Genomic DNA, 288,358 nt, shown 5'->3' with positions numbered 1-288,358 from the left:
TCATACATGACAGAAGGCTCCTATCACTCTTGGGATTTGTACATAACTGGCCAAATTGTAGATGATCTGCACCAAAAAAGAAAACAGGTTTAAGTAGATTTATTTGTAAGAAAATTGCGTTAAAATAACTTAAATGTAATACGGAAATGAACTATGTAAAAAAAAATGCAGAAAGTATTAAAATTTTTTATTTGGATAATTTAAACGCGAAAACAAATCAATTGGGACGCTGAAAACATACACAGTAAAACAATACATTTTATTGTCGCGTTGATTATTTGTTTATGTATGCATGCGCAACCGGAAGTCCTAAACCAGATGTTAGGTTACAACACCCATTACAAGATCATTTGAGTTTTATAATTATATATATATATATATATATATATATATATATATATATATATATATATATATATAGAGAGAGAGAGAGAGAGAGAGAGAGAGAGAGAGATACATGGTGTCCAAAAAGTCCCTGAAGGATTTTGAATTATTTATTTATGAGGATAATTTTAACACAATCTGACTTAAGACATTGGAAAATTCTTTTAAAAAATGCAAAATTCAAACAATCTTTATTCATAAAAAATAATGTCTTTTAAATGTTGCTAATGACAAATTTATTCTTCGAGAAGAATACAAAACTTTAATTTTTTTAACAAAAACTTTAAATTTATAATTTATGTATACAATTAAATAAAATGGGTACATGCAAAATGAATGGCCGATCCACACAATGTATAAATATTTTGACCCCCTCCCTTTCACTAGCAAATTAACTAAAATTAAGGAAATTAACCAATTTTAACGAAAATTTCAGTATTTATTAATTAACGATCACAGAATATAATGAATACATTATTTTTTTTTAAATTTTAATGCAAATGTGTTATTTGATGTAAACGAAAAAATACCTTTTACTAAAGTTATAGTTTTAAGTACTAAAAAAAACCCAATGAATTTGTTTTTGTATTTTATTTTTTAAATAAAGCAACGTAGAACAAAAAAAATATTTCAAGAACATTATGAAAAAAGCCCCTAAAGTTAATGTTAATGAAATCAATATAACTAAAAAAAAAAAATCATTTATCGAATTAACGATATTATCATTGAATTAAGCATTGTTTATTAAATATTTTTAACAAAAATAATATAACTGCAATAAATATTTCTAAATTCAGAGTCCCGTATTTAGATTGAAAATCGATCAATGTCAAGTCAAAATGAGCATAGGTTTTTTTGTTCAACAGAAATTGGATAATGTTTGTGGCGTGTTCACCCTACGGATAATAAGAAAATCTTCCTCTTAGTATAAAGACCTGGAGAATATGTCTTGGCGTTAGCACACAAGTTATGTACAAGTCATGCACATTTCGCAGTCGGACTGACGTATAATCGCACATTTTTTTTATTTGTTGTTACACTTTTCTGTTCAATATATAAAGTGTATAGGACCATAACAGATAGGCAGACACTTTTTATCATTTATATATAGAGTGAGATTATTTTCTTTTGCGTTTGACAAAGTTTTGACATTTTTATAATTACCCTTTTACAGTTCTTCTAGTCACAGAAAACAGGTTTTTACATACCATAGTTTTAAGAGTTGTTAATAAACTGCTGATCATCGATTCCCGATACTTGTTAAACCCTGTGTGCCTTTTCTTTTTTTTTTTTACTTCTATTCCTGAGGGTATCGTTAAACTGAAAGTAGCTGTTTTGGATTATGATGACGTCAACGTGCAAGAAAGGGTCGATCATTTTGAGTACCAGTTCCGATCCAGCAGTGGTGGGATGAAAAAGTATTCTATTCCTCGAGTGCTCAATATGACAGGCTCTGTCAGCAGGTAAGGCAACATGTGCAATCCCATATTTCTTGTGATAACGGTTGTTCAAACAGATGAATCAATTAAGAAAATAAAATGAGTCAGTTCTGAGACTGCATAAATCCATCTGATAATGTGAGGATGGGCCAAGATCTGATCTAGGCCATACTTCTCTATATTGTATAAAATAAATATTCCCAAAGTTTTTCCATAAAAAGAATATTTATCTGATCAGGCTGAAATCCTGCATGGTGGTTACAGAAAGCATTAGAGACAAACACGAAATTTGGAAAAAATCAGAAGCTGAAATTCAGTAAAAATTTTGGTCCGTGACCGCACTTTTTAATGTCAAGATGAATGATTAAAATCAAGGTCTTATAGAATTCGGACAATATTTGGCGACAATATGAGTCAAGTAGTAATTCTCTACAATAAGCAGCTGTGGAACTGTGTTCTGTTTTCCTGCTTTCCAACTGACTACAATGTGATTGTCTCCAAGTTCAACGTGAACAAATTCTTGATGAGCCGTTCCCCTTAAGTAATTCAATTTACATAATTTCCACGACTAACGATGACTAAGACATGTTCCCTTTGACCACTGTACACTCATTAACCATTATCCTCGAGTGATGACTCCTTTGTAAAAAAAAAAATAATAATAATAAAAAGGTACTGCAAAATTGTCAATTTTACCTTACCGTAATCCTGATCTTTAACCTAGATATTCGAAAATTAAATCAGTTCTAAGTTAGATCACGACCGATTTTGAATCTGTGTTTGGTTATGTTGATTGGGTCTAAAGAGGATAACTCTTCTTAGGCTACTGGGACTAACAGTAAATAGTATTAGAATTTGAGCCAGGCCCATATGGCTATTCAGACAATTTAACTGATCAAGTTTGTTGAAATCTGAACTTATTTATATTATATTAATTAAATTTAATTAATTAAAACTGATCAAGTTTGTTGAAATCTGAACTTATTTATATTATATTAATTAAATTTAATTAATTAAAACTGATCAAGTTTGTTGAAATTTGAACTTATTTATATTATATTAGTAACTGTTTTTTATTTTTATTTTTCAGTATCAGTTTAAAATTAAAAGTCTACTGCGACGCAAATTATTACGGTCATGATTGTAGCACGTTTTGCATCAAAACCAACTCCTACAAAGGTCACTACACATGTGAAAAGAAGACAGGGCGCAAACTTTGTAATCTTGGTAAGTACGAGGGGCGTTCCAAAAGTAATGCCTCCTATTTTTTTAAATTCCACCTGAATGGATCTGAGGGGATTGCATATTGCAGTGTTATGATGACTGAACTTATGCATTCATAACCTGAAAATTTCATCTTTATGTTACACTGACTGGGTGAGACTCTAAGAAAGCAACCCTTGTCATGGACACATGATAGAAGCAGAGATGCATCATTGAATTCCTCCATGCAGAAAAAAATGAATCGATTAATGTTCACCAACACTTGTTGAACGATTACAAAACCAATGTAGTTGACGTCAGCACAGTCAAGAGATGGATTTGTTGATTTCAGAGTTGCGATATAGATGTGAGTCACAAAGCATGCTCCAGATGCCCATGCAAAGCCACTACCCCATTGCTGGCAAAAGTGCATTGAGAATGGTGGTGACTATGTAGAAAAATAAATTATGGAGTAAAAAAGGTTGCTTGTTTTAATGGTACCGTGCTCATCTTCATAGGTCTTCAACATTTTTTTTTAGTTAAAAAATAGGATGCATTACTTTTGGAATGACCTTCGTAATTAAACACACAGTAGTTTCTGGTTGTTTGGAGTTGTCTCCAATTGTGTTGGGAACTTTTCTGGCTAAAAGTAATGATTGTGATGTCACAAGAGTGTTGAATAGACGTTGTGACAGATACTCTTAGTCTAGCATAGTGGTTCCCAACATAGCGGCACACTATATGAGTTTTGAATTAGTTTGGAATTATTTTGGAGATGAGTAAATTGTATAATTTTTAAAATTTAATTATTTGAATTATTATCCTCATCTTCTGTTGCTATCCCAACGTTTTGGCCAATTATTCCTCTGGCCTTCATCAAGTTAATCGCGACGGAATAGGAACATCATCTACAGCAATTGCTGCTGCCTTCAATAGCTGTTGTCATCTCACCACGGTTTGGTCAACTAATCCTCTGACCGGCTTTGGGTAGGATTGAAACTGCTACCTCTAACTCAATGCTCACCTGGAATCGCAGATATTCCGCATCTCTATCCATTGCACCATGAGCCCCAAAGGGTCATCAAGGTTGGATTTTTTGGTTTTTATAAATTCAATTATTCTTCCAATTGTCAGAACCGTATGGATTATTATTGAATTAGTTTGGAATTATTTTGGAGATGAATAAATTGTATAACGACGAAGGCCAGAGGAATAATTGTCCAAAATGTTGTAAAAACAACAACTAAAAGATGAGGATAATAGTCCAAATAATTAAAAAAAAAAATATATACAATTTATTATATGTATACATAATGCACTAACAAATTGGGCCAAGGTAGAGAAGCAGAGAAAAGTTGCCACATATATAAAGCTGTTTTCTTTTATTTTCTTTCATTGTGGTGTGATGTAGGGATCATTCCAGATCACTGCTTTTGCATCATAGATAATTTTTGTGATTGATATCCAGAGTTGATCCTGTGTTTTAAAGATCGATTGTAACTCTATTATGCTGTGTCTCGTCTCTGAATGTCTCCCTGGGTTGTATTCTAACTTCCAAAGCTGGATGTCTCTCTAGGTTATAAGTCGGGCTAGGACAACAGCATATTTTTTTCATTGTTTTGACTCTCGAGTGTGTGCTCGTTGATATCTTATATGTTTTTATATAGAGTGATGTAGTTCTCGGTTGATTAACTGTGTCTAACGGTGTCGGATATATACTCGAGAGTCAAAACAATGAAAAGAATATGCTGTTGTTATAGCACTAGTCATAAGGTATCTTTGTAATGCTATCATGCAATGTGTCTGTGAATGTATTCCTTGTTAGTATCCTGGTCACGGCACCTTTGTAATACTATTGTGGGATGGGCTGAACCCTCTTGTGAACCCTCTCCTTGTTAGTATCCTGGTCACGGCACCTTTGTAATACTATTGTGGTATGGGCTGATTTCTCTTGTGTTGAATATTATTATGACAAGGTCTGGGTTTAGTTTCGATGCTATTATGGCGATATATGTTTCTTGGGTTCAAGAGAGTAACATTCGTTCTTTTTGTGCCCATGCTGTGAAATTACATTCATAAAATTCTGATATTAACACCACTGAGCCGAACAAGAAAAAGGAGTTTTTTCTTTGCTTCTCTATGATGTGAGAGAAAATGTCTTCAGGGATGGAGAATTGTGGAATTTGCAAACTGAAGAAAAAATATCCAAACAGAATAGATAAGGCACTTTTGCCTTTTTTTAAAACTATACTTATTTTTACTTTATCGTTTTATCAGTTGAATTCATCATAGTAATCAGCCAAGGAATGAGCCACCCTGCTTGCTATCAAGACCACGTAACCTAATATATATCTAATTCTTATTGTTTCACATATGTACGGACATGAAGTGTCATAGCGTATTATTATATAGATGTAGTTTTTTTTTCTTTTAAATTCCAGGTTGGATTGGAAAAAATTGTCGACAGAATCAAAATGACTGTCTCTATAATCGTTGCCATAAAGATGCGACGTGTATTGATGGCTTGGCATTTTACAAGTGTCAGTGTCCACCAGGACGAACAGGTGAGACAACAATTATTATCATTTACTAATAAATTTTCATAATACTTGAATCTAAATCTCATCAACATATTTTCGTTTAGTTATGCATACTTCCAAAATATAAAATACTAGCAGGGAGACCCGACGTTGCCTAGGATTGAATAATGATCAACGAATGTTTCACACTGCCATATTTTTATTGTCGTTGTAATTGGTGTAATCGCCAATTTTTTAATCAAATCGATTGATTACCTGCTCTAGTTGGGGACCCATCGTGGTGCACTAGGAGGAAGCTTCATATGTCTCACTGCAGTAACTTAGTTCACAATACATTGTTGTCTACATTGCACTGTAGAGAATCTACTGCTAATTTTATGAAATTATTTTTTATATATAAAGGCTTGAATTTAAGTTTAAAATAAAAAAGTCAAGTATCATGGTGCAATTGTGCTTTAAAGAAAAAAAACACTCATTTCGAACGTGCCTCTGTCATATCAAAGAACCTAATGTTGATTTTATATGTTGGGCTTTTCGACTTGTGTGGTAATAAAACTTCTGAAATACACTTGTGCTGTTAGGCTGTGTAAGGTGTTAACTTTGGTCAAAATCGCCTGTTCCTTCTTTTATCAGATTATTTTGATTCAATACTTATCAAAGATATTCCGATACAAACCTATCTAAGGACACTGCCAGGCACATAAAGTACGTTCATGTGAAATTTCATAAAAATCAGTTCAGTCGTTTTCGAGTCCATAGGGAACTCTCTCTCTCTCTCTCTCTCTCTCTCTCTCTCTCTCTCTCTCTCTCTCTCTCTCTCTCTCTCTCTCTCATACACACACACACACAGACATACACACACAAAGTTCTTTTTATATAATAGTAGAGATAATATATGAGGGTCTATTTAAAGAATCTTGCCTTGATAAGATCTGAATTTATCTCAATGCTGTCCATATTAATTTATAATGGCATCATAATTTTGTAAAATATTAAAGCCAAGAACTGTAGCAAGCATAGATATTAATGTTTTTTTTCTCTCTTGGAGAACAGGCCCTGTTTAATATTTGGGTCACACAATGACTAATCAGTTCCAAGGGTTTTAATTTCATCTGTTCCTGCAGTGAGTAGAAAGGTTCTTGAAAGCAACCAGGAAAGACACCTCCTTGCTTTCTCCTGCCTTTGTCCACTGGATTCCCGAGCACAGACTATATCACTTGAATTTAAAATGCTCACAGATTTTAGACAGCCAAAGAACTTCTTTTTTTAATTTCATTTCATCACTTGGACACTGTCCTAACATTGTCAACCTATATCCAACCGTATAGATTCCTTAAATAAATTCTTTCATTGTTGTTTTATAAGGTCAGTGCAAAATGTTTTTGCCAGTTTGTAGAAGGGGCATTTTAAACAACTATGATTTATTTTATCCACATTGTTATTCGATAAACATATCATCATGATTAGTTTATAACTGGGTTTTTTTGGGGGGTTTTTTTGGGTTTTTTTTGTACAAATAGTGCAAGAAGGTCTGAAATTCAAGCCTCGTTTTCAATTTGGGAAAAGTTAGGTCACGTGATGCTGGGTCGACAGTGTCGCAGCAAATAACATAGTCTCCTCTTTTTTTATCCCTGCGGTCTTTCAGCCCCCGCCCTCCAACAAGATGAGAACGATAGTCCAAAGAATCCAAATATGAAGAAAATAGCTGCTGTATACAAACAAGTATGTGAGGATGTATGCAGTTATGTTCACAAACCAGTATGGATGGATGCATGAATTTCAATACACAAACCAGTATGTGTGCTTGCATGCATAAATACAATAAAATACCTATCAAATGTATCAAATACCAAGTGCTCGTCTGAGCTCCAATCTATGGTTCCCCCTTTGCTAAACTTTCACGAAAAACTCTCATCTAGCTGAAACTACTATCAATAATTTCCTTTCTTCCGTTTCCCTGCTTTCTCGCTGACTACAATATGGTCTTCAGGTCTAACGTAAACAAGTTCTTGATGATCCGTTCCCTTAAGTAATCCAATTTACCAAGTTTCCACTATTAACAATTACTACAATATTATCCCATTGACTACCGTACACTCATTAATCCTTATTCGCGAGTGGCCTTCAGACCTTGATGTGTGGTGACTCCTTTGTAAAAAAGAAAATGCATTAAAATAGCGTTTGAATAAAAATTATAAACCTGACGTATGAAGGAGCAACAAACTTGTTTAATTATCAAAAAAAATAGCAGTTAAAAGTATGATGTTTGAAAGGTCACTTTCAGCAAAAGATTACACAGGTGTAATAAAATTCAGGTCAATCCAGTGAAACGGTAATAGCCGAAAAAAACGCCCTTGAGATGTTGTTACAGTGACAATAGCATCCCAAAAGGGGCGTTTCAGGTGGTCACAAATAGTTATACAATAAACACTGAAAAGGATATCATTGTTGATCAACGATTTGGATGCAAGAATAATAAACCTGTTGAATTCCCGTGTGTGCATCTCCTTCCTAACACCCAACCATCCATAACGGTCACCGACAATAAAGATATATCGTTGTTATATTTTTATATGTCAATGTATGGTCATTCTTTAAACACAGCAGAAATACAGCAGGAACAAACCTGATTAGTTCAGCAACACAAGCTGTTGATCTAAGGTTGTTCAGAGGTCAACCATGTGAAACAAGTACAGGTCACCACACTTGATCCGTTTTTTTTTTTTTGTTTTTGTTTTTTGTTTTGTTTTCATTTTTGATTGGTTGGTTGGTTAGTTTTGTTTCAATTTTGCTTTCTTTTCTTTACACAAAATGTTTTTGCCGGTTTGTAGAAGTTTGTAGAAATAGTGTATTTATCAAGACTTGTTTTTGGAGATGGAAAATGCATATATCATTATACTGAGTTAATATAATTTAATATATGAGTTAATGGATTTTTCCCTAAGGCTTTTGCTATATATTTTAATCACATAAAATACATGTTCAAATATTTATTTATTTTTGGATTGAAGTATGTTTATAAAAACTTCTATTTGAATTGTTCTAACTAATTGTAATTTGTCATTAACTCAATTAACTTAATTCCCTATCTCTTCTTACCAAGTTTCGGTCTATCACTCCCACCCTCTTTTACTGTATGATGTTCAGCTCCTCTGCCTTTATTTTATATACTGTTACTATTCTCCCTTCTTCTGATCATTAGCAGTTAGACATAATCAATTTCTCTCCTTTGGCGATTTTTTTACCCTCTTTATTCTCCTCTCCTTCTTTCTTGCTATATTGAGATATAAGAGAGTAGTAATACTACTATTTCACCCTTAGAGGGGAAGAAAGAAAAGAAGATATACCGAGCACAAAGCGACTAATTTTTTATTCAGTTTCCTTCTTTTTTTTTTTTTTTCAAATTTAACTGGCTTAACAAATTCACTTTTCTTGATTCAAGCATCTTAATCAGAGCTCAATGGTGGATTCCACGGGTCACAATATTTCTAGTATCAATATGAAATCTCCCTTGCTATTTGCAGGTTTTCTATGTGATGTGGACGTAAATGAATGCGTGAGCAACCCTTGTTTACATGGTGGAACATGCTACGACCAATTGAACTCCTTCCAATGCAAATGTCCTACAGGATATACAGGGACTGTTTGTGAAGAGCAGATGTTACCGTGCGAACCCAATCCTTGTCTTCATGGGGTAGACATTAATCTTTATCCCAATTAATTATTATTTATATGCTAAAATGTTCGTACCTTTCTATGTTTACGGTCCGTTGATCACGCTTAAGTCTTTGTTAATTATCGATTTGGGTGTTGTTATTTTTATTATTTTTTTTATTTTATTTTTGTCGTTTAGCCTTTATTTTTATTAAAATTATGGGCATGCTTAACTGTAGTTAACATAACAAAAAAAAAATGGTCAATAAATAAATAAATAAATAAATGTCATCGCAGCCAATAAAAGTTACTTTTCTATCTAGATTGTATGATGAAAGACAAGAGTCTCATTCTAACATTTAATTACAAGCTTATTTATTATCTTCGTTAATATGGCCTGTAAGAAAAAAAAGGGTGTTAGTTCTTGGAAAGAGTAAACATGTATAGCCCATGGTTTGATCAGGTTTGCATTTTAACATGTAACTACCTGACTCCATAAAATAAATAAGACAGACATTAAATTTTAAAAGTAAGAAAAGCAGCTTTATTTATTGAAAGTGTTCGTTTCAGTGGTGGAGGAGAATGTTCGTGAATGTGTGAAAGAAAAGTCAGCATGGAGAGAAATCAACAAAAAAGAGAATGTTCATTTGGTTTTTACTTATCGGTTTACGTGTGAACCAGACAACGATTAGTAAATGAAGGTGCTGGGCCTGTAATGTGGGAGCAGAGTTGGCTTTGGTCCACTTCAGTGTCTTCTTTTTCCTTTTCTTCTTCACATCTCTTAAGGTTTGGTGACAGAATCCATTCGTATGTTCACTGACGTAGCGAGATGAATTATCTTCTCAAATCCTCCTGCTGAATTCTCTACCTGGTTCATAAAATCTTGGGCTTTTATAGTTTTCCGGGGGCTCCCAGCAGCGATGGAAATCAACATTTCTTTAAAAGGTACCAAAGCTTCCCATTGGTTCGTAATCATTTTTTTTAATTATTTTTCTTTTTTTTAACTGGAAGCCCTGCGTCGAGCCGGTGCATACAAGACGTTTTTTTATGCAGTCTTTGACCGTGGATGTGTCTGTTAAGCCATGGTGTTAGTAGCATAACATTAACATTAGCCAACAGGAATCCTCTGAAGACTATCGTACTGGTGGTCGACAGCAAACCATTGGGGTTTGACCTCCTTCTGGGTTATCAAGAAATTTGGCTGTGTGCATATTGATAAGGGAGGCAAAGCACATTTTGTTCAAACAGCTTTGAGTGCGACCATTCAGCTGGAACAACCCGACTTTTGCGCAACGCATTAAAACCTGGACCATGGCTTGGAAGTGGTCCGGTGATCAGCCACCACAAAATTTATACAATAAAGTGCTAGAGTATAACATCCCTGCAAAACCCCGTGGAAACTATGATACTAAGCTACAGGCCTGGATTAATAATGGATGGTTGTTTCCGTACCCAGAGAAGGAATTGGGGCTCACAAAGGGCCTGATCCCAATAATGGCGGTCGTTCAGCAGAACCAACAAAAGGCTCACCTTTTGCCAGTGTTCGACTATCATGTAAACCAATTTACGGCCCATGTACCGAAAAATTGAGAGAATGGCGGCGGGTGGGATCAAATGTATTGGTGTTAGACCTTTGCAAGGCATACCTTCAAGTAAACGTGCACAAATCACTGTGGCCATACCAAGCAGTAATAATCAAAGGACAGAGGTATTGCCTGACCTGCATGGGGTTTGGACTCAATGTGGTACCATCTATCATGCAAACCATTGTTGATGCTATCTTAACGATGGACAAGCATATACAGCAGGCAACATTCTCTTATATTGACGATGTATATGTGGATGAAGGTGTTGTGCCTGCAGCACATGTGAAGGAGTATCTCAGCAACTTTGGACTTCTCAGCAAAGAACCAGAGAAACTGCAGGATAGTGCACGAGTGCTTGATTTGCAGATCTGGGGAGAGGATAATGCTCTGTGTTGGAGAAGAGGGAACAAGATCCCAGACATACCTCATGTTGTCACGCGACAAAATATATTTTCGCTTTGTGGCAAGTGGGGTTGACATCTGGCCGAGGGTGATTGCCTTCGTGTTGCTGTGGCATTTATCAAAACGAGAGCATCTGACGTCACTACAGGGTGGGAGAATAAAGTAAATGACGTCCCTCTCAAAACTATGATCAAGGAGGTTCTCACCAAACTCCACAAAGAAGATCTGGCACAAGGCAAATGGTGCGTCAAAGGCAAAACTCTCTTGCTACCGGTGTGTCATTGACTGTGATAGAGGATGCATGCTGGTTACGTCCAGAAAAGGACTCCCTAGCAGAACTCGATGCCATCATTAAAGGAATAAACTAGGCAATCCTCTGGAAGATGATCACCTTACACTTATTCACCGATTCCGCATGTGTCCACGAATGGGCCTTACCAGCAGAGCCAGGATACAGACTAAAGCTATGCGTGAGATGCTCATCCGATGATGTCTTGACACAATAATAAAACTGGTGAAGGAATATACATATATGTCGATAGATGTAGTCTTGGTCAAATCTAGCCAAAATAAGGCGAATCAATTGATGAGAGTGCCTCAGCGGAGGTTTGATGCGATTAAGAGGAACAGCGAACCTATGTAACCTGTCTGCATTGCATCTGTGAACTCAATCGGGTTAGACCAGATCAAAATTGCTCACCAACAAAGTGGTCATCCTGGTGTGAAGCAGACACTCTACTTTGTGAAGTGAATTAACTCTGGGGTTTCCAAAGCTGCTGTGAGAACCGTCATCAAAGAATGTGAAGAATGTCAGTCAATTGATCTGTCACCCATACAATGGTCAAAGGGGGCTTTAAATGCTAAACAAACATGGCATAGGATAGTGATAGATATCACTCATTACGATGAGGCCCATTTGTTGACATTGATTGACTGCAGAGCTGCTCAGTTTGCCGTCTGGCGACGCCTCGCTCAGCAAGATGCAAAATGTATAATCAATCAACTAAAGACTCTTTTCTATGAACGAGGTCCACCGTCAGAAATTCTAATGACGCAGTCTTTTAGAGCAGCTTGTTTAAAGCCTTTATAGATGATTAGAGAATTAGACTTGATTTCGTTGTGCATATGTTCCCTCTGGTAATAGCATCATCAAGCGATGTCATAGAAGTGTCAAAAAGAAATGGTGTACTATCCCAGAGGCAGTATATTAGTACAACGTTATGCTGAAGGATGACTTGTCCTCTGCTACAGCACCTGCCAATATGGTCCATCGGTACTGCATATGGCTTACAGGAATTGATGGAATAACGACACCGATAGACAATCAACAGCAAACTGTCTACAAAACGGGTGACCAAGTGTGGGTAAAGGCTCCACACGGATGGTATACTACAAAGTATGGAGTGGGACATGTGACTGGGAATACCAGTACACAAAATATATCAGTTGCTGGAATGCCACGCCATGTAAGAGACCTGCAACCCATAGTAGGACTGGGCCCACAACTGGCCTGCTCTGGCATGCCTTCGGAAAATGTGAGTGAGAGATTTGTGACCATTAATGAGATGTTGGGTGAGTGGACACCCAGTGTGGGTGAAGATGTTAACTTAGTCGATGATATTCCAGATGAAGTTTGTTCTGTTTTCTGTTGATACACAGGGGCTAGGAGAGGAAGAAGAGGAAAACAAAGAAGTGGTTGGTTTTATGGGAAAGAGGGTGAGACTAACCGCGAGAATTCACGAGATTTGAGAGGAATAAAAGACCGAACTCAGACAGATAGGCGACTGTGCTTTTGCTCAAGCAGAGAAAACGGTGAGAGGAGAAGAAAGTCCTTTCCTAAAAAAAGTTCCGGCTCAAAGTGAGAAAGAAAGTGAGGCTGAATGACTCAGCAGTTTTCAGTAGAAAAGTAACTTATCTTGCTTTTGATAACATTTATTTATTGTATATTTGTTTGTTTTTTTGTTTTTTTAACTCTTTGTCGTTTTGTAAACTACAGTTACACATAAACAAAATTATCAGCACCCCGTTAGAAATACCGGGTTTGTATTACTGTACATATAGATTCGAAAAAGTTGTCAAAAAACAAATATATAACAAATAAATGTTATCAAAGGCAAGATAAGTTACTTTTCTACCAAACTGGATATATTTTTCGTGTTTTTACTCAATGTAACATGTTTATTCAGCTCGAAAACCATACAGTGTTTAGCGATGTATTGGAACATTCAAGCTGGCGTCTTATTCTCTCTTTAACACGGTAAGTGTGGGAAAAGATGTTATAAATAAATAACCGGATAAATTCTGTTAAAAACTCGCTCAATATATGTTACCGTGACATAGGTTGACATATATTCGTCGGGTTTTTAATAGTATTTTGTATAGTTTTTTTTTTATTTATAACACCTTTTTCCATACTTACGGTGTTAAAGAGGGTGTGAGACGCCATCTTGAATTTTCGAATACATCGGTAAACACTGTATGTTTTTCGAGCTGAATAAATATGTTACATTGAATAAAAACACAAAAAATATATCCAGTTTGGCAGAAAAGTAACTTATCTTGCCTTTGATAACATTTATTTGTTATATATTTGTTTTTTGACAACTTTTTCGAATTTATGTGTACAGTAATACAAACCCGAAATACCATGGTACTTTCAACATCAATCCTTATAATTTCTTGTAAATTATGATATTCCTTTTGAAATAATAAATATATGTGCGGGTCAAAACTATCAAGAAAAAAAAGACGTTTTTGTTCCTCTGTAAAAATAATTCTCATTACCAGCTTTATTATTTAAATAAATAAAACAAATATGTCGCTTTGGTTTTTTTATTTATTTAAAAGTGTAGAAATTTAATTATTTTTTAAAACAATAAATATTCTGTCTTCTTAATATAATTGTCGGCTAAATCTAATTTATAAAACACCATGTTCGTTTATCTGTCTGTTTCTATATTTTCAAAGTGCATCTCCTCCGAGATGCAAAGTCACAGAACGGTATGAGGATGGTTAAATGATTGCATGTTTTTGTGGACTGTTATTTTATGGGCTTTTAGCCGGTAAAAATAGCTGTTAAGAGTAAAAATTAAAAAACAAAATAGAACTTGATTGGTGTAAGTCAACTGAAAATGCTCTTGTATGCGTGCATAAATATACGTTAAAGTCGGTTCTTTTTTAACTATTTCTTATCCCTCTGGTCATAGTTCAAACAGTAACGATTTTTAGTTTCCATTCTAGCTAATGGCACCCGAGTCATATTTTCTTCTTTTTTTCTTTTTGCTTTTCAAATCACTACTATATATTGGGTACAATATAATAATCAATAGAGAATTGGCTTCTAAGTCTGATCAGCAAAATTATAAAATCACATGTAACTGCTTTATTTTCTGTATTACCACCCAGACTTAGGAATAGTAGTAAGAAAGCGTAGCTTTTATGACTTTTAACAATTACATATTTTTTACTAAAATTTGATTAACATTTCTAAGATTTAAAACAAATAAAGTTGGTTACATATCCTTAAAACATTGTCTGACCAACAAGGTGTGATTATTTTGTGTTTAATTTATATACGAAACTTATTGTTTGGTGTTTTATTGTATTTTTACCACTAAATTTTTCAAGCTGTTTACGTGTAATCATCTAAAAATGGGAATCATGTTTTTCTTTTTAGGTGTTTGTTTGTTTGTTTGTTTTGCTTTACGGCATATCAACCCTTTTCAGGTTATTTAATGCCGAATCCAAAGATTTTGAAGAAAATTTTTTTAATAGAATATATTTGTTGTTTTTAAGTCGGTTTCTATTTAACCCATAGTTGGGACCCTAACAGGTACTACCACTCCGGGTCAGAATGGATCTGGGAGCAATGGCAATTAAAGGGTGGCTCCACACTCCACAAAGCCCACAAGCTGGAGCCTCACCACTGGATATAGTTTAAGGTCATATCCAGAAACGGGAAGAAGGGGAAGAAAAAAAAGTAGGAGAGGGAAAGGACTGTTGTTTTTGTTTTTGGTTTTGTAGAACATAATTAAGTTTTACAGAAGAGTATAGAAAAACAAAAAGGAACATCAATGTAGGTGCATTTCGTCTCAGGAAGCCAATACACAGTCTCATCTAGTAGTACCAGTCTTTTTAGCTGTATTACAATATAAGTTGAGTTTTTAAAAATAATAAATGTGGGTTTTAAACATAATTTTATGTTTATTGGCTTGATAAATGGATTAAGACTCTTGTAAAAATATACTTTATTAATTTTTTTTCTTTAAAAAAAAGTATTTGCCTGGTATGTTACACAGAGATTTATCAAATAAGTTGTTTTAGAAGCAAAACCTAGATTTCAGCTCCGTTGTTGGATTTTAAAAATAAACGTTGTTTTTCATATGTAATTTTATGTTTATTCACTAGATAAAAATGTAAAAGCAATTTTTTTCTGTAGCAATTTTTTATGACGGAATCAAATTTGGTGCATTGGCATACTTTTTGACATACTTTCTGGCAAGCCAGAATGGCGGATTGAAATCTGACTTCCTGGTGTCCCAAAAAAGAATTACCGATTATTTTAGAATTACCGATTATTTTTAAATTACCGATTATTTTAGAATTACCGATTATTTTAAAATTACCGATTATTTTAAAATTACCGATTATTTTAAAATTACCGATTATTTTAAAATTACCGATTATTTTTAAATTACCGATTATTTTAAAATTACCGATTATTTTCGAATTACCGATTATTTAAAAATTACCGATTATTTTCGAATTACCGATTATTTTAAAATTACCGATTATTTAAAAATTACCGATTATTTTAGAATTACCGATTATTTCAGAATTACCGATTATTTTAAAATTACCGATTATATTAAAATTACCGATTATTTAAAAATTACCGATTATTTAAAAATTATATTAGAATCACCGATTATTTAAAAAAAATATATATATATATTAGAATTACCGATTATTATAAAAATAAAAATTATATTAGAATTACCGATTATTTAAAAATTACCGATTATTTAAAAATTACCGATTATTTAAAAATTACCGATTATTTTCGAATTACCGATTATTTTAAAATGACCGATTATTTTAAAATGACCGATTATTTTAGAATGACCGATTATTTTAAAATTACCGATTATTTTAGAATGACCGATTATTTTAGAATTACCGATTATTTTAGAATTACCGATTATTTTAGAATTACCGATAATTTTAAAATGACCGATTTTTTTTAAATTACCGATTATTTTAAAATTACCGATTATTTTTAAATTACCGATTATTTTTAAATTACCGATTATTTTACGTTAAATGTATATTTGAAACTGTTCTTCCAAATACTTCCTAAATACTAAAATGATTGCTTTTCTTTCTATCAAGCTTTTAAGGATTTCACACGTAATCACCTGTAAAAGTAATATTTCTTTTTGGAATGGGGATTTAGCTGAGAGTATTAATCTAAAAAAATTTTTTTTTTTTTATTATTATTATTATTAGTAGTAGTAGTAGTAGTAGTAGTAGTAGTAGTATTAGTAGTAGTAGTAGTAGTAGTATCAAGTCGTCTGGAAGGACAACTGAAAAAACTACAAATCCCCAATGTTTTAGGCGGTCTTCAAACCTCTGCAAACCACCAACGTCCTTAGGAAAACCCTTGATCAACATGGTTTGAAACCGGGATCAAGGGAAATCCTCTGGAAATTAATCCCATCCCTTTCCAGAGAGACGTTCATAAACGACATCAGAATTATTGTTATTTGCATCTCGTTTTTATTTTTGTTTACAACAAAGCAAATCAATTTTATAATGCACCAAGTTTTTATAATAATAATAATAATAATAATAAGAAGAAGAAGAAGAAGAAGAAGAAGAAGAAGAAGAAGATTTTAACTTCATTGATAGAGAGAAGGCACAGAATAGTTAACAAAGCCTACGTCCTTTCTATGTTAAAATGATTTTCTAAATAGTAACATTATTCAGAAATTCGTTTGTAACAATGGGAGGGGGCGTTGTTAAATATTTTGTTTTTACATCGTTTTCTTATTTTGCCTACTAATCGTCGACTATTTTCAACTTTTTATGAAAACTTTCAAGTAGCATGTTGTACACTAACAACGAATCTGGCTTTGTTTTAAAATCAAAATAAATCTTTTGCTCTCTTACAATTTTTAATCAATTACAAAGAAAATATTTGAGAAAAAAATATATGTGAAAATTACCCGGAAATTTTAAAATTTTCTAAAACTTCAATAAATCTCTATTTAAATATTTATTAATTAAAAAAAAAAATAATAAGGAATCAGAATTCGGGAATCATATTGGAATCGAAAATTGGAATCATATCGGAATCGGGAAAAATTTTGGAATTGTCCCAGCAGATATATATATATATATATATATATATATATATATATATATATATATATATATATATATGAACGGGACCTGTGGAAATCCCACGGTGGACTCTTTCATATATAATATATTGATGTTGGCATTCTGTGGAGGTTCAGCATAAATGGGGACATTCAAATATTATTGTAGCTCTTTTGTTAAAGCTGCAAAAATATTTATCTAAGTTAGTAGGGATGCCCAGCATAGTCTGGTTGTAAAATACGCTTAAATATTATATTTTAATTTAAGCAGATTTTGTATATATTATTATAGAGTTAATTTTCTATCGATTCTCATATATTATAAAGTTGTGATTTGAAAAAAAAAAAAGAAAAAGCTATATCCATGTGACTTGGGTGCATCAGTTTGAATGGAAACCGAAACCCAAACTTATGAAGAAAAAAAAAAATATATATATATATATATATTAGAATTACTGATTATTTTACGTTAAATGTATATTTGAAACTGATCTTCCACTCTAAATAATAAAACGATTGCTTTTCTTTCTGTCAAGTTTTTTAAGGGTTTCACACGTAATCACCTATAAAAGTAACATTTCTTTTTGGAATTGGGATTTAGCTGAGAGTGTTAATCTAAAAATTTATTATTATTATGCATCACGTTTATATATATATATATATATATATATAACTTGGCTTCCTTCAACTATAATCGAAACCGAAACCAAAACTTATGAAGAATTCTTATTTATTACAAGAACTGGAAGGTCTTAACAATTAAACGACAGAAAAAAAAAGATGCAAGCATGACACACAAAATAACACACACGCTATCGTATTAATATATAGATATATTAATTTATATATGTGTGCGTATATAAACTTCTTATTATCTTCTTTTAGGCGACTTGTGTTCAACAAATGGAATCGTTCGTTTGTCTGTGCTCTGAATTTTTTGAGGGTGAAAAATGTGAAGTAAAGAAGCGATTAAAACATGTCTGTGACAATAAACCTTGCCAAAAAGGGAAATGCCTCCCAGGAATTACTCCGTTATCTTACATCTGCCATTGTCTACCCGGATACACAGGTATGTATGCCGACAAGACATCACTGTTTACGTTGTTTGGAGAAATTATTTGTCATTTTTTGCTTGCTCAAAATGTTTTTGTGAAGGATATGAACACAATCGGAGTTTTTTTCTTTGGAGTCACCTTTGACATATCGAAGGCCTTCGATAAGGTATGGCATAAGGGCCTACTTCACAAGATTTCCAGCTACGGTATCAATGGAAATGTTTTCTCAATCATTAAATCATTTCTCTCTGATAGGTTCATAAGAGTAGTGGTTGATAGGCAGAAATCAGAGGCCCACAGTATTAATGCTGGAGTCCCCCAGGGGTCCATCCTGGGCCCAACTCTCTTCCTGATCTATATCAATGATCTCCCAAAACACATACTTAAATCATTCGTTGACATCCATGCTGATGACACGACCATCTATGGCAGCACATCAAAGGCCATTAATGACAAAGTTCTCTCGAATTCTTTCTCCTCTGATCTTGAGCGCCTAGTACAATGGGGGAAGAGGTGGCTGGTCACTTTTAATGCATCCAAAACCAAGCTTCTATCTTTACATCATCAACGCTCTGATCCCCATCTGGCATCAATTGAAATGGATGGCTCTCATCTTGGGGAGGCTCCATGTTTTGATAAGCTTCTGGGATTGACCTTTACTCCTGATCTAAAATGGAACACATACATCAAATCTGTTGCCAAGGACACTGGGAAAATGGTAGGATCCTTCTAACGCTCCAGAAGATATCTCACTACTGATGCAATTCTCTATCTGTATAAAAGCTAAGTACGTCCAAGGATGGAGTACTGCTGCCACATCTGGGCAGGAGCTGCTAAAAACAGCCTATCCTGCCTTGACAGAGTACAAAATAGGCTTTGTGGTTTAGTGGGGGATGCCCTTTTCTCTTCCCTGCAGCCTCTCTCCCACAGAAGAGACGTTGTGAGCCTGTCTTTGTTTTATCGCTATTTCCATGGCAAGTGCTCGTCTGAGCTCCAATCTCTCGTCCCCCCTTGCCAAACTTTCACGAGAAGCACCCGTCTGGCTGAAACTACTGTCAATAATTTTCCCCACTCTTTATCTGTGCCTAAATCCAAACGTAGATTCCATGAGCAGAGCTTCTTTCTCAGAAGTGCACGATTGTGGAACTCTCTTCCGTTTGCCTGTTTCTCACCTGACTACAACTTGGATGTCTTCAAATCCAACATAAACAAATTCCTGACAAACCGCCCCCTTAAGTAAGACACTATCAAATCTCCAATACTAATGATTACTACAATACTATCTCATTGATTACTGTACACGCAGTAATCCTTATCCCTGAGTGGCCTCCGGCCTTGATAAGCGGTGACACCCCCATGTAAAAACAAAAAATTAAAAAAAAAATATTACTATTTCATTAATTAATTGATTGATTTGCTAAAAAAGTTTCTTATATATTTTTGAATTCATGCAAAACCAGTCATTCATTTTTCACTAATGTTTATTCTCTGATGAAAAGAGCTTATCTTTAAAAATCCATGGGTTAAGGATTCTTCATTATTATAATTCCATGTTTCAATTTTTGATGGATTAACTTCAACTATATTTCTCGCTGCGGTTAATGTTGCCCAAGCGGTTTGTTCCTTGCTAATGGAGTCAGAGATGGTTTTGTGGCCAGGTTCGAATCTCCAGACCGGTGGTAATCATGACTTCCTGCACTGATGATTCCTGAAAGGATGAAACATTAGTCTCTGTAGGTAATAAAAAATAATTATAGTAGCAATTATATATATATATATATATATATATATATATATATATATATATATATATATATATAATTGCTACTATAATTATTTTATTTGTACTTATGAAAAAAGTTTTTTAATTTTTTTTCATAATATTATTATTTTGTATTCCTGCACGTCACCAATTAAAAACGAATACAGAAAAGTTATAAGCTTTTATACTTTTCGCATTCTTTTTTATTCATATATATATATATATACATATATATATATATATGTATATATCTCAGTAGTGAACACACACACACACACACACACACACACACACACACATATACTTTTATCATATGTTACTTCATCAGTTTTTTATGGTCATTACAAAAAAGGTGTCAGCTTTATCATCAATACATGCATACAATTGTTTCAACCCATTTTCATATAGAGTAGTTTTCTGCATATGTTTTTTTTATTGTACACATATTAGTGAGGACACTTGCCAAGTGCAAAACATGCATATAATACAAAAATAACAATGTGATGGGGCGATAAAAAAAGCCTTAAAAATTATGAATATATCAGACAGTCGATGAGAAGAACTATCTACTGGTTAATGTGACTCTTATTAATATATATATATATATATATATATATATATATATAGCTTAATGTGTAAGAGGAAAAGAGAGAGTTCAATTCCACAAGAGGAGACTTATCTGGATAATGCCAAGCTCAACAATTATTATTGGAGCTTATACAATAGGACAACAAGAGTATGAAATGACGCCACAAAACTATATATTGGTAGATATAGAATGGATCATTTATTGAATAATGGAATACAAGCAACATTTGAGGGATAGAAGGGACTCTTTATGCCAGGGCATTTCGAAGCCTAATGCTTCTCATCAGAAGAGTAGAGAAGGTGTTAGGTAGCATGGAGGAAATGCGGCGTCTAGCGTAGGGTTCATTAGGGGCGAAAAAGATTAAGAGGAATTATAGAATGTTGGGGGAAGCTTTATTGAATTCTAAATAAATAAAGGAGAAGCTTGTTATGTATAGTATATTATTGTATATGGTCTTTAACATAGTGTTGAGTTTAAGGGGTATATATTTTGGGTTAAATTGGGAGTATATTGTGGCTGCATGGTAATTTATTTTAATGGTTTGTGGGGTGTCTATTATCTATGGAGTGGTATTTTTGACAGGTGCAACCTAAACGGACAAATAGCGGCTATAAAATCGCCTGTAGTTTTTGGGGGAGGGTTTTAATGCAAGGTTGTAATATTGATTAGGTAATATGCGGCAATATTTTAAAGTTTTTTCTGTTATGATGTAGGGAGTGTGATTATAAGGGGGCTGTCGGAGGATAGGATGGCAACGTCTATGGGTGTGTTTAACTTGATGAAAAAGGTTTAAGGATACATATAGTTGGCAAGGTGGAAGAGTAAGGAGACGTTTACTACTTATAAAAGTGGTAATAATACCAATAATAGTAGGGTAATTATAATAATGAGAATGATAATGAAGATAATTATAATAATAGTAATAGAATAAAAATAGAAATAAAAATAAAATAAAAAGAAAGATAATATTACCAATAGCTGTGATAAAAGTAATGTCAATGTTAATGGTAATAACAATGAAAATGAAGATAATGGTAACGGTTATGGTATCAATAATAATAATAATAATAATAATAATAATAATAATAATAATAATAATAATGATGATAATAACAGCAATTATAATGATGAAATATATATATTGTGTCATCCAATTCGGAAGTAGGAAAGTTCAAGCATTAATAAAATTCTCGTTCAGACAGTTGATTCATTTCAAAACGCTCTTGTTACTTTTCTTGCATCTACCTTTTCCTATCTGTCAGACATCTTCGACGCGATTAATTTCTGATGTTTTCTTTACCCTTAGTGACGATAACACAAGGAGAGATTTTTTCATCTCCACTGCCGTTTCAGAAGTGATTTCTCTAACTTGTGCCGGGTCTTGGTGCAAGCCTCAGCCCATACATTAAACAATAAAGGGTAATTTGATTGGCCAAATTCGATCGCCTGCTTTAAAGTTTCCACAGTCTCCATCTGCTTACATGACGAAACGAAATAAGACAATAGCGGCGTCTGAATGCAAGGTGGTCTGGTGACATCCGGCATTAGAAACGTCACATTTTATACATATATATCTAATTCAATTCTTTATTTTACTCGCCTTTGGGCATTTTAAAATTCTCCAAGTGCTCTTTATTTTTGCCAATATTATTAATTTTCATCGTATGCTATCAATTTTCTTTTAACGAGATGATAGCTGAAAGAGCTCTCGAGAGATTTTCGCCTATCTTTTTTAAATGTTTCTTATAAATTTTATACCTCTAAACACACACACACACACATACACACACACACATATATATATATATATATATATATATATATATATATATATATCATTAGTCAAAATTCCAACACCAGAAGAGTATTCAATTATCACTTATGATATTTTATTCATATAAAGTACATCTTACATGTGTTTCATTGAATTGCGGAGGCACACTAAACAACTCATCAGTGACAAAAATATATGTCAAGAATGAGAGTTCAATAGAAACGTTGTTTTAATTTGAATAAAATAAAATACGCATCAAGTACGCTTGAAAGCAAATCACAACGTAATATTAGGAAAGTAAACAAATATTTTACTTGTTTGAAATTTATCACAAATATATTTCAGAGGTATACTCCATCTTTAGTGTGTTGTTTTGTCTATTTTTTTATTTTTCTTCTTCCTTGCCATGTTGTAAATTTGGGGCAAGAAGTCTGTTTGTATAGAGCCACGCGTTGTATCTGGCCGTTGTATTTGCTCAAATTTACAACATGGCAAGGAAGAAGAAAAAGAAAAAAAATAAACAAAACAACACACTAAAGATGGTTTCTACCTCCGAAATAAAACGACGTTTCTATTGAACTCTCATTCTTGACATTATTCTCGCGTTACCTACGCACAGTTCAAACATTTCAAAATACAACCGCCAGATACAACGGGCGGCTCTTTATAAACAGACTTCTTTCTCCAAATTTACAACATGGCAAGGAAGAAGAAAAAGAAAAAAAAAGAAACAAAACAACACACTGAAGATGGACTATACCTCTGAAATATATTTGTGATAAATTTCAAACAAGTAAAATATTTGTTTATTTTCCTAATATTACTGATTGGCTTTATCATCATCTCCAAGTGCACTTGATGCGTATTTTATTTTATAAATATATATATATATATATATATATATATATATATATATATATATATATATATATTCCTCAGAAAAATAGAATTTTTATCCTTTTTTTCTTTCTTGGAATGTAAAAGGATGTGTCTTCTATACTCAGGTAAATACTGTGAAAATGACATAGACGAATGTTTGAGCAGCCCATGCTATCATGGAGGTAGTTGTCTAAATAAAGTGAACGCTTTCCAGTGCCTCTGTAATCCAGGCTACACAGGACCATTATGTGAAAAGAAATTTTATTCATGTGAAAGCAACCCGTGCCAGAATGGGGTAAATATCAGCCATTTTTTTTTTCTTCTTTATTCAGTTTTAAGTAAAACTACACTTATTTCATACAATCATATTCTAAGGCATACATTGGCAATCTTTGATCATGTGTGGTCATATTAAGTTTCCTCAACCTGATTATAAACTATGCATATGAACTTATATATTAAAACAAAAGAAGATCGGTTCACTATGATATGGAGATGATGATAATAGTCTCATGGTGACAGGAACAAAATTGTAACGGTCCATCTGTTGTTGATATTTTTTGCTTACTAAAACCTAAACCATTAAAAAAGTAAAAACATACGAGAAAAGGTTGATTTATTGTTACGTGCCAATTTGAATGTGCAATTATAGGATGTACATTGTGCAAAGTGACTTTGCAAATCAAACATATATGTAGTAGATGTAAGGGTCTTCTGCGGGGCGGCTACTATACAATGCAACACTATGGCGTGTGTAAATATCTCCACTGGACGATCTGCAAAAAAATTGAATATCGAATGCAGCAACAAGTCTTGGGAACATGTTTACCAGAAAGAACAGTTGGAAATAAGTCATACACCGTTCACTATGACTATGCAATTCCTACAGTTATGATTCTTGAAGACGGAGCTATTAAACTTGACATAGTAATATGGAACAAGAAGGAGAAAGAAGCAACCTTAGTGGAAGTTAGTGTTTCCAGTGACGTTGGGTTTAGCAGAACTAAAGGGGGGGGGGTAAGATAACAAAGTACCAACGTCTTATGTACAGCATGAAAAAAAAACAAGAAAAAAAGAAACTGGAATCTGAGGAAGATCTCGATCATTCCAGTAATTATAGGAGCAACTGAACTCATGAAAAATAATTTCAAAATCTAGCTGGTAAACATACCGGATGAACTAAGTGCAAAAACGATATAGACAATTGCATTTAGAATCTTAAAAATGCATTTAGAATCTTAAAAAGATGTCTCGGTTGGAATGTCTGACGTTCGGTAGATACTCCATCCTCAGCTTAAACAAACTGCTAAGAAAATTGATGTATGCTATCAATGCCCTCATTCAGTCTCAAGAAACAATGGATACCCCCTGTAAGGATAGCTGCACATGTAATTATGAAGAAAGAGTTGCACAATCTCCAACCACACCTCCCCTGAATCGGCACTGCTTGAGCCCAGTAGCAAGGAGAGTCCGGAATGACTGGAAACAATGTGGAATGAGCAGAGAGCACATACAGCACCTGGAATTCCCAAATGGTCACCCATTTTAGTAATGACCAGGCTCAACATTGTTTAACTTCGGTGATCTAACGGGAATCAATGTGTCAACGTGATTATCATGTATGCTATAAATATAAATATATTCAACAACTGAGTTTTATCTATTTATTGAGCTTATCATTATAAACTTCTTCATTAGGAAACAGTTCAGAAAGCAACCACAAAAACTAAACAAATTTATTGAATAACATTGAATAATCCGTAAGTACATGTGTATCGAGTGAGATAAGGGGGATAAAAGAGAATCTCGGTTTTTATAGTTTGGATCTCAGTGTCACCCACAGTGGCAAAAAAGGGAGATAATTTCAACTGAGTGCCCTATAGTGTATGTAAGCGCAAATGAGTGTGTGGGAAGAGTAGGTGATATTATAATTTATATAATTATAAAACTCAAATGACTGTAACAGGTATTGTAACCAACATACGGTTTATGACTTCCAGTTGCGCATGCATACATAAACAAATAATCAACATGACAATAAAACGTATTGTTTTACTACGTACGTTTTCAGCATCCCAATTGTTCTTTTTTCGTGTTTAAATTATCCGAATAAACAATTGTTAATACTTTTGGCATTTTTTTTACATTGTTCATTTCCGTATTATGTTTAAGTTATTTTAATGCAATTTTCTTACAAATAAATCTACTTTAACCCAGTGACAACCATAAGAGCATTTTACAACGGCGATTCACCCACCACCTTTCTTTTATTTTTTAATTTATTCTTCGTTTTTTAATACACCTTTCTTAAAAACATTCATACATTTTCTTCTACACTGCCAACACAAATAAATAACCTCGAAAATATGTTTTTTTTAATTTGCATTACAAATAAATAATGAACGTGACAATAAAACGTATTATTTTACTGTGTACGTTTTCAGCGTCTTAATTGCTTTTTTTTTGTGTTTAAATTAAAAGATATATCAAAATTTGAATTTAACTTTACGTGATATGGTATCTGTTCAGTGCACATTTGCCTATAAGTATGACAAACTACTTATAATTCAATGGCTGTAAGTTTTTGCTTTTTTTTTTTTCAAAAATAAACAATTATAAACGGAACGGCTCATAGAAATCTATCATTTCATTTTAATATACTTTCATAGAAATGCTTCTGTTATGTCACAAAAAACTATTTTCTTTGCGTCACAAGTGTCATGCTCATACATTAATTCCATAGCTAATATAACATACTGACCCAACGGGTCACGGGTAGTCTAGTACTATATAAAAAAGCGAAATTGATGGGGTTTTTTTTTTTAAGTAATACCTTCATTGTTGTTACAGGGATATTGCATCGACGGTATCGGACATTTCATCTGCCGTTGCCGTGAACATTTTGAAGGAAAATATTGTGAGTTAGATACACGCCTTGTTGATCCATGTGAAAGTTCACCGTGCGAAAATGGAGGACATTGCAAATGGACAGGAAACGGAAGTGACTTCGTGTGTATTTGTGAACCACAAAATACTGGTATTTAATTTTCAATATTTCTTTTTTTTTTTAATTTATTTATTGTTATTATTTTTTTTTTTTTTACTCTTATTCTGTCCAAACAAAACATATTGCCACTTGGAAGTAAGGTGCTACTACTTGAGACCTTGTCTACAGGGAACTATGTAAGGAGTTGAGCGAGATGTTAGTTAACATTACATTTAAACTTATGCATGTCAGTACAGTCAGAGAAGCAGGAAGCAGGAAGCAGAAATCAGGAAGGGAATTCCAAAATTTTGCAGTTCGAGGAAAGAAGCTATTAGAGTAGAAGGCTTTCCAGCATCGAGTGATCTCCATAGCGAATGTGTATTTTCAGCAAACGGTTGTGAGTGAAAGGAATTGGTTCAGCATGATGATGCACTGTAGCAGATTGGGTACCATTAAAAGAATGACAAAATCCATTTTTACTAGATTTATTAATTTTATTCCACAATGACAATGAAAGTTTGTTAACACTTTAAAGAACGTTCCAGAAAAATAAGTGATTTAGCGTAAAAGAAGAAATTGAGAATAACTGTTCATTTTGGCTGGTGTCGTGTGCATTTACGTGTGTGTAAATAAATAGGCATAAATATATGTGCATGTATAATCATGCCATTTATTTTCTTAGTAAGAGAATGTGTGTCTAATTTGCGTATATGTGTGTTCATTGAGCAGCATGTGTATGGTTCACTGGTCATACTTTAGTTTGTGAACGTCTCTCGTCATGATGTGCTAGTGCAGAGGAGCGGAGAAGAACTCTTTCGGCCCCCAAAGGAACCCAGGCTGGATTGTGATACACACACGTGTTATCTCTAAAAGATAAGGAGGAAGGAAACAGAAAAGTGTGTGCTTTTAGTTTTTATAGTATGCACAAGAATTCAAAGTGTATATTTCCTGCATTTTAATTGGTTTAAACTGCTTATGTGAGTTTTTGTCCAATCGAAAGTCAATATGTCATAACAATAATTATTGCTGCTACCTGTTTTCACAGCAATCAGTTGTCACACGAAGACCATGCTTTCCTAAACATATAGCATGTATTTACACATTAATTTGCACTCACTGTCTGCCCCCAGAATAGTATTTGTTTCCAATGTAAAATGCAAAATCTTATTTATATATATATATATATATATATATATATATATATATATATATATATATATATATATATATATATATATATATATATACTAGCAGGGGTGCCCGGCGTTGCTCGGGTGTTTGGAGGTGTATGCTGTGCTAAAAAAGCAAAAAAACAAAAAAAATGGTTAATTTTTTAAAACTTTGACCCCTATTATGACCCCTTAAAATTTATAGTTTCGGGCTCAAATCACTTTATTAAGTTAGATCCAGGTTCAAGGAACCTATATCTAACATTTCAAGTGTCTAGACCCAAAATTGTCGGAGGAGTTTGGTAGAGTTCTTAAAGGTCAAATCGTTGAAATTTGACCCCTTAACAGCCAAATTTCTGGCTGACACCCGTCACATCGATTTTCCCAAATCTCAGTACCCGGTATTTCAAATTTCGAGTCTATAGACTAAAAATTGACAGAGTTATTGCGTAGGGAAATGTACACAGACAGACAGACAGACAGACACGTTCACTTTTATATATATATATATATATATATATATATATATATATATATATATATATATATATATATATATATATATAATTTCGTACATTTATAAGCTACAATTAACATCCAAATGAATGCTTTGACGATAATTACGGTTTTCAAAAGGCGAACAATTAAAAGATACATCTGCCTTACTTAAAAATTGCTAGGTTTATTTATGGTGTCTTTTACATATAAAAAAACCCACCCAATACTTTTGCTGATGAGGAGACTTTGTTTAAAAAAAAACTATATGTCAAAATTATTGTCCGTGGCTTAATGTCTATCACAATAAAAACATCATTTTCGAAACGATCGTAAAAATTATTGACTTTGTTGTTGCTCCTTCTTATGAAACAGATTTTTAATTTTTAATTCTAATTTGAATTTTAAATTATCAATCACATTACTAAATATATATATATATATATATATATATATATGCTCCTATAATTTTTTTTTTTTTTTTTTGTATCAATATTCATATTAAAAACTCTTTTTTCTATTTATTTAAAAAGAAAATATAACTTTCTTTCGTGGAATTGCATTCGCTAGCAATTACGTGTAATTATATTCCTGCAGATATTCTACATGATTTATACTTGCGTAATATTTACATAGAAAGGTTATAGTAAACATAAACCCCTTTCTATATATATTTATGTATGCATATATATACATTTTTTTAAATTTTGCCTACCAAACTCCTCTGTCAGTTTTTGGTCTACAGACATAAAACTTAATATATGGGGTATTCAAACTCATATAAAACTTTATCTTTGGGTTTTAGCTTGGTAAAATCGGGGCAAAAGTGTGAAAATTAAAGAAATGGAGTCAGCCATGAGAAGATCGAACGATAGCATTACGAATATGCATGCGTAACGTAATATAGCTATTGGTATATGTTTTAATTTTTAGCCTTGCAGCAAACATGTCTTCATAACTCAGGCATTGACATCAAAAGAAAAAGTAAATTATAATGTAAACATTTTGGTTTCGATTCTTGGTGGTAGTGCACAAGTAATTTATTTTTACACTTTTTAAATCATTACTATACAGTAGCAAAAACAATGTCAACAGTATGCTATATTCAAATTTTTTGATTATCTCTAAAGAATAAGTCTTACTTAGTCATTTGTAAATGTTGCATCAGCCAGCACCATGGTGAAACCCCAATAACTTGATTACTCTGTGAGACAAGCTATTGTGAAGCTACACAAGAAAAAGCACACCATTAGAGAGATTTCAGAGAAAGTGAGAAAGTGTATTAAGAAAACTGACAAACTGTTTTCTAGCCAAGGTACAACGCCTCTTGTCCGGTTACAAACTCGTGTAAACACGCAGATCTATAAAAACATTGTTCAAGATCATGTTGTGCCAATCATACAGAATTCAGGTTTCGATAGGGCTGCCTTTATGCAAGATAATGCCCCATGTCACAAGACAAAGGTGGTAATGAGTTACCTTAGCGAGCAAGATTTCAAAATTATGGATTGGCCACCGCAACGTCCTGACTTAAATCCAATAGAAAATCTTTGGAAGACATTAGGAGAGAAAGTTATGGAAAGAAATCCCAATAAAACGGAGGATTTGTGGGTGAAACTTTAAGAAGAATGGTCTAAAATTAGTATTGAGGATTGTCAAGAACTGATTCGTTCTTGTAGTCGAAGATGTGTAGCTGTCATTGAGAGCAAGGGCTCATTTACTAAATATTGATTGTACATGTATTTTTATTGTTTTTTATTGTTTTTTGGCTGTTTACATTGTTTTCCTTAATTTTGTCCCTTACTTTTGTCACTTACTATTTTGAAAATAAACAAATAATTGCTATAATTCTTTTTCTATCCTTTGCAAATGATTCAAATTTTAGTATGTTATTATGGGTGATAACGATTACCAGTTGTCAAAATTTCAGCTTTTCACAGTTGTTATTTCTAACAAATATTAGGTTTTAAAATTTTGTCCCTTAGTTTTGGACGCTACTGTATATTGGGTACAATACAATATAATAATAAATATGAAATCTGCATTAATAAAAATATCATAAGTATATTTTATGACTGGGCAATGCTGAGCGGTCTGATAGTATATATATATATATATATATACAGTGATGATCATATTTATTGGCACGGTAAAATAAAAGTTAAATTTTGTCTAATAAATTCTAAAAAAGGGATTAAATTAAAGAAAATAACAAAGTATATTATGTATTTTTAACTGGCCTTTCCGATGCAGCAATCGGATTTTAGAAAAAATAAATAACAAAGGAACAACAAACATAATTGCAAAAAACCCTTGTTCAAAATTATTGGCACGGCTTTGTTTTTCTTTTAGTATCAGTATAATATCAATCAATTTCCGGTTTACGTGCTTTCTGAACTTTTTTATAGCCATATTATGCTTGTTTAACGCTAATTCAGTGAATAATTTTTTTCAGATAATTTTTAGATAGCGTTTTAGATAGAATATGTTCCTTGTCAGAGATGAATTTGTAGCTGAGTTCCAATCCCTCAACTGGTGGTAATCTTTACTTCCTACACTGATGATTCCTGAAAGGATGAAACACTAGTGTCAGTAAGTATTTAATAATTATTATAGTAAATAATTATATATATATATATATATATATATATATATATATATATATATATATATATATAATTATTTACTATAATAATTGATAAATACCTACTGACACTAGTGTTTCATCTTTCAGGAATCATCAGTGCTGGATGTCACGATTTACACCGGTCGATAGATTCAAACCCAGCAACGAAGCCATTTCTGACTCCATTTGCAAGAACCAAATCCATTCGGCCACCATTAACCGCAAGAAATATTGTTAAAATTTAAACATTTACTTTTAAATGTTTTTTTTTAGCGTCTATCAGTCTTAAAGGGACTGACATAATTATTTACTATAATAATTATTAAATACCTACAGACAATAGTGTTTCATCCTTTTGAGAATCATCAGTGCAGGATGTCACAATTAACATCAGTCGATAGATGTGACAGGCTCCCGTGCTCAGGTCAGCAACTGACCTCTAACCTCATCGGAAACTGTGGCTTGTGATCGTCTTCTTCCGGGAGACCTTCATAAAAATACTAAGCTCTGTGTTGATTTCTGCTGAAAAGCAAGAATAAAGCTTCACATGCATGTTGCGTAAAGAAAGACAGACAACTCAGGGTTTCTAACTACGAAAAGTTAATTTCACAAAAGTTACAGATTTTTTTACATATGTACATCGTTCAGTTCGCCAAAACATTTTAAGTCTCACAAATCTATTCTCGGTCCACTGGATGGCGGTCAGGGGGGGGGTCTTGTGCGTTCTGGGAGTGGGTTTCTTTCTTGAGAATTGGCTTCAATCTACCCCAAACAGTCTGGGTGCTTGCTTAAATATTCAGAGACAGGTTGGGTCTGGCGATTTGCCAGACCCAACCAAAATTCAGCATGTCAAGAGGGGAATTTCCAGCCAGTTTGTGTGTGTGCACTTCTGCAATCCGTCCACAGTTTTCAAAACCTGGAACAAAAAATGAACTCCTTTCACACGACCTCAGGAGTCAAATCCTGTGATTCAGAAAGCCATAGTCTCAACAAGTGTTCTCCAGGCCAACAAGTACAAATCTCGTTTCTATATTATTCTGACGTTTCCTGTCATTGGGTTTTTTAAACAATAAAATTTATGTCTGTTTTTCTTCGAGTACAATGCTCATCACTTTTGATAGGTCACACGCCGCTGTCTGGGATTCAATTAACATTCAACAGAAAATCTCAGCATATTTACTCGCCTCCCTCAGGGTTTAGGGGGGGGGTCTCAATCTCCCCAATGGGAAGCAACATCGCTCCTTCAAATGGTCCCGTCACAAGGTTCGAACTTGGTAACAAAGCAAATTTCTGACTCCATTAGCAAGGATCAAATCTATTCAGCCATCGTTAACCACGAGAAATATTGTTGAAATTTAAACATTTATTTTTTAGATGTTTATATATATATATACATTTATATATATATATATATATATATATATATATATATATATATATATATATATATATAAAACATTTATTAACCTTTATCCTTGAGTGACCTTTAGACATTGATAAGTGGTAATCCCTCATAAAAAAAAGCAACACTAAGTGAATCCAGCAAATAATTTATTGTGTATATTTAGGCAGCATTTTCTCATTTAGACAAATATTATTGAATAGCATGGAATTATTCTGTTTTACAATTTTCCTTTTTATCTTCTCCAATCTCCGAATAGTCCTTTTTGTTTTTTTCTCGAAATTGTATATGTTGGATCCATAATCGCGAGTGCTTTCGACAGAAGTACTTCTATCATCCTCAGGCATACTGTAGAAATAAATGTAGGGATTGTTTTTTTAATTTACTTATATATATATATATTTTTTTTCCTAGTCACGTGGTAATTTGTTACAAGTTAAGTGGGCGAATTTGTTTTTCTTTTTTTTTTATTGACTGGGGGAAAAAAAAATATATATATATATATATACGTAAATTAAAAAAACAATCCTTACATTTATTTCTACAAGTAATTTATATATACTTATTAGAAAAATATAAATCTGCTAAATTTTTTAGCCCATTAAAGATGGACAAAAAGTTATAGACTGTTGACTTAAAATGAGTGCTTTATTCCAAATTGATGATTAAATATGGTTAAATCAGTGTTCATTTTTTTTTTAAATAAATACTAATCCTTTTAATCTCTTTAAATATCTAACTGTGCCTTGAACGGATACTATAATAGTTAGTTCTCTGCACTTTATCATAATAAAGATCCATACAAATTTTCAGCACAATTGTCTCTGTAGTTTCCTAGAAAAAGTGGAATTTAAATACTAATCTGTATTAATCTCTATTAATCCCTAACGGTACATTAAACAGATACCATAATATTTAGTTCGCTGCACTGTATCATAACAAAGGTTTATACAAAATTTTAGCACAATCGATCCAGTAGTTTCTGAGAAAAATGAAATGGATAAATAGACAAACAGACAGACAGACAGGCAGACAGACAAAGAGAAATATAATATAGATATTTAGTTCTTGTGGAAATAAAAAAGTAACTTTTACATTTAATTTAACTGAAACGCAAATAACTATTTTATAACACAATTATTAAAAAGGCTAACGTTTCAAAATAACGTTTCAAAATAACGAGTAATAAGGAAAAAGCATTTTATCGACTTTATTTTAATATTTTATTTTAACATTATAATTTAATTTTTTGTTTTTATATTTTAATTTTCTATTTTATTTCAAAATTTTATTTTAATATTTTGTTTTAATATTTTATTTTAAAATTTATTTTAATATTTTATTTCTATATTTTAATTTTATTTTCAAAACGTGATTAATTTTCTTAGATATTCTTTAAAGATTTTAATCAATTATCATTATCTTTTGTTTTTTTTTTGTTTTTTTTAATTTTTATCTAAATTGAAAGGCCCCCGATGTGAAACGTATATGGCAGAGGATATCACACCAGAAGTGATGACAAACATCTTACTGACAAGTCGTACTACAACAAATATGGTTTCTAGCAGCTCCCCTGTGCCAGTATCAGGAGAAACGTCAGCAGGCAGAGATATTACAGAAGTGACCATAGATGACTTACTTGAAAATAAATTTAAAACGGATGCAACAGAAACGTTGTCTTCTAGCAGCTCTCCTGTAACAATATTAATAGAAACATCCCAGGGTAAGGATATTACAGAAGTGACTACAGACGTCTTACTTGAAAATAAATTTACAACAGAAACGTTGTCTTCAAGCAGCTCTCCTGTAACAATATCAAGAGAAACATCCCAGGGCGAGGATATTACAGAAATGACCACAGACGTCTTACTTGAAAATAAATTTACAACAGAAACGTTGTCTTCTAGCAGCTCCCCTGTAACAATATCAAGAGAAACATTCCAGGGTGAGGATATTACAGAAATAACCACAGATGTCTTACTTGAAAATAAATTTACAACAGAAACGTTGTCTTCTAGCAGCTCCCCTGTAACAATATCAAGAGAAACATCCCAGGGTGAGGATATTACAGAAATAACCACAGATGTCTTACTTGACAATAAATTTACAACAGAAACGTTGTCTTCTAGCAGCTCCCCTGTAACAATATCAAGAGAAACATCCCAGGGTGAGGATATTACAGAAATAACCACAGATGTCTTACTTGACAATAAATTTACAACAGAAACGTTGTCTTCAAGCAGCTCTCCTCTAACAATATTAAGAGAAACATCCCAGAGCGAGGATATTACAGAAATAACCACAGACGTCTTACTTGAAAATAAATTTACAACAGAAACGTTGTCTTCTAGCAGCTCCCCTGTAACAATATCAAGAGAAACATCCCAGGGTGAGGATATTACAGAAATAACCACAGATGTCTTACTTGAAAATAAATTTACAACAGAAACGTTGTCTTCTAGCAGCTCCCCTGTAACAATATCAAGAGAAACATCCCAGGGTGAGGATATTACAGAAATAACCACAGATGTCTTACTTGAAAATAAATTTACAACAGAAACGTTGTCTTCTAGCAGCTCCCCTGTAACAATATCAAGAGAAACATCCCAGGGTGAGGATATTACAGAAATAACCACAGATGTCTTACTTGAAAATAAATTTACAACAGAAACGTCGTCTTCTAGCAGCTCCCCTGTAACAATATCAAGAGAAACATCCCAGGGTGAGGATATTACAGAAATAACCACAGATGTCTTACTTGAAAATAAATTTACAACAGAAACGTTGTCTTCTAGCAGCTCCCCTGTAACAATATCAAGAGAAACATCCCAGGGTGAGGATATTACAGAAATAACCACAGATGTCTTACTTGAAAATAAATTTACAACAGAAACGTCGTCTTCTAGCAGCTCCCCTGTAACAATATCAAGAGAAACATCCCAGGGTGAGGATATTACAGAAATAACCACAGATGTCTTACTTGAAAATAAATTTACAACAGAAACGTTGTCTTCTAGCAGCTCTCCTGTAACAATATTAATAGAAACATCCCAGGGTGAGGATATTACAGAAATAACCACAGATGTCTTACTTGACAATAAATTTACAACAGAAACGTTGTCTTCTAGCAGCTCCCCTGTAACAATATCAAGAGAAACATCCCAGGGTGAGGATATTACAGAAATAACCACAGATGTCTTACTTGAAAATAAATTTACAACAGAAACGTTGTCTTCTAGCAGCTCCCCTGTAACAATATCAAGAGAAACATCCCAGGGTGAGGATATTACAGAAATAACCACAGATGTCTTACTTGAAAATAAATTTACAACAGAAACGTTGTCTTCTAGCAGCTCCCCTGTAACAATATCAAGAGAAACATCCCAGGGTGAGGATATTACAGAAATAACCACAGATGTCTTACTTGACAATAAATTTACAACAGAAACGTTGTCTTCTAGCAGCTCCCCTGTAACAATATTAAGAGAAACATCCCAGGGTGAGGATATTACAGAAATAACCACAGACGTCTTACTTGAAAATAAATTTACAACAGAAACGTTGTCTTCAAGCAGCTCCCCTGTAACAATATCAAGAGAAACATCCCAGGGTGAGGATATTACAGAAATAACCACAGATGTCTTACTTGAAAATAAATTTACAACAGAAACGTTGTCTTCAAGCAGCTCCCCTGTAACAATATCAAGAGAAACATCCCAGGGTGAGGATATTACAGAAATAACCACAGATGTCTTACTTGACAATAAATTTACAACAGAAACGTTGTCTTCTAGCAGCTCCCCTGTAACAATATCAAGAGAAACATCCCAGGGTGATGATATTACAGAAATAACCACAGATGTCTTACTTGAAAATAAATTTACAACAGATACAACAGAACCGTTTTCTTCGAGCAGCTCTCCTCTAACAATATTAAGTGAAACATCCCAGGGTGAGGATATTAAAGAAATGACAACAGATGTCTCACTTGAAAATAAATTTACAACAGAAACGTTTTCTTCAAGCAGCTCTCCTGTAACAATATTAAGAGAAATATCCCAGGTTGAGGATATTACAGAAGTAACTTCAGATATATTGCTTGAAAATGAATTTATACCGAATATGACAGAAACATTGTCTCTGAGCAGATCCCCTGTAACAATATCTGAAGAAATGTCAGGTAAGAATTTTGCAGAAATCACCTCAGATATCTTACTTGGAAATCAATCGGCCCCAGACATGTGGAAGGATATTACAAATGTGACTACAGATATCTTATTTAAAAATGAATTTACACCGGATCCAACAGAACCATTGTCTTCGAGCATCTCTCCTGTGACAATATTAAGAGAAACATCCCCAGATGAGGATATTACAGGAGTAACTTCAGATATCTTAATTGAAAATAGATCCACACCAGATTCAATGGATGATTTGTTTTCTAGCCATTTACATGTGCCTACATCTAGAGACCCATCGCCAGGAGAGGGTATTGCAGAAGTGGTTTCAGATATCTTATACGAAAATGGATCGACACCAGAGTCAACAGAAGAATTGTTTTCTGGCAACTTGTATGTACCGATATCAAGAGAAACCTACTCAGGTGATGGTACTGCAGAAGTGGCCTTGGATACCTTCTCAACAAATAGATCTATATTAGATACAATAGTAGACTCACCTAATAGCAGCTTGCATACGTCAGTAACGGGAGAGATGTATCCAAGAGTGAATATCAGTAAAGTGACATCAGATATCTACTCGACAAACGGATATACACCAGAGACGAAAGAAGGGCAATTTTCTAGTAGTTTAATGACTCCAATTACTGGTAATCAAATCACATCAGATTTTAGAATGTCTTCAACACAGCGTACAATATCTCTATTAACTAATTCTTTGATGAATGAAGATAACATTACGAACACGATGGAAGAAATTATCACGGCAAAACCGCTAACAACAGACGCGGTAAATAACAAGACATTGCTTAATGTTTCTGTGATGACACCTGAATTTCCATTTACATCACCATCCTCATCTGGAAAGAATGTTAATAATACGTTTTTTCCTACGGAGACAAGTAAGACAGATTTTGATAGACATACAGTGAAAGGTGATGAGATGGTTACAGTTTATCATACAAAACAAACTCGTAAACCTATCGACGTTTCTATGACTGAAGCTGTCATTGATACAGCATCATTGTTGGTGCATCGGACGGGTCGAAAGAGTTTGACAAGTTCAACAGAAACAAGAAAAACCACTGCCGCTATAATTAATCAGACGCACAGCGACTCTTCAGAAGCAACAGTGATGGACAAACAGCAAAAAACAACACTATCTTTAATAATAACATCTCTAAAAAACACCCAAATGAAAACAAGCAGGATTTCAACAACATCAAATAAAGCAACACCGTCAGTACCGACGAGATTGAGAACTAGAAAATTACAAATGTCGACTTTCCTGACTACAACGACCCGGCCAATCAATCCAGAAATATGTATCTTAGTCAAGATACGACCCACATACAAAGTACCCAAATTTATAAATACGACAGATGCAGCAGAAAAACAAGAGAACACCACGTCCAGGGAACTGTTTAACAACCCAGATACAACTCGAAGAGTCTGTTGGGTTTTGAAACATGAAAAAGAATTTGTCTTCCCTGTTAGTCAAACAGTGAAACGTGTCGCCACAGACCTGAAAACAGCGATTAATTGGGTGAGTCGCATTCTTTCAGGTATGGTCCCCAGTGATAGCTACGTGCTACTGATAAAGGAGGCCGTTATACACTGGGTTCGGGAATCACTAACGATTTTCTTGCGTCATCAGCATGCCAATATTCCGAAACATTTATTCGTGTTCAATTCCACTTGTGTTATTATTGTGATTAAACCAAAACGAATCGGAGGATCAGTTATGCAAATAAGTACCTTGCAAAAGAACCAAGAAATGTTGAAAATGGTCGTCTGTAGATCAGCTGAACCTCTGACAACAACAACAATCTCACCAACAACGACAAAGGGTCGTCCTGGTTTAATACTAAGGATCAAAGTTCAAAACCAAACACACGTAGAAAAGAAAACTATATACCCGGGAAAGCCAACAGTGATTATTCGTGTAGTAACGACAGCACAGAAGGCCGTCGAATATGGCAAAAAGGTGGTCACAAAAGTATATAAGAAAACAAAGATCCTTTTGCATAAGACTCTCAGGCGTTTGTCAAACGTTTGGAAGAACGTGAGAAAGATTTCAGAAAAGATCGCGGAACCAGCTGCCACCAGTCAAGCAGCAATTCGTCGAGTGTGGAATGATGCCTGGGCGAATGCACAGAAGGCATATGAGCGGACGCAGCAGATGATCAGAAGGGCCTACCAGAGAGCACATGAGACTTTCACACGTTATATCAACAACATCAGGTCGAAAGGGACAGAGCTCTACAGGCGCACCTACGAAACATACCTGAAATATTACAATGACTACACAAAGAAGGTACGTGATACAGCTCTGATTTTCCGCAAGAACTATGATCGCTACACCGACTACCTCAGGAATTATTGGAATGAAATCGCTTATTAAAGACAATTTTAATTTGCTCTCATCAAACAAAATCATTTATCAAAACAAAAGTACTCAGCAAATGGAGACCTTGTCAGAGCGAAAACATAAAAATGTTATTATATTAGCAAAAATTAAAAGAACTTATTTTTTTATTTAATGTGTAAAGAAAGATTGAAATAGTGCAAATGAATCTATGCTACACAAAATAAACATCTGTAGACGCGAATCTAGATTTAGGTGTCTTCCAATATTTCACGGCGACTTCTTTAATTAAAGATATATTGCAGGTAAAAATTTTATGAAGACCCAATAGTAGTTTTGATATGAGGAAGCCAACAGACACACGCTTTTGAATCAAAACTTTTTAAAGGCTAGAATATTCGAAAGAAAAAGACTCCTTCTCCAAACTATACCATCAAAATTTAAACTGTTGCAACCAGATCAGGCTGTCTGAAGATACTGGATTCCTGACCTAAAATGCACCAAGCATCGACGTTATTGTTTTATTTTATTTTCACTTTGCAAAACTCAATCACACTTTGCAAAGCTAAAAAAAAAAAAAAAAAAAAAAAAATTTCGTCTGAAAAACAAAATACTTGAAGATACTTGAAACTTTTACCAAAATGATTGGGGTTGGCATTAAATAACACGAAAAGGGTTGATATGCTATAAAACAAAACAACCAATCAAAAATTTAAATGAACCTATTTTTTTGTTTAAATATAAGTACATGGTGTATGGAAAATAACTCCCTATTAGTAAATGCTCACGATTTATTACTGACTAGCATGAAGGAGGGGGCGCCCAGCATCGCACAGTCGTAAAATATGCTTAAATTTACTTAAATTTCATGCAGATTTCATATTTATTATTACAGAGCCAATTCTCTATTGAATATTATATTGTACCTAATATGTAGTACTGATTTCAAAAGTTTAAAAAAAAAATGACTTGGGTACCATCAGCTAGAATCGAAACCAAAACATTTAGCGCTCTAGCCACATTCCTTACCACTTGAGCTATCGCCAGATAGATAAGAAGGATTTAAAATTAAATCACTTCAAGCTACCTTTGAATTGCCACATGCGCACAAGTAATACAAATATGTTGACAAGTTGAAATGAACATTTTGCATTTTGACTTGCCGACATATTTCTGTATGCGTTATTCATCCACCCAAACAAAGATTTTACTAGTAATAAACCATCGTTGGTGTATGATTACTATTTCCTGTTAATTTCAGTGTTATGTGATGAGTAGTTTTTGAGAGATTGTCGGTTAGGTATTTTCACACAAACAGACAGACAAACACATACTTACATTTACTGTTTTATATATATATATATATATATAATTATGTTTCTGAAATCTTTAGATGAGGATTGATAATTTATATTTTTTGGATTATTTGGACTAGTGTTCTCATCTTGGGGTTATTCTCAAAATGTTTTGGGTGATATAACCTTCGACCTTCTTCAAGTATTATCCTGTCGTATCACAAGGACTAAAATTCACTTCTATGTGACATTTTTCTGGAGGTTGGAGGTTCAATCTTCAGTGCAGGCGATACTAACAATACAATTGCAGAATTATTTAAGACTTCTATCTGGCCATGGCTGACAAAATGAGGACATACCACTTCTTTGGATTAAATAAAAGGTTCCGTTCAAAATTCTGTGCAGATTTCCAAGTTTGACAGAACAACTCCTGAGTTTGACAAAATCCACCTATAGAAGGTCAGAGGTTACACATTGATCAAAACGTTATGAGAATTAACACTCAAGATGGGAACAGTGGTCCAAATAATCTAAATAATTTATGAAATATAATTCTTACAAGAAATTAATATAATACGAAAGTGTATAGAATATAGGTGCCAGCATTCAATACCAGCTTCCAACTGATTTCACAAAGTACACTGTTTTTACAATTTTTTTTTTTTTTTTTTACATAGGCGTCACCACTTATCAAGGCCGATAGGCCACTCAAGGATAAGGGTTAAAGAGTGTAGAGTAGTCAAAAGGACAATATAGTAATCGATAGTAATGGAAGTTCGGTAAATTTGTTAACTTAAGTGGAATGGCTCATCAGAAACTTGTTCACGTTGGACTTGAAGACAACCATATTATAGACAGCTGGAAAGCAGGAAAACGGAAGACAATTTCACAGGCGTGCAGTTCTAAGAAAGAAGCTTTGATCAAGGCTAAAACATTCATGGATAAGAATGAGATGGATAGATTGGGCATGGACGGTTGAATGATGATGAATACTATTTGAGGATTGAAAATATCTATATACTTCCCATGCAAAACAACAGCCGGTCCAGAAAACAGCCATTCTTCTCCTTTGTTGGAAATATCACTTATGGAATCTGAGGACTAAATAATAAAATAAGGGGGACAGTCATAATTCTCGTCCCTTCCCCTCATATAATATCTTATCAAATTTATTTCTTGTAAGCGTTATCTTTCAGTGAAAAATTATGAGCATTTAATAATAGAGTTACTTTTCCAACAAATCTGTAAAAAGAAAAAAACATTGGTTGTTGTTTGCAGAACCCTGACAGATCACCTAAAATAAAACGTTGAAAAGGCATACAGAACAGAGATAAATGATATAGGTATTGGAATATTATAATGCAAGAAATACCTTGCAAACTAAATCAATTTGCGGCTTATTAAAATGCTAACCTAAAGGAAGGTAAAAATATTCTAAAAAAAAAAAAAACTGAGTTATCTCCCTTGTGTTGTAAAAATAGAAACCACCATTTTGGTACGCTGATGATAATAAACAAAACAAAAAAAAAAATACATCATTGAAAATTCGATAAATAAAGAAAAAAAATTTTTTTTAACGTTCAAAACAAGAACATGACTTTTGGAAAATTTCAATGAATGTTTCCTAATGACAGAAAAAAAAATGACAATTTGTACATCCGAATCCAGATCTGGATGTCTTCTTTATGTAAATATATATTTCAAATAAAAATTTATTGAAGATCAGATCGGTAGTTAATATTATGTGCAGTTGCTAACAGACATGGCAGACATATACACCTTTAAAGCGTTTATTTAATTTAAAAAATACAGTTTTCTGATCATTATCCGCTAATAATCAAATTTTCAAATTATTGAAAAATAATTGTTTCTTCTTCTTCTTCTTCTTCTTCTTCATCATCATCATCATCATCATCAACATGTTTTTGCATTTAAGTACTAATGCTGCACGTGTTTCGACTCCAAGGTAGGTAATGCCAAGCAACATCTCATACCTCAGTAGAAGTGTGCATCACGAAAGATTAGAGACAATTCTGTAAGATGAAAAAAGAGTGCATCTGTGTTCCGTAACTAAGTCTGGATGTAGTGGAAGCCATGTTGGATTCATTGTCTCTCTGTCTTAATCGACTTCCAGGCCAAAAAGCCCAAGTGGGTTCTATTGCGTCCCAATAGATTAGTTAGCGATTGGCTCTAACCACATAGTCTGAGAGCCAAGAAAAAAGAGAGAAAATTGGCATGGATTTAACCTTTTATAAACTCAGTCACATGATCAACTAGCCTGAGAGTTGACCTTTGATTAAATAAGCCAGAAAGGAAGTTGACTGCTATAATCAATCAGCAATAATGTTATAAACCAAACACTTTTAAAATTTCAAACTGTGAAATGTTGCTGTTACTACACTTCTTTTACTATGTGGTTCGGTCCAAAGAGTTGATATCAGTTGCATGCATTCAAATCACTTCTAACACACTGAACCCAGGTCTTTCTCGGTCTAACATGGTCCCTTGTGTCTGAGACGTTCAGGTGATACATAAGATGGTACATTTTATATGACTAAACCACCTAAGATGCTGAGCATGAAAGGCATCCAAGTTTTTGATAAAAAACGGTTGAAGGAATCCTTTCCTCTACTTTGCAACTGTATGCCCACATGATCGTGGCACAATCGTTACGCTGAGATTGTTACAGATCAGAATTGTTTGGGGCTCATTTTCAACCATTCTTCATCATTATTCAATTTTTAGCAGTTCAGTTTGCTATGTAAAGTAGCTTCTTTCTTCATTTGATTTTTGGACTGGTCTTTTGAAGTGATTTGTTGACAAAATAAACTGAGTTGGTTGTTGTTTGCAGAACGTTTGAAGATAAGCCGGAAGAAAATGTGGAACAAGGCACTCAAGATAGAGGTGAATGTATTGAAATTATAATACGATAAATGCTTTGTGGATTAAGTCAAAGCTTCCTAATACATGAATATAAGAGAAAGCAAATTTACGGAGATGTGTAAAGGCATGCTGGCAGAACTTACCCGTTTGAGTGAAGAGACTGACTAAAATGGGTTTGGACAATATAGCAGCAGTGGACAAAAGATTTAATGAGTGATCAATTTCAGATATGTTTGTTTTTACTTGTGCAACTAGATTTGCAATAAGTGATATTGTTTTATTTATTTATTTATTAATCTTTTCCTTTTTTAGAGTGCAGGCATACTTATGTATTTTTATTTTAGAACTTTAAGTACGTGCAAAAGAATTCTGTTTCTTATTCGTTCTTGCATATAAGTAAAATAGATAAACCAGAAAAAACTAAAATCTCATCTATAAAAATATAACAGGATATATTTGCGCTTACAAGTAATACATAAAAAAATATGAACACTGTCAAGCCAAAGTTTCCTAATACATGGATATAAGAGAAAGCAAACTTATGATAATAGAATTTGCCTGTTTGAGTGAAGAGATCGGCCACATGTCATAAAATGGGTAGACAAGGATGTTGTCACTCTGGGAATTAAACCAAAGACAAGGAAAAGAAGATTTCTGCGTCCTACCTTTTTTGTGTGGCTATATCAACCAATTATTAGTGACACGGCCATCACGTGATCTGGAACTCTTTATTTCATTATTTACTTGTTTTCTTTTACTCAAAAGAATACGATAGAATTGACTGTATCATTTATTAAATAACATCATGAAATTTCACTCATAAGCTTTTTTATCTATTGGGTCTTTTATAATACAAACAATGTTGTGCAAACGCAATGTGTTTGTGGCTTAAAAGACCAACTTATCTAATATTGTTCCTATGCATCCACTTAACTATGACAGCATTTGGTAAAAAGGATTTTGTTTTAATGTCACAAGATTAGGTCTGGAAATATGTCCAATGTGATGTGAAAGAAAATGTATTGAACAAGGCACACAAGATAGAGAGGATAATATATGTATTAAAATTATAATACAATGAATACCTTACAGACTAAGTATGTTTGCAGCTTAATTAAAAGATTAACTTAACTGATATTGTGGATGAGAGTTTCTGTAATCGTCTGGATGGGATGTCTAAGTAAAATGCGTCCTCTTCATATAAATATTTTAAAAAGAAAAAAAGGGAGGAGTTTTTTGTTTTTATTGGCCAAAATTAAGTAGCTGATGATTGGCAAAAGAAAATTGTTTTTCCCAAACAAATAAGATTCTCTTAGCAGAAAGGGGAGGTAATTTAATAACACAAAAAAAAAACTAGAGAATATAATTTAGTAACATAATAGAAAAGGGGAAGTAACCTATTACCACCATTTTCGTACTTTAGCTAAAATAATCTCATTTACACACACTTTTTTTTTTACTTTTAAGCAAAAATATTATCTTTTATTAAACTTACGAGGCAAATTGAACAGATATTTCCTTTTTTAATTATAATTAGTGTTGGGACGATAATTGGATTCAAGAATCCGAAATATCAGAACATTTGGAGTCGTAAGAATTGGAAAAATTTTAGGCTAATTGTTCTTTTGCATCAAAATATTTGATTTTTTTTAATTTTATAGAGACAAACAACCTTTGATACAGAATATACTTTGGATATTCTTCTTGCACACAAAACGTTTTAACAAAATTTAACAAACTTAAAAGTAAAAAAATTGAAACATAATTGTCGTTATTTTTTTTTCAACAGTGAATTAATATTTGACAAAAAAGTGTGATCCTATCAACATTGCCTCTTCCCTGCACCTAAATGTTAAGAAGTAAAAAAAAAAAAGAGAGATAGAGAGAGGAAGAAATATGACAAAAGACAAGAGGAAATAAGTTTATCGGGAAAACAAATGTATAGGAAATAGGGTTGGTGAAAAGATAATAAATAGTGCTACGATACGACTCTCGATGATTCCAAATTGGAATTTATTCCCGATTTAGTATCGTGTTAATAGAAGAAGATATGTAATGTGGTGGTTATTGAATGTTACGACCCAAATGGCAAGGTAATCCTAGGTTCTTTGATCAGTACCGTCATGAAATAACCCAGAGTACAATTCGACAAGACAAAAATAAATGACGGGACATAACAGCAAGATTATATATATATATATATATATATATATATATATATATATATATATATATATACATTAATTATTTTATTGTGCAATAAAATTTAATAAACGCAAAACAAAAACATAGAATGCAATGTCCCAATGGGTCAAAACAAAGCAGAGCAAAGGAAGGAAGTTCGTTAGTTAACCAATGTTTTTCTTTTTCTCTCTTAAACAAAACATAGAATGCAATGTTCCAATGAGTTAAAACAAAATGGTTCAACAGAAGGAAGTTTGCAAGTTTACCAATGCTTCTCTTTTTTTCTCTCTTTTAAACAAAACATATAATACAATGCCACAAAGGGTCAAAACAGAATGGAGCAAAAAAAGGAAGTTCACAAGTTAACTAATGCCTCTCTTTTTATTCTCTTTATATTACATAAGATAATGTATAAAGTCACATGAAAACAAATGTCTGAAGATTTGAGTTCGTCTATTCATGGGAGTGAACAAGATTGGAATAAAAAGGGTGGCATTAATAATCACAAAGTACTTATCTCTTAGAAAAGGTATTATCCGAGTGAGATGAATGATCGACAAAAATAAAGTGTTCAAGAGAAGTCATCGTCCAATTCCGAGCTACTCGGAATTTAACAGTTCCTTGATAAAGAAATGTGTGATGTGATGAGGAGGGGGGGGGATAGGCTGTTTGTCTATGTCTATGGTAACATGTGGGTGTTATGAATTCATTGCTTCCCCTCGCGCATAACAATAGGAAGTTGTTAACCAAGGAAAACAAAAGGAAGCTGTTGGTATAGCAACGATTTTAAGAAAAAGATGAAACAATTGATGTAGATATATGTAGAGTTGGTATGCAGGGACTTTGGGAAATGGCTATGAGTTTATGACAGTAGAAACGTTTTATGGACGGTTTTGAGTTTACGACAGTTGGGGACAGTTTTGAGTTGAGAACCGTTGCCATTGGGAAACAGTTGAGGGCAGATCATGGTTTGGACCAGGTCTGAAAAGCTTTGGAAGATCAAGATGAGATGACATCAACTAACAAACTAGGTCCTGACAAAAAAATAAGATATGGACGTTAGCGCTTAGAGAGTAGTTTCCTACAATGGTATCACACACACATACACAGTGCAATGAATATTTACAAAAAGCGTTGGAGCCGTTTTATTCTAATTTTATACTGGTGAACCCATATATGCCACCTCGACAGCCACCAATATGAGAGACAATGATACAGTCAAAAGAAAAAAAAGATGACAGAAAAGAAATCCATGGCACACAACATAGGAATCAGCGATGATATTGTTGAGTGGGGTAACACGTGGTCTTATAAAAGTTCAATTTAAAAAAATAAATAAACTTTTTAATGACAAAAATATCATTTCAGTTTCAGGCCAATAAAGAATTTTATCCAAAAATATTTTCAGCAAATATTGAAATAGGCGAGAAAATCTAACGTTGCATATACCAGTAATACAATTGAACGTATTAAATACATGTAATAATACAATGATTTGTAATATTTTCTTTTTCATCAACCTATTCGATGAATTGCATGTAGTGCAGTGCATCCAAAGTCAAACTTCTATCTTTTTTCCACCAATGCATTGATCCTCATTGAACTCCACCTGATATCAATGGCTCTAGTCTCAAAGAAGCACCTTGCTCCAGCAAGCTTCTTTGACTGATCTAAACTCTTGATCTGAAATGGAACACTTACATCAAATCAGTTGCCAAGGTCTCTGAAAAAATGGTTGCGCATTCTACCGCTCCAGAAGGTATTTCACTCTTGTAATCTTCTTATTAGTCTAAGAGCTAAATACATTCTAAAATGGACTACTGCTGCTGCATCTGAAAAAGAGCTGCTCAAAGCACCGTGTCCTGCTTTGACAGAGTTCAAAATCGGCTTTGAAATCTGATAGACGATCCCCTTTTCTCCTCCCTGCAACCTCTTTCCTACAGAATAGACATTGCGAGCATGTCTTTTCTCGATCATTATTTTCATTGCAAGAACTTCAACTTATTTATATAGATGTTATTAGCCTAAGTGAGAATAGAAAAATATAAATAAAAACAACAAAATGGTTACATTCCTTTTTCCAGCAAAAATGGTCTAAAAGAATTACAACTTTCAGTGAGCCAAAATATCTTCTTTTGTGTTCGTTGACGAGCTGTAAATTTTTTACCGCTCCCTCCACTTCACCTCCCATTATATTTTGCCTGTATGGGTTTAAGAGGTAATGACATTGCGACGATATTAGGAAAAATAGTAAGAAAATCTAGAACTAGACAATGTTCATATTTGTAATAGTTCCCTTGTGGCTAGTGATTGGACAAGAAGGTAGATTTAAAATCTTGAGCCACGAGATTTCTCTCCTGCCTGTACTTGTAGCAATTTTCGACTGCTACAAATACCCCTTTATTCAATTAATGAGATAAATTGTTCTATGGCCGAGAAGAAGTGTTAATTTATGTTTATCTTAATTATCATTGTCTGTAGCAAGGATTGAACCTTTAATTTCAGAAGATTGTCACTTAAAAGTGTTAACAAATGCTTGTAACTATAGATCATGGTTCATTTAGATATATTTGGTAGCCTTAGACCTATTATTAGTTTTTTTTTTTACACATATTCACCCCTAACAAGGCATATCGCCACTTGAACATAAGGGGTTACCATTTGGAACTATGTCTAGGAAAGATTAACAAGATGTTGGTTTACACTACATTTAAACTTCTACATGTCAGTGCAGTCAGAGAAACAGGTAGCAGGAAGGGAATTCCAAAGTTTTAGTTGTTTGAGGGAAGAAACTGTCAGATTAGAATGCTTTCTGGCATTTAGGGACCTCGACAGTGAAGGGGTGTGATTTTGTTGCTAAGCAGGCTTGTTGTGAATATGTACACCGAGGAGGCATAAGTGCAACAAGTTCATCAGAACATATTCCAGTAAGATACTTGTAAAACAGGCAACATTGCAGTAATAGGTTATTGATAAAGTGTGACCTATGTAGCAGTGTTTCAAAACACTTCCACTTTTCCAGCGAAAAACCACAATGGCACACGACGTCAATAACGAAACAAATATTTTCCTTCCAAACGAACAATTCAATTCACTATCCAAGCAACTCGTTGCACATGTCAGCACACAACAAAAACCAAACAAACAAATGTCAGCCTAAAAAAAGAGTAAACGCTTTTTCCACACGTAAGTAAATACTTTTTTTACAAACACACTCCGTTTTTGACGGTTTTTTCAAACAACCACACCAACGGCAAAAAAAAAAAAAAAAAAAAAACAGGACGAAAAGTTAATTGCCGTAAACATTACTTACAAAAAATATATATATAAATATATATACACTGCATATATATTTTTTTTCCAAGGAAGGGGAGTATTGCGCGAGCCTTTCTAGTCTCACACAAACATACGTGCACACAAATATACGCGCCCACGTCCCCACACGTACATAATATATTCACGTTCGCATATATACACTCACATTCACGTGTATCCACGCACATGCTAACGTACACACATGTACTCACATATACGCACATATATGCGCACACGTACACACACATGGGCGACGTCACTTCCCCTTTCAAAGGAAATCCACACATGCGCAAAAGACCACCGGAAACACCTATAAAAGAAAGAGCAATAAGCGGCTTCTCTCTTTTCGGACTGAGAGGTTCGACAAACCAGCCACCTCCCTTTTGGGAGGCACGTGCCTCACGCCACTTGCTACCATGTGGGGCAAAAGGCTAACAAACAGTATGTACACTTTCTACGCTTTCTCTCTCCATGAACTGGATTGACATTGTCACTCTTTCTCTCTATATATATACAACTGGTCCCTGAGAACACCTTCGCGTAGCTGACTGCTAACTGATGTCAACCCTCTATCCTTTGTTTTTGTCTAAACACTGGACTATCATTCTCGTTTCTATTATATTACTCACTTCTCTTCTCATGCACGAACAAATGATAGTGAGATGAACACACATTTCCTTTTCTTTCTACACCACCAGTCCTGCAACAAACGATGGTTACACCCGCGTGGACATGAACATGTGTTATATCTAAAACATTCATTCTTTCAATAGTAAATAAACGACACGTTTATCTTATTCATCAATTGGGTCTTTGTTTCCTTCAATTCCATTCGTTTCATTATTTTTCTTTTGTAGCGAGTTAGGGTATTTATACTCTAGTCCTCTACAAGTGTATTTGCTGCCCTGGATAAAAATTAAAGAAAAGTAAGTGCAAGTTTCTCCTTTCTGAAGTAACATATTTGGGTTTCAGAATTAGTAAGGAAGGCACAGCGCCTCTTCCAAAGTAGCCACCATGATAGAGGCACCTCTGCCACAAAACATCACGGAATTAAAAGCCTACCTCGGGGCACTTAACTATTATCATAGTCATTTGCCGAATTTATCAACAATACTGGAACCACTTCAGAGCTTCATAAGGAAGGGTGCTCCCTGGGTATGGGGTGCTGGACAAACAAGGGCCTTTGAAGAAACAAAGAAGATGCTGTGTTTTGCACTCTTTTAACTCATTTTGACCCATCTTTATCTCCCTTTATCATTTCTAGTGCAAGTAGATGCTTCTCCCTATGGATTGGGAGATGTAATGGCTCACAAAATGGAAGATGGAAAGGAGAAACCTGTATGCTACATATCACGAATACTGTCTGAGGCAGAACAGAATTATGTGCACATTGGGAAGGATGGGCTGGGCCTAGTCTTTGCAGTGAAAAAGTTACACCAGTATCTGCATGGGAATAATTTAACATTGTTCACCGACCACAAACCGTTATTGGGGTTGTTTACTGAACACAAGCCAATCTTTTCTCTTGCTGCTGCCAGATTTCAATGCTGAGCCATATTTCTGGCTGTCTTCAATTATAGGTTGGAGTATCGTGCTGGGTCCCTTAATGGAAATGCAGATTGCCTCAGTCATCTTCCAATCAGTGCACAGGAACAAGGTGCCACACCAAATACTAACAGGATATACATGATGAACTTGATTGATGCACCAGTGACTGTGGTGGCAGTGGGAATGGAGACGAGATGGGACCCTACTTTGAATCGGGTGTACAAATACATCCTGAGTGGCTTAAGCAGGTGTATTCCAGATATAGCAATGAAGCCCTATTTCAACAAGTGGACAGAGTTGACATGTGAAGATGGTGCAGTATTATGGGGAAGTAGAGTTGTAATTCCGGCTAGACTTAGAACGAAAGTGTTGCAGGAATTGCATCAGACACACATAGGGATCGTGCGGATGAAGGCTCTTGCTCGCAGCCATGTGTGGTGGCCAAATCTGGATGCAGATATTGAGAGAGAGATGGTAAAGCTTGTGGAACCTGCATACTTAATCAAAGCAACCCCGGCAAGGCTCCCATTCATTGCTGGGAATATCCAAGTTCACCATAGGAAAGAGATTATGCGGGTCCATTATTGGGGCACATGTTTTTGACAGTAGTGGATGCTCATTCAAAGTGGACTGAAATATGCATAATGAAATCAACTTCTGCTATAAACACAATTGAGAAATTGAGATGGATCTTCGCTACACATGGACTGCTGGTATTAATCATGAGTGACAACGGTCCCTGTTTTACAACTGAAGATTTCAAAGCATTCATGAATGCCAATGGAATTTGGCACATTTTCACAGCTCCTTACCATCCTTCCTCAAATGGACAAGCTGAAAGCCATGTACGCACCTTCAAGAAAGCACTTAAAAGGATGGAAACAGAATGTAAGGCAACACTTGAAACCAGGGTGAACAGATTTTTATTCACTTATAGAGTGACTCGCAACTCATCAACTGGGGTTTCTCCTGCCAAGCTGATGTTCAAACAACAGTTAAGAACAGCATTTCATTTGGCAAAGCCAGACACGTACAGGACTCTGGATGTGAAAAATAAAATGGAAAAGGGGAGCAAAGTAATGGTACTGCTCTGTGAATCTAAAGTAGCCGATCCTGTACTTGTGCGTAACTATGGATCTACTCAACGATGGATTGAAGGTACCAGTACCAGACAGTTGGGAGCAGTGAATTTTGAAGTGAAAACCGGCAGAGGGCTAGTAAGGAGTTTAGTACCTGAGAGCAGGCATATGGAAGAAGTTGCAGGGACTCCAGCACTGGTAGGAAAATTGGCATCACCACCCTCTCGCAAGGCAGGACATATTCGGAGACCACCAAAAAACTTTGAAGACCATGTTTGTGATCTGGAGTAAGATGGAAGGGATGTAATATATTGGACAGGGTTATCTCCCTTACACTCCAATGAAACTATTGATGCCCTTTATCACTAGAGGGCGTAACAGTCTTGTACGGGGCATTTGTAAATAAAGCAAGTGTGAAACGGTCATATTTTTTTGGCACGTGCTAACAGCTCATTCATCGATAATGTTAATTTTATCTTGGGCGTTTTTATTCATGTGCAGTGTTAATGTTGATACACTTTAGTAAGTACTATGTCAGTGTTTGGCAGCATGGCATTGTGTATGTACATTCATTTACCTTGTTTGTGTGTATAGAATTATTTCTCGTGCACACAAAAATTCTATGTGCAATAATTCTATGTATACACATAAAAACCAACATGGCAAACAGTGAAAACACTGCAGAATACATTGGATAATAAAGGTCTTGATATCATGAAAACTACTTGTCAGTGATAACTTTTAATGTGATATTTGTTCAAAACAGGGCTGAATACCTCTCAAAATTAACTTTTTAAAGGTAAGTCTTTAGTTGGTAGTCTAGTACATATTGACTGCATTTTTTTTTTTTTTTTTTTTAATGTTTGTCTTTGTCGTGAAAAGTATTTGGGCAGGGGATAAATGTTTATGTATATAAAATTTCGATTTCCTAAATAAAGAAATATTGAACTATTTTCCGTAAAATTTAGTTTACGCTAATATTTTTCCCTCACAAGTAAGTATTTTTAATTTTTTAATTAATTTATTCATTTTATTCATTTATTTCCTTAAACTACAATATTTCATGCAGGTGTAGGCCGTGGAGAAAAATCCTCTATTTTATTTAACAAAAAAATTAAGAAAAGCAACGAAATTTAAAATAAAACTATCTTAATTTTATTGCATTATTGTACCTATTTACTATGCCTCCCCACGGGGCAGAGTTAGACACCAGGGTAGTTTTTTAACGTGGAGAAAATTTGCATTATTGTATAAACATCTACATGTTTATTCGAAAAGCAAGATAACTCTAGCTTTCATTTCCGGTTACTTACGCCTACCGGTGCCAAAAGTAAACAGTGATTTATTGCCTCTCGTATACGATTCACCTTGCTATAAATTACTGTTTATAAGCGATTTTATTTATTTATTTATTTATTTATTTAATTTACTAAAACATGGGTTTTAAATAGCAATAAAAAGTGCAAGTCGATTTCACTGATACTAATTTGGGTGGCAAAATAGAATTTAACCGTGCGTGTGTGTGTGTGTGTGAGTGATTTTATTACGGATCAAGCTAGCAGCCCGCATCATAAATTGGCTGACAGTTTGATACTTACCGAGTACCGACCTTGACTCTTAGACAACAACAACAACAACAACACATGTCCTTGGGAAGAGTTCTTATTTTCCAACAAGATGAGAAATCGGAGTAATTCCGGAGTTCGGTTAGATTATTACTCCAGACTTGTAACCAAGACAATCCTTGCCCATCAGGTAAGCCATTACTAATTAATCACTGTATTTGCATTTACCCTCAGACTTTTCCTAATGCAACAAGAGATACGACGTCGTGCAGTTTGAACGCAGCACTTTCAACATAGCGCAGTTGTTTGAAATATATCTATATATAAAGGTGGTTAATGTCTGTCTTGTCGATTGTTCATGAACTCGTATTGGTTTTGGAGATAAAAACTACCTCAGGATTCTTGGATATCTATCATTTATTCTAACCAAAAATGGTACAATGATATCATGGCATCTGCGTTTGCACTTGACATCAAAAAGTCAAGATAAGTTACTTTTCTACCAAATTGGATATATTTTTTGTGTTTTTATTCAATGTAACATGTTTATTCAGCTCGAAAAACATGTAGTGTTTACCGATGTATTGGAAAATTCAACATGGCGCCCGACTCCCTCTTTAACACAGTAAGTTTGGGAAAAGGTGTTATAAATAATAAACTAGACAAAATACTATTAAAAAACCACCGAATATATGTCAACTTATGTCACGGTAACATATATTGAGCGAATTTCTAACAGTATTTTGTCTAGTTTATTATTTATAACACCTTTTCCCAAACTTACAGTGTTAAAGAGGGAGTCGGGCGCGGGCGCCATTTTGAATTTTCCAATACATTGGTAAACGCTTTATGCTTTTCGAGCTGAATAAACATGTTACATTGAATAAAAACACGAAAATTATATCCAGTTAGGTAGAAAAGTAACTTATCTTGCCTTTGATAACATTTATTTGTTATATATTTGTTTTTTGACAACTTTTTCGAATCTATGTGTACAGTAATACAAACCCGGAATTAGGGTATGCTTAAGAAAAAAAAAGGGTGTATATATATATATATGTGTGTGTGTATATATATGTGTAAAAGTGTGTGTGTGTATATATATATATATATATATATATATATATATTTATTTGTTTATGTATACGAGCGGTAACCCCCCCCCCCCCCCCATCCATATTTTTAGTTTCGTCGTTTCAATTTTTTCAGTAAATTGTTATCGGATGGACACTAATTTACTAGATTATATATTTAAAAAAAAAAAAAGTCAATATTTAAATATTTGTAGAGGTAGGTGTGCTCAGTTTCTAATGCAACGTTCTAATAAATCGATCACCCATTTTAGAACCCCTCAACGTTTTGGGGGCGGCGGACAAATTTCGAATTTAGTCTTTTTGTAAGCAAATTTCTTTTTATAATCTGTTAGATTAGCGTCCATTCGATTATAACCTGCTGAAAAAATTGAAGAAAAGACAAAAAAAAAATAAAGAAGGGGGTATCGCTCGTAACCGTGAATTCTTTTTGGGATTCAAAACAAACCGCGTGTTCATTCTGAACGAGAGAAAAAAAAATACATTGCTGAATGCTGCCCTACACGAGGATCCTTAATAATCGTTCACAAATCGAAAAGTCTTTTTGTTGCAAACATTACATGGTCCTCGTGCAATGCTTGTATGCAGATATGTTTTTCTTTTTATTTATTTATTTTTGGTCAATGTGCGCTAATACCTACTAAAGACTTACCGGTGCTAATGCACTTACTGATCCGCGCTATTTTTTTTAAATTGTATTGGGGTCGCTGAAAACGAAAATAACGTTTAAAATTACGACAAACGAGTAGTGTCCAAGATGTGAAGAAATGTTAGTTTTAAAAAAAGTGGGGGATCACTTTTATATATTAATTTAACGTAAAAATGAGTACCCACTTTGTGGCCACATTTTTTTTTTTTTTCGGGAAATCTTTTAAAATTACCAGTTTAAAATTTCCAGAAACAAGTAGTTTCCAAAATATGAAGAAATGCACTCACCTATGGGTCACCTTTTTTTTTTTTTTTTTTTTTTTTTTTTTTTTTTTTTTTTTTTTTTTTTTTAGGGGATATTCAATTATAGAACTTGTATAATTTTTTAACAGGTGCTTATTATGCAGTTTAATTAACCGTTTTAACCTAAGTAACGCGCCGGCATTAACCGAGCAGAAAACAACTGTTTAATATTTTACAAAAATTCTGTTTACATTTGGTGGGAGGCGGTAGAGGGGCGGATATGTTGTGGCGGCCGCATTAAAAGTTTTTTTTCAATGACACCACGTGTTAGGAGTGTTTGATTTCATGGGATCCAATTCAAGTTGATCGAGCCTTGGATATTTCTCCATTTTTCTTAGTTAAATAAATTGTAGAGAGAAAGTCCAAGTCTGAGTAAGCTTGGGAAGCTTTATTTAACTAAGAATATTGCGCTGGCCATAATTAAAAAAAAAAAAAAAAAAAAAAAAAAAAAAAAAAAGGGGAAGTTTTGAATAATGCTTAAGAGAATTAATTCACTTCCGTAGATCGCAAATAGAGAAGAGTTCTCTTTTTCAGCACAGTTACTACAGTTAAATTTACCTGGAAATCGTAATATGGAGTTCAAGGCTTGGAGCAGAAGTAATCCTTATTGATTTTCAGAAAACTTACATATTTCAATTAATAAGTACATCGTTTGGCATTACTCTCAAAATTGGATTTTATAAAAAAAAAAAAAAAAGATATTTACGAAAATACAAATAAAAAGGATAATTAATTTTTTGGGGTAGAAGGACATAGGGTCCCACTCACTGCCCTAATTCAATCTTCAGGATTGCTTGGTCTTCCTACTTGATTTTTTAATCTATGCGAACAAATCTTATCCTATTTTCTAAATTTAAAAAAAAGCTTCATTCTGGGTATGAGCTCATTTTTGTGAAAAATTGTGTTTTAGACGAACTCTCAAAGTTCTGTGTGTGTTTTTTTTGTTTTTTTTTTTTTGTTGTTGTTGTTGCTTCTCGCAGAATGTTTTTATTGTAATTCTAATATTTTTATTATTTTAGCTGAGAAAAAGTTTAGTATTCTATTGTCTAAAGAAAACAAATCCCAATAAAAGGTGGATAAAAATAAAGTGGTTATTTCTGTCAATAACATTTTGTTTAAACCATCAATTGGATTTACCCTTTCAATTGAAAATAAAATAAACAAACTGTGCTTGTTCAGAATAATTATGAAAATCGAAAATTTGAACTTTAACTAAAAATAATGCTATCTACTTGATTGTCATGTCGAAATTAGCAACATATCCAAAAATTATGAAAAATGAAGTAGAAAATAAATTAAGAAAAATTTGTTTCTAAAATACAAATTGCAAGTGTTACTTAAATAATAAACAGGATAGTTTTATGATAGGGGAGATAACTACATAATCAGGGGATTTCAAAATAATGTTGGATCACTGGATCATGAAAGTACATGTCTAATGTAATAGTGTAACAATGTGTTAGTAATTTCAACATGACAATAAAGTAGATAAGGAACATTGCCTGGCAATTCGAAATCTTAACTCATTATTCTAAGGGAGGTGACTATTTTACTAAGAATTGTAAGAAAAATGATTTCTTTTTCAATTACTCTATTTAATGTAACAAAGTTTTTATAACATTAATACCAAAAAAGTGTAATATGCCACAATATTGTAATTTTTTCCAAAACACTAAAGTAATTGAAAGAAAAAATGTTTTTTCTTTCTTTTTTCAACTACATCAGTAAAATAGTTACCTTGCTCAGAACAATGAGTTAAGATTCAAAATTGCCCATTGCTTTTAGTTGAAATTCAATTTTTCGATTTCATTATTATTTCGAGCAAACACCAAACATTATGTTGAAATTGACAATGGACAGATTGGACCTAGTAATTCACTCCCATTCAGCCGTTCATTTGTTTGCACTCTTCTCAATAACCACGCTTGGGTTTTTAAATTTTGCACAAACATTAGTCATGGTGAAAGTAAATTTTTGCCAAAATGGATTTTCTGGGATAACTCTGGTTGTTTTCCTAGGAGGCATTATAAGGGTTAAATTACCCCAAAATCGTTCATTCATTCACACATTTCTCAATAACCACGCCTTGGATTTTTTGAAAATTTTGCACAAACATTCGTCATGGAGAAAATAAATTTTTGTTAGAATGGACTTTCTGGGGTAACTCTGGTTGCTCTCTAGGGGCCATTAGGGGTAAAATTGCCCCAAAATTGTTTATTCACACTTTTCTCAATAACCATGCCTTGGATTTTTTAAAAATTTTGCACAAACATTAGTCATGGTGAAAGTAAATTTTCACTCATGAAGAGGGACCCCACATGCTCAGCTTATTCTTTTGGTGAATTTTGAGTTTTTTAAACTCTGTCAAGTTCACCTTAAAATAATGATTTTCCACTAGTATTATCATTTGATACTTCAAGAGAATTTGATCTTAACTGTTTTTTTTTTTTTTTAAACATAACACTAAATTAATCTTAAAAACACTAAACACTATCCCTAAGTTAAGTTTTAGGTTCAATTCAATAAAAGTCGGTTTGGGTCAAAGACATCATTTATTATTTATGCATTTTAGCAGCCCTGGCGAAACAGTTTCAATGCCATAACTTGTTTTAATTTTAGAAAAGACAGATTCTTTGTATTTATGTTTATTTATTTAGAAGTAAGAAAAGCATTTTTTGTAAAACATGAAAATGGTTGAAAAAAATGATTTTTTATCAACTTTAAAAATTGAGGTACAAGATTTAATTTGAAATTTATCAATTTTCAAATGCACTTTTATAAACTTTACAAAGTATAAAAATTTAATTTAAATTGAATCTAAAAATTACCCTGGATTTATTTTATGTTATGTACATTTTGTTGCATTTTAAAAAATAAATTATTATTATTTAGCAATTAATGATATAAATATCTTATTTTCAACTAATTTTTTTTTTTTTTTTTTTTTAAGCCATTACAGGAAGTGCCCTAGGAACCAGAAGTTTCTAATAGCAAATGTGCAACAAATGTCTTTTTGTAAATGCACACACACACACACGTGTGTATATATGTATGTATGTATGTATGTATGTATGTATGTATGTATATATATATATACATATATATGAGTGTATAATTTGTGAGTTAGGAGTGTGTTGATGAATTATTAAGGTGAAATTGGATGATCTAGCAAAACGGTTAATCTGATAAGATTCTGGAACCAAGAATGCTCAAAAATTAGTGTGGCAAATGAATTTTATTTTTTATTTTGAAAATCCTAGTTCTGAGACTTTCAAATCTATGCAGTTTGACATTAAAAAACACTAGAATTTGAACTTATTTTAGTTTTTAATATTTTTTTATTTTATAAAGGTTCAATCAGAATACGAGGTCGCATAAAATTAAAGCTCATGCTATCTTCATCCAACTCATATATATGACGTAGGCTGGCATTAGTTATTTCCACTTACTCTCAAATCCATCTCAACACTCTGACTTCATTTAGATTATTTAGGCTTTCTTTGATTTCTCTTTCCAATTAGTGTTGATCTTAGAGTATCTCCTGAATATACTCAAAACCATTTCATCTATAACACTGTAAATTTTGGTTCAGTTTTAGAGTTCCAAGTTGAACTTTCTTATAAACCAGAAACTATGACAAATTCTCTACATGCATGAATTCTGAAAGACATTGAGTTTTGCATTAATTTGTATGACTCTTCAGCCATCTGAAATGGACATCAAGTGTTAGTCTTTTATATAATAAAGTAAAATTGATTCTTTTATTCTTCCCCTTCTCCATCAATCAGTATAGGTCCGTAAACACAAGTGAGATAAAGATTCTGCTATGGTCATGCTTTATGCCAAAATTGAGCCATGTTTTTTTAAAATTTGCATCCTTTTGTTCACTGTTTAGTAATTCTTACATTTTTTCCAGTTTGCCTGCCTCTCCTGAAATAGTCATATATGCAGGGAGTAATATTCGCTGACATGCTGAAATCTACTTCCACTAGATCCAGCTTATACCAGAAAATATTCTCCATAGGATAAATTAACCACTATTTCATTTCTTACCATTGTCTTTTACCTATTATATTTTTATTAGCTAAATTTGAGTAACTCCATACAATCTATACTTTCTGCTTTTACAGCATTTTGATTGGCTGTAATCATATTCTGGGATAATGAAATAAGATTGACGAATGCTAAAAATTCAACCATTGAAATTAAAGTATGGTATCTTGTATTAATTAATCCATTCAGTAATAGCAGTGAATATAACAAACTATGCTGTTTTCACTTCATAAACGTTTCCTTTCTTTTTTATTTACTTTTTTACATTGACAGGTTGTCTTCTGTTGTCCTTGATTTTGTTTTCATCATTTTTTTTTATTTTTCTGAGGAAAGTAGCCATCTTTGTGTTACTGACTACACAAAAATGACTACTTTGCTCAGAATCAGTATTTATGTGGACTTAAGACTTGATTATTTAGCAAATGTGTATGTAAAGCTAAATGTATTTTTCAATAATCTCAAAGGTGAATTTTCTTTGAAATACTTTCTGCTGGTAATAGTAATGATTATGTCTTATTTTTATTTATTTAAAAAGAAAAAAAAAATTGTTGTACATTATGAATATGATTGGATTGCAGATAAGATTGTGAATTAATGATTCCATAGGTGGCTTTTTTTTTTTTTTTTTTTTTTTTTGAAATCACGCTTACTATTTCAACACACTCTCATCAACCAATCCAAACCTCTCATTTCTATCAGTCCTTCTATCGAACAGTTTTCTCATACTATTTTTCATAATCCCAAAGTAATTATGAGAACAGACTGTTTTGTTAATCATGAATGGACAATAGTGGAACGAGAAAATTATTCTTTGGCTGACTTCTATGAAATTTCAATCATGAATGTTCATGGATGGATTGCAGAAAAGATTGTAAATTTTATTAATGATTTCTTGGGTGACATTTTCTTTTGAGTCACTCTGTATATAATCTGCTAATGAATAAAATGTTTTAGATCTACACGTGGATGAAATGCAAATGTTGCGATGATCAATTGTTGTGGATTTATCGATGCCATATTTGCCTCTAATTTGTGAACCAGAAACAAACAAGAATATTGCAGAGAAGGAAACTATCAAAAGCTAACGTTCAAGTATCTAATAATAGCTAATATATATGATTTTTAAATAATATTGTTAATATATGTTGAATGTTTTATTCAACTCTTCCCCCCCCTCTCTCTTTTCTTATACCCTCTCTTTCTCTCCTTTTGCTTCGGCGACAATTCAAACAACACAAAAAAAAAAGCTAGATGCATTCTTCGTCGGCCGAAATAAGTTAAATTTAAAGTTTCCGCTTTAAAACACGTAATCTATTTTTAGGATTATGTGACAATCTGAACATAGTTAGTAACTGTACATATCGTTTCTCCATTGCGCACTTCCTTTCAAACTATCACTTTCCTGACCCCCCCCACCTCCCAGATTATGAGGATCAGCAAGCCTTACTTCTAAACCTATTTTTGACCTCATTGTGCAATGAATGCCTATAATCCGTTTAAGAATGCTGATCACGTTGGGGTAATGAATGATATCGCTTCAAAGTCTCGTCCTAAAGCTAATTAGCTGCTACTCAAAATGACTATACTAGCAGCCAATCAGAACTCAGAACTGTCTGAGTATAATGGCTCATTCCAGATTTTTTTTATAAACCGGCTTTCCAATGTTCTTTTCAGTTTATTTGTACTTCAGCTGTTAAGACAGTTCAATATTGATGTTGAATCATAATAATTACAAGATACAACATTTTTTTAATAAAATTTATTTTTTTAAATACATATTTTTTATTAGATGTATCTTTGTAAGTCCAAGTTTGAAATAGCATTTTCTTTGATATGTCGGGCTTTAGTTTGAAATGTCATCTTCAGCACTAAACACATCATTTCAGTAATCATAGAAACTACCAGGCTCATAAAATAGAATTTCAAAAACTACCTGGTGAATCAAGGGCAAAAGAGATCCATACAGTTGTGCTTTAAGGGAAGGTTAGAATCCTAAAAATATATTTCAGTTGAAATCGCTAAAATATCAAGTGAATATCTGGCATCCAGTAGGATGCCCTATCCTCGATAAAAACAAAAGATAAAATTGAAAAAAAAAATTAAATAAATAAAAGCAGATTGAATAGACATGTTAAGAACATTCGTTCTTGTTTTTAAATATAATTATGATTTACTAAATAACTTTATTTTCAATTTTTCATTTCCTTATTTAAAATTTGTACAAAAAAAAGTTTTATTTGTTGAAAGAAACTGTATCATTTAAACAATTGCAATTTGTTTTTTCTTTAGGAAAGAAAAGAATGTTTGCTTTTTATTATTGAATAGTCAGTGTTAGTGTTGCTGAGACTGTATTCACCAGTGATCATTTTTGCCTTTGTGTAGTTATCATTTCCTAAATATAACTGCTCGATTTGAGTAAAGCAGAGTTGCTCGAATAACTGCTTAACGACATTTAGAAGACATTGTGACCATCACTAAATATATAATCGTCTGCATTCGCTATGAGGGTTCACGTTACAAGAAAAACAGTTAAGGTGTCAGGATCTGCTACCTCCTCCACACATACACATGATAAATACTATATTGCAATATCTTTTTTAAAAAATGTCTAAATAGTAACAGGTCACTAAATTAACAAAAAAAAACAACAAAAAAACAGAACAGGTTAATATCTGATTAAATATTTATTTTACTGTAAATAAATATAGATATTGTCACACTATGAATTATTTCACTTGATCTTGGCCGCTTTTTTATGTTTTGTTCATTTTTCTTGTCTACATCGTAATCATAGCTTCAAATTTGCAGCCAAAATAATAATTGCATCTCCACACAAAATGTCAATCGACAAATATGGCTGACCTTTTAACTGGCACAACTTGGTTAAAAGTTGATGTCTAAACATTTTAAAAGCTTTGTCTGCTAGAGTAGAAACCCTAAAAATTTTACCATAAGCTCAAATCAGATTAACAGACTCTGCTAACATATAAAGTTATCTTGTGAAATTTTTTAAATCAGATATAAATAGCAATGCATTTGACTAATTGAGATATGTATATATATATATATATATATATATATATATATATATATATATATATCATGGGGTTGTGTTTAACTTCGGATCATGAAAAAACGCAAATATTGGATGCAGTTTTAAAACGTCTATGTATGTGATTTATATACCATATTATATAGGTATTTATTTCCAAACACTTTTCATTTCTTATTCATTAATACAGTAATAATGTAGTAATATTGCATACACTTACGTATTTCACTAATGTAGTAATGATAACGTAAACACATTTTAATTTTGTATTGCAACAATATTTTAATCAAAAAGAAATGTAAGTACATGACAGTAACTTTTACCCATTATATTCCAAATAAATTTTCTAGATCTATCGGGAAAATTGCTCAATTGGCAACTGTTTAACAAGCATTTGTTATTATGTTGTGATGCTAGGCCAGTATACTGGCATACAATGTGATAGGGTTAAAGAGCCTTTGGTCCACCCAAAAAACCCGAAATTGCTGAGTCTTTTTTCAAAGTCATATGACACCAGTGAATTATTCAACTTAAATGCATTTTCTTTCATACATATTACGTTTGTCTAAAACTTAAAAATAAGGAACACTCTTGTTTAATTCTTAGTTTAGCAGAATGATGAAATAGCCAGCAACAGTAGTTGTCACTACACATTAATAGAAACAGTCATTCTTTAGATGAAATGTTCATATTTTTGGCCATAAACATTCACGTCACTTTTGCATACGTTTAACAAACAAAACCATGCTTCTGACATGTCGTTTTATAGCTTTTTCATTCTTTCTTTTATGTTGTTCTTTAATAGAGAAAAACAATTAACATAAACCCTGACTAAACAAACTCACAGACACACAATGATACATTCACACATATGACTTTCATATATATGGATGCCCAGCAAATAGCATTTATTTTGTAGTAACAGTTTTGTTTGTTTTATACGTTCTTATCTTTTTTATTATTCAAACGCACTTTTCTTTTTACATAAACATTAAGCTATAACCTATCTACATATAGCATGGTTTGTATTTTTTCCGTATCTCAGACATGCACACACTGGGTTTCAAACACAATATTTTTGCCCCACCCCACACAATTAAAAAAAATTTATCATTTTACAATACTTTTCTTTTTACGTAGCATTGAATTAAGCTTGAAAATCATATCTATATATGGCATAGTTTGTATATTTTTTCTTTTAATTCAGATCTGCACACGCCAGGGTTCGACCACAGAATACTCCCCTCCAAAAAAAAAAAAAAAAAGAATAAAACATTTATTAAAACACATTTTTTTTTTATGTAAACATTGAATTAAACTCATATCTACATATAGCACTGTTAGAATTTTTCTTTTTTTTCTAGCTTGAACTTAGCCATTGAATTTTTGTCACTTACTATAATTCCCAGACAGCACTGTGCCACGTGTAGGCTAGTATATGTTACAGTAGAGTACAAAATTTGACATATTTTGTAATCATGTTTCGAAAAATTCAGCACAAATGATATATATCTTACATATGACATGAGAAATTTCATATAATTGTCAATTTTCTATACTTTTGTGAAAGTGAGAATTGAAATTTCTGAAATATCTTTCTGATCTTCATAAATGATCTTCTAAATCATTCTAAAATCATTCGTTGACATTTATGCAGACAACACAACTATTTATGGCAGCACTTTAAGAAGTATTGATAATTAAGATTTTTCTGATTCTCTCTCCTCCGATTTTGAGCACGTGGTCCAATGGAAGAAGGGCTTGTTACTTTTAACTCTTCTACAACCAAGCTTCTATATTTTTCTACCACCAACACTCTGGTCTTCATTTCTACCCAGTTGAAATGAACATCTCTCTCCTCGAGCTTCTAAGAATTTTATCCCAAACCTGAAATGAAAGACTTGCATCAAATCTGTTGCTAATGTTGCTGGAAAAATGGTTGGATCATTCTACTACTCCAGAAAGTAACTGACATGACACCTAATGTAATCCTCTACCTGTATAAGAGCCAGATTTATCCTAAGATGGAATACTGCTGTCATATTTTTTTTTTTTTTTTACATAGGCATCACCACATTATCAAGGCCAGGAGGCGACTCAAGGATAAGGGTTAAAGAGTGTACAGTAGAAATTGGACAATATAATAATCATTAGTAATGAAAATTCGGTAAATTTGATAACTTATATGGAACGGCTAATTAAGAACTTATTTACGTTAGACTTGAACACAACCATATTGTAGTCAGCTGGAAAATGGAAGACAATTCCACAGGCGTGCAGTTCTAAGAAAGAAGCTTTGTTCATGGAATCTACATTTAGGTTTAGGCACAGATAAAGAGTGGGGGGAATTATTGATAGTGTTTTCAGCTAGACGAGTGTTTCTTGTGAAAGTTAAGCGAGGGGGGACCATAGACTGAAGCTAAGTCGAACACTTTCCATGAAAATAACGATACATCAGAGACAAACTCGCAACATCTCTTCTGTGAGATAGAGGTTGCAGGGAAGAGAAAAGGACATCTCCTACAAGACTACAAAGTCTATTTTGAACTTTATCAAGGCAGGACAAGACCTTTCTAGCAGCTCCTGCCCAGATGTGGCAACAGTATTCCATCCTTGGACGTACCTGGCTCTTATATAGATAGAGAATTGCATCAGCAGTGAGATATCTACCGGATCGATAGAAAGATCCCACCATTTTTCCAGCGGCCTTGGCAACAGATTTGATGTACGTGTCCCATTTAAGATCAGGAGTAATGGTCAAGCCCAGAAGCTTGTCAAAACTTGAGGCCTCCTGAAGACGAGAGCCATTCATTTCAATTAATGCCAGATGTGGATCAGAATGTTGATGATGTAAAGAGAGAAGCTTGATTTTAGATGCATTAAAAGTAACCAGCCACTCCTTTCCCCATTGTACTATGTGCTCAAGATCAGAGGAGAGAGAATTGGAGAGAACTTGGTCGTTTACTGTCTTAGATGTGCTACCATAAATGGTAGTGTCATCAGTATAAATGTCTACAAATGATGTAAGGATGTGATTTGGAAGATCATTAATGTAGATCAGGAAAAGAGTTGAGCCCAGGATGGACCCCTGAGGGACACCGGCATTAATACTGTGAGCTTCTGATTTTTGCCCCTCAACTACTACTCTTATGAACCTATCAGAAAGAAATGATTTAATAATTGAGAAGACATTTCCAGCTATACCATAGCTAGAGATCTTATGAAGTAAACCTTTATGCCATACCCTATCAAAGGCCTTAGATATGTGAAGAGCAATTGCCCTAGAAAGGTTGCCTCCGTCGAGAGATTTGCTAATCCTATGAGATATAACTGTAAGCACATCTGCTGTAGATCTAGCAGAACGGAAACCATATTGAGTGTCACTAAGAAGGTTATTTTTGTTGAGATGGTTGATTATGTCTGTATTTAACAGATTCCAGCAACTTACTCATGACGCACAGGAGACTTATTGGCCTGTACTGAGAGGGAGATGAACGATCACCTGAATTCTTAAATACAGGGTATACTGATAAAATTTTCCAGGGAGATGGGAAACTATTCTCCTTAAGACAACGTTTAAACAGTTTTGTAAGTATGGGCGCTAGTTCAGGTTGAAGTTTTTTGAGTACTATGATTGGAATACCGTCAGGGCCAGTTGCTTTACTGGAATCAAGGTTTTTGATCTGTGTAATGTGGCCGTTATATTTTAACTGTCATTACATTTCAACCACTCAGACCCAGGCATTGTCGGATACTTTGTCACAAAGAAACAAATAAAAAAAAAAGGAAAAAAAAAAATCAAACTCCCCATTTTTTTTAAGTGCAAATGAAATGCATTTATTTGTGGTTCTTCCAAAATAACACATTTCATTATCTTTCATGTCTTTTCGCACACACGTGTGTTTTACAATGCTCTGCCATATAACATGCTTTTTAAAAGTTTCTGTCTCTGCCACCTTACACTGGCCCTAACCAGCGTTTCCTCACCTTCGGATTCATATGTTCATCTTTTTCGGCACGCACTTCACTTCCCTTTCTCAACCACGTGCTGCTTTTTTTTTCTTCCCGTGACGTCAGTACATGCATACTTGCTTAATTTGCATATGTGCTAAGACGGCTGCCACAAATATTTTCACTAGTCAGCTATCCTGCGACTGCTGTTTGTCACACATGTACCATATGCACTATGTTACATCTGGGAAGGTTTCACTTGGAGCACTTTCTTGTCTTAACAGAGTATAAAATCGATTTTCTTTCTCTCTTTTTATATATATATATATATATATATATATATATATAGGCATAAGCCTGACAAATTCTCCCGAGAATGAAATGTGGAATATTCTGTGTAGCTTAGTTGCCATATATATTTTCATAACTTACTATTATATATATATATATGTGTGTGTGTGTATATATATATGTATACACACGCACACACTAGCTGTACCTGACTCAGTTTGTTTAAATAGAAATACAGTAAAAAATAAAAATGTGCTATAAATTTACTGAATAAACATATACACATGCGGCAAAAAGAAAGTCCGCACTTGTAATAAAATGCAAAAAAAAAAAATAACGTAAGGCAAACGAACGATTAAAACAGAAAAACGAACGAACGTTACGTGAAAAATGGCTTAAATAATACAGGGTTCAATATTTAAATTTAAAAAAATCGGAAAAAAAAAGCACCTCACACCACGATTCGAACCCAAAACGTTTAGATAATGAACCAAGGCCTTAACTACCTGAGCTAAAGCGACGTCTTTAAAGTAAATCAGGTCACGACGTCATGACATCATCTGACGCATGCGTTGTTGACCCTCCCCCCTGTCGAAAATTGTCAATTTCAGGGTGAAAAAGTTAACGTTTTTCTCGTTTTCTGTCTAGACATCTCTCTCTCTTTCTCTCTCTCTCTCTCTGTCTCTGTTTGAGTCTCTCTCTCACTCTCACTTCGTCTGCCTTACTCTAAAGACTGGAAAATGGCGTCTGCTGTTTTTATTTAAAAAAAAACTTTGATCGTTAATATTTTTTGTAAGCGTATTTTTTTTTTTTTTTTTTTTTACTTCACATGTTTGGCTTGGCTTTATTTTTCGTTTAACTATCGTATCTACCTATTTTGAATGTGGTAATAACTTTGGTAACGTTGCCATAGCGTAGAAGTTCATAGTTTAGCTTTAATTAATTTTTTTTTTTTACCGATAACATTTTTAAATTGTAAATTCAGACTGCCATTAGAGGTTGCTGACGTGAAGATCACGTGACATGACTCAGCGGATTTTAAATACAAGCTGACCCAAAATAAACGGCCGCGTGTATACTTTATGTAGAAGAGTTGGCGGCCGTATTTTTGGGGGCAGTTATAAATTGATTTAAATATATGTAATGTTTAACATTAAAATGTCACTTTTTTGGGGGCCCCCCCCCCCCCCCCCCGCAGAAAATCGATCAGTTGACGCACTTCTGATGATCACTTTGGGCCAATTTTTCGATATTTGTCGTCCGGAAGGTGAGGCTTTCATATGAGACCAAGTTTGTGAATTTTTGTTGTGTCTGTCGAAAGTTTTTAGCAGACACACAAACATACATACATACACACAAACAAACATACACACATTTTTGCTTTTATATATATATAGATAATTTTACCTGTTCATATTTGACTTTTAATTAAAATATTCTAGTATCCACGTCAATTTAAAAAAATAACTTCAAATTGAGGAGGTAAAAAAAAAAATCCGCACAATGGAAAATTATTTAAATGTAACTTTAGGACATTAATGGAACACAAATACAACAGGAACACAATGAACTAGTTAATATTTAGTAGTATAGCCCTTCTGCAATTTGACAGCCTGCAATCTTTTGGGAATTCCTTGAATTAGACCGCAGCAATATTCCAGGGAAAGGGCATCCCGCTTTTCTGTAATTTTTTTCCAAAGTTCGTCTAAATTCGAAAATTTATCATTGCGTGGCCGTTACTTGTAATATAATGTAATACCATACGTTTTAGATAGGATTGAGGTCTGGAGATTGTGCAGGCCAATCCAAACACGAAATATCATGCTCTCCCAGGAATCTCTTGACATTGCCAGCTGTATGAATGGGAGCATTATCCTGCATGAAGATGGGATTATCATCCAAATTCCGACCAAAGTAGGGTAGAAAATGCTCAGTCAACATATTAATGTACTTGATTGAATTAATTCAACCTTGCAAGCGAACTATAGGCCCTGGACCATTGGTACTAATAATTCCCCACATCAAAACTGAACCTCCACCACCTTGCAGCGTTGAAACTGAGCACCTGGGATTAAATTCTTTGTCTTTCCTCTAACGGACGTACTGCCTACCATCTCTGCCTAGCCTATTGAACTTGCTTTCGTCGTTAAAAAAGCATTTTTGACCAATATGATGAGTCATGATCTTTATTGCATCTGACAAAATCCAGACGGCACTTTCTGAAATCATTGGCTTGCGTCTTGCAACATATCCTCGCAAATTAAATTCCTTTCTTCTGTTCTTGACAGTAGAAAGAGCACTTTTTAACAAGATTGCACTGTTGTTGGATTTGGGGAGTCGTTTCAAACTGTTTTTTAGGCTGCAGATTTTGATAACATTGTCTTCCCTGTCTAGTATGACCAGATTTAGGGGCATCACGAACACTGCCAGTGTTTTGGTGCTTTTGCACAATCTTTTGTGCCATTTTCTCATCCCATTTCAATCTGCGGCTGATTTCTCGATTGGATAAACCAGAAAGTTGGAGATTAATGACGATCATTAACAGAAAGTCGTTGCATATGGACTAACTGTTATGTTGTATAACCTGGAACAACAACAATTACGATTAGAGATGCTTTGTTGCATGTTGGTGGATATTTTAAACTGATTTAGGGTTAATAATTTAAGCTGGTTTTAAGCGAATTTGTTGCTGCGGACTTTCTTTTTGCCTTCTCAATTTGAAGTTATTTTTTTAAATTGACGTGAACACTAGAATATTTCAATTAAGCCAAATATGAACCGGTAAAATTATAGAGGAATAAAAGGCGAATCAAGTGAGGTATAGGTTGTTTAAATATTTACATTTAATTTAGCTTAAATTTGCAGTTTTTGAAAAAATTACAAGTGCGGACTTCCTTTTTGCCGGCACTGTATTTATTTATCGCACAAAAAAGTTGCATTGTGTAATGTTCATATATATTACTTTTTGTGCAATTGTTTTAACAGAAGTTATTTTTATTTATTTATTTTTTTTTTAACGCATGTACACAAACACACGCACACAAAAAAATACATGTACGGACTATAATAAGAACCCACCGACACATGTTTTTTTTTTTTTGTTTTTTTTTGTTTATGTTTTCAATACTTGTGGATGAGACTTGTTAAGTATTACAAATTGGGAAGTGCAACACCTACATACAAGACAGTCATGACATAAGCATGAAACGAACTTGATGCAGTGCAAAGTAATATGTCTATTAGTGACGCCATATTGTAATTTTAGTAACCGTTTGTTTATGAAGCATAGAATTGGAGTCCAGAATATGAGAATTATCAGAACTCAGCTAATCAGAATGGATGATATTTGGTGAGGAAGCAGTTATTGTTTATGAAGCAAAAACTGTGTAGATTATTTTAGCTGGTTCGGCCATGCACTTCACCGAAACTCAGGTGACCTCATTCGTGAAGCCATCAACCCAGCACCATCACCAGATTGGAAAAAACGCTGCGGTGGCCAACTCAAGACCTGGCTCAGGATTATGAAACAGAATACTGAAATGATCCTTGGTGCCCGCTTCTACGGGTTCCACCGATGAAACCCCGAATGGCTTACACTTGTAGCGGAAACGGCCTCTGACTGTCACAGCTGGTTGGCCGTTCTACGGGATGTGGTGAATTTGTTGGATGGATCCAAGCCAACCATGTTAGGTTTATGTGATAACTGGGAGTCGTGGTAGTACTAAATATTTAGAGAGAAAAGTAGGGACTTCTTCCTCTAAAGATGTTGCAATTGTGATGGTGTTGCTCGTAGGATGCAATGTAGTATTTTAATATCACGACTAAATGTGTATGAAATGGTGGTCGGAAGCTACATAAGATAGTGATAGATGTATTGAATTTGTGTGTGGCATCTGTTGTTGAAAACCTACAATACTTTGGTCCAGAGGGGAATTTCTACATTCATTTTTTTCATATAGGATATATACAGGGCGAATCATGGGAAACGGATGTTCACACTTTGGAAATCTCTCATGGCCTCCATATTTTTCCATATGTGATTTTTATCTGTGGGGATTTTTTAAATCACGCATCTATGCTGAGAAACCTCACACACTTGGATAACTGAAGACTACAATACATGAAAATATCAAAAAAAAATAGGTGAAGAAACTTTAATGAAACTTTAATGGCTAACTTAAGAAAGCAGCTTCAAATTTGTTCTCATGAAAATGGCCATTATTTGTCAGACATAATTTTTCGCTATTCCATAATGGCATAGTTTGGTAAATGTTTTTATGTACATTATAAAGTTTTTGTTGAAATATTCGCAAAGTTTTGCTTTTCTTAAAAACAACCGTTTACCGTGACTCACCCTGTATATATATATGTATATATACTACTGATTTTAGAAAATTATTTCGTAAGAGATTGGCATGAATCAGGAATTAAATGTAGCATTACTGAAAGATTTGTAATGTTTTTTTTTTTCTCTTTAGAATCACAATATATATATATTTTTTTTTCCCCTGATATTTACAGAATGCTGTGACAGGCCTTTTAACTACTACACATACGTCTCATGCTTGGGTACGAGACAATGTCTATTGCATCACAGCTGTGTGGGGTCTGGCACTGGCCTACCGTAAAGCAGCTGATCTTGACGAAGATCGATCGAAGGCGTTTGAACTGGAACAGGTAAAGTTGAGGCTACATTTATTTTTTTTAATATTTTCATTCTTCAGATTAAGTTTATTGATTTATGTTATCTGTACAAGTTCTTGTTACTTTGTCAATATGACCTATTAATATCACTGTTACACTCTATTTGGAATCCTGGACTCCTCCTGGAAAGATAAAAGAATTTCATATTTGATGTAGCAGATGCATACAATATGGACAATACAGGTTTAGTAAAAAGAAAATAATTTTTATCCCTGAAAGAGAGATCAATTCTTGCACATGAGAAAATAAGAATTATATTCAAAGATGAGTGTTGAAAGTTGAATTTAGAGCGACAGCTTCTTAAATAAAACAGTGTATATTAATTTAATCATTTTATTTGAGCAACTAATAAAGTATGATATACAACAGAAAATAGTTAATAAATCAGAAGTTTGCAAATACATGCTTTTTGCAAGAACTTAAATGAAGAGTGTTCTAGTAATGGGTGTATATGCTTGCTCCAATGATTTTAGTTTTGTTCGTTGTGGAACGAATGGCTTTTGTCTGCAACAAGCTTCTGTGAACTTTTGTCACAAAGCAATCAAACCATCATCCATGATGATAATTACTAGGAAAAAAAGTTGAAGCCAAGAGCATTTACGTTTATACACTACTGATCAAAAATTTAAGACTACTTAAAAATCTTTAAAAAAAAACAACTTTTTTTTTAAGGATAGATTTTAAACTCTTCCGACTTCAGGTTACTAATACTACAATCTAAAAGGTTATGGAAACAAAAAGTTACATTCCCAAAAATGTTATTAAAAAATTTGCATTTTTATTAAATTAGACTTTTTACACATGATCAAAATTATAATACCAAGAGTATAAATTGTTAGATTTATGGCAATTCTAATGTTTTTAGTTCAGTTAGAGATTAGCAATCACCGTGTAAAGGTGTTACCATGCCTAAAGCAAGAAAACTAACAAAAGTTGAGCGCTCTTGAATTCTAGGATGCCATAAGCAAGCGATAGTAAGCGAGCGATAGCAGCTAATGTAAATCGCAGTAAAACTGTTATTTGCAACTTTCTAAAGAACACTGAGAATTATGGAAAAGCAAAATCCTTTGGTAGCCCCCCTCCCAAAAAAGAAAATTTCTCCTGCATTAAGTAGGAGAATCAGACAGATTGTTATGACAGAGGACTTTCCTCTAGTCAAATTAAGGCGGTTACAGATACTGATCACAGTCCAATAACCATCGGACGACACTTACAACAAAAAGGCATGGTAAATAAAACGCATAAACAAATTCCTCGATTGCTTCCACATCACAAAGTGGATTGCTTAAGATTGGGTCGTGAATACCAAACCTGGAACGTTGAAGTGGAAGAAAGTTCTGTTTTCTGATGAGAAAAAATTCAATTTAGATGGTCCTGATAGCTTCCAGCAATATTGGCATGACAAAAACATGCCCCTTGAAATTTTTTACACACATCATAGTGGTGGAGGGTATGGGGTGCCTTTTCTTATAGAGGGACGATGGAGCTCCAGGTGATGCAGGGTTGTCAGACAGCAGTTGGTTATGTTAGCATGCTACAAAAAGCATCTTTGATGATGGAAGGTTGTTGTTTGTGTGAAGATGGATGGTTATTCCAACAGGATAATGCTGCAATCCACACTGCAAGAGCTTTCTACAAGAAAATGGAGTCCATCTCTTGGGACATCTTGCATGCTCACCGGACTTGAACTCAATTGAAAATATTTGAGGATGGATGACAAGAGAGGTTTATCGAAATGGCAAACAATATTCAACAAAAAATGAACTTTGTGAAGCCATCTTCAGAAACTGGAGCAGGATCCCTCGCACCTTAATGGAAACCCTTATTTCTAGCATGCTTCAAAGAATTTTTGAAGTCATTAAAAGCAGTTGAGGTAGAACTCCTCATTAAGTTTGATTGTTGAATCTTTTCATACACTTTTTGTACAATTTAATAGAATTTTTGTCTCTGGTCTTATAATTTTGATCATGTGTAAAAAGCCTAATTTAATAAAAATGTAAATTTTAAAAATAAATCTTGGAAATGTAGCTTTTTGTTTCCATAACCTTTTAGATTGTAGTATTGGTAACCTTAAGTCGGAAGAGTTTAAAATCTATCCTTAAAAAAAAAGGGTTTTTTTTTTTTTTGTTTTTTTTATATAAAGATTTTTAAGTAGTCTTAAATTTTTGATCAGCAGTGTATAGACTGGTTCAAGTGACCAGAAGAATTTGCAAATCGTATAACTTATAAAGAGACAAGAAAGAAAATCACTACTCAACCTATGCGTGAGTGACCTATAAATTCCAATAATTATAAAAATAAATCCTTTGATTGCCAAGTGTTCCATTCTCCATTATGTTAAGTAATGAACAACAATTATAAAAAAAATATAATAATGATGATCAATGCAATAATAACAGGAAGATATGTATGTTTATTTTAAATGTACAAATGCATTTCTTTACAGACGGATAACTGTGTGTGTGATTAGTTTAATGCACATGTGTATATACATTCATGGATACAAAGTTGTTTAAGCATGTATAGTCGTGTTTAGCTATAACATGTAAACATATCATGTTTTAAATATAGAAAAATTGTTCATGTGAGTACAAACTTGTTAGTATGGAAGTGTGTGAATATTTGTTGTTTTCATTCATAAGTTTTTACATGATGAGATGAGAAGAGAATAAATCTTAGGTGGGATGTTTCTAAAATATTTTGACATGGAGTCTTTCAGCAGATAGATTGAATAGTGAGTTTTTATAGAACTCCTTCAGAATCTTCTAGAAACTTGAAGTTGTATGCATGCTACATTCTGATTGGTTAAAAAGATCCCTGGGCATGCTCAGTTTGTTATCCAGCTTGTCAACACCAAGTAATGATCTCCATTGACAGTAGTAGTATTAACAACAACAACACTAGTTGAAGTACCAATAAATGTCATGTCAAATGGAATTATTTTGATGCTCTAAATACTATGAAACATTTTATCATCAGCTTAAAAAAAAATTTATTTTCAAATCTGTTATTTCAATATTTTTGTTTTTAAAGATAATCTTCAGTTTAACATTTTATCTGCTGGCATGTGTTAAATGGTTTTTAAGAAATTGATTTCCAAACCAAGCTATCTCTAACCAGGCCTTTATTACAACCACTTTCTCTCGGGTTCATTTTTTTTTTTTTTTTTTTTTTTACTTCCTTCCCTATGAACTAAACCTGCTATCTCAACTGTTCTACATCTACAATTCCAAGAATTCTCATCCATTCTTTCAATGTGGTCATATCATTAAAATCTATTCTTCTAAAAACATCTCTCTATACTAAAATTTTTTCTTCAATCAATATTTAAAAAAAACAATTAAAATAATATTTCTTGGTTTTTATTTTATTATTTTTTGATTTTTATCTTTTTAATTTACTAATATTTCTTTATTTGGTTGCGATTTTATTCATTCTTTAGTCTGTGGTGAAGTTGATGCGAGGTCTGCTGCACTCCATGACCCTTCAGTGTCATAAACTTGAAGAATTTAAAAAGACCCAAAGTCCAGCAGATGCTCTTCATGCCAAATATAACAGTGAGAATTGCAAGACTGTTGTCGGAGATTTGGAATGGGGTCATCTTCAATTAGATGCCACTTCCCTTTATATTCTTATGTTAGCTCAAATGACCGCATCAGGTAAGTCAACAGTTGATCCTTATTTTGATTAGCATTGTTTTGCAAAATTGAAATAAAAAAAGACAACACCTATATGCTAGAATGTTCATAAGAACAATGACGCTAAACAAGAAATGAAACAGAAATAAAATATTAGTCCATATGTAAATACAGCATTCTCAGTTCTGCTGGCCTCTGAGAGGAACTACTTTAGCATGACACTGTATCTTAGGTCGAGGGGCATTCAAGAAGTAATGTCTCTGATTCACTTCTAATAGCAGTAAAGCAATGAAACTTGGTACAGTTATTAGTATTTCTCTATACAGGAACCACCCAGTTGCACATTTCTTCCATTGTTCAATACAGGTCTGGAGACCATTTTTGTAGAACATCTCAGGGTAGTCTTCCAACCATAACATGACTTCAGAAGTCTAGGCTGCATCATCTGGAAAATGCTTTCCTTTCTTACTGGGAAGGTGAAAGTCAGATAGTGCAAGGTCAAGAGAGTAGGAGGGAGGATTTCATAGCCACATTCATGCTTCTGATCTGACCACATGTTGTGAACCAGAGCATTATCTTGCAGGAGGAGGAACCTTTGTTGATCTTGTCCCATCTGTTTATTTTAATGTCTTCTCTTAATTTTCTCAAAAGTGAGGCATAATAGGTTTCTATAATTGTGGTACTCTTTGCCAGAAAATCTATCATCACTACTCCACCTGATCCTAAAAGACTGTGAGCATGACCTAGCCAGCAGAGGACTGCACCCTTGCTTTCTTTGGAAATGGTGACTCACTACCTCCAAAGATAGATCCAGGTTTCATCCTGTGTAAGCAGTCTTTTGAAAAACTTTGATTCCTCTTAGTACATTTCCAAATTCATATTCGAACACTCAACATGTTCTCACTTCTGGAAATGTGTCAGCAACCTGGGAATCCACCTGGCAGACACCTTTATGTAAATGGTCATCAATGATAATTTCCACACACCCCCAGTACTAATCTTGTTCTCTTTGATTATTTGATGACTAGTCATGCATCGATCTTCCAAACTAGCAGCATTAACTTGACTCATCAGTGGCAGAAGTGAAAAGGGGTGACCAGGTCAGAGAGTTGTTTCCACAAATTTCCAGTCATGTTTTAATTCAAAATATGAATATTTTACAAGGTTATATGAATGGGACATGATTACCGTACATTTCTTTCAGTTCATCAAAAATCTCCTGTGGTGTGCAACTTTTCAAATACAAAAAAAACGGATCACTGTGATGCGCAACAGGCTCCATTTCATATCACACTTGGTTTAAACACCTGTAAATCAGAAACTACAATTAGTAGCAATACTAGTAATACACACACAAACAATAACGATTGGATAATCAGATTTCAAGGGGGTTCTGCTAAAATAGTTATATTTTAAAAACCCAAAGCATTTTAAGTCCTCAAAATACCACCATTTTGTTCAAAAATGAATATACTTTCAAATGAATTAATAAATAATGTACATTACATATTTTAAGACTTTTAAGCAAATAAAGCGATAAAAATGTGAACATCATAAAATGATGTTTTCAGTAAGGTTTTGTAAAGACCCCCTCCCCCTGATTTGTAAATACTCGTACCGCATTTGTATTAAGAATTTTGCGATGAAGTTTAGAAACTAACCAGAAGTGGCATCACTTTTAATAGTTTAGGATGTCCAAAATACTTTTGACCACTTGTTTTTTTTTTTTATTGTGTTAAAAAAAAAAAAAAGACTTCAACGTAATGAGTATTAAAAATTTTCTGAAAAAATTTCTTCAGACACTCGCTAGTAAATAAAACCGTTTTTATCCATTAAAAGTATAATTGTATATTGTTTTCTCTTGTGGTAGCTAGCAGAAAAAAAATCATTTCTATTGACTTTCGATGGAAAACTGTTTTGTAGTATTAGTATTAGCAGCGATACCATGGTTGTAAACAGACACTTAAAAAAAAAAAAATTTTTTTGTTTATTTTTATTCTAGATCGATTTTTTTAAAAAAATAATTGAAAATATGAATATAAAAAATGTTCTTACATGTTTGGTTAGAGCTATTTTATCATCAGAATATAATTTGTTTAAATCAGAGCTATTTGGTTATCAGAATATATAATTATTAAAGCAATCCCAATTTCTCAATATTTCTGGTCAAATTAAAAAAAATATATGGTTAAAAAGACGAGACAATAAGCTTTCTAAATCCGTAACTTGTGTGCACTTTTACCATTGCATTAGTTTTTCACAGTGAATTAAACAGTGTTTTGCTTTGAACAACTGAAAAACTGAAATTATTTTTTTTGGTTCACGTGTATGAGCAGTATCCCTCCCCACACACACTTTTTTTCATTTTCATCTTTTTTACAATTTTTTTTTCAGCAGATTATTATCAAATGGACACTAATCTACAAGATTATAAAAAAAATGCAAAAAAAAAAAAAAAAGAAGAAAAATCAATATTTAAATATTTGTAGGGGTGCTCAGTTTCTAGTGTGATTAAGAAATAAAAAGCGTCTTAAACTGAGAAGTTTAAAAACAAAATGTGTCACTTAATAGAAAGAAAGACATGAAACGTAATTGAAAATAAAAATCAAATTCATTCAAAATTTGTGAACGATTTTTCAGCTTCAACAAATTTTTTGCTTTTATACCTAATATCCTCTTAAAACTACACATAATCATCTTTAAAAACAAGACACTGGATTTATCTTGCATAGGTGGGCAAAAAAATACTTGATACTTTCTGAAACATCACGTTTGCTGATAGTGACATCACTTGTTTTAAATAAGCTTTATTTTTCTCTGTCGTAATTCTTGTAAAGTTTTACACCCTTATTTACCTAAGTTTGCATATTTAAAAGTAATTTGATGTTCAAAATCTAAGACATAACATTTTCAAAAACTAATAATTATGAACCATTAACCATAAATATGAGTGTCAAACACCCTCTTTAAAAAAACTCCCTTAATCCTACCTGTAACCCTAGGTATGAGTGGCAAGCCTCCTCCTACAATCATCTTTAACCCTAACAATAACGCTAAATATGAGTGGCAAACTCCCCACCAAGAAAAATTCTTCTGTATGCTACATATAAATATCTAAGAAAAACAAGGTCCATCCTTAAAAATGCACATGATTTATCTCTCATAAAAATAAATTAACTGTCCTAAAACGCTAGAATGGCATCGACATGGTGAATTATTTTACATGAAATTTATGTGAAATTAACCCCCATTCTAAATTCTAAATAGTTTTTTTTTTTTTTTGTTTCTGTCAAGTCTTCAGGATGTTCACACAGAAGTCAGAGTAACAAGCCTCCCCATTCTCCCATAATTGCCCAAAGACCCTCTTAAGACTACACATAATCATCTTTAAAAGCAAGACACCGGATTTATCTTGCATAGAAAAAATGGTTAACTGCCCTAAAATGCTAGAATTGCCCAAAATGGATCATTTTACATCAAATTCTAAAATAATTTTTGTTTACCTTTCATTAAAGTTTTTCAGGATGTTCACACATAATTGGCTAAAAAGGTAATCATATTTTGGAGAGATGGTCAAATGGGGAGGGGGGGTAACGAACGGTTTTAATCTACGATAATACCAAAGAAATATTGCAATAGATTCATTTTCAAATAGATTTAGATTTCAGTTTCTTGTAAACAAAATGCCTTGCAATTCAACTTTGAGTTCTCTAACTTCTTTTCTTTTAATGGATACATGTCATTTTTAAGGAATTGCAGCATATTTATGTGCATTTACTGCAGATTATTTAAAAACTATTAAATTCCTCAGATTTTCAATGGCATATTCTGATTTCTTGCACAAAAATACACGTATATGGCAAATTTCATTGCTTAATCTTGTGTTTAAAAAAAATACAACATTTTTACTGAAAAAGTAGTGTAAAAAAAACGTAACAAAATGTCTTAAAGAGAGAAAATATCCGAACATGCGAGGCACAAAAATAATTATAACTTCCTTATTTTTAATCAGATTTTAAAAATTTTAAAACATTCTTCCGTAGCTCATCAAGCTCTATGTATGCCATTATTGAGATATTTTAAGCCATTTAAATTTTTTCATTGTTTAATCTTGTGTTATAACAAAGATATAGCACTTTTACTGAAAAAGTAGTATAAAAAATGTGATAAATTCATGTTTTTTTTTTTTTTCTCTCAACTAAGAAAAAGAAGGGTTAGCTCTGTATTGCAAGAATTCTGACTGTGGGTTTGAGGGTGGGTTCAATCTTCAGAGGTCACTAAGATATTTTTTTAAGACTTACGAGGGACGTCTGTCTGCTGTTTCGTAAAACATTTTTTCACTAATATTGACAGCATAGATATTCAGTTAAAATTGAATCATAGGAAAATCTTAAAAAATATCTTAATGACCCCTGAATATTGGACTTTCTTTATGATTTACGGACACACACTCAGACCCACGGTCCGAATTCTTCCAATGAAGAGCTAACCCCTCTTTTCCTTAGTTGAGAGAAAAAAAAAACATGAATTTCACACCTGAGGAAGGTTGTATGTTTCAACAACCAAAACACCCAAGAATAATTGTCCAAGTAACCAAAACAATACAAATAATATTTATTGTTTAAAAAAATAATTAGACTACAATTTTAAGTCAATAAATGTGGAACTGTCTTCCGTTTTCCTGCTTTCCAGCTGACTACGATATGTTTGTCTTCAAGTCCAATATAAACAAGTTCTTGATAAGCCGTTCCCCTTAAGTTAACAAATTTACTGAATTTCCATTACTGACAATTACTATATTGTCCAATTGACTACTATACACTCTTTAACCCTTATCCTCGAGTGGCCCCTGGGCCTTGATAAGTGGTGATGCCTATGGAAAAAAAAAAAACATTTTTTAATATTTTTTTTTTATATTTAGCTGCCAATGGCAATTATTTTATTTATTTATTTTTTTTTTTTTTAAATAATATTGAGCATGACAGACATTTATTTCAAAAGGAATATTATTAACAGTAAATTCTAATAAAGATTGATGAAAATACTATGAAATCCTACTAGTTAGTATAAATTTATGACTAGACTAGCAGGCCGCCTAGCGTTGCCCGGTCATAAAATATGCATAAATATTATATTTTAATTCATACAGAAACAGACATATGCATGAGTATTATGTTTTTTCTAAACAGTTTACTTTTAATAATAAAAAAAAAAATACTCTAGCTGAAACTCAAACCTAAAGACAGCGAGTCAAGTATGATAACCATTAGGCCAGCTTGACAGGATCTTTTAAAAGTATTTTCAAATTTACTTATTCTTAACATAAGTAATCTATCATGTGAATGATTCACACATGTACATTCGTGAAACAGTTGACAAAATCCGATGACTCCCACATACCAGTTTTTCAATTTTGACCCCTTTTTTCTGGATGAAAACCAATTGAAAAGTTTTCCACATGTCTGAATATCCTATATACCAAAATTCAAGTCTGTAAATCAAAAATTTGTTGAGTATATAAGTTGAGAGCTGGCCTCACACATTCTTACTTTTATAGATAAACACCATTGTAATACAAATTTAGATTGATAATTTATTAAATTCTTTCATTTATTTAGGTTTAAAAATCATCTATTCTCTGGATGAAGTGGCATTTATACAAAACTTGGTATTTTATATTCAAGCTGCTTATCGTATTCCTGTAAGTTTTTGGCATTTTTTTTATTTACTTTTTTAATGTTTTTTTTTTTTTTCTGATCCTTAATGTTTCACTATTTTAATTTTACATCAAAATTTTTTAAATTTAGTTTAAAAATTTAAAATGATAAAAAATTTTTCTCCATCAATTTGTGAAATAATTTAATTTTTCTATTGTTGAAACCATGCTTCTGCACAAGGTCATTTGACTTAATAGTGTTAAATGACAATCTATTGAAGATTGAAAGTTCAATCTGTATTACTAAAATTTATAAAAATTAATATTTCTACCTAGTCATGGTTGATGGAATGAAAACAATCTACCTTTTTAAATAAAGAATTCAGTTTCAAATTCCACACTGGTTCTTGAGTTTTAAAAAATGCACTTAAAAAAGATTGGTGTCTACATTAGTCAGAATGTTGCAAATGTTAATAAACCAAGATGAGAATAGCAGTCCGAATGATACAAATTATCAGTCCTTATCTCAAAAATTTTAAAATGTAGTAATGCATCTTCAGTTATTTTATTTAATTTTTTTATTTCAGGATTATGGTATTTGGGAACGTGGTGATAAGACTAATCATGGTCTACCAGAACTTAATTCCAGTTCTATTGGTATGGCTAAGGTAATCCCTTTTTTTTTATGTGTTTGTGTGTGTGTGTGTGTGTATGAGACAGAAAGAGCTTATACAGCCTTTTCAGAGCATGAATTGTTATGCATAATCGGCAGGTGACATTATTCATAAGATATCTCTCTTAACAGAATACAACAGATCTAGAGTAGTAACCATGATAACAAATTATATTATTTTATGGTATAATAAAACTCCTACACTTAATCCTGCCGTGATTAAAATTATTTGTAGTTTTATAATACAAATAAATATAATGCTTTGTTAAAAACAACACAAAAAAAATAACATAATTTTAAAAAAAATGCCAAAGAAAAGTAAAAATGCAAATATTCTTAGGCAGCTTCAGATAAGCATAGCTAGTTCAGTTGTGAAAATGAAATAATTTTTTTTTTTTTTTTTTTTTTTTTTTAAAGGCTGCTTTAGAAGCCATTGATGGTCTTGATTTGTTTGGATCAAGAGGTGGATCCAGTTCAGTTATCCATGTCCTCCCGGATGAGGCCCAGCAGTGCCAGGTGTGTTTTCATTGAATTTTTTTCTTGAAACTCTTTCTTAGAAATGTTAATCTTAAAAACCTACTTATAATTCCTTTGTGAATGTGTTTTGTTTTCTTTCTATTTCATTTAAATAGTGATTTGAAATTTTCTAATGATAATTTTTAGAAAAGATTATTTCTAATGTTTTTATTTTTGTATTGCTCATATCTCTGCAGGCCATTCTCCACTCCATGTTACCTCGGGAATCCAATTCTAAGGTAAGATTTAGACTTTTTCAAATTAAGATGAATGTTTTTTGTTTTTTTTTTTAATCTAGTCAATAGAAAAAACACTCCCTCTTAAATGAAAGTGCAAATAAAAATAAAATAAAATCTATAAAATTTAGAATGCTTAAAATCCTGTTTTAAAATTTATATTATGATCTCATAAAATAAAAACTTTCGGAATTTTTTTAAATGAGGATTGATAATTTATATTATTCAAACTATGGTTCTCATATTAGTTTTTATTTTTACATTTATGACCCTTTTCAGAAGCGTCTTTTCTAACTTGGAAATCTTTATTTTGAACTCAAAAAAACTTACAGAATTTGAAACTGAACCTTTTATTCAATCCATGCTCGTAGATTCTTCTTGCTTTGTCAGCATTGATTGAGTAGAAGTGAATTATTATGGTATTCTTAGTTATTATTGCTTGTAGTAAAGATAGAACCATCAACTTCTCAAAGACTGTCTCTTGAATAAAGTATTCAATTCATAATCCATATAGATCCCAGAGTTTAATACAGAAGAGATGTACCTGATGGAGGTCAGAGGTTAAATTAGCTGAAACATGAAAAAAAGAATGATTAAAATAATCACAAATAAAACTGGTTTAATTATTTTGTTTATCTTTTCCCAGTCTTTCTAATAAGTTAAAATTCTTTAAATATCTCCTCTGAAAACTGTGTCCATAGCAATCCAGTCTTTATGCCATGATCATAAAATCAATCTATTCTTTAATTGAAAAAATAAATAAATAAAAAACGCTATTTATATTCTTCATTTGCTCTGGCAACTTGTCCCATTAATTAATTGCTCTTTTTGTAAATCTAATGAAACTTCTGACAATGTTTTTAAAATGTTGATTTTGGTCAGTCACACATTTTTAAAGTTCAGTGTTGGCATTTGAAATAAAATTTGTTTAGTGGTAAAAATGCAATTTCAAATATAAATGTTACAAACCAATGGATAGATTTGAGCTAAGTTGGAATTAATACTAAAAAGATTTTTTACATTTGTATTCATGATTCTTGTTTAAAAAAATTTGTTTATATTTTAATTTCCAGGAAATTGATGCTGGTCTAATGACTGTTATCAGTTTCCCAGCGTTTGCCTGTGACAAACCAGAGTTGATTGCTGAAACAAAGACCCAAATTCAAGAGAAGTTAGAAGTAAGTTCCACAGTTTTGGCTTTCATTTTACTTTATAAAATTGGCTTAATCTATCAAGGAGAACAATCTCTATTCTGGCCTTCACCATGTCCCGATTCATGGTGGCTCACACTGTAAATTTCACTGTTGAATAAAACGAAAGTTCAAGTTGGCATAAAAATTTTATTCAACTGACATTTTGTCTTTCATATTCTTTATACTCTCTGAGCATTTATGAAAATCAGACAGTTTTAATTATAGCAAGTCCTAATCTATAACCATGTACATTTCTCCAGCTCTCCTAAATACGAGCCCAGTCTAATAATATCAAAACAGCAATGACAGTTGCATAGTCTTATCATAGTCGTTTTCACTCAATCTCTTTTGTGCTGTTTCCTCATTCCTTCTGCTGCTGTTATTTGTGTTGAGCAAATTTGACTTCCAAAATAAAACCCACTAAGATTGTACCTCAGAATTGTCTAGTCTGTATGAAGTCTTTCATTAAATTGCAGATTTTGACCTCCAAGACTCTGAGCAGCAAAATTCAGTGATTGCACACAAAAGTATTGTGGTTGTATATGCAACATTGTTGTCTACATTCTGTGAATTTGTGATTCTGTGTTTGATATATCCTTGCTTGCCAAGCACAAAGCTAGAGACAACCAGAAGTCAACAAATCCTGATGTTGACTTCTTCTGGATTTTCATCAGAATTTTGTTAGTAGTGTTAGTCACTCAGCTATGTTGTCACTGCCCTACCCTGGTGAGAAAACTGTTAGACTGTAAACAGAGCTGCTGCTGCTTTTTTTTCTTTATATTTTTTCTATCTAGCACAAACGCCTGTCTTAGCATCACATTCAGATTTTATATCCAATGCTTATATGCTAATTTTCTCAGCAAACCTAAATATGTCCCTCATCTCTTGGCATTACCAAGATAAACTCCCTGATGAAAATCTGGAGGAATTAAAATCCTTGTGAGTGTGAATCCTTTTCAGGATCACATCTTTTACTCATAATACGATGTTATTGAACAGTGATGAAACAAAACCATCACAGCCCAAATCATGGCAGTGCCAGTTTTGCATGTTGTATTCAGATGTGCTTATCATTGAATAATGACAAAACAAAGACTGTTGGACCTTCATGAGTGAAACTTGGTGGACAACCCAGGCAGAGATTGAGGTCCATTTGTATCAAATATGGTTTAATTCCAGAAAGAATTGCGAACTTTATTAGCTAATTTATTTTAAAATTTCAGAAAATAATCTAGCAATTATTTTAATATGCATTATGTTCAATATATCCCCACAGATAAAAAAATCGAGGGTGGGGGTAAGCTTTGATAAGTGAAGCCAATTCAAGATCACACCTCGTACTGATGATGCTATCATCAAAGTGTCTCTGTATATTATTGAATGGTGATAAAATAAAGACTGTTGAATATTGAAACTTGGTGGACAAGTCAAGCATGGATTGAGGTTTATTTGCACTAAATTTTGTTGGATTCCAGAAAGGATTATGAATTTTATTAATGATTTCATGGATAGCATCTTTTTTTTTTTTTTTTTTTTTTTTAGTTACTCTTGTCATGTAATACACATTTACATGCACGTTAGCATGTAGACACATCAGATCCAACACGTAACAGAGTATGTTGCAAGGAACAGAAGACAATAAGTTGACTCTCTCTTTTCTGTTGTAGCAACATTTATTTCTGAAATAAAACATAATTGTGCTTCTTCTCTCTGACTTCTGTCCTCTCAAACGTGATTGTCAGTCTGTGCACATTTTCTTTTTATAATCTTTTTCTTTTTCCTTACTGTGCTGTTACTCTACAAACGACTCAGCCATTTGCATACAGCTGCCATGCACGTGTTTACGCTCTGTTATACACTGCATGTATTGACTCAACTTTTCTAATTATTCATTCCTCTACCTGTTTAATCTTAAATAAAAAAATTCTCAAGTTTAAATTGTATTTTTTTATTTTAGGGAGTTTATGGCTGTTGCCGATTCCTCAGAGATGGCTACAAAACTCCCAGGGAGGTAAGTGAAACAAAACCTACATCTTGAAATGTTGGAAGGCGGTAGAGTAAATTGAACAAAAGAAAGGAAAAATAATTAAAGTGGGCAAAAGTTTTCCTTTAATCTTACTCTACACTATCATTATTTTCATTGTTAGTACTCGACTGAACTCCAATCTATGACTTATGAGCAAAGTTTCTTCCCTAAAACTACCCATTTGTGGAACACGGTATTATGGGGCTGCTTTCCAGCTGACTACAACATTGCCATTTTCAAATCCAATGTAACCAAATTCTTGTTGAGCCGTCCTCTTCAATAATCAATTTCTGACTAGTTACATCCACTGTTAGTAATTCTTTTGATCTTTCACTGTCTGCCTGTCAAAGTGTCTGGAAAAGTAAAAGGAAGATGAATTTGATAAAGGCAAAATAAGGTTATATTATTATCAAACAGAAGTTTATGATTGAAAAAGAAACATGGTGTAGCTAAATGATAACGCTCACAACACCACCCTCCTCAAGAAAAAAAAAAATTATAAATAATTTTAGCTTTCCTCCCTCAGCCTTAATTTCTTAGTAGTGGCCATGTTTAACATGTATCTAGTTATCTAGCATTTGTTTGTTTCTCTGTTACTTTTTATGTATATTATATGTATATAGATATATTATTTATACATACTTTAACCGCTCAAAATACATGTGAAAATATTCCTCAATTCTTGGATTGAGTTTTGATTGAAAAAAACTTCCATTTTAATTGCTATAATTTTCAGTAATTTGCAATTAGCTCATCAAGGGACTCATCTCTTAGTATATTTGTCTATCACTTTGGCTCCCTTTCACTGTTGTATGATATCCTCCTCTGCTCTTGTTTTTTTTTACAGTGTCTAGTTCTCTCTCTCTCTCTCTCTCTCTCTCTCTCTCTCTCTCTCTCTCTCTCTCTCTCTCTCTCTCTCTCTGTTTATCAACAGTTAAAGTGAAGTTATTATTATGAAACTTGAGATTGGAATAGTTCATTAGAACAAAAGGAAATATAACCACAGGTAGTAACACAATTTAAATCATAGCTTGAGGGAAGAGAAAAAATAACAAGCAGAAAATCATTTCACATCTTTCTTTTTTCATTAATAATTATTTTTTCTACCTTATCATTTTTCATAATTTTTAATTGTGTTACTATTTGCGCCATAATAATTATGCAGGTGCCATTTGTTTTACTTGAAATTCAATATTTCGATTCCTTTGATCACTATAGAAGCATCTAAATCTTTAAGATTGGAATTTTTTTTTTAATATGAAATGTAGATTTTAGTGTAAAAAAAAAAAAAAAAAAAAAAAAAAAAAAAAAAAATTTATGCAATGAACATTTTTCTGTTCACTTTGTATGTTTAGATTTTATTAATTTTCAAACAATTTTTATTAAATTGAACAAAAAATGATTTCAACATTGTAGGACCCCAACAGACTGCATTATGAACCAGGCGAACTTATGAAGTTTGATAACATTGAATGTGAATGGCCTCTATTTTTCGCATTCTTCATCCTCGATGGTCTTTTCACAAATAATATGGAGCAGGTAAGATTTTTTAATCCAAAATTAAGGAATTTATTACATATGTTAACTTAGAAAATTTAATTGATATTTTTACAAAATCACAAAGAGAATTATTTGTGTCTGTATAAAATCCTAAGAGTCACCCCAAAAATAAAGCCTCCTATTTTTTTTATAAGTGAAAAAGTGAAACAGGTTGAAGAGCTACAAAGATGAGAATGGTGCCATTAAAACAAGCGACCCTTTTGTCCTCCAGAATTTATTTTTTATATAGTCACCACTATTTTCAATGGACTTTTGCCAGCGATGAACGATGGCTGTGTAAGGGCATCTGCAGTGCACTTTGTCATACGAGAGTTGTTCCAAAAGTGAAGCTTACTATTTTTTTTAATCCAAAAAGTTGAAGAGCTACAAAGACGGGAGTGGTACCATTAAAATGAGCAACCTTTTATACTCCAGAATTTATTTTTCTACATAGTTGCCACCATTCTCAATGCACTTTTGCCAGGAATTCAATGATGCATCTCTTGTTCTAATACACGGGAATTGATTTTTTAGAGTCTCACACCATAAAAATCTGCAGCAAAAATAAATTTTTCAGGTCATGAATGCCTAAGTTCAGTCACCAGAACAATGTAATTTGAAATCCCCATTGATCCATTTGGATGAAATAAAAAATAAAAAAAATAGGAGGTATTACTTTTGGAACGCCATCTCGTATCTAAAATATAAAATAATGTATATTTTTGTTGGTCTATTAATGCATTACAACAGCTCCTACAAATTCTATATGTAATTCGTTTTTGCCATGACAAACTGATGCAAATAAATTCATTTATAGTTTCATTATTGAATTTAGCTCTGTTTTCTATATGAAATGCCTAGTGAGTTTTTTTTTTTTTTTATTCTGACACTACTAATTTACTCTCCAAAAGCTTTATTTAGGTAAAAATGTTTATATTTCAAATTTTATTTTCACTAAGGTCTTTATTGTGTCATTACGTAATCTCTCTTCATGCATATCACACAAAGTGTACAAGGTTATCGGAGAGCCTTATTGAATTGGATTTTAAAATACGATTTTAAAGTTTTTATTTAGTTACCTTTATAAAAATCTACAAATCTATATATCTATAAAAGTGAAAGTCTGTCTGTCTGTCTGTGTATCTGTGTGTCTACATTTCCCTATGCAATAACTCTGTCAATTTTAAGTCTACAGACTCGAAATTTGATATACATGGTACTGAGATTTGGCAAAATCGATGTTTTCGGCCAAAAATTTGGCGATTAAGGGGTCAAAGTTTAACGATTTGACCTTTTGAGAACTCTACCAAACTCATCCGACAATTTTTGGTCTAAACACTTGAAATTTTAGATATAGGTTCCTTTGACATGGATCTAACTTAATAACTTGATTTGAGCCCGAAACAATAAATTTTAAGGGGTCATAATAGGGGTCAAAGTTAAAAAAATTGACCAGTTTTTTTGTTTTTGCTCACCATACACCTCCAAACACCCGGACAACGCCGGGCTGAAATATTAGTATTTCAATATATCTAAAAAAAAAAAAAAATTTGTTAAAATTCTTTAGTAATTTCTTATAACTTTCACTGCTTTTTGTTGATTTCATTTTTTTTTTTTTTTTTTTTTTTTTTTTTTCATGAATGCCATGTTCTTTTGAAACTTGTTTCAACCAAGATATTGTCACTTTAAGCTGCTTCAATTGAAACGATTTATTTTTAAATTGTAAATCACCACATCAGGATTTTAGAGTTGATCAGTTGCAGCACGGCCACAAAATGATTGGAAATCTATGCTCTGGAGTCTAGTCTATCTTACTATTTCACCTGTTGGTAAGAGAAGATAAGACTGTTTGGGGAAAATAAACCAACAACTTGACTGGGATTTAAACATGGTGAACTAAGCTTGTCATCTACAATTGTACCATTGAACCAAATTTCATGTCCAGAATAAAAATAAAATATTATGAATGGTTGCAGAAATACAATCCTCTTTTCATCATACATTTCCTCAGATTTTCCACTTGATTAATCTGATAGTAAAAAGTTCCATCATCAGTTTTTAATACTAAATTCATGGGAATCATCATGGTACAACTTTTTGATCGGCTTGATTCGGTTGTTGACATTGTTTTTTCTGGTTCTTTCTAGAATTAGGTACTTATAGGAGAGACCACATGAAGGTTGCCAACATCCATCATTGAAAGTGATGCTACTGCGTGCAAACTTGGCACACCCAGATCTTCAGCTAATGTTGTTATCCACTTCACAGCATTCACCTTCTGTTGTTTGTTTTTATACAAATATATTCATTCTAAAATTGAATTTAAAAAACAAATTATTCATCAAATAAATATGATATGAATATATATAAAAAAATAAAACTAATTTTTATTTTTTATTTTTGGAATCCTTTGAGATGAGGCTTCATAATTTGTGCATTCATTCATGCGGACTCTTGCCCTCATCTTTATAGTTGTTGTTTTACCACATTTTGGCCTTCCTCAGATGATTAACCACAACAGACTAGACCAATTCTGGTCTAGTCTGTTGTCGGGTCCATACCGAATGATATTATTTTTATTTTTTTATTTTGGAATCCTTTCACCTGAAGAAGACCAAAAGATAAGTTGGCTGAAATGTGGTGAAGCAACACCAACTATGAAGATGAGAATAACAGCCTGCAAAAAAGAATGAATGCACAATAAATAAAATGTTAGAAAGTTTTTTATTCAATGTTTAAAAAAATATGTATAATTTAAAATCTTTTTCTTTTTTTTATGGATTTTAATTTTTTTCTCCTTAGACTGAAAAGTACCGACTCTTGCTGGATAACCTCATGCATAAAAATGAAGAAGGAATTCCTTTGGTTCCAGAATTATATCAAGTTCCTGGTGATAAGGTAAAACCATTTTACTTATTAACAAAACCTCATGATGAAAGAAAATGGTTAAAATTACTTTTCTTTCTGTATTTCGATTAGTTTCCATTTTTCATAAAACACCAACTATTACTCATTAAAACTACAATGGAGTTTATTTATATAAAAAGCTTTACTTTATTTCTATTTAGGTTGATGCAGAAATAACAAATCCTAAAAGCCAGAAACGTAAAGCCATTGGTCGAATGCCTCATCTCTGGGCTCAATCACTCTATATTCTTGGAAGGCTCATCCATGAAGTAAGCATCTTTTTATTTTCTTCATTAGATCATATGATATGAATTTAATTTCTGACTATAAACACTTGTAAAGTTATTAGTATTATTCAAACTATTTTCTTTTTGATTATTTTCACATTTCCACCAATGTAACCTCCGACCTTATTTTGGGGCATCTTTTCAAACTTGGGAATCTCCGTTGAACTCAAGAATCTACATGAAATTTTGAAAGAAACTTTTTATTTAATCCACAGCTACCTCCCAAATTGTGCATGAAGACTTCAACTTTTCTGAACTCATTTTCCAGTTTTTAAGTAAAAGAGTACTATGGCTAAAAACTCTTTCCAAAGATTTATGAGCTGCTTTTTTTTCTTTTTTTTTTTTTTTTTTTTTTTTTTTTAAATCAAGAGAAAAATATGTTTAAAGAATGGAGATTTTAAAAAAGAAAGCAAATCTTTTCTTCCTGGGTAAAATGCAAGTAATTTTATTGCAACATTCACTGTATTTAAGTGAATCACCCTTGTATTATGTGTGATACTTGTGATAATACAAATAAGCATTTACTGAATTCAAAGCCATTGTGATGTTTTGCTTATCAAGCGGCCATTTACAAGAAAGAAAAAATACATGCTCAGAGTTGTGGGGTTTTGTAGGTGTTAAGAATTTGCATATTTTAAAGACAAGATACGATGACAGGCAAATCGAAAAATGTGAACATGAATAGAGGGGAGACAGGTTAATGCAATTGAAGGATGTTTCTTTTTTTAGTTGTAAGCCATTTTAGTATGAGAACAGAAATGTTCCAAACAATGGCAGTATCAATCCCAGAAAGCTTTAAATTGTAAAAGCTTGCCGACAAAGAATAGTTCCTTGCAGGTAGCCAATCTGAAGAATGCTTGAGACAAATAGCAGAGTTCCTTCCCATGTGAAGTCAAGAAATTGTGTGCAGGAATTCATAAAAGATTCAGTATATTTATGGAGTGGTTACAGTTTCTGATCAGTCAGTTCTTATCACTCTTGCTTATAAGTAGAACCTTCCAATTTTTTATAATCATACCCTCATTATAACAAAAACATTGTAACAGTTTTTAGTAATTTTGTTGATACAGTGTTGGCTGAACAAGAATTTATCCTGAATTTTACATTGGCAATGACACTTTATTCTGCTACAAAAGATTCTCCAGTTTCTTCATGATACCAAGTGTTGGATTATATTTTGGTTAGTAATAAGGCTTGTCAACCAGTTTTATGCCAAAACTGCATGTATGTTTTGTGTATACAAATGGTTTGTAAATTACCTTGTTTTGTAGGCATTTATTTTGTAAATCTATACTCCTATAAATTCGTTTTTCTTCTGTGTGTATTGATATTCATATTAAAAACCCTTTCTCTATTTTATTTAAAAAGAAAATACAATTTTCTTATATATGGGTCGTGGAATTGCATTCACTAGCAAAAGATCTAGCTAATTTGCATATTCTTTTAAACATTCATTTTAATTAATTCTCTATTAGTTTCTTCGGTTTTCTTATAGGATAATCATCTTTAGTTAACTATTACATGTAATTATATTCATGCAGATATTCTAAATGATTTCTACTTGCATAATATTTGCGTAAAAAGCTTATAGTAAACATAAAACTATTTCTGTATATATTTATGTATACGTATGTATTTTTATTTTAAAAATTTTGCCTACCAAACTCCTCCTAGAATTTTTGGTCTACAGACATGAAACTTCATATGTAAGGTATTTGAATTCATGCGAAACTTAATATTTTGGTTTTAGCCTGGAAAAATTTGTTAAAATTTAAAAAAAAAAAAAAAATGAAATTTGCCAGGTGAAGGTCAAACGCTGGCATTGCAAATGCATAACATAGTAGCGATTGGTTCTTGTTTTAATTTTTAGCCTTGCAGTAAGCATGTCTTCATAGCCCAGTCATTGACGGCAGAGGCAAAAATAAATCGTGAGCTGAACATTTTGGTTTCGATTCTCAGTGGTGGCACGCAAGTTTTTAAAAATTATTACTATATATTGTGTCCAATATAATCTATAATATAAATCTCACCTGTCTGTATTATGTGTGTATGTTTGTGCGCCTAAAACTTTCGACAGACGCGATGAGTTTTCACGAGACTGATATTGTTTTGAAGCTAGACCCTTGGGGCATCAAATCTCGAAAAATTGTCTATAAACATTAATTCACCCTCAACTGGGCACTTTTCTACAGGGAGGGGTCACTTTTTTCGCCGAAATTTTCCAAAGCCATCCTCTCTTTTTGATTGCCTAGATTTAATTTAAACCTACATCACTTCCGGTTTGGTGATGGGCACAACAGCAAAGATGTCACTTTTTTCCACGTTCTTTTCCTCCTTCGTGGTACGAGTTCGAGCCTGCGTGCCTACTACCACTTTTTTTGCTCAACATACACCTCCAAACACCCGGGCAACGCCGGGCATGCAAGCTAGTAAACAATAATTTAACACATAGGGTCTTCACTAGTATTACTAATATAGTATTATTGTACAGTTAAAGAAAGAAATTACCTAACATAAAACTGACACAAATGAAAAATTCCTCTTTCACCAAAACAGTGCACCATGTCACAAGTTGATCGCAATGATAAATTGCATTTTTCATTGCTTCTTTACCCATCCTGTCCTCCAGTTCCGTCCCCCAGTTACTATTGGTTGTTTGTGGACTTTAAATCATTCATTGATATCTATGCTGATGACACGACCATCTATGGCAACACATCAAAGGCCATAAATGACAAAGTTCTCTCTAATTCTCTCTCCTCTGATCTTGAGCGCGTAGTACAGTGGGGGGAAGAGGTGGCTGGTCACTTTTAATGCATCCGAAACCAAGCTTCTATCTTTACATCATCAATGCTTTGATCCCCATCTGGCATCAATTGAAATGGGTGGCTCTCGTCTTGGGGAGGCTTCATGTTTTGACAAGCTTCTGGGTTTGACCATTACTCCTGATCTGAAATGGAACATGTACATCAGGTCTGTTGCCAAGGACGCTGGGAAAATGATAGGATCCTTCTATCGCTCCAGAAGATATCTCTATCTCGCTACTGATGCAATTCTCTCTCTATAAAAGCCAAGTACGTCCAAAGATGGATTACTGCTGCCACATCTGAGCAAGAGCTGCTAAAACAGCCTATCTTGCCTTGACAGTACAAAATAGACTTCGTAGCTTAGTGGGGGATGCCCTTTTCTCTTCCTTGCAGCCTCTTATCTACAGAAGAGACGTTGCGAGCCTGTCTTTGTTTTATCGTTATTTCCATGGCAAGTGCTCGTCTGAGCTCCAATCTCTCACCCCCCCCCTCGCCAATCTTTCACGAAAAACACCCGTCTGGCTGAAACTATTGTCAATAATTTTCCCCACTTTATGTGCCTAAATCCAAACATAGATTCCATGAGCAGAGCTTCTTTCCCAGAAGTGAATGACTGTGGAACTCTCCTCCGTTTACCTGTTTCCCACCTTGGATGTCTTCAAGTCTAACATAAACAATTTCCTGACAAACCACCTCCTTAAGTAAGACACTCTATCAAATCTCCAATACTAATGATTACTACAATACTATTTCATTGATTACTGTACATGCAATAACCCTTATCCCTGAGTGGCCTCCAGCCTTTATAAGTGGTAGCTTCCATGTAAAAAAAAAAAAAAAAAAAAGAAAAAAAAAAAAAAATGCTCCAGGAGAAGGAAATTTTGCTTCAGTGAAGAAGCGATATTTGAAATTGAGACAGATTTTGAGACTAAAGAAAAATTGCTTTACAAAAATGGCATTGAATTATCAAAGAATCATTGGAATCAGTGTATCACCTTAGAAGATTATGTTAATGAATTTTGAGTAAAAGTTCCTTGATTTATTAGTTATTATTCAGGGCTTATTGAATGATGTTATTTATTTGCTGCAATCAGTTAGATAATGTATCAATATACAATGTATTGATGTTGATCCAAACAGCTTATGAGTCACTTAATATCTTGTAAACTCATGATTTTTATTATCTTATAGGGTTTCCTCTCTCCTGGCGAATTGGATCCTTTAAATAGACGCTTGGTAGCAACTCCCAGACCTGACGTTGTTGTGCAAGGTAATTTGAAAAATATTTTTTTATCAGGATTAATTATGTTTTCAAACATTGTACACATTTTTTTAAATTAAAATTTTTAAAATTGTTGGTATTATTAACCCATGTTTTTTTGAAAGCTGGTGTTTTATGCAAATTGTCTTTGCAGCTAATCACATTTTGTAGACACATTTTATAATCACATTTTGTAGACATAAAAACCTGGTGATATTTTTGACAGCAGTTCTTTGTTTTTTTTTTTTTTTATGTAAACCTTTGTCTGAAATCCACATAGTTCAATAATTCTATTTTGGCAATTTTATTTCTTGGTTGAATTGTTGCATATTGCTGCTGTGCTTGAAAGAAGAATGACAGACAATTATGTATAAAAATATAATCGATATATTTCTTGTTCATTTGATATTGACAAACAAGTAGAATCAGTAAGAGTTTTGAGTGGAGAATGCATTAGTGTTGACGAAAGTTGATCTCTAACAATTTGCTAGCCAGCTGCTTTCTGTTGATTTCCATTTGAACTGGCTAATATAACATTTTTGGGCACTCATGCATCCTCAGCTGTCGCACCCATTCCTAGATTTCCCTATGTACATGTGCATAGTTTCAATATCTGTTACCAATGAGTCTTTGTACAGCTGTATAATCCAATTTGATCATTCACACCAACTACTATAAGCAGAACAAGATCCCGATTATGATTATCAATCTATTTGGGGCATAGGAATGTACGTGTGTAAAATGATAATTTAGAATGTAATTGAGAATGTGTATATATTGTTCGACACCAAAGAAATACTTGGTTGGATCACAAGTCACATGGGAATCTGAGGAAATTATAAGGTTGATACAGCAGCCAAAACTACCCAAAAAGAGTTCCGCAATAAATTTAAACTTCCATACACTGATATTTAGATAAACATTCACAAATATATCCATGAAGAAATGGCAGTTTAGATGGAGTGGTAATATCTCCAATAAATTGTTGACAATACAACCTGATCTCATATAGTGTCAGGGTTGTAGGAAGTTACGAAGGGAGGAAGTTGTTTACACCCAATTCCACATTGGCCACAAAAAAATGCCACACACTCCTTCCGGCTTGATCAAAAGGAAATACTATGATGCCTAACACAGTAAGACATTCAATGTTAGTATATATTGATTTTTGACCTCTTGTAGCCACTCAAAAAAATATGCGGATGTATTTTGAAAGATTGTCATTGATTTTTGTTTCTTTGAATTGATACAAATTAATATTTGTTTTATTCAGTTGTTATTTTGGCTGAAGATGAATACATCCAAGATCGCCTCTCAGATTTTGGAATTGAGGTTCAAACAACAGCAGAAGTTGAACCAATCAAAGTTTATCCTGCACGAATCCTGAGTCATATCTATTCACTTCTTGGTGAGTTTTTACATTTTGTTAGTTTTGGTTGGAATGAATTAAGGGAAAACTATGAAACATAATGGAATGAAGTGTGGTAATGAATAGAGATTGTGATTCGGAAGTTTGTGCCATAAATGAAAACTTAAAGCTAGAACTTGTCTCAAATAGCTTGAAAAATTATCATCGTAAATCAAACTGGTGCTGACTTAGAGTCAAACCCCAAAACATTTATAACAAAATCACTGTTACAAACCAAACAGACTGAATTAGACTCTGGCTTTGAATCAGAAGATTTTAAAGTCTGAGTTTCAGTCATTCCTTGTTTGATTAGTGACGATTCTTTTTCAGAATATTAAAGTGTTACATGACTAATTATAATGAGAATTTAACTTTGAAAAATCTGCAGTTGGAAAAAAGTATTGATTTTATTATTGGTAAATTATTTTGCTTGTTTTCCAACATGTTTGAACTTTGTCTCCTATGATAACAGTAGTGTCTTCATTAGTTTTACTGTAATGTTTTTAAAAAATATTTTTATCTTATGCAGAAAAAAAACTTTGTTTTTATTTTCCACAATATAGGAAAGAATAAACGTCTTGGACTCACTGGTCGTCCCTCTTCCGAGATAGGACTTTTGGCCACCAGCAAATTGTATACATTGAATGAGAAAATTTTGGCTTTTGCTCCACAGGTAATATCTAAAGAATGATTGCAATCTTAACCATGTTTATTTGGATATAGATCATTTTGATATATTTATATTATGAGTGGTATATTATATGTGTATATAAAATATATATTTTGTAAGAAGTGAATATAAATGGATTTGGATTTTGTTATTGAAAACTGTTATTCTGAGACCAAGTAAATTTAGAAATAAGTATTTAGAAATAAGTATGTCCATTTCTGGAAATGTGTGACATTCGAGTGATTTTTGTAATATAATGTATTATATTATTGTTATATGTTTAACCTGTTCCTTTTGAGTTGTAAAAATAATTGGGGTGTTAAATCTACACTTAGTTCTTTATTAAATACGAGCACGGCTATCTGTCATTGTAATTTCCATGAAGTATGTAAATTACTGAAAAAAAAATCTGCATAATATTGTAATATGAAATGTTGAAGTTATTTTAGGACAGAATCAGAATAAAAATACTTATGCCTAGATGAGATTCAAACTCATAACCCCTGCTTCTAAGTACAACTTGCTAACTAATCAAATCACCAAATCTACTCTCTCACTCTCAATTTAATATTCGTTAAATTCAAAAACAGGTGACATTTTTGTCTTAACTTTCTCTCCTATTTCTCTTTTCTCCTCCCTATCAATCAAAGGCAGTAAAAAAGAGAGAAAGAAAGTGAATAGAACAGGATTTCTTTTCCCTCTTTTTCACCAGTGAACCTGTAAAGATTTCTCTTAATTCTTTTCATGGTGTCCATAAGTAGAATAGAAGTACATCTTAATTAAGGAGTGAAAACTCCTCCTTTTTCTTTATTAACAACTAAGAAAAAAATATTGATCAAATTGATAAAATCAACTGAAAATAATTTTTTTTTTCATACAATTGACTTGTCAAAACTGACTGAACAGTTTTAAGTATGTACATTTTCTTAACAGAGCCATTTTAGCCAAAGAGGGCAAGATAGTGGGGATTCACCTTGTATAAGATTAATTGCCAAAATTATGTTAGATATTGTTAGCTTGTTTAAAACAATCCTGATCTCATGAAAAATTGATAGATATATGCGCAGAAAAATTGAAGAACTTTTGTGATCTTTTCTAGCTATCTACATGTACATTTTAGTATTACAGAGTGATTGTCTAATTCAGCATCATAGTGGTAGCTTGTCTGATCATTCAAAAAAGGAAAAACACTTCAATAAATTTTAGAAATTACAGACAAAAAGATGAAAGTTTTTTTTCAAAAGTTTTTGGTTTGTGGGTCAGCAAACGGTGAGCAAGAAATAGAACCAACAGGACACTTTCTCTTACCTTTTTACAAATCTTGCTACAAGATCAGGCTGTTTGAAGATAATGGTTTCCTGACATAAAATCCTCCAAACATTGATGCTGTTTTTTAAGTTTCCTTTCGCAAAACACAATCATGTTCTGCAATGATAAAAACAACAATTTCCTTTTATTAAACAACCAAACCAAATACCATGAATAAATAGTTGAAGATATAAAGAACTTGAAAAAAACAAAAATTTATATCAAAATAACTGGATTTGGCATTAAATAATACAAAAGGGTTGATATGCCGTAAAGCAAAACGAGAAAGAACAAATCTTTTACAAATCGTGATGTCCTAGTGTCCTTTGCTAATAAACCTAAATGAATGATCCAGCCTCTAATCGTTCAAAACTAACATCCCATCACGGGAAGCCTTTAGCAACGACATCTCTTTTACGAAATAAAGAATTTATATCCATATTTGTCACACAAAGGATTTTATATAATTTTCTTGAAATTGTCAACCTTTGTGATTTTCTTTACTCTGCCTACAACTTCCTGTCTCACATGTACAAAGGCAATGTTAGTGCAGTTAAGGTTGTTCAGGTTGATAGGCGTCGGACAATCAGTGATCAAATTGCAGATGTTGTTCAACGCTAGATTCTAGTAAACTATTTATCTGATGACAAGAGAAATTAAAAACCTTGATTAAATGTTTTTAAAGAAGTTAATGAATTTAAAAATTAATGGCATTACTTTTTTTAGCTACCATGTTTTATAGCATTTAGCTATTAAGACCAAATAAAACTTTTATTTATGGAATGAGACAATAGGAAAAATTAAAAAAAAATTTTTTACATGGTATTTTCACCTCTTTTTACTTGCCAGCTTATAATAGCAAGCACTATAATGTATAGGTAGTTTTTATTGGTATGCTTTAAAGGTACATTATTCATGTTTTTGAAGTTGTCCTATCAGATTTCTTTTGTGTTTTTAATGTTATCAATTAATGAATTTTTTTTTTTTAAACTAATTTGGTCTCTGGTTTATTAATAACAGATTATTTCTTTCACCTTATTCTGTCATTATTTAATAATGAATTATTTCTTAATTCTTCTTTAGGAAACCAGGGTTTTTTTTGTTTTTGTTTTTTTTCTGGGATGACTCCCAGAGAAGGCAAACCTTCAGAAATCTGCATGTTATGCATGACAAACTGATGAAAATACTATTCCAAACATATGACAGATGCTATTTCAAATTTAAACTTGACACATCAACCGATTTAGACATTTCTGAAAATTATTTCTATTCTCCTCTGACCTGTGTTCAGCTGAATTAATAATAATGTTAGGATTTTTGTGATGAGAATTGATAATTTTAATTATTTGGACTTATTATTCTCATCTTGATTTTTATATTCACAACTTTCTGTACCAATCTGGTGTTGTCTGATATTGTATTTACTTGTAATTTGTTTTGTTTGTTTTTGTAAACCTAACATTTTTTTTTCTTTAAAATATTTTTTGTTCTGCCCAAAGGTAAATAACTGCATTGACTATTACAGAATTACATCTCTCTCTCTCTCTCAAAAATTTTTTAAATTTATTTTTTTCTTGCTAAGATAATTATGTGGAAGTAATTTTGATTTCAAAGTATTTTCTGAAAGAAATGAAATCAAATTGCATTTTATTAACATGCTGCAATGATCCATAAAAAAATGAACTAAAATCAAATATTTTCTAAGGAAAAAAGCTATCAATGACAAAGAAACAATAAAGAGGCTAACTTTACTTTATATATTAGAAAGATGTTTTGACTGATATAACATTTGGTCAGAAGTTGCATTAATCAAAACATTGAATAATAATAATCATCCAAATAATGCTAATCATTTACATTTGTTGGCATTTATGGTGGCAATTAAAAGTAAAGAAACTACAGAAGTCTGTATGATGTATGTACCAGTCATGAAATTAAGATGAAATATTCTAAAAATCACGTAATTTAATTAAATTGCTTTTTTTTTATTTTATTTTAATTCAAGAAATCTAAATTTTATTGTGTCGATAAAGGGGAGAAAATGTTGCAGCCATCAATCAAGGGCAGACAACCGACTTTCATTGGGTTTTTTTGGGGAGGGGGTGATATCGAAAAAAACAACAAAAAAAAAACAACTAAAATGTAAGATTTAAAGCCAAACCATAATTTATTAACATTTTTTTATTTTGTTTTATTTATTTTTTTTTTCCAGAAAATAAAATTTTCAAATAATTAAAACATTATTTTAGAAGGGTCATTTAATACAAGTTAAAAACAAAATTTAAAGAATATTAAAATGGCTTCAGCCTTCACTTGCCAGTAAAAAAACGGCCCCTTTGTTTTTCGAAAATAAAATAAAAAAACATCTTCATCAATTTTGTGATTTTTGGAATATACCATCTTCATTCCGTGACAAGTAGGTACACAATAAAAGTTTTTCTTCATTTTTGCTCATCGCCATATGTGCCAATCTGAATAAGCACTCATTTGATTACAATACATATTGAGTTTTGACTTTAGATAACAGAAAAAAGTGTTGATATGCCAAAAAAAAAGAGACAAACCAAATCTGATGATTGATTCTTTAATCAAACGGACAAGATTCTTATGTGTTTTTCTTCTCACGCTTTTAAAATTTGGTGTATTGTTTTATGTTTTTGTTTTTAATCTTTTTATCTGCTTACAGTTCCTGGATAACTTACACTTTTATCTGCCATTAGACAACAGCTTCGTCATGGATCATTTTAAGTCAGACGTTGAAACGCTGAGTCATCACTGGAGGATGGTGGGACGACCTGTTATTATCTTTCCTGTGAACAGATCCATGTTAGGTGCGATTGAAAAATTACCACCATAGGATTTATGTTTGTTATTTTGGTTTATTTTTCGTAATAATTAACTTTTCTTTTTATGCTTTAGCTAGGTTTTCCTATTCCATTCTTGCTGAAGAAATGGAGATTAAATGCGGCTCAACCCATTGCCTTGCTTACTCATTTCGTTTGTTACGAATATACTGCTATATTTTTCCACAAAGATTTTTGGTATTCTGTGATGTTTTATATTTATTTGATATTTTGAAGTGATATTCGGTTTGATCTTTCTCTTGTCCCCTCACTGATCCATACATATTTATTGACTCCTATGTCTATTACATAAAACTCATTATAATCATCATATATTTTAACATTGTCTTGTTACAATTATAATAATTATCAGACCCTTAATTGGTGTTCTTAAACATAAATGAAAGATGCAAATTAAAAACTAAAAATTGCATATCTATATAATTATAAAATTCTGTAGACCTTGCTTGCTTGAGTCTTGTCTTCAATGAGCGAGCGATTCCATTTTTTTAAAAGGGATGACAGGTGAATTATATATATGTAATGTATGTGAAGAATTATGTTTTGGTTTCAATTCTAGCTGATGGCACCCAAGTCATATATATATATATATATATATATATATATAAATATTGTTTTGATCTCACTACTATATATTAGGTTTAATATAATAATCGATAGCAAATTATCTCTATAAGAATATATGTAATTTGCACAAATTAAAATGTCATATTTAAGAGTATCTTACGACCGAGCAATGCCAGGTGGCCTGCTAGTATACATATAAACTATAACTGGATTTATTTATACTTACAAGTAATACACTAAAAATATGCAAACACATGTCAAAACTTGATATGTGGAGATGTGAAAAAGGTGAACATGCTGATATTTGTAGAGACATATCAAGCATAACTGGTATAGACGTGTCCACAATTGACCACATGATGTCTCCATGGCACCTCAACAGAACTAGTTTAGCAATGAAATGACTACATCTAGAACTAGTCTGAAGTGTCACCCAATCTAAATAAAGTTGAAGCAGTTAACAAACAAATATTGTCTACAGTAATTAAACTAAAAAAAAAAGGATTTTGGCAACCATGTTGACTCGCTCAGCAGTCAGCCTAAAAATGCAGAAAAAGAGTGTGACCTGCATATCACTACTTTTACACTGGTGATCATGTGACTAAATCAACCAATGGTTCATCACCCTGTGATCTGGAATTCTACGCATTAGAAAAAAAGACAAAGTCAACACAAGCATTGGATGGTAGCCTTTTTTCACAGCATATCTCTCAAGTGTTCATTCTATAGATAGGTTTGAGTTCAGGTTTCCTGACTTTTCTAAATTTACTCTTTACACATTTGTATTCTTTTAATCAGTAATCGACTAATTTTATTTTGCTTTGGCCAACTATTCCCCTTTCATTTTTCTTGTGGAAGGAATGGAGATTAAACATGGTTTAACTTATTGTCTTGTTCTGGTTTCACATTCATTACAAGTGTATTAACTTATATCTCTAAAAAGTTTCTATGTACTTTGTTATGTTTTACTTTGTAAATTATAATTACCAACAAGAGAATTTTATATGATTAAAAAAAAAAAAAATCTTGCACATTCTGAGTCCATTTAAATTTTAAAGGATTCATTTCAAGTGTTGTCTATTTAAAGAAATGTCCTAACATAGAAATGATTTTTAAGATCATAGTGGACCTATTTATTCTAGCATACACAAATCATTCTTATTATAATGAAGATTTTGTGTGCATATGTTTGTGATCAAAAGTTATATTATTTAAATGAAACACTGGTCAGGCTCAAGTTCTTATGTCTTATAGTAAAAGCAGTAAATGAACTCATGGGCCATAGTAAAGATCATTGGTTCTCCAAATATTTCCCACTCGTGTCCTTCGGCTTAGCACCTCCTTTTCTATACACGGAGAAAGACAAATTTGTTACATCATAGGAACATTATAAATGGATACACAATGTATCTCATTATGGTTGATTGATATACATTACAAGATTAAAGATAAATTACAAACAAATTAGGGTCTTGTTCCCTGCAGATGTCTACTATTTGATCCAGTTGCTTTATGGAACCTTCTGTCTGAACTACTTCTATATCACTACAAATGAGTGTTCACACATTTAACTCTGATTTCTGACCATAGGTTCTTTAAATCTAAGTGATTTTTAAGTTTACAAATTCCTCATCCCTGATCTCACAAGACATTGGTACTATCCACTTAATTATTGGTAGAGATAATTACATATGTGCAAGCCACTCTCCATCTGGGAGCATCACATTGGTCAAGAGAAAATTATTCCCAACTAGCATTTAGGTAAAAATGCACTTTTCTATAAATAACTGAATTTGTTCAGAAGTATCGAAACAAAAATAAACAAATGTTGTGTGTGTGTGTGTGTCAGCTTATCAAAAATGTGTCTAAGAAGGCTAGAGGCAAAGCAACTAGAAGACTACATTTTCAAACCTGCTTTGCAGAAAGTCGGTATCAAACATCACTGACATATTTTATTGAAACCATTTTTAAAGCCAGCTTAGGAACTCAAATAATCAATGTAAAAGTAAAAACCGGAGGTGGGGGGGGGGGCAACCATAATTCTAAATTATTTTTTAAGAGGAAATGTTTCTCAAAAAATTATTTGAAATATATTAATTACTTAATTTTTTTAAAAGTGTTTTTAAGCATTGCATTAGATTTTTTTCTTTTACATATTCTTTTTCCTTAATTGCGTCAAACTTTTAATGGGACTCGCTAATTCGTCTATCAGCAATGGAGTAAAGTTCCTAACGCCTCCCCATAGGACAGAATTAGACACCAGGATCGTTTTTTAACATGGAGAAAAGAAACAAAAGTTAAAAATTGTCTCAGTCGTGAAGGATGCTCTTCCACTGCGAGAGAACAAGAAATTGAAGTGTAGCATCTGAAGAACAGATATTACATTTTGATCTTAGGCCAAGAAGGCAAAGTAAAGTTACTTTAAAACCTGTCTCTAATTTTGTCAAACAACAAGTTTAAGGAAAAAGAAAATATGAAAATATGATAAAAAGAAAAACTTTGAGAATCTAAGGTAATATTACGCTCTCAATTTAATAATAACTCTAGTCACACATTTACTCGTTATTCATGTTTTCTGTTTATTTAAATATATAGCTCTACTTGTTATTGAGCACTGTTATATAAATATGGTGAGACTTTACTGGATTAATTCTTATGAGCAAAACATTCCCAGAATCCCTATCATCATCAGTTTGACATTGGTTTTACATGCTGGCATGTGTTGGAGATATATATCACCTTTAAATGGTTATGATTATAAGAGGAACAATTGTTGGAAGCATACATATTAAAGGCTGAAAAAGAAGCTATTGCAAGCAGCTTGCATATTAAATGCTATTGTTGTTAACAAAACTTTGCATTTATTAACCCGGCTTTGTTCATTTGCTTTTGTTGGTTAAAGTTTCTGTATTAAATTCTGGTGAAGGTAAACCGTTTGATGTTGAAACGATTCTTTCTTGATCGTGTGAGTATTGAGTCTTATGAACTGAAGGTAGAATTCGACAGGACGTAAAGGAAAAGACCATGATGCACTTGTGGCAGCTGATTAACAGAACCTTGCCTCGGTCTTGTCTGGTGGTGGTGTTGCTGCCAGCGACCCTGCTGCAGCTAAGGATAAATCTAAGAAAGAAGAATCTGATGAAGCCATCAGATTTAGTCTCTTAGTAAAAAAAATTGTCATAATTCATGAAATAATTTTTAGAAGTTTCTTTCAGTATTATTTTCAACTTGACAATTGATATTACTAATTTGTTTTTATTCTTATATATATAAATAGAAAAATCTTATTATTGAAAATTTATTCAAATTTAAAAAAAAAAAACCAAATCTGTAAGGAAGGTATACAAAATTATAATTATCTAACATTATACACATACAAACACACAGACATTTTCTTTATTTTGCTTTTCAATAATTATGAATTGCAAAATCTCATGTAGAAACCTTGTATAAAATACTGAAAAAAAACTTTTAAATTTGTAATAATTAGTGATGAAAATCTTTATTTTCATACACATTTAAGTATATTGGATGAAAATTTGATCTTTGTGAACAAATAATTCCTAAACTATGCTAACATTTTAAAATAACTTCTATCTCAATGAAATTTTATATTGTCAGGTTGATAAAATAAATGTTCAGTTTATGATATCTAATCCTTTGCACACAATAGACCAATGGCTGCAATCGTTTATAAACTTATCATTTAGAAGCAAAATAACCAATCATAGAGCCTGTAGCTCTGTCTTTGGTTTATGTAATTTATGAAAAATTTGTAGAATATACAGTGTTACATGCCACCCCAAAAATGTCACCCATGGAATCATTAATAAAATTCACAATCCTTTCTGCAATCCAACAAAATTTGGTGCAAATAAACTTCAATCTATGCTTGACTTGTCCACCAAGTTTCAATTATGAATGTCCAATAATCTGTTTTATTGCTGTACAATAAAAACGCACTTGGATACAATATATAAAATTGTTCCTTCCCTAATTTGGGTTGTGATGGCTTTTTGTAGTTCAGGAATAATCCATGGATTGTTCTTCAAAATAACCAAACACTGATAACAATCTAGGAGATCAGATCTGGTGAGTGTGAAGTCTATTCAGAATTACACCTCCTAGTGATGAGATGAACACCAAAGTGTCTCCACATATAATTGAATGGTTATAGAACAAAGACTGTTGGACATTTATGACTGGAACTTGGACAAGTCTGGCTTAGTTCAAAGTTGTATCAAATATGGTTGGATTTCAGAAAAGTTGTAAATTTTGTTAATGATTCTATGAATGGCTTTTTGGTGATCTCTGACCCAATATATTTTTAAGATGTATGTGTGTGTAATATATATATATATATATTACATCCACGCATATGGTTAAATTTTAACTTCTCTTGAAATTTTACTTGACATGTTATCAAAACTATACTTGGTACAGCTATGAAGCTGTACCAAGTATAGTTTTGATTTTTATTGTTTTGTCATTTCCAACAAAAACACAATACAAATCAGATTGCTATAATAATGTAACATCGAGAAAAAAAAAATAACGCTAATTTAAAGTAGCTAAATTCTTGATTACAATTTAAAGTTATTTCATCACAAGTATCCATCTTGCTTTTACTGCGCAACTACTTTTACAACCAAGCCTGCATTTAAATCCTTAATGTGATACTTTACCTAGCTTTCTGCATTCACTTGTCCTTTATCTCTCACATAATGATCTAAAATCTATTTTTTATAATTATGTATTGTTGTATTTGTGTCTGGACTGAGTCCATCAAGGTTAGGGTTGCACATGGTCACACCATCCTTGTTTGTCGTACTACAGGGACCAATTGTTCAATTCAGTTTGATGCTTTAATAGACAAAAGGTCTCGAGTCGCGTGTATATCCTGGTCAAGGGAGATGATTTTGATAACATTAGTACTTGCAGGAAATTGTTGCGGTTCTCTCACATATAGTGTCTAGTGTTCTGAAATGGTCAACTGAATGTTGCTAATTTAACACTAACTAGTGTATCAACATGATTATGTCATATTCTTTGATATCAGCAGATTATCTGGATGACTGTTCATCTCATAGCTTGAGTCTTATTAGTTTGATGATGCAAAGAACTTTGTTTTCTCTATTCTTCTCTTTTGTTGATGTTGTCTTCTTGATAACAGTGATTGTAAAAGTTGTTAAAAATGATCAGGGTTTAGCAATGCTTTCATAGTTTTTATATTTCATCTCCAATATGCAGTATATATACATAATACCAATATGTTAGGGAGAATGAGAGCAGCTCCTCAAAAAGAGTCTGAAGATATTGGCATTCTGACCTAAAATGTGCCAAACTTTAATGATATTGGGTTCTTTCTCTTTCCAAAACTCAATCATGTTCGGCAAAGTCAAAAACAACAATTTTCCTATATAAAATAAAAAGCAAACTAAACACTGGATATTTAAATATATAAATAATTTGAAGCATAAAAACATTTTTGCAAAATTACTGGATTTGGCATTAAATAACATGAAACGGGTTGATATGCAATAAAATAATCAAAGAAAGAACATTTTCTTGCAGTCTACAGAAAAGAGGAAGAGCTTCTCAGCCTATTCACTGTGTATCTCTGGTGTCTTTCTGTCTAAAGCAATATTCTACTACATAGTTTTAGTTTAACTTTACTTCTAATGAATTTTTTCGCCTTATAGAAAATATTTTTCATAACGTTATTTTGCATCTAAACATGTTTCATGTTGAGTAGAACACATAGCATAACAAGATGAGCTGAAATTTTATTGGTTTGCTTTTAGAATATAAATTTCTCATTTCTGAGTAATTGGATGCTCCATCTGTTGATCTTTTATAAGCAACCCTCCCCCACCAAAGAGTGATAGAAGTAGCGCTCTGTTTCACCCTTTGAATCTGTTGACTACCTGACTAGTGAAAGACTGTATCTTTTAATTCCTGTGTAAATGTGACAAATTTTGCTTCAGAAGATATTCCATAATTAAGTGAGGCAAAACTTTATAATTTTTATAGGCTGGACGCTCTTTCTGATACCAACCTAGTGAGATAATAGACAAGTATTTTTATCAAACTCCATTTCTAGATGATTTCTTTCCAAAGATAAAGAGTGCTTTATCTACTTTTTGAGGTTTTAATTAAAAAAAAAAATTATTTTATATAAAAAAAATAGAATTAATCATTGGTTTTGTGTTCACTGTTGGAAATATACCAAGAGGGACTTCCAATCGCCTTGGTTGAGATGTGTATATACAATCAGTATATTCACACACAGAGTAAAATTTTGAATCACTATTAGTTTCAGAATGAGTACCCAAAACATTTGTAGGAACATAAGCAGTGATCAAGCCTTTTATTTTGTAGCATTTAAAATGATGATAATGAGATCCCTTTTGATTTTCACACATGATCCTTCCTCTAACCTTATTTTTATAACATTGAGATGATATTCTGAGTCTTGAACCTGGTGCTACCAGATCAGGCTGTCTACTGACTTCCTGAGATGAAACGCACCTACATAGATGTCTTTGTTTTTTTATTCCCTTTTGCAAAACTTAGTCATGTTCTGCGAAAACAAAAACAAAAACAACATTCTCCTCCCCTTCCCCTCCCTCGTTTTCTTTTTCCTTCACCTCCTCACCCCCTCTTTTTTTTTTTTTTTTTTTTTTTGCCTAGTTGGTAGGGCGATAGAACATACCAACTGCCCCCCTGCAGAGGGTAAAAATCCTTCAATGGGACCACCAGTTGACCGTTGGTGGCAACCCGTAATGCATTAAGAACGGGATCCTGGTGGTTGAGTGGAACATGCCTAGGAAATAATAACATGATACTACAACACACCACTTTGGCCCTTACTAGGCTAGACGGGAGGTTGGATAGGCCCGATCCAATCAATCGGTTGGTCATGACAAGCACTAATTCAGACAATCCAAACAAAAACACACTAACACTCAACATAAACAATAAACTGAGTTAATAAGCGATGGCTGAAGGGTCAATCAAGCTGGGAAAAAGGTAACCATCAGGAATAATAAAAATACAGGGAAATCCCATACTTGGGTGGGCATAACCATATATTGTGAATGCTTGGAAACCTCCCCATGTTTGAGTATACCAGCTATGTAGCCCTGGAGAACCGAGGCGAATGGGATTTACCCCCTCATAGTTCTTCCCCATAAGGGGCTCCGAGGAGGGTGGGGAGCATGGCTGATGAATTTTTCAAAAATTATTATGAATGCCAAAAAATCCAAGAGACCACACACAGAAATTGACTCTGACAGCGACAATGAAGATACAAACTTTCCAAGATTCATCGTGCTAGAAGCAACGTCTAATATACCGTTAACTAAAATGTCACCCTTCATTATCCAAAAGGTAATATCAAGCAAAATAACACCTAAAAATGTCAAAAAATTAAGGAATGGTACCATATTGGTAGAAGTACAAAATAAAAAACAGGCCAAAACTCTACTTCAACTACAAAAATTGCATGAAACAAACATCAAAGCTTATCCACACCAAACACTAAACTACTCCAAAGGAGTCATAAAAAACCAGGAAATCTCCGTCTGCACAACAGAAGAAATCAAAACAGAACTAAAAAACCAAGGGGTCACAGATGTAAAAAGAATCACATTTAAAAAAAAAGGAGAGGTAATATATACAAACACTTATATATTAACATTCAATTATCCTCAAATACCAGAGACCATCAATATAGGTTATGAAAGAACGAAAATAGAACAATACATTCCAAAACCTTTACAATGCTACAACTGCCAAAAGTTTGGACATAATAAAGACCAATGTCTAAGATTCTTCACATGTGGAAACTGCAGTGAAAAAAACCCAGACCACGATGAAGAAGACTGTCCAAATAAAACCAAATGCACAAACTGTCAAGAAGAGCACCACTCTCACTCAAAACAGTGCAAAATATATAAGCAAGAGAAGGAAATAATAACAATCAAATATCAAAAAAATATAACCTTCCAAGAAGCCCGCAAAGAAGTCACAAATCGCACCAAAAACTCATATGCCACAATAACCCAACAAGCAAACAAAATGTACAACTACAATGAACTAAACCTTGCTCCAGAAATTGCAAACCTAGCAAAAGAACTAAAGAACATACTTGAAGAATTAAAATCTTTTTTATCAGAACTGAAAATAAATTCTAACAGCCAAATAAAAGTCAGAAACGAACAACCCAGTATAAAAGAAAACGAAACAAAGGAAATCAGAAAAACTTCCATCAATATTGAGGAATCAATCTCTAAAGAAATGAAACCTCCTCAATTATCAAAACGTGAAAGATCCAAGTCACTAACAAGGACAAAAACAGATGTTAAAAATAAACACACAACAACAGAAAAAATGGAAATAGAACAGAACAACAAAAAAACTACCCCCCAAAAACAAAATGACAAACAAAAAACAGAATTAGTATTAATTGAAAATGAAAATAAATTTGAACTAGTTGAAACTGGTAGCCAAAAAAGACAGTCAAGACAAAGTAAATCTAAAAGTCCCAGACCAAAACCCAAAAAAAGCCTCTCACCAGAAACAAGAAACAGACCATCCACTTCCAAAAGAAACACCCAAACTAACATCGAAACTATGGACGTAGACATAAACACCAACAGTCCAAAACCAAAAGAAAATATAAACCATGACTAACAAAATCCTACAGTGGAACATAAGAGGATTAAAAATTAATATCGAAGAAATGCAAATACTTATCAAATCCTTATGTCCTGCAATAATTTGCCTACAGGAAACACACTTAAAAGAAAATGACAAAATTAACATAAAACACTACTCAATATACAACCACATAAACAAATTATCATGCAAAGCCACCGGTGGATCATCAATACTGATAAACGAAAACATTCCACACAGCAAAGTGAACTTAAAAACAAATATGCAAGCTGTTGCAATAACTGCAACACTACACAAAACAGTAACCCTATGCTCACTCTATATACCACCAAATGAAACAATAAACGAAACAGAATTAAACAATATAATCAAACAACTACCTAAACCTTTTCTACTGTTGGGAGACTTCAATAGTCACAATATATGGTGGGGCAGTAAAAAAAACAACAAAAGAGGCCAAACCATAGAAAAAATAATTAACCAAAATGATCTATGCCTACTCAACAACAAAGAGAATACATATATGCACCCACCAACGGGAACCCTATCAGCAATCGATATAACACTATGTGACCCAACTATATACATGGATTATAGCTGGAGAACACATAAGGATACATGCGGAAGTGACCACTTCCCAATCATAATAGAAAACGAGAATCCCAAGCCAGAAGACAAAACACCCCGCTGGAATTTACAAAAGGCAAATTGGGAAAATTTCCAAAATACATGTCAATACAGATTAATACCTGAAGCGAATCCTGACTTAGAACACATCACATATTTCAGCAACACCCTACTCACAATAGCCGAGGAGAACATACCAAAAAGTTCCACTACTACAAAATATAACAAACCCTGGTACAATAAAGAATGCAAAGAAGCTATAAGAGCCAGACGTGCAAACCTAAGGAAATTCAAAAACAGTCCAACGAAAGAAAATTTGGACACCTATAAAAACAGCAAAGCCAAAGCACGGAAAACTATCAAAGAATCAAAACGGAACTCGTGGAAAGACTATGTAACAAAAATTAATCAAAACACAAAACCCAAAAAAGTATGGGAGATGGTCAGAAAAATAGCAGGAAAAAATACAAAGAACCCTATTAAACACCTTATATGCGACAACACAAAGATTACCGACAAACAAAATATCGCAAATAAATTAGCAGAACAATTCTCAATGAACTCATCATCAAAAAACCAAAATAAAAAATTCCAAGCTATAAAGAAAAATGAAGAAAAAATAAAAATAAACTTCAAATCAAAAAATGAAGAAAACTACAATCAATTATTCAACAGTGCAGAACTAGAGGAGGCAATAAACAAATCTCCCGATACAGCAGTCGGCCCCGACGAGATCCATTATCAATTCCTCAAAAAACTACCAAAACCATCACTGGACTACTTATTACAAATTTACAATGAGATATGGATAACTAACAACATTCCAAAAAACTGGAAGCAGGCAACAGTAATCCCAATACCCAAACCAAAAAAAGACCATACAAACCCAACAAACTACCGACCCATTGCACTAACTAGTTGTTTGTGCAAAACTTTTGAGAGAATGATTAACGAAAGGTTAAATTGGTACTTGGAAAGCAAAAATCTAATTACAGAAAGCCAGTCGGGTTTCAGGAAAAATAGAAGCCCCACCGATCACTTAATAAAACTGGAAACACGCATAAGAGAAGCATTTGCAAAAAAAGAACATCTAATAGCAATTTTTTTTGACATGCAAAAGGCGTATGACACCGCTTGGAAATACGGAATCCAAAAAGACCTGTATGAACTAGGACTTAGGGGTAGAATGCCAGAAATTATCAGAAATTTCTTAACAAATAGAAACTTCCAAGTACGGATGGACAACACTTATTCAGTCCAAAAAGATCAAGAAATGGGGGTCCCCCAAGGCAGTATCCTGTCTGTCACCCTCTTCAACATTAAAATAAACAATATCATAAAAAACATAGACCCAGGAATTGAAAACGCCCTATACGTGGACGACCTACTTATATTCTACCAATCTAAATATATACAAACAGCCGAACGCAAACTACAACTCTGTCTGAATAAAATAAACAAATGGGCCATAGAAAATGGATTTACATTCTCAGAGGAAAAAACTAAATGCATCCACTTTTGCAAATTACGAAAATTCCACCACGACCCCAACCTGAAACTGGATAACAAGAACATCCCACTCACCGACCAACATAAATATTTAGGTATTATATTCGATAAAAAATTGAACTTTATACCGCATATAAAATATTTAAAAGCAAAATGCCAAAAGACAATGCAATTGATCAAAGTCCTAGCACACACCGATTGGGGTGCAGACAAAGTCACATTAATGAAATTATACCAAACTCTAATCAGATCTAAAATGGACTATGGATGCTTCATCTATGGAGCAGCAAGGAAGTCCTACATAAAAGAACTAAATACAATCCATCATCAAGGATTAAGATTAGCCTTGGGAGCATTTAGAACCTCTCCAGTAGAAAGCCTCTATATAGAGGCCCATGAGCCTCCACTGATTCTAAGACGACAGAAGTTAGCGCTACAATATTACCTAAAGCTGGTATCGTGTCCAACAAATACTGCATACCAATGTACCCTCCACCCACAATACACACATCTCTTCAACAAGAAAGAAAATATCATCAAGCCCTACAGCCTCCGGATAAAAAACCTTCTCACAGAAGCCCAAATGGACATTACAAAAATACATAAATATAACAAATCAAAAACTCCACCCTGGATGATCAAACAACCACACATAATATTAAAATTAAATAAATATCCCAAAACGAAAACCCACCCATCAACCTTCCATGAAGAACTACTTATCATCCAGAATACATACAAAGAATATACACAAATTTACACTGACGGATCAAAAGATGGAGATAAAGTAGGATGCGCAGCCATCCACAAAAAAATAAAACTAAAGAAAAGGCTCCCAAACGAATCTTCTATTTTCAGCGCAGAAGCAACAGCCATAGATTCGGCACTGAATATAATAACCAATGATGACCATCAAAAATATATCATATTTACTGACTCACTTTCAATACTCATATCTCTAAAAGAAAAAAAAATGACAAACCCACTTATTACAAAATTGCTAAACAAAATAGATGCCATAACCATGAAAAAAAACATTATCTTTTGCTGGATACCAAGCCATATCGGCATATACATGAATGAACAAGCAGATAAGGCAGCAAAGGAAACTCTGCAACAAAACCACATAAGTGGAAAAATCCCCTATACAGACCTAAAGACTAAAATAAACACATTTTTGAAGAGAAAATGGCAAGAAAACTGGAGCTCATGCACCAAAAACAAACTATTCCAAATAACACCAAATATTGGAACGAGAAACACCAAAAAGTTAACAAGAAAGGAAGAGGTAGTAATGACCAGACTGCGAATAGGTCACACTCACATCACCCACTCACATCTACTAAAAGGGGAGGAGACACCAAACTGTATAACGTGTCAAGAACCCTACACAATACACCATATACTGACAAACTGCATTGACCTTGAACAAATCCGAACAAAGTATTACCAAGAAAAAAATCTGAAAACAATATTAAACAAGATTGATCCCCAAAAAATTATCAATTTTCTGAAAGAAACTAAAATATACTCAAAAATATAAGGAAAGACCCCCCCCCCAAAAAAAAAAAAAAAAACCTTAAGAAGAACAAACCAATATTTAACACAACATAACGAACCTTTCGGCATTAAATGACCCCAAAGTGGTTGATATGCCGTAAAACAGAACAAACAAACAAACAAACAAACTGAGTCTTGAACAATTTTGAAACTTACAGATCAATTGTCAGGCATGATTATGCTTGAATATCTTGCCTGTAGGAAAAATGTTAACGTACTTGAATAGCATGTGTGTATACTTTGTAGGGTTCAGTCACTTAAAAAAAAAAAGAAAAGAAAATGGCGGCTTACAGTTGCTTTTGTACTTGATAATGAAGACTCTTGCTGTCTCTATGCAAATGTGATCATGCCAAACGCATAAAAGAAAATATGAAGAGAACAGGAGGTTGAGTTGGAAGAAGGCATGTTACAGAGATGGACACGTGCAATAGAATGTTTATGTTAAGTAGATAAACTGTGGGCAAAAAAAGATTAAAACTATTGAAGCTGACTTTCAAACTTACCAAATCATGTCTTTTTTTTTTTTTTCTTTTTTTTTTAAAACTGATCATATTCATTTCAATTATTTATCAGAGATCAACTGATAACATTGGTCTGGGGACAAAAAGCAAAACAAAATGGAGCCTATGAATTATGATTTCTTAAATAAATGCTGTGATTACATAATTTAAGTCTCCCTGATCCTTAATATGAGAATATTTTATTTTCTCATTTGAATTTAAAGCATAACAATTTGAAGATAAAATTTCATGATGTTTTAGCATGCAAGATAATCTTGTATATCAATTTTAATAAAAATGTTAAATGTGACAAATGAAAGAAAAATAATTTTGATTTATAGATAAACAAAAAGGAAAAAAAACTAAATGCTTTAACCAAATATTCCTATTTTATGTAGGGCTGTATAATAGATCCACAAGTTTTAAGGTCCAGAGCCTTTACACTCCCTCAGATTTAAATACCAATATAGGGATCCGTTTGTAAGGCTTAGCTGAAAACAAAAATAAGCTTTTTTTAATTATATCGTTAAATACTATGATAGTATAAACAGCAAATGTTTACGTATCGTTTTCATTTAACTGTATTGGATTTAGATGTAAAACAAGTTTCTGATTTTTCTTTCGTGTTGCATATCTGTGATGTTAGAATTTCATTTTTTTTTACCAGCATATTTTAAAACTAAAGCTTAATGTTTGTGATTTCTTATACATTTTTGTGTCATTTCAAGTGGAGAAAATAAATGTTCCCTTTTTAAAATGAAATCGCCTTTTAGGATTGGTTTCTCTCCTGTTGTAATTGCCTTTTAATGTGAATCCTGGGAAGAGATGGTAGAGGTGATGAAGTGGAATAGACTGACAGTATGGGTTTGCCAAGTTTGAATCTAGTTCATTGCATCATTTTCACTTATGGATGTTGGCAACCTTCATATGGTTCCTCTTGTGAGTACCTAATTTTAGAAAGAAAGAATTGGAAAAACCAATACCAACAACAGGATTGAGCTGGTCAAAAAAGCCGTACAATGTGGATTCATAGGAATTTGCTTTTTTGTTTTATATCATCGCCCCCCCCCCCCTACTTTTTTTCTTGTTAATTCTTTAATTCTTTTTTCTTATAATTGTTTATGTGCTAAGCTGAAAATAAAAGGGAATAAAACTATTACATACTTTATTCAAGGTAATATTTAACAGTTTCTTTGTGATAAGTGCGTGGTGCTATGCAGTTTTGTATGACTGAAATATACAGGCTTTCATTTCTGGATAGTGGTGCTTTTGTAAGTTACAGTTTTAAAGGAAAGATCTTTTCATGCATAGATGTTGTAAGATCAAACAAGAGAATGTAACTCTCTTTTTTTTGATAGGCGGCTCATATCTGATCAGCCTGATTGGGAGGCAGGTGATACTTATGTGTTCTTTCCTTTAGCTCAATTAATTCTCTTGCCTATTTATATCTTTTAGTCGGCTCAAAAACAAACTAGTTAAATTAAATTTTCTCTCTCTCTCTCTCTCTCTCTCTCTCTCTCCCCGCCCCCATTTCGCTATTTAACATTTCTCGCGACCTCACCTACTTTTATTTTTCCTTACTTTTTTTACTCATTAAATCTTAAAAACCTATAAACTTCAAATACTCTTTTAAAACAAAGAAATAAATATTTTATATTATCTTAGTTCATTCCATTTCACTAACCAAGATGACTACCTTTTAATTTCTTTTTAGCAGTTTACCTACTATCTGTTGTCTCCACCCCAAAAAAAAAAGATTAACTCTTTCCTTTAAAATTAACCCAATTGTACAGCAATAAGGTTAACACTAATTGACCCACAACCTATAATCATGTCTGCCATACAAATTAACTACCATTTCCACTTACCTTCATCAACTCTAAACAGGTTAGTGATTACCAAGCAAAAGAATCCACTTGCTTGATTATTGTTATATTTTTAAGATGGGCTTTCATAATTGGTATCATTTGCATTATTTGGACTACTATTCTAAATTATAAATACTAACTTAGAAGAAAACCATTGTGATTGCTGAAACTCTCCCACAACTGGAGATTGATTTGATGCAAATTATTTTGGTTTCGGATTTTTTATTTATTACATCACTATGCTTTTCTCTGTTTGAGAATTTTCTGATGAGAAATATCCGGTATTAGTAATATTGGTGTTCTTCTATGAACGAAACATATGTAAATTGTGCCAAAGTTTATGTTTTGAAAAAAAAAAAAAAATGATTGGTAAAAATCTTGGACTTTGGAATCTAACAAAAGTATTGCTGCAGCATCTGTCCAAATGGCCTAATGGATACAACTACTGACTGTCAACTCTATGGTTGTTAGTTTGATCTCGGTCTTGGGTGCTGTCTAGCCACACTGAAGAGCTAGTCTGTCTGTGAATGACATATATAAAGTTGTAATACTACACATCTAAAAACAAGATTATGTTTAAAGCTTTCAAAATTCATACTAGGATTGTCCACATGAACCAGTGACAATGGATGAAAACTTTGAGCATCAATCATTTTTAGAGGTTGGAGGCTACTACTGTCCTACTACTAGTAATAAAATTGAAAATTACTTAATGTTTCTACCCGGTCATGGTGTACAATGGAAACAATCTACTGCTATGAAGTAAATTAGTTGAAAATTTCATATCTAATCAAAGACTACATCAGCCAAAATGTTGCGAGAATAACAACAAAGCTAAGTATAGTAATCCAAAATAATATGAATTCTACACGACTGCATTAGTCTTTTTTTTCTTTTCTTTTTTCTTTTCTTTTTTTCTTTTCTTTTTTTCTTTTCTTTTTTTTAAAATTATTCTTAGAATTATTGTCATCATCAACGTTTATATTCATTTATGTTTCAGCTGATGTGCTCTCCGACCTTCTTGGGATATATACTGTTTATCCTATAATCAAAGATAATGTTTGATTATTTGTGTATGTTGATACTTTTTTTACATACTTAAATCATGATAGCATGCACTGTTTATTGATTAAACAATAAATGTCCAATATATCAGATTTTAAAGGATGCATGTGATGATGATAATGAAATCATTGCATGGATGCACTACAAGGCATCAAAAGTATATGCACATTGCATTGCATAAGGTACAACTATGAGGGGAAATATACAGTGACGTAGTCATGACGTGTATGTGTTCATAGGGGAGTATCAGATTTAGTTTGGGTGAATTTCAAGAAGCATAAGAATGCAGTAACCTAGAAGCCAACTGATGCAGACGGCTTTTTTCCATGCTTCAATATTATATAAATGCCAGGTTAATTTAATACAGAGGTAAAACATTCAATGAATTTATGAGGTTTATACAAGAGTGCTTAATACCAATGTAGAGCAAGATATACTATTTATTTATTTTTTCATAAATACTTAGGTATCACTACACATTCATGAGCATGTTTCAGTCAACTAGTTATAACTAACTAGAAACATCATCAAGTGATGTTTGCTTTATAAAATAAAAATAAAAATTCAAAATTGAAAGAAAGAATTTTTTAATACATGTGATTGTTCTCCAGACAAAAACTTCCGTGAACTATCTCCAATATCCATTGAGGACTGGACTTTTGTAAAAGCAACATCGCCTGATGATCTTTCTAGTTATAACTAGTTGAATGAAAATACTCATGAATGTGTCATGATACCTAAATGTTTATGTAAAAATAAATAAAAAGTATATATATATATATATATATATATATATTACAATGGTATGCACTTAAAAGAAACCAAACCACAAAATGTTTTCCTTTACAACTTTCAGTTTCATTGTATTGAAAATATTTGATTATGCTTTAAATGTCCATTAATGTGTCAGTTCAAAAGTAGGATGAGATTATTGCTCTTTGAAACTTGTTATATAGTCTTCATCATTTAGTCGTAATGAAGTGTCGGCTAGAAAATTCTTTTGATCAATGAATTCCTTTATTTCCCTTGAGAGGATCCAAAACATTTAATCACAGTTAATACTTTTTAGTGTGGATTTTGTATGTTGATAGTTTTCTTTTGTATGCACCCCCCCCTTTCTACTTGTTTGTGAACATTACTTTAAAAAAGAAAAGGAAATATTAAAGCACAAGAAGAGAAGTAAAGGCAGTGTCTTGACATATCAATAATCTATTTGGCTTTTTCTCATCTTACCAAGTTTACTATATACAAAAGAGTTCAAAACCGGCTTCAAAACCTAGTAGGTGATGCTCTTATCTTTTCCATGCAACCTCTTTCACACAAGAGAGATGTTGCGAGCCTGTCTCTGCTCTATAGTTATTTTCATGGCAAGTACTCAGCTGAACTCCATTTTATGGTTACCCCTTGCCAAATATGCACAAAAAAAAAAACACTCGACTAGCTACACCCACTATATACGATTTTCCCGCACTCTCTAACTATACCTAAAGCTAAACTCAGATTCCATGAACAAAGCTTCTTTCTTAGAACAACCTGCCTGTGAAACATTATTCCGCTGGCCCTGCTTCCCAGTTGAATACAACATGGTAGCCTTCAAATCCAATGTAAACAAATTCCTGTTGAGGCTTCTCCATAAATAATCAAATTCTACCCAATTTACACCATTAATGGCTACTACACTACCATCTTACATTCATTTAACCCTTATCCTTGAGTGGCCGTCAGGCCTTGATAAGTGGTGACTCCCAAGTAAAAAAAAGAAAAGCAGTTTAAGATAATATATGCATTAAGCAGTTCATTTTCTGAGGCGCAGGCTCAAATTCTGTATGTATCTCATTTTTCGATTTGTGATGTTTTTTTTTTGTTTTTTTTTTAATTCACACAAGCCAAATAAATTATTTGTTTGGCAATAAGCATTAATTAAAAAAAAAATAATAAAATAACATACTTATGTATATAAGAAACATCAGCATTCACAACTAATCAACATGCAATATTATGTGTGATTTCAGGATTAACATCATTGTACATAAATGAATTAAACACCTGAAGAGGGTTGGTTATCACATTGGTTGAAAGGTAGTATAAATATCAACATCGATAAAGACAAAAAAAAATTATAAATGTCGAAGTTAAGAAACAATAAAATAATTCTAAAAAATAATCAAAAATAATTTGTATAAAATTAATATGAATAAAATTGTTCAGAAGTTTATTCATTAAAATACATTCTTTTAATATTTTATTTCCATGTTTTTGAGCATTATTTGATCGTTTTACTTTTTGTTTCAATTTAATTTTTCAAATTCAGAATTCTCTGAAAATGTTTCTTTAAATAAAGAAATGAAATATCGGTCTACTAATGGTGTTTTGGATGTGATTTGTGATTTTGTAGTGTGTCCACTTTTTTATTTTTTTTGTTGTGTTATGCATAAATGTTGTTTAATAGTTCTTCTTTTTTTTTAGTTGTTGTCTTATAGCTTTACATAATTACTCAAATTATTGATTGTTCTCCAATATTTTATTAAACCTCCCATTTTTATAATTTCTTTCTTTATAGTGACTAAATTATTTTCTAATCTTTACCTCTACTGACAATCAAGTTTATTTTACAGGACCCTCACTCCGTCCGCGATCTTGTTACAATCTTTGATGGTTACACTGTCCATCCACATTTTTCTCACTCGTGTCAGCACAATTTTGCACTTGTTATTAATTGTTTTTCCTTTTTTATTGTTTCGTTTCTGATTATTAATAATCTGCATGAGTTCCACCTTTGTCCACCTTTACAGTTTATGGACCATCATCATTTCTACGCAGTGCTTGATCCTCAGTTTTATGTTGATTTCTTCCAATCTGAAATTAACTATTTAAAAAATAACTGGGCGGCTATTAAAGGACGACCAACAATGACCTTGGTCATCCAACGGTGGTTATTAGGTATGTGAGACTTTTTGCCAACCCAATCAAAACTTTCACTCAAATATATGCAGTGTTAAAAATTAGATTTTTCCTTTTGATTTTGTATGCTGATTAATTTCTTTGGCAGATTTAGGGTGAATTAGATTTTCAAAATTTTTTTATTTAATTTTTTTTAAATTTCTTTCTTGGTTGCTGAATTGAAATTCCTACAAATATTTCAACAAAGATTACAATTGAAAAAAATTGTTTGGGATTCTTAGATTTAACAATTTTGTCAAATTTTTAAACTCGTGCCCAAATACTACTTAAACTTACAATTCAAACTTTGCTGTTAACTGGTCAATTTTCATTTGTTATTGTGGTACCATGTTATTGGTAATATAATAACATTCTTAATTACAATTTTTTTTTTTTTTTTTTTATTATTCAACTGCTATTATTACGAAACATTTTTAATAATCACTTAAAAATAGAAATCGTCAAGAATAACTCGTTTTAAATTGAAGAGTATAATAGGAGTTTACCTTAAGAGTAAAAACTTCCAAATAGATAAAAATTAAACAGAAAAATTTATTATTGCATCCTGGACAAAACTGAGTAGGTTCATATAGTTTATAATTGTGACTTACTAAATAGGTTCTTGACAATTTTTTAATTTTTTTTTTTTTTTTTTAAATATTCTTTAAGGGAGAATGAATGTTTTTAGATTTTTAATTTTAGTTCTTAATTGTCAGCTGACATATCTCCCTAAAAACAAATTGTTCCAACAGATTTTAACTACCAAAAGACAAAAATCTGTTATGGTATTTTAGGCTTAACATCTCTTTCAGTTGCTAGTATCAGTTCTCGTCTTATCAGTGTCATTGTGATTGACAATTTCATCTATTTTCTGTTATTGATATGCAACATGCCAAATTATCCTTTATTCAACCATGACCAATACAGCAGCCACACTGTACTGCTAATGCTTCACTTTTTAATCATGAAGTTTTTTTTTTTCTAACTAGTTAAGATCTCCTATCCATTAAATTGTCTGGTTTGGAGATTATTCCCCCCATCCCACCTCATAAATGTAGATCATCTGATTACAGGAGCACACAAACCATTCCACAACAGCAAAGGACTTGGTGTATAAAATTATATCAATTAAAACAATCTCAAAATAATAATATAACATTTTTTTTTTTTTACTAAGCATAAGTAAGGAGGGAGGTTTCTTAATTGGCAAGGAAATTTTCAAAACTAAATGTACCATAGAATTAGATTTTTTAATTGAGGAATATAATTTTATAGAAGAAATAAATTTTAAAATAAGTCAGCGAATTAGTCTACAGTGACATTTTTGAGATCTATTGGATGAAACATTTATATATTCCTAATAAATATTGGATTGGATTGTAGGTATTTGTGCATATGATATATTATATATAATGAGGGAGTTTGTTTAAAGGAAAAATAATTTCAGAGAGAACTGATTTGGTATGTATGAAGTGATAAGCAAACAAACTGTGTAGAAATATTAACAAATTTTTACACTTGTTTTAATATTTATATCTTATGATGTCTTATTCATACACTTTTTTTAATATTTATATCTTATGATGTCTTATTCATCAAATGATTTAAATTGACTTGAAATCATCCTTATACAAAAAATTGGTGAGACAATAAAAATGAGAGAATAAGGCATAGTATGAAAACAAGATGTGATATACTGGAAGAAAGTCGAGTGATTACTTCTACTTTTGGGTAGTATGAGACTATGTAACTCTATTAATATTAAGTTTGGTATATAATTATATATTTGTATGAATAGGATTCACTCCTAAACTAAAACTGACAATTATCAATTTTAGAACACAGCTGATAAACATAAAGGTAGGTAATGTGAGCCATATTAAGTTTAATTTAAATGGAAGCCTTTGTAGAAATTCAGATGTTTTCGCGGGTATGATATGATGACAACCTTCCAATTAAAAGTCAAAGCTTATCAGATTTGCATTAAATTTGATCCATGAATTAAGCAAGAGTCTCTGAATTTCAATTTCTTGTTAAGACCTCTTAAGCTTAAGCCTTAAATTTTAGACATTTTTGTTATTTACAAAATCATGTAATGGATTTTGATTAAAATTGGAGTAAAGATTCTAAGCATAAGGTTTAATATTAATATTATTGTATCTGAATTTGTAAGGAAACATAAAAATGGTGTGAAACTTCTATTTGAGGAAATGGATTTTACCAATTCTGACACGTGTATTCTTCTAATATTTGTGTGTATAAGTTTATTTTGTTTTCCATTGAAGATTAATGTGGGGTTATTGATTAAAATCCTAAAACAAACAAAACTTCTATATAATAATGATAATAATATTAATAAAGGAAAAAAAGAAATGGCTTTCATAAATTGATCTTGTTTATTTACTTCAAATCCTTGAAATCATATTCTGCCATTAGAAAAATTGATCAACATATGCAATCACTATGAAACTTGCTGCCTACATAATCAAATATACAAGGTGTACATGTTTGAATGGATGGAAATATACATGAAAAAGTTATAACAATTTGGTGATCAGTTTTATTCTTTTCTTAAAGAGGCAAAAGGAAGTCTAACTTCATAACCTATTGAAAAAAGAAAAATGGAAAAAAAAAACTATACAATTTATATTTCTGAAACGTTTATTTTTAAGTTTATTAATACTAGAGGAAGATGGTAGTAGTAAAGTGAATATCAATATGGCTAATGATCTGGGTGCGCTTTGTTTGAGCCTTATCAGTTCCAGAGCACCTTTCATTATGGATGTTGGCAACCTTCACATGGTCTCTCTTGTAAGTACCTGATTTTAGAACGAATTGTGGAAACTAATGTGAACAGCAGAATGAAGCCGGTCAAAAAAATGATACAATGCTAACTCGTAAAAATTGACTTTTTTTTTTTTTTTTATACTAGTTATTGCCATTATTTTTCATGGTAGTTTCTGTGCATCCGAGGAATACACATTTGTTGTAACACGATTTCACTATTTCATAATAAATTATTTTATTTGTTCTATCGCTGTTTAATACACAGCAAAATTACACGCATCTCCAAATACACACAATACATTTCTACGGTGTAAAGAGAGTAGCGTACAGTAATATTATCACTAGTGTTGAGACGATGAATCAGAATCAGGAATCGGAAAAATCAGCTTTTTGAGGTATCGGAATTGGAAAAATTTGTGCCTATTTTCTGATACCAAAACTGATTCCTTAAATTATCTTTTTTTTTTTTTTGATTTTGGTTTAAGAAACATCTTCCACTGCTTGTAGTAATAATAAAATATTTATTTATTTAAACTTCCAGTAAGACTAAAATCTCTAGATCAATTCCTCACAAGTGTGTTTTTACGTTTGAGAAAACATAGGCAAATTTAAGATGTTTTTACAGTAATCAGGACAAAATAACACTTTTATATTTAAATATTTAGAGATTTATAAAAAATTAGGATCTGAATCGGTAATTGTATCGGAATCAAGAAAAATATTGGAATCGTCCCATCACTAATTGTCACAATGAATAATTTCACTTAGGGATGTTGGCAATATTCACATAGTCCCTCTTGTAAGTATACAGTGTTTTTCTAGAAAGAATTCTAACTAGAAAGATATCAGGGAAACGAATGCCAACAATCATCTGAATTATACAAAATGAATGATGTTGAATAACAACAATCAAATGTTTATTGCTAAAATCGTCCAAACAAAATTAACTATTTTTAAAACTGTAACTATTCACCCAGATGGAAAACATTTAAGAATAATGTACCAATCATTCGGATCCAAAGATTTTTTGGGATTCTCTTTATGTTCCTATTTACTAACCTCCCCACGAAGGCAGTTAAACACAAGGTCGGTTTTTAATGCGGGGGGAAATCCACTCCACAAAATGGGAACTGAATAGCAACAAAAATAAAAATTGTCTCAGTCATGAAGGATTTCTCCTCCACTGATCAGAACAGATACTACACTGTGATCTTGATCCAAAGGCCAAGGAGTCAGATTCTCCTGATGCTAATGGCTCCTGAAAAATACTGGTTAGCCGATTGTCATTGTTTAGATTAGAAATATCTTAATAACAAAGAATGTTATCAAAGCAAAATAAATATTTAAAAATTATTTATGTTAAAATAGTTCCCCAAAAATGTTAACTTGGTGAAACTAACATCAACAAAATTATGTTCGTTTTGTGCAACGTAGATTTATTATCTGTCACATGATCAGAGAGTTCAGAAAAGATAGTTTAAAGATACACATAGAGAGATTAGTTTGATATCCAATGCGTTAGCGGACAAATGGGGGTCTTGTGCTTCAAGGTTTGGACTTGAGGCCTGTGGATGTCAAAAGAGCGGAACAGCAAAATCTACACTTGTAGGAAGTGTGCGCAAACTCTAAGAAGGGATTCAGCAGGAAATAAACAGTTATATCCAAATATAATTCAAGTTTTGGTGTTTCCCTTTTCGAATGAAAAGCATCTTTAATTTCAGAAAACATAAAAGTAACTTTGATGGTATGTGTTTTTTGCTGGCGATCCCACTGACAATATTATCGGTCCTTTTCTAAAACTATATAAGTTGTCATTGTCAATAGTTATTATACACACTGTTATAAAAATATCCACATATGAACACTAGGGATGATCAATAGACCTTATACACACATTCAAAGAACTAGACAATCACATAATGTTAAAACACGTGTGTGTGTATGTATATATATATATATATATATATATATATATATATATATATATATATTTCCACAGCCAAACAACGTCGCAGCTTAGAAGAGCCATGACAGCCAATAAACCAGAAATCCAAGACTCTAGTTTCGCCCTCGTTTGGGCTCATCAGTTAGACATATCCAAACCCAGGATTCAAAACACGAGCCTCTTGCATGTCTGAGCAAACCCCTCACACACAAGAAATTCTATTAATAAATACAGATCAAGTAAACCGTGGAATGGACCTACCTCGTCTCAACAAGAGACACGGTCATCCAACCAACTAATAACCCCAAGCCGAGGTCTCAAAAGTAGGAATTTTCAATATATATATATATATATATATATATATATATCTTGACACATCACAATGTAAAAGACATCAGTTATATAGACCCTGTCTATATATCGCTTGACCATACAATACTTCTGACTTGTTCCCTCCAACCATCTCTGTCATAGATAACTGTCAGCAGGTGCTGCCACGATATGTGTAGTCTTCTACAAGTTCATTGATGTACATGAGATGAAGATTAATAACATCGAATTTATCACAAAATTCCACATCTTGCATTATTTAAAGCAGATACTTTCTTTGCAGTCATGAAACTCTTCTCTTTTGCCAACTTTATTACATTGTCAATGAAAAAAGAAAAAAATTGCAAACTGATCACCATTTTGAGTTGAATTATTTTATATATCAGCAAACTATTTTAATTGGGATCTTTTTGTGAATTTTTGCTTCATTAAATTAGAATTTTGGCATGATTTATGTGGTTTTAACATTTCTGGCGTGTTTTGTTTTTATCCTACCTTTTCCTTTTTTTTTTTTTTTTTTTTTTTGTGGCATGTGCGTGAGTATATATATGAACCTATCTAAAGCTATGTATGTATACATATATATACATATCTATATATTTCTTTCTTATTAACTCGTAATTACATTGAAGATAAGCACAAGTTTAAAATAGAGATTTTTCACACTTTTTTTCATAAGTAAATTTATCATGAAATAATTTATTTCTTGGCTATTATTGTACAAAAATGTTTTATTACTATGAAAGGTGTTTAATAATACTGTTTATTAGATGTTTGTCCAGAAACCCATCTCCCCATCATGAGAAAATAAAAATAAAGAAAAATCTGTATGCTATACATGGTTTTATTTCTGAGAAAATAAAATTTTATGGCTAAACTACAAACAAACTTGGAGTGTCATTTTGAAAACAATCTGAAGAAACAAGGGAGATAATTTCAAATCTATTTTTAGAAAGCTGTTTTTCACATGGAATGGGAGAGGGCATTGGAAAAACTGAACTTCACTTAAAAATTTTCTTTTTGAAAATAAAACTACTTAATCAATTTGTGATTTTTGGTGTACAATATTTTCTTTCCATCATGGGTATGTGCATCATAGATTTTTGTTTTTCATACACAGAAATTCTGTACAAATGCTGTTTTATTGTAGTTATTTGCTTGTCAGCATTCATCCTGGGTGGATTTTACTTTCTCTGAAGAAGGAAGTTTCTAGGGTATATTAAATTCGAAAATCAGTCCCCCTAGTCACATGTAAAGGGGAGACGATTTTGATAACATTAGTTTGTTGTTAGGTGTCACTTATCTCCTGCATAAAGGTATTCCAAAATGATTGATAGTTGGCCCTCAGCTTTACAAGCTACTAAAAATGAATTTTGCTTACATAACCTGGTATTTTTGAATGGTCACCCACCTTGTATTTACCAGGATCACTGTTGTTTAAGCTTGGTGTGTCAACATGATTATGCAATATATTTTTATGGAAAGAAGACGTTGGAATTACTTTTGGCAGCCTCGTAACTCTTGTTTCTTTTGTTTTACCTTTGTCCTTAGATTCCAAGTGATGTTTCTGTCAAATGGTGAAGAATTGCTGTTTTCTGCGTTGGAATCTATCCATATAACATTTATTGTTGTCTAGTTTTTGACATTGAAGATTTTTTTTTTTTTTTTTTATGATATTTAATTGGAATTCCTTATTGAGATGAATATTATTTATTTATTTATTGCGGACTATTCTCCTCCTCTTTCTGAGATGTTTCATTTTTCCTCTGACGAAGGCCAGAGGAATAGTTGACAGAAACGTTGTGGAACAACAACTAAGAAAGATGAGGATAATAGTCCACAATAAATCAATTAATATTTTTTTGTTTTTGTTTTTTAGCTCATTACATCAAGTAGCTTCATGCCTTGTTTGGAGCAATTTCCATTGAAAAAAAATTTGTTATTTAGTTTGAACTTTTAAAAAAAAAAAAAATTCCTAATATAAATCAAGATTTTCACCGCCTTGTACCGGCATTGCTCAGTGGAAGTATGCCCCTCCCCATCCCACCTGTAAAATAAAAACAAAAACAATTAAACTATGGTTGTTAGTAGGAGCCACTGCCGGCCCAGAAAAATAGCAGGCACTGGTGCTCGTTACCAATGTACCATGCTGAAGTAATATTAGTATCTATAAACCCGTTCTTAACATGGGGATTTGATTATGTGCTGTGATTATATCTGTGCTTTCACCTAACGTGTCAAATAGAAGTAGGGTAGTGTTGCCTATTAGATAGCGGTTGTTACTATCCACCTGTGATGTATAATGAAAATAAGAGAATGAAGTAAAAATTAATTATAACCCAGTACATTTTATTTCGGAGGGAAAATTGTGTCAATAGGAAAAGAAACAACCAAAAAACACTGTGGCTGACCTGAAACAATGTTTCCCGTAGATGAATAAATAAAAAAAAAAAGTAAATGGTAGAGACAGCATTGTTCAGATCCACTAATTCTTTTTGTTTTTGTTTTTTAATTATTTTGCAATCTGAAAGTTGTGTGTTTTAAAGGTTCTAAAAGGTTAAATGTGTCTAGTAGCTGATCCTAATTGGGTTGCCAGACTCTACTAAATATTTGAAGCTAAATATTTCAGAACAAAGGCTAAAAAAGGCTAAATTGATAACTATGGCCAGATTTTCACAAACAAAAAAGCCAAATTGAAAACTATAATAATAATAATAGAATCATTTTGTATGTTAATAATGTATTTTTTTTTTTCTTTTCTTCAATAACTTCCATGTTTATAATCTATCTATATATATAAAAGTGACTTTGTCTCTGTGTGTGTGAGAAATGTTTCTTACCAAAGTCCTCTGTCAATTTTTAGTTTACAGAGCTGAAATGATATATAGGGAATTTGGACGAGTGAAACAAATTTGATTTGGTCTTTAATCAGTAAAAAAAAGCTGCGCAGGGATCAAAATTAGAAAAAATTGTAACTTGGCAAGCAAAAGTTGACCTGATGCCCTTCTATGCATGCACAAATATACAATTACAGGTTAAACAATGTTATATTTGAACTTTTTATGTGCGTATGGACATGGCTCAGAAGGTAACAAATAATGCTGGAGAGCTATATGATTTGGTTTCAATTTTTTTTTTTTTTTCCTTTTTTTAAACTTTTGAAATCACTACTATGTTTGGGTACAGTATAATAATTGATAGAAAATTGACTCTACAATAATAAATACGAAATTTGCATGAATTAAAATATTATATTTAAGCATATTTTACAACCGAGCAATGCCGAGGGGGGCACTACTATATATTGGGTACAATATAATAATCAATAGAGACTTGGCTCTAATAATAATAAATACAAAATCTGCATTAATTAAAATATCATATGTAAGTGTATTTTACAACCAGCTAGTTCTATTTATAATTTGGGGGGGGGGGTCTTTTTTTTTTTTGTGTGTGTGTGTGTGTGATGGGGGTAAGCGATTATTGAACATATTCTCTAAGGATTCATTCAAAGAAATTGTTAAAAGTTTATATTTACAAAATGTCAGCATTGTTTTATGTCACATTAGCTGGTTAAGCTTTTGCCGAAAAGGTTAAAAACAATAGAACATATTTTTAGTCCTAGTCTTTTTTTGTTTTTTTGTTTTTTTACTTACAACTCCTTGCATGTACTGATAACTGTGTCATATATATATATATATATATTATATATATATATACACACACACCTTAGTTATTCAGAGAACAACATCCCATATTTTCTTAAAAAGCATGTTTATTTACAAACGATTGTTTCTGCTCATCTCCAAAATATTTTCATAAAAATTGGTGATATAGATATCATGAAAATATGTTCTTGAGATCGGCAGAAACAATTGTTTGTAAGTAAACATATTTTTGAATAAAATATGGAATGTTGTTCTCTGAGTAACTAAGGTTTACATGATGGTAAATTAAGCCCTGTAGACATATGCTACTGAGCTAAAACATAACTATTTAATGTTAACTAAAAAGAATTTATATGAAATATATATATTGACATATGGTATAAAAATGGCTAGATTATAAATGTTTGTGTAAAAGGCTTTTAGATCATGATATTTCAGCGTGATTTATATCTTGTGGAAAGATTAACATCCAGTTTTGTTGGATGACAAAAAGTCGTTATTCAAAACAATTACCAACTTCCTTGTTTTCTCATCCCTCTCCTGTTTGCAAGTCAACACTCCTTGGATATTCATCTTTACACAGCTTCAGCATGTGTAGCAGATATAGACATAATTTTGGTTCTTCACGACAAATAAAGTGTCATTAAAGCATCAGTATCTGCTACTGATGCTATTTTTTTTAAAAATGAGTTGATCTTCTGCATAGAGCTTATAAATAAAGATCATGCCTCAGGATTGTCTGATCTGCATCAAATCCTCTTTCATTGGTGGCAGCTTTTGATTAAGCCATAGAATTGCAGGTTTTAACCTTGATATCAAGAGCAGCAATGTTCAGCAATTTACATGTAAAATCAGAGTAGGTTTGGCCTAAAACTCAGGAAGAGATGGTGCAGAAGCAACATTGTCGCTCTCTCCCCCCCCCCCATTGATTTGTTGTTTTAATCTTTGCATGTCTTTGCTTGCCACACACAGAGGCAGAGTTGACCACAGGAGAAAGTTGAATCCTGATGATGACTTTTTGATTTTCAACAGAGCCCTATTAGTTTGGTAGTTCTGACACTACTATGTTGTCATTGACCCTACCACAGTGGAAAAACAATTGATATTTAAAGAGAGGGATGTCAATGCTCTGTTACAGATAGAACAAGAGCTGCTACTGCTGTTACTGACACCTGAATGGTCAGCAAATCCAGAGTAGTGCACAGGGACAAAATTGTGTATATCTTTATCATACATACCAAAGCTGTGGAAAGATAAACATCCAGTTTTGTAACGTGCAAGTAATACCAAATTATAAAACAAGGAGCATGACAGACTTCTTCGAATACGAATGCCAGGAGACAAAAAAATGTTTTCACATCAGATATAGCATTACAAATGAAGAGGAAATTAATTATATAAAAACATTTTTTAGTCAATTTTTTTATGTCAATACAATTGGATATTTCATCCTTTTTTTCTACATATATATTTCAAATTGTATAAATACCCTTTTTTTAATAGTATGTCTATTGCTTGTGTTTATTTGTTTTACATTTTATTTAACACGATTCCTGCATGTATTCAAGTCCATGCAATATCTAAAAGTTTTTTCTTCAGTCTAATCTATCGATTTATTTTTATTCAAAATAAAATACCTGGGGGAAAAAAATCATAAAATAATAATTAAGTTAAAAAAAAGGAATGATAAATATTTAAAATAAGTTATATTTTTCCAAAATAAAATTTAATAATGAATGAAAATGAATTTTTAAAAATATATTTTTATTTTATTTTTATGATTTAATAAAATCGTAAAAATAAAATAAAAATATTTTTAAAAATTCATTTTCAGTCTTTATTTTTCTATTCTTTAAAAGCATTTGAGTTTATATTAGTTGGCTCATATGATCTTTGAGGGAGCATTGATAAGGTTGCATTTTGAATAATCCACACAACCTTTAAAGGGACAAAGAAAACAATGAGTGTTTTATAAATTCCAGTACTTTTACTATTCTCTGTAACCAGTTAATTTGTTTATTTTTAATCACCAAAATTCATAAAAAAAAATTTTTTTTTATAAAAGAAATGCCACTGAGATGTTAGAGGATACTGTGAATTAAGGGGCCAGATTTTTAGGGTCATCCTAAATAGGGAGTTGTGCAGTGAGATGTTTGTTAACATGACATTTAAAGTTCTGCATGTTAGTGCAGTCATGGGAAACTGGGAGCAGGCAGGGGATTCCAAAAACTAACAGTTCGATGGAAAGGAACTATTAGAGTAGAAAATATTCCGACATCTGAGAAACTTTACAGTGAACGGATAGAATTTTAGTTGATTGTTGTATTGGTTGGGGATATTTACATTTAAGAAGCACAAGTACATCAAGTTTGTTGGTGCACGTTTCATTGAAGTAATTATAAAACAAGCACAGGGATGTAAAATTGCGGTGGTGGGGCTGGAGTTTGGTTGCAAGTCTCTGATCTAATAGATTAGAGGCTCTTTTTTTTCTTTTTTTTTTTTAATGCTGTCTAGGAGAGAGAGACTAATGGTTGGTGCACCAGCTCAGATATGATAACAATACTGTATTTGTATGGGTGGATGGTAGTTTTGTAGAGATACAGAATACTGGCAGGTGAAAAAAGTTATTTAGTTTGGTTGAGGGAACCCATCTTATTTGCAGCTGATTTGGCAGTATCTTTTTATTAATGTATTTGTTCCAATTCATGTTTTGTATGAAAATAAAATATCTTGGTATCATCTAGCAAAACCCACTCTTTTGCCATGTATTCAAAACTGTATATGGCTAATCTTAGAATTTACATCATCAGTCTGCTCAGAGCATTAACCACTTGAAAACTATTCATATATGTAATCCAGTAAATATTCTCCGACACCTGCCATACTTTGAAAGCCTTGTTTTTTCTGAGCTTGGATTCATTGAAGCTTCGACATCTAGCAACTAACTTAATGAATACCTACAAAATTATTATCTTGCCAACAACAGCAGCAATTCAAAGCTTTTGATCTTTTTGTGTCTAACATACATGGACATATCTACAAAATCACCCCCCCCCCAAAAAAAAAAAAACAACAACACAGCTGCCATGACTTTTGGAAACGCTTTTTCATGGTCAAAATGTTTGAAGCATGAACCAAACTACCTGCATCGGTTGTTGCCTGCTAAGACACTGCATCCTTAAAACCATCAAGCTTCCTGAAACCCACCCAAATTACTCTTAGTGTTCCATTCTGTACATATGTAGACGTGTATGTCTCGGCTCCTGCACTGTTTGTTTCCCTGCTATGTATACATTATCCTATCTACTATAGATACTAGTGTTGGGACAATTAATCGGAATCGAGAATCGGAAAAAAATCAAAACTTTTTGGGGTATAAGAATCAATATCGGAATCGTAAAAATTTGTATCTATTTTTCGATGCCAAAACAATTCTTTTAATTATCTTTTTTTATTTGATTTTTTTTAAAACAAATTTTTCCACTGCTGGTAGTAATAATAAAATAATAAATATTTATTGATTTTAAACTACCAGTTGAACTAAAATCTATAGATCACCCCCACGAGTGTATTTTCATGTTTGAGCAAAATATCTGCACACTGAACATGTGTTTTTATGGTAATCAGATAAGAATAGCAATTTTATTGTAAATATTTAGAGATTTATAAAGAATCGGAATCAGTAATTTAGTAAGGAATCTGTAATTGTATTGGAATCAGGGAAAAATATTGGAATTGTCCCATCACTAATAGATACCCTTTTGATGAGTTGTAGTGCATCTTGCTATTGTGCACAATATTTTCATTATTGTTTGACATATTTTATTAAGAAATCAATTTACATGTGCAGCAACTTGGCGTGTGTTGAGGTATGTTAAAAGCAACTCTCTATCATTTTTTTTTCTAACATTTTAAATAATGAAGAAGAGAGGCCTCCGGGGCACTTCTGAAACTGTTTCCTCAGGAGCTCCTAACATTTTGGCGGCCACCTGATGAGCATTTTGGGGTAGTTATTGATAGCTCTGCTTATGAGCACCTATTGTAGCATTACAGGGACTAATTCTAGGGCAATGGCTCATCAAGTAAACAGCCCGTATATTGTTGGTTTGATAATATGTAGCAGCAGTTCATTCTCATTTCTCTTCCGTTGGTGTCAACATCTTTTCAGTAACAATGGCTGTAAAAGTTATAAAAATTGACAGTACAAATTAATTTTGGATTTAACGATACTTCAATGGTTTCTTTTTCTTTTCCAATATACAATATGTATAAATAAGACCCACAACCCATCCCCTCATGAGGGTAGAGAGTAGCTTTTCAAAGCATAACTCTAGTCCTCTTCTACTCTAATAGTTTCTTTCCTTGGACTGCTAGATTTTGGAATTCCCTCTCTGTTTTCTGCTTCCCTGACTGTACTAACCTACAGAAGTTTAAATGTAATGTGAACAGACATCTTGTTGCTCAATTCCCCACAATCCCCTATTAGACACAGTACCAAATAGCAGCCCCTTATGTTGCAATAAAACTAAAAAGAGTAAAAAAAGATCTCAGCTTACATGTTATGTGTCACTACCAACTTCCTGTTTGTAATGCAATATCTTGACATGTAGTTCTAACTTGATTTCTAATGAAATCTTCCATTACTATAATCTTATGTGGAAAAATACCAACATTATCTTTCTATAAATGCCAATATTTTTGCAGGTGATCTGACTAAGGATTGGACAACTATTTTAAATATGCGTCTCAAATTTGTTCATAAGTTCAATACAAAATTTTCTGTGCCAAGTAAAACTTTAGGGAAGATATTATTTAGTGTATTTAAGTACTCTGATCAAATTTTGAAATAATCAAGAATCAAACCTTACCTGTAAAATCAAAATATCCAAATTTAATGGAAAATTTTCTGACATTGTTTATTTAAAAGTTGTTTTCCCCCTATTGATGGGATGAATAATTATGACCAGTTTTCAAATGTCTACATCCACACAATTTGAAAACACTTCTTTTTTTTTACCCTCAGCAAAAGAGTAAGTAATTTTCAATCTTTTCCAGTACATTGAAATTCTAAATGAAATAATCGACTAACATGAGTATATAAAATCAAAGATATTCTTTTATTGATATTTTATTTCTTAAGAATGATACATAAAAATCATGTGCAGAAAATACAGTACATTTATTTTACCTTTTGAAAATATACATATGAAACAGAAATGGATATTTATTGGGTTTTTTCCCCTGCTTTTCTTGGAACATGTATGCTCCCCCACCCCCTTGTAAAATTTTAATCTTTATTTTTTGAGACTGGAAATTTGTATGCCAGAAAAAAAATTGCTTGCATGCCAAGTTTTGCACTTATGCCAAAAGTTGCTCACTTTTCGTACTGAACCTTGCCTTTAATTTTTCTTTTAACCATGACTTCGAAAAACTAGCAGATCGGTTAAACTGTTGCTTAAAACATTAGGATCAACAGAAATAAACTCCCTTTGTCACCTTAATAAATGAAATTAATTTTCTCAATGAAAATTTAAAAAAAAAAAAAACTATGCATAGAGTTAATTTAATATTTTTATTGTATTTTTTTTTTAATCAAACTTACTAACTGAAAACATCTTTATTTATTGTTATCCTATTCATAAATAATAGTCACCTTTCCAAAATCAAATATCAAATTCTGGCTTATTACCTTATTATTTCCAACTTATTTAAACTGTTCAGAATCGAATTCTGACTAAACTCTAATGGATTATTTTTTTTTTTTATGTCTGATAAACATTCATAGTAGTGACCTAATTATCACTAAAATTATGTCTTTACTCCAGGAATTTTCTTTTTGGTCATCTGACACAAAAGTATTGGTGTTCAGTTCAATCCTTGATGTATGAAACATTAATAAAGTAGAAACCTAAGGGTTCTACATTTCTTTTAATTCATCACCTGCATATAACATGCTGAGAGTCTTCACACATACTAAATGTAGCCTTGTTTTACACTTTATTCATGAATATTAATTATTGAAATTGGTAGAATATTGTTGCAACATTCGTAAGGTTTTGCTAAAATAGACAAATGCTACCCTACATGTATCTATTGGTGAGAAATCAAACTTTTATTGCTATTAAGAAATTTTCTCAATTTTTCTTGAACAACAACCCAGTCTAATAATATTGCATAAACAGTGACGATGAGGAAGAGATGGGTGTAAAATATATAATATAGTTAAATGATAAAGAATACAAGTTTACGTCATTGAATTATCAAATGTTCAAACACAAGGAATATAATTATTTTTTTCCCTTATTCCATCGAGTTTCAAAAATGTATACTTTTCTCATCAGAGAAAATAACCAGCATAGTAAATTAAAGAATTTATTAGTCAACATAAAATTGAAAACTTTTGAAATTATGGTTATAAACAATCTTTGCAGAAATGAGAATGAAGGTATGATCCATAAATTCTCATATGTAAATATGTTATATATCTAATGGCAATATTATCAGTTTTCTCCCTTGGACTTATATCTAAGTTATTTCTCTGGGATTCATTCTGTCCAACATAGAGAATAAACTCTCCTATTCGGAAGTTAAGAAAAATCATTCCAGCCATATAGGAAATTTAGAATCGGATCTCATTCTCTTACTGGCATGTCATTCAAGACCATCGGACATGGTCCAACTGACTGTCCATACTTGCATGGTTTTTACATACACTGATGCTGTCTCTCTCTTATGCATTTTCTGGTTCCAGTCATATTGACTCTCAGAACACCATCAACATCAAGGAGGTACATTACTTATCCATTCTCTCTATTTATGACCCTGGTAACATGTTCTTTCTTACTTGTATTTGAGACCATACTGCATTTCATTTTTAGCACCGGGGTTTTTTTTGTTTTTTTTTTTAAATGAATAATAATGTGTAACACATTACATGTTTTTATAATTCCTTTTAATTTTATCTTCAAACTGCTTATAAATATGCATATAAATCCAGCTGTTTCTTGACTATTGCTCTTTCTTCTTCATTCCTACATTTGTTTGTGTTATCATACACAACACAAACACAGAAAACGGCAGCATTGTGTTGGGGAAAGATATATCCGAAGCCATGGTTGCTAAAAACATAAAAGCATAAAACATTTGTTAGCTTTACAGATAGAAAAATAAAAAAGAAAACACTGTGTACAGAAAAAAAGTGAAAAAAACTGAGGACATGAATAGTCTATGTATACGCCAGTATTGCTGCTAGCTTAGTATTAATAAACCAGGCTAATGTTCAGAAGAAATGAAAGAATGTATAAAATTATAGTTTATCAAGATCTTTAATAATTAAATAAGAATCAATATTTTTAATCTGTGCATTTAACAATTAAATTATTGTTTTAAACTCAAAACGAAAGTCGGACAGTCTCTTAGAAACATGCACTGATGCATCTAAAAGGTTTGATTTTAATGTTTATAGTTTTCTTATTTACTTAAAAATTCTGTTTTAGTCAGAAATTTGCAACTCGTCTACTATTTTTTTTATTATTTTATTAAATTTTGCAATTTTTTTTTTCAATGTTTTTAAATATAATTTTTTTAACATTGGATTTTTAGTTAATAATACTTTTACTCAGCAAGAAATCTCATCGGAGATTTGCTATTCTCCTTTGATTTTCAAAGTTAAGAAACCAATTTTATTTTCATTTTTTTTTTTTTTTTTTTTTTTTCTCTCTGATTGTTGAATGATGCTTTGGTGGTAAGATGCTTTTAGGCCCGGATTTTCTCTTTGCATGAGTTGACCTTTTCTCCTCTCTCTAATAATATAAAGCTTTGTAGAAATTTGCAAATAATTTTACTTAAAAAGATGAAAAAAAACAATGTTAATGATATTAGATACTATTGTTGCTTTTAATGCTATACTCTCCCTTATCTATTTATTCATCTGAAATGTTTTACAAAAGTGGATTTATTAAAACAAAAAAAAGTAAAAATTGGTTTGGATTTGTCAAAATTTTGAACCAGAAAATTCTTGAAGATTTGTAGATAAAATTTTTTTTTCTTTTTCTTTTTTTCTTTTTTTTCTTTTTCTTTCTTTTCTTTCTTTTCTTTTTTTCTTTTTTTTCTTTTTTTTTTTTCTTATACATGTAACTTCTGGGTATCTTGCTTCATCCTAATTTTCTGATTTTTTTTTTTTTTTTTTTTTTTTATACAATTTTCCGTTCCATTTCAGTTGTTAAATTCATTATTATTTTGATGTTTTCATTTATTTTTATTATTTACTATAGTTAAATATATCTGTAATTTATTTAAAATGATGGAAATTAAATCCAAAAAATATTTGACGAAGAAATTTGTTCATGGCAAATTTATATGAAGAATAATCTGAAGATGGTTGTATAAAAGTAGTTAACTTGAAGAATGTGACTAAATGCTAGTTATCTTTTTTAGTTTTTCAGTGATACTACAGAATAAAAAATGTTGTTTTAATAAAATGGAGACACTAATTATAATTCAAGTTATATCATTCATTTTAATTTCTTTTAGTTTATACAATTTATTGCTTATTCTCAATCAAATTAATTTTTAATTTAACTTAATGTCAGATCAAACTCTTCAATATCAAATTTTTATAGATTCACCCATTAACTGTTTGATATTTTTCATTTTACCAAATTTGATGACATATAAGACTTCTTTTATCAATTTCTATTTAAGATTACAATGTTGATTTTTCAAGGTGTCAATAGCTGAATAGTTATTTGAACAGACAAAGGAAAATTTAGGTTATCTGCTGCATTCATCTTTTATGATTATACACTTTTGGGAGTTAAGTACTTACATCACTACCTCAAAAAGTAGCCACTTGATAATATAATTCTTGTACAGACTTGGACATTAAACTATATCTGATGATAAGGTTTCAATTTGTTGGCTTATGGAGGAGGGATCACTCTTTTGTTGCCATTACTCTCGGATTAGTTCTGATCTTTCAGAGGCCCAGTTATGGGTTAAATAGAATATGGCCATAAATTCACCATTTAAAGATATTAAGGGTTTTCTACCAAAATCTCTGGACTCTGTAAAGGGTTGATATGTTATAAAACAAAGCCACGAACAACACAAATTGCATGAAACAATTAGTTCAAAAGATATACTAGAATATTCTTAGCTAAAAGTATATGGTATTTTCAAAATCATCAAAACAAATAAATGCAAATTAATATTTTTTAAATATTGCATGAAACAGAAATTTCCACCGGAAATAAGTATTTGAGAATATTCAGAACTTTAAACATAACATTCTTTAACAAAATTATTAAGTCAGTAAAATAAAACCACCAAACATACTTGGTTGGAAGTCGCATGTTCACACATGAAAATAATGATGGACTATTGGTTTTTAAAGTGTACAGGTAGACTGATGAAAAAAAAAAGAAGAAAAAAAAGACCGCTCCAGTTTTCAAAAGAACAAAATCATGAGATATGAAACAAAACTAAGCAGATATAAATAATTTACAAAACGTCAACTTCATTCTCTGTGACAGAAAGACACACATATTCTTTTCTATGCCATTCCAGGTATTATGGTTGTTGTATCAGGTAACCAGTTGCAATAAAGAAACTTAGAGCATTATACTTGGCTTGTTTTATGTGTCTGTCATTTGAGGAAATGTTTCTGAATTCAAGTTTATTCATACACTTTTTTACACTAGATAATTTGTTCTAGTTATTGCTGTTCCTTGGTAGGAAGGGAGGTGAAGAACTTTATATGGCATCAAATAAGTTTTTATTTTTTTATTTTGTATTTCATGTTAATTATCAACTAATTTAAAAATATTGCGACTTCATTTGTTTGTTTTGTATTTACTTTCCAGATCATGGCAAAATTCCATCCACTGCTCTTGTTGCTAATATTAAAAAGCTACAAAGTGGTTATATCAATGGAACAAGGTAAGTTTCTCGTAATTTACACTTCTCATTGAAAATACCTGTCAGTATAGGCATTAGCTTAGAGATAGGGGAGTGCTTTGTCATTTGCAAGGACCCCTTCTTGTAATAAGCCTTCTAATCAAGGGATTTCAAAGTTGGAATGTTTTTTTTTTTTTTTTTTTTTTTTTGTTAAAGTACGCAAGGCAATGAAAGATGAATCTTGTGGCAGATAGTTGCCATATTTATTTTTATAAGTAACTAGTGGAACTATGTAGCATTGCTCAAAGGACACCTCAGATAATAACATATTAGTAAACAACTAAGCTACTCTCAACATTTCCTGGATGAAACCGCCACCTCCCCCCACACACAAATGATAAACTTTATGGACACCTTCCTCAATCAGATCTTGGATTTAATCCAAGGGAGGAAAATCAGGCTTGCTGGAGGATTAGGGATGAAATCATTAGCGATGTTCTTTTGTGGACGTAACCATTTTATCTTTTTTTTTCTTCCACAAATCAGTTCTTGTGTATATTACTTAATATCTGTAATTAACAATAACTTTCCAATATGGCTGCTAACACCAAATGGGGCAATAGCCATAATCATGTGATGCAGTGCATTTTTATTTCAAGAAGGGTTGGTGGTTGATAAGTGTTAATTCCTTTATCATACATTCTTAGACATCTTTTACTTGTATTAATAATCTCAAATTATTATGTCAGTAATTTATTATCTATGTGATAAATATGTTAAATAAATTCAGTGTGGACACCACATAGAACTTATATCAAGTAATGTGCCTATCATAACTTATCTGAGAATAGAAAGAGTATCTGTGATACTAGCCTAACTTGATGACGATGCCAATGCCGAATTTTGAATAATTTATTTGGATGATTTAGCAGTAAAAATGTTCTAAAATAAATGTAAAAAGAAAAGCCAATTTAAACTCTTATGACAAAAGATAAAATTTAGTTTCAATTTTTACATAGATCAATCAAGAAAATATTCATAATTTAATTAAATAGCACACAACTCTTGTCTGTAGTCTCAGACTAAAAATTTGTCATAACTGCATTGTGCTTATTTTAATTTAATAATTACAGTTGTTTTTCCAAGGTCAACTCGTAAATGTTTTACAATATTAATTTTGATAGTTGAAGATGTCTTTCGCTTTTTATTTGGCTGAATATCTTCTAATACTGCTACTGAGAATACTTGTACCTGTTAGATGAAAACAGTTCATCTAAATAAATATGGAAATATTTTTGTATTTAAAGGAAAGTAACTCCCTTTATCTTGCTTGCCTCAGATAGACTTATGTCCCTTGCATTGATTTTGAGAGAGTAGATTTCAATGGGCACAATTTGCACAGCACTCTTCAAAATATTATTATAAAAGTAAATTCTTTTGTCAGTTGTAAAGATATTTGTAATTGTTATGGTTGCTCTATAGCTAAGATTTTTCATTCAAATTCATTTTCATATATTTGTCCTTTCTGACAATATCACTTCAATAACCAACACGATCACATCAGTATCATCAAACAGTTTATACTAAAAAAAGGATGAGGATGGGAGGTGATTGGCTTCTTATAAAAACTTATAAAATTATGATTTACTAATTTCAGAGTCCAGGTTGGTTGCATGAAGGATTTTCTCAGTACCACTTGCAGCAGTAATCTTAGTTTTGTTTTCGACTCAGAAGGAGAAGATCAAGGTAACTATTTTATCTTTTTTATTTCTTCCACAAATCAGTTCTTGTGTATATTACTTAATATCTAATTAACAATAACTTTCCAATATGGCTGCTAACACCAAATGGGGCAATAACAATAATCATGTGACCTCAAGAAGGTTTGGTGGTTAATAAGTGCTAATTCCTTTTATTATCATGCATTCTTCAGCATCTCTTGTATTACTTGTATTAATAATCTCAAATTATTATGTCAGTAATTTATTATCTATGTGGTAAATATGTTAAATAAATTAAAAAGAATGTTTTGTAACTAATTTGATGTTATAATCATGAGGAAATCGTGTATATTTACAAATTTTTAGAGGAGGGCCAAAAATTTTAAATATCCTCATCAGGTAAAAGTTTGGCCCTTTCTTTAAGAAAGAGCTGATTAAAACGTAGAGGGTGTCTCAGAATAAATATGGTGGTCTATCTATACATTCATAACTTATAAAACAGACAAGAAAGATCAGGAAACTTTGAGTTTTCTAAAAGCTGAACAATTAAAATGAGTATTCATTATCCCTTGTTATCTCTATATATAATAAAATGACTGTAGAAATTCCCCTCTGGACCAAAGTATCTTAGGTTTGCAACAACAGATGCCATATACAAAGTCAGTACATCTAGGCAATAGCCGCTATCTTATGTAGTTTTTGAACACCATTTTTGACACATTCAGTCATGATAATAAAATGCTACATTGCATCCTACGAGCAACACCATCACAATCGCAAAATCTTTAGGGAAAGAAGTCCCTGTTTTTCTCTCTAAATATTTAGTACTACAACTGCTGCCAGTTGTCACCGGGACAAATTCTACACGTTCCACAGATTCTATGATTACACCAATCATAACTAACTATTACATACATAGACCTAACATAATCTTTCCAATTTCTGATTCATAAATAATAATGGCTGCCTTTCCAAAGTCTGTGGTCCTGGATATGACCTTAAACTATATCCGATGGTGAGGGCCCCAGCTTGCAGGCCTTATGGAGTGTGGAGCCACCCTTTAATTGCGATTGCTCCCAGGTCCACTCTGACCCGGAGTGGTAGCACCTGTTAGGGTCCCAACTATGGGTTAAATAGAATACGACTTAAAAAACAAATGTACTATATTAAAAAATCGTTCTTCAAAATCACCAGATTCGGCATTAAATAACCTGAAAAGAGTTGATATGCCATAAAACAACCAACCAACCAAAGTCTGTCCATTCTGATTGGCTGAGCTCTGAAAATTTTCATATTCCGGAATCCAATTCTTCCATTTATAAATGAACGGTTACTAAAATTAAAATATGGCGTCACTAAGAGATATTATTTCGGTTGGCGTCCAGTTCATTTAATCTTTAGGTTATTACAGTCATGTGTATACATGTGCTTAGTTGCTTTGAAACTGTCGGACTGCTGTTCCCTATTACTATGTGGAAACGGGTTACTCTTACCCCCCCCTCTCTTTGTGTATTTCCCTTCGCTAATTACTATAGTTCATGCATGCATGTGTTTGTGTGGTTGGTTCAGCATGGATCTGAACGAAAAAAAACTTTTGCTGTTAACATAATTGCAAAAAAAATTATAAATGTAAATAAAAAAAATACAAAATGCAGCTTTTCTTAAGAAAACTAAATATATATATTCAGTAAATTTACAATAGATTTTTATTTATTATTTCTATTTTTTCTGGTTTGTTTTGAAATTCATCTGTATCTGTTACTTTGCTCAGCTTCATCTGATAACTGCCGGTCACGCCTAAAGCATAATTAATGGAAAATCCCAATAGTCAGGGTCAAATTCTGCAAGTATCAAAAAAATAGATGTGGGGGGGTGTTCATTTTACAGGTAAGCTGATAAAAAGGGTGCTTCTTCATTATTGCAGTGAAATCCGACAATTGAAAAGTTGTTTTGTCATCTATGACTCCTCAGAGTGGCTGAATCTGATGAGTCGTAGACAATGAAACACATGTTTGTTCTAAAAGTATCGCAAACAAAAACAAATATATATACATACATATATAATCCTCATAATTTAGTCCAAATTGTTATAAATAAAAAGCTCAATGAAGATATTTTTGGCTTCAGAGCATATATACTAATTATATAAAGATATGCATACTAGGCATGAGATTAGTGGCAGAAGAATACCACTACAGTATTCACGAGGGAAGCTTATAAATTTGAAATGTGTTTCAAGCTACAGTTGTTGATCCTAATGTGCACTGCAAACAAGTTTGAGTCTAGATAATTCATGAGTTTATCATTCAATTGAACTTGTGTTGTTTTTTTTGTTTCTTTGTTTTTTTTTTGTTTTTTTTTTGTTTTTTTTTTTGTTTTTTTTGCCAATGTTAATGCTTCTATCACACATCCATTTGCAACAGTGTTTTTTAATTGCTGAAAAAATTAGAATATTTTATATTTTATTTTAATGTTTTGTTTATTTCCAAACAGGTGGTCACCATTTAGCATGTTGTGTTATTGTGGGATGACACACATGGTGGTTGAATGAACTATAAAAAGAGGTTAATAATTAAGAAACAGTGGGATTTAAATAACTATTCTAACAGACAATTTGTCAAAAACAAATGTAAGAAAGATATCTCAAACATAATAAGTGGTACTTAATGTAACATTATATCCAATGGAGGAATTGACATTAATAGCAAAGAAAGAATACATAAAACAGAGTTGACAGACAGTTACTAAATAAATCTGTCAATTGTCCTATAACACAATTGATAAATAACATGTATTTCCAGGGTAAACAAATATATATATATATATATATATATATATATATATATATATATATATAGATGAGAGAGAGATGTGTATATAAGGAATAATGTAAAGCAAATATGGCTTATTTTGTTATTAATGTTTTAGAAGCCAGATCCTAGGACAAGAGAGATTTTATAGGAATGACGTCAAAGTTGTAAAGGCCATACAATGATAAGTTAGGTAGGCAACATATGCTGAACTTGATGTCTAACTGGGAAAGCGGAAAGGGATCATTCTGAATTTGGCACATGAGTAGAATGAGTCTTTCTTAAATTTTAGTTTGTAGAGTGCATTGATAATTCTGAGCCAACACTGTTATATAAAGAAAAGTCATTTGATTCATTTTGATTGTAGAATTATTTTATTATGGCTTTTTTTTTTGTTGGGTACAACACAGGGCTTCTGTACTTTCAACCACCTCCAGCAAATCTCAACACAGGAAATCCAATACAAACAAGAAAATGTGCCACACTGATTAAATTAATAAAATAATCATATATTGTAGAGAAAGTATGAACACCCTTATTTTGTTTTTACAAGGAATTATTCCAAGAGCATATCAACAATAACAATAGGAGCATGGTAGAATACCAGTATATTTGGGTCATTCCCAATATACATTACAAGCCAATTATCAAAATTGTATCTACCTATTCTATTGTTCATTTGGCTGTTTGAGTTATTACTGAATATTTTTGGATAACCATTAAAAAACTTGAATACAAAATTTTATTTTAGTATAATTCTTCTTCTTATTAAAATATATCATTTTCCCATTTTTGTTGTTTCAGAAAATAAACTGATGAAGAGCATCAAAAGCAAATTGGATGCCGTGTCCATTCAAGGCAATGTACTGGGAACGTCGGAGAAATGGGGACGCAAAAAAAGTGTTGATCCCCGTAAACTGTCACGCAGAACATCAGTTCATGGAATCATCCGAAGATCACGCAGCATTCAGATCGACTCGGACAGCCCTGCAGGTATATCTACTTTTTTTTTGTTGGTCTTTGTTTAATTTGGCATTGCAGATGATATTCAAGTTCTAATATATTTGTTTAGAATGTAGACTTTTATCAGAAAGATTGCAAGATTCGGTGCTCTTCTAATTCGGAGGTAAAAAATGGAATTCACCCTTTATTTCTACAAATTAGAATTTATTTGGTTTCCAAAATCAGTCGATGACTTTTGCAGATAAATGTTTATTTAAAAAATTTTGTATTAAAATCCTATTGTCAAAGTTTTATCATCGTAACAGAAGGATATTATTTTAACATGTTACTGAGCTGAACAAATCAATTAATATTTGAAACCAATTATAATTGAACTCTTTTAGACAAAAACTTATTTTTTGTTAATAGCAAACTGGTTTTCAGAAACAAAATAGATTTTTTGTAGTCTGTAATTCGCAAACTTTTTGTGTTCAATGACTTCTAATTTCTCAAGTAATAGTCAAACTTTTTTCTTATCTGACTGTGTAACATTCTTTTTTTTAAAGATTTTTTTAAAAAATATTTCTTCTCCTGTTTTCCGTCATTTTCTCAAGTCTTTGAATTTTTTAAATATGCTGTTTTTCAAGTCTTTCCATGCTATGCTATTTGGTTTAAAAATTCCAACATAAACCTTTTAAAGACTTCCATTTTTTTTTTTTTTTTTTTTTTTACTTGGTGATTGCCAGTCTGTTGCATCATAGATGTTTAAACGGTAATAAATACACTCAAGATTTCAGTGTTGGAAATCAACTATATTTTAATTTATGAATAAACATATACATACTTTTATAATCTTTTTAGACTAGTTCGTTGCGGTAGTGTTAATCTCTCCACAACGTAAAGCAATTTTTTGTTCATAAACTTATTCAGTTTTCACACTTGATTTCCACTTGCAAAGTTTCCCTTATCATTTTTTTAGAATTCAATTTAACTAAAAAAAAAAAATATATTGAAAATACACGGAACAAAGAAATCATGTAAATTCGTTAAGCATTTTTATTTTTAATCAAGAAAATCAGATTTTATGAATAAACAAAAACGGACAGTCTCGTGCCATCATCTTGAAAAAGAAAACGAGACAATAGTTCAAACATGTGAGATCAGCCTTGTAATACTACCAATTTTAAATGAATCATGTTAAATCGTTTGAAAATGATTTTCTTTATAAAAATAAAGTGATTTGGTTAATTTAAATGATTTTTGAAATGTAACATTTCCGTTACATGACAATTTTTCTGTAGTTTTTTTTTTTTTTTAATTAGGTTGAATTCTAAATTGGAACAGTCTTGTTTTTTCTTCTTTGTTTCATTAAAGCCAAAAAAGTTTTTATGGATATAACATCTCATCATCATTATTGTTTACCTGCCTGTTTAAGAAACTTGGATGTGACACAAGATTTAGCTTATTACAGACTATGGTGATTACTAAGTAGTATCAAATTACCTATTAAAAAAACTGCTTCAGTCTAGGTAGATTTCTTCTACTGAGGCTAGAATAGATATTACAGATTAATTCTAGCCAAGGAGACAGATAAAAAATTATTTTATTTATTTTTTTTTTTTTTATTGTGTTTCTACCAGCATTGCTTCTGTACATATTTGATAGTGAAGTTTAGCAGTTTTGAATCAGGAGAAATGGGGGATTGTGCAAACCTTGCCTTACTATAAATCCTTTGTCTTACGTACACATTTTTTTTTTTTTTTTGTGTTTCTTCCAGCATTGCTTCTGTACATATTTGATAGTGAAGTTAAGCAGTTTTAAATCAGGAGAAATGGGGGATTGTGCAAACCTTGCCTTACTGTAAATCCTTTGTCTTACGTACACATTTTTTTTTTTTTTAGTTCATGTCTATTGAGACATGGAAAGGCTGATATACTCACTTTTTTACAAGATCAGACTTACTAACATGTTGAAAAGTGCATCCAAAGCCTGTGCACTCCTTTATGTGTGCCACACTTTTCAAGCTTTCCATTGTTCTGGTGTATATTGAATTGTACTGTTCATCCAGTCGATGATTTTTATTTTATTAACTTTGGGGCTTTTTTTCACCAATGGTGAAGCCTAGGTGAATATAATATTGATGAATTAAATGTAATAATAGAATTAATAACGTAGTTATAGAATTTATTAATAATTTAAAATAACTGATATTGTATTAAACTAATATTCCTAAAATTATAGTTTAACATAAAATTAAAAAATAATATTAATATCACATGTATTTCTTATCATTCTATACACTTGAAATAAATGGTATTTTGTTTGAGTGAATGTGTATATTCTGGCTCTGATTTCAAACTGGAAATCAGTGGTATCAAATGGTTAATCATTTCATTGCTGCATTCTGTCAGCTATATATATATATATCTTGCCTACAACCTCTTTCCCACAGAAGAGACGTTGCAAACCTGTCTCTGCTTTATCGTTATTTTCATTGCAAGTGCGCATCTGAGCTTCAATCTATGGTCTACCCTCGCCAAACTTTCATGAAAAACACTCGTCTGGCCGAAACCACTATCAATAATTTCCCACACTCTTTATTTGTGCCTAAACCTAAATGTAGATTCCACAAACAAAGCTTCTTTTTTAGAACTGCACGACTGTGGAACTCTCTTCCGATTGCCTGCTTTCCAGCTGACTACAATCTGATTGTCTTCAAGTCCAACATAAACAAGTTCTTGATGAACCGTCCCCCTAAGTAATCCAATTTACAAAATTCCCACTACTTATGTTTACCACGCTATAATCACATTGACTAATGTATACCCATTAACCCTTATCCTCGAGTAGCTTCCGACCTTGATAAGTGGTGATTCCTGTGCAAATATATATATATATATATATATATATATATATATAATCATTAGTAAACAATTCCAATACCAGTTGAACACATCCAAACTCAGGATTTGAAACCCGAATCTCTTACATGTGAAGCGAGTACCCTGCCACTTAAGCAACCACGCCACACACAAGAAAGTCTATTTGTTAACACAGGTCAAGCAAACCACAGTGAAATCTGACTGCTTTGTCTCAAACAAAGGCTGTAGTCATCCAACCACTGAGAACCCAAGTTAATGTCTAACAAGTAAGATTTTTTTGCACTCACTTGGACTGTCATCCAACAAGCTAACCTAGTGAGCAAATTAATATTAGAATTTTCAAAATGTGAAATGATTTAATTATTTCCACATTTACACACACATATATATATATATATATATATAAGTTATGGTACTTAAGCTACACAGAATTTTCCATGTTTCATCTCTGTATAGACTCTTTAGCCTAAAATTATAATATATTTAGGCATTTTACAGTGAAAATTAATATATAACGTATTATATCTCCTTGTAAATTCTGTTTGTATTTAGACAGAATTCTTTAATTTAAGCAAACATTGTTCAATATAATGGAATTTTTTTGTTTGACTATACCGTTTCTATTTTTTCAATTTTCTAATCTTTTTTTGTGTGTCAAAATCGAATAATTAGCCACAAAAATAACAGGCTGGTGCAATTCCAGAACATTTATAATTTAAATTTCAGAATGCCAGAATTAGCATCACAAGATAAATTGTATTGATTTAAAAGATTGTGTCACAAAAATGATTATTAGAAAAATTGTAAAAATAAGAAAAAGGTATAATCAAGCAGAGGTCTTCTGTTATGTTTTACAATGTCTTACGAATGAGACAGAATCATAAAAAAAAGTCTGCTACAGGAATAACTCAAGAGTTGCCAAAAGTACACCAAGAACTTCCATTGCAAAAAAACTGGAAGAATGGGCCGCCAACAAACAGCATTATTTTGGGGGTGAATTCCCTCAGGACTATATAAGTAAATAAGTCTCTACAGACTGGATAAAAAGAGGATGGCTCCACTGATCAAGTGAGGATTCTAATGGTTGCCCAAGATCAAGGCTTGATGACCAATGCTTTTAAAAAGATGAGTGGTCTCAGCAAGTGAAAGTTCTGCCACACAGAAGTACAGTGTGGGGGTCACCTAACATCTAGCTGTAAGGTTTTGGTGGGGGGATGACTACTATACAGTGCGACACAATGGAGTGTGTAAATATCTCCACTGGACAATCTGTAAAAAGCTGAATATGAAATGCAGCAGCAAGTCCTGGGAACATGTTTATCAGAAAGAACAGTTGGTAATAAGTCATACACCATTCACTATGACTATGCAATACCTTGAAGGCGGAGATATTAAACTTGACATAGTGATACGAGACCAGGAGAAAAAATCAGACTTAATAAAAGTTAGTGTCCCCAAGAGCTGAGAGTGAAAAGATAATGAAATATCAAGGTCTTAAATTCCCAGCTTGAACAAACTGATAACAAATAGAAAAATAAAGTAAACAGGTTATTTTAAATTCTACTGACCAAGTATGACGATTTTGTGTACAAACAACTGTAAATAAACATAATTAAATAAACAATTAAATAAACATAATTAGCAGGATTTTTTGTTCATGTTATTCATCAGAAGATCTTCAATCAAAAAAAAACTTTTTTCATGCATTTCCTACAGAAAAGAATTTCTTATCAAAGATTCCATTCATAGACAACCAGTCATTCTGTATGTATTTTTTGTAACACCGAGGCAACACTCGATATATCAGCTAGTATTATATATAACTTGATCATTCTACCATACCAGAAAGTATCTGAATTCTAATTCAATTCTCTCTATCTATATAAGAATCTGCTATGCCATAAGATGGAGAATTGCTGCCACATCTGGGAGATGCCACCTTTTTGGACTTGCTAGAATACAAAATCAACTTTGTGGTCTAATAAGGGAAGACTTATTTTCTCTACAGCCCATTTTTCACAGAAGAGACATTGCTACTCTTTCATTACTCTGTCATTAGCTTCATGAAAGATGTTTGGCTGAACTCTAATCTCTGATTCCTCGTTAGACATTTACAGTAAGAACTCCTCTTTCTATCACATCTGCAAAGAACTCTCATTTCTTTGTTCATTTGTCTAACATCCAATTTTTATGAATAAATTTTTCAAGTACTTCCTATCTGTGAAACACATTGTCACAAGATTGCTTCCCTGAGGAATACAACATGGTCTTATTCTTTATATGCTAATCATGAAAAGAGGCAATATTTTTTTTTTTTTTTTTTTTTTTTAATTAGAGTACCATATGCTCATTTATCACCATGTGTTTTATTAGCCACAAATACTTTAACAACAACACAATACTGACGGTTCTAGTGTTTATTTATCTCTAGCAAGAAAAACCTATCTTGAATCATAGTACCAAATTACCATTACTGTGTGCTCCAAATTTATTTCTCCCTCCACCTCTTTACAAACTGGTGAGAGACATGCATGCTCAATAGGCTCTTGAAACACCAACTTTAGCCTGGGAAAGAGGGATACTATCCTCTCAGTTCCATTAATGACATAACAGCCACACAAGACTTATTCTCTCCTTTCCATCTCTTCATACACATCACTATTTACATAAATCATATTGGATTATATTTTTTTAATGTATAAAGAAAAAAAAAAGTTGTTTTTTTTTCTTTTGTTTTAGAATGTTGGATGCTCATTTTTGCATTTGTCTGTGTTTTTTTTTCCTGTGTGTTTCTTTGCAATGTCATGGAAAAGTTCCTCATTTTTTAAATATGCCAATTTCAGGGTTGAATATTTCAATAAACATAAACTCTTGTCCAGTATATTGATACACTTTGACTGACTGGGATAGCTTCCATACGTTTATATCAGATCTATCTCTGCATCCCATGTTTAAAAAGAATGTGTCCTCTATAGTATCAGACCTGACAGAATGGTTAATTGTAGGTATAGACCGCTTCATACCCTTCAAAAAATTCCAGCAAAAACCTAACAGCCAGCCATGGTTCTCCCCAGTATGTGCTGCTGCCATTGCGCACAGAAATCACTTTTTCCATTGATTCCAACATAATAGATGTACTGAGACTAAAGCCGCTATTAGGACTGCCAGCAACCACTGTAAAAGAGTAATAAAGAACGCAAGAGAGTTGTCTGTTAAGTCCAAAGTAGCTGAGCAGCAGCTTGTTCCCACCAGTTTTGACAAATAGCAGACGAGGTCTTGAACAGAAGCGTATGCTCTATTCCAACCATCATCAATGGACCTGAGATAATCTTGTCAGCATCAGACAAAGCCAAACTCTTTGCCAAGAACTTTGCAATTAATTCTACCCTATGCAACCAAGACTTAAACCCCCCTCCACCTGTATTTCCTCCTGTATCAAAAAACACTGTGTGACATACAAATATCTGTGCATGATGTTGCCAAACTAATCAAAAACCTTGATTCCAGTAAAGCAACTGGCCCTGATGGCATTTCAATTATAGTGTTGAAAAAGCTTCAACCAGAAATAGCTCCCATACTTACAAAGCTGTTTAAGCATGGTCTTAAGGAGAATTGCTTCCCATCACCCTAGAAAATTTCATCAGTGTGCCCTGTATTTAAGAATTCAGGTGATCGGTCATCTTCCTCTCAGTACAGGCCAATAAGTCTCCTGTGTGTTATGAGTAAGTTGCTGGAATCTGTGTTAAATAGAAAAGTAATCAACCATCTCAGCAAAAATAACCTTATTAGTGGCACACAATATGGTTTCCATTCTGCTAGATCTACAGCAACGTGCTAACGGTTATATCTCATAGGATTAGTGAATCTCTTGATGGAGGCTTCCTTTCTAGAGTAATTGCTCTTGACATATTAAAGGCCTTTGATAGGGTATAGCATAAAGGCCTACTTCACAAGATCTCCAGCTACGGTATAGCTGGAAATATGTTAATTATTAAACCATTTCTCTCTGATAAGTTCATAGAAGTAATGGTTGATGGGAAGAAATCAGAAGCCCACAGTATTCATGCTGGAGTCCCTGAAGGGTCCATCTTGAGTCCAACTCTTCCTGATCTACATCAATGATCTCCCAAATCATATCCTAAGATCATTTGTAGACGTTTATGCTGACGATACTATCTATGGCAATACATCAAAGGCCGTAAATGACCAAGTTCTCTGATCCTCAGCACATGGTACAATGGGAAAAGAGGTGGCTTGTTACTTTTAATGCATCTAAAACCAAGCTTCTAGCTTTACATCAATGTTCTGATCCCCATCTGACATCAACTGAAACGAATGGCTCTCGTCTTAGGGAGGTTGCATGTTTTGACAAGCTTCTGGCTTGACCTTTACTCTTGATCTGAAATGGAACACATACATCAAATCCGTTGCCAAGGTCACTGCAAAAATGGTAGGATCCTTCTACCACCACATTAGATATCTCACTCCTGATGCAATTCTTTATCTATATGAACTCGGGTACATCCAAGGATGAAGTACTGTTGCCACATCTCGACAGGAGTTGCTAGAAAGACCTTATCTTGCCTTGACAGTTCAAAATACACTTTGTAGCCCTTTTCTCTTCCCTGCAACCTCTTTCCCACAGAAGAGATGTTGCAAGCCTGTCTCTGCTTTATTGTTATTTTCATGGCAAGTGTTCGTCTGAGCTCCAATCTTTAGTCCCCCTCACCAAACTTTCGCGAAAAACACTCGTCTAGCTGAAACCACTGTCAATAATTTCCCCCACTTTTTATCTGTGCTGAAACCTAAACGTAGATTCCATGAACAAAGCTTTTTTCCTTAGAACTGCACACCTGTGGAACTCTCTTCCGTTTGCCTGTTTTCCAGCTAACTACAATTTGGTAGTCTTCAAGTTCAACGTAAACAAATTCTTAATGAACCGTCCTCTTAAGTAATCCAATTTTCCAAATTTCCACTACTAATGATTATTACGATATTATCCCATTGACTACTATACACTCAATAACCCTTATCCTTGAGTGGTCTTCAGGTCTTGATAAGTTGTGATTCCTATGTAAAAAAAAAAAAAAAAAAAAAAAAAAAACTTATTTGCAAATATAGTCTAATAACATTTCATTAAACTATATTGGCAAATTAAAAAAAAAAAAAACATAGCTAGAAATCCTTAGTATGATCCAGCAACATTTTCCAGCATCTTTGGTTCCAAAGCTGGATTGAAAATTTTTCCAGACCATCTGATTTCACCTTGATAATAATTCCTCAACACACTCCTAACCCATTAATTATAAATGTGCCAAATTTCTAAACTGTAAGTGAAGAAAAAATCAAATTAATATATGAATGTTTAACACCACACTTTCTACTTCAAACTATCACTAGGGTTAAATTTAAACAAAATAAGATAGAATTTAAAAATAAAGGGAAATTTCAACCACTAGGTGCAGTGTGAACAGATCAATAGTATATTAAACACAGAGACAGCGAGATTATTAATTTTCTTCTCGTGATTTTGTTCAGATTAAGAGGTAGCAGACTATTAGTTGCTTTAAAATCGGTGTAGCATCTGTATGAAAACTTATAAATGAAGTAAAACCTTGTTATCAAAATGCGCTTTTATGATTATCAGGAGATTCACACCTAAAAATTGGCCTATTTAAAAAAACTTTTCAAAAAATGAAGTACTTTTTTTTATGATGGGTGAATATTAAAGAAGCATTTATCTTCTGTCATCACTTTCTTTCCCTTTACTTATTTAGTTTAGAAAAAAAATTATTATTCCTTATTAATAATGCCAACTCTTTTCCTTCCTCCAAATTTTTACTCTATAAAATCCAAGTGTATCAAATGAAAAGAATGGGTTTTTTTTCCTCTAATCATCTGTTGTGATACTCTTAAAGTAGTTTTAGTTTCATAATACCGCATGATTTTGTTTTGAATGGCCATTGCTTTACAACTGATGACCTGAACAATAACTAAATGGAGATTTATTATTATAACTAGTCAGTTAATGATGGAGTAAACTCGGGAAAGTAGAAAAAAGTATAAATGCACGCGGTGTAGAATGGTGTTGTAAAAGGTCTTATATAAGAAGGGGTAAAATTTAAGCTACTTCCTCTGTAGGTTATGTCGATGAAGATGGCGCTTCTAGGAATAAATATAATGTTTTAATATTACGGAATAATGTGCCTGTAATGGAGTTCTGTAGTTATATATGGTAATGGCTAATGGCGTAAACATAATGAATTTTTATATGCCATCTGTTGGTGTAAACCTACGGTATTTTGGTGCAGAGCAGAAAAACTGCGCCTCTTTTATTATATACAAGAAGGTAATAATTCTTTGAATCAATCTCTTTAGTTTCTAATAAGGAAGAGATCTGAAAGATACTCAACTGTGATTAGTTGATCAGATCATGTGACTGGAAAAAGATTTCAAAGGCAGTTAAGTGTTGGAACATATTGCTGCACAGAAAATTATTAAAAATAGAGCTGACATGACTAAAGTTATGAATTTGACCAAGTGTAAATTTTATGGAGTTAAGATATTTTTCAAGGATACTAAAATGATCTCAAATGTTGTGAATCTGTTCATTCAAACCCGTATCGCAAAGGAGGAAAAGAATGTGAAAAAAAAAAAAATAATAAAGTGACGTCTTTGCTGTTGTGCCTATCGCCTAACCAGAAGTGGCAAAGGTTAAAATTAAGGCTAGTCAATCGAAAAGAGGGGATGACTTTTGAAAATATCAACGAAAAAAGCAACCCCTCCCTGTAGAAAAGTGCCCAGTTGAATGTGAAGGAATTAATGTTTTTAGCCAATTTTTTAGAATTTACCCAGAAAATCCATTCTATTACTTTTTTACTCATGTCATGTTTAATGTTTGTGCAAAATTTCAAAAAATCCCAAGCATAGTTATTGAGAAGTGTAGACGGATGAACAGACAAAGGGACAATTTACAGGTCCACCCTCCTTTTGTCGGGGGGGGGGGGCAACAATTTTAAAACTATGAAGACTACAACCTTCCTTTAGTATTGACTCCACTCTACCTTTTGGAAATTATGTGAGCGTATTTAAAATTTCATAATGTGAAGTTTGTATCTGGAATAACAAATTAAATAATTCTGTTACAATGCAATTTTCTTTAATATAATTTAATCTCCAGCTTTGCTATTGTTTTTATATCCGGGCAAAGTAATGTCATTGTGCATTTGTTATGGCAATCCACATTCTTTTGTTTCATTAAACGCTGGCTTTACAGATGGAAACAGTAGTAAGTCGAGCAGCCCTGGTTCTCCCAAAACCCCAAACGGTAAGTATGCACTCAGTTTAGCTTCCTATGCACATATTATTGACTTCTTCTGTTGCATATCTTCTTTGGATTGGTGGTAAGTATGCAACTCGATCTGTCATGAAAGCCTTTGTGTGATGCTGCCACTTATAACAATCATAACCCCACTAATTAAAACCTACCAAATTAATATATAATGTGTGTTTAATAATTTAGGGGGGGGGGATTTATAATTCCGTCAAATATGCTGCTCTTTATTTCTTACTTCTTTTGTTTTTTTATTTTTTGTTGTTTTTATTCATTTTCTATACTTTTCATTTTTAAAGTTCAGGAATTATTAGTCTTAATTAATTATTAGTCTTAATTAATTAATAATTAGTCTTAATAGCTGATCAGAGATCAAGTGAATGACTATAAAGACTGAAAATCTGTATGTGTCAAGTTCGAATCCACTACTTTCCATAGCATTTTTTATTTGTTGATGTTGGCAACCATCATGTGGTACTTTCTCTAAGTACGTGATTCTAGAATCTGGGAAACCAATGCCAACAGCAGAATCATGCCAGTGAAAAAGAAGTTGTTAATTCATATGAATTTATTTTATTTTGTTTGCTTGTAAAATTTTACTTTGGAAATTTGTTACATGGCATTGTTATAAATAAGTAAAGCGTAAGTTTTTTTTCTGTTTACGTTTCTTCATCATGTTACAATGACACACTGGCATCATTGTAATATGCCCGATTATAAGCTAATAGGATCATTAAATTTATCTCCCAAATTTATTGGAAAGTTAAATTTGATATTGTTATAGGACTTTGTTTTCAATTTTCAGGCATACAGACACCAACCACAGTTATAGTTTAAAACATACCAAACATATTGAATTTTGGCATTTAATTTCTGTCAATATGTTAAATATGAGAGAAGAGCTTAAATATAACAAAAGTTTTGATTTGTTAAAATCATATGATGTAAAAAAAAATTTTTTTAAACAGCAGTTAAGTTTGTTGGTGAGTCAGCATTAGGAACACGTATTCCATTAAAGGAAATGGGTGGTGTAACCTACTTTTTTACTGTCTTTCCCACATTAGATGTGGGTTGTATGTTGGTCATTATGGTTATCAAAGTTAATTTCTCTCAGAAAAAATTCACTCAAAACAATCATAGTGAAATTTAAAACAGTTTTAGTTGGATTTACTCCCTGATGCCAACCTGTTACAGATCCGGGATCTGTATGCCTTATCAAGACACAACTTCCAGGGTCAACAATTCTCACTTGAACCAATGCGTTTTTTCCTGATATCACCTTAGAATTAAATCCTGAATCTTTCAATTGCTTTCTAATCTTTTCTACCATCTTTCTGCTGATGCTGAGGGAGTCTGAAATCTCTTTGTCTTTTCAGCACAGATTCCAAAGAGAACCCTATTTCTTCCACAAATATGGAAGTTCAGAATTGTCCATGATTAATTATTCTGTAAAAAAAAAAAAAGAGAATGAAAATATAGTCATTGTTTTCATCAAGATTATTGTGTTAAGAAAACAACTATAACCTATAGCTAAGCTTTAATGCACTAAATTAACTCCACACACACCTATGGAATAGAAACAATAAACAAATGTTAGATGCATTGTGAAACCACCAATATTAAATAAACATGCAATTACATCATATTAAAAAAAAAAAACTATATCAATGCATAACAGTAATACCATTCATCAACTTGTAACAACATATCCAACACTATCACAATAAAACATCCTTAGGTCCAAAGTAGTCAACTAACATAAACTAAAAAAAAAAACAGTGTTGCCAATATATAATCTCTATCTCTACTGTTATATAAAAGGAACTTTGTCTGTGTGTGAGTTTGTTCCCTATAGACTCAGAAACGACTTCATTGATTTTTATGAAATTTTACACAAAGGCACTTTATGTAACTGACAGTGTTCTTCGATAGGTTTTGTATCAGGATGTCTTCGATAAGTATCGATAATCAAAATAATCGATGAAAGAATAAACAGCCTAACATCACGAGTGCATCTGAGAAGTTTTATTATCACACAAGCCAAAAGGCTCAACATATAAAGTCAACAGTACGTTCTTTGATATGACAGGGGCACATTCGAAATAAATGTTCTTTTTTAGAGCACAATTGAAGTATGATACATGACTTTTGCATTTCAAACTTTAATTCAAGCCATTATATATAAAAAAAAAGAAGAAATTTATAAAATTAATAGCAGGTTCTCTACAGTGCAATGTAGACTACAATGTATTGTTAACTAAGTCACTGTGAGAGGCATATGAGCTTCCTCTTAGTGCACTGTGATGGATTCTCAAATAGAGCAGGCAATCAATCAATTTGATTGAAAAATGGGCGATTTCATAGATTTTGATGACAATAAAAATATGGGAGTGTGAAACATTCGTTGATCATCATTCAATTCCAGGTAAAGTCAGGTCCGGTCCTCCTGCTAATACAATATAAATTTAATATAGTACATTTTACGGTTGAATTTATATTACAGAGATAAAACTGACAACCAAAGTAAGAAAAATTGCAAACAACTATAATCTGCATCCTGTATGTAAATAAATCCTGACTACATTTTTACAAATTATTTTGATTGAATAGAATTTTTATTTTTGCGTGAAAAAATATATTACAATTTTTTTTTTTTTCTTAATTCAATTCTAAATTTCATTAAAAATGTATAAAAAGTGAATCAAGAAAAATTAATATAAAAGTTCTTGTTCTTGTAATGCAAAGAAAAAGTATCCTTATTTTGTTGTTTGGAGTAATAAATTGCATTTACATGCTAAGACAATGTATGAAAAAAAAATCTTATAAGTAGTGGTGTTATTATTAATAACAAAAATAAATTTTCAACAATAAAGATATGTTTGTTCAAATTACATAAATGATGCTGATTTCAAATAAATTAAAAAGGAGTAGAACTGTTAAGTGTTCAAATGTATATAAATCATAAAAATTATGAACAAAGAATGAGTAATTAGTAAAAATGCATATATGAAATTAAAAAAAAAACGTTTACTGAAAATGATTTATTCAAAATGAATATATTTGTATATGGAAAAATATTTTGAAACCAAGTCAACTTGAAAATATATGTAATTTAGAAGGTAAGACATTTGAGTAAACTCCTCTCTTACAGCTGTAAGCATAATTTGGATACTACATCTATACTTGGTTTGAATTTGGGACACATTTTTTTGTAAGAAAATCAAATTGAAACAAATAGCAAATAGTTGCAGAAGATATAAAAAAAAAAATAAAAACAGTATATCATTTCTTAGTATGTTTAAAATTTTGTTTTCCCGAGACTGATATTCTTTCTATAACAACACCCAATCATCAATTAAACAAAAAGACTAATTCAAATCTTTCCATTCCTCATATTCTCATTATTAATCAATATTTTCTTTTCTTTATTATAACACAACTGCTTTACTTTCTTTCCAGCATTTTGTTTTACTATAGTTAAAATATTTTTAGTAAAATTACAAAAGGCAAAAATATCAATGTGAGGGAGATGTATACATGATCTGATCCCTACCTCCAAAATTTATTTAATTTAAAAAAAAAAAAAAAGCAAAGAATTTTTTAAAATATCTGATTACAACAGATTAAGCGCTAAATTTTCAAATTATAACATTTTTTTTTTTTAATTAAATCATTTTTAGCAGGGAGTTCCATTTGCTATGTTAGATGATCCTTTGGAATTCGTATTTCATGAGGACTGTTTCACTACCCTCTAAAACATTTGAACAACAAATTGTTAAAAAAAAAAAAACTTTTTTTTTTTGATTTTTAGAGAAGTGTTCAATTTGATAATATAATGTAAACTGATCTCCTTGCTCAAAATTCCACAAAGATGTTTGTAAACAGAATTATTTTGGCCAAACACCAGTCGATAAAAAACATCAAGTGACGAGGTGGGAACATTTTACTACAACCTCATAAAAAACTGCACCTCCATGTTAAAAATTGAACTTAATTTTTTCAAACGTTATTCTTTATGATTTGAAAATCTGATGCTTGATTAAAAAAAATGATTAAATTATGATTATTAAATCAAACAATAATTATAGAAAAGGGGATGTGCCATGTATAAAAAATTAAAAAATATTTTAATATTTTCATTATCAAAAGAAACAAATGATTTACAAATTATGTGGAGGTTCCGATTGATTATAAATTGCATGTGAAGCTTGAATTTCTCTCATTTTTATTATCAGTCTCAAAGAAAATCTCTGCATCTTGTTTTTTATGCCAATATTTTCAGTCTGTCTATTGTTCCTCAGAATATTTTTATTTTTTGTCTACATATTTCTTCTGCTTGCTTATTGTAATTGTACATAACTTTTATTTATCCACAACAGTAAAAGTTTTTTTTTTTTTTTGCAAATGTATTTTATTTAATTTGTAATAAAATTAATATATGTGCGCCTGTGTTCTGTTGATTGATAAGAATAATGAATGTGTAGATTTTGAGACATTGCAATTGTGTTCTAACAAGTCATATCAAAATTTGAGTTCATTTGATGAGAGCTGGGCAAAATCTGATTGGTCATGATTGTCACATGACCAATTGGGTTGAAAATTAACTAAGATCTTTGTAACCAAATAACTTAAAAGAATTAAGATTTAAATGCAAGATGAAGAGGGATGAAAAATAGGTCCTACAACCTTTACAGTTTGGTCATGGGTTGGAAGGGGAATTTTCATTTTAGCTTTTTTGTTTACAGATGTGGCATACGTTGTTCTGTACAAAAATTACTATTGTTAAATTGTTCATACAATATCTGTTCCAACTTTTAGAAAATGACAACTGTTCATGAGACAAAACAAAGACATGATATATTATTCATTTATATTGCTAAATGATACAAGTTTAAAGTTTAGAGCACTTCAATGAGGAAATGGCTTATTGCAGGATTAAGTCTGCAAGTAAAAAATGTTGAACCAATTTAAGAGAAAAAATTCCCAAATAATGAAAGGTACAATGAATGCCAACAATCTTAATGATTTTAAAACTGTCCTAACCAATTCATATTCTGGGTTGTTCATGTCTAGTATATAATTCTCCGAAGCATGAAATATATTTGAAACCTTTAACTTCCTTTATGTCATTTCTTTGTATCTAGTAAATATTATTCGTAAGTATATTTCTGGTGCTACCAGGTTAGGCTGTCTGAAGATATAAGCTTCCTGGCTTAAATGCACTAAACATTGATGTTTTGGTTCTCATGTAGGAGACATCTTCCTGGACTACTTTTGCTTCTTTTCACTCACATGCCCCTATTCCAAATTCGTAACACCAGGCCGATGTCAGCGGACATTTTTTTTTTTTTACCAATAGTCATTAACAATGTTTGTTTTTTTAATGTCTAACATATTTAAAACTGATATAAATTATTGCACAATAAAAATAATTCAATTAAAACAAAAATCATTTTTCTAATTTCGAATTATTTAATCAAGTAAAAATTCCATTTTTTTCACTTGATTACTAAATTTAAAAAGTTATTCTAGCAAATTACCTATTAATTTAATAAAAATATCATAAAAACTGAATTTAACTTGAAAATACTATGAAAAAAAAAGCCTTATAAATTTAGTAATCAAATTAAAAATAGCAGTTGAAATTTAAAAGGCTGTTTTTTTTTTTGTTTTTGTTTTTTTTTCATAGTATTTTCAAGTTAAACTCAGTTTTTATGATATTTTTTTATTAAATTGTTAGGTAATTTGCTGGTATAACTTTTAAATTCAGTAATTATGTAAAAAAAAAAAAAAAAAAAAATGGAATTTTAACTTGAATTTGAGATAAGAAAAATGATTTTATTTTAATTTAATTATTTTTATTCTGTAATAATTTATCAGTTAAAAATGTTAAACATTAAAAAAAAAAGTTGTTCAAGACCGTTTTAGTAGGAAAATAAGTCCACTGATATCGGCCCACTGCTATGAATTCAGATTATGTGACTGATAAAAAGCAAAAGTAGTTTAGGAAGACGTCTCCTACAGGAGAACCAATGTTTTTCTTTCTTTTCACTTCAAAAAACTCAGTCATGTTCAGCAAAGTCAAAAACAAAAGCAGCAAATTTTTTCTAAAAAAAACAGTTAAACCAAACACCATAAATAAATATTTAAATATATAAAAAAAACTTCAAGCATAAGTTTTTTACCAAAATAATTGTATTTGGCATTAATTAACCTGAAAATGGCTGATATGCTGTAAAAGAACCAAAAAAAAAAAAAGAGCATATTACAGACTAGAACGTTTTAGCACTGATCAATTTTGAATATAATGGCTGATTTGATATGAACTGTAGATGTTACTGTATTTGCTGAGAAATGGGCAACATTATTCAACCATTTATATTATTTACATATTTTTGACTATTTTCCTCAGATTGGTTGTTGACTACTGGACACTTGGCCAAGTGGATAAAAGCATTGGTTATTCTAAAATTAATTCTACCTTGTGATTGTGAACTCGATTTCTGCTGAATAATATTAAAAAAGCGTTAATACTTGATTGCTAAAAGACAGAATCACAGCAATGTACCTGTAAATAAATAAAATAAAGAATTTAAATTCTTTAAAACATTAACCGGGTGCTACCAGGTCAAGCAGTCTGAAGATACTTGCTTCCTGGCATAAAATGTGCCAAACATTTGTTGTTTTTTTCCCTATCTCTTTGCAAAGCTCAGTCATGTTTTGCTAAAATAAAAACAATTTTGCTCTAGAAAACAAACCAAACCCCATGAATCAGTATTTGAAGATATAAAAAAAAACTTGAAGCATAAAACTTTTACAAAAATGACCAGATTTTGGCATTTAATTTAATTGAAAAGGATTGATACGTTGTAAAACAAGACAACCAAACCAGAAAAACACCAACTTCATCAAAAAGCATCTGAAGAAGGCTAGAGGGTACAACAGTCAAAACATTGTAAACATCTAACATATAAAACTATTTTGTTGGCTTTTTAAAGTCAGACTGAAATAACATTTAAGTTGATAACTCCAACTTCTGACAAGCCAGTTTTCATTTGTTATTTTTGCACCATATCATTAGCAATATGATAATGTACTTTGCAACAATTTATTTTAAAACTACTTAGTCCAGCTTAGACGTCTGCTAATATGAAATTTAAAAAATATTTACTTAAAAGTAAAAATCAGCAATGGAGAAAACTTATTTTAAATTGAAGAGTATAATAGAAGTTTTCTACCTTAAGTTAAAACATATTCAAACAGATAAAAATTAAGAACTAAAATAACTTTGCTGTACCCTGGACAATGCTGGGTTGATAGAGCTAGTAACAACTAAGATGAAGACAACAGTTGGAAACCTGTGAATAATTAGAATGACTTTGTATCGGAAACATTGTTGAATATTATTCAGCTATAGAAATTGTTTTAAGGTCTAATATAAAATCTTATAAATCAACAACCATCATCAATGAAAATCAATCATTTGCAAATCTGCTGAATATGAAAGATATGAACAACCTTTGAAAATCAACTTTTTAAACCACTTCTCAAAACTCATTTGATAATCACAAATTCACAAAAACACACCTGAATTCACACAAATCTTATATTTTCTCTTGCATTTATTATTTTATGTTGCATATTTTTGTTAATAAATAGTGACCTCCATCCCCCTGAAATGTCACCCATGGAATTGTTAATAAAATCTACAATCCTTGGTGCAATCCAACCCTATTTGGTATAAATAAACTTAACTTTATGTCTGACTTGTCCACTAAGTTTTTTTTCATGAACCTTCAACATTCTTTATTTTATCAATGTTAAGCCCACCTGAATATTATGTTTTGCTATCTCCTGTTAGACCAGATTGCGCACTAACATGAGCATTCCCACACCAGTTTTTTTAGCCTTACTACTTCCATATTGGCTCATGACGAATTGGAAGCGCGTGTTTTGTTTGTGACATCATCACTAGTAGATTGCCCTACAGGGTTAATGGTCACCCTTTATCTAGTTTTGTTTTTCAGTAGAGCTCCTCTTTTCTTAGGTGTATTGCCTTTACCATGGCTAGGGAATTCCATAATATTGGAGGGAGGCTAACCGGTCCTACCATACCTAAGGGTTAGCTGGAACTGTTCAAGGGATGGGCGTTCAGCTCCCTGAGGTATTATGCATACCTAGATTCACAGAGCACCTAGTATTTCATTGCCTACTGATAAGGCAATTAGCAAAGTATATTCATGATTGAAACATAGTGAACAAGTCGGGCATAGAGTGAAGTTTATTTGGACAAAGTATGGTTAAATGGCAGACAGATGTGAATTCTATTAATGATTTCATGGTTGTCATTGATGGGGCGGGCTCACTTTGTATAATGTTATTACACTTATGCTTTTATTGTTGCATGTGATACTGAACAAATTTCACCAAACATTTATGCCACATTTTTATTTTAAAGATCAACAAAATTGATTTGACCAAATGATTGCATATTTTCTTTATCTATTTATCATATAAATATTTCTCCATTTGTTTTAAGTAATTTTAGTACAACTCAGAAGTGGGTAACTTTTTCAGTTTTTTTTTTTTTTTTAGTTTTTTATCAAAACCAGAGATCACTCAAAAATAAGGGTTAATGAAATAGACAAAGTTAAGTGAATGAGGAAGAATATTTTGAAGAACATCTGCTATCAATAAGCTTCAATCAAATATGTTTCAAAATCTGTATTGTTTTATAAAGATTGTACTTCAAAAAATTAGTATATGAAATACTAAAGTTAACTAACTTTTGAATTATTTTCTTGTGACTGCTTTCCCTTTTATTCGTTGGTATTGTAAGGTTAACATAAAATATAAAACCATAACCAAGTTATATCCCCTGAATCATACTGAGCCACAAGAGTGTACTTTTCTATTCAAAATGACATAAATACTAGCTTCAACACTTGTGTTACTATAAAACGAAAAAATCGGAATATCAACTATTCAAATTTTATAACTTTTATAACATTAATAAGAATAAGATTTATTCTGCAAAATTTGGATCCATTCAGAAAGCCACACATAAATGGTCAAGAAGTCCAAAGGTTCCTCACCCATGACTTAACTAGTTAATGGGGGCATAAATGAAGTAATGGATACCAGTGCAGACTACAGAATTGGTTAATCAGACTTCAAATACAGTTGAATCTAATTTATCCAATTAGATTGTAATAATGTTAAAGGCTTTACAGCAGAGTTTCCTTCTCATAAATGGGTTTCATATTCCTAGCTAAAGAGCTCTATCTAACCCGGTTTTGAAATTGGTGATCCTTCTCCAAAACTACTGTGTTCTGTCAGCCTGAAGGAAACTTGTTATAAAGCATCAGTAATCCATTTTTCGCTTCTTTTCCTGTCTGTTCCAAATATTACCATTACGAGAAATAAGGAGCTGGATTTAGTTGTCAGGTTTTTTGAAATGCTTGCTCTAAGTTCTCATTTGCTATTTAAATCTACTAAATAATATATAATGCATTTAGCTTATTGGGAACTTTACTGCAGTTTCATGGTTTCTCCATTCTTCAGAAGTGCCTATTTACTTGCCAACTTAAAGTAAAGTTAGACATAAAGTTGGGTTTTAATGTGACAAATATCCAGATCCTCAAAAAATGGCACTCTGGATTAGCACAAAAGTAAAAATTACCTCAGTCAAGTGTTTCTGCTCCTCTAAGAACAGAGCAAGTATTACATTTTGGAAGAATTATTTATTTATGAAAATATAAAATGAATTACACACTAGGCTATCCAAAGTATTAAGGAGGGGGGTGTCTACGATCATCCTTGCTACTGTATCTTATATATATCTATGATTTTCATAGCTAGAATCTTCAATCACCATAATATTATATTTACTCCAGGGGTCCTAAATCGATATATTTTTTAATGGTATAAAGCTCTATGTGTAAAGAAATTGAGTCTTTTAATGTACAAATTTGACTGTCTTGATTCAGCTCGGTTTCTGAATATTCGAGAGGTTGATTTTTATGTTTTGGAAAATGTATGCTGCAGATAAGGAAAAACAATTCTAATAGATTTATTTGCATCTGTAAAAGAAAAAAGTGTTTTTATTTCTTCTTATTGAGATGTTTTTAAAGAACAGTCCATTGTATTTTTTAGAATTTCAGATTCCACAGCATTTGAAGCTTGGCGTAGATCCTGCTTTTCTCTCTCAGACTGTCCAAGGGTCTCCAAAAATGAGCAGGAAAGTGAAGGGTTCTGCTGAAGAAGCAAGCAAACAATTAATAAACATGTTTGGTTCTATCGACATCAATGAACTCCTTGAAAATTTAAAACAGTCAGAGAGTATGCACGAACAGGCCGACATCATCCATTACCTTTATATTGCAAAGTAAGTAACTTAAATCCTTATCAATTAATACATAACTTTAATTTTTTTTTTCTTTTTTTTTTATGGAAATTATTCCAGACAAGGCATGAAGCCACTTGATGTAAAAGGTCAAAAAGTAGCAAACAATAAGTGTTATATGAATAGATTCTGATTCAGAAAACAGCATTTCTTTCTATTTTATCGGAAATATCACTCATAGAATGTTGATGACTAAAGGACAAAATATAGAAAGGAAGAGTTACGAAGTTGTTGAAGGTTCACATTCTACTGTTTACATTTAAAAATGATAACTCAGAAGTTAATTTTAGTAAATTGTCTTCTGAGAAGATCTGCTTTCAATATCCATTTTGGTTTTTTTTTTTTGGTTTTTTTACATAGGCATCACCACTTATCAAGGCCCAGAAACCACTCGAGGATAAGGGTTAAGAGGTGTCAATTGGACAATATAGTAATCGTTAGTAATGGAAATTTGGTAAATTTGTTAACTTATATGGAACAGCTCATCAAAAACTTGTTTATGTTGGACTTGAAGACAGTCAGATTGTAGTCAGCTGGAAAGCAGGAAAACGGAAGACAGTTCCACAGGCGTGCACTTCTAAGAAAGAAGCTTTGTTCATGGAATCTACGTTTAGGTTTAGGCACAGATAAAGAGTGAAGGGAATTATTGATGGTGTTTTCAGTTAGACGAATGTTTCTTGCGAAAGTTTGGCGAGGGGGAACCATAGTCAAGCACTTGCCATGAAAATAACGATAAAGCAGAGACAAACTCGCAACATCTCTTCTGTGAGATAGAGGTTGCGAGGAAGAGAAAAGGACATCTCCTATGAGGCTACGAAGTCTATTTTGAACTCTATCAAGGCAGGACAAGACCTTTCTAGTAGCTCCTGCCCAGATGTGGCGACAGTACTCCATCCTTGGACATACCTGGCTCTTATATAGATAGAAAATTGCATCAGCAGTGAGATATCTACTGGATTGATAGAAGGATCCCACCATTTTTCCAGCAGCCTTGACAACGGATTTGATGTACGTATTCCATTTTAAGATCAGGAGTAAAGGTCAAGCCCAGAAGCTTGTCAAAACATGAGGCCTCCCCAAGACAAGAGCCATTCATTTCAATTGATGCCAGATGGAGATCAAAGTGTTGATGATGTAAAGATAAAAGCTTGGTTTTAGATGCATTAAAAGTAACAAGCCACCTCTTTCCCCATTGTACCACTTGCTCAAGATCAGAGGAGAGAGAATCGGAGAGAACTTGGTCGTTTATGGTCTTAGATTTGCTATCATAGATAGTAGTGTCATCAGCATAAATGTCTACGAATGATGTAAGGATGTGATTTGGAAGATCATTAATGTAGATCAGGAAGAGAGTTGGACCCAGGATTTACATTCTATTTACAGCCATAAGCTCCCGAACATAACAAGATACTAGTTGCATTTCTTTAACATTACCCAAGCTTATCTCTTTTTATTCATTTATACCGGCGATATATGTTCTTTATTATTTTGTAACATTAATGTGGTCTTTTAATTTTTCTAACTACATCTGTGGTTTTCATCCTTTTTCTGTATCATGTTCCATATACAGTAGAACCCCAGATATGGTATTAATCTGTTCCAGGGTTGGAATTGTAAGGTGAAATCATAATATGGCAGGGCCTAAGAAAAATTTTATACTATACATATTAAAAATGAATAACAAAATATAGTACAGTATATGATACACATGTATATAATTAAATAATATAAATCGCACTGTAAGGCAGGGCAAATACTGTAACCAGGGGCTGGAAAACATATTCCGCATCATAACCTAAAAAACATATCCCAGGGCCATCGTATCCCAGGGTTCTACTGTACTTTTATATTTTGTCTTTGAGAATTAATGTGTATATTTCTAAGTTCTGTCATTTCTTCATCATTGTTCTTTCTTTTTTTTTTCTTTCTTTTTTTTTTTTTTTGACAAATTTTTTTTCAAGGAATACAGCGCATCATCGCACTCATGTGTCTTGAAAAGAAACCCCACATGTGATTTCTAAAAACATATGAATATAAAATATACCTATTTTACACAGAAAGTATTTCTCACATATCATGTTTTTTTTTCTTTTTTTGCAGAGGCCCAAGCTTCAAAGTGACGATTGGTGATTACCAGTGTACGGTTAATGACTTACTTCGAGAATTGTATGAAAAGGTAAATGGCTTTTCTTTCAAATATTTTCAAAACACAAGAAAAGGATAATCGAAACGGTGATATTGTGTGGAAGGGAGTGTTCTAATATAGTGATGTTTTGCCAAACTGGAAGTGTGCTTGTTACTGTGCAATAGTAATTTAAAAGGATATTGCTGATTGAGCCAAAAAAAATGCTGGAATCACTTAAGACAAAGCCGAAATAGCAATAGTCAAAACTGAGGAGGAAGGAACAAAAATGTGCGAAAAGTCAAAAAGGTTCTTTGTACTAGAAATTGGATCGGTTGCACAAATCGGTCACTTTTAAAATTTGTTGAAATGGAGATTAATAATCAGTCATGTCTAGGGGTATTTTTAATTAACTGTCATTGTGTGTTTATTTTTCTTTATTTTTAAAGGAGCTGAGCAGCATAGTTGCACTACTCTGAACTTTTCAAGATGCAGTTGATTTTCAGGGACACTGTAATTTCAAATTATCCAAGTTTTATCACATCCAGAGATGTCATTAGTTTTTATTTTCCAAAGATCTAAGTCATTTCATAGGTTTAATGTTTAGAAGGCTGTGACAATGCAATAGCAGGTTGTAAGTGAATTGAAAGAATGATGAACGAGTGAGAAACTAGATGATAATAAGCATGGAGACAATATGTATTTTAATGATGTTTAATTTTTCTATTTGCTGTTATTTTATCATCGGTAAAATAGTACGTTATAAAGTGTTCCCAAGTTTTTCTGATATTTTAACTGTAACTACCTCCTTTCCATAGCAAGTAAATCTTTATCAGATGAAGTTGTATGTTGGGGTCAGCTTACCATTTTTCAACCTTCCACCATTTTTTTCTAGACATTATGCATAACTATGATTTCTAAATATGGTGTAAAAGCTGAGAACCACATGGAGCTGAAAATAGGGCTGGTCAGTTAGATAAGGGTCCTTGGGCTATTAAGACTATCATCATAATCCTCATTGATTTTTCTTTTAGCCACACTTAAATTATCATGATCATTATCATCTCTATATAAAATTAGGTATATCTATCTGTTTATAGATTTCTATGTACATGATACTCTTCGAAACTAATTAATCATAAGAGTGGGTTAAACTAATAAGGAATAAGTTCAGTTTGTAGAATTGCACTGAAAAGATGGTGTGTTGCCACTCCTACTCAAATATTCCAAATAAATATTGCTAATTCATTGGGTTATTAACCATGTTTTAGTTTCTTATAGAATTTGTTATTTCATTTGTTAATATTGGATTTATATTGTTCTCCTCAACAATCATCTATAAAAATTAAACCATGTTGGAGAATGTCTTTATTTGAAACTTTTATTTCATTATTATAAATATCCCAATTCATTTTTGCAGTTTTAATGCAGCATGATATATTTCTTGCAATTGTAAATGAAAGAATGTTAAATTCCATGTAATCAATGTCTAAAATTAGCATCGGATGTATTCAGTTTTGTTTTAATTTAATTGGATAAATATTATTTCAGAAAAAAGCTTCTTTCTACAATGTATAAGTTATATATTTTTGTTTTTTGTAGGCAGGTTATTGGAAACAATGGTGGCTGGTGAGACATACTGCTGGCATGTTAAAAAAAAGGGTTGAAGATCTTGCTTTGGTGAGTTTATGATTTCCTGTAAATTAAATGTTTTTTTTTTTTTTTTTTAACAATCGGATTGCATCTTTGAAAGCAACATTTGTGCTTTTATTGTAGCTTTTCTTCATAAAACAGTTGCTGTTAAAATCTCTTCCTAAAATATCTTTTTGATGATTTCATATCAAATTGTCCAGCAAAGAATGCCAAAAGTTGCCTCATTTGACAGAAAATAGGTGTAATGCACAGGTCCCATCTCCCCATTATAAGTAGCATACGATCACCTGTGCTACGCATGGAGGCTTCAAATAAAATGAAAAGCATGTCATAAATTTTACATATTTTATTTCTTACTCAAATCATTTAAAAATTATTAAAGATTAAATTATTAAATCTAATATTTGGAAAATTTCCTCAAGATTTTTTTTTTTTTTCGGAAGGAGTTAACTGTAGAATTTATATGTAATTAGGTGATTTCATATATGGAATTATTCATTTAGAATAGACTATTTATCTTTGCAGTAAATGTTTTATTTATTTTCTCTTTATTTTTTACCAAAATTCAAGGGGGTGGGGTATGATTGGCCAAATGGATAGCATTTCTGACTATAGAATCACCATTGTGTTCAGTTAAGCGTTAATTCAACTTTTTTAAAAATATTTCTCTTATTTACTGAGTCAACACTTATCAAGTCTTAAAAGTCACTCAAGGATAAGAGTTAACAAAATGGATAAGCTGTCAATTGAACTATGAGAGGATTAAAACTAATGAATGAAATTGATAACATTTGATGGCTTATTTTGACATTAGATTTGAAGATAACTTTGTTGTAGCCCTCAGGGAAGCAATCTTGTGGCAATGTGTTATATAGATGAAAAGTTCTTAAAAATTCCATTTGAAGTTACGCATATGTAGGAAAAAATAAACTTTCTTTGTAGTAGTAGTAGTAGTAAGATTGTGAAAATTGTAAAAAGGGATCCACAGTTTCCTTGGAAATAACGATTGAGTAGAAAAAGACTAGTAATGTCTCTTTTGAGAAATAGTTTGTAGAGAACAGAAAAGATCGTTCCCCCCCCCTCCTCCGCCACTAGATTGTTGCTGTTTGAAATTTTGTAATAAAGGTAATAAAGAGTGCTCTCGATGGCACCTGGCCGGATGTGGCAGTAATATTCTGTCTTAAGACGTATCTGACTCATATAGGTAAAGGATTGCATCAGGAATCAAGTATATTCTGAAGTAGTTGAATGATCAAACTATTTTTCCAGTAAAGTTAACAGATTGAATACAAGTCTTCTATTTTTGGATCTGGAGTGCAAGTTAGTCTTAGGAAAAGTTATGAACCTACAATTTCCTTCCTCCAGCTATGAGTAAAATGGTGACGTTTCATATTCCTAACAATAAAATAATTTTCCATTTCCAATGTTTCTTTTCTTTTTAGGCTGCCACCGATTTGCTTGTGCGGCAGAAACAGCTATCTGTTGGTCTCCCACCTGACAGAGAGAAAATCATCACAAGGTTAATTCACAAATTCTATTTTCTGATTTGGGTTTATTTTTTCTTTCTTTTTAATTTAACTTTTTTCTATCTTGAAATAAGTTTAATAATAATAATAATAATAAGCAAATTTTCATTAATATTGTGCTATTATAACTATTTTTTGACTTCACAATTTTCAGTTGTGATAATTTTTTTTATTTGCTATTAATTAGCTTTACTACAAAAATTGCTTGAAACCTAAATATGACATAAACATGTCATATTATTTGAGTTAATCGGACTACTGTTCTTGCATAATGTTTCGGTCAATGTAACCTCCGTTATTGTTCAAATGTATAAGTCGCCATGTTTGATATTGAAGAAGGGTTATTTCTGAATAACACGCAAGATGTTAACAATAGTCTGATTAATTCAAATAATACAAACATTCCTCATCTCAAAAATTGTAATAAACATTTCGACGGATTGCAGTGATTAGGCTGGCTTTGGTTATGTTGATGCTCTTGACATATGAGCAAACGAAGTAGTCCAGCAGGTTCAGGGGGACAGTGAGAGAAGGGTACAACATCGTTGCACTCCTTCTGAAGCCAAGCCTGGGTCTCTTTCGACTTGTGGGCCAGAATCTAGTCCTGCTGCCACACTCAGGGTCTGCCAGCAGCCACCTGATTGCACCAGGGGATCACCACACTCTTCAGCACATTCAAGTACACTTTGGTGTTGACTTTCAAGCTGGCTTTGAAGATGTGAGGTGGCATGATGTAACCGTCACTCGAAACCACATCAAAAACCATAACTGTGGGTCATCTGATGCGTTGAGCTGTGTCCACAGGGTACTAACAATGGTCCTGTTGTCATAATTTGGATCAGTAGAGAGCACGAGTTGTACAGTGGTGCATCTTCAATCTCGTTTGTTGAACATTGTGTCACTTTCGGACATGTTAGAAGACGCTTGTCGTTCTTGGGATTTGTACACAACTGACCAACTAGTAGATGATCTGCGACAGAAAAGAAAACTGGTTTTCATCAAATGGAAATGAAATCCTGTTCTTTCTATGGCAACAATTTTATCGTTCCATCCTGCATAGCAATTTAAAGCAAATACATATAGATGAACTGCATCTTCCTGGTCCACTATCATAGAGATAGTGGAAGAGCCTCAAAAAGTGATGCCCATTCACTTTGATGTGAAACAGCCAAGAGAAAGAATTGATCTCCCTTCTCTGCCATATTTCCTCCCATGATGCAATTTTTGATACATATCGGCTTCTAACTTTCCTTCTAATGGAAATTCTTTTTTTTTTTTTTTTTACTTTACTATCTTTACATGGAAATTTTTGTTTTTAACACATCCACAAATCATTTGACTACATCCAATAAATAACATCTTGTGCTACAATGTTTCATATTACAAGTTGAATAATTGAAATATGAATTAAATCTAATTTTATTTTATTATTAGCTAATGATAGAATTCAATCTTCTACTTCTAGAAACCAAAAATATATCTAAATTCCACCCATGTGCAAATTTACTAACTGGAAATCTTTCTCATTCTGGTTGGGCTTCAAGATAGTTGAATGGACTCTCCATCTTTATAATGTATTCACAACTCCGATGGCATTCCAGTCAGATGCCTTACATTTCCAACTTTTGATATCGATAACTTTAAACCTAAAATATCTATATTTTATTGTGATTCATCATTTTTCTTTTTTCAATATCGCATATCTACATGTTTATCCCGACAATACATGTTCTTTGTTGATTATTTATGTTGAGACAATTAATGTGGTCTTTTCCTTATTAACTGTGATTATTATATGGTATCCTGTTTAGTATATATATTTTTTTTTCTTGAAAAAATCATCTTTTATATATATTTGAGCCAAATAAAGTATCTTCCAAAGTTTTCTGTCATTAAACATAGATAGGGTTGTAACTGTAATATGTATGCAGATGTGTAGCTAAATGTTTGTATAAATTAAAATTTATACTTATATATACTAGTAAATCCAACTGTGTCTTAGTTATTACTAGGGCTAAGAGAATAGAATATTCTTTTCATTGTTTTGACTCTAGAGTATATATTCAACACAGTTAATCAATCACAAAGTACATCACTCTATGTAAAAAGATATAAGATATCAATCGATATATACTCCAGAGTCAAAACACTGAAAAGAATATTCTGTTGTCTTAGCCCTAATTATTACCCTTTTTTTTTTTCTCTTTTTATTCTGATCTTGTGTGTACTCAAAAAAAAAAACATGGCAATTGCCTATTTGGAAAGTAACACAAACACTATTGCTACAAAAATGTGAAAATAGAATATAAAATATTCAAATTATTCAGTATAAAGAATGTAAGCTTGTCTTTTGCAGCCCTCTTCCTCCTGATGAATTATCTGAAATGATCTTTGATGCTTGTGGGGAAGATCTCAGTACTGCAGCTTTAACTCAGGTCAGTTTTCCTTCTTGATAATTGGATTTCACATTTGATTGCTTTTATACCATTCGCAAAACTGACAAATGTTGTTTTTTTTTTTTTTTGTTTTTTTTTCAGGAACTTTTGATCTACTTGGCCATGTTCATCCGCACAGAACCCCAATTGTTTCATGAGATGCTGCGTCTTCGTGTTGGTCTTATCATCCAAGTTATGGCTTCAGAAATGGCTAGAACTCTCAAGTGCACTGGTACTGATCAATTTAATTTTCAAGATCAATCAATTTATATTTTTTAAGTTGTATATTTATTGATAATTAATTGAATGAGGAACCCTAAAGTGATTTAATGATGTCATGAAAAGATAATCTTAAGTCCTTGAACACAAGAATTAAAAAAAAAATTTTTTTAGTCGTTTATTAGCAATTGCATGGCATGGGTATATTTTGGAGAAGGTTTATTGTGTCCCTAGACAGAAACAAATCAATCTACTTGTGAATTTTCATCATACATGCAATGCTCCAAAATTTAACTAATGACAAAAAGATTTGTTTAAGACTTCTGGGTAATATTGGGTAGCAACAGGAAACATTGAAATATTCATCATCTAATATGTAAGATTATTTTGAATCATCAGTTTGTCTATCTGATAAGTGCAGCATATTTTTCTTGTTTTTTTTTACAAGGGAGTTATCACATCAAGACACAAAGACCACTCAAGGATAAGAGTTAATGAATGTAAGGTTGTAATGTAGTAATCATTAATAGTGTAAGTTGGATACAACTTGATTATTTAAGGGGACGGATCAACAATAACTTGTTTACATTATACTTGAAGGCTATGATACTGTAGTCAGCCAGGAAGCAAACCAATGAAAGTGTTCCACAAGCAGGCAGTTCTCGATTTTTACTTTCATCATATTTTGCTTTGGTTTTGATATCCCCGAATTCGAAGCTATCTCTTTACAACCCTTCCTTTTCATAACCTATGATACTTTCATTTCATAAATCAGTCTATTTTCTGTAGGCTGTTTTTGAACTCAATCAATGATGGGTACTTTTGCTAGTGTATATATATATATATATATATATATATATATATATATATATATATATTACCTTTTTGATATTTAGTCTGCTCACTAGATTCTCTTGATGTCATAAATGAAATTAGAGGAAATAACCCTGTATCAGATGCAATCCATTTTACTGCTACTAGATTCACCATATTCAGTAGTGTATATAAATTTTAGGATCATTGTTTGTACATTCTATTGATGTTCAAATATGTAATAATCATTCACATTTTCTTACATGAAGGCTTACTTTTTAACTTTAAGCAAACACCAGATATTAATGGTGGTTTTCTGATCAGCTTTACACATTTTTTCTTTTTTTTGAAAAGACCATTCTTTCATTTTTGACATGCAAATTCATACTTTGATATTATTTCCTTAATTACAATATAATTTGTTAGATTGCTTTTGCAAAACATTAGTTGTCTCAATATCTAAATATTTGTTCATTTTAATACACATTGGCATGTTTATGCTGATGATGCTGTTAATGTCGCCTTCCTTTGAATCACCTATGATACTACTATTACTACTAATATTAATGGTAATAATAATTCTAACTAGCGAGACCTGTGGAAATTTCATATGGGACTCATTCATATGTAATATATTGATTGTTGGCATTTTGTAGATGTTCACCGTAAATGGAGACTCTCTGATAGCTGTTTTGTTAAAACTGCAAAAGTATTTATCCAAGCTAGCAACGACGCCTGGCATAGCCCAGTCATAAAATACGCTTAAGTATGATATTTTAATTCTTGCAGATTTCATATATATTATTATAGAGTTAATGTTCTATCGATTTTTATATATTATAAAGTTACGATTTTAAAAATAAAAAAATATATATCCACATGACTTGGGTGCATCAGCTTAAACCAAAATCAAAACTTATAAAAATTCTTGGAAAAATTATTTATTACAAGAAATGGAAGTCCATAACAATTAAACGACAGTCACTCGGATGCAAACGTGACACACAAAATAACACACGCTATCCTATAAATTATATTACAATTTTAAAGTACACACAAGTTTTGTTTTATTTTTCTGTATTCTACATTTGTAGGTACTAGGACCATAAAATCTTAATAAATCAGTGAAAATCATGTTCTTACACTTTTATTTCTATTTGTAAAGTCGTCAGTTTATCACTGTGACATCAGATCCTTTTTTTTTTTTTTTTTTTTTCATATATAAAATACAAGAACTTAAGATTTCTAATATATTAAGCATATCCACATGGTCTGCATACTAAGCCTAACTAATTTGCATATTGATTTAAAAAATGACACTCCATTAATTCATTATTACTGTTTTCTAATTCAATGGTTGCTTCAATTTTATGGATATTTAGATTGTGACTAGAAAATTAGTATTTTTGGTGAACAGCAGTTTTTCAAATATTTTCAGATCCACTTGAAGATTATGATGCAGGTAAACAAAGCACTCCCTCCAACAAAAAAAACAAAAACATTTACACATGCACACAAACCATGGTGAAACAAATGAGTCAGTCTGTCTGTATCCTTTCCTTCTCTCCTCACAAAATTATGTTCCACCATAATGCGTTTCAGTGTAATCGCACACAAATCAGCTTTTTTTTTTTTGTTTTTTAGATTGCATATTGCAACTATTGAGCAAAAAGAAAGTCAGAGTAGCCCCTCAATTTTTTTTTTTTTTTTTTTTTTTTTTTTTACAAAATGAAATTCCACCATAATGCATTTTTGTTCATTTATACACTAGCAGACATTTCATTCTTTTGTTATTTTTTATTTATTTATTTATTTATTTTTTTTTACATGCGCATCACCACTTACCAAGGCCAAGAGGTCACTCGAGGATAAGGGTTAAAGAGTGTACAGTAGAAATTGGACAATATAGTAACCGTTAGTAATGGAGATTCGGTAAATTTGTTAACTTATATGGAACAGCTCATCAAAAACTTGTTTATGTTAGGCTTGAAGTCGGCTGGAAAGCAGAAAAATGGAAGACAATTCCATAGGCGTTCAGTTCTAAGAAAGCTTTGCTCATGGAATCTACGCTTAGGTTTAGGCACAGATAAAGAGTGGGGGAAACTAGTGATAGTGTTTTCTGCTAGACGGGTGTTTCTTGTGAAAGTTTGTCGAGCCAAGCACCTGCCATGAAAGTAACGATAAAGCAGAGACAAACTCGCAACATCTCTTCTGTGAGATAGAGGCTGCAGGAAAGAGAAAAGGACATCCCCCACAAGGCTACAAAATCTATTTTGAACTCTATCAAGGCAGGATAAGTCCTTTCTAGCAGCTCCTGCCCAGAATGTGGCAACAGTACTCCATCCTTGGACATACCTGGCTCTTATATAGATAGAGAATTGCATCAGCAGTGAGATATCTACTGGATCGATAGAAGGATCCCACCATTTTTCCAGCGGCCTTGACAACGGATTTGATGTACGTGTTCCATTTAAGATCAGGAGTAAAGGTCAAGCCCAGAAGCTTGTCAAAACATGAGGCCTCCCCAAGACGAGAGCCATTCATTTCAATTGATGCCAGATGGGGATCAGAGCGTTGATGATGTAAAGATAAAAGCTTGGTTTTAGATGCATTAAAAGTAATAAGCCACCTCTTTCCTCATTGTACCACTTGCTCAAGATCAGAGGAGAGAGAATCAGAGAGAACTTGGTCGTTTATGGTCTTAGATTTGCTACCATAGATAGTAGTGTCATCAGCATAGATGTCTACGAATGATGTAAGGATGTGATTTGAAAAATCATTAATAAAGATCAGGAAGAGAGTTGGGCCCAGGATGGACCCCTGAGGGACTCCAGCATTAATACTAAGAGCTTCTGATTTCTGCCCATCAACCACTACTCTTATGAACCTATCAGAGAGAAATGATTTAATAATTGAGAAGACATTTCCAGCTATACCGTAGCTGGAGATCTTGTGAAGTAAACCTTTATGCCATACTCTATCAAGGCCTTTGATATGTCAAGAACAATTGCCCTAGAAAGGTAGCCTCCGTCGAGAGATTCGCTAATCCTATGAGATATAACTGTAAGTACATCTGCTATAGATCTAGCAGAACGGAAACCATATTGCGTGTCACTAAGAAGGTGATTTTTGCTAAGATGGTTAATTACTTCTCTATTTAACTCAGATTCCAGCAACTTACTCATGACGCACAGGAGACTTATTGGCCTGTACTCTGGTGGAGATGAGCGATCACCTGAATTCTTAAATACGGGGCATACTGATGAGATTTTCCATGGTGACGGGAAGCAATTCTCCTTAAGACAACATTTAAACAGTTTTGTAAGGATGGGCACAAGTTCTAAAATCAAATCCCCTCCCTCTGCCTGAAAAATATGCATGCACACATGAGGCAAAAGAACGAATAAATTACTGAGTATACCCTCCCCATAAATTTGTCCCCACCCTGCAAATAAACAAAAAACATTGCTTTTGAGCAATGCTATTTAAAAAGATATTTTTTTATGTACAATATACCAAAACTTGAGATTTCTAATGAAATGAATATTTTAGCCTGCATTTTGTGTGATTAAAAAAAGGAAACGGATTTTATCAATTTTAACATAGTAATAAATTTACAAAATACGGTTTAACTTAAAATTACATTGGAATTTGAATAATCATTTCAAATAGCAATACACACAGATGATAAAACGCTTTGGATAATTAGATTTCAAGGGGGTTCTGCTAAAATCATATTTTAAAAACCAAAGCACTTTAAATCCTCAAAATACCACCGTTTTGTTCAGAACTGATTATCCTTTCAAATGAGTTAATAAATAATAATGTACATTAGATATTTGAAGAGTTTTAAGCAAATAAAGTGATAAAAATCTCATAAAAGTGCTTTTTTGGTAAGATTTTGTAATGACTCGCCCACCTTCCCTGATTTGTAAATGGTCGTACCGCGTTTGTGTTGAGAATTTTTTCATGACATTTGGAAATTAACAAGAAGAGATGTCACTTGTAATAGATTTGGGTATCCGAAATCCTTTTGACAACTCATTTTTTTGTTGTTAAAAAAGACTTCAACATGACAAGTATTGAAAATTTTGAAAAAAAATTTTCTTCAGACACCCACTATTAAATAAATCAATTTTTTTACTATTTTTATTCGTTAAAAGTAAAATTGTAACCTGCTTTTTCTTGTGGTACCAAGCAATTTAAAATCATGATAACTGGAAAAAAAAATCATTCTATTTTTAAAAAATATCTAAAAACTATCTGTAGCAGCAGCAGCAATACGATCAGCAATAGCATTGCTGTAAACAAACGTTTTTTTGATTTTTTATTCCAGAACAAATTAAAAATATAAAAAATGAAAATATGAATATAAAAAAAATGTTTTTACATATGTCGTTGAAGCTATTTTGTTATCAGAACATAATTAGCTTAATTAGAGCTATTCGGTTATCAGAATATGTAATTAAAGTAATCTGGCATAATTTCTGGTCAAATTTTAAAAATATTTATATGGTTGAAAAGACCAGAAAAGCTTTGTAAATATGTAACTTGCATGCACTTTTATCCATTGCATTAGTTTTTAACAGTGAATTAAACAGTGTTTTGTTTTAAAAACACTGAAAATGTAAAATATGATTTCTTTATGGTTCACGTGTGCGAGCAGCACCTCCCCCCCCCCCCCAATCCCCAATATTTTTTTCCCGTTTTTTTTTTTTACAATTTTTTTCCGTTTTTTTTTTTTTTTTTTTACAATTTTTTTCCATTTTTTTTTTACAATTTTTTTCCAGCGGATTATAATTAAGTAGACACTAATCTATTATATAAAAAAAAAAAAAAAAATACAAAATCAATATTTAAATATTTGTAGTGGGTGCTCAGTTTCTAGTTAAGTTTCTGTTTACTTGCCTCCCCACGAGGACAGAGTTAGACACAAGATCGGTTTTTAATGTGAGGAAAATCTAGCTCTCCAAAATGGGGCAATCTGATAGGAACAAACATAAAAATTGTCTCAATCATGAAAGATTTCTCTTTCACTTACAGAGAACAAAAAGGCGAAGTGTAGCATCAGAATACTACACTGTGATCTTGACCCGCAGTCCAGGTAGAGAAATAAAAATAAAAAAAAACGTATTAAACTGGAAAGTTTAACGAAATAATCTGTCACTCGAACAGGAAATGTAATTGAAAATAAAAACCAAATTTATCCAAAATTTGTTAACGATTTGTCAGCTTTAGTAAAATTGTTTTTTGATATTTAAATAGGTCATCAAAAAATACTTGATAAGTTTTCCAAACGTCACTTGTTTTAAATGAATTTATTTTTGTCTGTTTGCCGTAATTCTTAAGTTTCACACCCCTCATTTATGTAAGTTTATATATTTAAAAGTAATTTGATGTTCAAAATCTAAGGCATAACATTTTCAAAAGCCAATAATTATGACCCACTAACCGTAAACATGGGTGTCAAACACCTTAAAAACATCTCTTAATCCTACCTCTAACCCTAGGTACGAGTGGCAAGCCTCCTTCTCTTAAAACTTTCTTCAGCCCTAACAATAACGCTTTCCAAGTGGCAAGCCCCTCACCAAACAAATTCCTTGGTAAGCTACATATGTGTCTAAAAAAAAAAAACAAAAAAAAAACAGATCCTTCCTTAAAGAAAAAGGCACAATTTATTTCCCATAAAAAATAAATTGGTCAACAAATCGCTAAAACGCTAGAATGGTCTCAAAATGGTGAATTTATGTGAAACCAACCCCCACTCTAAATTCTAAAATTGTTTTTGTCTTGTTCCTATCAAGTCTTCAGGATATTCACACATAATTTCCCTTAGCTCTATCATTAATCCAAAGTCGGAGTGGCAACCTCTCTGCCCTCTCATAATTGCAGAAAGACCTTCTTAAAACCATGCGTAATCGACTTTAGAAAAAAAAGCGCACAGGATTTATCTCCTATAGAAAAAAATATGGTTAACTGTCTTAAACCGCTAGAATGACTAAAATAATACTTGTTTATTTTTCATTAAAGTTTTTTCAAGGTGTTCACATGTAATTGTCTACAAAGGTAAAATTACATCTTTGGAGAGGTGGTTAGATGAGGAGGGGGGGGTAACAGAATGTATTAATCTACAATAATACCAAAAAAATATTGCAATATATTCATTTTTAAACAGTCCTAGGTTTTGATTTCAGTTATTTGTACATAAAATGCATTACAATTCAGCTTTGAGTTCTCTAACTTCTTTTAATGGATGCATGACATTTTTAAGGAATTGCAGCATATTTATGTGCATTTACTGCAGATTATTTGGAAACCATTAATTTCTGGAGATTTTCAGTAGCATATTCTAATTCCTAGCACAAAAATACACTTATAAGGTAAATTTCATTGCTTAATCTTCTGTTTTAACAAAGATATTGCATTTTTACTGAAAAAGTAGTGTAAAAAATGTGACAAAACGCATATGGTCTTAAAGAGGGAAAAATATCCAAACGTGTGCGGTACAAAAATAGTCATAACTTCCTTAATTTTAATTGAATTTAAAAATTTTTTAAATATTCTTTCTTAGCTCATCAAGCTCTTTCTATAAATACCAATATTGAAATATTTTAAGCCATTTCTATTTTTTCATGTGTATTGACAATTAGAAAAACAATTAGAAATTAGTTGTTTTAGCAAAAATTATGCATTTACAAATTTCATACTTGGTTTCTGTTTTACTTTTCCGGTTGCTGTTTTATATTAATATTGTGGTTCTATGTTCATGCCAGACAACCACAAATAGTAACTAATTCAATAGTTCAAGGTTGGAACAAGGAGTTTCTTGGTTCATTTTACTTTCTCTAACAATGTTCAATTATAAAGTTGAAATTATGACCATTTTGGTGTGACAGCATCTTTTTTCCCCCTCTTTTCCTTAAAAGCAATGAAGGTTCAAATCATTATTAATAATAATAATAATAATAATAATAAAATGTTTTGTTCTTATTTTCCAGGTGAAGAAGCTTCAGATCACCTTTTAAATTTGAGTCCTTTTGAAATGAAAACGCTCCTTCATCATATTCTCAGTGGCAAAGAGTTTGTTATCAGCCCAGGTAAAATATTTTTCTATCAAACAATTTATCAGAATGTGATAATTAGTGTTCAGATAAAAAATTTTTAAAAAATTAAAATTGGATGTGTTTATGGTGTAATAAATAAGATGAAAACTCTTTAAAAAAAAAATTTTTAAAAGTGCATTAAAATTATTTCCAAAATTCAGTTAATTCATTTTATTTTATAAAATTTACTTTTGTTGTTGATAAATATTATAAAATCTTTTGGAGCGTTGAATACTTATTTAAATTTCTGAGGTGACACATTTAATATATTATATTTTTTCAAACTGGTGTCCATATCTTTATTGTTACAATGTCTCAACCTTTGTCCTATCCTGCTTTCTTCAGCTGTTCAGTAGTTAATCCACAAAGATTACTTGTCTTGATTTTGATGTTATTTATTTATATACAATAATTTGATGCTTGTATAAGATAGTAATGTTTTAAATTAACGCATTTCAGGTGAAAACATTATTGTGTATTATGTGTCATGTTGAAAATATATAAATTCCAAAAATTATGGAAAATGATTCAGTAGAAAAATAATTACAAGTAAAAATAAAATTTATTGAACTTATTGATTTATAGTTTTATCGTATGTTTTTAATGTTGAAGAGTTTGCAAGATTTAGAGGGAGGTAACTGCAATCGGTCATTTTGACTAAATAATTACAATCCATCATTTTTAAACACAAAATATCAGAACGTAATTGTGACTTATTTTTTTTTATTTTATTTTATTTTATTTTTTTTTAATTTATACTAGTTTGGACATGACATAAGTACCTAATGTTTTCATTTGAACTGCATTGATTTAAAATATCAAAATTCATCTTTCAAGTTGTAGTTCTTTTTTCATATAATTAACCTGAACCGGTGAGAAAAATATATGCTAGGAAAAGGATAAAAACAAATTCTTATAATTTGACTTTTTACTCTTTTGCTTGTGTTTAATCCTTTTTGAAGTTACAGAAAATTGTTATTATTTTGATGGGTTTTTTGTTTTGTTGAAATCATAAATCAAAATCATATTCCTTTTTTGCAATTTTTTTAAAATTTGTTTTGAAGTTATCTATAATTATAGTTAATTCATCACAAGCAATATAATCTCAGCTAAAATCTTTTGTAGCTCTCACAGAAAAAGAAGTTTGTTTCCATTCCACCCATTTTATGCAAAGAATATTTTTTCTTTTCTCCAACTTATTTTTAATTTTTTTTTTTTTTCAACTGCAGTTCTTTATTTACTCAATAATTTTGTTTTTGTTGAAAACCTTTTTAAAATGTTTTATAATCTGTCATTTTTTTCTTTTGTAACTTGATCCAAATGATAATTTCAATCAGTACTAATTCATCTTTCTGTTACCACAAAAATGAGTTGGAAAATGTAATTTTTGGTTACTGACAAATTTCTAGTAGATTACCTTGGTACAAAGTCATTGTTGTTTGCAATTCCATCATTTTTTTTCTCCAAAATTGAGTAATTCTAATTTTTTTTTCTCAAATTTCATAATTCTAAATTTTTTCAAACTCTGATTATTCGAAATTCTTCCTTCAAACTTACTGATATTCTTTATCTTCAAAATTCAGTGAATTCATAGTTGTTTTTTCCAAATCCAATGAATTCAGTTGTTTTTTTCCAAATCCAATGAATTCATAGTTGTTTTTTTCCAAATCCAATGAATTCATAGTTGTTTTTTCCAAATCCAATGAATTCATAGTTGTTTTTTTCCAAATCCAATGAATTCATAGTTGTTGGGGTTTTTTTTTTGGGGGGGGGGTCAAAATTCAGTGAATTTCTAGTCGTGTTTTTTTTTTTTTTTTTTTTTTTTCCCAAATTTAGTGAATTCATAACTTTTCTTGGAAATTCAGCAATTCCATATTTTTTTTTATCAGTTTGGATTATTCATTTAAAAAAATACAACTATATAATGAAAGAAATGAGTCATGGCATTACAAGCAACATTTTATTTAAATTGGCATGACTAAAATTCCACATTGAAACTGACTTGTTTATTTTTTTTTTTAATTTACTCTTATTTTGTTCAAACATTGTACTTTTTGTTTTAATATACTTTTTAAAAATTTCTCATAAAAACTGCTTCATCCTCTATTCCACAATAAGTGACCAGATTTACATTATCCGCAAGAATTAAATTGGTAATTTATTTTAAATGTATTTGTAACGATGTCTAATATTCTTTCTTACTGCACCTTTTATGAATTTGACAATTCTGAGATTTTGAATTCCTGTGATTAACAATATTTTTCTTTTACTTGTTTTTAACAATTTTTCCTTTCTTAAACCATCAGAAATGCATGTTCATTTCCAAACATTACAAATTTTATTTTCATAAAACAAAAGAATAATTAAGAAAAAGTTAAATAATTGAATTAACTTTTTTTCTTTTGGTTTGGTAAGTTTTAACCATTAACTTATCCGCAGTCTTCACTTTGTTGATATGACGAATTTATTTCGCATTCAATTTTAAATTCTCAATCAGAACAGAACCAAATGAAGACAATAAACCTTGCATACACAAAGGACTCAATCTTATTTTAGAAAGAGCTTTAAGACTTTACTGCAGTTTCACTGATTCTCTGATCGTCAGAAACTAAATGAAATGGCATTTGCTTTAGGCAAGTTAAACCAGCTTCCTCCAAAGGAGGAAGTTTATGGGGAATATTATATTCACAAGCAGTCTCTAGTCGGAAGTGCATTAATAAATCTTTGAATCCTATTTTCGTTAAGGATTCATTAATAAACTTCTGATGGTAGAAAACCTGAGACTGCAGTGAAGTTTTATGTCAAGTTTTATTATTTGTTATATTACCTCTGTTAGCAAAGGTAAGAGTCTATTAGGCATATGTACGCAGTGTGACAATGTATGGAAGTAAAACTTGCCCAGTGTGGGTCGAGGGTATGTGTTGCATGAAAAGAAATGATATGAGAATGATACGATTGATGAATCTTAAAAACAGGCTTAGTTTTGACGACCTCAGAGGAAGATAAAATCTGAACAGTATAAGGAGAAAATTGAAGAATGGGGAAACTTCATTGTTTGGTCACATTGAATGAATGGATTGATGTTGCAGTTAGAACGTATAATTTAGGTAGCATGGTCAGTTGACAGGGGAATACCAAGAAAAACATGGAAGTGGTAAGGATGTACTTGAAAGATAGATAAATAAAGACCTGTCAGAGATGGGTTAGTTTTGAAGTCAATTTTTAAGAACCGTCCATATATATATATATATATATATATATATATGTTAAATGAAGGGTTTTTGCGTCCTTCTATTTATTACTTATTTATTTATTTAATTGTTTACTTTTACTTATCGTTTTCTTTTTACTGTTTCTTTTACTTCTAAGGGTACTTTTAAGTATCTCTGTGTTCTTATCAACGTTGTTACTTGTGTGTGTGTGTTCTATCCTTACACCGTTTCTTACCTTGAAGGGTCTCAATGTGTATGTGCAAATATATAATGTGTACATACCTGCTTGCCTTGTCCAGCGGATATCTTGTATGCTGGTCTGCCATCTCGTGGGGAATGGTCACTGCCGCAGACAGACACATTAATGAACACAAGATGGTATTTGAAGCTTCAATTGTTTATTTTAAAGGCAAGCCTATATCTGGACCCTGGTTGTCTAAGTCCCGAGATTTCCCATCTGCTCATCTGCAGCCCAAAACCAACTTTCACATGTCGTTGTCAACCGGAAGCCTACGACCACAATTCAGTGTCACCCCTAATTTCTGGTGCACCTAACCTAGGTCATTAAAGGTGACTGAGTTTGATGGGTATCAAATCTAACCTTCTCTGACTAAATCACTGATGGGAAATCAAAATGCTTATATAACTTCTATTTCTAAAAACTACCTATATAGCATTTAAGCTGGGATTCCCAAAACTACACATATATATATATATATATATGAAAATCAAATAAGAGACATGTTACATTTAACACTTTAAAGCCAAATAACAACGCAATTTTTTTTTTTTTTTTTTTTTAACTTTATAAAATAAACGAATGTTTATTTTTAAAGAGAGAGATATATTTCGGATATATACACTCTTTTTTCAATCTGTGTATATATATATATTTATTTATTTTTATTTTTTTTTCCCCCCTCTTATTCTTCATGATGTTGAATGGAAGAATTTTAAGTTAAGTCCACCTGATGTTAGCTGTGGTTTTTCTGTAACCGGATAAATATGCGTGGTCGCGCGTGATTTGAAAGTCTGGATAGGTTTATCCATTAAAGGCGTTGAGTGAAATTTGAAAATTAAATAAGAGACGTGTTACATTTAACACTTTAGAACCAAATAACAATGCAATTTTTTTTTTTTTTTAAACTTTATAAAATAAACGTTTATTTTATCATTGCAAGCTTTCGAATTCCACTTTCCAATGTTAATGACTTGCTTGTTCATTTCATCATATTGCAAAAATAAGCAATATCATTTCACCTAAGTTAATCATAATGAGAATAGTGTTTATTTATTTTTGCTATTTGTACATTTTCTTTTTCTATTTTTCTTTTCATCTGTATTGACATTCATGTCATTATTTAACCTTTCAACTTGTCACACATATGCTAATAAAAAAGAATAGAAAACAAAAGGAAAGGTTTTTAAACCTTATGTATTTTCTTGTCATCAGGAAAAAAAGAGAAAAATGGTAAGCATTGCTTCCAATTTGTGTGTCCCTTTTCACAATTTTTTTTTTTTTTATCATTCCTTGTTGAAATGTCCACTCACTGCTTTATGTATCATGTCTGTCCATCAAATTCACATCATCATTCATTCTTGGAGGAGGAATTATTTGCGTTATTCATATTTGGTGTGCTCGTTTTGTTTTCATTTTCGAAACTTTCACTTGTTCAACTTTTTGAGCCATCTTTAAGTGTCCAACAAAATTGTTAGCACATAATTCATGTAGTCAGACTAGTTTTACTTAAATGCATCTTGGATTTTTAAACATTAGTTCTTGGTTCTTAACTTATTTTGATAGGCACCTGAAGATGACCTTGAAAATACAGTGACCAAAATATTACAGATATTAGGATGTGTTCATTCAGTCTACATATCTAGAAATAAAAATACTATTTCAAAGTTAAGACAGCATCTCTTTTAGAGATGCGTAGACATTTAAGAAAGTTATTTTAAGTATGAACCTGACTCTCAGACTAAAGAAAATGCTATTTCAAACTGAGGTATAACAGACTAACAGATAGACAGTCTGTCTTAAAGACGCATATACACCTCTATAAATGCTATTTCTAGCTTAAGTTTGACATACAAATTGACAGACAGAACCTCTATGAGAGATTCTTGGACACATTTAAAGATGTGTCAATTCAATCTGTACATTTAGCAATGAAAACGCTATTTTAAACTTAACTCTGATAAATGAAATGACAAACAAAATATCTGGAAACAAAATGGTTGCTATACTGAATATAAATAATAAAACAATGTCTCCAATCATCTTCTCAAAAATCACTTTCATCTTCTGTTTTCTAATTCTGTGAATCATTCTGTTGTACTTTGTCATGTGACCCTCTTTTGTTTCATCTTATATTTGTTTTTTGTATAGTTCTCATGATTTCAAATAAGAAAGTTGGCTTTAGAAGAGGTGAACATGATAATCTAATATTCAGTTATTTAAAATGAGTTTACGTAAGACAAATTGCCAACAAAGGTTAAGCAGTCCAGTCTATCCTACCTTACTGTTTTGATCCATATCTAATTTGACCTACTGAATGATATCAAATTCATTTCTGATATGCATAATCAAGTTTTAAAATTGTTTAGCCAAGTATTTGTATATTGCAAGAATTTATTCAAAAACAACTATTCTTCAAGATAAAGCCTTATCCATAACCTTCCGCCAATGGCTTACAAGCTTTTAGATTTGATCAAAGTATCAATATGTCTGCTTTGAATCAAAAAATTCTTGACTGGTTTCAGCTTAAGATTCAAATCAGTAACCCTTCATGAAGTGATCAGAATAGACCCTACTTAAATGGAGCAACTTTTGGATGTGGCAGAATTTCCACATGGTACAATTCTGTAATCTTGCTGCTGGTCTTTATGGGATATTACTCTGCATGAAGGATCACTGATTTGAGTTTTTGATGACATTAAAGAAGTTTGTCAAGAATCTTTTTTCTTCAAAATCAACGGATTAGTACTTTGACCAAATCCAAAAGCTTTGAGATCATTGGTATTTACTTTGAGGATTAAACGGTTACTTTTGAATAAATTCTTGCATAATAAAACAATATTTGAACACGGTGCACAATCTAGTAAAACTCACTGAAAATGGTCTTTGTAAATTATGTCTGGACAGAATAATTTAGGCTAAAAGAAATTCAGTTGGAATTGGTCTCCAAAGTTAATGACAAGACAATTTTTACAAACGTTCTGATCTTAAATGAATTGCACAAAGCAACACAAAACAGGATATCTTAGATACAATTGAGCCATGTTAATGTGCAATCTGCCACAGGCAAAGAAAGTGATTGATCACATTACTTGTCCAAAAGGTCGTTATTTGGAATTTGCCTTCCATTCAACTAGGTACAATACCAATTTTGAATTTACTGTATGTTACTATTTCACCTTTAGCTAGGGTGTTGAAAAAAATAGTGATTTGTGTGTGTTGGTGTGTATGTAGGTGGGTGTGTGAATTTTAAATAATTAGGTTGAATTAATGCAACATCACCAACGGAACTTGGATGCTGATTATCAAGCCATCATCTTACATAACAGAAGACTGGAAGCTAAGAGATACCAAAGGTTATAATTGGTTGCGTTAGATCACATGTTATATGTCTGTATCATAAAATAAAGCAGGTTTCTTCTACGTTTTTCAGAGATAGCCTACGATTTAAGTAGGTGATATTTGAGTTTCTCTAGTTAGTTTGTCTTTTCTTGTCATCATGATCTTTATAACAAAATAATGTATTTTGATTAGATTTCTTTCAAAAAATACTTATTCCAGCTAGGAAGATTATAAAAATAGACATTAAGTACCAATCATAATTCTTCCAAGTAATTCAACTTCATGGCATCTCTTGGCCAATGGAAGTGTCTTGCCAGTACATATTTTCTTTCAAATAGCATGCAGCAAGTTTGTCTGTCATATAGAGTTAGTAACAAGGAATGAATTGACTTGACTATAAATGCCTGCATCTAAGTCTCTATTTGTTTTTCATTTTTAAATGCTACAATGTTTGTATTTTCTTGTTCTATCATTTAATCCTTTTGCTCAAAATCTCCTGATAATCCTCTTTTCATTCTTATTATTTTATCTGCATTTCATGTTCGTTTCTTATCTCAACACTTGAATTGCTCTCTTGTAGAATCTTCTTTTCTTTGCATTTGAATTTTATTTTTCATACGTCAACTAATTCACCATTTTTTTTTATCCTTATTTTTTAAATGGTAACATTTCTGTTCATTCAATTTTTCATTCAACAATCTTTACATATCTAGATTTAATTCTACTTTATTATCAGTTATCTTATTATTCTTAGATCTCCAGCACTCACTATTCCTTGATATCCAACCCTTGTTATTCTTATCCTTCCCATATTATTCCTTGATATCCCTCACATATTGCTATCATGTATCCCTTTATTTTGTCTCAAACGTAACACTAAACTACCTTGGACACTATTGGTGAAGGTGTTTGCCTCTATCCCGCTCATTACCCAGAAATCCATCTTTCTCAAGCCTTTTTAGCTTCATCTCCAATCATCCTGGATATGATGCAAAACTGCATCCAGTGGCGATGCTCTAATTTGTTAGTTTCAAGGAGTGTTGAGTTGCCCTTTAATTGCCATTACTGCCAATCTCTGCTATGACCTAATGTGGTAGTACCTTTCAGTCCCATCAATAGTTAAAAAGAAATTGTACTTTTATAGACTCTTTTGTGTATATTTATAAAATAAATTAATTTACAAACTATTTGCACAGAAAACTTTTACAACGTGATTAAATCTGTGAAGATATAAAGAATTTGAAGCATAAAATCGTTTACGAAGATAAGTAGATTCAGTATTAAATAATCAGAAAAGGGTTGATATGCTGTAAAAAAATATTTTTTTTTATTTCAATCACTTTACTTGCTACTATTGTTTACAGGTATTTCTCGTGTATACCTATTGCTCTTTTCTGTTATGCATAGATATTCTTTTTTTTTTTTTTTTTTTTTTTTTTTTTTTTTAATTAAATTCATCCCAGGCAAGGTAGACTGCCATTGATATGTAAGGAGCTCCTATGAACTAAGAGCCATACTTACAGGGGTATCATTAGTGGGAAGTTGTGCAATGACATATGTTCGCATTTAAACTTTTGCATGTTGGTATAGTCAGGAAAAAAGGTGGCAGAGAGTTTGAGAAAAGTTGTCTTCCGGCATCTGGGTATCACTACAATGAAGAGGTGGAATTTTGCTGACTGGTTGGTCAGGGGGGGGGGTATGTCAAGGAAGTACCAGTGGAGCAAGTTCATCAGAGCACATTCTATTAAAGTACTTGTAAAATAAACACATGCAATGTTGCAGGGATAGGACAGAGACTGAAGCTTGGTAGATAGTGTGGGATTTATTATATAATAGACTAATAGTTTCTACTCATAGGTGCCACACTATCTACCAAGCTTCAGCCCCTGTCCCGTCACAACATTGATATATTAAATACTCATCCAGTAATATTCTCCCTATGTATATCCCCTTGCCCTATTATTGATGGCTGTATCTCCTTTCCCTATTATTGATGGCTGTATCTCCTTTCCCTATTATTGATGGCTATATCTCCTTTCCCTATTATTGATGGCTATATCTCCTTTCCCTATTATTGATGGCTGTATCTCCTTTCCCTATTATTGATGGCTGTATCTCCTTTCCCTATTATTGATGGCTATATCTCCTTTCCCTATTATTGATGGCTATATCTCCTTTCCCTATTATTGATGGCTATATCTCCTTTCCCTATTATTGATGGCTATATCTCCTTTCCCTATTATTGATGGCTATATCTCCTTTCCCTATTATTGATGGCTATATCTCCTTTCCCTATTATTGATGGCTATATCTCCTTTCCCTATTATTGATGGCTATATCTCCTTGCCCTATTATTGATGGCTATATCTTCGTTTCCCTATTATTGATGGCTATATCTCCTTTCCCTATTATTGATGGCTATATCTCCTTTCCCTATTATTGATGGCCATATCTCCTTGCCCTATTATTGATGGCCATATCTCCTTGCCCTATTATTGATGGCCATATCTCCTTGCCCCATTAATGATGGCTATATCTCCTTGCCCTATTATTGATGGCTATATCTCCTTGCCCTATTAATGATGGCTATATCTCCTTGCCCTATTAATGATGGCTATATCTCCTTGCCCTATTAATGATGGCTATATCTCCTTGCCCTATTAATGATGGCTATATCTCCTTGCCCTATTAATGATGGCTATATCTCCTTGCCCTATTAATGATGGCTATATCTCCTTGCCCTATTAATGATGGCTATATCTCCTTGCCCTATTAATGATGGCTATATCTCCTTGCCCTATTAATGATGGCTATATCTCCTTGCCCTATTAATGATGGCTATATCTCCTTGCCCTATTAATGATGGCTATATCTCCTTGCCCTATTAATGATGGCTATATCTCCTTGCCCTATTAATGATGGCTATATCTCCTTGCCCTATTAATGATGGCTATATCTCCTTGCCCTATTAATGATGGCTATATCTCCTTGCCCTATTAATGATGGCTATATCTCCTTGCCCTATTAATGATGGCTATATCTCCTTGCCCTATTAATGATGGCTATATCTCCTTGCCCTATTAATGATGGCTATATCTCCTTGCCCTATTAATGATGGCTATATCGCCTTTCCCTATTATTCATGGGTATATCGCCTTTCCCTATTATTCATGGGTATATCGCCTTTCCCTATTATTCATGGGTATATCGCCTTTCCCTATTATTCATGGGTATATCGCCTTTCCCTATTATTCATGGGTATATCGCCTTTCCCTATTATTCATGGGTATATCGCCTTTCCCTATTATTCATGGGTATATCGCCTTTCCCTATTATTCATGGGTATATCGCCTTTCCCTATTATTCATGGGTATATCGCCTTTCCCTATTATTCATGGGTATATCGCCTTTCCCTATTATTCATGGGTATATCGCCTTTCCCTATTATTCATGGGTATATCGCCTTTCCCTATTATTCATGGGTATATCGCCTTTCCCTATTATTCATGGGTATATCGCCTTTCCCTATTATTCATGGGTATATCGCCTTTCCCTATTATTCATGGGTATATCGCCTTTCCCTATTATTCATGGGTATATCGCCTTGCCCTATTATTCATGGGTATATCGCCTTGCCCTATTATTCATGGGTATATCGCCTTGCCCTATTATTCATGGGTATATCGCCTTGCCCTATTATTCATGGGTATATCACCTTGCCCTATTATTCCTTCATATCCCTGTTCCCTATTATTCCTTCATATCCCTGTTCCCTATTATTCATAGCGATACCTCTTCTATCACTAGCAAATATCTTAAATCTTATACAAAGATTTGATATTAAGTTCCCGCTGAGAATCAAATTCGCTATTTAAATGAATTGATCTCATGATTCACTTGGTAAGCATTAATATCAGCCCTCCCCCAACCCATAGTCTGATAATTACTTTTTTAGTAAAAACTTGAAAAGCGAAGTATCATGCAATATAAGAGGTTGATGCCTCTTCCAAAAAAACTACTAATAAAATTTACAGTCATTTGCACAATCCAATTATAGTTGATGCAAATAAACTTCAGTTATATACATGACTTTTCTGCCAAATTTCAGTCATGAATCTCTATCTTTATTTTATTGTCGTTCAATGACGTAGGGGACACTTTGCTGATCATCTCCTCAGTATGAGCTGTGATTCTGAATGGGTTTCACATTCAAGCGCTTAAATTTTTATGCATGATGTTATCTCAAAGATAACCATCTAAACAATCCTTAGAATCTTCTTGAACTGAAGAGGTCATCACAACCAAAATTTAGGTGATGCCAAGTGAGGAGTGCACCAGAATCATTAATCATTTTATATGCCATCATGTCAAAGTGTGCTTATTATTTAATAGTGATAAAACAGACTGTTAGGACATTCATGATTAAAATTTGATGGACACGTCATACACAGACAGAAGTTTTATCATAACAAACTTATAAATAAAAACCCGTTTGATGTATTTTGAAACAAAGCTATTTCATCTGAACACTTTTGAACACTATTGATGAGATTTAATTGCATTTTTTCATTTCAAGCAAGGAAAGTTTTTTTGATAATATGAACCAACCTTTTCTTTTTTTTTTTCTTATAATATGAACCAACCTTTTTTTTTTTTTTTTTACATTGAAAATTTCTTCTCTTTCTACTCTCCACTGTCTTTTCTCCTCTTTCATTTTTTATGTTCCTTCCTTTCTTTTCCACCCAAGATATGACAAAGTTATACTCGTAATAATATATATATATATATATATATATATATATATATATATATATATATATATTTAAACAGAAAATTGTAAAAGTTTTGTAATATTTAATAACTCCAAACGGTTAATTTACAAATACCAAATGATTTAATACAATAAGTGCATAATACAATTGGTAGTTACAAGTTGAATAACTGGCTTATAATGTATATGAGACGACAGCCCAGACATGCTCTTACTACTGATATAATCCTTGACGCTAGCATTATTGTTATTGATATGCTATTCTGGATAATTCATTGTATAAGAAATCATTTAATTAGTTTTTTGTCTTCTATTCTACTCTCTGCCTGTTTTCTCTAGAATTCATGATTTTAGTTAAGTCTGTTGAAATAAAAGAAAGTTTTATTTAAAGAAAAAAAAAAAAAAATGTGTAAATTTTTTTCCCTCCTTTTTATTCTTAGTGAGAAAGAGAAAACCTGGTAAGCGGGACTGTCAATGTTTTTAACCATTTCTTTTGTTATCACCCCTTGGCCCATTTCATAATAAAGATTATTTTTGTTGAAATTTCCTTTTTTTTTTCTTTTTCCATTACTCATCGGTATTAACTAACAGCAAAATATTCCATCATGCCATATTTGCATTAAAAACATTTTTATTAGAAGACAGAAAATAAATGTTTATTTGCTACAGGAAAGCAATTACTCAAAGTTAAAATATTTCAAATAATTTCACAGTAGATTACGAAATAAAATTGAAGTAAAATAAAACTTTCTTTCTTAATTTTTTTTTTTTTTAGGGGGCCCTAAACTTTGTTGAGAGTTATTTATCCTGTGCAATGTTGGATATCTTTCCCATATATATATATATGTATATATATATTCTTATTTTAATCAAAATTCCGGTAATGTTCATATACCTATAAAATCAAAGTCAATATTAATTAACTTAATGGAGCTCCATTACTATTGGTATTAATAATCGAACATGCATATATTATTTTTATAAAAATCAAGACAAGAAAAATATAAAATAAGATCATGTGGAGTATTTCCTTATTTGCTACAATTGTTTCATAACCATTTGGACAAATTTAAGCACTATTTCATTTAAAAATATTCCAAAATGGCTACTCCTCAGACACCAAAATGCATTTATCATATATGTATAAATATATTCATAATCTCTTTTAACGGACCAAGCAGTGGACTCGCCTCATTTCTCCTCATTTTATTTATTTATGGTATATATATATTATAATTATTTAACATGTATATAAATTATAAATAAATAAAATGAGAAGAAACGAGGTGAGTCCACTACTTGGTCCCTTAAAAATGAGATTATGAATATATATATATATATATATATATGACAAATGTATTTTGGTGTCTGATGACTAGCCGTTTTGGAATATATTTAAATGAAATAATGTTTAAATTTGTCCAAATGGTTATGAAAATTGTAACATATAAAGAAATACACCGTATGTTTATATTTTATATTGTGTTGTCTTGATTTTTGCAAAAATATATATATAAACAAATTAGGCACGTGTTAAATATTTAACTCTAAATGTACATTTAACTTAAAGTTCTGAATTTTTGAGATGTGGACTGTTTGTATTACTTGTATTGATTGGATTATTGCTCTCATCTTGAGTATTAATTGTGCTGCATTTTGGTTGGATTGTCCTCAGGCATGTTGGTTGTTGTTTGGAAAAGTTACTGGCTCTATAGATACTTTCGTAATCTCTGAGTTAGTCTCTATTTTATGGTTATTGTTTTGAATTTGTGAAAAAATTTGACAAAGGGGAGGCAACTCTAATAAAGATCGACAGAGGATTATCTCCCTTTCATCGCTGAAATTTTAAGGGTGTACAATGTTTTTTTTTTTTTTTTCTATAATTAGAGGTTCCTAAATGCTACTAAAATCTAGAGTTGATCTGTTTAGTAATTTTTCTTTTTTTTTTTTTAGCATATGTGCTGCCTACCTGCGTCGGCTAACTCTCCACCTTGCATCCCTCGTCAAATATTTTGATCTCGTTTCGCAAAGGGAACTGTGTTCCTTTTTCTTTCCATATGTGATCAGCTAGTCCTGGCTTTTTGACCTCTCCCCGTGTCACGACTTTATGGTGTTCTTCTAGCCTTACCTTTAGAGGACGACCGGTCTCATCTCTGTATAGTTTTCTGCATTTGCATGTATAACCAAAAGGTTACATCAAGTTTGGCGCTATTAACCAAGGTTAACCCAGTATATGAGCTGGTTATAGGCCTTTCCGATCATAGAATGGCCCAAAAAGTTCAGTAGTTATTCTGGTCACTTAGAACAACTCTCGCAGCATAGCAATTTGGCCCTGATTGTTTACACGGGGATAGGGTTTGATGAGGGTTTTTGGTTGATCTATTTCAATAAGAAAAGTTTGCCAATCCAAGGAGATGGGTGCAACCACACACCACATGATTGTTTTGTTGATCTGCAGGCCACAGCCCTCTCTTGACATCGAGGTAGGTACTCCTCTTCCTATAGGTGTCCTCTGAAAAAAAAAAACAATTCCAGTTGACCGTCCGATCTGGCAGCAATGTTAACAACCTTGCAGAAGGAATAAGTAAAAAAAACTCCAGTCGTTGTTTTTCTTTTTTATAACAATTATATTAACCGAAACTATATAGCTACAAAGTTCTAATATAATATAACTGTACAAAGATAAATGTATAGGCAGTAGAAATTAAATCACTTCAGAGTCCACAGTTCAATACTTAGCACATCATCTGCGACCAACAGCGCTTTCACCTGGAGAAACGGTAACAGTCACCCATAATTCCGAATTCAATTTTCATATATTGTAAATCTCATTAATGGTAGGATAATGCCAGACATAATTAAATGAATTCGACTTTTGTTTCTTTTTCTTTTTACGTTGTCACTAACAGTCTGCAGATGTGGGTATGGAGGAGACCTTTGTTAGCGATAGTGTCAAGCGATGAATTAACAGCAGCAGAGGGTTTTAGCCAGACACAAATCTATTTTGTTTGTGCAAATGCCATATGTGACAAAAGTATTCAACCAGGGTTTTTCAGCTTGTGAGAGAGAATGGCTGATGGCGGTATTTCAACATCGACATATTTTCTAACAGTCAGGGGCTTTTGTTCAACTTACTATGAGCTGTGTTTTCAACTTACTCCACTCAACTCAAATGTCTAAAATTGCTTGTGCATAAGCTTAAATAATGGGTGGGGGATTGGAGCTCCTGAGTCCAAACTAGCCAATTGGGGGTTGTTACAACATATACCCTTCTTTTCTTATTGACCTCATGCCAACTGTGCATAAATGCTTATTGGAGTAAATTTCCAGATCTCACATCCAGATTTCCAGATTTCACATCCAGTCGTCCTTGGGAGATGATCTCAAGGTCAGATCCTCCTCCTAATCGTAGCTTAAACAACTTTCAATATCATTCTCTTAAAATCAATTGTTTTCTTAGAAAAACAATGTTATGAACATATTATCAATCCCAAATCTGCTAACTGAAGCTACTTTTCCTTGGTTTGGTTACATCATCGACCAAACAAATGGAGTCAGCAATGCAATTGTGAGTTGCCCGGGATTGTTCACATGATAAAAACTTGCTCTATTATAACCATTATTGATGTAAAATTCGATCACCATAAGTGGTTGGGTCACACATGAAATCTCATATACAGTTTTTTGCCAGATTTTCCATCCAAGGCTTGACTCATACTAGTTGTTTTTTTGAGAGTCAAATCACTCTTTATTATTGTTCTGATGTCATATGGACTGAATATTTAAAAAAAATTTTTTCGAACAGGTCCTTTATGTATGGTGTGCACACTGGGGCTAGTTTTCGGGTATTGTCCTTTGGTGTTTGCTCTAGGTTTTTTGGAGCTGGGTAGATGGAGGGTTATTTTTAGGTGGTCCAACTCCTCCTGGTATGTGTTGTTGTTGCTACATATTGTTCTGGCATTGTGTTGTAAGTCCCAGATGATTCCTTTTTTTTTTTTTTTTTTTTTTCTTTTTTTTCTTTTTTTTCTTTTTCTTTTTCTTTTTTTTCTTTTTCTTTTTTTTCTTTTTCTTTTTTTTTCTTTTTCTTTTTTTTTTCTTTTTCTTTTTTTTTTCTTTTTCTTTTTTTTTTCTTTTTCTTTTTTTTTCTTTTTCTTTTTTTTTTCTTTTTCTTTTTTTTTTCTTTTCTTTCTTTTTTTTCTTCTCTTTTTTTTCTTTTTTTTCTTTTTTACGTTACTAACTCACAGAATACAAAAATATCTACGGAGCCAGTAACTTTTCTCTTTTCCAAACAACAACCAACATGCCTGAGGATGGTCGAAGGACAATCCGACTGAAACGTTGCATAAATAACGCTCAAGATGGGAACAATAGTTCAATCAATACAAGTAATATCTACATTTAACTTGATTTGACAATTGCTGTAATCCATTTGGAGCATGAGTCTGTCCTTATGTGGTTTTATTTTGTTTTACCACTTTCTGTCTGCTGACCGATTCAGTGTTGAGCACTATTTCTTTATAAACTGTTGAATTATTTCTTTGTTTTGAATTCCAAATAGTGAATCTATTGTAATTAGAATCTGAAAGTTGAGAAAAAAAAAATTTGTTACATGTTGCACACTTTTAAAAAAAAAACTTATTGTCACTTTCTTGTGAACATTTATTTTCTCAACCAAATTTGATTCGTACCCCCAACCCATCTCACGTCACAGTTATTTATTTGCTTGCACTCCTTTACTTGCCTGTAAAACATGTTTTCACTTTGAAGTACCAGTTGCACGTTGCACTGGTTTTTGCATATTGATCAATATTGCAAGTGTAACAAACTAAACCGGTGATGGTCCATGTCATATGTCTTCTAATGTTGTGCATCCTTTGAAAACTTAGAAAGTTTTACAAAGAGTCATAATGATTTTATTGTCTCTTTAACTTTTGCGTGATTTGCATTCAATACTGTAATAAAATCGAAAAAAACTTGTTGTACATAAAGACACTTCTTAGTGTAGACAGCATAAGTAAAAAGTGTCCAAGAAACAAATATATATAGGTTTTTTGTGATTTAACTTACTTTAAAGCATTCATTTGCTTCGAAACAAAACTAGTGCTGAAACGGCACTAGTTGTTTACTTTAGAACGGTAACAAGATGATGTCATCTTTGTAGTGTCGATAATCGCTTAAAAAAAAAATTGAAACAAAATACTGATAGAAATCCATCAAATGAAGTAAGAATATTCTTCTCTATTCTAATTGAACTGATTGGTAATTTGAAGCAGTAACATATCGCTTAGGTTATCCAATGGTTTTCCAGTAGTAATTTGTAGGAATACAAGGTTTTATACTATGGCTGCTTGAGGCTGTAGTGTGTCTGTCTGTTTACAGCTGCAGTAGTTAGTGTAGATCCAAAGTGACTAGCTCCAAATTTGGAAAGCGATTGTCGTAACATTACTTAAAATCTTTTGCCATTGTAAACCACTGCACAGCATGTATCATCTGTGTTGCTGTGATGTTGCATCTGCTACTCTTGTTAAGCATCGCCATCATCATCATTCACAATAATTATTGTTGGCATTTGTTTCCCCAATATCTTTCTATTAAGAATTTCTTCTAGAAGGATATCGGACGTTTTCAGAAAGGAGCACATAAAGGTTGCCAGCATCCCTAAGTGAAAGTGCTTCTGTGAAACAAACTGGATTTGAACATGGCACATCCAAGTTGCCAGTCCGTGCCATTAACCACTGAGCCATCAGTACTACCCTATATCTGCCGCTGGTTGTAAAAGCAGCAAGCATAGTTGTGGTGGTGGTAGTAGTAGTAGTCATCATCGGAAATGCCTGCGTTTCTCTCCACAGTTGCCAATACATCTCAACAGCATTGAATATCATCAAATAACAGTCGGGATTTAATATTTCAATGACTAACGACGATAAATCATATTTATATCCTAACCTATTTGGTGTTCTGGATATGACACAAAACATCCAGTGAATGAAGCCCATATTTTAGAGCTTCTGTAAATGTAGAGTTACCGCCATTCATAGCCATTAATCTCAAATTGATTCCAGCTCGGAGTATTAGTTATTATTTGGGTTTCATAAATAGAATCTGTCCTATAATGTTAAACTGCTTGGCTAGAACATGGAAATCATTTACATCATGAATAACGACTTCAAGGAAACATCATGAATAAATATGCAAAGATAGAAAGAACTTGAAGCATAAAAGTTTTTACCAAAATTACTCCATTTAGCATTAAATCATATGTTAAATTTTGATATACCAACAAGCATTCTATTTTTTTAAAAAAGAAATTCATTGATTTATTTTTTTTCTTAATCTGAATTCAAAAAGCAGTATTTCCAAAATGTATTTTTAGTAAAAATGTCATTCCATTCTTAATTGTTTTCATTAACTTTTCATAAAATTCAGAATTAAATTTTACAATTTTCTTTTAAATTTTTACTAATTTCAATTTGTTTTTGTTATTTTTTTTTCATGTTTTCACAATGTTAACAAAATTTTATTTTTCAGTTTATTTTGTTTAATTTTTACTTTTTTTTTTTTTTTAAATCATTTTATCAAAATATAATTTTAAAGAAATGATCAGTTTTGTTTATCTTTGATGTGTTAATTTGATTTTTTTCAATATTTTGTACAAAAAAAACTTTAACATCTATGATTTTTTTTTCAGCAGGTGTATGTTTTTACCAGCATTTATTTATTATAGTTTTATAATCTTAGTAATAACCTATATTTTTTCACCATCTCTTCTGAACACAAGCTCAGTGTGATAATGTGCTAAAAGAAGTGACAATAGGGAGACTATGCTTAGAATATCAAACAGTGATGAAAGGTGAGAAGCCTGGGTTTAGATGTATTAAATGCAACAAGCCACTTTTTATCCACTTTGCATTGCACCACTTTCTTCAGGTCGGAAGGAGCGGATCAGGAAAATCCTGATCATAAATGTTCAAAATATGTCCGTGGATGGTTATGTTGTCGGCGAACGCTCTCAGAATATGATTTGGAAGGTTAGTCTCTGAAGCTTATCAAAACAAGGAGCTTTCTCAAGGATAGAGCCATTTATTTCAACTTGTGGGAAAAGCAAGGATCTGAGCGATGCCGATGAAAGGAAAGAAGTTTGGTTTTAGAGGTAATAAAAGTAACAAGTCATTTTTTTTTTTCATTACACCACGTTTGAAAGAGAGAAAATCGGAAAGATCTTTACCATCAATATTCTTCAAAGTGTTGCCATAGACGGTTGTGTCATCTGCATAAATGTCAGTGAATGATCTCAGAATATGATTTATCACATTACTGTCAGTATTCTTATTGTGATTAAATGATTTAATTTGTGACAAACTTGTTTTTCGGCAGCTTGTAAGATCTTGCGCAGACTAAAGGAATGAAGAGAAAAAAAATGACCACCTTTTCATATGCTAGCTTAATATGCAAATCAGATGTTTCCCGTTGGATATAAAAGAACAGCCTGATTTTTCAGAAGAGTTTGATTTTGGACTTGACTATTGAAGTGGAAAGTTGCATCAGCTGTGCATAGTGTTTTACAGTTGGGAGGTTCTTGATAGCCAAGCATAGTGTTGGAAGTATGACATCGTTGCCTTTGATTTTTTTACCACACTTATAAGTATTTCTGTCTCTATTTCCTCACAACTAATCTCCTTACATATTACACATTGAAAGTATACGTATATACTTATGCCATTTTCATTACCGATGTATTATTAGACTGAACTATGTTCAGGAGAGATGAAAAAACTGGTTATATACAGCTTATTAAGTCCTTATGCAAAAAAATAATAGATATATTGCCATGTTAAATGTGTGAAACTGTTATTAATCTTCAATATTCTTATTTGCTTTTAACAATTGTATAAACTTTTCAATTATTGTTGATTTCATTGTTAAAGTTTTATTTAAAATTTTTCTAGATGTATATCCCCCCCCCTCTTAAAAATTTTATACATTTTTTTTTATTAATATTTGTGATTATGAATTAAACATCAAATTTTCAGATTCTATGAAAAAGAAAAAAAAATATTGAAAAAAAATGACCTCAGTTTTTAGGAGGAAAGTAGTTTTATATCGGTTTTACATAAATTATCTCCCTTGAGTTTTCAAACAATTTTCAGTTCAAATAATCCATTTTACAAATGTTTTTTTCAAAATTTCCATCATATGTTAAACTCGTATATCAATATTAAAACCCCTCTAAAAATTGAGCTGTAAGCTTTTCAATATTTTTTTTAATAATCTAAAAATTTGATGTTCAAGAAAACAGAAAATATCCCCACCACCACCGCCGCCACCTTCCTAAGAAATGAAATAACCTTTTAAAGTATCAAAGAAGTTTTAGGAAAATATCAACCAATAGGAAGTGGTGTGAGGGGGATATATCTACCTTAATTTTCTTATTTTATTGTTTATTTCTCTTAATTAAAAAAGGATTATCAAACTTTTAATTATTTTATTTTCATCCAATCATTATTTAAAAATGTTACTCTTTTTTATGTTGCATGAATTTTTTTTATCAAGTTGAATGGATTTGTTTTTGTTTTGTTAATTAAGTTTGCCTGAAACAAAGAAACCTTCTGTTTTGAAGTTTTACATTTATCACATTGAAATTTTCCTCTTAAAATTCATGATAATTATCAAATAAAAGAGAAAAAAGAAATCCCAGAGCAAATCCCATATTTTAGGTTTCAAATTTTATTTGGGATAAATAAATGAGAGGAGGAGGAAGAAGTTACATGGTTTTTATTGTGTAGTTATTTACGCAGCCAACATAGGAAATCTGATTTTTAATGAGGGTAATTAAATGGCAATCAGATCTGGATCCAAATTTTCAATTTTTTTATTTCGGGAGATTTTCCATCAGATAAAAATATTTTATGTTTCAAATTTTATTTTGGATAAATAAATGAGAGAAAGAAGTAACATGGTTTTCATTGTGTGGTCATTACATAATAATTATTACATAACTACAGTGCCGTCGCCTTTCATGCACATCACATAAAGTGCATAAGATCATGGAAAAATCTTTTTTTATTGAGTTGGATTTAGAAATGTTATTGAAAAAAAAACTTTCACTAAATTACTCTTATAATATCTATTTCCTGTTTTTCTCAAGTAAAAACAATCCATCTTGTGTTTCTCCAGTTAAAACAGAGTTTTAAAATGGTAAGAATTATTATAACAGTTGTTTCTTACCTATATTATCTTTACCATTCTGTAAGGGAAAATATATCAACTGAACTTAATATTATGAGGCCTACAGAATAAGGAAAAATATAACCAAATACAATATCGACATTTGTTTACATATTGACAAATGCAAAATGGACATAACATATGATAAACAGTTTTTTGCTCAACATTCGTAGTTGGACTCTACCAAAACATGGTTAATTATGAATGTAACACAGAGCTTACTTATATTATCAACCATATGGGCACCTATTTTCACCATGGTTAATTCCAGTCTTTCTGTCTGCCCTAACGGCAATAACCTACCAACATCCTTAGCAACCAGTGTTAGTGCCCTTGGTTGCCCTACAGCACCGCATAAGAGAGTGTATCATGATTTTAGAACATGGGGGATCATAGCCACTCTAAAATTATATTATCAGATTTTAAAAAATTGCAATCTTGTATACCATGGCAATTCATCATTCAAAATATTTTTTTAAACCTATAAACTGCCAAATAGAAAGTAATTTCTGCCTTGAATTAAAACTTGAAGATAAACGTTAAGTATTATGCTATTAAATCTCATGTACTTTCTTTTAGTAAAAAAATTAACTGGTTTGAGTCCTTTTCAAGAAAGAACAGTGATGTTGATACAGATAAATTAAATTCGTGGATATTATCAAAGAAATATATCATACTGGATGACTTTCACTTCCCAAAATGTCATCCATTAAACCATTAATCAAATTTATAATTCTTTCTGCAATCCAATCATATTTGATAAAAATAAACTTGAGTTGAAACTTAACTTGTCCACCAAGTTTGTCATGAATATCCAACAGTCTTTGCTTTCTTGCTGTTCAATGATATGTTCCAAATTTGTATCTCTGCATGCAAACACACTTGCATATGATAACCCCACAAATAAAAATGAGAAGGCAGTAAAGTCTAGTCAGTGTGAAGTTCATTTAAGTTCACACTGCCTACTGATGAGACGATCACCAAAGTGCCCTCTGCATTTCATTGAACAGCAATAAGGGAAAGGCTGTTGAACATGGATGAAGCTTGATAGACTGAAGTTTATTGGTATCCAATATGGTTGGATTGTAGAAAGGTTAGTGGATTTTTTTCTGACCCATGAGTGTCATTGAAAGGGAGGTCATGCTGTACCATAAAAAAGGGAAATGACCATGTAAAAAAATTTTCATACAAACATTGCTAAAAATGTCAGAACTAATGATGGGAAGATTATGTCTGTGTTCATTATCTATTTTAGTACAAACTCTTTCTCAATAAAGCTATAACAACACAGCTTATTTTTTGTGCTCATCAGTGTAAAGTTATCTTGTGAGATTTTAAGTTGAACCTAAATAGCATTTAAGCTGGCATGTCAAACTTTGATTCTGAATTTCCATTTGTTATTGCTGTACCATATTATTGGCATTATAACAACAAGCTTTACAAGAGTTTATTAAAAAAATGTTACCTTTCTCAGACAACTGGTAATATAGAAACATTTTTGAATTAAGATCAAAAGTCAACAAGGGGAATAACTCGTATCTTTTGATTGAAGAATACAGAAAAAAAAGTTCTCTTACAACTGAAATCTTATTTCTTTTTCTATAAAAATTAAAATGATATCACTGCACTGTGTGCAACGCCAGGTAGGTTGTTCGTATAAGATATAAATCAAATATTGACTAACAAAATGGTATATTGAAATCTTTCCACCATTTGAAAACCTTTCCTTTTTGATCTTTTAATGAAAGTAAAATTGATTTTCTCCCCCCCCCCCCTTTTTTGTGTTATTATGATGTTTCACGTGTTTCCTTAAATCACCATGTCTGACCCTGCCTGCTGCCTGGCTCCGTTGTTGTTGCTTGCTATCCGAACCTGCTCTAAATCTCCAGAACGCACCAGTGCTGATGATTCTTCTGAACGGATACGCCTTTCATTCACATCGAAGGACAAACATGAAGAAAAAGTTTTTGCTCGACTCAGCAGATCATACAAGGTTTTTCCCTCTCTTTATTTTATATATTTTTAAGTACGTATATTACTCTATAACATTTGAACAATTTGTTTCAAAAATTGACCTGTAACAAATAAAAATCTTGATATTTGAATTATAAACAATTATTTATGAAATACCATTTTTCGCAAAAGAATGAAATCTTAGTAAGACCTTCATCATTGTAGTAATTATAGAAACAATCAGAACTTAAAAAAAGAAAAAAAACTACCTGGAAAAATATACCTGGTGAATCATGTGCAAGAGAGATATAAAAGATTTCTTGGTTGGAATGTATGAAATAGCAGGTAAATGTCTGGCATCCAGTTGGATGCTCCATCCATAACTAGAACAAAATAAGAAAATGTGGATATTGATAGGTTACATTTGTGTTAAAAAAAATGTCCAGGTGTGTGATATGCACAAGTTTAAACAAATTCTTGAACTTCCATAATCTTGTGCAAAATTTTGCACAAAGCCATCTTTACATCATCAGAAAACATTATTTTAGATCGTTTTGCTATTATTTTGACTTAAAACAAAAAAAAAAAATGGTAAGAAATATAGTAGTTGAAATACCCGATGTCAGGAGTGGTTTTATAAGATTAAGACCTGCTTGAACTATTTATTAAATGCAAAGAGATGAAACACTAGATTAATAATGAAAATTTTATTATTGTACAAATTTGTGATTTCCATTTAGATTATTCTACTTTATAATCAGTAAAGATATTTTTTAAGACCTGATGTAGTTAAAAATAAAAATTCAAATGTAGACGTACTAATAACATATTTAAAAAATAGTACTTCATCTAAATTATGACATCAATATTTTTTACGTTGTTAGGTTGATGCATAATTATTGGATATTTTTTTTGTTCCAAAATTTGCTGTAAATCTGTAAAATTTCAGACAAATTCAATTTTGTTAACATCAGAAAGATTGTAGGCTAATTTTCATATTTTACCGAGACAAATGATTGTCAAATGGTTCACATTGAAGTCTTCAGTCAACGTTGTTGTTGTCAAGCTTTCATTCTCTTTCACGACTGCCAAATATTCCTGGTCATTAAAATTTGATGATCAAGCTCTTCCTTCTTCATCTGCAAGGTTTGCATCACTCAATTTGAACTTCATCTTTCTACGTACTGATTGTTCCTCTACCAAAAAATTGAGATGATGTAATGACGATCATGCATTCCAGCCTTTCTTCAAGTTGTAGAGCATAGTATGATTTTAGATTCATATCTTGAAAAGAAAACGTTTTTATGAAACAAATTTAACAAACTCAGAACTTATTATTGAATAAAATTTGTTGAAAAAAAAATTGTAATAATTATGTATTAACTAAATATTTTAATATTAAGTTATAAAATCAAAGTCTATTTTTTTTTTTTTAACCATTCAAACTTTAGGTCTATTTGAACAGTTAATAAAAAAGATTTTTTTAATTTAATCAATTTATAGCATCTTAGAATTTATTCATATTTTTTCAACTATGTTTTTTTTTTCACTGTATGCAGTCTAAAATATGCTGAGATGATTTACTTAATAAAGTATATAAAAAATTTCACACAACTCTGTTTCTACCTTCAGTTGTAATAATGTTTTTTTACTTACATGTTTTTGACTAACTTAATAAAAATTATATGTTCTCCCCCAAAAATGCATTGTATTATACTAAATTTTAAGTTTGGAAGTTCCATTGTTGTAGATTTATATAAGATAAAGTGATTTTAGTTATTATCAACTATAATTTTTATCTTCTATGTTAAGATTTTGGTATTAGTTGAATAAGTCTGTCTTCTTTCAAACAAGTTTGATTGAAAAATTAACAACTATAGATCCTTTTATGAAAATTTTCTGATATTTCTTTTTTAATGCCAAGGTTAATATTATTAACATGCCTTGTAATTATTGTAGTTATTAAAATTCTTTACGTGCATTGTACTTTAATTTTTCTAACAAAATTTTACTAAAAATGTATAAATAATGAAATCTTTTTGTTAAATGTTCATATATAATATAATATATATATATATATATATATATATATATATATATATATATATAGGTCCAAATTATTCTTTCTAAATAAAATGGGTCAGCAGTAAAGTTCATGTGATATAAGTCTGCATTGTGTCTTAAAAAATGATGTTAGATGTACTTAACATTGAATAGAAAAAAAAGGTGTAATACTAGAAAAGTCATATAATTATTCAATCTAGATAAGCAAAATTAATATATGTCGCTACAAGAAATCTATTGTTTCAGTTTATAAAGACATTGTCAGGTGACAATATACTTCTGATCTAACTCAAGGTCAGTCCTTTAACTGTAACGATTTATTGTAGCAACTTATGGTAATTTTGTTTACCTAAATTGAATAAAATTCTTTTTATTGAGCACTATCAACAACCTTATTGAAATTCAAAGGTTTTTACTTTTCAATATTTTTAACCTGGAATATATATATATATATATAATATTAAAATAGGCTTATTTTAATATTTTATTGCAGTTGCATGCTAAGTCTCATCGTCAGAAAAATATTAAGATAAACCCTTTTTAGTCATTATAGGTATAAACATCTATCTGAAAGGATACCAAGCTGCTTGTATGTACAAAATTTGCTGTCTTGGACCAGATCTCCTGACGATGAGAAGTTGATTCTTAATGTATAATAATATATTATCTTTTTGAAGAAAAGTTAACAAGAGTGCTCAATTACTTGTGAAAGAGACTGACAGTGGTTTCATGTAGCCATATGAAACTTGGCCCATTGAGTAAAATACATACCTATGCTTCTTTATCCATTGTTCAAATTGACTTAAACAATAGACTGAGGAGCGTAGCCATATGCTTTTCTTTCCGCCCAATAGGCAGTTTCCTGCGGCTCTGTGAAACCACTAATTCATTAGAATCATTGTGTGATATTTATTTAATAAAATATATTAGTTGTTTGTCCTATGACACCTAACTGTACTCCAGAAATAGTTGAATAAATCTATAGCTGTACCCTCACATTTTTCATATGAAATTATTCATTACACATCAACTAATTTTGTGGCTTTGCTTTATTAATATTATTTAATTATTAACTATGAGAAAAACATTAGCCAATTTTACTTCACTTCTAACAGCATGAATATTTTTTAAAGATAAAACTTTAATTCTAATCATATTTTGTTTTCAAATTTCTTTGCTCATTAAATATAGCTGCAGGTAAGAGTTATCTCCTCTTATTTCATTTTTATTGGACATTTTTTCTTTATAATAGCAGAATTCGAAAATCGAAATACTGACTTTCAAGTAAAATCAGTGGTATCTACTTATTTGTCGTGTCACAGTAATGAACATATCCAAAAATTACAAAAAATGATAAGATATGAAATTAATTATTAATGAAACTAGATTTCGAGGACAATTAGCAAAAATTGCATTTTGCTAAAAAAAGAAAAAGAAACTGGAGAGTTTGAATCATAACGAGGGAGGTAATCATTTTCTGAAAACTTTGAAAATCTTAGATTAATTTTGCAAAACTCAATTTTTGCTAATTGTCTTCAAAAACTGTTTTCATTAATAATTACTTTTCTACCTTATCGTTTTATTCGATGTGTTCATTACTACGGCATGACAATTAAGTAGATACCATTAGTTTTACTTGAAAAATATGTTTCAAATTTTGCTCTTATAACGAAGAAGTGTCAAAATTTGGTAAGTAATATTTTTCACCTGTTTTTGATAAACAAAAGCATACAATTTCATTTTTTTCTCTTATGTTGTACTTGGATAGACTGTTTTGTTCTTTTTTTTTTTACTTATTTCTCAACAGATTAATCCATCCAGTGTACTTTTGCGAACTACATGTATGTTAGTTCATCTGGTCAAGACAAACACCTCTTCACTTCTTAACTGCTAATCTTTTTGCTATAATTTTTTTTTTTTTTTTTTTTTTTTTTTTACAAATTTTCTTTTAATTTGATTTTCTCTTAAAATAATTTTTTAGTTTGGTTACCATTTGCGATTATTTTTCTTATTTTCATATAATTTCTTACAGCAAAACCATTTTTATTTTTTCTTTCTCTTCAATTAATATTTTGGATTATTCAGACTCCTTATTCTCACTTTGGTGATAGTTTGTTTCCTGTAATGTCTGACTTTGCCTCACGGGGTATTACTTTATACTTGCTACGACCAACGTATCATGTAGTATTTGTTCCTGTGTTAAGTATTCATACCAGTCATGGTTTGCTTTTTCATATTTAGGAGATGGCCTGCGGGGAACAGAAACCATTCTTGTTGAAATGAGGTATAGTTATCCTAGAAAGTATGACTTTGCATCCACTTTAGGAAAATGGAGGGAAGGAGGAATAATTTTCAGTTGTCTCTGGTGTTCCTACCAGAAAATGCTGACCGATCCATTTTGGCTTTTTATTTTTATTTTTCATCTAGCTAAAGTGATCTTTTTGAGGAGCTGGATTGACCTATATTAAAGTTTTATGCCACATTGAGCTTAAGTGAGAAGCCTATAAATTCTCCCTCTGCCCTTTATCAGCTGCATCTTTTTGAGCTTGGGAATCTTTGTCAATCTCTCGGGACCCTGTATGGAATTTCAACCTCTTTCAGGCGTATCAAACGTTGTGAACATAACAACCAAGATAAGAATAGTAGTCCGACTAATCCAAATAATATAAATTATCATTCCTCATTTAAAAAATTTTGAAATGTAAAATCATTTTTTTTTCTTTTATCAGTTTGATATTCTTTAAAGAAATCAATAAACACTTTTTATTCATATTTGTAGGAGGAAGAACGGTGGTTAAGTTTGGCTTCATTTTCAAAAAGTCAATAAATCCAAAGGAAATTCTGTCATTAAGTTAATACATGATTATCAGAGTCCATGCAAATTGCATATTATTATTTCTTATTAGATCAATGGATGCCATCAGACAACAGAATCAGCGAAACCAAGTTGTAATCCTTGTAGATATATGAGGTGCCTTCAATAAGTTTCTAGGCTTTTTTTTTTGTATATGCATTTAAAATTGTCATAGACTCTTGAAAATTCAATATATTATTGCTGAACAGCTACAGCAGGAATTGGAATACACCTTACTAAAGCCTGATTGTTTCAGCTGGTGGCAATCTGGATGTGAGGATACTTTAGAACAACAATATGCAATAAAATTCTGTTTTTAATTTTGAAAAAAAAATGCTACAGAAATGTATGGAATGCTTCAGACTGCTTTTGGACTATCTTGCATGAATCAAGCATCAGTTTTTGAGTGGCAGAAGATTCAAGGAAGGCAGGAATGATGAACGGTCAGGGAGGAGTAAGGAAGTCAGAACACCAGAGTTGATTGGCCAAATAAAGAATTTCATGGATAAGGACCATTGTGTGTCTATAGAGACAATAAGTGCACAGTTTCATGTCAGTATGGGAACTGTACACATGCAAGGGACTGAAGATGTAGAAGATTTGCATGAATGCACCAGACCACAACTCTATCCTTGTCACAGACTATTTGATCAAGATGGGCATCAAGATTGTTCCTCACCCTCTCTATAATCTAGACCTTGCTCCCTGTGACTTTTGTTTATTCCCTAACCTCTAAGAAAAACTTAGAGGCTGTCATTAGGAGACAGTTGAGGATATGAAAGAGGCTGTGATGAGGATCATTAACATGCTCATACAGAGGACTTCCATGGGATCTTCCAGAAGTGTTGGAATGGTACAATAAATGCATTGCAGCCGGAGAAGATTACTTTGAAGGGAACCAGAGTTTCATGTGTGTACTATCAATAAAACAGCCTATACAAAAAAAGTCTGGAAACTTATTGAAGGCCCCTTGAATTGTGATTATTTATGAATTTATGCAGCTAGGAAACATATCTATCCCCCTCCCAGCTATAGGTAAAAATATAACAACTTGCGTTCAATTAATAGCATACAATGAATCGTTTGAATCAGGCGAGACCAAAAAAGGTTGATATGCCATAAAACAAGCCAAATCTTTATCCTATAATACAATCATTGTGTGCAGTGCTCTGGAGGTGCACTACAGCTCATCAAAAGTGCATGCCTGTTACATAGGATAATGTACAAATGCCAATGAGATGAACAGTCTGAGTCATGGATACATGTGTGCATGTACATGAAGAGGAGAGGGACATCTGGTGTAGTTTTGCCGAATTTTGGGAAGCATGAGGATTTTAAAGGATGCATTGTCTCAGCAACCAACAACTGATGCAGGCAGTTTGCTTAAGACGTTTCCAAAAGTTATGGAAGCTGTGTTGTTTTCTCATTTTGTAGGCATGTCCACATTTATTAGATACAAGGAGATTAAAAAGGTGCATCAGGTTGTTTGTTTGTAACTGTTTACTCTGTTAGATTTTAAAGCTTCCATGAATCCAAACCCAGGGAAGCAAGACATTTAGAGTATAGTAGGTGCCTGATGGAGGATATTTCTGAACAGTTTCCAAAGTAGTCGATGCTTCATCTAAGCAAGATGGCAGCTCCAGACTAATGAAGATAATTATAAGTATGGGCATTACATAATTGTATATTGTTTAAAACAAATGGTTAGAGAGTGGCTAAAAAAAATCCCAAGATACCCTAGGCCTTTTTGATAATATCATTTTTTTTTAATCAAATTATTTTTGCAATATTCAATAATTTGAACTGGAATATCAGGGTCAAAATAACTTGTTCATCTGATTAAAGTATGCAGGAAATATCGGCCTACAAAATCCACAAATAAGCAGTAGCATGGAATACAGGAAAAACCTCACCATGGATTAGTAATGAATCTGTAGAATTCTGGATGACATATGAGGTCCATTCAAATTTTGATGAAACTGTTCATTATAAAGAAAAACAAACCGGGTAAATATCAGTGAAATAAGAAAACCCTCCTGTTGCATGAAAAGATATGCTTTTATTTTTATTTCAACCATTTTTAAGTTAACATTATCTAAGTTCTTAACAAGTGCATTGCAGCCGGACGAAATTACTTCGAAGGGGACTAGAGTTTAATGTGTGCACTATCAATAAAAGCACCCATATGAAAAAAAGTCTGCAAACCTGTTGAAGGCACCTCATATATATATATATATATATATATATATAATCTCTAACGAGTATTTTATTAAGAAAAAATAATAAAATAAAAAAGCAGTTTAAATTCCTAGGAATACCAACTAAATTCAACCCGTAGGCTTAGTAAGTGTATAAGGTAGCTGTTTGCTAGAAAATCTACAATTGTAAAAGGGGATTCAACTATATAACAATGAAAAAAAGAAAGTTACAGGGGTACTACGTTAGGGAGTTGAGCAGTAAGATGTCTGTTCACATTACACTTGAACTTCTGCATGTCAGTAAAGTTGGGAAAGCATGAACCCAGAAGGAAGTTCCAAAGTCTAGCAGTTCTGGGGAAGAAACTATTAGAGTAGGATTTCTTACATCTAGCCGTTTTGGAGATGTAAAGGCAGGACAACTGTTAAATGCCTTTAGGAAGCAAACACTAATTAACTCAGTTTTAGTAGAACAACAGCTTAAATATATTAATACTTATAAACAATTTTGAAATTAATAGCTTTATCATTTAGGCTGGTAAAAATTGAATTTAAAAAAAAAAAAAAAGAAAGATAACTATGAGCAAGGAAAGGATGGGGGGGGGAATCAATAATCTTAAAAAATGTTTGATACTTTTTAAAAAATAGTTGCGCACAAGCTTTCGTTTTTAATGTCGTTTCTAACAAAACATAGATTTTCCTTAGAATTTCTGAAAGTGTTTAATGATTTCTCCACTCATAGCCATTCATCATTATCATTTTGCACCCCCCTCCCTTCTCTCTTTCTCTTTTCAACTCTCTCTCTCTCTACTGATATTGTGTTTGTTTATTTGTTCTATATAAAAGATAGCCACAGTGATGAAAGTATCGGCCGAGAGATAGTTCAGATGACAACACGTCGTGTCTCTCTCTACCATCAGGTATTTTCTTCCTTGCTCCCTAAAACACAATTTGGAAACAAAAAGATGAACTCGGTGATGCAGTAATATTTCCATTCTACTACACCTTGAACTTCATATGTATATATTTTTTTACTATTTTTAATATGATGGTCCACATGAGTAATATTATATTTAAATAAGTGTTAATAGGTGAACAGTTTTAAAGTGACATTAAACACTGACAATTTTCTTTCCTTCCAACTATATAATATACATATAATATTATACATGCAAATGAAAGTTACCCTAACTCATGCCATGTTTACATTCCTAACAAGTGTGAAAACGAAAAGGATAACATGGTTATTATATAATAGATAAGGTAAAGGTAGTTTGTTTTTAGAATCTTTGTGGTTAATAACTTTTTTTCTACAAAATTAATGTTTGATTCGAATTTGACCACTCATTTTTTCATGGAATTTTAATCCATATTCTTAAGAACAAATAAAAACGTGTTTCAATTTAGTTTCTTTGAAAAAATAATTTATCCAACTCCAAAGATTAAAAAAAATGGGCACATTTTTCTATAATAATTACAATCATACAAAATTTCAGCTTAATCGGTTAAATATTTTTTTTTGAGTTATTAACATTTCCAGAGCATAATTTAAGAAATACTTCATACAATATGAACAATTAAGACTTTGGTCCATCTTTTATATATCTTTCATAAATGCTTAGCCTTCTCGGTGAAGAATCTTTCTGGTCAATTTACTTCTGCGTGATTGCAGTTCCTGATTTTTATCAACTTTCTCAGGCAGCACTGTTAAATGGATCCCCACTATGCAAGTTTTCAACAGATTCTTAGATTTGTCTTAGCATCTCTATAAGTGGTTACTTGATATGCAATGCTTAATTAAATAAAAACTAAAAACATTCAAAGAATGATTTTGTTATTTTTATTAATCCTCATTAGGGAAGAATGCATTCAATCATCAATTAAATCAGAAAAACTATTCAACATAGTTAAAATACTTTTATAAACATGGAGACCAGTGAAGAAAGAAACAAACAAAACACAGTTGTAAAATTGTAATGTTTGATGTTCAATTTTATCCTTTTTTGTTTCACGCTTGTTGGAAATATAAATATTCAGAAGTGTTGGGATAATTTTCATTCGACATGCTATCATCAATAATATACACATGTTGAAAAGAAAAAATAATTGAGAAACAATGATATAACAATAACATTTAGTTTATCCACAGTTTGTCAAGGATAAAGATTAAAAGGCTGTTAGAAAGACATGTAATACATAAAATGTTCACAAAAAAATTAAGTTTTAAGCAAAAAAGTTCAATTGTCTAATAACAATAAGAAAATGCACTTTAATGTAAAAAGAGGCAACGTGCATTGCATGGGGTAAAAATTTGTGTGTCCCTCTTTGGAGTATCTTTTAAAAGTTCATTGAGATTGAGAAAGGATTGTTCTTGTTCATCTCTATATAAATAAAATGAACTCATTTTTTCCGTCTGATTTTGACATTAATAGGATTAAAAATCAAGATATTTCATGCAAATATAATATGCACAAACGGCAGAACAATATCTGAGGTGTGTTATAGGCTTATTATTTCTCAAATTCCTCGATAATCTTAGATTTCTATACTTTTTCTGCTGAGAAGTCACGGCCAAAATCGGTTAAGATCAATGGAAGTGGTAAAATATTTTCTCTCTAATAAATTCCTCCTCCCCCTGCCACCACTTAACACTGTTTGGGGATCGTTCATAAGGAACAGTTGAGAAGAGAACACCGGTTTGGCTTTGTAGTTCTTTCATGTGAAGTTATTTAAAATCACTAAACTAAGCTGCAGTGCTCTGTGGCGTAGTGGTTAGCGTGCTGGACAATTCACATTATATTTTCACGTTCGCGCCGACCTACCGTAGTCGTTTTTTTTTTTTTTTTTTCCTAAACAACTGGAATGGACTTTTCTTGGTGGCCGAACTGTTAACGTTGCAGATGTTTTTTTTTTTTTTTTTTTTTTTTTTTTTTTTTTTTTTTCACACTTTATTTTCCTACTTTTACTCATGACTCCGGGTTTGATCCTTCCTACTTACCTACCATAACATTTTTTAAAACTCCCCCCCCCCCCGTCCCGGAAACAAACACTCGGGCAACGCCGGGTACCCCCGCTAGTTGAAAAATAATAGGCTGCAATATTTTTTCAGAAAATCAATACTTGGAATAACAAGTGTTAAAGAAAATGTTAATGTTTCCACTTCTCTAGAACGCTTCATGTAAAAATGTTCAAATTTTTAAAACAAACATATAACTAATAGTTATTAAGTAGATTTCTTCTAAAGTAGCAGTTTTAGTGCTTGTGTAGATTAGTAATCTTTTAAACCTACGCATTTCGGGTGAAAAGATTATGTACTTGTGTGTCATGTCGAAGTTTGTATAAATTCCAAAAAATTATGGAAAATGATCCTGTAGGTGATGTGTTAGAAGTATTTTAAATTAAAAAAAAATCAGCCAAAAATATGTTCCGGAAAAGAAATGGCAGTACATACTTATTTAGTCAAAATTATCAATTGCATTTACCTCCCTCTGGATCTTGCAAACTCTCCAAAATAAACATGCGATAAAACTCTTTAAATCGCTAAACTCGATAACTTTAATTTTTACTTGTTTTTATTTTTCTACTGAATTATTTACCATAATTTTTAAAATTTATATAAAATTCGACATTACACTTAAGTAGGTAATGTTTTCACCTGAAATGTGTTTGTTTAAAAAATCTACACAAGCACCTATTTAAAAAAAAAAAAAAAAAAAATTAAATTCTTTTTGGCCATCTTTAGCATACAAGTTTTATTAATCTTACTTTTATGTGTAAAGAAATTCTAATGATTCTAAGCCCTCCCCTCTCAGACACACACACACACACACACACACACACACACACACTCCCCAAATGATAATTTAGAAAAAGGGTGGGGCAGCAGATGTCCGTAATTTAAGTATGGTGTAGTAAGATTAGCTGTGTCCATCTGTTTGTTTGCTAGTTGTGTTAATAATTGAAATTTTTCTTGCCAGAATTTTATTTTCGAGTTGTTGAATTTAACCCAAAAGTTTTGTTTGCTGCAGATCTTCTCAAATTGTTTCTGGCATTTAAGACATCCTCTTTTTTTGTTTTTTTTAATTTTTTTTTTTATCATTTTTGTTTTCATTTTCTTAAAAAAAAATTTTTTTTTCATTATGAGTTTGAATTTTTCCATGTATGTGTGTGCGTGTTTTTTTTTTTTTATCTGGATGTTTTTCATCTTTCTTCATGAATTTTTGTTTTTCAAAATTTGCCCAACTTCAATAGCTTTTCAATCCTAAATCTATCCTATTTCTTTTTTTCCTTTTCCTCTCCAAAATTCACTATCTTTAAACTATTATGGTCATTATCATTGTCATCATTCTTCATATCAATACTTATCTTGAGGTTGGCGGGGGGGTAGCCTAATAGATATTCTCACAAACTATGAAATCAAATACCAAGTTCAAATCCAATCAAATTTCTTGTGGTCATTTATGAAAAGTACAGTTTGAAAAAGGCATAAAATTGCAATTACCTATCCTAGCAATGGGTTAAATAGTGTCTGTGTTCAATTAATGAATCATTCACAGCATTAAATTAACCTGAAAAAGACATGTAAAATAAACCAGACTAAACCCACTTTCATTCAACTTGTTAATGGCAGACATTTTATTCTTTAAAAACGTCATAACTATCCTCTTTCTTTCAATTGAAGCAATTTTTGTTTATCTACTAACCATTTTTATTGGCCAATGTTTTGCTTTAATGATTTGCTTTGTCTTGTTTCCATTGCTTCTTTTGACCAGAAACAAATTATAATTATCTAGTGAATTAAACATTTAATCTGTGAATCCAAGACTTAAAACGATTACTTAGTGTATTTTATATTATTTTAATTTCATTAGTATTTAATCATATTTCTTAATTCACTTTCTCAAGTCTTAAAAAGAATGAGTGATTTTTACATGAGTAATTTTGTGAAATTTCTGTTGTGTATCAATTTATAAACAAATCTCAAATATAATGTCTATTTAATGCAAAATATCCAGAAAAAAATAATTGTATGTCAAGTTTATAAAATTTAAGACTACACATTTTGTAAATTTTTTTTTTTTTTTTTTTTCAATTTAATTTTGGAATGGTTTTAATAAATTTAACTTTTTTATTTTGATAAAAATATTAATCAGTTTTATTATTTGCTAGCATTTCAGCCCGGCGTTGCCCGGGTGTTTGGAGGTGTATGCTGAGCCAAAAAAAAGGGTTAATTTTTTTTTAACTTTGACCCCTATTTATGTCCCCTTAAAATTTATTGTTTTGGGCTCAAATTAAGTTATTAAGTTAGATCCATGTCCAAGGAACCTATATCTAAAGTTTCAAATGTTTAGACCCCAAATTGTGGGAGGAGTTTTGTAGAGTTTTCAAAGGTCAAATCGTTGAACTTTGACCCCTTAATCGCCAAATTTATGGCCGAAAACCGATCACATCGATTTTGCCAAATTTCAGTACCTTGTATATCAAATTTCGAGTCTGTAGACTTAAAATTGATAGTTATTGCATAGGGAAATGTACACACACAGACACTTTCACTTTTATAGATATATAGATAGTTAGACTTGCATTTCAGCCCAGCGTTGCCCGGGTGTTTGGTGGTGTATGCTGAGCAAAAAAAAAAAAAAAAAAAAAAAAACGGTCAATTTTTTTAACTTTGACCCTTATTATGACCCCTTAACATTTGTTGTTTTGGGGGCAAATCGAGTTATTAAGTTAGATGCATGTCCAAGGAACTTATATCTAAAATTTCAAGTGTAAACTGAAAATTGACAGAGTTATTGCGAAGGAAAATACACACAGACACGTTCACTAGCATGGGTGCCCGGGTGTTTGGAGGTGTATGCTGAGCAAAAAAAAAAACCCAAAAAACGGTCATCTTTTTTAAATTTGATCCCTATTATGATCCCTTAAAATTTATTGTTTTGGGCTCTAATCCAGTTATTAAGTTAGATCCATGTCCAAGGAACCTATATCTAAAATTTCAAGTGTTTAGACCCAAAATTGTCGGAGGAGTTTGGTAGAGTTCTCAAATTTCTGGCCGAAACCCGATCACATCAATTTTCCCAAATCTCAGTACCCTGTATATCAAATTTCGAGTCTGTAGACTAAAAATTGACAGTTATTGCGTAGGGAAATGTACACACACGTCCACTTTTATAGATATATAGATTTTTCTAAAGATTATGACAATTTCTTTACCCTTTGTTTATAACTAACAAAAATTATTTTCCGTGTACATGAATGATAGTTGTAGTGAGAATATGTCTGAGAAATTTTTAAAATAGCAGTCAGGATTAAATAGTAAAATCGAAAGTGAGCCAAAATAAAATTTTGTTTTCAAACATGGACCAATATGTGACAGAAATCAGTAACTGAAAAGATTTGTGGCTTTTTGTTGCCAATGTTATCGAGCACCCATGCAGGCACCGACTTTACTTTATATATAAAATTTTATCAAATTTGAATACAATTAATTAAATCATAACATAGTCTTGTTTAAAAACAACTTTATTAATCAAAATAATCACCATTAGCTGTTCAGAATGTTGATTTTCGCTTTGGTAACCAATTTAATAATTGAGTCCAAAATAATAACACTCAAAATTCATACTAGAATTATCCACATAGACCTATGGCACAACAGATAAAGGCATTGATTAACGATCTATGTGACATGCCTTCTATAGGTTAGAGTTTTAGTCTTTGCTGTAGGTAATATTAACTAAGAATTACATAGTTAACACTTTTACGTAGTCATGGCTGACAGAATGAGAACAAGTTATCCTTGTGAATTCAGAATTCAATTTGAAATTTTGTATAGGTTCCCAAGTTCAACATAAAGATTCTTGAGTTTAAAAAGATGTACCTGAAGAGGATCAGTAGACTGACTAATCCAAAAAATGCTAAAACAAGTAATTAAAACAACAGCTAAACGAATAAGGTACAGATTTCGTTAAAGATGGCAGACAATTATTGTTTGTCACTGTATGAAGGCTTCATACTTTTGAATGAGCAATGCTTTCATTTCCGTTGATGACTACCATTGCAAGAATTGGCCAATGTTTATTGCTCTTCCTTTCTTAAAGATTTCGGCTCACACTGTAGTCCTTGTGAAGGACATCATTATTTCTCGATTAAAAACTCATTGAATATTTACTTGTGTTTTTTGTATGCTAGTTCTGCATCTTTTAATAGGTGCAAAGTAGTCGAACCCGAAACCATTTCAAAGCAATGAAGGACATATTGTCATGGTAATAAGTGTACGAAAATATAGATGACATAGCAGCTATGGTTTAAAGAAAGTTATAATTTGAGCTTTTTAAAAGTATCAAAATTTAAACAATTTTTTTTACTCTGTTCTTGAAATAATGTTCGATTGTTTATGCTTATTTATCACATTTAGACTCCAAAACTTCACCAAATTTTACATGATGCACCTTTGGCATATCTCGTATACCATAAAAGGATAAAAATATTAATGCTCCTACTATTACTAAAATAATATACAAAGAAACAAAGGTCAGGCAATAAAAGTGCAGATAATTGTATTTTTTAATTAAAAAATGCATACACCTGATTGAGGTTGGGGGGGGGCATAAAAAATCATATTTCTCTCATTGGAATTCTTTGAGATGAGCAATTTGTATATTTATTTATTTATTTTGCCGACTATTATTCTCATCTTTATAGTTATTTCACAATGTTTCAGCTAACTAATCCTCTGGCCTTCGTCAGGTGATTAACTGTGACAGGATAGGAACGCTGAATCTCTTAACTGTATCCTCAATAATTACTGCCTTCCATAGTTGTTGTCGTCTCACCATGTTTTGGGCCAATTAATCCTCTGGTTGGCTTTGAATAGAATTGAAACCACTATCTTCAGACAATACTCACCTGGAACCGCAGAGATACAACATCTCTATCCATTGTGCCACGGGCCCTAAAAAGCGATTAAGGTTTGATTTTTTTTTTTTTTTTTTTTTTTTTTTTTTTGTCTTATAAATCCAAGGTTTTGTTATCTGATCTTCCATTGTATGGTCCATACCGAATGATATATTATTTAATTATTGGAATTCTTTGAAATGAGTAATTTGTATATTCATTTATTTTGCACACTGTTATCCTCATCTTCATAGTTGTTGTTTCACAACGTTTCGGCCAAATATTCCTCTGGCCTTTGTCAGGTGGTTAACCGCGAGAGGATAGGAATGCTGAGTCTCTTAGCTGTGTCTTTAGTAATTACTGCCTTCCATAGTTGTTGCCATCTTACCACATTTTGGCCAACTAATCCTCTGGACAGCTTTCTCATTGGAATTCTTTCAAAGAATTCCAATAATTGAATAATATACCATTCATTACAGACACAACAATGGAAGATCAGATAACAAAAAAACTTGATTTATAAGACCAAAAAATCAAATCTTAATCACACTTCGGCGCCCATGACGCAGTGGATGAGACATTTTCATTGAAAAATTTCCATTATTAATAATGGCAGCTGGTGATTTAACTTATGCTGCTCAACATATTCGAAACATAAGATTTCCTTGGCATGACTGTATATTGGCTCCTACAAGGAATGGTGCATCTTCTAGTGCTATTACCTCAAATAACAGAACTTAGTTGGATATTTTACCAGACCAGATGAATTCTTGTTCTGAAATCTTATACAATCACAAGAAATATATACTGTATCATAGTTAACTGATCATTTTGAGAAAAGAAAATGAATGTTGTTTGCTTCTTTATGAATTCAATATTTGAGAGGCGGAGGAGAATCTTGGTTGAATGCTCGGATATTTATCTTATATAGAAATTGTTTGTTAGACCCAGAAAGGGGCCTCCTTGATTTCTGAGGACTTACTGAAGTAAAATGAACACATTAATAAAAGAAACGTCTGAAGAATAAGAATATTTGAATATTTGATATTCTTATTCTATCAAGTTTGGCAATGTGTGGTTAGAAAATTCAAATGAATCCTCTAAATATGTGTAGTGGCAAAAAGTATTTATTTGGTATATAGGCACACGTCAATCATAAACAAAAAAACAATAACAAAAAAGGACATATTAGTAAAGACATAATCTTTATTAATAGTTTGCCTTAAGAAGCTATCAAAACCATAAATGAGAACTGAAAATGTAGATTACACAAATAATCAAACACATTAGTTGCATACAGATAAATACACTAGTTATTCCTAATGAAAACTGTGTTCAATACAAAGGCAAACACATCATTTTCTTGTCTGTTTGTTAGAGTCCTCACATGTAAGTCAGCTCAGTCTGGTGGCTTAGAAGCCAAAATTGATGAATTATGGTCTTAATTCTTGATTATATGCTTATATGAAAATTGTCATAAGATCTCATGTGTGGAACAGAATTTGAAAACTACCTTTTTGTTACCAAAGGCTCCTGTGTACATGAGGTAATTCCAGCTTGAAAACTAATTTCTTCCAAAGGGAGATAACTCTGGTTATCTCTACCTAAGCAGAAACAAATGTATGATACATAATTATACTAACGCAATGTAAAAATAGTAATTTTTATTTTTTAAAAGTTTTTGTTTGAAATTCTGCTTCATTTAACATTTCGTTCATTTAAAAAACTGTTTTATTTATTAACTGTTTTCTTTGGTTTTTAACAATTCCATACTAATAAAACATGATCTTATTTTAATATTTTGTCATCTTTTATATAAATACCAAAATCTATTTGAAACTATTTACTTTCTTATCTCTATATAAATAAAATGAACTCATTTTTTCCGTCTGATTTTGACATTAATAGGATTAAAAATCAAGATATTTCATGCAAATATAATATGCACAAACGGCAGAACAATATCTGAGGTGTGTTATAGGCTTATTATTTCTCAAATTCCTCGATATTCTTAGATTTCTATACTTTTTCTGCTGAGAAGTCACGGCCAAAATCGGTTAAGATCAATGGAAGTGGTAAAATATTTTCTCTCTAATAAATTCCTCCTCCCCCTGCCACCACTTAACACCGTTTGGGGATCGTTCACAAGGAACAGTTGAGAAGAGAACACCGGTTTGGCTTCGTAGTTCTTTCATGTGAAGTTATTTAAAATCACTAAACTAAGCTGCAGTGCTCTGTGGCGTAGTGGTTAGCGTGCTGGACAATTCACATTATATTTTCACGTTCGCGCCGACCTACCGTAGTCGTTTTTTTTTTGTTTTTTTTTTCCTAAACAACTGGAATGGACTTTTCTTGGTGGCCGAACTGTTAACGTTGCAGATTTTTTTTTTTTTTTTTCACACTTTAGTTTCCTACTTTTACTCATGACTCCGGGTTTGATCCTTCCTACTTACCTACCATAACATTTTTTAAAACTCCCCCCCCCCGTCCCGGAAACAAACACTCGGGCAACGCCGGGTACCCCCGCTAGTATATAATATTAGCAGATGAGTGCCCGGCATTGCCCGTGCACTGACCCCCTCCCCCTCCAAAAGCAAATAAATCAGAACAACTTTTCTTTCAATCAAAATAGCAGGGAGTATCTGTGTGACTGAAAAAAAAATGAACTGCGGTGGCTGAGCTCGAACATGAAGCACAAAAAGGGGAAGAAGGCAAAAACCTTACGGGCAAATGCTTTTGCCCACAAGGCTCTGAATGCTCATATCATAATGTTGCAAAATAAGCATTTAAAACATAGTTTTAATTTAATATGCATACATGACTTACGAAAAAAGACGCAAAAAACGGACCCCCCCCCTTTTCAAAAAGTAGTCCAGTTGGTTGCCATAGAATGAATTTTTTTTTTTCTAGTTTTCAGATATTATGCATCTGGGGCCTTGCCCTTTCAAATGGTACTGGTTTTGACTCTGTTGGATGTGGATAACAAAAGTTTTCAGCAGATATGCAAACACACACACAAACACACAGACGACTCTCCTTTATATGATAGACTAGCAGGGGTACCCGGTGTTGCCTGGGTGGAGAGAGGTTGTATACCAAGGATATTGAGCAACTCCCAGAAAAAAAACTTGTTTCAATCAAAATAGCAGCAACTACTCCCAAAAAAAAAAAAAAAAATAGTCGCAGTTGGCAGGCTCGAATCTGTAACACGAAAGAGGAAAAGAATGTGAAAAAAAACCTAACATGTTAGCTGTCACAGCCATGATGACTTATGACATCAGACATCACGACGAGGTCGAAATAACATTTTTTAAATGTGCATTGAGATTGCTAGGCATATGATTTGCAAAAATGTTGACACAAAAAGTGATCCCTCCTTGCAAAAACGGCCCAGTTTACCAGCATAGAATTAATCTTTTGGATCAATTTTTAGATATTTTTCATCTGAGAGATTGGTCTTTCTAAGGATACCAATTTTGTCATGGTCTGATGTGTCTGTGAAAAGTTTTTGACAGACATACACACACGAACTAACACGCATTTTTGTTTTAATATGTATATATATACTAGCGGGGGTTGCCCTGGATGTTTGGAGGTGTGTGTGGTTTTGGGTAAATCAAAACTCCGGGGTTGGGTGGGGGTTAAAATAAAAAATAAAGTTTTGGTAGGTGAGTATGAGGATCGAACCCGAACCCTTGAGGCAAAGTTGGAAATTAAAGTGTGGAAAAAAAAAAATGTGCGACGTTAACCACTGGGCCACCGCGACATACTAACAGAAACACATTTGAATGTATTTAATTATTTAAATTGACAGGTGCACGTTTTAATGACTTAATGAGGTCAACTTTGACTGCGGGGTCGTATTTTATTTAATGCGGGAACGCTTTTTTTAATTTTTATTTTCCCAAGATGTTGGGGGGGGGGCCAGCTTCCCTTGTCCAAATTGAATAGCAATTGTCTGATATAAGGAAAATATTTCCACATTGATCAAATCTGATTGCTTTCGAACATTTCCGGCGATCGCGACCGGAAAAATACTGCCAGAATTAGTGTCACTTTTATTATACGAAAAAGCCTAATCCACATGCGGCGAGCGAAAAATGTTGAATATTTATCTTCCTGAAGTCGAGCAAATTAAATAAACAGGCGACCTCCGTTGTTAACTCTGAGAAATTATGATTAATATGTGATATAAAAAGTTTTAAGAAGTTGTGAGCCAACCAACTGTTTCTTGGAAAAAAGCCTTTCTTGGACATACACACATTTTCGCTTTTATATATATAGACTGGGGGGGGGGGTACCCGGCATTGCCTGGGTGTTTAGAGGTGTGTGTGCTAATGGGGGGGGGGGTCGAAACATAAGAATAAGCAAAGTAAATATTTTATATAAAATAAATGTTAAAACTTTAAAAAATCGAAAAAACACAAAAAATCTAGTGTAAGACAAACGAACAATGTTAAATGTAAAACTCGGAAAAACAAAAAAGAAAACGTGAATGTGATGGAAAAAAAAACCAGAAAAACGAACGTTAAAACTGAAAAATAAAAACAAAAAAACAAAACACATGAAAAATGGGTTAAATAACCCTGTTTCAATATTAAAATTTTTAAAAAATCGAAAAAAAAAAAAAAGACATCTCACAGCACGATTCGAATCCAAAACCTTTAGATAATGAGGCTGCCCTCTAAGAAACTGAGCTAAGACGACGTCGACGAAATTGTGTCGGTTTTTTAATATTTAAACTAAATCATGTTCCGACGTCATTTGCGCATGCGTAGAAGCGAACTTGACATGAGAGGATGGTTTTTGATGACCCCTCCCTGTAGAAAACTGATGATTTTAGGGTGAAGAAATTAATATTTTTGGCCAATTTTTCGATATTTGTCGGATGAAGGTTGGAACTTTAAAATGATACCAATCTCGTGAAAATCCGTGATCCGTGTCAAAAGTTTTTGTGAGACATACAAACACACATTTTCGCTTTTGTATATATAGAAGATATAGACTAGTGAAGGTATTCAGATGATACAAAGATGTATATATCTTCTATCCTTTTACATGACTTCACTATTTTTTTTTTATTCTAATAAGTTTGATTTGATAATTATTAAAAATATAAATCTATATATCTATAAAAGTTAATGTATGTTTGCCTGTGAACATTTCCCTATGCAATAACTCTATCAATTTTTAGTCTACAGACTCAAAATTTAATATACTGGGTACTGAGATTTAGGAAAATCTTTGTGATCCGTTTTCGGCCATAAATTTGGCTGTTAAGGGGTCAAAGTTCAACGATTTGAACTTTGAGAACTCTACCAAACTCCTCCACCAATTTTAAGTCTACACACTTGAAATTTTAGATATAGGTTCCTTGAACATGGATCTAACTTAATAACTTGATTTGAGCCCCAAACAATAAATGTTCAGGTGTCATAATAGGGGTCAAAGTTTAAAAAATTGACCACTTCTTTTTTTTTTTTTTTTTTTTTTTTTTTTTTTTGCTCAACATACACCTCCAAACACCCGGGTAACGCCAGGCTGAAATGCTAGTAAATAAATAAAACATAGCAACTTTAGATAGCATCTAAGACTCATCAAATTCAAAACCCATATTCTGGAAACCTAACTAACAAATATATGAGCCTGTTTGACTGCAAGACTTACATTCGCATGTAACATCCAACTTCCAGTGCCAACACAAACAAATGTGGCCACATTTGAGAGCTTTTTACATTTCCTATCTGCCTCCCTGAAAAAGAAATATATTCGCAAAACTTTTGTGAAATTCACACACCTACCATTGGAAATAAATATGCATAATCGAAAAATATTGAAATTCCTTCAATATTGTCATTGTTATTTTACTACATGGACCATTTCCATATACTGCATTACTATAGCCCTCAAACACAGCCCTCTCAATAAAAATTCTTTTTTTAGGTGTGTATAACTATAAAAATGTGCAAACAAAAGAAGTAAATTAAAATAACATCACAACTAGTAATATTTTTTTAACAATATCAACGTCTGTTTGTGTATATTGGAAGTCAGTAAAAAAAATATAGCATCGTCAAATTAACTGCATTTTACCTTTTCTTTTTCTGCAAATCTTCAAGGTTTTGTCGTTTGTATTTTAATGCAACTTCTGTTTCTCTACTCTCTCACCCTTGCGTCTAGACTGGACCTACCATTGAGATCAGCCAGGCTGATGATAAAGAAGCAGAAACTGAAGAGGATGACAGACAGGGTCAATGGCTGAGACGCCGGAGACTTGATGGAGCCCTCAACAGAGTTCCAGTTGGCTTTTATTCTAAACTTTGGCAAACTTTACGACGAGTAAGTAAAGATTAAACTTTTTATTTCTGAAAAGAAAAAACTACTTTGATTTAATAAAAACTTTTCATGTAAAATGAAGGAGATAAGCTGAGTATTTTCTAAAACAAATGATGATATAGAATAAGAGACAACAAAATTCTATATTAATAAACAGCTTTATTTGTCATCTTTGTTAGTTGCATGTACAAGAGAGGAATGGGTTAGTATGAGTGTTCGTGTGCGCACGTTTATAGTAGTCATGAAAAGAGTTCCCGATGTGGAGACAAAGATTAGACATTAGTCAGGCCTGTTGAAAGAGAAAGTGTTCTGTGCATACATCGTGGGAGTGTGCATTGATGTATCTACGAGAGCAGTTCTTCAGCATGATAAGCAAAGTTTGTTTGGGTACCGCACGTGGAAATAAATGCGAGTTTGTAGAGAGCCATTGTTAGCTTGTTGTACTCACGTTCGGCCAGCCTCTATTCCTTTTACCGTAAGGGTGGTAACCGGTGTGTATTGAAAGAGGTGTGTATGGGTATGCGGTTTGAGTAACACGTTAGATTTAAAAGGCATGTGTTTATAGATTGCTGCTATTATTCCCTCTATTCCTGTCTTCCTACAACTTCTCGTTTCATTCACTCTTCCTCCCAAAACATTAAATGTGCAAAAGCTTATCAGTTATTATTAGTTTTAGTATTTTAATAAGTTAAAAAAATTTCTTTTTATATATTTGTAATCTTCATGTGTAATTCCTTCAAACCTCTATATTTAAGCGTATCTTACAATCGGACAGCCTGCTAGTATATATATATATATATATAACATAGTTAATGTGCAAAGAGATGCTTTTCATTAAATTTTATGAAGGAAAGAAAAAAGGAAAAATACTGTGTAAATAGTTTAGGAATATTAAGCCCTTTTTAACAGCCCTGAAGAAAAAAATGAATGTTCTTTTGTCTAAAGAAATGTCTTATACTGATATTGAGGTAACAAGATAAGTTTGGAGCGAGGGGGGGGGGCTAGTTTAGGATAAAGCATTGACGGAGCCCTAAAAATCTCATTTATAAAACTCAATATATCCGTCTGTCTGCATATTTTTAAACTCTATCTCTCTGAAACTAAAAGTCGCAGAGCGGCACTAGGGGCCTCAAATGATTGGATTTTTTATGGACTGTTCTTTTATGGGTCTTTAGCCAGTTAAAATAGTCTTTAAGGGGTCAAAATTGAAAAAATTTGTTTAACATTTTGTACATTCATCTTAGTTTATTTTTAATCAATTCATATGTGTGTCATGTTGGTACTTGGTAACATCACCAGCTTTGAATGCTACAGTTTTGCTTTCGGTTTCGATTCTAGTTGATGGCACCTTAATGTTTTTGTTTTTTAAATCACAGCTCTATAATAATATATACGAAATCTGGACAAATTAAAATATCATATTTAAGCGTATTTCACGACTGGGCAAAGCCAAGTGCCCCCCCTCCCCTTGCTAGTCATACAAAAAAATAACTTTTGGTATAAATTGAAGCACAATTGTTTGAGTAATTTATAAAAGTTTTTTTTTTTTTTTTTTTTTGCTTTTTACTATTTATACTGAAATGCCCATCAGGTGAGGGCAGATATAGTTAACGGGGCATACATAAATATAATAAAAGCACATTGTAATTAAAATTATACATGACAAACAAAAAAGCAAAATTCTTCCCCAAATGAATCATTATTAGCCAATCAATAGCACTATAAAAATTGTTTGATAAAATAGTGGTTGAAATATGAATTATCTTTTCACTGTTTCCATTAAATCTGTTTTCTTCTTTTCACAGCTTGAAGGCATTTCTATTGGTGGACAAACACTCGCTAAATATTTGACCCGAGAGGTGAGAACATTTATTTTAACATATTTTTTTTTAATTCTCTCTTTGCCAATCACATTTAACTACATCTTGATGAGTACAACATTAAAAACTGGGTTTGTTCAACTAACATTCAACAGAGGTAGCTTAAAAAAATTATCGTCCAAGTATATACCAGCTAGAAATTATAGGGTGCACATGATATTTCTTTGCAATTTTTAACTAATTTTATGCATATTTTTTTCTTTGACATTCAGTCTTGTCTTTTTTTGCACAATTATTGATTATAAACAACTTTGAATCTTCATATTTGTAGAAGAGATGAAGCTGTACTGGAAGTAAGTACTGAGTATAAAAACCATGTTGTGACGATTAAATGTCTACACTAATGCTGACATTGGTTTGTCAGAAGGAGCTCTGAGAGACCAGGTTGACTTTGGGGGGAGGGGGTGTCAGTACAGAAAGAAAAAGTAAAGAACTTGTGTTTGTAGCTGGATTTTTTTATATGTTGCATTAATTTGCACATGATGGAATAGCAACTTTAAGAGGGACAAATTGGGGAAGATAGACAGTTGAGTGTTTAACAACTGAGAGAAAATGTTGAAGTTTAGAGTTGTTGGTATAAATTGCAGTGTTAGTGAAGAAGAGTTCTGTCCATTTTCCTTTTAGGGTTACAAGTACAAATAAGGAGATTATCAAGAGGAGAATAATAATAAAAAAGTTTAAAAAGGAATTGATAGAACACTGAGTTAGTGAAACCTTAAACCAATCAAGTAGCTGCATATAGGTCATACATATGGCTGCAGCACCCAATGCCTTGCTATACCAGCCAGAAGAAAACTTAATCAACAAAACTTCATGTCTGGTATTCAAGCTCGTCTGACTGCAACCATCTCAACTTTTTTGTTCATGGCAGAACTAGACACATACATATTAAGCTGTAACACAAAAGATAAGCTAAATGCCTGGATCACCAGAACCTTTTGAAGCCTAAGTCGGGAGACCGTAACAAGGGACTCTGGCCAGTTTCAAGGCTCCCTGTAGGCTGTCATCAAAATCAAAGCCAAAGTTGAATTCATTAAGTGAAATTGACTTAAGTTTTATGAATAATTGAAGAAAATAATGGAATTGTTTTTTTCAAACAAATCTCGCCTGCACTCTGAACATTGAATGTAATATACTTTTGGTGAAATTCTTATAATTTTTGTAAACGAAAATAAATTGATTTTGTTTACATAATGAATATGTAAATAGTCTTCAAATTTTTTATTGTAAGGTGACTGAACATAGCTTAGCATTTTAAGCATCATTTCTGTAGTGATCTATGCAAACACAGATATTGATACATTGTTAGCTAACAATTAATCAAGCAGCACATTTTATGGCATGTGCGTAAGCATAATGATTTTAATTCTTAACAAAAAAGTCCAAATTCAAAACTAGATCGACAACTATTTGATGATCTTTATTCCTACACGAATAACTACTTTAAAATCTTCCTTGGTCTTTTGGTCATGAGCAAAGTGTAGTATCATTTTTGATAATACACGATCTCTTCCATCCTTGATCAGTAAAGTAAAAATCCTTCTTGACTAAAGCAAATTTCAAACTAAGTTATATATGAAAGAGAGAAAATTGCAGTTCCTGTTCACAATTATATTTTATTTTTATCAAAAAGGAACAATGTCTACATTCATGTAAAACATCCATAAAAAGGAAATAAGATGTTTTACTTTGTTTTATTTATGACTTAAAAATTATAGAAAATATAATAATGATAATGAGAATTAATAGAATGATATTATTGAGTTCAATGCTTGAAAAAAAGTACAATAGAACCCCGGGATACAGTGGCCCTAGGAATAGGATACTGTTTTTTAGGTTACGATGTGGAATACAATGTTTTTCCGAACCCTGCTTATGGTATTTGCCTCACCTTATAGTGTTATTTATAATGTTATTTGATCATATATATGTGTATTATATACTGTACTGTATTTTGTTACTCATTTTAAATGTTGTATCCTGGGGTTCTACTGTACATAAGAATTCTCCTTGTTGGATTATTCATTAATTTTTACAGTAAATTTTGAGCTTTCTCCAAAGGTGTCAAAAATTGTCAATTTATGAAGAATTGTTTTAATAAATGTCACTTGCCATCCATCTCACCAAATTGATGATGAATACATCCACAAATCTCACTCCAAAAATTGAAATATTGTAAAAATAAAAAAAAAATAACATCCTAATATGGCAATATGGGCTGGGAGAAGGATATGAGGCTTTCATCTTAATTCGTTCATCTTCAAAATCCTTTCTTACACTAAGTTTCATACTCGGTTTTATTTATTAAAACAAAAAATGTCTTTGGCTTATTCATACTATTCCCATCTAGGATGTTATTTTTTGCAACATTTCGTCCGACGTGACTTATCTTCTTTGTGTGCACCTTTTCAAACTTCAGAATCTTTTTGCCAAACTCAGAAATTTATATAAAATTTCAAACTGAACCATTTATTTAATCCATGGAGATTGTTCTCGTTTCAGCATCCATGATCAGGTAGAAGTGTTAATTATTATGTTATTCTTAATTATAATTGCCTGTAGTAATTATTGAACCTTCAACCTCCATAAAACTTTCACTGTAAACTGATTATAAATCAGCGCTTGCGTATAATTTTAGCATGAATTATGGAAGCTTTAAATCTAAGATGTGTAATATTGCTACTTATTAGTAATATATTAGTGTTGGGACGAATAATTGGAATAAAAAAAAATTGGAACTTTTGACGGTATCGGAATCGGAAAAATTTGTGCCTATTTTCTGATGCCAAAACCAATTCTTTTAATTGTCTTTTGTATTTGATTTTGTTTGAAGTAAAATCTTCCGTTGCTGGTAGTAATGATAAAATAATAAATATTTATTGATTTTTTAAACAACCAAAAAAATTATAATCTGTGAATCATCTCCCACAAGTTTGTGCTTTTATGTTTAAGAAAATATCTGCACATTTAACCTGCGTTTTCATGGTTATCGGGGAAAATTAACAACTCTGTAAATTGAATATTTAAAGATTTATAAAAAATCCAAATCCGTGGAAAATATTAGAATCGTCCCATCATTTGTGTGTGTGTGTGTGTGTATATACATATATATATATATATATATATATATATATATATATATAAACTTGTTTGAAAATTTTTACCGACATTCTAATGTAGTAATTTTAATTATTGATTCCCACATTGTATTTAATTATATACTAGATCTATTTACGAAGCCATTGTTGCCAACATATGTGTTACTTCTTAGGCACGTCTTGCTCCTCGATTAAATAACGGTTTCAGTTCAAAATTTCATAGAAGTTTTTAAAATGCCCAACACCAAAAAATTCACCTGATGAAGGCCAGAAGTTACATCAGTCAAAACATTTTTAAAATAAAAACTCAGATGAGAATCATAGTCCAAATAATACATAGATTATTAATTCTCATCTAAAAAAAATCTGAAACTTAAAAATTATCTGCTGAAAGTGAAATTTATTTTTTTTTTTAATGAAAGTGTTTTCTTTTTGTCTCAGATGACTTCAGGTGAATTCAAATTTGCCTTGCAAGTCGAACGTGTATTGAATTTGATTCCCCAGCCAGAATATCGTCAACTGATGGTGGAAGGGATGATGGTTGTTACAATGTTGGTTGAAGTAGACACTTATGCAAAGCTTGACCTCAACCAAATTATACAAATTGACAAACTGGTCCATGAAGCAAATAATCTTTATCTTCAAGATCAAGTAAGTAACTTTCTGTTTCATCGGTTTTTGGTTTTTCCTGAAAGGGAGCAATGATAATAGTGATGATAATAGTGGTGTAATGGATAGTAAAATAGAATCTGGTCACATCTTTTACAATCACTGTGAAAAATATATGAATCTGGTCATATCTTTTACAATCACTGTGAAAAATATATGAATCTGGTCATATCTTTTACAATCACTGTGAAAAATATATGAATCTGGTCATATCTTTTACAATCACTGTGAAAAATATATGAATCTGGTCATATCTTTTACAATCACTGTGAAAAATATATGAATCTGGTCATATCTTTTACAATCACTGTGAAAAATATATGAATAAAATTTATTTTGCTACTGGTAGAATAGAATAGTTAATAAAATTGACAATCCTGTCAGCAATGCAACCATATTTGGTACAAATGAACTTCAGTCTATGTCTGACTTGTCCACCAACTTTTATTCATGAATGTTCAACAATCTCTATTTTATCACTATTCCATGATAAGCACAGTTTTCATATTTATCCCTATTGCAAATTTTGATTGCTGTAATTAAATGATTTTTATATGAGGAACACTTTAGTGATCATCTCATCAGTAGAATTGGTTCCCCAGACATTATGCACCCGCCCCACCAATTTTTATATCTGGTAGGATTATCCAGAAGACAATTGAGACAATTCTCAAAGTATTCTCGAGTTGAAAAGGGCTATTACAGCTATGAACGCAGTTTCAAAAGAGGAATGTATTAATGACAATTTTTCACATCATATCCAGTTGCACTTATTGAATAGCATTAAAAGAAAGACTCTTGAATATTGATAACTGATTCTTCAAAATGCCACCCTTTGAATCATTAATACATTTCATTATCCTTACTGCAATTAAACCATATTTGGTACAAATAAACTTCAGTTTATGCCTGACTTGTGTTATGAATGTGTAACAGTTTTTGTTTTATCGTGCTGTTCAATGATAAACTCCAAATGTGCACCTCTACTTTGATCGCTACTGAGCAACACTGTTAAGTGATTGTTAAGTTATAGGCAGAAGAAGAAAAGGTTGTGTGATGAGAGATGAACATTTATTTTAACATATTTTTTTTTAATTCTCTTTGTCAATCACATTTAACTACATCTTGATGAGTACAACATTTAAAACTGCTGAATAAAAACTGGGTTCATTTTAGTAAATTATCTCCTAAGATTGTTCAACTAACATTCAACAGAGGTAACTTAAAAAAATTATCGTCCAAGTATAAACCAACTTGAAATTATAGGGTGCACATGATATTTCTTTGCAATTTTTAACTGCTAATTTTATGCATATTTTTTTCTTTGACATTCAGTCTTATCTTTTTTTGCACAATTATTGATTATAAACAACTTTGAATCTTCATATTTGTAGAAGAGATGAAGCTGTACTGGAAGTAAGTACTGAGTATAAGAATCGTGGTGTATGTTCCACTATGGCGATTAGATGTCTACACTAATGCTGACATTGGTTATATGAGTTAACGACAATTTAAATTCCAAAGTCGAGCAATAGAAAAAAAAATGAAGCAGTTGACAATTTCTCTTTCAAAATAGTTCATGTAATGTAGATGTACAGGCACATTAAAGTCGATTCATTCGAGGAATTTTGTAATTTCTCTTCTTTTTTTCTGTTACCACTTGCTTGTTGATAGCGGAGTCACAAAATCATTCAACAGGTTTGGACTGGATGGAATCTTAACAGCAACTGACTGACTAATGGCCAAAATAATGGTTGCTTTTATCTTTGGCGCTAGAGTTGATTAGGTTTTTTAATCCAACCTAGTCTTCCTTCATTAGAATGCTCTGCTGTTACCTCTTTTGAGCGACAACAATCTAGGATCAAAACAATCACCAGACTATTCTTGAACAAAAAAGAACCATCAGAGCCAAATTCAGGCAAGTACTATAAGAGCAGAAGTTGCCAGAAGCATTGGAGGTGGAGTTGGAGGTTTTCACTCTGAAGAATGAATTGTTTGGATTTCATTTTGAGATGATGACTGATGCTGTTGTTTTTCAGACCTTCAGTTTCTCTGTTAACCTGCCTTTCTGTTCTTTAAAATAATCCATTTGTCTATTGTTTCATTTCTTTTTTTTTTTTCTCTTTCTAGCAAATTCCAGAAAACATAAGGAATGAGAGCATGGGAGCAGCTGGAATCTGTCAGCATTTTTATGATAGTGCACCCAGCGGTCGATATGGCACCCTCCCTTACATGTGCCGTGCTTTGGCATCCACCCTCAAATTACCGACAGATTCAGAAAATGGGCTTGAGTGTGCAATCAGCTAAAAAAACGAAAATTATGATTTGTTCGTTTCGGTCGAAGAAATAAGACAAATGTAAAAGTTTTAACGTTATATTTAAATTTTGTGTGAACACACTCATGCTGACCCTCACCCTTATTGTATAATATTGATTGTTTTAAATTATTTCAATTAATAAGAATAGATAAATAGAATTGTTTAATTTTATCTAATATATTTTTTTCTTTTAATAAATGAATTATTAGAGATTTAAATAAACAATTTGAAATGATTAGTTTAACAATTTCATCTCTGCAGACATGACAGAAATAGATACCCATATAAAATTAAATGTTTATTTAAAATATTATTTAATGTATTACAATAAAGTACTCATACCTATTTATGATTAGTTGACATTCGCTTTATATTTTTGATACAAGAATCATTTTTTTACTGGTCAGCAGTTTACAAACATTATCTTGAGGTATTTCTTGCCAGGTTTCATAAAGTAACCTTAACAACTCTGCCTTTGAAAGTGATTTCTGATTCTTCAAAGGTTTTGGTACAATATAGTCCAAAGTTGTTCAATAGGGTTCATATCTGGTAGCTAACTTGGCCAGCAAAGTTTTTAAATCTCATTTTCATCCAGCAATTCTTGTATGTTAATAATGTGACAGGGAATATCTTTCATAAATAAGGACTTGTATTTTCACATTCTACAACTTAAGAAACTTTTCCACAATATTCTCAAGCGATAGAATGATAAAAGAGGAGTATTTATTAATAGAAGACTAGCGAGGGGTACCCGGCGTTGCCCGGGTGTTTGGAGGTGTGTGTGGAAACTCGGGGTGGGGGTTTAAAAAAAAAAAAAGTAAGTATGAGGATCGAACCCGAACCGTTGAGGCAAAGTTGTAAATTAAAGTGTGAAAAAAAACGTGCAACGTTAACCATTGCCCCACCGCGAGATGCTAACAGAAACACGTTTGAATTTATTTAATTACTTGGATTTGGCAGGTGCCCGTTTTAATGAGTTAATGAGGGCAAGTTTGACTGCGGGATTTTTATTTTCCCAAGATGTTATAGGAAAAAGACTAACCCACATGCGGCGAGCGACAAATGCTGAATATTTATCTTCCTGAAATCAAGCAAATTAAATAGACGCGCAAGCTTCGTTGTTAACTGTGAGATATTACGATTTATATGTGATATAAAAAGTTTTAAAAAGTTGTGAACCGACCGACCACTTCTCTGAAAAAAGCCTTTTGTAGACATACAGAAAAGGCGAACACACATACAAACATACATACATACACACAAACATACATACACACAAACATACATACACACAAACATACATACATACACACATACATACATACATACATACACACACACACATACATACATATATACACACACACATACATACACACACACACACACATGCATACATACGTTTTCGCTTTTATATTTATAGATGGAGCTCCTTGCCACACTGCTAAAACATACAAGATTGGTTTTATAAGAACAAGATTAACTGTCATGTCTGTCGATAAGTTGACTATAGTCTTCTCTATAAGTAAAATAGCTTGGTAATCTCTTTTCCTCCTGGACTCAGAGCAAGGAAGGGAGATAATCTTATGATTATCCTACTATAGAACTTTAATCTTTCGTTAGTTTTAATTAACCATATTTCCATTGGTTCTTAGAGTAAATAAAATCTATAAAGCTACAGGTAAATTCTATCATGAGATAAACGTTTTAAAAAAAAATTGATATCTAGTTTTCTTATTTATTGTAAGCATAAAATATTTGAATTGACCCCCCCCCGATTTCCATTATTTACATAATCACTTGCTATTTCAAAATGAAACTAATTTTTTAATAAAATACCAAATAAGTACATAAAGATAAAACCTATTATCATTAGGTAACTGAATTTTCCATGGAAAATATGAAACAATCTTTAAATGTATCAACTTTCAAGATAACTTAAACTTAGCTTGCTTAAGGAATTGTTATATAAAAAAAGATAATTTATCACAAATTCTAATCAACCGAAAGAAAGATTTTTAACCATTTGTTTTTGTTTTTTTGTTTGTTTGTTTTTTTTACTTGCAATGAACTCTGAATAAATTGATTTTCATTTAATTTTTCTTACGTTTGCAGAAGATTTTATTTCTGCATGCAACTTGTTTAAACTGCTGTTTAGCTGTACAGCAGACTCGTTTAAATTGAATGCACAAGAATTACACTATCCAAAGACCAAATCACACATTGTAACACTGAGAAATATTTGTAGATAGATTGGATGCAGATATGTAAAAATATAGCTAAAAGCGGAATTTTCTACATAAGGTTATAGGAAGCAAAGAAGTGAAAAATTCCGTTAAAAATTCAAACTAGGGCTAGGTCTCAGGATATGACATAGATATGAGGTTCAAAGTAAAAGATAGCGATGAAGAGAGAAAAGTCTTCCTCTTTAGCAAGTAAACTGACAGGGTTCAGTTAGCTTTTTTATAACTATGTCTTGCTTGCTCCTCTGAGGAAAGCAGACGATGAGAAGCTTATATAATCTTTACAATCTTGTCATTGTCAAAGAGCGTAATGACGCCATTAAGCAGAAATGTTGTTGGCATTTATTTATTAGTTACATTATTACAGCTACTAATCATTATGAAAATTAATTCTCCAACCATTTAGCTCATTAGTTAAACAGTTTAAGACAACACCCATGTTAGTTGGGCTATCTTTTGAATTCTCTACGAATCTCATTTTTTACTTTGTGTTTTTTTTATTTATTCCCAGCCCGGTGGACTAAATTGTTCATTTAATGATATTGCCTAGGTAAACATGAACATCAACAAAACACAGTGTAATTTATAATCTACTGTCATAAATAAATCCCAATACAAAACCTATTTAAAACAAAAAAAATCAAATATATTAGATTTCTTATCTTCTAAATATATCTTTTCAAATTAAAAAAAGGGGGGAAAAAATCAATTAAAATTGCATAAAAGCAAATTTTATTTAAAAGATAAAAAAAAATGTGAGTAGTATATGAAAAATTGTTTTTACTGTACAATTTGGAAAATGCGTTTCAGATTTTTTTATTTCTTCAAATTCTTTTTATATTATTCTGAAAATGTCCAATCCTCGCAAATTCTCCTCTCTGATATTTTGGTGACTTTATATATTCAATTTTCTTTTATTTGGACAGTTTTTATTGATTGCATTTCTTTTTTAATGTAAACGTGAAAATAAATGCAGGCTTTTTATTCCTGTCTGTGTACAGTGTTATTAAACATTCTTTTGTTTCATTTTATTACACATATTGATGATGATGTACACACTCTCCTCAGTGTGGGATCAAAGTACGTCTTGTTGAATATTCATTACTAGCCTGGGTGCTCGGCATTGCCCCCGGGTGTTTGGAGGTGTATGTTGAGCAAAAAAAAAAAAGTGGTAGTTGGCAAGCAGGCTCGAACTCGTACCGCAAAGGAGGAAAAGAATGTGAAAAAAAAAAAGACGTGACGTCTTTGCTGTTGCGCTCATTGCCAAACCGAAGGCTAGTCAATCGAAAAGAGAGGATGACTTTTGAAAATATCAGCGAAAAAAGCGACCACTCCCTGTAGAAAAGTGCCCAGTTAAGGTTAAGGAAATTAATGTTTTTGGCTAATTTTTCGATATTTATCGTCCGACGGATCGAGTTTAAAAAATGATACCAATTTTGTGAAAATCCGTTGCTTCTGTCGAAAGTTTTTGAGACATACAAGCATACATACATTCATACATTTAAACAGACAGGTGAGATTTATATTATAGAAGATGGCAGGAATTTATGCAGGTGACTGACAGATAAAACCTAGTTGGAAGAATAACAGTTATTGGTGCAGAGACTCCTGCAAGGATATCAAAAGTACATTCATTCACTAAATAATATACAGCTTGAAGCCAAGGTGATGACGTGAAGCAGAGATTGTGGCTATATTTTGTGCTTAAGTGAAATTCCAGAATCAGAGTGACATTTAAAAATGTAGAGTTGCCCCAAAATATATAAATCAATTTGATTTTTGATTGACAGGAAAAAAAAAAAGCCTGCTTATGAATTTGAGAGATTAACTTTTGTCAATTCCTCGTGCACCCTTCATCCTTGAACAATGACTCATGTTGATGCTATTTGTTTGTCACAGTTTAACATTATATAATGCGATATGCACATCACATAAGGCTCCACCCCAAAAAGATGATATAAAAAGACTAAAGTTAAGAGGGGAGGGCAGTCGAGTTCTTGAAACTGATTTGAACAGGTGGGAGTGTGACATGTTGTACGAATTCTGTCAGGAGTCCTTTTATTTTTTTATTTTTTTAATTAAATGCAATTTTGGCTTGAAATATAAAGTTGATGTGACCGAGACAAAAGTGCGATTTTTTTTCTCTTCTTAAATTGAAAGCAAGAACTGGAAATAATAAACAATTTGCAGTGAACTTTGAAAATTGAAAGCATTCAGAAATGAAAAGATTAAAATGCAATTGTTGTATAATGGAGAATTATGATTTAACTGACTTTTTGTGTTTGAGAAGTTAGTAAAGTCTAGCAGTGTTTGAGAGGCTAGTAGTGTCTAGCGCTGTTTGAAGTTGACATGATTGCCGATCTGGGCACAGGGGATGTAGTTTTATGTGCATTGATTTGCATATCAACAAGGCTTCGTCCCCAAAAAGATGTTATAAAAGACTAAAGTCGAGAGGGGAAGGCAGTCAAGTTCTTGGAACTGAATTGAACAGCTGGGAGTGTGGAATGTCGTATGAACACTGTTAGGAATCTTTTCTTTTTTTTTTATAATTACACAATACATATACATTCATCATTCATCACAGCAGCAATCTACAACGATACAATTTGCAGTTTCCTGTGGTCCAGTGCAGTTCTCAACCAAATGCTACATGTACCGATATGAACATGCCCTCGTGTATTCATCATCTCACTTGTTGTGCCAGTCCAAAGTTGTTAATTGATCCAGTTAGCATTGCGACAATTTTCCCTCCAAATAAAAATCACAAGTTCAACTAACAAACAAATCAGATTTTATTTATTCGAGATTACAACTGGTAACCATTTTCATGGGTCTAACAGCAGACTTGCCATGAGTTTTGCCAGACCAAATTGAAACACAGTCTTATTAACAGTTCTTCAGCCTAGAACCCCATGGGCTGTAACCTGGAGAGGTACAATAGCCCAACCACCCAACAGCTCTCAGAAAAACTCTTTCTCATCCTCCAGAAGGAAGGTTCTGACCGCCTCCCCTTCCCATCTCCTGCAATCTTTTCACCTCTATCTGGTTCTGGTCTTTGTTAGTGATAAACATTCGAACACCTAGAGGTTGACCACTGAAGATATCCACCAATGATAACATTCAGACAGTCTCCATTTCATGGGGATTTATCTACGATTTAAAAATATGATTTGGGATGTCATTGATGAAGATAAAAAGGAGAATTAGGCTCAGAATGGAATCCAGCTGATATATATCATATGCAACATCCGTCATTTACATGCACCATCAAAACGTGCAATGTATGTTTGCATCAGACTTTCATTTGATCAATTTTCCTCAGTGTGAAGCTTGAGAAGTTGCAGGTTAACAGTGTGCTCAAGGCATACACGTTCTCAGATCAAATCAATTTTTGTCAAATCTTGCACATAAACGATGAACTGGTCACATCAATGACGGCAAGATTTTAAAGTGGCTCACTTATCAATTGACTGATTTGGACACGCTACACATCGCCCTTGTAGTGTTGTAAGTAAATGAAGATGTAAAACAAAACCCCTTTCCAAGGTTTTATTGAACAAAATTCACAGCTACTAAAGCAAGAGAGAAAGAACTCAGTCTTTTAAAGAAAAAGGAATGCGTGCAAAATCATGTGACAAGAAACTGAATTTGCATATCTATTTTTTTTTTAATTAGTAAGAACAAAACAATTTAAATGAAGATATTTTAAACAGTATTTTTCTTTTTCTTTTTTTTCTTTTTCTTTTTTTCTTTTTCTTTTTTCTTTTTCTTTTTTCTTTTTATTTTTTTTAATTAGTAAAAACAAAACAATTAAAATGAAAATATAACAATCTCTCCACTTGTAAAAGAGATTGTAAATATTTTTTTATTTATTTTATTTTATTTTTTTTTTTTTATAAATCCAGTCACTGGACTGGTCTGCGAATTCTGTCAGATCAGTGTGGAGGTAGTTCGCTATTCGAAGGACCAGTAGTCCTCTGGGAAGGTTGTTTCTCAGGGTTCTGACTATTATAGTCAAATTCATTTTCTGTATTAGGTGTAGTACTAACAGGACTTGTTTCAGTCAACTGGATCGGGTCTGCATTTGCAATGTTGGGTTGAATACTTTTTGCAGGATTTTGAGGTCTATCAGAGTGTGGAAAGTGAGCTAGATGTCTAAGCGCTGCTGAATCTTCCCGGCCATCATTGTCGTATTCTTGCATGTGTAGTGTTAGCTTCGAGGAGTTCTACTACCTCGACAATCGGGTCAGATTTGCTCCTGTTACGAAACCGTTTTAATAATACCTCCCCAGGGTCACAGAGCCAAACAGGTAAAGCAGTATTAGTAGAAGAACGCCTTTCAAAGTTGAACATGCGTTTGTGAGGAGTTGCATTTGTAGTAGTGCACAGCAAGGAGCGAATAGCATTCAAAACATCCTGCTAAGCGCTAAGGAGTAATCGTCTTGATTCCAGAGCTAATAACAGTGTTCCAAATAATGCTGTTGTAGCGCTCGCATTGACTATTGCTTCTTGTGTTGTATGCAGTAGTGTTGCTGGATCCAATTCCAAGTCACGTCAAAAATTTTTTGAATTCTTCCAACATAAACGAAGTTCCTTGATCGGAATGGATAAATGAGAGGAGTCTGAATATGGAGAAAATATTTGTCAGGCACTGGATTGCGGTTTGCAAAGAGCAATCGCGACAAGGGAAAGCAAAAGGAAATTGACTGTATTCATCGATGACAGTAAATATGTGACGATATCCCGTTGAAGATACTGGTACAGGGCCTTTGTAGTCTATGAAAGGGAGCAGTAGAACGGATCAGTGTATTATTAGAATAAAAGAATTGAGGATCGTGTTTCATGTCGTATGACAACAGGAGAAATTCCATTTTCCACCGTATAATTTTATCATTTTTAATTTTTCCTCGGTTAGTAGGCTTGAACATAAAAGATACGGCTTGCTAGTCTGTTACAATAGTAAAGTGCTTCCCAGCAAGGAGATCCCTTTATTTTTGGACGCAGTCGACTATGGCATAAGCCTCTTTCTCGACTATGTGAAGTCGTATTTCAGATGGGTTTAGCGATCGAGAAAAGAACGCTACAGGCCTCTCAGCCTGTAAAAGAGTGCTTCCAATAGCCTTTTCTGAGGCATCGATTCAATAGTAAATGGTAATTCATCATCAATAACTTTTACAGACGATTCGGCAACGTCTTTCTTTAGTTTTTCAAAGGAATTGATAACTATAGGAGGCATGGGAAATTGTTTATTTTCGACCAGTGGACGAATTTTGTATGAATACTTAGGTATCTATTTCGCATAGTACGAAAACATTCCAAGACACCTCTTTAACGAATCTGAATTAGGAGAAGGCATTTGTAAAAGAGGTTTCAAACGCTCAGGATCTGGTTGCATAGTCCCGTTACAAATTTGGTACCCAAGCAAATTGATGGAATGAAGTGAAAACTTTGATTTTTTTTCTTGGTTTATTTTGAGGTTTTATGTCGAGGCAGCCTTTAAAAACATTCCAAATTGACATCATGTTCCTCCTGAGTTTTACCGCAAATCGTAATATCATCTATATATGAAAAAGTTCCAGATAATTTATTGTCAGAAATGAAAGAATTCATAAACCGCTGAAAAGCAAAAACCCCATTATTGACACCCATGGGTATTCGTTTGAAGGGCTGATCTTCGGAACAAATTTCGATCTGGTAGTATGCTTTGAATAAGTCAATTGTACTAAATATATGATATTGGGCTATTTGGTTCACGAGATCCTCAATCCAAGGCAAAGGGTATGCATCAAGTAAGGTGAAATGATTAATAGTTTGGGAGAAATCAACTACGAATCGTTTCTTTTTATTAGGCGACTAAGTCACAACAATCTGAGCACGCCATGGTGAAAAACTTGTTTCAATTACATCATCCTCAAGCAGTTGTAGAATTTCTTTTTCAATGAATCGAGCATCCTCCGCACGGTAATTTCCGAATTTAGTAGCAATAGGTTTGCAATCAGGGGTTAAGTTTCAAAACAATTTCACAGGAGCACAGCTGATCTTGGTTAGGGTGCAGATTTTTAGAATATCCTGAGTTCCACCAAAATAAATAGTGATACACTCTAAGTATAATATCCGTACAGGAATCAGGAAGCACTGTAAAGTCAATTTCTTTATACTCGCAACCATTGAAGGAAATGTTCTCCGTGCAATCTTCCGATAGTTTGAGGGAAACGGCGAATGATGCCATAGAAATTACGGAATTACGTTTTGAAGTAGACAGCTTCATTGTTTTAACAATACGAACACTGATAAAGTTATCAGAACTGCCGGTGTCTATGAGGGCAGTCAATTTGTTTCCTTTTAATTCAACAATTTTAGTAATGGGAGGGCACCTATCACCACCTTTAGCATGGGCTACCATAATAGTAGAAGTAGAACGTGAAGGTGTCGGCATAGTAGAACGGCAAACTTTGGAGAAATGACCGAGTTTACCACAGTTTCGACATACCTTATCGCAGGCCAGACAATGACGGCGATCATCCTTAAAGTGATGTCTCCACTTGTAACACTTGCTATGAGCAGGAAGGGCAGCAGAAAATTGTTCAGAGTCACACTCCATATGAGAACCAGTAGAATCAGAAATTTTAGTAATAGTGGCCTCCTCGGCAAGATCAGTAGACACATTGTTAGTTCTAATAGAAGTAGTAGTAGCACCAACGGCTGTTCCAATCGATGAAGCATATGATTCAGTGCTAAAGTTAGCTTGTTCTAAACCCCTAGCACATTGAATAGCCTCTTTGAGAGTTAGCGTATCAGTTTCAAGTAGTCTAGCACATATTACTGAGGACCGGAGACCACGTATAAACGCATCACGGACAGATTCATCCCGGTAAGTAGTAGCAGTAATGTCTTTAAAGTAACAGTCAGCGGCAAGTCGATTCAAGACCTGAAGATATTGGTCGACAGACTTGTTTTCTTGTTGCAGACGCATGGAAAGCAGATGTCTAGCATGAATAACGCTTGGAGACTTGTCGTAAACACCTTTCAGTAATTCGGCAGCGGGTTCAAATCTTGAACAACCCTCAATAATGTTAGCAACGGTGGGACCAATGTTTAAATAAAGAACTTCGAGTTTATCAGGGTTTAACGAAGCAATAGTTGATAAATAGTAATTAAAGTTTCAATATCACAATTTCCAAAGCTTGTTAGCCTGAGGGTCTGCTGAGGATACGTCAAATTTGTCCAGACGAATGATCTTCTCCATGAGGGAAATAAAATTTTGTTCAATAAATTGTAGTGTTGTAAGTAAATGAAGACGTAAAACAAAACCCCTTTTCAAGGCTTTATTGAACAAAATTCACAGCTACTAAAGCAAGAGAGACAGAACTCAGTCTTTTAAATAAAAAGGAATGCGTGCAAAATCACATGGCAAGAAACTGAATTTGGATATCCATTTTTTTTTTTTTTTAATTATTAAGAACAAAACAATTTAAATGAAAATATAACAACCCTGCTATAATCCAAGAAAGAATTATTGCACTCATTTTTTTTTTTTTTTTTTTTTTTTTTGTGAAAAAGTGCATGTAATTGTCTTGCCCTTAACATCTTTTATTCATTTAAATGAATGTTTTGTCTTAACCACTATATTTTGAAATTCTATTTTATTTAATTCTTTCATCTGCAAAATGCTGAATTTCTCAGCTAGCATATATTAGTGGCCTGGCAAGGCCACAGGGGAGACAACCGAAGCAGCAAAACTGAAGTTGGCCTGCAGAACATTATATATATGCAAATGTAGGCAAATTTGAGCATATTTTATTGGTTTAAAAATATTGGTTCTTTTTTACCAATTGTTATAAAATTTTAATCATATTATAATCTTCAAAAAGCCTGCAACATTTCATGTAGTTTCATCCCATAGAACCAAAGATATGAGCATTTCAATATTCAATTTGTTTACCAAATTCATATATATATATATATATATATGGCGATTAAGCTACACTGAATATTCCGCGTTTCATCCACTCTAGGACTCGGTGTAGCTTAATCGCCATATATATTTTATAAATTACTAACTAGCTCTACCTACGTATTGAGCACTTTTCAAGTAAATACTTAAAGTTTACGCATAAATCTATACTTTCGTATATTGATTTTATGTGAGTAAATTAAGTATATATATATATATATACTCGGGGTTCTTTTTTTCTTTTTCTCTCTATTTTTTTCTCTCTATTTTCTTTCTCTATTTCTTTCTCTATTCCTTTTTTTTTTTTTTTTTCTCTTTTCAATCACTTTCTCCCCATTGTAATCTTTTAACTTTATTTAAATTGCCCCTTCCTTTTTACATTTTTTAATTAAAGTTCGTTGTTTTAAGTTTTTTAACTCCAACTTTTAAAGAGTTCCTACCTAAAATAAAAATCCATTATTCATTGAACTTTTGAATAGTCAAGTCGCTGCCTGATGATATCTGTTGTTTGATTGAAACAAGTGGCTAGTTGTAGCAGCGGGATGTGAGCATGTTTATATAACAATAAACAAGTATATATATATATACATATATATATATATATATATATATACCATCTTTTTGGCAATTTTATAAGCTCCAAATCTCAGCGACTAATGATCAAAAATAAACAAATGAAGGCTCATTGGAAAGGTAATTATCTGAATTGTGTAGTGAACAACGTGACATTTACTCTTAAGGTCACATATTAAGGGGATCATCCAGAGTCTATTTTTGGCACTTTTTTATAGCCATAAAATGTTTCAATCATAGTCATTTGTTTTCCTAGTTTTGCATATGAATTACAAAATATCTGATATTTTCCCAAAACCTCTGGCTTTGATGGAAGGGAGTCTAAAACTTGCTCCTATGGTTTCAAATGATCTAAAATATCAGCAAGGGGAGACTTGATTCCAAATATTTCTCATGTGTTATATCTTCCATCTTTGGTTTTCATGTATAAAGTAAATTTCACAGTGTATAAGGATTATTTGATACTGGAGATATTCATAATTGTACCTATTTCCAATATATATATACCACTTTTGGGTGTGTGTGTGTGTATAGAAACACAGGGCACTGTGATGCGTCTAGTGCAGCAGCATTAGTGCTAAGTTCTTGCTTGCATGCTTTTCCCTTCCAGCTTCTGCCGCTGGCTAGCCTTTAGGTGAATAAGAAACAGAATGCGTAAGCCTTCTCTGCCAGTATAATTAGCCTCTCCAGTGTTAAGACCCCTGACATGCCTCCTCGTGGCCACACACGGATACTGGTGCCTTGCAGCACCAGGCTAAATGTCAGGGGATCTCGGAGTAGCAGGAAGCCCCAGAGGTGCTATGACACGCCCTGACACACCACCAACCCCTGCTCCGCTACCTTGCGGGTCCCTTGGCTGGGATAAGGCTAAGAGAAGGAAACCTCTGACTTTAAAATATCCCAATAGCCAGACGGACTGGCTATGAGGCGGTTAAACATATAAATTGTTTTCTTTTCCGGCTGTCCATTGCAACCCCCTTTCCCTGATATCACACGTCACCCCTACAAGTGCCGCGAAGGGAGGTTTGGGAGCCACAGTGTATGGGTTTCCTCCTGGCAAGTTGATGCCCACCCTAAACAAATTCATATGCCAATGGCTTTTCCTTCTTTCCTCTGGTTTGATTCTCTCTCTCTCTCTCTCTCTCTCTGTTTTTCTCTCTCTTCTACAATAAGACCAGCGGCGATGGGACAAGGGCGAAGGGAGCAGGTTTTTGTGAAACGCGGAGCTCCTAGTCTGGACCTGCACGTTGGCGGTGAACGAGTGATGGTTGCCCCCTCTTGGAACTGTGACTATCCGGAGGCTCGGTCCTGCATCAACGACTGGGCAGGTCTATTGAGGACAACTGCTGCCCACCCTGAATAGGGAAGGCCCTAGAAAATATGGGCTAAAAATCGGAAGTCACAACTGTGCCTGACTGGAAAGCCGCATCCAGTGGGGCACCCTATTTTGCGGTCAAAACCAGAAAAATTCAAAAAACAAATCCACAAATCTAACCTTTGGTGCATGGAATGTAAGAACCCCACTAGACCTCAATGACATGGACAGATGACCACGGCGAACTGCTTTGGTCTCAAAGGAACTCGCGGCTCTTAATGTGGACATTGCTACACTTACCGAGACCCGACTCAGAGGAAGGTAAGCTGGAAGAAAAGGGCTCAGGATACACCTTCTTTTGGAAGAGAAGGGATAAAGATGGAAAAAGAATACACGGAGTTGGTTTTGCTATAAAGTCATATATCGTGCATGATCATCAGCTCACACCAACAGCTGTAAATGAGAGACTTATGTCTCTTAGAGTCCCACTGCCTTCTGATAACTTCATTACTGTCATTTTGACATATGCACCAACCCTAGACGCCAACAATGAAGTGAAACAAGAATTCTACCAGCAGCTTGGCAAGCTTATAACCAGAGTCCCACTACATGACAAATTAATGCTGCTGGGCGACTTTAACGCGAGTGTGGGGAAAGACCATAAACTCTGGAACTCTGTCATTGGGAAGCATGGACTTGGTAAATGCAACTCAAACGGCCACCTGCTGTTAAGACTTTGCTCAGAATTTGAGCTATTCATTACCAACACTCAGTTCCAACTCCCAAATAGATTTAAGACCACGTGGAAACATCATCGATCTCAGCATTGGCACCTTCTAGATTATGTCATCGTCCGCCAGAAAGATAAAAAGGATATTCATATCACTAAATCAGCACTAAGTGTAAATGACTGTTGAACTGACCACCGTCTGGTCATCACACGTGCTAAATATACCACCAGAAAGAAGCCTAAATTTGAATTAAAACAGCAATCTCGGAAAAAATATAACCTCTCAAAACTTCACCTAACAGAGGTAAAAACAAAATACCAACACACCATCGAACAACAACTTCGTATAAACTCAACCAATTCTTGCAACCTGGAAGAAGAATGGTTGTCAATCAGTAAGATCATTAATGAATTAGCCAAAGTCACGGTTGGTTTAAAGAAAAAGAAAAATCAAGACTGGTTTGATGAAAACTGTGCTGAAATTAATCAACTCATTCAAGAAAAGATAAACGCTCGTCATGCTCATGAACAAGACCCTCGAAGCCGGCATAAAACGAACATCTACAGAAACCGCAAAAAACAGTGTCAATCAAAATTATGGCTAGAAAACAAATATGGGCAGCTGAAAGCTTTAGAATTGGAGGATTTTGCAGAAGGCCGTGACCTTAGAAATTTCCATGCCGGTGTAAAACATATTTTTGGCCCTATCAGATCTTCCATCGGAACACTCCTTGCAGCAGACAATGCCACCATCCTCAACGATCCACAATCAGTTCTGGATCATTGGAAGGAGCATTTTGCCACTCTACTCAATAAAGAATCTTCTGCAGATGAGGATTTTCTCAAAATGGTCCCACAGTACCTAGCGCAATTATGGATCAATGCACCACCATCATTTACAGAATTTCTAATTGCGATGGAGCAAATGAAAGTAAATAAAGCTCCAGGGCCTGATAATATCCACTTCTAACTTATCCACCATGGTGGACAACATCTGAAAACAAGACTATTCACTCTCATTCTTAAGATGTGGGAAGAATGTCAAGTACCAAAGGATCTGAAAGACGCAGTAATAGTAACCATCTTCAAAAAGGGTGACCGAAAATCATGTGACAATTACCGTGGGATTGCCCTTTTGTCCATAATGGGAAAAATCTTTGCCTGCATACTACTGAATCGTTTGCTGCAAGTCACGGAATCCGTCCTCCCAGAATCTCAGTGCGGCTTCCATGCCTCTCGAGGAACAATAGATATGATTTTCTGTGTGAGACAGCTGCAGAAGAAAAGCAGGAAACAACAGAAACCCCTCTATCTTGTATTTTACGACCTGCAAAAAGCATTTAATAGCATTCCAAGAGATGCACTGTGGAAAGTTCTCCAGCAATTTGGTTGCCCAATCCACTTTGTAGAACACATCCAGGCAGTGGATGAAGGCATGTCAGGATATGTATCGCACCAAGGCAAGGAAACAAAAAAGTTTCCAGCTACCTGTGGACTAAAACAAGGTTGTGTTCTTGCACCTACCCTCTTTTCCTTATATCTTGCTGCAATGCTGCACGAACTTCCCCCAAATAACCCGGGGGTGGACATTAGGTACCGTTATGATGAGGGACATTTCAAGCCTGCTAGACTAAAATCTCAAAGCCTTGTGAAATTCCAACACATCACAGAGCTTCAATATGCAGATGACAACATGGTCCTTAGCTATTCCAAGGAAGACATCCAGAGATCCGTAAACAACTTCACGGCAGCCTACCATCGCTTCGGCTTCGGACTCTCTGTTAATATTGGTAAGACAAAAGTGTTAGTACAACTAGTACCCAATATCATCTTACAAGCCGTAAACATTCATATTGAGCAAGTAGATCACTTTCCATATCTCGGTAGCATAATACCAGAAAAGTGCTCAACTGAGAATGAAATAGAAAGCCGAATTGGCCTCGCCTATGGAGCTTTCGGTAAACTGACAAAGTGCGTCTTCAATAATAAACATCTTTCAATAAAAACTAAACTCATGGTATACCACGCGATTGTTATGCCTACGCTTCTGTATGGGTGTGAGACCTGGACTATATACCAAAGTGATCTCATTAAACTCTAAAAATTCCACCAACAAAAACTTCAAGCTATACTGAACATCAAATGGTATGACTATGTAACCAACACAAGCGTTCTTGAGAGAGCAAACAACTGCAGTATTGAGGCCACCACCATGAGGCACAGACTCCGTTGGTTGGGGCATATCCTCAGAATGGATGAAAACAGACTCCCTTGACAAACCCTGTACTCGGAGCTAGCCACAGGAAAAACTATCGGCTGCCCTCTTCTGCGATATAAGGACCAACTCAAATCCACCCTAAAAACACCGGATTTAATCTTCACATCTGGAAAACAACATCTCAGGATCGATGCCTGTGGCGCCAATCCATCATACACGGTACCAAAGGATACAAGGCAGAAAGAAGAAAACTGGTGGAGATCAAGAGGCAGGCAAGAAAAAATCATGCTGAACAACAACGCCCCCTGCCAAGCATTACTTGCCTTCTCTGTCCATGCAAATTCCACGCTTAGATTGGTCTGAGAAGCCATCTGTGATCCAAACACTGAGGGAAGAGGAAACTGAAATTCTCGGATACGAGAAATTGGTCGACGACGACCACTTTTGGCAATTTTATAAGTTCCAAATCGCAGTAACTATTGATCAGAATCATGCTGACTGTTTGATGGTCTGCGACCAGTCTCATCCATTAGTTTTTTGAATGCAGTCAAAACAATTATGGCAAAGAAGTGCTATCATTAAATGGATGAAATGCATCACAAACTTCAATAACAACACCCAGTATTAGTCAACAGAAAAGATTCAATTCTCCTCCATGACAATGCCCGACTACATGTTGCTAAATCAACTTTGCAGAAGTTGAATGAATTGGGCTACGAAACCCTGACTCATCCGCCCTACTCTCTTGGCCTCTCACCTGCCAACTACCACTTTTTCAAGCTTCTCGACAACTTTCTGCATGGAAACTGCTTCAAAAACCTAAGCTATATCAAAAATACATTCAGCGACTTCATCGCCACCAGAATGCAAGATTTTTACATTACTGACACAAATACACTTGTTTTGAGTTAGCAAAAGTGCTTATTTCGATCAATAAATTTTTGCTTGAGCCGAGATATGTTCATCTGAATTTCAAAGTTAAAAACCGCAAGAACCTTCTTATCAGCCTGATATCTTTCATTATTGCATATGTCAATTTTAGTTTTTCTCCGATACATTTGATGCATTCAAAATAAAAAAAATTAATTTATATTTTGTAGGAATAAAAACTACTCAAATAACATGTACGTAATTGTATTTTTGTTTTGCAAGTAAATTTCATCTATAATTGTATTCAATCAATTTGCTACATCAATATCTGTTATTGTCAAATGTCAAACACATTCTCTTATACTTTATGGTAATGACAAAAACACAGTGGGGTTCTGTTTCTTCTTAGATAAATCGGTAAATATAAACCATATGCCTATAATTTGCTTCCATTCAGCATATGCCTCTTCCTTTAACAAAATAACCATCTTTCTTTTAAACGCATTTCAACGTTTGTTGAACAAGATCACTTTTCATCACACGAAAGAAGGCAGCTTTTGCTCCCAATGTTAATTGCTACATAAATCCCGTCATGGACGCACATCCGTTTGTCCAAACTGTCATCTTTGTTTTCCAACAACAAGCAAGCAAGGGAGGTCATTAAAAACTTATCACAAAGAAATAGGACTTATATATCTCATTATAAGGGGAGGTAACTTAATCTTGCTCTCCATCTGTCAAAGCCAGCAATAGTACACAGAAACAGCTATCCATTAAGCTTTACCACTACTGAAAACTAGTTCTGAAAACTGGTTCTGAAATGAATGAATATAAAAAAATTATCAAATATGTGTAATATGAGAAAATGTTTGATCCCGGTACAAAGGGAAAGTGATGTGAAATGAATAGAAGTTAGAAGAATCCACTTCTATTAAGTCTCCTTAATCTTCATTCGGCTTAGATTTAAAGAGAAAAATAAACACTGAATTACTAGTCTTTTTCAATTAGCAACTCTTCAGTTGGATCCAGCAAGTGATAGTCATAGAGAAGGACCATGGTACTCTTTTTTTTTCTGAAGTGGAAGGGTCTATTTATTTACATTGTATTCTCATGATAATCCCACTTTATTTTGAAGCCCTCCCATTTCTAGAGTTGGCTGAATTGTTTTGCATGTGATATACAAGGTGTTTAAGATAAATTTGATAATGTAATGGGTGAGACAGGTCGCAGACCACCAAACAGTCAGCATGACCTTCTTTTGGTGCAATTCTGGCTTTGGAAGTGTCGTGGAGCTTCATCAGCATCTAACTACTGAGCTGAGCATCCCTGGTTGTCAGAAAATCTACTCGGTCGAGAAACAGGCCCTTCTTGTTGCATAATGGTGTTTCTTTTGATTGTCGTTTAATTCGTGAGGCATCCATTTATCAAGTTTTTTTTGTCTTTCCAATCTCTCTCAAGTGGTTGGAAATCGTTGTATACATTACGTCTAATTCAGAAGCAAGTTCTCAAACAGTTGTGTGTGGATTGGCTTTGATTAAGGCTCTTAATTTATCGTTGTCAACATTCAATGGCCGACAACCATGCTCATCATCTTCAAGACTCTCGTTGCCGGCAGAAAATTTTTTAGACTATTGTTGTGCTGTGCGTTCAGTAGTGGTTCCTGGGCCAAACGCTTTGTTGATATCGTGATCTGTTTCAACAGCTTTTTGGCCAGCTTGAATTGAGATTTTTTCCATCTTGTATTCAATGTTCTGAAAAGAAGACATAATTGTTTTAAAACGACTGTAATTTAAACGATGATATAAAGCGAAAAATGCTCTTAAAAATGATATATGAAGTAATGGTACTATAGCGAAAACTTATTTGAAAATACATCATTTGAAATCAAAATTAAAAATTCCACAAGAATTTTTTCCTCAACCTAAAGAACATGTATTTTAACATTTTATTAAAAGAATGTAAAACCATTCCTGCTATCAAAGAAGTTGAAACAGTAAATTACAATAGATACAGAAGTATCAAAGAACAAAAACATTTCTAAAATATATCCTACGGACAGACATGGTAAGATAATGCATTGTTTTAAATATAATTAAACTAAGCATTTTCCCAAGATTGTACAAATTCCAATCCTAGAAACGATATCAACACTCTTGTAGATTCAGATTAGGTGAACTTTGCTTTGTTTGTTGATTCATGTTATGCTATCATGTAATTTATATACTAGCAGGTGAGCCTTGCCAGTCGTAAAATACGCTTGATATATTTTTATTCATGCAGATTTCATATTTATTATTACAAAGGCAATTTTCTGTTGAATATATATATATATATATATATATATATATATATATATATACGTGTACGATCGTTTTGGAAACTTTATTCATTTTATTAATATTGGCAATAATTGACAATTTATGTGTTTTTTTAATATTGTCTCTTCATTAGCACAAATAGGGTGGGGATAGGGTAAGACACAAAAATAATCTAGCATTTTTGTAATAAGTAAGGTCGATGAATCTGAAAATAGTTAGAAACATAAAAAAATTTAAATATACCTCTTGAGCTTATATATCTGCAGTACTATGAGTAATGTTCCTTTAAAGTATTAATACATTAAGTTAAACTTTGCTCTTCTAGACTTCCAGTCTAATTTCCTTTCTCTCTCTCTCTCTCTCTCTCTCTCTCTCTCTCTCTCTCTATATATATATATATATATATATATATATATATATATATATATAATGCAATGGTTAGAAGCTCCGACTCTTGTTTAGACGGTCAGGTTTCGATCCTGGCTTGAGGTAGTTGCTTGTCTAGCCGCACTGATGAGCTGTGAAACAGCGAAACAGTACTGTATATGGATGACTATATATATATATATATATATATAAATTTTCAAAAAGTTTAAAAAATAAAAAAATAACTTGAGTGCCATCAACTAAAATCGAAACCAAAACATTTAGCCCAGCAGCCGCATTCGCTATCATTTGAGCTAACTTGACTGATAGATAAGAAAGTTATAAAATTAAGCCATTTCCAGCTATGATTAGTTTATGCATGTGCAAACTAATAGAAGTGTCGGCAAGTTGAAATGAACATTTTGCACTTCAACTTGCTGACTTCTGTATGCACTATTATTCCACCGAAACATAGATCTTCCTTGTTAGAAACCATCCTTGGTCTATGATTGCTATTTCGTGTTAATTTCAGTGTTATATGACCAGTAGTTTAAGAGTTAATCAGCTAAATATTTACACACAGACAGACACACATACATACACCTAGATTTTATTTATATAGATGATTCTTATTCTCATGTAAAAGTGTCTAATCTTGTGAAAGAAACATTTGTTATGGCAGTGTTGAACTCTGTTTATTAATAGGTACTGAAGAATTTGGTTTAATGTATTCGCTAATACATTAAATGATCGAGATAGTGGAAACTATTAAGTCTAACAGAACATTTTGTTTTAGAGATGAAATTGGGATAAAGATTTAAGTGTGGAAATCTCAGCTGCAGATTAGTGCCCCTTGAATACTTTGAACAACATGAGATATGAGCTGGAGAATTGCGTGCTGTTTTACAATTTGTCATTATGGAGAGGGAGACAACGCTTATTGACTAAGAGATTCATTCTTTTTTTTTTTTTTTTATCTCTACCAGTCCCCTTTCCATAAACACCTCCTCAACAATTTTCTTAACTTCTTCTGTCATTTCCATTCTCATTCTTCACTATATTGTTGACCACCCAGACCTACAGTCATAGTCAAATATGGTTCATGTCTATAATGAGTGATGTCAATGACCAGTCGCCTCCAATTTTCTGCCACATGTAATTCCACTTTTTTGTGCTTAGCCGATGAAGAATTGACATTCCCCAGATTCTCCACCATCTCCCAGACATCTTCCATCGTGATGTGCAGATTTACCTTTTTCGCTAAGTATAAAGTTTGTTCTTCTCCAAAGTGATGCATCTTATTCAGGTCATTTAGTTGTTCTACCATACAGCACCTTGGAGCCACAGCCTTCTTTTCCCTTAGCCAAGTCTTTGTCACTCTGGTCAATCAATTTGCTTTATTCTTCTATGTCAGAACCAAGGTAACAGTTATCTTCAGTCCAAATTCTTGGATTAGGTCTCCAAGTGCTCCAAGTTGATGCTTTATAAGCATCTCTTCTTCTCCTTTTGTCTTGATCCGCTTATCCCCAGACACCTCCAATCTAATCCATGATGCTACTGTTGCTGAGTCTGTTCTAACATCCACCACCTGTAGCCCCCATTTTAAAGCCAGATTGATGCCCTTCATCATAGCATCGAGCTCTGCAACATTGATATGGGCCCTTTCGTCTTTTTTGTGTAACCAAGCAGCATCTTCAGCAGTTGCCCCTCCTATTTCTAATAATGCCCCTAATGCCAGGTTGCTAGTATCGCTCCATATCATCCCTTCACGGCTCCTGTTTACATACCATTCTCCCTTCACCGGGTTCACGTTCTTCACTTCTGCAATGATTTATTGTATCATGAGCAGCACTCCTCGGTCAATCACATCCTCCCATCGGTCCTTACCCATCTGCCCCTTAATAAAGCTGCATGCTGTTCACAACCAGCCAACTATGGGGTAATGGCCAACCAACGTTCCACTTATTCAGAAAAGATCTCTCTGGGTCAGGCCCTCCCTAGCTTCAAGGATCTCATTTCCTCGTCCAAACATCACCTTTCCTGCCTTATTCAGATGTAATCTCAATCCAAAAACCATTCTGTTTTCCAATGATTCGGACGGTTTAGCCGTCAGTCTGTACGTTTTTACATGATTCCTCACCCTTTCCACAGACACTACAGTCTTGTCTACTAGCACATTATCAATGTAGGAGCAGGTAGTTCTCTTAACAGCATCATTATTGGCCAGCACAGTCTTAAGAATTGTGCATCTGAAACATTTACTGGTAAACTTACACCTTTGTCCTCTCACCAACTGTTCCTCTCGGCTTGGATTGTTCGCCATAGAGGCTGCAACTACCTCCAGTTTTCCTGCATGTTTCGCCAGCACTTTGGCATGCCTTAAAATTTTCTCCACCTCCATGGTTTCAATCTCACTCATTTGCTGCAGCTCCATGGAGATGCGTGTAGGAAAACCACTCACGTCAGTCAGCTTAACAGTTTTCTCAAGGCTGCGCCCCATATATCTAGCCAATCCTGCTAAACACCTTATTTCCGCTGCACACACATCCATTGATTCCCCAGTCCAGGCAACTTTTTTGAGCTTATTGTATGCCTCAAAAGCACTCTCCAAAAACACAGTCTTTAATTTATTTTAATATTCTCAGCGATGGCTTGATCTGCTTCTCCCATCCGTAGACCGCCCAAATACATTGGAATCAACGTTACCATGTCTTTGATCTTTTGAAGTTTTGCAATTAGCTTCAGCTTGTTAAGCCTGGTGACTACATCTCCTTCTCCAGTAAATGGCTTGATGATGTCACTGCTTAGTCTTATTCAGCCATTTTTTGCCGAAATAGCCTGTAAATTCCTCTTGGCTTCAATGTCCGAAATAAAAAAAAAAACGTTTCCACTACTCTGCTAGATAGATTTATTCCTTTTCCAAATATAGTAGTAAAAGTGATGCATTGGCTGTGACAGAACTCGAACTCAGCATGCCGAGCCCACAGTCTGTACCTGTAACCAATTCATTACACTACTTCCATATTCTCATATTCCATGCAAAATTTTATGAAAAATGAATAAAACCAATTTTTAGAAAATCAGAAGATTATGCATACAGTCACAACAACATAAGTCGGTGCTTATGCACTTATGTTACCGTGCTATTTTTTAAATAGTATTTTCAAGTTAAATTAAAGATTTTACAATATCTATTTTATTAAATTGTTAGGTGAAATTACAGAATAATTACAAAACACCCTCCCACCCCCATTTTAAGAATGACTTTCTGAATAATAACGTTATTATTTCAGCACGGTAACATAAGTGCATAAGTACCCAAAAGTATTTTATGCCGGGCACCTCCATAAAAAGATGTCCTAGTAAAGCTTAAACAAAAAACAAAACAAAAAATAAAAAGAAAACAAACCAACAAACAAACAAACAAAAAAAAACGTGGCTTTGGTCAGCCGGAATTTTTTCACATACGGGACTTAATTAGGCGAGGACCGTCGAAGCGAGCGTATTATACAAAGAGTCAAAGTATCGACTTCCGGTTTGTCAACTGACAATCATGCTTAGAAACGAAATTTGAAAAGGGAAAAAATGTTACCCAAATCGATAAACGGAGTTTATCTTGCATGGTAAGTAATTTTTATCATTAGTTCATATTCTGACGCTAACTTCTCGGTGATTTAAGTTTTGTGCAACTTCGTGAAACTTTTATTTTACTTTTTTCAACAAATAAATGGAAATAAAGTTAAGATGAAGAAAAGTACGCACAACTGTCATCATCTTTTTGGGAGTCTGGATGTCATGGAACAGAAAGGAGTTTTTTTTTGTTTTTTGTTTTAAAATATTAGTTTTCTGGGGCAATTTCTTAGTCTTTTTTTTTATATTAGGAATTTTTTTCTTTTCAATATTTATTTTATTTACTTTTTCACGTTTTTTTTTTTTTTTTTACGTTTTTCGCATATAAGTATGAAGAAAAAACTAAAACAAATTAAAAAGAAAAATGTAAAGATGACTGTTTTGAATTTTTCTATTTTAATTTTAGTGCTTCTACAGAATTTGAACCTAAACAAACTGATTTTTGTTGAATTAAAATGCAAAAAAAAAAAAAAAAAAACTTTGGTCCAGGTTTTAAAAAATAGTTCGATTAAAATAATGTAAAAATACCATTAATAATAATAATAATAATAATAAGTATTTAACATCACAAATAAAAATAATGAATTAATCACCAGATTTGTTTTTTCTTTCATTGTAAAAGGAAAACAATATTTTAAAGCGATTTTTTTCTTATTTGTGGTTAAAAATAAAATCAATGTTTCGGCCGATGTAACCTCCGATTCCTTAGCTGCGTTTTTTCAAATTTGAGTGAGAGCCTGTAAGGAATTTTTGGCGTTTTGCAGTATCGACAACAAAGCGTAAAAGTGGCTATATATATATATATATATATATATATATATATATATATATATAATTTATTATTTAAAATAAATTATTCACTGACACATGTTTCGTCGTCTACGACTCATCAGAGTAGCTGAATCTACAAGAAATGTTTTGTTTTGTTTTTTGTCATTTTTAAAAAAAAATTTTGGTGGTACTTTGTGCACTTTTGCCACCATGCTGAAATAGTAACATTTTTTGAAAGCCATTCTTAGCATAGGGAAAGGAGAATGTTTTGTAACTATTCTGTACTTACTTCACCTAACGATTTCATAATAAAGAAAGGTGCTGTTGGACAATGTGTCATTGTGCTGGCTGAGGGTAACAACTCTTTTTACTAAGATTCATTCATTTTTTTCATCTCATAATTTAGGACGCTCAAAGAACGATACTTTTTATTAAATCAAAACATTAAAAAAGAAAGCTGTGACGATTTTTTTTTAATGTAACAAAGTTGATAACAATAATAATACAAAATGTAGTCTTTACGCGACTATTAAAAGAATAGTTTCTGTTCTCATATAATAATTTACGTCACTAAAACCAACCAACAATATTTTCATTAGATGAAAACATTTAAAAAAGAAGCTGAGGCTGCGCCAACTTTTTACATTTTTTGGTATTATTATACAAACACCGTGACAGCGTTAGGGTTAGGGTTTAGGTTTAGGGTTAGTGTTAGGGTTAGGGTTAATTCGCTGTCACGGTGTTTGTATAGTTTTACCCATTTTTTTACGACTTTTTTTTTTTTTTTTTTTTTTTTAATTAAAAAGTAAATTAAGTAAGATTAAAAAAAAATCTTTAACCTTAAAACATACAAAGAATTAAATTCTTTAATAAAACAAATATGAAACTTTTAAAGCTGCGGCTTTTTTTTTTTTTTACTAAAGCTTACAATATTAATAACACGAACATCTAGTTCTTAATATTACAAAAAATGAAAACGTGATGATAAACAAAAGCTGATTTATTATTTATGTTAAAAAAAAAAACTATATGTTGGTGTTATTAATATTACAAGCTTGGTTACAGAAACAAGCAAAAAAAAAAAAGAAAAAGAAAAAAAAGCCGCCGCATCCTTTTTTTTTTTCATCCTTGTTTTATAAAGTTTTGTTTGAAAAAAAATTATAATTTCCTATCGTCGCATTTTCACGATGTTAAAGACTAATGTTTAAAAAAACTTACCATAACATTTACTTTTTGGTACTCCTGTACTGAAATAATAACGTTATTATTTAAAAAGCCATTCTTAACATGGGGAGGGTGTTTTGTACCTATTCTATACTTTAACCTTACAATTGAATAATAAAAAAAAACATAACAAAACTTTTTTTTTTTTACATGGGGGGGGTCACCACTTATCAAGGCCCAGGAGCCACTCGGGGATAAGGGTTATTGTGTGTACACTAATCAGTGGGATAGTATCGTAGTAATAGTTTGTATTGTGGATTTGATAGGTGTCATTAGGGGGCGGTTTAAACTTGGAAATACGATTTAAAATATAGCGCGGATCAGTAAGTGCATTAATCCTTGATTTCGTTGGTTTTTGTATCGTAAATTATGATACGAAAACAAACGATTCTCTTAATAGTCGCGTAAATTTTGTATTTTTTTTTTTTAAATATTTTAATTTAATAAAAAGTATCGTTAGTTTGAGCGTCCTAAATTATGAGATGAAAAAATGAACAAATAAGAGTTGTCTCCCGCAGCACAATGACAAATTGTAAAACAGCGCCTGCACCTTTTTATTTCGTGATAACACAAGAAGTGTTAACACTTTTTTTTTTTTTTTTACATATGGTTTCGTTTTTCGTGTCTTGACTCCGTGATGTTCTATAATTATCCATTCGGTTTTTCCGAGCACTGATCTTTGCCATTACCTAAAAGCAGGATAAGTTACTTTTATATCCACCTCCAATTATTTTTGTGTTTTAACATATTTTAGCATGTTTTAGTTTGAAACACAAGTAGTGTTGAGTCTTGAGTTACAACAATGGCCTTTTCGTCAAGATCAAAGTGTAGTATCTGTTCTTCAGATGCTGCACTTCATTTTCTTGTTCTCTTTCGGTGGAGGAGAGAAATCATTCACGACTGAGACAATTTTTATTTTTGTACCTTTTCTCCACGTTTAAAAACGACCCTGGTGTCTAACTCTGTGCCGTGGGGAGGCATAGTAAATAGGTACAACAACAAAGAAATGGCCGACATTAGACGGTCATCTTGGAAGTCTCGATAATCGCGTAAAAATCGAAGATTAAACAAAATACTGGTAGAATTTTAATATCAATTAAAAAATCCGTTTCTCTTGAATAACCTCCGCTAGGAAAATAACGTTTTTATTTTTTGAACAACACGATATTATCATTCAACAATGTTTTCTTTACGAACTATACTGAAATAAGTTTATAATAAACAAAATCTAACGTAAAAATTGAATTTAAATTGAAAATAAAATACTATAAAAAGTAGCAGTTTGTCTTCTGCATAAGCACCAAAAGGAAATATAATAGTTCTTAATTCCTCTTTCGCATTTTAAAGCCATGTTTCTCTATAAATGTGACTAGTTTCTTTTTTTAATAACATTGATGCTTTTTATAGTATAGACAACAACGAAAAATGGTAAAAAAAAAAAAAAATAACTGTTACCAAATGCAAGATAAGTTACTCTTCTACTTGTATATTTGTTTTAACTTATTTTGCAGCGTTTATTTAATTTGAAAAACAAGTAGATCCGAGTACCGAGTCCTGCGTCAGAACGAGATTGTTATTTGGCTAGTCTCGATAATCGCCAAAAGTTCGGAAATTAAACAAAGTACTAATAGAAATCTGGGGTTTGTACACATAGATTCGAAAAAGGGTATTATTTTACTTTAAGGCCCGTCTCACGTTCGTATACAACAAAATATTTTTTTTTGTAGATTTCGGTGTGCTAAAACCGAGTCTGCAAACCGTTTCCGTTGCAAAAAAATAATTTTAATTATATGAAGAAATTACTTTTACGAAAAGTGCGTGATCATTTTTCAATGTAAATTTAACTGAAAATGAGCACCCACTTTCTGGCCACCTGAGAGAGGGGGGGGCATTAAGTTTTTTTTTTTTTCTTTTGCATGGTATTAACCCCTGAACTCTGACTATTTTCCATTTCATAGCCTAGCCTTCACAAAGGCTGTTAAATGTGCTCTCGCGTACCAAACTCTCTTGTCACAGTGTAGTAATAGGCAAAAACTTAAAACTAGACGAAAAACAAGTAGTTTTCCAAATATTGAACCATATAATTCTATATGTTATCACGGGTGACCAAGCGTGCGCACATGGTCGCTGTTTTTAATGTTTTTATTTAATGTAACATGTTTATTCAGCTCGAAAAACAGTGTTTACTGAGGTATTGGAAAGTTGAAAATGGCGCCTGACTCTCTCTTTGACACAGTAAGTTTGGGAAAAGAAATTAAAATAAAAAAACTAGACAAAATACTGTTAGAAACTCGCTCAATATATGTTACCGTGACATAGGCTGACATCTACGGTGGGTTTTTAACAGTATTTTGCATATTAAAAAATTTTTTTTTTAACTCCTTTTCCCAAACTTAGCGTGCCAAAGAGAGAGTCGAGCGCCACTTTTAATTTTCTAATACATCGGTAAACTAGGAGTATCAGAAGCCGCCATTGAACACTTGAATAAACATCTGATTATATAGACTGTCTCTGTTTCGAAGCTTATAATCAATATGAAAATGTAATTTCAAACCGTAATTTTTTTTCAATAAAATGAGGAAAGACCATATTTTAAAATAATGAAAGGTTTAATCTAATAAAATAAAAAAATTTTTTCATCGGTTTTCTTAAAAGATTTCACGAAATTCAACAAATTTTAACTGATACCAAAATCTATTAAATATATATAACTGCAAAAAAAAAAAACAAAAAAAAAACTAAGCAATGGCTGCTTCAATTCTTCATTTATAAGAATTGTCCATATTTATATTTTATATTCCATGTATTTTTTAAAGCAAGGGTCCCAGAAAATCGCATTTTCGTAACTAGGGGTTTGTATTACTGTACACATAGATTCGAAAAAGTTGTCAAAAAACAAATATATAACAAATAAATGTTATCAAAGGCAAGATAAGTTACTTTTCTACCAAACTGGATATATTTTTCGTGTTTTTATTCAATTTAACATGTTTATTCAGCTCGAAAACCATACAGTGTTTACCGATGTATTGTAAAATTCAAGATGGAGACCGATTTTCTCTTTAACACGGTAAGTTTGGAAAAAGGTGTAATAAATAAAAAACCGGTTAAAATACTGTTAAAAACTCGCTCAATATATGTTACCGTGACATAGGTTGACATATATTCGGCTGGTTTTTAATAGTATTTTGTATAGTTTTTTATTTCTAACACCTTTTCCCAAACTTACGGTGTTAAAGAGGGTGTGAGACGCCATCTTGAATTTTCCAATACATCGGTAAACACTTTATGCTTTTCGAGCTGAATAAACGTTACATTGAATAAAAACACGAAAATTATATCCAGTTAGGTAGAAAAGTAACTTATCTTGCCTTTGATAACATTTATTTGTTATATATTTGTTTTTGACAACTTTTTCGAATCTGTGTACAGTAATACACCCCCCCCAAAAAAAAAAGCACACATTCACTCAAGTTTTTGCCGTTAAGCAAAAAATCCAGTGGACCCATTTTTTTTTTTTTTTTTTTTTTTTTTTAATTCTTTTTATGAAATACACGAGTTTTGGATTATTATATTTTCTTTCTACTTTATCGAGTGAATTCTTTTTTTTTTTGTAATATCTAAAAAAAGAAAACATTGAATGAAATAAAAAAAAATAGTCGTCAGCGTCCGGTACTTGGTTGACGATGTAAGCATAACATGAGTTTTCATTTAAAGAAAATCAATGTGGTTTTTAAAATAAAATGGTTTTACACTTTGGACTTTACAGGTAAATTTCCAAAAAACACTTTTTTGTTTTAAATTAGAATATTTTATTTATTGATCTTTTTTACCTTCAATTTGTGATATATAAAACTTTGAGTAAATTAATTATTTAAATTTTAATAGACATTTCAAAATGGGGTGGGGTTGAATTAAAACAAAAACGTTTGTCTAAAATATTATATTCGGTTTATTGGAAAGCGCATAAAATTTCAAATTGACCCTGAAAATATCGTAATAATTGAACCAATAGAAAAAGTTTGATAGATTTTTAAAGTTTAAAAATTGAAAAGTATTTCACTCGTAAAATTCAATTGGTTTCATACGTAAAAAAATGGCTGGTTGAACGCGCACGCACCGGCACTTTGTAAACACTGTTTTTTAAAAAAATAAAAAATAATATTTCTATTATTTTTTTAAACAACTTTAATAGTTTATTTTGGAAGTATATTCCATACAGAAAATAAACAGCCCACTTTAAAAAGAGAAATTACGAGTTTTTTTTTTATATTTTATTCAGTTCTAAACAAGGACAAACGTCTACTTCCGGTTTGTCGATAAAGACATAAAAATGTTTGCGTAATCGCGCTTTTTTCAAACAGTTGTTTAAAAAAAATCTTTTTATTTAAAAAGTAAATGGAATTTAAAATATAAATATGGATAAATTCTGAACAATGACGAATGGAGCTAAACATTCAATAGTATTTTTTATAGGTAAGTGCTTTTTTCAAATTTATATCGATTTTTATAATCGAAGTAAGTAAAATTTCGTTGATTTTCAAATCTTTTTTAAAGAAAACCGATTAAAAAAACATTGCATAATTTGCTATTGAACCTGTTTTTTAAAGTTTGGTCTTTGCTCCTTTTAATTGAAAAAAAAATAGGGTTTGAATTACATTTTTCAAATAGTTATAAGCTTGTAAAGATAGGAGGTCGAATTATTCAATTTCTTTTCACGCATTCTTAAGATCGATTTCTGATACTGCTAGCAGTCTTCTCAGGCATTGGCTTATTGCCGGTTGTTTGAAGTGATCTTATCAGTGAATGCTGACGAGATCCCTATGTAATTGCCTTCCCACGAAGGCAGGTAGACAACTTGTAATAAGTGAGAATCCAATTCGCTTGAACTTTGGATTGGGTAAAAAAAAAATCCTTCTTCATTCTAGACAGGACAAAAGTATCAGAATAGATACGATACTTTGCTTTAAACGAATGCTGACTGCGAATCTAGGCAAATTTTCCAACCATCAAGAGTGCTTCCCCCCCGCCCCTCAATGTTAAACAAATCTCAACGTATCCAGTTTTAGTAAAAAGTGAGAAAACGTCCCAACTTCCTAGTTTTATTTATTTATTTTTTTCTCTAATAGTTTAAGAGAATTGATCCTAATTTCTAACCACGGGCCACAGTCTGAAAACAACCTAACGAAAGGGTAAAAAAAAAAAAAAAAAAAAAAAAAAATGAAATTCCATAAGACTGGGTTTGGTGTAATTATAGCACCCTTCGAATTCTTCCTCCTTGATTAACATTTTATTTTTCTTTCGTCACACGAAAATAATCCAAGTTTAATAATTGTTTCGAAAGTTAGAATCTCACTTGCGGTAGACCTGAAGGAGTTTTCTCCTTCTGTATTTTTTAATTTCGTCTTTTTTTTTTTTTTTCTGCAGCAGATTATTATTAGATGGACTCTAGTCTACCCCAGATTATCAAAAAAATGAAAAAAAATCAATATTTAAATATTTGTAGGGATGCTCAGTTTTTAATGCAACGTTCTAGTAAATCAATCACTCATTTTAGAACCAATTTAGAATTTTAGACCAAATTTTTGCGAATTTAGCCTTTTTAAAATAATTTTCGAAAAGAAAATCTAAACTGTTTTACAAAGGCTAAATTCGGTTTAAAAACGTCCAGTGGTTCTAAAATGGGTGATCGTTTTATTAGAACGCTGCATTAGAAACTGAACACCCCAACAAATATTTAAATATTGACTTTTTTTTTTTAAATTTTTTTAATAATCTGGTTGACTAGTGTCCATTCGATAATTATTCACTGAAAATATTTTTAAAAAGTAGAAAAAGGGGCAAGCTCTTTCAATTCCGCCCTCACTTGCATTTTTATATATGAAATGCTCAGGCTCAATGTTAGATATAAAATATTTGGTGTCAAAAAGGGTAGGAACGTGTTTTTTCCTTTTCTTTTTTTATTTTTAGATGAGGACCCTCAATTTAATGCCCCCCCCTCCATACACACACAGAATAAGAAATATTAGATGCTACTATTTTTAGGCAATTACCCGTGAATACACTGCAAAGTGATCGGAGAAGGGAAGCGAAGAAAACAATTTAAAATTTAGAATGGGAGATCAATTTCGCATGTAAATTTATTGTATAATAATCACTTATTTCCAGGCCAATATCTAACCGGATAGCATTTTTACGGGCATGTAACCAGATATTTTTTATTTGATTTCCAAACAATACTGAGCCCAAACTATTTTGTTTTTAAACGTTTTTAGTACAATATACTAAAAGCATTAAAAAATAAAATGTACTAAGTACATTCGTTTCTGTTATGGTATTTATAACTTCTTACTTGTACTTGAGGTAGAATTGTGTTTTTTAGTGGAAATATATAACAAATAAAAGGTACTTGTGCACTTATGCTACCACGCTGAAATAATAACATTATTATTTAGAAACTCATTAACATGGGGTGGGGAGGGTGTTTTGTTAACTATTCTGTACTTTCCCCTAACAATTAAATAAAAAAGACCTCGTGAAACTTGAATTTAACTTGAGTACTATTTGAAAAATAGCACGGTAACATAGGTAGCATTACAAGCGTATGCTGTATTTTCGTGGACATCTGCAATATTACATACCTAATGTGTTCAACAAGTCATATCTTTTTTATTTGTTGGTCAATTTTTAAAAGAATTACATTGATGGAAAGAGAATAAAATAAGCATTCCAATGATGTTAGTTTTCTTTTATACGTTCAATCTTTTTATGCTCCAAGTTAAAAATTGGTAAAACGGTAAAAAAATGATGACGACAATAAGGGAAACTGTTTTTTCAATGTTTATATTTTATATGTTACGTTTAGATACACATGCGCAGGGTTAAATTTGATTAGACATGACTAAAATTTTACAGGTTATATAAGCATAGAAGTCCATCTCTACTGGACTTTGATTTATATTTTTACGACCACAGGAAGCAAAGTTACGACTGAGCAAAGTTGAAGAATATTTAAAAATTGATAAGACAAATCGGCATATATCATCCATTTTCTTGGGGTTGCGTTTGCATGCTCCAAGATGGCCACCAGCGATAACATAAGAAATGGCATTGCTTAATATCTGGAAAACTACTTATTTGCAGAAAATTTGGTGCTAATGCAGAGTGATCTGCGCTATTTTTTAAATCGTATTTCCACGTTTAATTAAAGTTTTGTTTTTTTTATTCAATTGTAAGGTTAAAGTACAGAATAGGTACAAAATACCCTCCCCTCCCATGTTAAGAATTACTTTTTAAATAACGTTATTATTTCAGCACGGATCACTCTCTTCATGAGTACCGAAAATTTAAATGCGATATTCGTTTTCAGCATACCCTAAAACCTATAGAGGTAATCATTTTAAATGTTAAGGTGGAAACAAGGTAAAAATTACCGTTTTATTTCTTTGTTTACATAGTTGAATTTTCAGTAAAACAACAATAGAAATGACGAAAATTACCATCAACTTGTGAATATATAGTTGTTGTTTATCAGGATTCCTGGTATCCTGGTACTGTGAAAGCTACATTTGAGGATTCATATAAAGTATGATTTATGGTTGCATATCAGAAAATAGGGGTATATTTGGGGTCAGATAGAGAGGATTTACAAAATTGGTAAATTGGACTGGTCCCAAAATGCATAAGTTCTGGTCGATTATAGGAATTTCCATTTTTTTTTTTTTTTTTTTTTTTTTTTTTACAGAAATCCAAAATCTCTATGAAAAATTTTCTTTGATTTATTTCTGAGATTAATTCATATCTACTCAATTTTTTCTTTTCTTTGAGGAGAGTAGTAAATAATACTGGCCATGAATGCTCTTTAGGTATTCGATGGCTACATCCCAGATTAAGCTCTCCTTTGGTGGGGAGGCAGGTAAATACCTACTCTCAATAAAGCTCTATTTAAATACCAGTATAATACTTAGTTTTGTTCATGAATAGACATCCACTGTATGATGCCATGCTCCAGTTTAAAAAAAAATTGAAATTTGTACATCTTAATATATAATTCATGGCTTATGGTTAAGAGATACATCAGATTTGACTGCATAATCAGAAAGAGCACACAATTTTATATAAGAGTACCAAGTTTCATGAGAATAGCTTGAAAAAATAAATAAATGGTGGCGAAATTACTGAATTTCTGGAAATGTTGAGGTCCGTAATTTTAGCCCACTTTTTTCTATATAAAAGCAAAAAGGGGCTGTCTACTCTGAAGGCCGTTTTTTAAGATGGAGAGGTTGTAGGTGTCTATTCCGGAAGCCATTCTTAACATGAGAATGCTCAAAGAAGTGAAGTGAAAACATTTGTAATTATTTTGTTTTTACACATTTAAAAAAGACGACATAAAACTGGAATTTATTTTAATATTATTTGTGGAAGAGTTGAAAAGAAGAGGAAGACTTGAACAACAAATGGAAACAGCTAAGACTGCTACCACTGATTTCGATCACTCTAAACAGTTCACATAGTGAAAACCCCTAACCTATAAAACTTGTTTTTTCTTTCCATCATTATTCTAGTGGACCATTTTTCATAATTTTATTATTTACGCATTCCCTTAATTACATTTTTTTTTAAAATTCAAATAGTACCTGCATGTTATCGCCCCAAACTATAGCACTAATCACCAGTGAAAGCCAGATTATTTCATTTTGGCCACAATTGTTTAGGGACGGCTGTGGCCACCAACAACAACCGTAGTTTACTTTTTTTGGAGGGGGGGGCAGATTTCCACCGGGCAACGCCGGTTAACGGATCCTGCTAGTAATGAATAAAAACGCTTCCTTTATAGAGTTATCTAATTAAATTTGTTTATGTTTAGCATAAAATTCTCCTTAAACTTATTAAATTCTCATCACGTGATGATTTCTAAAAATTCATTCATAATTTAAAAGTGCAGAAAACTAATTTCACAACTGAGACATTCATTCCATAACGGACACGTGCATCATAAAGATTTTTCTTCGTTTTTTTTTATTTTTTTTTTTAATATCTTTGCTAAACTGCACAAGCACCCTTATTTTTTTCATAATTTTTTTTGTTCCCGATTTTAATTTATTTCAAAAGAAAATTATTTCGCAACATTTGAAATGGAAACAATTATATTATAATTAATGTAAGACGCCATACTTGTCTGACATTCTTCACATACCTGAACAATAACACTGAACAGCTGCAGATTCTTAAATAGCATAAAATAATTTGTTGTTACTTTTGTTCTTATTATTATTATTATTATTATTATTATTATTATTATTAAAGCTAGTTCGCGAAGTAGCTTCGTCAACTAAAAAAATATATATATATATATTTTGAACTTGTTTTTTGTCTCACGGTCTTGGAAATTCAGGAAATAAAAATAAGTTTGGAATAACAAAAAGTGAAAGACAAAATATACAATCTGAATGAATTTTGAGAAATCATCACGTGATGAGAATTTAAGAATTTTATGATAAACATGAACAAATTTAATTAGATAACTCTATAATGAAGCGTTTTTATTCATTACTAGCAGGACCCATTAACCGGCGTTGCCCGGTGGAAATTTGACCCCCCCCCCCAAAAAAAAAGAAGTAAACTACGGTTGTTGTTGTTGGTGGCCACAGCCGTCCCTGAACAATTGCGGACACTGGCCGCCATGGCCGAAATGAAATAATCTGGCTTTCACTGACGGAGGAAGGGGGGGTCTTTCCGACATTATCCCCCTCCCCATTTGAAATGCTTTTCTTGTTTTATTTCTTTTTCATACAATTTTAAATTGTCCAAAAAATTTGTACGCCATGTGAGAAGGCCGTTTGCTACGCGAAGGCACATTTAACAGCCGTCGTGTATGCTACCGTGCGTAGCGTAAACGGAAGCTGTAAAATGTCGGAAAATAGTCCCTGGGTTCAGGGGGTTAATACCATGCAAACAGTAAATTTGTAACAGGTTTGATTATCAAATTCGTTGCCAGCGACCTCGAATACCCCTAAAAAAACAAATTAGAGTGGTCGGTGTTCAGTTGTATAGCACTATATTTACGGATATTTTTTGTTTTAATATAATTTTTTCAAAACATAGTTACGTTCTATTTAAATGTACTTTATTTAAACCTGCGCAATCTATTACGGATCGTCGCGTATGATAATGGCGAAACATTTATTTTTAAATCGGCGATCGTAATAGATTGCGCAGATTTAAATAAGGTATATTTAAATAAAGTAGATTTAAAAAAACAATAAAACACAACAAAAAATGTAAATATGTTTGAAAAAAAAATATATTAGCAAAAAAAATCTTAATATTTTGCCTTAATATATAAGTAAGCAGTTTTGAAGAATAGCGGAAGTATTGTATCCATTTTGTGCTTCCATAACTCAATTGACAGACCTGCCGGCGTGTTTGAAAATTAGGGTCTGATTTTATGCATCATTACTTAAGCTGATTCGATGATGTTTGACTATAAGCAAAGAAGCACCCGTTCTGACACTACCATTAATCTTTTTCTGTAATTCTTCATCAATTGGGGCAATTTTTATTTTTGTTTCAATCCAGAGTTACTTTTCGAGAAGCTTACCCATATTAAGACCCCCCCCTCCCAGGGTTAAATAAGTAAGTTAGTAGGAACCGAATAATTAATTGCCCTCCTTCTCTCCCTATCTGTCTTGTACTAAATTCGAACTTTTTAACAAATATTCTAGATAAAGATATTAAAATAGTAAACGAAAAAAGGGGGTTAAATTAATATATATATATATATATATATATATAAACAAATGTTACCAAAGGCAAGATCAGTTTACTCTTCTACCTATCTGGATAAATGCTATGTTATCGCCGAAATTAGAGACACCATTTTATTTCACGTACCTGCTGTCCAAATCCAAGGGGGAAATCAGTATTTTAAACTATGGCCGAAGTTAGAAATAAATAACAAAAACATTAAACTTCCGAAAAGAACTATGAAAAACAGTAAATGAAGAAAGTGAAAGAGAAAATATATCCATAATTGTTTAATTGGAAATGTTTCGATTTAATTAATGAAAACGGGAAAGTTTTTCATGAAACATTTTTTTAATTAAAAACAGAAAATGAAATATTGCCGGAAGCAATCGTTCTCCAGTTTAATTTTTTTTGTTTATTTCACGCTTCGGCCATAGTTTAAAATAATTATTTCTCCTTTGAATTTAACCTGCAGGTACGTGAAATAAAATGGCGTCTTCAGTTTCGGCGATAAAGTGTAGAAGTACCTAAAACTTTTACTCATTTCGAAAAAGAACTAGTACCGAGTTCAGAAGTTAAATCTCGAACATGCCGTCTTCGGAATCAGTCATGTCTCAAAAGTCCAAAACTAAACAAAATTCTGATAGAAATCCACACAAATGTTACCTTGACATTGATTAAATTTCTATCAGTTTTTTTTGTTTAGTTTTTGAGCGATTATCAAGATTTTTTTTTTTTTGACTTAAGACTCGGCATTATGTTTCGAAGTAAACGCTTTAGGTAGGTAGGTAGGAGAGTAATTTAGTTGTTAATTTTTTTTTTTGCCTACTTTTTCGTCTTGTGATACTGGTCAATACGGTAATGTTGACAGTCCTTACCATAGGTGTGTACGGTCCAACGAAATAGTTCGTCTCGAATTCAAATTAAGACAGCAAAACATCAAACCGGAAATGAAAATATGAAACGAAACATTTCGTATTATTATTTATTTATTTTCCATTTTTCTCATTTATTATCGAAATGAAACAAAACCTCTTTATTTGTTTGTTTTTTTTTTCTTTCTTTCTACAAATAAAAAGTCAGTTTATTTTTTAGGTAAAGGGGCAGTATCTTTCCACTCTAAAAACTTTAAAATCACTACTATTAGAGGTTTTTGGGGACGCTGAAAAAGAAAATAACGTTTAAAATTACTGGAAACAAATAGGTTCTAAGATATGAAGAAATTATAGTTTCAAAAAGTGTAGTTGAAAACTATAAAAGTGGTCGTTTAAAAGAAAATTGTGGTGGTGAGGTTTTATGTAAAAATTTACCATTTATTTAATTCTATGTGTGAGGTTGGAAATTTACGTCTTGCAACGCAATTATCCCAAAAAGCCGTGATTTAAAAAAAAAAAAAAAAAAAAAAAAAAAAAAACAAGTAGAAATATTATTGCACAAAAATGAAACATTTTGTAGACCCACTACGATATCTTGTTTGTCTCTTTTTACCAAACAAAAGTATGGAAGCTGGTAATTAACCAAATGAACACTCGTACATATTTAGTAAAAGTTTATTTCATATTTAAGATATAAATGTTTATAATATTATTAATCATTAAACTGTAAATCTTAAAACCCAACAAAATTATAACAAAGATTAATTATTAGTTGCAGTTTGAAAAAGATAAACAAAGGTTTTAAAAAAATCAAGTCACTTCTGCTTTTCCATAGTTAATATAGTTAACACAAGTCTGACGTTACGGGATCATGCGTTCCATTTTTCATAATTCTTCACATTTGTTTGGCAGTCCTTATAGAACTAACTGTTAACCAACAACGCCTTTGTTCCAAAACAAAGATATATATATATATATATATATATATATATATATATGAAATAAAATGGAGGTGGAAGGACCTGGATACTCAACGTTTCGCCCGATTTATGCGGGCTTCTTCAAGAGGGATGGTCATTGACGAGAGAGTCGGAGGATTGGGGCTATATATAATGATGGGGGAGAGCAGCGTGTTTTCCTTATGTAAATTAGATGTCATATATACATGTATATACATTTTATGAGAGAAGAACTAATTAGAGTAAACTAGTGTAGTGGATTACGTCTAAAAGATAAAATATCGTAGAGATTAAACATTGTGTTTGGAAATATAGCGGTGATAGATTAAATAAATAAAATGACACGAGATTACGAAAGAATCTTTTTTTTTTTTTTTTTAAATTAGAAATAATTGAATTGGGATAAAATAGCGCAGTAACTTAAAAGATGGTATCTAAAAATAAGAATAGGAGGTGATAAAATGGAGTCTAAAAATAGATAATGATAAAATACAGTAAATAAGTAAAATAAAAATAAAATTAAGTGAAATTACGAATTTTTTTTTTTTTTTTTTTTTCGCGTTTAACCGGTGTCTAAGTTGTTTTCTTTGATAATTATTTTCGACAGAAAGGGAGCAACGTGGAAAAAACCTTTTCTTTGCTTAATTATATTGCTGGAATGGGAGATTATAGCTGACTCAATTAAACGTCGTGTGGATCTGTTATGTATGTGTTTAAGGAAAGTTGCTTTGTTAAAATCAAAATGGTGGTCGTTTTCCATGATGTGACAAAATATGGCGTTGAGTGTATTGTTGTTTTTTACATCTCGGACCCATGAAATATAAATTGCCCAAGGGTACCTCCTACTATAGATATATTGATGATATTTTAATTTTTCTCCCTATATCTTCCAAAATAGAGAATATCACTGATAAATTAAACAAGATTGAACCCACTATTAATTATACGTATGAAAGAGAAAATAACAACTCCATACCTTTTCTGGACATCAACATCATAAATAACAATGATCATCTAAGTTTTAAAGTCCATCGGAAAGTCACGAATAAAAATGATTACATACACTTTTACTCTCATCACGATGATAAAGTAAAAAGAGGTATTCTAATAGGATTTTTTCTTAGGGCCCTGAGAATATGTAGTGAAGAATACATCGTGGAAGAATTTGAGTATATCGAACGTACATTCATGAACTTGCAATACCCTCAACATTTTTTGGCAAATACAAAAAGAAAAGCACTAAAAATTTACCATAACCGAAACCGAGACCATTCCTTAAATAGCCAGATACACAACAGACAATTAACATTACCAACTAATAAAAACAACGACACAATATATAAGAACCTAAATAAGACAGGCATTCAAATAACAAAACTAAACTCTTTAACAATTAGGGATCTAACACGTAAAATTATAACTAATACCAACATTAACACCAAAGCCGGAATATATTCCATACCCTGCCTTGATTGTGGAAAAATATACGTAGGAGAAACTCAACGTAATTTAAATAAAAGAATATATGAACACAAAAGAGATGTAAAAAACAACAATACACTCAACGCCATATTTTGTCACATCATGGAAAACGACCACCATTTTGATTTTAACAAAGCAACTTTCCTTAAACACATACATAACAGATCCACACGACGTTTAATTGAGTCAGCTATAATCTCCCATTCCAGCAATATAATTAAGCAAAGAAAAGGGTTTTTCCACGTTGCTCCCTTTATGTCAAAAATAATTATCAAAGAAAACAACTTAGACACCGGTTAAACGCGAAAAAAAAAAAAAAAAAAAATTCGTAATTTCACTTAATTTTATTTTTATTTTACTTATTTACTGTATTTTATCATTATCTATTTTTAGACTCCATTTTATCACCTCCTATTCTTATTTTTAGATACCATCTTTTAAGTTACTGCGCTATTTTATCCCAATTCAATTATTTCTAATTTAAAAAAAAAAAAAAAAAAAAATTCTTTCGTAATCTCGTGTCATTTTATTTATTTAATCTATCACCGCTATATTTCCAAACACAATTTTTAATCTCTACGATATTTTATCTTTTAGACGTAATCCACTACACTAGTTTACTCTAATTAGTTCTTCTCTCATAAAATGTATATACATGTATATATGACATCTAATTTACATAAGGAAAACACGCTGCTCTCCCCCATCATTATATATAGCCCCAATCCTCCGACTCTCTCGTCAATGACCATCCCTCTTGAAGAAGCCCGCATAAATCGGGCGAAACGTTGAGTATCCAGGTCCTTCCACCTCCATTTTATTTCATATCGTCGGATTTAATCCAGCTCAACAATCATATATATATATATATATATATATATATATATATATATATATAGCCCCTCTTGCAGTTTATCTAAACCAAACTATGAGGAAAATACTGGGACATATTTGGGGATTCAACACTTGTAAGAATGTAATTTGATTGGCTATTGAAATTGACGTAATTATTGTAAAAATAAAATTGTTAAAGAATTTAATTGTTTAATTATTAATTACTTTATTATTATAAAAATATAGTTATTGTAAAAGAATTTTTTTTAAGTTGGAAAAGTCATATTTAAGTAAGGCAATTTGATTAGCTATTGAAAGTTAAATATTTTACCTTATTTTAAAATTAAAAAAAAAATTCAGTAAGATCTCATTAGATTAATAATAAGCAAAAAATAAAAAATGCACAAGAAGGCCTAGAACAAATTGTTGATCATGTATTAACGCCACAAGAATTACATGATGTAAAATATTGCTTATATATTATTATGTATCCGAAAACAATATCATTTCTAATTATGTTTATTTCTGTATTTAATAAAAACCATTTAGTACTTGTGCATTTTTTCTAAGCGTGCTAAAGAGTCATATATTCTATTCTATGAATATATATATTTTTTTATTATAGGAAACCTGTTATATTAAAAGATCTGTTTAAACTTCATATCACGTAATATTTGAAGTGGATAATTTAAAGCTTTTTAAAAACAATTATTTTTTTAGAATTACTTATTCAAAACATTATCAAGAAAAAATGTTTTTTAACATAATATTGATTTTATGTCCAATTTTATTTACAAATTTAAGGTAAGTAAAAAATATAATAGGATTATATATATATATATATATATATATATATATATATATATAACTTTTTTTTATTATTTTAATTTTATTATTAAGCTTTAAAAAATATTGAAATTTTAATCGACTTACATTTGTTTAATTTTCGTAACATGAAATATGGGGGCGGGGGGGTTAGAACACCTAAAAAGTATTTTCTCTAATATATTTAACGAAACCTACTTTTATTATGTAAGTTTACTACGGCTTCAAAAACGTCACTACATAGGGACGTTTGAAAGCATCGATAATGTAAACACGACTTTTATATCGCATTTTCGTTATTTTTGTGTTATGAAAAATATTAGCAATTTATTTGAAGCTTCTTCTTTTGATTGGTAAAAAAGTTAGGATGATATTAAATTTAATTACAGTTAACTTGTGTTACATACAGAGGGGGGGATAAAACTATGGCGCGCGTTGGAGGTACCTAGTTTTTTTTGTAACTATTCCGTGCTTTCACCTAACAGTAATAATAAAAAAGATATCGTGAAACTTGAATTTAACCTGAAGAAAAAATAAATATTTAAAAATAGCGCAGTATCAAAAATGAATGAGAATCAAATCATTTAATAAAAAATTCTGTATTTAATGAAAATCATTAAATAAAAAATATTCTGTTTTCTAATATTATTTCACTTTAATTTTATTACTTTAATTATTAATTTCAATATTGTTTCATTTTAATTTAAAAATTCTTTTACAATAATAACGTCAATCAAATTACATTCTTACAAGCGGTGTAGTCACAAATGTGTCCCAGTATTTTCCTCATAGTTTGGTTTCGATAAACTGCAAGAGGGCCCGTTTTATTTGTGAGATGATTTTTTTTTCTTTCATATTTTACTATTTTTTTTTTAATTATTATTATATATAAATGGAAAAAATCCATTCTTTTGGCAATTTTTTTACTTTTCTGTTCTTCGTTATTTTTATTTATTTAATTTTTCTAACTATTATGAGATACTTATCTCCCCTGTTTTTGCTCCCAGACAGTGGCAAAAATAAGACAAAGTACAACAAAGGGCTACCTTAAAATTCAGTACAAATTTTATTAGTTTCTTGTTGCAAAAAAAATAAAAATGCCCGTTTTGCCTCTGAAAAAGAGCTGTTAACAACTTCAAAAGGTAATAGTCTTCAACAGGAACTGGATGCTGGTTCATCTGTCTTTGAAGATCGAAGAATACAGCCGTTTGAAGTAGGTTGGAATGATACCTTCTGATGAAAGGATTCAATTCTAGTCTTCAGTCGACATTACATAAGTTCACAATTAATGTTCATTTGAAGGAAAAGTCCTTAATAACAGGTCGACAATTCAGACCTTAAAGTTTTGGGAGGTACATATAATAATAACTGAGCCTAATTATTTAGACTTAAAATAAAGTCTCAAGGAGACACATATAATAGCGTAGTCATTTAGGCTTAAAATTGAAGCTTGAAGGAGACGAAGGTAAGAGGCGCCCAAATGCCTCATATGTCGAAAGTGAGTTCCATAGGTGTGTTATTCTCTGCTGCTTTCTGGAACTAGGTTCCATCCTTCTCGTTCGGCTGTCTTAGTGGATCAGAAAAAAGAACCCATCAAAGCGAATTGCTCTGCAGTGAATCAAATCGACCAATTTTATTCTAAAACAAATACAGTGGAAGGCTTGCTGTAATTGTCGAATTTCTGACACTATTAAGAGGATTTTTACGATTTCATTATTGATTTTTGTTCTTTTTTATTTATTTAATAATGGATTTCTATGTATAAATAAAAAATAAATATGTTTTTTTTAGTTTAAACTCTTCAGCTTTATAAAATGCTGCAATTTTTTATCAACCTATGTTTAGTTTTCATAACATGAAATACAGAGGAGGTACTTAAAAATCTCCTAGGACATTTAACGAGAACTGGTTTTAAAATATAAGTTAATTTAAAAATGAGCAAGTATCGAAAATTTAATGAGAATCTTACCGATAGTCGATTTTTGCTTAATTTTTAAAAATTCGTGTATTTACGTTTTCAAAATAATCACAAGGCGTCAATAATATAAACACGATTTTAGTCTTGCAGTACGCTGAAAAGAAATTCTTTTTAATTATTACTAGTTTATTTGAAGCGTCTTTTAAATGGTGCAAAAGTGTGATAATAATATTAGATCAGTTACATATAAGAGATAGATTAAATCTATTGTGTGCGTTGGAGGTCCCTAAAGATCATGTACTACTACACTGGAATCACAACAATATATAATTTACTTGAGTTTTTGTGAAATAACTTTGTATAGCATCCACCAATAGACTAAAAATGCAATTAAAATAAGTTTTAAGTGTCTGTTATTAGATTTTCTTTTTACCCTACAGAGTAGGGTTCAAAAAATTTACTCTGAATATCTCCGGCCACGGAAATTTATTCCGCAGTTCTGTGAACTACCAGTTCAGTTGAACTACCAGTTCACCCGGAATCAGAGTTGTACGTTGTTTTTTTGTGTTTTCTTTCAGAGTGCTTGCATCGATCACTTCGCCGATTCATATCCTTCATACGACAACAAACAGGTGCGCTCTCACTTTTAACTTTTACGGTTATTAAAAACTCCAAATTGAATGAATTTTACAAAACCTTACATAGAAACAATTACATGTCTATTACAATAAGACTAATTAAAGAATCTAAGTAAAAAAAATGTAGATTATTTTGGAAAATGAAGTTTATGTATTGTTTTTTTTAATTCACGTAGTGATTTTTTTTTTTCTTTAACTTGAAAAGTATGACCTTCACCTTGATGCTTCGTCTTCCGGAAACATAACTTTTATTTATTTAATAAAGCGAACTTATTCGTTTAACCACACGAACTACTCTGCTTAAAATATTTCCAGTGGTTTAATTATCAATTTTATTTACACAAAATATTTATACACAAAGTTGAATTACTCTTCGTTCTCGTCGACAGTGAATTAGATAGTTTTTATTCACTCTAAAAGTTTACAACCAAAACAAAAATAAACAAAAAAATTAGGCACAAGGCCACTCAAAAATTGGGAAAAGGGTGTCTTTGGTTATTCACGTCATTGTACCTTTGCTAGTCTATCCTTGATCCTAGCTAAAGTTCTCATTCACCACAATATTTCAATTGAGGATGGAGGGGGCCATTTACTCGGCTAGCTAAAAAACCTAGTCTAAAGGCTTGTTTTAGGGATCTGGAGTCCAGCAGGATCTGAAACCGTGCATGCCATGCTTAGAACACAAACTTCAACTTTGCACCTTTACGCATGTACACTCACTATTTTTGTCCATCTTCGGTCAAAGGCCTTGGAGTATAATCTTTTCTTATCACATCTGATCTTTACCATCAGCTGGCACTTGAAGAAGGAGACTAACCCTACTAGATCCTGATCAGTAAAAGATTCAACTCTGTGCTTCTCTTGCACTTAAACTCCATGTTAAAAAATAAGTTTCTAAGTAAAAATTTATTATTTCAGCACATAACATGAATAACATACAAGATCATTTTCTTATATCCATAATTTCATTTTTTTTTTTTTTTTTTTTTTTTTTTAAATACGTTCTGAAAAAAAAAATGTGAGTGTTTTTTTTTTTTTCTTAGTCTCAAACATTTCATAATCTCACTTTGCTGTATGGAGATGGTGTGAAATGTTTTTCTTTTTATCACATGTAATTTAATTCTTTTTTACTAATATCATATCCAGATAGGTGTTTGGGTAGGGGTCTATGCTATTGGTACATGTCCACATCTTTCTCCTTGGGTGCTCAACGCGGAACCTGTCGACCAGACTGCATCTAGCCATCAGGTCAGCCAGACTGGTTTCGCACTTCTGACCCTCTAGCTTCACCTTCTACCTTATCTGTACTGGAGTCAAGGATGGCGTTCCAATCAACCATTAGAACTACATGCTTCAGACCTGCGACAAAAGCGTTGAGATCGCAGAAGGAGACCCTCTCTTGAGCAGTGCTGAGTGCATGAACTGCAACGACCCGAAACACTTTTTGACTGCAACATCGGCCACGACCAGCCTGTCCATGTAGTCCCTATGGACAACTTTTACTGTCATGGACAGGGTATGTTTTACCATCAAAGAGACTCTTTTTGCCTCGGTTCCCATATGCTGAAAAGACATCCTAATCTCTTGACAGCACCTGAGAATCCACAGATAAAGCGAAATGCATCTCCTGTAAGACGGCCACATCCACTCCCAGGGGCAGATCTTTCCGACATGAGCTGCCCAGTCTGAGGACCTCAAGCCCTTCGCATTCAAACTTGCCAATTTAAGAGCCATGGTTGGTTACTCACCTATTCAGTGTCACCCACCGTTCCAAAGTTTTCTAGTGAGAGGATGCTGACGCAGTGTGCCATGCTCAGGGTGGTTAGTAGTTCCTTGGTAGTTTGACCGCATCGTGCAAAGCCACCAACGTCCAAGAGATATGTTAGTTTTAAGGCCCAGTACAGTGACAGGTGTACCAGGATTGGGAACACTCTCTTAGATTGGGTTGAAAGTTTTTCCAGGGAAGGCTCATGGTCTCTAACTAATTCGATTCCCAGGATTGCCTCCCTGCCGGTCTCTGCCATCTGCCAAACCAGAGTTTTGCGGATGGTGGTGACCTAATTAAGCCTATTATGAGGGTGTTGTTACAAGGAAAGTTGTTGTGATTCAGTGTCTATTTCTCCTATCTGCCGAGAGTTCAGCAACAGCTTAAGATTTCTCCTCTGCCTGAGTGGAAGATCTGTCGATTGATTTTACATATGTCCTCCTCTGATTAAAAGGGGAGCACTTTGGGGTTCTTTTTCTTTAGCCGAGAGGTAGATGCCAATTGACTTCTTTTCCTCCCTGGTTCTTTATGGTCGGAATGAAATGGTATGTGTGTGTGCCGGTGTCTAATCTAGGTTCAGTGTATGGGTGGGTTTGGTGACTGGTGCTGGTGATGGAACTGGAGCTTGAAGTGTGTGTGCTTGTGTCGTTGTTCTGGGAGTGGGCGTTGGTGGTGGTGTGTGTGGGGTCGGTATTATTGAGTGTTTGGAAGGATGTAAGTTCACAGCGGGCAATGATCACTCCCTCGCCCTCCAAAGTCGGATTAATATCGGTATTCCTCTTCCCTCTCTACATAAACAGGGTTGCCAGACAAAAATAAGTTTGAAACCAAATAGTTCAACAAAACAAAGCTAAATTGGAAACTAAAGCCACACTTTTCGAAACAAAAAGGCACCCAAAAAGCCAAATGAAAAACTTCTTATTTAATGCTACTAGATGTTCAGCCCGACTATGCTCAGGTCCTATGTACTGTTCATAACTTCATGTGCATATGTGTACATATATTAAAAAGTTTAACTCGTGTCCAGATAACCTACATCTAAAATTTAAAGTGTTTAGACCCAAAATTGAAGGAGTTCGGTAGAGTCTCCAAAGGTCAACTCTTTCAACTTTGACCTTTTGACAGCCAAATTTTCGCTTAAAAGCTGATTAAAAAGCTTGCTGCATGTCTAAATACCCTTTATGTAAAATTTCAAATGTTTAGACCCAAAATTGGCTGAATAGTTTGCTAGAGACTGCAAAAGTAAAATCTTTTATACATCTGACCGATTGGCAGCTAAAGTTTTGGCCAAAAACCTGTTAAACAGGTTGCCCTATGTCTGAATACACTTCATGTAAAATTTCAAATGTTTAAACCAAGAATTAGCTGAGATCAAATTTTTAACTTTGACCCCGACTTTGACCCCAATTTTGACCCCATAACATTTGTTTTGGGCTCAAATCAAGTTAAAAAGTTGGATTCATGCCCAAGTAACCTACGCCTAAAATTTCAAGTGTTTAGACCCAAAATTGGTGGCGGAGTTTGATAGAGTTTTCAAAGGTCAAATCGTTGAATTTTGACCCGTTGACAGCCAAATATCTGTCCGAAAACCATTAAAAAGATTTTGCCAAATCCCAGTACCCCTTATATCAAATTTCGAGTCTGTTGATTGAAAATTGACAGAATAATGTGGTAGGGAAATGTACACACATAGACAGACACACAGACAATTTCACTTTTATAGATATATAAATATAAAGAAAAAACCCGGCTATATTGAAGATGTTAGCTCCCAAATATTTGCCTTTTTTTAAAAAATAATTTCTTATTGTTTTTCTAACAGTGAAGTAAAGACATTCCTTGTGAAATCGAAATCATGGTCTTTTGAGGAAAATGAATTTTTAAATTCACTTGCTCTAAAGAACGTTAATAATACATTCTACAGAACTTGAAAGAATATTTGAAAATATTATATTTAAATTAATTGTACATAAATTTGCAGATGAATATTCCTACCAAAATGAGATTTTCTATTTTTAGGGCGATTACCTGGTGGGTGGGGGGGGGGACAATTATTTCAGAATTTAGAGTGGGTGATTAGCTAAAAATCGAAAATGCAACATGCACAAGGAGGCTTAGAACAAATTGTTGCTGATGTGATAACGCCGCAAATGTTCCTCATATATTATGTCTGCGAAAACAATATCATTTCTAATTATGTTTGTTTGTTTCTGTATTTAATAAAAATCATTAGTACTTGTGCATTTTTGTTACTGTGCTGAAACAATAACTTTATTTTGAAAGCCATTCTTAACATAGGGAAGGGATCGTGTTTTGTAACTATTCTGCGCTTCCACCAAACAATTTAATAATAAAAGAAAGATATTGTGAAACCTGAATTTAATCTGAAAGAGAAAAAAAAAAACTATTTAAAAATAACGCGGTATCAAAAATGCACAAGACCCAAATTATTTAATAAAAAATTCTGTATTTAATAAAATCATTAAATAACAAATATTGCCTTTTCTAATATTGCTTCACTTTAATTTCATTACTTTAATTAATTTCAATATTGTTTCATTTTAATCATAAAATTTCTTTTACAATAATTACGTCAATTTCAAAAGTCAATCAAATTACATTCTTACAAGCGGTGTAGCCCCAAATGTGTCCCAGTATCTTCCTCATAGTTTAGTTAAGATAAACTGCAATTTTATTTGTGAGATGATTTTTTTTTCTTTCATATTTTACTATTTAAAAAATTTTTTTTTAATATAAAAATGGGAAAATCTTTTCTTTTGACAATTTTTTTTTTTTACTTTTCTGTCCTTGCTTATTTTTATTTATTTTTTTCAACTATTATGAGATACTTACCGCACCTGTTTTTTGCTCCCATACAGTGTCAAAAATGAGACAAAGTACAACAAAGGCCTACCTTAAAATTCAATACAAATTTTATTAGTTCCTCATTGCAAAAAAAAAAAAAAAAAAAAAGAAATGCCCGTTTTGCCTCTGAAAAAAAAATGTTTAAAACTTGGAAAGGTAATAGTCTTTCATCTTCAACAGGAACTGGATGCTGGTTCATCCGTAGGAATGTCAGAAGTTGCCATTAAAAAAGGAGTGATTAATTAGACTCGCTATCTTTCGAAGCTTATAACAATAGGAATAATGTAACTTAAACCCTAATTTTTTTCAATAAAGGAAGCAAAGGCTAAACTTTAAAATAATAAAAGGTTTTATCAAAAAATTTCAATACTTTTTTAAAATCCGTTGTCTTTTAAAAGATTTCACAAAATTCAACGAATTTTAACTTAATCTAAATATAAATATATATAAATTAAAAAAATCACTTACCTATATAAAATACTAATCAATGGACGCTTCCATTCTTCATTTATAAGAATTGTTCCATATTTATATTTTATATTCCATGTATTTTTTAAATAAAGTGTTTTTTAAGCAGCCATTTGAAAAAGATTGCCATTACATAAGTATTAACCAGTGTTAGCAAACCGGTGTTTCTTGTGTTTGTTTTGAAATACGGATGGATAAAAGGGCTATTGAACGTAAAAACAGCACATCCGTGTGAGCCGTCAAGCCTTGTGCGTGAAAAAATGAGTTACCGTAGATGAAGAATTATCACATTTCACTGGTCAGTTTATGCTTTTAAAAAAATTTCACTCGACCGATTTTCCCTTTTTTTTTTTTTTTTTTTTTTTTTTTCGACTCTCCAAGAAATACATGAGTTTTTGATTTAATATATTTTATTTCTTCTTTATGGAGTTAATTTTTTTTTTTTTTTAATATCTAAAACAAAAAAAACATTGAATGAAATAGAAAACATTGTTGTTATTGTACGAAATTTTCTGGACAATATAACAAGATTATAAGGTTTCACTTAAAAAAAAAAATGTGGTTTCTTAAAAAAAAAAAGGGTTTAAACTTTGAACTTTACAGGTAAATTTGAAAATAAATATTCTTTTTTTTTGTTTGTTTTAAGTTAGCTTATCTTATTTATTGATCTTTTATCTTCAATTTGTGATATATAAATTTGAAGTGAGAAAATGATTTTCATTTTAAAAGACATTTCAAAATGGGGGTGAATTAAAAAAAAAAAACGCTTGTCTAGAATATTATATTCAGTTTATTGGAAAGAGCATAAAATTTCACATTGAACCTGAAAATATCGTAGAAATTGAACCAATAGAAAAATTTTGATAGATTTTTAAATTGAAAAAATTGAAAAATGACTGCATGAACGCGTACAGGCACTTTGTAAACACTGTTTGTTTGTTTTTTAAATAAAAAATATTTCTATTTTTTAAACAACTTTAACAGTTTATTTTGGAAGTATGTTCCATAAAGAAAATACACAACCCACTTTAAAAAGAGAAATTACGAGTTTTTATAGTTTAATCGCAGTTTTGTGTTAAGGGTGTCAAAAATTCCCAAAATATTCTTACACACCTAGTTCATCTGTCTTTGAAGATTGGAGAATACGGGCGTTTGAAGGAGGTTGGAATGATGACTTCTGATGAAAGGATTTCATTATCGTCTCGAGTTGACATTACATAAGTTTGCAATTAATATTCATTTGAAGGAAAAGTCCTTAGTAACAGGTCGACAATTCAGACCTTAAAATCTCTTGGAGACACATATAATAATAACTGAGCCTAATTATTTAGACTTAAAATAAAGTCTCAAGCAGACACATATAATAATAACTTAGCGTAATCATTTAGGCTTAAAACTGAAGTCTCAAGGAGACGAAGGTTAGAGGCGCCCAAATGCCTCATATGCCAAGAGTGAGTTCCATCCTTCTCGTTCGGCTGTCTTAGTGTCATGCAAAAAAATTCGCCAAAGGGAATCGCTGCGACGCTGCGCTGCGCAGTGAATAAAATTGACTAACCTGATTGATCTAAAACACTGGAAGGCTTGCTGTAATTGTCGAATTTCTTACACTTATTAAAAGGATTTTTAAGATTTCATTATTGATTTTATGTTCATTTTTTTTTTTAATTTAATAATGGATTTCTATGTATAATTAAAAAATAAATATATTTTTTAATTTAAACTCTTGAATTTTTATCAACCTTTGTTTAGTTTTCGTAACATGAAATTGGGACACCTAAAAAAAATCCCTTCAGACATTTAACGAAAACTGGTTTTAAAATATTAGTTAATTTAAAAAGGAGCAAGTATCGACAATTTCATGAGAATCTGATTTTTGTTAGACTTTTTTTAAACATGATTTTAGTCTCGCAGTACGCTGAAAAAAAATTATTTTTAATTATTACTATTTTTTTTTTTTTTTAAATTATACAAAATTGTGATGATGATATTAGATCAGTTACATATAAAGGAGAGATTAAATCTGTTGTGTGCGTTAGAGGTCCCTAAAGATCGGTGCCCGGAAAACTCCCCCCCCCCTTTTGCTAGGTAGGAAAACTGGTCCCTTATAGCGATTGAAAACATATTCTTGAAGAAGATATTGTTTTTAAAAGAGACTATGAACCTCTATAATATTTTAAAAAAATTATTTTAAACTCTTACTTTAAAAAAATAAAGTTAATCACGGAGTCAATACACGAAAAACGAAACCAAATATTTATTAGAACAAAAAAGATTCTAGTTTTAACACTTTTTGTGTTGAAAACACGTATTATCAAAGAACGCAATTATTTTATTTAGAAGAATTAATTCAGAAAAGAAAACACGGTCTTATGTAATTTTAGTACCACGCTGAAATAATAACGTTATTATTTCGAAAGCCATTCTTAACATGGGGAGAGTATCGTTTATTTCGGGGGCAATTGTGCAGTATGCAGACGGCGGCTATTGTTAGGGGGCGATGATTCCAATTTTTTCTTGATCAAATAACTCGGCAAACAAGTTTTTTTTTTTCCGAACAGAAAAATATTTAAAAACCAAAACATTTATTGTATAAAAATGTATCAATATATAATTGTAAAAACATTTATTTAAAAGTCTGCGTAAAGAAATATAATTTAATAAAACAATTTTGTAATAAAAATAACATTAGATTTTTATAAAGTAAAATAGCTTATTTTTTATTTATTTTTTTTTTCGAACAAATAAATAATTAAATGAAGAAACATCTTTTTGAATTAAAACAACTTTGAAGGGTCAACAAAAAAATTAATAATTTAAATGGTTTTTGACAGAGACGTGCCACATGGCGACAGTTTAGTGAAATGCACACACAAAAAAAAATGGCCGCGGTGCGCGGTGCGGTGCGCATGCTGCACAAGTATTGTTTCGTGAACAAAATGTGTTAAAACTAAATTAATTTTTCGGTAATTCACGGGGAACGTGGATCGTGCATAAATGGGGTTTTTATTTAATGATTGCTCCCTCAAAGCGTTTTCTTTCATTTTTTTCGTGACTTTATTTTTAATCGCGCGTGTATTTATTTTGTTTTTTTTTGAATTTTTTTCTCTTTCTGTGAAGGTGAATCTTATTTAGTACTTGTTTTTATTTTATTTTTATTTCATTTTATTTTCTCCACTAAATATTATTTTTTTGTTAAATTATTTTTTCAGACATATTCAAATAATGCTTTTGCCCCCGCCCCGGCCTTTTTTGGCCTCAAATAGTACCTTCAAAAGTTTTCGTGATTAAATAAACCAAAGAAAACCTTTTGCGCATGCGCTTTGGAGAAGCAATCATTAAATAAAAACACCGTTTATGCAGGGTCCACGTTTCCCGTGAAGTACCATTTTTTTCTAAATAAAATATTTGTTTTATTATATACAAAAAGTGTTTTCTTTTTGTTTTTTTGTTTCGTAATAACACAAGAAATGTTAAAAACTAAAGTATTTTTTTAAAAATAAATATATGGTTTCGTTTTTCATGTCTTCCGTTCAGTTTCGTTACATAATAAACCGTATCCACTTATAGTAGGCACCGCCAAAAATGGCCGCAAAATCAAGTTGTTGTTGTTTTTTAAAACTAAATTACATTTATTAAAATCCATTATTTCTGAGTAACTTTTTTTTTTCCAGAAAGATAAAACCCTGAATTTTATCATATAGAAAACAGAATAATGTAAAACTTTTTCTACTATTTTTAATTCAATTTTAAATGTTAAATTTTCCCAAAAAGTTAACAATTGATATTTTTTGTCTTGCACAAAAAACGTACTTAAATATTAAAAAAAAAGGGTTTTTGAAATAATTTATTTATTCATTTATTGTCTAACTAAGATTTAGGATGATTTTCTAAGAGAATATGCAAAAATATTATAATATAAGTACCTGAATTTCAAATAATTCCACTTATTCATATAAGTAACCAAATATTTCGCGTCGCCGTAGAGTTCAGATCGACTCTGTTTACGTTTTCTTTTGATGAGACGAAAACTATGGAAGACCAAACAGGCCAAAAAAACATATTTTTCTGTGACGAAAATTTCAATGTATTATTAAGCTGAGGCTGGCCAGTACCAGATGGGTGACCATTTGTATGAGTTTGGTTTTTAATGTGTATGTGTGTGGGGGCCAGGCTCCCCAAAATGGGGGGAGGGGGCAATTTAAAGCAGAATAAAAAAAAATTATTTCAGCGCGTTTGGTCCACCGTAGTCGAAAGGCGGCAAACGTTTTCAAAAGAGATCGAAAAAAATGATGCTATTTTTAATACAAAGGGCACAATATTTATCGAATTTTTTTTTTTGTATCGATTATTCAAAGCATGCTCTGTTTAGTAATGGTCATGCATTATTCGGCTCGCTAAAAAAAAAATTGTTAATTTATTTATCAAAAATTTTAAAATGGCTTTTTTCGTATAAATATTTAAAAAAAAATTTTTTTGTTTTGCTTAACTTAAATTAATTATTTTACTTAACATATTCACCGAATTTCACACTTCAAAACTCAAAAGCGGGATAATTAAACACAATCGAAGTTCTGATATTCAGACGTCAGAATAAGGTATGCAAACAATTTTTTTTTTTTTTTTTTTTTTAATCTATAATTCTGTCCCTTACAACAACACAATATGTTTTGTTCAGTTTCAGATGATTATTTTAAGCATATTTGTTCCCACTTCAAAACAAGGGGGGGTTGTAAGCAAAAAAATATATATATATAAATATCGTTTATGAAAAATAAGTACACTGTTATAAAGTTCATTCTTCTAATAATCGCTGAAAATTTCGTATTGATCGGATAATTACCTGATTTTTGGTAGATTTTTAAAAAGACCGTCCGTCAAAAAGTACTGACCTGCCCCCCCAGTTTTGGCGGTGCCTAACTTATAGGCACCGCCAAAACTGGGAGGGCAGGTCAGTACTTTTTGACGGACCGTCTTTTTAAAAATCTACCAAAAATACGAAATTTTCAGCGATTATTAGGAGAAGAATGAACTTTATAACAGTGTACTTATTTTTCATAAACGATATTTATATATATATATTTTTTTGCTTACAACCCCCCCCCTTGTTTTGAAGTGGGAACAAATATGCTTAAAATAATCATCTGAAACTGAACAAAACATAGTGTTGTTGTAAGGGACAGAATTATAGATTAAAAAAAAATTGTTTGCATACTTATTTTGACGTCTGAATATCAGAACTTCGTTTGTGTTTAATTATCCCGCTTTTGAGTTTTGAAGTGTGAAATTCGGTGAATATGTTGAGTAAAATAATTAATTTAAGTTAAGCAAAACAAACAAAAAATTTTTTTTAAATATTTATACGAAAAAAGCCATTTTAAAATTTTTGATAAATAAATTAACAATTTTTTTTTAGCGAGCCGAATAATGCATGACCATTATTAAACAGGGCATGCTTTGAATAATCGATACAAAAAAAAAAAATTTGATAAATGTTGTGCCCTTTGTGTTAAAAATAGCATCATTTTTTTCGATCCCGTTTGAAAACGTTTGCCGCCTTTCGACTACGGTGGACCAAACGCGCTGAAATATTTTTTTTTTTTTATTCTGCTTTAAATTGCCCCCCCCCCTTTTGGGGAGCCTGGCCCCCACACACATGCACATTAAAAACCAAACTCATACAAATGGTCACCCATCTGGTACTGGCCAGCCTCAGCTTAATAATACATTGAAATTTTCGTCACTGAAAAATAAGTTTTTTTGGCCTGTTTGGTCTTCCATAGTTTTCTTCTTATAAAACGCAAACGTAAACAGTCGATCTCGACTCTGCATCGACGCGAAATATCTGGTTACCTATATGAATAAGTGGAATTATTTGAAATTCAGGTACTTATATTATAATATTTTTGCATATTCTCTTAGAAAATCATCCTAAATCTTAGTTAGACAATAAATAAATAAATAAATTATTTCAAAAACCTTTTTTTTTTTTTAATATTTAAGTACGTTTTTTGTGCAAGACAAAAAATGTCAATTGTTAACTTTTTGGGAAAATTTAACATTTAAAATTTAATTAAAAATAGTAGAAAAAGTTTTACATTATTCTGTTTTCTATATGATAAAATTCAGGGTTTTATCTTTCTGGAAAAAAAAAAGTTACTCAGAAATAATGGATTTTAGTAAATGTAATTTAGTTTTAAAAAACAACAACAACTTGATTTGGCGGCCATTTTTGGCGGTGCCTACACTTATAGTAGCTTGATTTTTTGCCGAGCAGTGATCTTAGACATTACTTAAAAATATGCAAATTTATTTTCTTTTGGAGGGGGGGGGGCTCGTTTTATAACAATATCTACCTCAGTATTTTCTTTAATTTTCTATTTTTGAGACTCCTAAGACGTGATCGGACATTTTTTGTTCATAGTAACACGCGATATTACGTTTTACTTTTTTGACTAAATAAACTCTTTAAAATAAGTTGAAACACCAAAAACTTTCAAAGCTAGGTAGAAAACGAAAACTTAGAAAAATTAATTTAATTTTTTTAAAACCGTAAACAAGTAAAAATAATTTTAAAAGACAATATCTTCTTCAAGAACGGTCATACGAGTAAAATGTGCTTTCAATCGATATTTATTCAATAAGGGACCAGTTTTCCTACCGAGCAAAAGGGGCCGAGTTTACCGGGGACGAGTTTTCCTAAATTCCTAAAGATCAGGTATTACTCTGAAATCACAAGAACATATTATTTACTTGAGTTCTTGTGAAATTACTTTGTATAGCATCTATGGAAAGACTTAGGATAAAATTAAGATAATTTTTTAAATATTCTGTCGTTAGATTTTCCTTTTACTCTACATTTAAGTAGAGGTTCAAAAAATTAACTCTTGAGTTGCTTCCGGCCACGGACTGGAAACCAGAGTTTTTTTTTAGTTTTTTTTTATTTTTATTTTTTTAAGTTGTACTTGCATCGATCACGTCACTGATTCATATCCTTCATACGACAACAAACAGGTGCGCTCTCACTTTTAAATTTTACGGTTATGAAAAACTCCACATTGAATAAATTTTACAAAACCTTACATAGAAATTTTTTATCAACCTTTGTTTAGTTTTCGTAACATGAAATACAGGGGAGGTACTTAAAAATCTCCTAGGACATTTAACGAAAACTGGTTTTAAAATATAAGTTAATTTAAAAATGAGCAAGTATCGAAAATTTTATGAGAATAATCTGACCTATAGTCGATTTTTGCTTAATTTTTAAAAATTCGTGTATTTACGTTTTCAAAATAATCACAAGGCGTCAATAATATAAACACGATTTTAGTCTTGCAGTACGCTGAAAAGAAATTCTTTTTAATTATTACTAGTTTATTTGAAGCGTCTTTTAAATGGTACAAAAGTGTGATAATAATATATTAGATCAGTTACATATAAGAGATAGATTAAATCTATTGTGTGCGTTGGAGGTCCCTAAAGATCATGTACTACTACACTGGAATCACAACAATATATAATTTACTTGAGTTTTTGTGAAATAACTTTGTATAGCATCCACCAATAGACTAAAAATGCAATTAAAATAAGTTTTAAGTGTCTGTTATTAGATTTTCTTTTTACCCTACAGAGTAGGGTTCAAAAAATTTACTCTGAATATCTCCGGCCACGAAAATTTATTCCGCAGTTCTGTGAACTACCAGTTCTGTGAACTACCAGTCCACCCGGAATCAGAGTTGTACGTTGTTTTTTGTGTTTTGTTTCAGAGTGCTTGCCTCGATCACTTCGCCGATTCATATCCTTCATACGACAACAAACAGGTGCGCTCTCACTTTTAACTTTTACGGTTATTAAAAACTCCAAATTGAATGAATTTTACAAAACCTTACATAGAAACAATTACATGTCTATTACAATAAGACTAATTAAAGAATCTAAGTAAAAAAAAATGTAGATTATTTTGGAAAATGAAGTTTATGTATTTTTTTTTTAATTCACGTACTGATTTTTTTTTTCTTTAACTTGAAAAGTATGACCTTCACCTTGATGCTTCGTCTTCCGGAAACATAACTTTTGTTTATTTAATAAAGCGAACTTATAAAACATTATTCGTTTAACCACACGAACTACTCTGCTTAAAATATTTCCAGTGGTTTAATTATCAATTTTATTTACACAAGATATTCATACACAAAGTTGAATTACTCTTCGTTCTCGTCGACAGTGAATTAGATAGTTTTTATTCACTCTAAAAGTTTACAACCAAAACAAAAATAAACAAAAAAATTAGGCACAAGGCCACTAAAAAATTGGGGAAAGGGTGTCTTTGGTTATCCACGTCATTGTACCTTTGCTAGTCTATCCTTGATCCTAGCTAAAGTTCTCATTCACCACAATATTTCAAGCACACCAAGGGTCATCCTATCTAAAATTCCCAAATCATTGTGTGTGTGTGTGTGTGTGTGTGTGTTTTATAAGCAATAAAATAAATTTGTAGACATAAATTTTTTTAAAGTGTTTGTTTAATTATGTTTTATTGGCTCGGGATGGAGGGGGTGGGAGTCCAAAACATAATCAAAATGTTAGTAAGACGTTCCCAACCCTCTGTAGGTGGTAGATGCCCACTGCTTTCCGACTTGGTGTTGGCTGAAAATAAGCAAGTCTCTCTCTGTATGGGGCTGAAATTTTAAGCAGGATCAAAGAAACAGAGGTTGTGGCGGAGGGTATGTGAAGTTTCTATTCTCTTATTGGGCTAGCCAGGGAAGAAAGGATTGGGGGTGTGGGTATCTTGGAGGTTTCCTATCTAGGATGGATGGGGGCCATTCACTCGGCTAGCTAAGAACCTAATGTAAATGCTTGTTTTAGGGGTCTGGAGTACGGCAGGATCTGTAACAGTGTACACTGAGAACACGAACTCCAACTTGGCATGCACATATTATCTTTATCCATCTTCGGTTAAAGGCCTCGGAGTATAATCTTTTCCTAT

General features: G+C 32.2%; 3 protein-coding genes across 21 annotated transcripts in view; all 3 read left to right on the top strand.

Annotated features, from left to right (window-relative positions):
• Window positions 1-39,460, top strand: part of LOC145255248 (uncharacterized) — an 87,392-nt gene extending 47,932 nt beyond the window's left edge. For 2 of the 3 annotated variants that reach the window (XM_080113937.1, XM_080113938.1), the window contains 8 exons: window positions 1,693-1,847; window positions 2,914-3,050; window positions 5,468-5,590; window positions 9,091-9,260; window positions 18,477-18,660; window positions 23,776-23,945; window positions 26,501-26,687; window positions 33,797-39,460. In XM_080113937.1, coding sequence (XP_079970063.1) covers window positions 1,693-1,847; window positions 2,914-3,050; window positions 5,468-5,590; window positions 9,091-9,260; window positions 18,477-18,660; window positions 23,776-23,945; window positions 26,501-26,687; window positions 33,797-38,910 — 6,240 coding nt within the window. In that variant the 3' untranslated portion in view covers window positions 38,911-39,460. Of the gene's footprint in view, window positions 1-1,692; window positions 1,848-2,913; window positions 3,051-5,467; window positions 5,591-9,090; window positions 9,309-18,476; window positions 18,661-23,775; window positions 23,946-26,500; window positions 26,688-33,796 lie in introns of all 3 variants that reach the window. The other variant, XM_080113940.1, reaches the window with a different exon arrangement.
• Window positions 39,461-52,764: 13,304 nt separating this feature from the next.
• On the top strand, window positions 52,765-231,978 carry LOC145254914 (putative phosphorylase b kinase regulatory subunit alpha). Of its 12 annotated transcripts, none has more exons than XM_080113903.1 (34): window positions 52,765-52,933; window positions 70,654-70,809; window positions 74,279-74,495; window positions 80,093-80,175; window positions 80,718-80,798; window positions 81,221-81,319; window positions 81,517-81,558; window positions 82,629-82,733; window positions 84,706-84,759; window positions 86,191-86,313; window positions 89,116-89,211; window positions 89,382-89,489; window positions 93,506-93,584; window positions 94,849-94,983; window positions 95,547-95,656; window positions 118,996-119,143; window positions 137,737-137,812; window positions 139,428-139,516; window positions 143,106-143,294; window positions 153,402-153,452; window positions 163,614-163,845; window positions 165,964-166,039; window positions 167,588-167,665; window positions 169,081-169,157; window positions 171,521-171,599; window positions 171,702-171,831; window positions 179,630-179,728; window positions 184,400-184,417; window positions 191,738-191,755; window positions 210,435-210,508; window positions 223,668-223,826; window positions 225,629-225,682; window positions 229,243-229,452; window positions 231,601-231,978. In XM_080113903.1, the coding sequence occupies exons 1-34, from the start codon at window positions 52,856-52,858 to the stop codon at window positions 231,775-231,777; spliced, it is 3,600 nt and encodes a 1,199-aa protein (XP_079970029.1). In that variant the 5' UTR covers window positions 52,765-52,855; the 3' UTR covers window positions 231,778-231,978. The 12 variants fall into 12 exon arrangements, with proteins under 12 accessions (XP_079970029.1, XP_079970002.1, XP_079970034.1 ...); XM_080113876.1 differs by lacking the exon at window positions 210,435-210,508 and adding an exon at window positions 202,412-202,515 and having other exon boundaries at window positions 52,766-52,933; XM_080113882.1 differs by lacking the exons at window positions 118,996-119,143; window positions 210,435-210,508 and adding exons at window positions 99,648-99,792; window positions 202,412-202,515 and having other exon boundaries at window positions 52,767-52,933.
• Window positions 231,979-253,865: 21,887 nt separating this feature from the next.
• The window catches only part of LOC145255000 (uncharacterized), a 471,291-nt gene continuing 436,798 nt past the window's right edge, over window positions 253,866-288,358 (top strand). For 4 of the 6 annotated variants that reach the window (XM_080113928.1, XM_080113932.1, XM_080113925.1 and 1 more), the window contains exon 1: window positions 253,866-253,998. The gene's annotated coding sequence lies outside the window, so the exon portion shown is untranslated. The remainder of the gene's footprint in view (window positions 253,999-288,358) is intronic. The other 2 variants (XM_080113920.1, XM_080113916.1) reach the window with 2 other exon arrangements.

The sequence above is a fragment of the Euprymna scolopes genome, chromosome 3 (genome assembly GCF_053919585.1).
Source record: "Euprymna scolopes isolate OS-2025 chromosome 3, ASM5391958v1, whole genome shotgun sequence".
Taxonomy (NCBI): Eukaryota; Metazoa; Mollusca; class Cephalopoda; order Sepiida; family Sepiolidae; genus Euprymna; species Euprymna scolopes.
The sequence above is the reverse complement of the archived record's forward strand: the minus strand, read 5'-3'. Positions and strand labels throughout refer to the sequence as shown.

Bases quoted from the DNA above. Each gene is read 5' to 3' on its own strand.
- LOC145254914 (XM_080113876.1), top strand. From the start codon at position 52,856: ATGAGAAATCGGAGTAATTCCGGAGTTCGGTTAGATTATTACTCCAGA. The intron at 82,734-84,705 runs GTAAGTTCCACA...TTTTTATTTTAG, and splicing joins AAATTCAAGAGAAGTTAGAA to GGAGTTTATGGCTGTTGCCG. The intron at 93,585-94,848 runs GTAATTTGAAAA...TGTTTTATTCAG, and splicing joins ACCTGACGTTGTTGTGCAAG to TTGTTATTTTGGCTGAAGAT.